The following is a 288,358-nucleotide window of genomic DNA, read 5'->3' as shown; positions in this document are numbered from 1 at the left end:
TGTATACATCAACCATGCTGCAATAAAACCTCCCCCCAATGCTCCCTCGCTCCAGAGTAAAGAAAAGCACAGCTGTTGCTGATTTGTGGCAGCTGTGCTGGCACACAATTGCTTGGCAAGAGGTGGGGTCTCCTGGCACAATCTGTGGAGACCACTCAGCTTGCGCACGCTGGATTCCAGATACCAAGATGGTGCATAAGGTCTCAAGTTTTATGGTGCAATAGAACCCTCAGTTCTGCCAATGAACTGGGAGAGGGGAGGAGGTGTGTGACGAGCTGTCACTACTATAAATAACTGCTTTCTAAGCAGCAGTGCTGTTCCCTTCAAATCTGTCGTTCAACAACAAACGTGTGCCTTATTAAAACCCTAAGGACCTTCCATGGTTATTTTATTTACTTAGGCATTTCCAGTCACTTTTAGCTGGATACACACAATGCGATATATTGTCCGAAATGTCATCTCGACGTGGATCGGAACAAAATATTGTACAAGCTCGTATCGTTCCTATGCTCGATCCGTCACTCATTGAATCGTCCAATTGGATGTGCTGCACGTCCAATGGGACAATTTAATGAACGACCCGGTGTAGTTACATGCAGCATGTAAAGATACATCGTGCCATCGTTCGCCATATCTTGTAGTGTGTACGGCATGCGCGATATATATCATTACATTGCTCACCGCATCGCACAATTTTAAGGTGTGTACCCGGCTTTCTCTTACTGCTTATGGACATTTTGCCCAGTCGGACGCATATATATAGTAGTTAGGATATATTGGGGTCTATTTACTAAGCAGTTTTAGGAGACAAAGTGAAAAGGTGCCAGCCAATCAGCTCCCAGCTGTCATCTCACAGGCTGTGTTTGCAAAATAACAGCTGGGAGCTGATTGGCCGGCACCTTATCACTTTTCACTCTGTTTCCTAACACTGCTTAGTAAATAGACCCCATTGTGTGCTCAACTTGCATTTAAAATGAACATTTACAAATGTATAAAACACCTGGTATGGAGCCATTTTGCTGAAGATTTGGGATTATACCAAGTGGCTGCCACTCTCTGTAAATTTCCAGTATTCTAAGAGAGGGATGTATCAAATCTTCTAAAGAGAAGTGGAGAAGTTGCCAACCAATCAGATTCTAGCTATCATTTATCTAGCACCTAGCTGATTGGTTAGCAGGATTGATACATCTCCCTGTTCACTGACACTTTTATTGCAGTTAAACTTTTTTTTACATTTTTTGTTGTGTTACAGCTTGTGCCACCTTTTAAGCCGCAAGTTACTTCAGAGACTGACACAAGATATTTTGATGAGGAATTCACAGCGCAGATGATCACTATAACACCCCCCGACCAAGGTATAAATCTGTTTAAGCATATTAAAAAAAAATAATAATGTTTTTAGATAGGTTTGTAAAATGCCAATCATTGATCCTAAGTATGAACAGTCCAAAGCTGCTGTATTTTCGGCATTTGGATTGTACTATTAACATCATTTTGTAAGATGTATAATGAAAGATTTTTTTTTTCCCTTTTAAAGTAGGTACTTTCTATCTCACCAAGTACCGGCATAATGGCATATTTTTGGGTATGGCCAGGCCCTACATTTTAAATTCACTGCCTGGATTACATTTTGGTTGTATTTTATGGTCCAAAAAATAAAAAAAAGAACTTGATTCCTACGGGTCCCTTCCCTTACTAGATAAGGTTGGATGCCGCTTCACCTGCACGTCAGAACACCACACGCCTTGCATGCAGTCTGGTGCTCCATGTCTACAGCTGCATCCTAGTAATAGCCGTGTCATCACATAGTACGGCTATACAGGTAGCAGCAACAGCCAATGATACCACTCCACTTAGTAAATTAATAGTCCAGACTGAGTACATAGGACAGCGATAAGGCATTCTCTAGAGCTGGCCCGCCCCTCACTCTTTCGTAACTCTGTCAGCTTTGTGTTATTATCGTGTTCGGACTGTAATATGCAGGCCAGTTTTTATGGCACAAAATGATCAAAAATAGGGTAATTTTATTTATTTTTGAAGTAAATTGTAAAAAAGTGACTTGAACAATGCTATACCAATAATATACAGAATGGTCTTCTTATATCAGTGTCACTTGTTACATCATACAATGCATGCGTAGATGACTCCAGCACCAACGACTGTTATGCGGATGAGAACTTAGAAACGTTCCTTGTGATATTTCAGCTTGTAACCCCCTTCCATGGATAAGAGAATTGCCTTTGCAGTTCCATTTCGTTGCTATTTAGTATGCGTCTGGAATTTAGCTGTGTTTAGTAACCTTTTATGACCTGCTGGTGGAGATGAAGCTATGAGGACATTTAATGAAAGACCAAACCACTTCAAATATAGCAACAGTGACACCAGCAGGTTTTAAGCGTGCAATTCTCAATATGGAAAGCTCTATTGTGCAGAGCTTCACACAGGAAAACTATATTTTCATGGTCATTTTCCTGCAACATTCTCTCTTCGCTGACTATAGAAAAACACGTCATGTAGAAGTCAGTTTTGTTGGCGTATACTTGCCTCCATTTATGGGCTCACATTAAAGCAATAGTATCCTCATGAAAAAGTTTAATTTGCTGTGTAAAATAGCTTTGCAATTACTTTTTAGTATACAAAATATGCAGGTTTTGCTTTCAATCTCTTTTTTTTCTAAAGCGGCACTTTGGGTTAATTTACCCCAAATGAACTGCGTCTCCCCGTTCTGTCGGGCACACAGGGACTGTTGGAGGAGACTGAAACTAAAATTCAGCAGTGATTTGTCTAATTAATTCCTAACAGATAAGTGATCAGTATCCAGCATACACGCCACAAAAAAAAATACCTCCAAGACTTGCTGACTGCAGTGATAAAAATATTAAATGCATACAGATTCTAAATACAATGTAACATATATTTTAAAAATAAAAAGTAGCGATGGAATGAATCCACAATTTAGCATCCTACTATATACTAAAAAATATAATACAAAAAAATTGGTATACAAAGCTATATCCAAATTTGTATATTAAAATGAAGCACTGTGGACAAAAGTTTTAAAATCTGTGATTTTAGTTCCCAGAAACGCAGGATATTGGAGCTGGTTGTCCTAATTGTCCGAACTAAAATCTTGCTAATAACAACCCTTTCAAATAGCAAAGCAAAGCCTGGATTTTGGGCACCCCTAGAAAAAAAGCATCTTATTAAAAAGAATCCAGAACATGCTAGGACTCTCTCCTCACCTCCCAATATATACATCATAAGACCTTCTAATACATAATACTCATAACCTCAATATAAAGTGTGCGGCCTGCATGCACATTGTATTGAGACTACCAATGCGCAGCCCCAGAACAAAGTCACTATACGTTTGCCTGGGTGGTCTTGGTGGAAAATGGTGTCTCGCAGACAGCCGTGATCTATAGAAAACAGCGTCATGCTGATAAAAACATTGGGCGACCACATGTCCTCTATGGATGGGGGACTATTGTCAGCCTGGTAGAAAACCCTCCCCGTCAGTGCTGCAATGTGGAGCAAAACTGAGCACTGACCTTGCCTTTTAATGAAATTACTTTACCCGCCCATGTCAGGAAAATGCCTCCTGTGTTACTGATCCACAGAGCCCTTGACTGTTGGCTTTACACTCATCGCTTTTTTGGGAACCTGGTTAAGGATGGCTAATCTGACCATGTACCTTCCGTCACTGCTCGGCTGTCTAATGCTTGTGCTCTTTGCACGACTGGACTCACAAGGGTGTATTGCCCACTGTGATTAGCATTTGATATGCTGCAACTAGGGAGGCCAATCCCTAAAAATATCCAGGGATCGGAAGCCTCCAATCCGACGTTGCCCGGCTCCCCCTTCCCCCGGCTGTGCGCACTGCGCCAGCTGGAGCGCCGCCCACCCCTCTACATGGCCATGCTTTAGTTTCCCTGCCATTGTCGCCGCCCAGTAAGTCACTTTGGGGGCTGGACGGGAACAATTTTTTTTAAAACTAGGCCAATACCGGGATTGATTTTTTTTCAATCGGGAATCCCGGGATTGAGAAAACGGCCCAGGATTGGCCTCCCTAGCTGCAACCTAATTATAATCCTGCTCTGTGGAGTTCCCTTCATTTTCATATATTTTTCTGCTGGCACCACGGTTTGAAATTTTCCAGCAATTGACCTGCACTCTGCAAGGCACAGCAGATGTGTAACAGCACTTAGAACGAATGCTCGGCGACCACAATATGGTACCACTGCTGCCCTTTATAGCTGACATCACCTAGGACATTGCTGCTCATGATCCATTAGTGAGCTCAGCTGTCTTGGTCACTGGAACAGCTGCCAAACATGCCACTAAAATAATTTCCAAGTCACTGAGGTTTCCTCTTGCAGCCGTAATAGCCACAATTACAGACAGTCAGGGTGATCCAGTATTCTCTTATACATGACTCAGACCACGGCGGGCTCTAATCTGCTTAATTAATGCATGAGCCATACCTGTGCGGACGCATTTGTTCCCGATATGCTCGGGTGTCTCTTTGGGAGAGTTTCTGTATAGTATTTATTTATTTAATTTTTTTTTAAAATTTCGAAGTTAAAAACACAATAACCATCCCTACCCTAAATTTCATACACTTTTTTTTTTTTATCCTTCCTTTCAAACAATGCAGATCAAGTCAACAGCTGCCTCACTTTTCCATTGCATGGGCACCAGTCCATAATGCACAGGACATGTGGAAAAGTCAGAGCTTAGTTACGGTGCTGAAGGGCACTTATACTTTCATCTGTGTTCCCTTAAAGCACAACATGCGAGCAGAGCTGGCTATCAGCATTGGTTGTGCAGCAGTGGAATTTTGCACAGCAGATGGTCCCGACTTTTATGTATCAATCTATGTAGGTGGCAAGAGCCTTATTGACTATCTTGCCACCCCACTCATGTCCCCTGCTTCTTACATCCTTCAGGCATTCAGGATATTCAGCCCCCGATCAAAAGTCATTAAGACCAAATGCCAGATAAAACACTTCAAGAAGCAGCATAATGTTTCACAGGATAAACCCACTTGTTAGATGTTGCCTACAGATACCACCCACTGTAAAGAAGAGAATACAGCCTTTCGGGACACATGTTTAGCTGCCTCCCCCAGTAGTGTAACTAGAGAACTATTAGTTCTTTTAAAAGATAGCAAAAAAAAAATCCCTATGCGGAGTTTGAAGATTTTTTTTAAAGAACAAACCTAAAATTATTCCCACATTTGATGACATATGGATTTTACACTGGTTCCTAAAGATTTTGGTGTTCTACTGTACCCATCTAATAGGCCGTTGCATACACATTCCCTCTTCTCTCTGCTAATCAAACATCTTTCACAGGGTATAAGTGCTTTGTAGTAATAAGCTCATCCCAAGTCTCATATTATTTATAATGGAACCTCACTTAAAGTTTGTTTTTGATTCTTTCATTTTTAAAACTAGATACATATTCAGAAAGCATTAACTCTTCCACTACTAAAATGCTGATAAATTTAAATGCTGTCCTCCTACCAAATGAAAACTCCAAACTTGATTGTGAAGGCATAGACTAGCATAATTTTTCAATCTCTCCCACTCTACATCCTTGATGTTGACAACCGCTTGACATCCAAAATGGAATTATTCCGTCAGAACATAGTCTCCCGCCAGGCCAACTAGCCTCCACATTCTCCATTCCCAACCAGCCTCCTCACCTTTACTCTCCCCCCATAATTTCTTGACATTAATTCATGGCCCTAATCTGGTCCTTACACCTCTCCCTTGAACCTGTGCCCTCCCACCTCCTCTACTCCCTGTCTCCCGTTGCTTGATCTTGTTTCTTTAACCTTTCTCTCTCATCAGACACTACCCCTCTCTACTTTCAAGAATGCCCTTGTCTCTCCATTCTTGAAAAAAATCACCCTTGACCTGACGCCCATCTCTCTCCTCCCCATTGCCTTCAGGTTCCTTGAGTGGATTGTCTACACAACCAACTTATCACCTTTCTTTCCTCTTACTCCCTTGCTTGACCCACTTCAGCCTGGCTTTCGTCCTCTTCACTGTACTGAAATTGCCCTCACTCAGTCAGCAATGACCTTCCCAAATCCAAGGGTCATTGCTCTCTGCTCATTCCCCTTGACCTCTTAGCAGCTTATGACACCTCACCTCCTGCATATCCTTCAGACCTTGGCCTGCATGACACTGTTTTCTTCTTGAGGTCCTCCTACATATCTGACTGCTCTTTCTTTGTCTCTTCTCATTACTTCACTTTTCTCCCCCCCCCCTCTTTCACTACCAGGTGGTGTCCCCAAGGTTCTATTTTTGGTCCTCATTTTGAATATAAAATATTAGAGCTAAATCATAATATCGATGCTTTTTATGGCAAAAAGTCAAAGTGGAGTCAAGTTTAAATAAATTAGATGTATTTGTGATACTTTACACACTGCAGTGAATAACAAAACAAGATATTTACAGTCATATTTTAGTTTTATTTCTTTTTTTATTTCTTTGCAGATGAAAATCTGGAATTTGTTGACAATGAAAGAAGGCCGCACTTTCCACAGTTTTCTTACTCTGCGAGTGGAAATGCTTAGATGTCTCAATTTTTTTTTTCCATTGCAACACAGACTTCATATTTTGGGCACTGAGTACATCAGACTTTGTACAGGACTTTCTATAGCCTATGAATTACAAACTGTTTGTATGACCGCAAAGGAGTTGACGAATGTCTGAGGGGAAGAAAAAAGTCTGTATGTAAAACCAGTTCTCTCATTTCACATTGCAAAGAAAACAAACAATCCATCCATTAAATTGTTTTTATGTATGTATTTTTTTTTATATATATATACATACATTCATATACATTATGTTGGACAATGACACAGCCGATGTTTTGAAAATGCGCTCACGAGCGGTCAATGGAACAAAGGAAGGAAAAGCATTCCATGAATAAGGAATCAAAAATAAAACAAAATAAAGTTACTCTTCTCGCTTCCCTGGTCCCCCTGTACCATCAGCAAGTTTTTTTATTTATTTCATAGGTTTGAAATATTAGTGTGGGTAATTGGAAAAGAATAGTGTGGGCAATTGGATGTAGTTAGGAAGTGATAGAAGGTTTAGCTAATAGTGCAATAATACAAAAGTGAACGTGTTTTGATGCTTAATTTTTATATATTTTTTGTTTATTTTTTTAAGTGATGTGTCATTGAATATGAGAGACCAACAACCGGACCAGCATTATTGCCTCAGTGAGGTCAATCATCAAACAAGAATTCTTATCTTGCTGTAGAAAGACAATACATATCAGATTAATTGGTTTTAGTAAAGTTCAATATGTGAAAATGTAATCTCTATAGTTTTTACTATTGTAGCATGCTTGATCATTTGTGTTTGCTTGCAAACTGCTTACAGATCTAGCAAGCATATTTGTGAATGCTACACACTTTAGCCAGTAAGACAATAAAAGCTAAAGTTTAATGTAAAGGAAAAACACAATCTTGTAAAACCTAAACCACTCACAATGATTTTAATAGAGATGTGATACACAAGGTAAGGTAGTGCTGAAAGTCTCATTTAGAATAATGCAATTTTTTATTTCTATTTTAGTTTAAAAATAATAAAGATTTTGAAGCAACACTACATCTTACCAATAAATAGTGGTATGCACTTTTGTCGTACATGGATTATTAGATTGTTAATGACATTTTCTTATTGCAAGTAATGTAACTTTAGACCTACATAATGTGTTTTTAAGTCTCCCCAAATTAATGTAAAAAAAAGTGTAGATTAAAAATTATTGGGTTAATTTGAAGAAAAAAAAATATTTCTCAAAAAATAGTTAAAAAAGATTGAAACTTTAGATCACTTTTCATTGGGAAAGGGAGGGGACTATTTTTTTTTTTCTATGTTAATATAAAATATTTTCCAAATACAATTATGGCACTAGTATTGCACAGTAAGCTAAGCACTTATCTATGTGCCAGTTCCTTAGGGAAGGGAAGTGTTAGTATCTGAAAGGTGTACATTTACATTCCAACATACAGAATCATGGAAGACTACAAGAGGGTTTCTATTTATTAAGTTTTGTATTTTATCCATGCATTCTTGCTCTGATAAGCCATTTAAATGGCATAGAGTTTACAGCACTTTCACACTGTTTTTACGGAAAATTTAGGGTAGCTTTACTAAGACTTAAATGGAAACTGGAGGTGTTGCTCATAGTAACCAATCACATTTTAAATATCATTTTCTACAATGTACTGGAGAAATGATAGCTTTAAATCTGGTTGCTTTAGGTAACCCATTCAATATTCCTTTTTAGAAGTTTTAGTACATACTACCCGTTTGTGTTGAAGCTAAACCCTGGTCACTTTTTTTTGCTGTATTCATGCTGGCAGCTCTGAAGATGCATTTTGGTGCTGAGAGAGGGTTGGGTTGGGTTGGGGGGGAGGGGGGAGTACATTTTCATTTCTCTATATATTTTAGATGACATTTGAATATCCGTTCATGCAATAAAAATAAAATTTCTGTTTGATAATAAGAGACTGTAATAGACCAAAAAAACAGTACCCTAAAATGGCGCAATCATACCATATTTAATATGGAGTGGTATTTCAGCAGAACAATGATGTAAAAATACAACAAGGTGATAACTTTGTCCTCATTCCAGGCAATTGTGTATATGGAACAGCGCATTGTACCTATGACCTCACAAGTTCAGATATTTTAAGGCCTCATCCACGCTAGTGTTATTTTGAAGCACTTTTACACATTTTTTTTACAACTTACCAAATGCTCCTTGAGACCGATTGTCCAGGTCCTTAAACTATTTCTTCGACTAACATTTTCCAACCAGAGTTTGCTTCAATTGCAGCAATTTTGCCTGCAGTGTTCAGAAGCACTAATACTCAAAATAGCATAATAACGCTTGTTAAGTACATAGCACACTATGCTTCGAGATGCGTTAATGAACGTGCCTCTAACGTGCTGCTAAAGTGAGTATAAAGTACAGAATTTACCTACGCTTTCAATTAGTGTTATTTTTCAATACACGTGTGTATAACCTCTTAAAGGCCATATAGTTACTGCTATGTGCTATTTTATACCCAACTGCTGTCATTTAATTTTTTTTTTTTTAATATATACTTTTGTTTTTGTCCTGGAGTTGCAGATGTGCATTATAACAAGCACACTGTATTACTATTTTCTGTTTCCCTAAAATAGTGAAATAGCATGAAAATAAAAAGTGAAAGCCCATGATTACTTTTTTCAAGACTTCTAGGAATAACCCATCTGAAACTGCTGTGATGCAAAATGGTCACACATTAGCTAAATTAAACAGCAATGTTGCATGATTCACCTATAGACTAAATAAATGCACATCTACTAGGGTAAATGTTGGCACATTTCTTTAATATTGTCACACGTGACACTTTATAGAAAATAAAGTGATATTGTATTCCAAGTATTTTGTATCATTCACAATTAAAGATGGCAAGTATAACTGTATATGTGTAAAACTTGCTGCCATATAGCCACCACATGGCATCATGTGAAGAATTTGCAGAGTGCATACAAAAAAAAAGTTTTATCAAAATCTGAAGGTTAATTAAATAATGTAAAGGTGTTATAAAGTGAACATTTTTTTTAATTTTATTATTATTCCTATTGTAATGTTCCCCATTTTGTATTGTTACTTTTATTATTTTTATAGAAAAAAGAGAAAGGAAAAAAAAAAAGAAATTCTTAACTTGTCTTTTGCACATGAATGTATCTGGTTATAGATTGCTTACTCGTAGCTTTTTTTTCTTTCATTTTTTTCTTTTATTCTTACTGTATGATAATGTAACGCAGTTAGGTTTTATTTCTTTGTGGAGGGTAACTTTATTTAAAAGGGGGGAGGAGGGTAAGAAGGAAAAGTCTTAAGAATTCCCAACACATTTAAACATCAACATTTTGCAAAACCCTGTCATGACTTTTTTTATGTTTTAAGCAGTAGCATTTTTACTTATGATGCAGTTTTCCCTCTTAATGCATAAAATAAACAAAAAAAAACTGCTTAACCCACAGTGTCTGGTCTCTCTAAAATGGTTATTTTGGTTTACAATCATCCTTATTCATTGAGTACCATGGAGCTAATTCTTTGTGGCAATTATGCTTTTCCACTTTAATTCTCAAAAACAGCGTTTCCCAAAGTTGGTCTTTAACCACTTAATATTTCCAAAAATGTCCCAAAATGTTTGATTTTTTTTTTACATTATGAAATTATGTAAAGAAATTATTGAAACCCCATTCAGTATAATTTTATTAACAAATATTCAGATATTACAATAGAGGTTTAAAGGGAAAGGAGGTGAGTGCGCAAACAAGCAGCTGGTGCAAATGGTGTCCAAGAGGTACCCTCCGCCCACCAGATATAAACAATGTAAAGAAAAGACAAACACCCCAGTTCCAGCGCTATGAAATACTTATGGTAATTAATAGGAGCTGTGTCCGGCAGTATCCAACAGTTTTAAACGTTTGTCCTTTTTCAACAGGCCAAAATTTCATGTAAAAAAAGAGAAAGGTATATAGTGCAATACCATTTAATCACATAAGAAAAAATTCACATAAAAAACACAATATTAAAATGATGATGAGTGCAAAAATGGTCTACAAATGAGACTATTTAGGATCCCCAAACAGCTGGAGGACAACAATTACCAGATCATAGAAGAGTAAGCAAACCAACGCGTTTCGACCCGTATCTGGGGTCTTTTTCAAGGTTCAAATCAGAACTGTTGACTTTGACACATATACACCTACCTCCTGATTTGAACCTTGAAAAAGACCCCAGATACGGGTCGAAACGCGTTGGTTTGCTTGCTCTTTTGGGACCCAACCTGACGACTCGTTACAGATCTACAAGGGACGCTGACGGTGAACCTTTTCCTGATATCGTATACAGGACTTCAGTGTTTGAGATGCACGAACAAGACCTGTTTCCTGCTATTTTTCTTCTATGATCTGGTAATTGTTGTCCTCCAGCTGTTTGGGGATCCTAAATAGTCTCATTTGTAGACCATTTTTGCACTCATCATCATTTTAATATTGTGTTTTTTATGTGAATTTTTTCTTATGTGATTAAATGGTATTGCACTATATACCTTTCTCTTTTTTACATGAAATTTTGGCCTGTTGAAAAAGGACAAACGTTTAAAACTGTTGGATACTGCCGGACACAGCTCCTATTAATTACCATAAGTATTTCATAGCGCTGGAACTGGGGTGTTTGTCTTTTCTTTAAATATTCAGATATGTTAAAATTATACAGAATAAGGGTTAAATAGCTCTTATTAACATAATTAGATCAATTAAAAAATCAACAGTTTGGGGGAAATTTCTGGAAAACTTGTTATGTACTGTACAGTTAAAAAAAAAAAAAAAAAACTTTACGGTGAGATATCTCTCTCTTTCTCTCTATATACAGTCAGGTGCATAAATATTGGGACATTGACAGAATTTTCATATTTTGGCCTCTATTCACCACCACAATGGCTTTGAAATGAAACAAACAAGATGTGCTTTAACTGCAGACTTTCAGATTTAATTTGAGGGTAATTACATCCAAATCAGGTGAACGGTGTAGGAATTACAACGGTTTCTATTTTTAAGGGGCCAAAAGTAATGGGACAAACTAAACAATCCTAAATCTAACTTTCACTTTTTAATACTTTATTGCAAATCCTTTGCAGGCAATTACAGCCTGAAGTCTGGAACGCATAGACATCACCAGAGGCTGGGTTTCATCCCTGGTGATGCTCTGCCAGACCTCTACTGCAAATGTCTTCAGTTCCTGCTTGTTCTTGGGGCATTTTCCCTTCAGTTTTGTCTTCATCAAGTGAAATGCATGCCCAATCGGATTCAGGTGAGGGGATTGACTTGGCCATTGCATAGCATTCCACTTTTTAGCCTTAAAAAACTTTTTGATTGCTTTTGCAGTATGCTTCAGGTCATTGTCCATCTGCACTGTGAAGCGCTGTCCAATGAGTTCTGAAGCATTTGACTGAATATGAGCATATAATATTGCCCGAAACACTTCAGAATTCATTCTGCTGCTTTTGTCAGCAGTCACATCATCAATAAATACAAGGGAACCGGTTTCAATGGCAGCCATACATGCCCACGCCATGACACTACCACCACCATGCTTCACTGATTAGGTGGTATGTTTTGGATCATGAGCAGTTCCTTTCCTTCTCCATACTCTTCTCTTCCCATCACTCTGGTACAAGTTGATCTTTGTCTCATCTGTCCATAGGATGTTGTTCCAGAACTGTAATGGCTTTTTTAGATGTTGTTTGTCAAACTCTAATCTGGTCTTCCTGTTTTTGAGGCTCACCAATGGTTTACATCTTGTGGTGAACCCTCTATATGCACTCTTGTGAATTCTTCTCTTGATTGTTGACTTTGACACATATACACCTACCTCCTGGAGAGTGTTCTTGATTTGGCCAACTGTTGTGAAGGGGTTTTTCTTCACCAGGGAAATAATTCTTCTGTCATCCACCACAGTTGTTTTCCGTGGTCTTCCGGGTCTTTTGGTGTTGCTGAGCTCTCCGGTGTGTTCTTTCTTTTTAAGAATGTTCCAAACAGTTAATTTGGCCACACCTAATGTTTTTGCTATCTCTCTGATAGGTTTGTTTTGATTTTTCAGCCTAATGATGGCTTGCTTCACTGATAGTGACAGCTCTTTGGATCTCATATTGAGAGTCAACAGCAACTGATTCCAAATGCAAATGTCACACCTAGAATCAACTCCAGATCTTTTACCTGCTTATTTGATAATGAAATAATGAGGGAATAGCCCACACCTGTCATTGAAATAGCTTTTGAGTTGATAGTCCCATTACTTTTGGCCCCTTAAAATGTAGGAGGCACATATAGAAACAGTTGTAATTCCTACACCGCTCACCTGATTTGGATGTAATTACCCTCAAATTAAATCTGAAAGTCTGCAGTTAAAGCACATCTTGTTTGTTTCATTTCAAAGCCATTGTGTTGGTGAATAGAGGCCAAAATATGAAAATTCTATCAATGTCCCAATATTTATGCACCTGACTGTATGCACCAAAACAGTTTTTTTTTCAAATTGACTATATAAAACATAATTATGCGGCATTTATACTTCTTGAAGGACTTCCCAGCAGCAGGGACCGATCATCAATCACTGCTGGCTGGGAGGGGGAGATAGGGGCAGGTGGGCCGGCCCAGGTTGGTGGGCGATCCTATCAGGATAGCCTCTTGCAGCTGCCCCCCGGAAATACTGATGCCAGGGGATAGAAAGGAAGCCGCAGCTTCCCTGATCCAGTGCTGCAGTCTTGGGTGGTTGATCCTTTTAAAATTACACTTCTATACCCCAGCTCAGGGAAAGCCCAGCTTGGCATGGTTGCATCTGATGTGACCATGCAAGGCAAGTGGTTAAAACGCCCTATCAGTCCAGGTTTTCAGGATATCAATGCTTGAGCACGGGTGGCTAAATACAAATGATCAGGGTACTAAGTCACTTGGGTTCAAGCATGGATATCTTTAAAACCTGGACTGTTAGTAGGCATTGAGGATAAAGTCTGGAGTACACTGCTCTACAACCATGGTAGCCAATTACAGGGCTGTGCCCCAAACCAGCCGTACTATAGGTGGACTGTGGGTAAACCGCATCATACCACCCAGACAGTTAATGTTTAATGTGGAACATTACAAACATTCACTATATGGATATAATATACACTATGTAGACAAAAGTGATTGGTCACTGACATCAAATAGGTCAACAATATTTTATTTATGTCAGTACTTTGTAGGTCCACCACATGCAGTGATTACTGCAGACACCCTTTTTGGCAAACTGTCCACAAGTTCCTGGACAACAGCAGGCGGTATGTTTTGCCATTCCACCTTAAGTACAATTACCAATTGTTACACTGAAGACCAATTTGTCCCAGAGGTTTTCTATGGGGTTAAGATCTGTACCCTGAGCTGGCCTGTCCATCCGGGTTACCAAATGTTCTGTATACCAGTCCAGTGTCACTCTGGAGACATGACAGGTGGCATCCTGATAAAAACATTAATTGTTTCTGTAGAACTCCAAGTGCATGGGCCTCCTTACGAATTGTTCGTGTCGAAAAAATGCTAAATTAGTGGGCATTTAGAACTCATGTGCAATGGTATGCATTTCGGGGGTGCCCAATCACTTTTGTCTACATAGTGTGTGTGTATATTATATATATATATATATATAAAATTTTAGGCGAAAAAAGGAGCGCACAATTGTAAAGTATATTCAATTTTATGTAATAAGATATATTCAATAATACCCCTTTCACAGCGCAAACCCATCTCTGACCCGGGATTTTGAACATGGGTCCAACCCAGCTGCGACCCTGGTCAGATCCCTTCATGCTGCACCTTCGACCAGGGTTATTCCCGGGTTGGCCCTGTTCACACTGAACCTGGGTCAGCCCTGTAAAGCCCTATGGATGTCATTAAAAATTTACTTTTTTTTAGGGATGCTGTCTGACTGGCTTCCTGGACAGTCGCACCCTGCAGGAGCTCCCGGGCCTTTACCGGATTACTACCATCTGACATGACAAGTGACTATACTCATTTAATTTATCTTGGGACTAATCATCCAGTAGACTGTACCATAAAAGAGCACTTTTAACTGTTTTATAGCTTGCATTTAAAATCAAGCCTAACCTGGAAAGAGGTACTTCTGGGAGGAGGAGGCCGGGATCTAGCAGGCCAGTAATATGAGTACAGCGGCGGCCACGGTGATGACGTCACGTGGCCCGACGCCAGAGATCCAAAATCGAGGCCACCGCTTCTGGAGGCCTAGTATGCCGCGGATCGCCAGACCCCGCGAATCTTCTCCAAAGTCTGGCAGATAGATCAGGGAGCGCACAGGCACTCCAGAGTGGGAGGACAAGCAGTCTAGGTGTCATGAACTAACTACAATGTATATCAGTGGTCCCGCTGGATATTGTGATGTGTTTCATCACTCATATACTTACCATAACCGCTTCCTCCATTCTTAATATAGGATGCCAATTGTCATTTTAGATTTAGACACCGCATTTAAAATAGCATATCTATGTTGAATATATAAGTAAGCATTGCCATAAGAGGAGTTTTGCGTATATAAAACACTCGTAAGTGGAATTAAATCCCAGCGATCTCACGGACAACAGGTAAATGTACTTGTTGGATGAAATAAACCATAGAGTACACTCCTCTGTCCAGTTATAGTTTCAATTTTAATTCTATAGAATAATGTTATTGAGAGAACAAGTCTCCCTAATGACAAAATGAGGTGTTCACAACACTTCCTATAAATACGTGGTTAAACATTACCTCCACATACACCTTGAAAAAGACCAGTGAATGGTTGAAACGCGTTGGTGCAGGAGATTGAAGTGCTGCTATTCAGATCCATCCCAGGGAAGGTACTGCTCTATAGGGGGAGCATTATACCCCTATATGTGTTTGATTGTACCTTTCATAAAAGGGCTCTGATGGTACCATTTTTATTGTATTTTATACATTGAATAATTGTTTTTGGCTTGACACAATTTTGTGTCCCCATATTGTGTTTTACCTATGCCATCAAGGACACTGCGTTGACATTGAGGGGCTGTAGTGTGGAACCTAGTTCATGTGATTGGAGGAACCAGGTCATTTCACCTTAAAGGATTAAAATTCAAGTGAAGGACGGAATATCTTCAGAAAAGTGATATTACTCATTTCATTTATCTTGGGACTAATCATCTGGTAGACTGTACCAAAAAAGAGAGCTTTTACCTGTTTTATAGCTTGCATTTATTTATGGTGATTGGTGAGAGTCACATTTGTTGTAAGCTGCCTTTTTGAAGTGTGGAGCGCAAACGAGTATCTTTATTGTATTAGGCTTGATTTTGCCTGGGGATCGACAAGGGCCGCCATTTTGGGACACAGCCTGTTCCACACAGTGTGCCTGGGTGCTGCTTACTGAGTCTTTATCATCACCTGAAATTTGCTATATGGCTCTCATACCTCCTGTCTGCTTCTGTGCTCAGGTTGGTGACTGTCTGCTTCCCATCTGCACCTTCCTGTAAGGCTGTAACTCCTTCCATCCTCATGCTGTTCCAGTGATATTTATCTACCCTCACTCATGAGACCTCTGCAGCTCATACCTTTCTGATGAGACCTCTGTAATTCATACCTATCTGCTGAGACCTCCTGCAGTTCATACCTATTTGATATAAGAATCCAGCACTTCTAAAGCCACTTGTCTTTCTACTATTGCCTGTGCCTCTGACCCCCTGAGGACCACCATACCTGTCAGATGGGGCAAACTTTCTACCCTCGCACCTCCTATCAAATTTATATCACAAAAAAACCCTGATGCCAGAAAGCTCTCGATGGCATCCACCTCCATGACTACCACTCCACCCGGCCCTGCAACCAGTCTGGACCCTCCTGCTGATGCGCACAGTCAGTATGCTTCATCAGATGCTTCAGGCATTTTGGACAGATCTTACTTCTGATTTCCAAACCTCCGTTAAACAACTTTCCGTTGAGGTATCCAATGTAGGAGACCACACTTTTCCAACAATTTTGAAATGAGATTGCAAGAATTGGCGTCCTCCCACAACTATCTCCTTACCTACCATAATTCGGTTTTGACGGAACGAACGGCTGTTAAGGACCAACTTGCTGACTTGGAGGATAGATCCAGGAGAAATAATGTCAAGATCTGGGGTGTTCCGGAATCCGTGCCTAATGATGATCTCCAGGACTTTGCTGACCCTTTTTAAAAAATTATTACCTTCTGCGGAGGTCCGAGACCTGTTGATTGATCACATTCATTGCCTTCCTAAACCCCGCTCAGACCCTGGAAGCTTCCCCCGAGACGACCTATTGCACCTCCGTTCTTTCACATTAAGGAGAATATCCTTAGAGTTGCACAACTAGCAGAAGATACAGAGGTTCTAAACAATCTCCAGCTATTCCCGGACCTCTCGATTCACACTATAAACAAACGCAGAACTTTTCAACCCATCACAAAAGCACTTTGTGATAATGATATTCAATACCGCTGGGGTTTCCCAATTAAGCTTTTGTTGCGGAAGGATGGCTTTATATTTGTCATATCGTCCTTAGAAGCTGTCGCCAAACTACTGTCAGAGTGGAATAATTCTGTCTCTATTGCCTCGTCCTCTCAAAGTCCCCTTCTCCAGTCGGATTGGTCCCAGGTGGGATGAAGATATTCCAGATTGTCCTCTTTGGATTTCTCAAAAGTTTGTAGACAAGGGCATTTTCTAAATGGGTCTCTGTTCATTACTTTATTACAGTGACACTACTTGATGACGTTCAGACCCTTTCATTGGGGCATTGTTTTCATCTATATTTCTATTAGGGTGTTTTGCTCCAAGACGCTACATACTAAACTCCCCAGCCTCAAGTATTTACAGTTTCTGGACCCCTGTGTCCTTATAGTTCTAACCAATTTTACTGCATAGATTGTTAAGTTTTCTTATGTTTTCCCCCTCTTCCTGCTCTTTTTGTCATTATAAATATTGTGTTTATTTTCCCAAATAGGTTTTGGGGGATAATTTCAAATCTAATGCTGTGATGCTTATTTTCATCACTTATCCTGGGATTCTTATTTATTACAGCATGTTAGTATTATATTTTCCTCTTTTGCAATTTCTATTCTATTTATAGAAGATCTTACGGGTGGGTAATGGAACAGTCCACCCCCACATGTTAACCATTTTGCCGTAATTTTTTTTCATGGCAAGTACTATGGCCCGATATACTGGGCCTTTTGGTTTCTCCCTGTTTTTTTTTTTCCTTTTTTTCTTTTTCCAGGTTTTTTGTTTTCCTCTCCCTTGTTTTATGTAACAGGTATATCTAGGACGCTTTCTTCTCTGTACTGTTTTCTAATACCCAATGGTTAAGGTTTTCTCCCGAAATGTCAAGGGGTTTAGTTCCCCACATAAGCGACGGTTAGCCCGTTCAACTTTTCATCAACATAAAGCTAATATTGTGACCCGGCAGAAGACACATTTCTCCTCTTCGACTCCCTCTATATTTAAAGATCAGATACCCTATATGCTATACCGCTAATGGCCCGGCTAAACGTAATAGTGTAGCCATTTTGTTTCATGTGAATACTCCATTTGTATTAAATTGGAAAATTGAGGATAAAAATGGACGGTTTCTTATTCTTACTGGCATTGTTGACTAAGTCCCGGTTACCTTGGTCTCCGTATATGCTCCTAATTCCCGTCAAGTCCCTTTTCTCCGAGAAACTTTTGAAGAAATTTTTAAGGTCCGTCAAGGAGCACTTATATTGATGGGTGATTTTAATTTGGTTCTTTACCGCAAATTGGATCGATCCTCCCCCCATGGTCACTCTTTTTCTCCTCGTGATGTAGGGCCTTCACTTGCTTTTAAGAAATTACTGGCACAGTTTGATTTGTAAGACAAATTTTTCTACTCAGTTCATAATAGCGATTCCAGAATAGACCTTATTCTTTTAGATAAAAGAATCCTTCAGTCTACTAAAAAAATTTTTTAATTCTCCCTATCATCTGGTCTGATCGTGCCCATATTCTATGGATTTGGGATACTGGCAATCATTTTTCCCCTACACGCCCTTGGCATTACCCTGAGTATCACCTCCATGATCCTGAGATTCTAAAGGTTCTTACTGACTCTCTCACGTTATACACACAGACTAATTCCCCTTCTGATACCACCATTTTCAATTATTGGTGTGCCTTAAAAGAGGTACTCTGCGGCACTTCCATTCAGAATGGTGCTCAACTTAAAGCCTGTTCCCAAAAAACGCAGAGTGACTTCCTATCTACCCTATGATCTTTGGAATCCCAGAATCAAGCCCATCCCACCAGAGCTTTGTGTAAACAGCTCCAGGAGGTTCGACAGCAGCTTCAAAAACTGTTTATGCTTCGTATGCACTCAGCTCTTGCTCGCCTACGCCATAGGTTTTATACTGCTGGAAATAAGGCTTCCGGTCTCCTAGCTCGTAAACTTCGTAGGCGTCAAGCCGTAGTAGAATTAAATGTCTTCTCACTCCTTCTGGTTCAAAATGTCTTAATCCCCTTGACACTGCCAATTTGTTTACAGAGTACTATGCAAATTTATATAATTTACATGAAGACCCTTCTACTCCCCAGCCTTCAGCTGCCATTATTTCTTCCTTTTTAGACAGCTTGTCTCTTCATTCCTTAGATGAAGATAACCTGGCTTCCTTAAATGCCCTTTGGTCTCTGGAGGAGATACAGTAGTGATCCAGCAACTCCCTTAGGGTAATGCCCCTGGTCCTGATGGCTTTATAAATGTCTTTTATTCTGCATTCAGAGAGGTTCTTTCCCCAATTCTTCTACAGCTATATATAGAGGCTTCCAAAACTGGCTCCTTTCCAGCCGAAATGGTGGATGCGCAAATTGTGACTATCCCGATGCCTGGTAAAGACCCCTCTGACTGTAAAATCTATAGACCTATAGCACTTAACACAGATGTTAAAATGTGCTAAGTTGATAGCTAATCGCCTGAATCCATTACTCCCCCAGTTGGTGCATCCTGACCAGGTAGGTTTCGTTTGTGGGTGTCAGGCTCCTAATAATACCTGTAAAGTTTTAGATCTGGTTGAATGGGTGTCATAATAAAGTAGAATTTCTCCTATCTCTCGATGCTGAAAAAGCATTCTATAGACTTAATTGGGACTATATGCGCCAGGTGTTATCCAGGTTTGGACTCCAAGGTGACATTCTCCGATCTATTAACGCTCTTTACACTGGTCCTTAATGGCACTAGGCAGGGGTGTCCACTTTCTCCATTAATATTTGTACTAGCCATAGAACCTCTTGCTCAAAATATTTGTTTATCATCTGAATTTCCTGGACACTCTGTATGTAATACTTCCCACAAATTGTGTCTCTTTGCAAATGTTGTTTTATTATTTGTGACTGACCCAGAGACCTCGTTGGTTACCCCTTCACAATATTTTAAACAGCTACAGTGACGCTTCTTATTATAAATTGAATACTACTAAAACTGAAGCTCTGCCAATTAATATGCCCCCTTTAACTCTCCAATCCCTGAAGGGGCGCTTCCCTTTTGTCTGAAGAGATTCTTCTCTATCTTACCTGGGAATGTCTATCCCCTCTTCTATTCACAATGTTAATTATGTCCCCTTATTGATTCAATTGACATCTTAAGCTACTGCCTGGATGAATCACAAGGTCTCTTGGTTGGCCCCTTAGCGGCATTTAATGATGGTATTGCCAAAACTGATGTATCTATATGGTGCTATCCCATATGCAATACCTCGTATATTATCAGATGAGGTGGTTGATGCTATCTTTTATGTGTGGAAGCGTAAAGCTCCCAGAATGGCTTATAGCCAAATGATTCGCTCTAAACCACAAGGAGGCCTCACACTCCCTGATTTGTCTAGGTACCATGAAGCAGCCCTACTTCACCAATTATGTGATTGGTTTCTCCTCCCCTCGCTCTTCAGGGTTTCCCTCTGCCAGACCTCCTATGGTTACCCCAACAGCTCCATCCACAACTTTCATTATTCCCTAAGGCTGCCTTCGATACCCTAAAAGTGTGGAATCTTAATCTCCTGACTCATTTTACTTTACTCTTCCCACCAGGGACATTTCTCTCCAAGCACTACACAAATCATTGCAAATTATGTCTTACTGGATGCGTTTGGGTATGGAGTCCCTGTCAGATTTCTTTTCCCCATCTTCTATTTTGCCATTCACTTATCATTGTTAAATTTAAGTTAGGTCCATCAGCCTGGTTCTACTACCTCCAACTTAACCACTGGGTTGCCCAGATGAATACTGATCCCACTACGTTTCAAATGCCACCAAATCTAGATCTTCCCGCGGTGCCATATCTTATTGGTAGTTATTATTGTCTCCCACTGATCTGATGACCAAGGCACGTATTCAATTTGAGCCGAGCCACGATAATTTAATGCGGCCTGGACATCAAAGCTTCCTTCGCCTGTTTAGTAGGCGTTAAAGTATTGCACGCATGCCTGCGTATCCCTGTATTCAGTTTGAAAGTAGGCAAAAACGGGACCCGGCGATACTTGGATCGGCGTTAAAAAGAACGGGAATTATAATTATATTTATAATTATTATAATTAATTATATTATAATTTATAAAAAAACGGGTTTTATTAAAATAAAACTATTTATTTTACAGTGAAGTTACAGGTGCCGCATGTCTGCTGGCACTTGTTGTTCCACAAGTGCAAAATGGCAGGCATGCTGGCACTTGTAGTTCCACTGTAAAACACAATAGTTTTACATTATTTGGCCCCCCCATTACCTCCATACCCACCAAGCAAGGGGTATGGGGAAGAGCCCCGGGCTTCAGCGTAATCCTGTGGTGCTCGGGAGAAGGGGGGGACCCTTCTTTGGGGGGTCCCCAACTCCCCCGAGATCACCGGCTTGCGCTGACCGATTTGGGGTGCTAATGCTTTGGAACTGGAGCCCCGGTGATTGGGCTGTGGCATTACACCCCGGTCGGTTGGGTCTGGTCTTAAATATAGTGGGAACCACCACTGGCTGGCAAGCCTGGGGCTGGTTTGGCTTTTGGGGGGGGACCTTATGTAATTTTTTGAAAAAATTTTTTACCCCGTTATTTTTTACAGGTTAAACAAAACGGGAATTTTTGGGAAATATTCTAGGGACCTCCCTAAAGATGTGTAGACATAGGGGAGGACAAAGGGTACCCCCATTTTTAACTTCTGAAGGAAGTTGTGGTTTCTAATAGCCGCGACAGGTGCATAAATGCGGCTTTGAATTAGATGATGCAGAAGAGCATTTAGAAGTTTTTTTCAGGCAAAAGAACTATGCCCATCAAATTTGGGGTACTTGAAAATGGGGTACAGCATATTTAAAACTTACTAAAGTGACTTAAAAAAAACGTGAAAATCCACCTGCCGCAAACACCTGCAATAAAAAAAACACTTGGGGCATACTTGGGGACCCCCCCCAGAGTCAAGTTCGCTATTTTTTAAGTTTGTACCCCAACTTTTTTTTTTTTTCTCCCCATTTTTCAAAGTCAATTTTTGGGGTGTCCTTTTTTAAAAAAAAATTTTTTGACACAGATTACCTTTGGAAGACTGTCTGAAGGCTGCACGGGGTTCCCGAAACGTTGCACCTCAAAACCTCAATTCTGCACTTTTTAGTGCAAATTGTATTTTTTATTATAGAAAAAAAAAATAGAATAACAATACAAATACTTATAAACAATATCCGGGTCATTGTCAGAAAACACAGTGTAGAAATATTAAGACACTGGAAAAATATTTCAATCTCAATCACAAAAATTACCAGTGACATCATAACATATCAAAAATGGAAGACCGATTTATATAGAAAATGAAAATAAAAAGAAAGGGAGCATAAAGAAAAAGAAAAGAAAAAAAAACACAAACAGACAGAGACATAACTAGACGACAAGGTCAGAGTGGGGAGGAACAAAAAAAAAAAGGGGGGGGGGGAGGAAAAAGGTATAATAATAAATCAATCAATCAGGGGGAGGGGGAATTGAGAGAAATATAATAATAAAAAAGATATGTATAGCCATTAATTAAATTCTGAACCATATGTAGGGGCGTAGGTTTTGTCATTTTTTAAGGATTAATCTAGGAAGGTGAAGGGCGGGATGAGGATAAGATATTTTTAAAGGACACCGAGTCCTTGAAATCCAAACAGCGACACCAAGTATCTCTGAAGGATTCATAATCACCATCAGCAGAGGACAGTATATCATCCATATCCATATCATATAGTATATCATCCAGCCTCGTAAACCATTCCATAACTGTTGGAGGAGAGGAGGAGTGCCATTTCACTGGAATGACTGCTTTTGCAGCATTATTCAAATGGCATAATAAAGATTTCTTATATTTCGAGAGGGGTCCAGGTGATAGGTGAAACAGCCAGAATGCTGGGTCTGTAGGGACCGATTCTCCTAGAATTTTTGCAGAAAGGTTGAGAACTTAGTTCCAGAAAGGCTGAAGGATGGGACACTGCCACCAGATGTGGAGTGGGTTACCCGGGGCCCCAGAGCAACGCCAACATATATTCGGAACCCCAATCCCCATCTTGGAGAGGGTATCTGGACATCTGTACCAACGCGATAACAGTTTATATTGAGTCTCCCTAACACCAACACTAGGAGAACAGGCATGAGCTAACTTAAATATTTTCTCCCACTCTTCGTCAGTTAGGCCGACTTCAAGTTCCTGGTCCCAGACCTTGGTAAAATTGGGGAGAGAGAGGCTAGTGTCCGTTGAAAGAAAATTATAAATCAGCGAAATAGTGTGGGTCGGAGGAGTAGGGCTATTAAATAGTTGCTCAAATGGCGTACAAGATAAACAGAGAGTCTTAGAGGGACCAAGAGATTGAAGAAAGTGACACAACTGTAGGTAATGCCAGTATTCCCGAGAGGGCAAGTTCCATGTCCTACAGACCTCATCAAAGGGCACAAAGTTACCAGCACTCACCAGCTGTCCGAACCTAAAAAGTCCCACCGCTAACCAGGGTGCACTTTTTAACGCCTGCCATTCATAGGCGATACTTTAATGCCTATTACATTGCATTGACTTTCCGCGTTGGCGGAAAGTCTTTCAAATTGAATACGGGGTAAAACTAAAACAGGCGATAATGACGTCATTGGCGGTAAATTACCGCAAATCCAGACTTAACGCCTCAAATTGAATACGGCCCCAAATCTCCTATCCAGCTTCAATGGGAAACAGAACTCGAATGTTCCTTCACCCTTAAACAATGGGTATTCATCTATCTTCCTTCTCCCTATCCAAATGTACTAATCATACTGAAATGCATATTAAACTCTTCAAAAGATTGTATTTGACTCCTTCTAGACTACATAAGATATGGCCTACAGTTTCTAAATTCTGCTGGCGTCTTTGTCATTCAGATGGTACTATTTTTCTAAATTTTTGGGAATGGCCTGCTTTATGTCCTTTCTGGTCGGACGTATTTACTCTTATTAAAGAAGTTCTAGGCCTTACACTACCCCTAGACCCTTCCCTAGCCCTTTTACACTGGTACCCTATCACTGATCCCAAATCTGCCTGTTATGTCCTCGGTCATATTTTAATATCTCCTAAGGCTACTATAGGTTAACATTGGAAATCCCCTCCCCCCCCCCCTCCATTTACCAAGGTCATGACAAAAACACAATTCCATTTTGAAATGGAGACAAGGGATGCTGCTTTACCCTATGGCCCCATCTCCTATTATGAAGTGGTATCCATGGCATATATATGTCACAGATGGTAAGGACGCACCCTTCCCTCGTAATCTGAACAAACCTTCGGGAGATTCAGATGTTTAACTTACTCATTTGTTACCTATTTACAGATGTAATATTTGTTTGATGTCCATGGATGTCCTGTTACCTTACCCTTATTTGTTTTCTTATCCTAACCCCCATGCTATTCCCTTTTTCTTTTTTCTGTATCCCTATAATTTTTTTTTGCATATATTCAATAAAAAATTCTTCTTCAGGTACTGCGACTCCATCTACCTCTGCCGGTGCTGAAATGCCAGTTACGCTATATGCCCTGGGGATTTCGGCGGGCCTCAGCGAGGCTTAGCTAGTGGCGTCTCTGGGGTCCGGACTGCGATCGGATTCACGGAGATGGCAGGTAAGCGATTCCTCATGAGGGGAATCATGCACAACGCAATCCAGGCCTCTGGTGTAGGAGACTCACCAGAAGCGGCTGTGGGTGAAGGCCTCGTGTAACTTGTACTCACTAAGGCGGCCGGGGCCATATCATCTGGCGCCGGGGATGGGTAGTAGACGCTCTAGAGCGCACTAGTTAGCGTCTACTACTGTTAGGCCAACTTACCCGTGTCGTCAAAATCGCAGCTTAAGGGAGATGGACGCTCCCCCGGTCGCTCCTTCCCCGACCCAGACACAACTTCCGGTTACGGATTCCTGCCTCTGGGTTGCTACTACTGACCACCTCGTGTGTGAGACGCTCGCAGTTCACAGTTGTGCGTACTGCTGCAGGCTGGTTGTCTCAGAGGTCTGGTCTGTCACCCTGTATACCTCTCCTCTGGGTCTGGTATATAAGCTCTCTATATCCTGCCAATACCTCGGCGGGGCTGGTCAGTTGATTCAGAGTCAATTTGTAATAGCAATGTTTGTATTTATGCATTGTATGTGACTTTCATGCTAGCTGCTGTTTCAAACTGTCAGTTATATCTATCACTGCGTTTCTCCTCATCCCTTCGAAAAGGTGTGTGGGGGTTTTTCATTTGTGAAGTGGGTCACATTGCATTTATACTGTACACCTTATACCGATCACACATCACATCACAGCAGTTGCCGATTTGATTCTTCTGCTCACTCTAGTCAGAGTATGCTGCCATCTATAGCTCCTCAGCAGGTGGTACAGGTGAATAGACCAGGGACAGTAAAGAAGCAGGGGCATAAGAGAGGTTCTCTTCAGATATTGCCTCAGGATTCTGACCCAACCTCCTCATCACACTCTCATACTTCTTGGTCGTACTCAGTGAAAGAAGACCATCAGTCCTCTGTGGATGTCCCCTCTCTGGTGAGAGCGGTTAGATCTGTCCTCAGTATAGAGGAAGAGGAGGTGCCGCCGAAATCAAAGACTCCAGTCTTTAGGTGTCAGAAGGTGGCTAAAGATTATTTTCCTCAGTCTGAGCAACTGACGAATGTCATGTCTGAAACATGGCCTACTCCAAATAAGCATTTTCATGTTACAAGGAATTTAACCTCTCGATACCCATTTGCACTTGGTGAGTGTAACAAATGGGAAGTTCCTCCATCAATAGATGCTCAAGTGACTAGATTGAGCAAGAGCTCTACGTTACCAATTCCTGCAGCATCCTCTTTTAAAGAGGTTACAGATAGAAAACTTGATAACTATTAAAAAACAGTGTTTTCATTATCTGGAGCTATTACCAGACCAGCTATGGCTGTAGCCTGGTTAGCCAAGGCTATGGAAGAATGGACAAAGTCTCTGGAAGATAGCATACCTGATGCTACCAGAGAATAGCGATCTCCCCTCTGTCAGATGCGAGAAGCAGCTATACATATGAGGGAAGTGGTCATTGACGCAGGTATCTTAGCTTGTAGGGTATCGGCAGCTTCAGTTGCAGCTTCCAAGAAAGCCCTGGGGTCCTTGCCTTTTGTATGGAAGGTACTGTTTGGACCAGAGCTGGATGACATAGTGTCTTCTCTGGCGACATCTAAATCTGCAGCGTTGCCATCTACGACTACTCCTAAATATAGGCAGTCATCAGCTCGGTCCTTATGCCCAAAGAGTAGGGCAAAGGGACAGTCTTCCTCTAGACAGGATAATTCCCACAGGAGAAGGCAGACCAAGAAATCCTTGACAACCAAGTGTCCTGCTTCCAAGTCTGATGGTAAGCACACTGCCTAATGGGGCGGGCCTCCCCGTGGGGGGGTCTCAGGGTTTGAGGCTACTCCTACAGTTTTCTCAGACCTGGCATCAGACCACAACAGATGCCTGGGTTTGAGAGGTGGTCGCTCAAGGTTATGTCATTACGTACATAAGGCATCCCCCTCAAAGTTTTGTTGGTACAACCCTGCCTTTAGACCCGGTCAGGTCCTCGGCCTTCCAGTTTATTGGGGCACTCCTGAGTTCAGGGGTCATAATCCCCGTTCCTGTGATGCAACAGGGAAAAGGTTATTATTTAAATTTGTTTTTGATTCAGAAACCAAATGGATCACATTGCCCTATCCTGAATCTGAAGTCTCTCAACAGATTCATCCATGTGCCCAAATTCCGTATGGAAACCCTACGGTCAATTATTCTGGCAATGGAGCCTGGAGATTTTATGGTATCCCTGGACATACAAGCTGCAAGATCCTACCTTTGAACCCTTGGATAAGTTGGACTTAAGACGGTTGACAGTGAAGACACTTTTTTTCCTCGCTATCTCCTCAGCTTGTAGAGTTTCTGACTTGGCAGCACTGTCATGTCGCTCTCCATATTTGATTTTTCATCAAAATAGAGCTGTCCTTCGTACTAAGGCGGGTTACCTTCCGAAGGTAGTAACCAGTTTCCATATGAATGAGAAAATTGAAGTCCCGGCTTTTCAGTGTTCAAACCTGTCTATAGGTGAAGCTTCCCTGGATGTGGTTCGAGCCCTTCCTTCTCGACGTGGATCGTACCAGCTCCATCAGGAAATCAGATTCGCTCTTTGTGTTATATGGGTTTCACAAACGAGGCTGGCAAGCAAACAAACAGACTTTGGCTCGCTGGCTGCGTTCGACTGTTGCTCAGGTCTATATACAGGCTCATCTCCCTGTTCCTAACAAGATGACAGCACATTCTACTCGGTCTGTCGGACCGTCGTGGGCGTTTAGACATGGCGCTTCAGTTGAACAGCTGTGCAAGGCAGCCACTTGATCTTTCGTCCATACTTTTATCAAATTTTAGGCATTTGATACTTTTGCCTCCCAGGATGCTTCCTTTGGGAGCGGCGGCTTCTCCTCTCTGTTCAGGAGCATCACCTGCTCTGTTCATCACCAGGGGCGCCAAGAAGGGGGGAAGCGGGCACTAATTACCTGGGCTTGCTGGAGGGGCCCGGGTCCAGCGCCACTACCCCCTCCCTCTTATATCAAAGCAGCCCAGCACATGCTGTGTGCTGGGCTGCACTGGGAGACTGCTCGCGGCTGCTAAGTAGCAGCCTCCTATGCCTGTGGGGAGAGCGATCACACTGATCGAACCCCCCACTATGCGCCAGGCTGAGGGGCTCAAAGCGCCCCCTCCCCAGCACAAAGCACCATTTCACTGCGCTGCAATTTTTTTTCTTCCTAAGGAGGTGTGGGCACACATCCCTCGATTAGGCCATGCCCCCTTCTTCCCCCTGGGCCCGGCGCGGCTGTCGGTGCCACTGTCCATCACATGATGATCTCAGCGGCATAGTATAACCTGGGGCCACCGGCTAGTGCAAGTTTCTCCAGAAAAGATCTTCCTTGGCGGAGACCGCTCCTAGAGTGCATGCGGGCATTCAAAGCCTTGTTCCCAGAGCTGAATACATCACTGCGTGCCCATACAGTTACCGCCCAAACACGTTTTGTTACTCGAGACTTCGTCAGTAAATTTTAAATTTATAGATTAATATATAAAAAGTCTTTTTTTGAACCAAGGTCTTATAAGATAGCCTTGTAGACAACATTAGTAGTTTTTCTTCCTGACGTCAACACATGACACGCAAAAGGGCCACGTAAAGTTGTCCATGAGCAAAGCCGTCTCCACGTATATGTCAATTTCAGCCACATTAAGTGTCTGTCTCTGTGCTTTATTGTCAGACTCTTATTGGGAATAGGACCTCTTTGAATTAAAGAATTGTTTTTCACGTAAATGAGATAGGAACTGTAAATAAAAAAAAAAAAAAGGAAAAAACTGAAATTTTGTATCAGTAAACAGGGCTTACATCAATTTTTGTGATACGTTCATGTTTCATACACCAAAACCTTCCTAGGCAAATTCTCTATAGAATAGTGAAAACTGCATCAAAATCTGTCCAATGGTTCTCAAGATTAGCCCGAACAAATGGATAGACGCCTACCATGGATTTTATTTTATACTATCCATAAAGAATATATAATGAGGGGAGGACAAACACTCTAATGCTTGCTGGACTATATATAATTACTACTCATATGTAATGTGAGTGTCTGTGGCTATAGGCATGTCCCCAACTTCCGCTGGTGCACACTCACCGTTTTCTCCCGGGGGCGCGCACCAGCAATCCTGACACCCGTCAGGATGTTACTGTGCCGGCACACAGCAACTGCCGCTAGTCTCTCCGTGTGGCCACTCTGCTGCTGGCCGGCCTCCGTGCTCTGGGTGTGAACTCAGAGCTGCTGCTATAGTAGGCAGCAGCAGAGGTGCAGCCACTGTCTGTACAGCTACCACGTATGTGCCGGCTTCTCTCCAGCCGGATATAAAATAACCGTATTGGTAGAGACAGAGGTGGCAGCCCAGTGCCGTTGTCTGTTTTCATTTTTACACATGCTCCGCTCCCCAGATTACACAATGAGCTGCTGTTAGAAGTCCAGTATGTTATCTCTGTAATTGCTTCCTGGTGAGGAGAAAGGATTGGGAGGGGGAGGGCTATGTTCCTCAGAGGATCTCAAGGAATATTTCAGTGAAAATCTAATCAAAATCGGTTCAGCCGGCATTCTCCTCATAGGAAGTTGCTGCCGCGGTGCACGCAAGGTACTAAACAGCAGCTCCAATAGCGGCACTCAGCGGGCTTCACTCGTATCAATAAAGACAATAACTCAGGATATGTACCGTTTCAGATTTTAATACCAGTCTTCAGGCAATATAACAAGTATAAAAAAAATCACATTCTTACCGTAAGTAGTCAACGAGTGTGTCAGCACCAGAGCAGGCAGCCGCCGACACCGTCGGCAGTGCAGGAGAGACTTCCGGGAATGACTCAGAACCGCACACACCAGCTCACTCCTCCGGCAACCCAACATCAACAGTGCAGCAGTGAAAACATAGCACCACCACAATGAACAGATAAAATGAAACTTGAGAGACATAGGAAAAAAACGCATAGATGCAATACAGTCACACACTTATGACATAACAAACTGCAAATACACAACAATGCAACAGAGTCCCGATATATACATCACAGATTGGCAACATCTGCCAAAATAGTTATCAGTCAGAATTCTTATTTTTTGTTTTTACAAAAGAGCTAAGTACTAAACTGTTTCTAAGTCACACGCATCTTCTTAAAGTATCAAAGCACAACAAAAATGGAATGTTAATCTAGGACAAATACGACAAAGAACTGCTGTATAAGACACTTAAGGCAGCATCTGTCAGAATGATCACCAGGGAAAGATATTTAAATTGAGGTGATCATTAAATCCTCGTGGCTTTATTCCATGCAGCGTATGGATCCATCAAGATTCCAGTTGTAATAGTCTTTTAGGCCTCCCGCCACTCCTTGGATCCTCAGGGACATGGTCTATAATTATATGTTGAAAGCTTGACAGACTATGTTTCAATTCTGCAAAATGTCTCGCCACTGTTTGTTCCGAGACTTATTGCTGACCTATGAAGAGCAATGCGCTCCTTAAATAAGCGCATGGTCTTCTCTATAGAACAGAGACACTCGAGCAAGTGAGAACATGCGGAATATTATATCTGTGCCCAGATATTGTAATTATGTGACAGCACGTTGCACATCCTGTACATTTATAACAGCCCCCACTCTTCATCTGTATCGATATATTAATCTATAAATGCTGTTATAGCTGAATGTAGAACCAATCTCGAATATTCCTTCACCTTTTGTAACAAGCAAAATTATCTGTTGTTTTGGATAATAGGCCACAAATTTTTCGTAGTTTCACGGATATTTTTGTCTGCTGTGTTGAATCGCCGCACCTAATGGAGTTTGTTTGACTTGTTTACATAGCATGTTTTAATGTGTCCTCCCTTCAAATTGAATTCACCTTCACATACCTAAAATTTTTTGGTTATCTCAGCCAAACTCATATCCAGATCTTCTTGTGTGCTAGTGATTCTCTTGACCCTCAGAAATTGAACAATAGGTGTGTGATGACTTTCCGACCTCAATGACGTATTCCTATCATTTGGATTGCTGTAAAGCGAGGTTGAGATTTTATTACTGTTAAGTTTGATACGTACATCGGGAAAGGACACCTCTTCTAAACTCATGCTAAAAGTGAATTTATTGGGCAATCTTGTGAATTGATCTTATCTATCACAGCAAGGAAATCTTCAAATCCGTCCTTCCAGAATAAGAGCATGCCCTCGGGAGGTTAGGGTTAGGCTAGGGGGAGGAAGGGTTAGGCACCCCCGGGGGGAGGTTAGGGTTAGGCTAGGCACCCCCCCCGGGGGAATTAGGTTTAGGCAGCGGGGAAGGGGGGGATTTAGGCACTTGGGGGGCAGGTTAGGGTTAGGCATCCCTAAGGGAGGGTTAGGGGTAGGTAAGGTTAGTTAGTACTTACCTGGGGACGATCTGGATTTCCAGCGCTGTCGGGCTCCTGCTGCCGGGATCTCTTCCTCTGTCGGCCTGACACTGCCGGGATTCCAACTGCCGGCCATGCGGCCCGCGGTATTACATACTGATTCCTATCTGGCAATTCTCTTATGTTGTCCAACTATATTAATAAGTCTGTGGTGTCTCTCAAATAAGTTGACTCGGCTTGGACACAAGACTGGAGATAGTAATCCAAATATTCAGATACATGACTGCCTGGTCAAAATTATGGGCCGACCCAGAGGCTTTTTCATACTTTCGTGTATTTTGGGGAGAGTGTACAATAGAGGTACTTGTGGATACTCAGATGTCAATAAGTCACGAGTATCTACATCAATCGTACCTTCTCTCAGGGAGGTGTCTAATAGTTCATCCATCTCACCTTTGTGTACTTCTGTTGGATCTTTCTCAAGCTTGCAATACACTTCTGTTGTTAATTGGGATATGATTTCCTCATGGTACTGTCCAACATCTTGTACTGCTAAGCCATCACGGCCCTTGTCCACTGGCCTAATTACCACATTCCTGTATAAATTCAAATTCTTAAGGGCCAGCCATTCATCCGGTGTGAGTGTTTCTATAAGGACTCTGTGTCTTCTGGGCATTTAGAACTTGTGCATCCATGGCTTTCATGAATCCCAAAATAGACCCCTTGTGGAATATTGGGCAAAAGTAGATTTTATTTTCTCTCTCGTTTGCATCCACAGAGGATATGGTGTCCTTATTGCCAAAATAGTATTTCCACTTGAATTGCCAATGTAGCTGTCAATGGTCTATTCTCCATTGAAAGGGGTCAATTTTAGTTGTAGGTACGAAATTTAGACCTTTGTTTAGTACTGAAATTTCTGCCTGTGAACACATTCTATTCGAAAGAATTAAGACCAGGCTCATTTCTTGTAACCCTTCCCCTCTTTTGGTGGCCATGTGACACTGTCCCCCTCTCCTAGGGCGTCTTGCGTATTGACCCCTAAAGGGGGCCTGGGGGTCTGTCTGGAAGTTGATGGGTGAACAAATTCCTCTCCAGAAGATGTCTGCAAATCACTGGAAGAATATGTATCCTTATAGGACCTTGCTTTGTGTTCCCTATAGTTGACTTCTTGGAACCTTGTCTCAGGAGGTATTGTCAACCATTTATGTACCCGTTGTTCGCTTTAATCTTTGTTCACAGTCTCCAGTCTGTTTTTTGAAGGCAACTAAATGCCTTTTATAAAACTTTACTTGGTGATTGAATTTATGCATCCAATTATTAGTCTGATCTTGTAGCAGAGTTGGTTTGTGTAGCCCCTCAAATCCCAAACTTTTTCTCTGATTAGTGGAAGCTCACGTGCAGATTACTCTATGACGGAGGCCATGAGGACATAGGAGCACTTATTGAGGACTGCTACCCAATGTCTGCAAAACTCATTATAGCATCCAATTGTGGGTTTGTTGAGCACCTGAAATCCCCTGGGTATCTTTTTCTCACGAAGATACTCTGATAATGTGATCCCATGTAATAGGAAGTCACTCTCTCTTTTTTTTTTATATTTAACTAGGATATTAAACAATTCATCTGATGTAACGGCTCCCACTGCATCACCAGCCTTTCTTTGAATAAGACTCAGTCTCGCTTTCAGAGAAACTAATATCCTTTTCATATTGCAATGCCGGGTCGCACCCAGGATTTTGTTCACGTGTCTATCCCGGGTGTGACCCAGTTGAGACACCCCGTTGATGTTGGTGGGTTTTATTACATAGATACCTCTCCTCAGGTCCTGCCAAAACATTTCTATTTTATTAAGGGTATGGACTTTGAGTCAGCCATTACTAAATGCTAAATTAGTTCACTTCTAACCATTTTTTTGTGGAAGAGTTTGTGTAATTAGGGTCTTTATCTTGCTGCAAGACCCACCTACTGTTGAGTTTCAGTTTATGGATGAATACCCTTCTGGATAACTTGCTGGTACAATCCAGAATTCATAGTTCCATCAATGATCAATCTGTCCTGATTCTGTGGCAGAAAAACAGCCGCATACCATGATACTGCCACAATCATATTTTGCAGTTGGGGTGAGGTCACTTTATTGGAGTTCAGGGTTTAGTTTTTTTACAAACATAATGTTCCTCAAGATAAAAAGTCCACAGAGCAGTCTTCCAGCTGTCTTCTGGCTCAGCCATGCTGTCTTGGGCAAACTTTAAACAAGCACCAATGTTCTTCGTGTTCTCCCAGAATATTAAATGCCTGCCCTGGGAGTGGCTTTCTCCTTTTCTACACTATCTGACAACAGATTGATGGAGGCCAAAGTCTTTAGAAATCGTTTTGTACTCGTTCAGCTAGATAAGCATTGACAACTAATTTTCTGAAATTTGCTTTAAGACATGTCATGCATTCAGTTTCCTGTGTGGTAAAGACTAGAGGTTGGTAGGAAAGAGTCAGGTTTGTTTTTTTAATAGGAAAATGATACCCAAACTCACACCTAGTTGTTTTCGTGATGTAATGTATTGACATATAAAATGTTGACCAGCAAATATGAAAGACAAGTTTATCCTGTCAAATGTTTTCTCTGCGTCCAGAGAAAGCAATAGAGCAGGCAACTTGGAGGTATTACTGGAAGGTAAAAAAAACAAGCAAGGAGAAAAATAGTCTGTGTTTGTATTCTTAAAACATATTACTGGAAGGTATAAGCTAATAACGCATCTGGTGTTCTCCTGTTCCTGTGTCCCTGGAATGAAACCAACTTGATCGTTCTATAAGTCCTGCATTCAGGCAGGTTGCTAGAATTTTTTAGTTTAATATCTGTATTTAAAAGGGAGATGGGCCAGTAATGGGCGTAAGTATGGTTCTTACCTTCTTTTTGGATTACTATAATTTTAGTTCTAAAGCCTGTTTAGGGAAGGGGTTTGCCTTTTAGGATGCTGTTCAACAAAGCAGACAGGTGGGGGATCAGCAACTTATGGAATGTTCTATAATATGAAGCTGTGAAACCACCTGGGATGGGGGCTATGTTAGATTTCATTTATTTAATAGTGAAGGCAGTTTCTAAATTTAATAGTGAAGGCAGTTTCTAAATCTGTAATCTCAGCACCAAGCGCCTCTGAGATCCGAGAAGGGAGAGAGGGCAGGTGGCATTTTGGGAAGGGTTGTGGAATTGTCACAGAATTTGATAATTGCCACGGTTATATTTTTAGAATCATGAGAGTTTGCCATGTGGGGTTTTAATTAACAAAATATATTTCTTTGATATCGCCCCCTTTAGGCTAGAACCCAACAATCTGTCCGCTTTGACTCCTTTTCAGAAAAGGATTGATTTAGCCATTTCAGGGAGTGTACTGCTTTAGCTTTTAAAAGTAGACTTAGTTCTTCTCTGGCCACTACTAATTTGGAGCCAGAATTTTTGTGATTCTGGTCTAGGGTTCGAATTAAGATCTAGAATTTTTGGGGCTTTATTTTTTTGGTCGTGAGCAGGGGCACAGATTATATGGCCGCGAATTACATCTTTATAGGCATCCTACAATAACATTGGATAGATTGTGGGAGACATATAGTAGAAACATAATGCAATAGTTCCATCTCTAGTTGGGATTTCACTTGGGGGGTTAAAGAGGACCCTATGATTGATGCGCTGTCTACGTGGATGTTGGGCAAGCCGAGAACCAACTATATCTACAGTGACAGGATTGTGGTTCGACTGGGTGCTAGGGAAAATAAATGCATCAAGAATAGTTTGGGCAAATACTGTAGTTTGCAGACTGTCCCTTAAGTCCAAAAGTCTACAGTAATACGAGTATAAAAATAAGGTGGTGAAAGGTCCCAAGGGGCAACAAAGCAATGAATCATCCAATTCACATTTACGATTGGTGAGAGCAGTATATGTATACATATTGGAGTGTTCTTGCTCCGAACAGTATAAAAGGCAGAACTTCCCAGATGCTGAATAGTTCTGAACATAGGATATTAGAACATGAAAGATAGAAATAAAGAGTATTTATAAAATGAGAACTTTGACCCCTAAGGGACTTAGGGCCTGATTCAGAGAAGGATGCAATGTCCATGTTACGCAGTTGAGCGATTATCTGCACACACCTGAGTCACACTGCGCATGCGTCAAGTTTAATTACCGTTGTTACTCACAGTGAAGATTTGTTTGCAAAATGATTGACAGGCAGGGACCGCCTGTGGGCGGCAACGGTGGTAGCGACTCAAACGCAGGTGTGTCACGACCATTTTCGGGGAGTCTCAGCCTTGTGATTCTGTACGTAATAAAACGGTTCCGACTGTTCCCGCAGCAATTCTGCGCAACCTTAGGGTAACTCAGAAGGCTGAAAATAGACTGACCTGTGACCGATGCTCTGCATCTTTGTACGTAGTCACTTTGATTTTGTGAAGCCGCCAGTGGGCATCTCAATGCAAACCAGGCGGCTGCGATAGTTGCATATTTTAGCCCAGCCGCTGCATACAAATTTTCCACCTGCGGTGGCATTAGCTTCCATCTCTGAAGCGGGCCTTTAACGCAGATTTTGAGAACAAGTGGTTTCTTAATTGAAAGTCCATATAATTGATTTACAAAGTGATGAATATAAACACTACTATATAAGGGTCTGATATGCGATATTTCCTGTTTGAGTTTTCATCCAGCAGAAACCAGAAGTCCAGTATGGGCTGAAATTGAGAGATGTTATTGTTCCTGAAAATGTTGTTGATCAGCATAGATGGGCTTTTACTATGCTTGTCTCTCTCCAGTTGAAAATCACCCTGGCAAATTAACCAGTGTCTTTATGTCTTTTTTCACGGGGTCACTATGCTTTCCATCTGCTTGACTGGATCAAGAGGCTTCTGGTATACTCATGGATTACTCTAGTTTTTTTTATGTGTAGTTACTTTGTGTATAAACATTTATTTATTTGATTACGTTATGTCATAAAACTACGGTTAGTTTCGCTGATTCACACAGAAGTATATCAGAACCGTCCATAAGATGCATGTTGATCACTTGATATGCCACCTCCATAATTTAAAGGTTTGCGTCCGCTACAGGGACCTTTATTAAGAAGCTGCAGGCTTTGAAATGCATCAGTGCACGTGCATGCAGTGGAATTATCTGCCGGATCTGTCAGCACACCATCTTGCAGTCACAGACAAACTGTCACTTCCTAGGACCCTAGCGATGACTAGTTTGTAAGAAGCTTTGCCAAACTGTTCTTTTCCGGTAGGAAGCCACTCTCCCTACTATTGTGGAATCACTATGTATCCATTAAGTTCCCCTCGTAACGCCAAAACAGCTCTGACTCATCAAGGTATGAACTCCACAAGTACTCTGAAGGTGTCCTGTGGTATGTGGCACCAAGAAGTCAGCAGAAGGTCCTTTAAGCCCTGTAAGTTGCGAGGTGGTGCCTCCATGGCTCAGACTTGTTTTTCCAGCACATCCCACAGATGCTTGATTGGATTACAATCTGTGAAATTTGGAGGTCAAGTCAACACCTTGAACATTGTCATGTTCCTCAAACTATACCTGGACAATTTTTGTAGTGTTGCAGGGCGCATTATCCTGCTGAGAGGTCACTGCCATCAGGGAATAACGCTAGCATGATGGGATGTACTTGGTCTGCAACAATATTTAGTAGTGTTCCTGCTAGCCTGCGGTCAGGGCGGGAGTGTCTGGGCTCCAGAAAGGGGGCGAGGTCAAGAGGGGGTCCCCAATTAATCATACTTGGGGGCGTGACCAGCACTTACGGTGGTACTGGGCTTCCAACAAGATCTCCCAGTGAATAGATGTCCGCATGCTCATGGCATCCATTCACCGGGCAGTGACACTGCGGCCCACGGGTGGGAAAGGCACAGGGCAGGCTGTTTTAGCGGAGTGCCGCTAAAAGGGCAGGGTGCATTTTGCCCCTTTAGTTGTCAATAATCATATAACACCACCCAGATTGACGGATGAACACATATGCTCCGATACACCCATCCTATTTAATTCAAAATTGCTTTTGTATGTTATCAAGTGTTGTATTCAAGGGAGAATATTATTTCATGCTGACTCATCACCTCTGCAGTGTGATAAATTTGTGAGAGCAGATTATCCCTTTGTTGTTACGTTATTACACTACATGCAATTTATATGTAACATATGGGAGATGAACGAGACAAATCTTTGGAAATTCAAAACAAGTACGGCATTTAAAGAGAGATACTGTTACATGCTGATTCTATACGTTTGTGGAAGTAGAAAATTTAGGAGAGCAGACTTTTTTTATTTTTATGTTATTACCTATATACAATTTTTTTTTGCATTGTTTTATGTAACACATGGGAGAAAAGTGTATCCACCTCTGTATAAGGACCTTTGCCACAAAGCAGTTGAAAGGGTTGTGTACAGAGGTAATGTGCCTCCATCGGCTCCGCTGATCATTGGCAGCCACGAAAGTGGAAAACTGTGCAGCTATGTATCGAGGAGAAAATCCCTGGCCGGTATAGCACTGACTGTTAGGTTTTTATCATTGTTATCCCACTTCTCAGGGTGCCTACAATATGTTATTAGAATAAGTGATGAGTACAAGGTAAAATTGCTAAGTCATATTAATGTTATTTTGCAATATTCCTCTGCCGGAAGCCTGCAAATGCACTGAAAGGTTACATTATGCACTTCAATTGTATTTATAATAATGCACACATTTAATTACACTTACAATTTAATATGCAGTTTTTGCTTCTGCAAATTGGGTATTATTTTGCCAACAATCCTATTATGAATCAAGAGCTTTAATAGCGAACATGGTTATGTCTTCAGGCACAGTCATATCTACATAGATGATCAATTGTCCCTGCTTTGTACATAACATTTGCCTCATCTGCTAATGTTACGTGGACCGCTACGAAGTCTCCTTTTATATAATAACAACTTGCTCAAGTTTTTACAAAAGGATGTGACAAGTTCTGTGCTTCATGTGTAGATGTGAAGGATTCAGGGACATCTGAGGGGATAATTGGAAACCATCCTATTTGGTAGTAAGATAGATAAGTGTGCAATTAGATACTAAACATAAAAGCGATTCCTAGCCTCACCCTTCTATGGCAGCCGGTTTTATTGAAGGTGGTAGACGAGATTTGGTGTTAAGAGCTGTAATGCCAAATGAAAGCGAAATTTGCCAAGCAACCAGATGTTATAAACAGTTAACTTGAAACCCATTAACAGAAGAAAAAAGAGAGTAAGCAAAGTTCATTAAGTTTTATTATGATAATTGTTGTTTTAGTTTTAAAGCAAATGGTGGGATTACTGCTGAGCGCAACTGTTGTTTGTATTCATATTTGTTTAGGGGAGAGGGAGTGGTGTTATAAACTTTTACCAATTAAACTCTGAAGCATTAGGCATGCTGGAGGGGGGAAAATAACGCTGCCTGGATGCTCTATAATAATCCCACTGCATGCCATTCATTAGATCCCTACTGTGCAGGGCAATTATGGTTATTGAGGTTGTGAGAATTATTTCTGTGGCAATAAATAAAAAGTCTATTGTGCATGGTATCATGAGCAGCTGTATGCAGATAAACTCCGTAAAAAAATGTCATATCTACTGTATTCAAGCTATTACCCCTATGACGCATAGTACTCTTGTTACATAGAGTTCTAAAACACAACATAAAATGGTGTATAAACAGAGTGATGGGCACTTGTACTTCTGTCCCCTTGTATGAAATACAGGATGGAGTTATTGGTCAGTCGGCTTACTCAAAATTGGATTATTGCAACAGCTTTAGTAACTGCCCCCTCCTACAATTTTAATTAGGTCCCAGAACAGCCCCCCTCCTCCCACAATTATAATTATGCCCCATAACTGTCCCTCCTCCTCCATTAATTATGTCAGATAGTTGCCCCCATCCTCAAACAATTATGTCCCATATCCACCCCCTCCAGCATAAAGGATCCATTAAAAAAACCAAAAACAAATCAGACCTCAGATCTATGGGGGCAGCCATCTCGTCGGCTCCTGCTGCTGTGCCCTCTGGCTCCACACTTCTCCCACTGTGCATTTGTAGTTTCTTTTCCTTTGATTGGTGGATAGCTCCAGCCATCCGCCAATCAATGCTTAGATACTCTCACGACAGTGATTGGTGGATGGCCAGCATCATCCACCAATCAGTTATCTAGCAGCCAAAACAGTGTACAGACAGTGCACTGCTGTGAGGGCTAACACAGCTAGGAGAGTAATCACGTGACTGGTGGGCGGGACTCAGGAGTCACTGTCTGGAAGAGAATGCTGCACCTGCCCGGTTGCTCTAACCGACAGGTTCTCAAACTCAGTCCTCAGGTAAAAACACTGCATGTTTTCCAGGTCTCCTCAGAATCCCAAGTGAAATAATTAGCTCCACCTGGGGATCTTTTAAAATGTGTCAGAGAGTATTGACTACACCTATGCACCTGCTAGGAAACCTACAAAATGTGACCTGTGTTGGGTCCTGAGGACCGAGTTTGAGAACCTCTGCTCTAACCGGATTGTGGCCAGGCAGTATACTCAGCATGACTCCAATGTATTTGACCCAATTCCTCGTTGTTTGAAAATACTGTAGCTTTCAGAGCAACCTTAAAGCAATCACTTATTTGCTTTATTAATTAATACTGTGAGTTTTACTACTATAACTACTAGACATTAGCTGAATGAAACAGCTCAATGTAATAATTCCCTTATGGCAGATCAACAGGATAAGAGTAGTATGCGCAGAGCTGTAGGTCAAAATTAAGGTGCTTCTAGTCACCTTAAACTTTCACATAGGGCGCACTGCGCATACAATAGCTGATCACAGATTACACAAGTGGTATTTGTTATTGTAGCTGTTTACCAAAATATATTCAAGTTAGAGTTATATAATGAATATGGTTTTGAAGTGGAAACTAATGGGGGTAATTCAATGGTTTTCACCCACAGCTCTGGAGTAATAAGCGGCCAATTGTGTAATGCAATTATAGCTCCGTTTGGGCCACGGGTGGACATATTTCCGCTCGCATCCTCCTGAGGGGGGCGAGCAGAAATGTGCAAAACGTTTGGGCGTCCAAACTGCCTTTCCGACACGCTAACAAGGACTCTAAACGGCTTTAAGCATTTTACGCAGCTAAACAAAGTCCATTTGGGCGCAACACGTTCAAACAGGCAAGGGGGTACTCAAAAACAATGGAATATTGCCCCTCAGTCTCCGGAGATTGGGTGCAATAAAACAATGGCATCACCCCCAACAGCTTTAATTTCAGGGTAATCATATTCAAATGGGAGAAAGGGATTAGGAATCACAGCTGTTTAATGTAGCACCCTCTTTTTCAAGGGACCAAAAGTAATTGGACAGGTGTGGGCTATTCCTTTCTTATTTCTTTGACTATTCAGCAAGTAAAATGTCTGCAGTTGACTCCAAGTGTGGCATTTGCAATTGGATGAGGTTGCTGTGAACCCACAACATGCAGTCAAAGGAGCTCACAGGCGATACTGTGGTGGTAATGACTTGTGCCAGTGGCTATCTTGGGGATGACAATACAAGTATCCAGCCAAGAACAGGGAACCTTAAGCAGTTCTTCAAAGTAGAGAGGACAAAAGAAATGGATGGTTCTGGCGCTCCTTAAACATCCATATTTATGTCAGTACGGCATCACAATTATAATAAAAATACATAGGGGGTATTCAATTGGGAGCAAAGTTTTCACCACAAAAAACCTCATGCCCTATTTTGGACTACTGTGGGTACCCAATACCCGTGGAGCAATTACCAACCATTTTTCCTAAAAAAATATGGATTTTTAGGGGAAAAAAAAAAAATTGGTCATGCTCTGGGGCTGCATGGAAGAAGGAGAAAAAAGCCTCCTACTGCTCAGAAAACAAAATACTCTGCACATAATTGAATAGAAAGAAATCCCAAAGGTGCAAGAGTTTTGCTATTCTCGCAATCGAATCCCCCCTCTAATAATCTGTGGTATAATTTTAGTAGTTCCTCACCCCCTTAGGATGATGTACAGGTGTTAGATCTCACACCAATGTCCATTAATGGCTGTGTGAGAAACGATTAGTAATAATCACGATTGGAAACAGTCATTGCAATGGGTCACAACCCTTGAATCAGGGATACTTTGGTACTTCCTTTAGGGATCCTACTTCGGGTTATGTACGCAATCTGGCATTCAGAATCTCAGCACCGGAATCCCAACGCATACAGGCAAGTCATTTAATTCTTCACCTTTCCCGCAGCCTAACCCTCCTCTTTCCAAAGTCTAATACTTACTGTCAGGATCGTAGCTACCAGGATTCAGACTCCTGCTGGGAGTGCACTGGGATGCCAACTACATCCTGCTCCATCAGTGTCATATCACTCATAGGATATGAAAGTGCCAGACATAGTCCATAAAATGGGTGGTTAACCATACTCATGCATCTGTGTTTATTTTAATTTTTTTTTTTACAGACCGATGCAGGCATCATGGATCTCACTGATCTACACAAAGTTTGTCTGCTATCCTGCACGATCTGAACATCGGCAAAAATCTTTAGATCGAGTCTGACCTGTTACAGTTGTAGCTCAAATTCGTGACTCCTGTGGTAACTTGCACTCTTCTACACCGGCTATCACGAAGGTGTTTTATGAATACTTTGCTAGCCTTTACAGCTCTCAAGCCCATTATTCCCTAGACGAGATGCTTGAATATTTGGGACATATATCCCTCCCCTCCATTTCTCAGGATAGCAGAGCATTTCTAGACTCCCCATTTACTGTAGAGGAAGTCGGGGTGGCTGTTTCTTCGTTTCCGGGAGGTAAGGCCCCAGGAGTAGATGGGATTCCCATTGAGGTTTATAAGAAGCATGCCCTTTTCTTTTTTCCCAGATTACTTAATCTTTTTAATGAACTGTGTGACCTGGGTACTCTCCCCTGTTCTATGTCTGAGGCCATTATTGTCATGATCCCTAAAATTGGAAAAGATCCCCTTGATCCTGGCTCTTACCGTCCGATTTCCCTCCTCTCTACGGATATTAAAATATTGGCCAAAATGCTTGCACTCAGGCTCAATAGGATAATTAGTGAGGTAGTACATCCTGACCAGACTGGTTTTATGCCAGGAAAGTCTACCTCACAAAATCTTAGATTATATTAAATTTTACAGCTGGCGGATTCTGTGGAGGATGGGGCAGTGGTGGTGTCTTTGGATGCCGCCAGGGCCTTTGACTCTGTAGAGTGGCACTATCTTTGGGAGATCCTGTTTCGTATTGGGATGGGACCTAGATTTATAGCTTGTGTTAAATTGTTATACTCCTCCCCTTTAGGGCGGGTTTGTATTAATGGATATGTTTCCCCTTCTTTTTACCTCTCTAGGGGTACTAGACAGGGCTGCCCTCTTTCCTCAGCTCTCTTTGCCCTAGCCATCGAGCCTTTGGCGTGTCTTATAAGAACTGATCCCAGAATACGGGGAATTCAGATACGACAAAGGGTCGACAAGGTGGCTCTCTATGCGGATGACATGTTGTTATTCTTGTCTGATGCATCAGAGTCTTTAATTGCCCTTCTCTCGGTGGTAGACTCTTTTGGACGATTTTCTGGACTGTGCATTAATTGGGACAAATCTTGCATTCTTCCTCTACATGGTCCTTCTACTCCTGTTAGTACGCTAAATATTCCCTTGGTGTGGACCACTAAGTTTAAATATCTGGGAATTTGGGTAACGTCATCGATGTTGGACTTTGTCCCACTTAATGTCCAACCACAAATTGATTTCCTGAAATCCAAGCTGCATGTTTGGAATAAACTTCCCTTGACCGCCACGGGTAGGGTTAATTTGGTAAAAATGATCGTTCTCCCCAAATTTTTATATGTTTTTCAGCAGGCCCCTATCTATATTTCTCCACGTATATTTAAATTGATAGATAGTTATATCTCCTCTTTAGTTTGGGCTGAAAAACGTCCTTGAATTAAACTTAAAACTTTATGTAGGCCTAGAGCACTGGGTGGTCTGGCATTGCCAAATTTCAGCCTCTATTATTTGGCTTCACAATTGGTTCATTTACAGGGGTGGGTTTTGGGTGGGGAGAGCCAGGATCTACCTACCTTATTGGTACACACTGTTACTAGAGGATGTTCCCCTTTGCAGTTATTATTAGATGAGAAATGCCCTACAGGGGGAGCTCCATTGGTTACGCAGGCTCATAAGCTGTGGAAACAGGCCCGTGCTTTTGTGGGGGCGGAGGGTATTGATCCTGATTTGTCTTTGTGGCATTCTTCTGCTCTAAGAGAACTGGCCCTATTAGATAGTAGCTTCTTGTGGACTGGGAGGGGGGTTCTCTCCATTGGACAGCTGTATAGTGACGGGGTATTAAAAAGTTTTGACACTATTAGAACTGAATTTGGGGTCCCGAATACTATGTTTTTCCGTTACCTACAGCTCCGACACGCTCTAGCTGTCCAGTTTTCTGCAGGCCCTCCGCAATTTACTCCTGATCCAGTTCACTAGTGGTAGGCGATTAATTTCCAGACTTTACTCCTACCTCCTTACTGCTAATTCCGATGATACCCTAGTATCACTTAGGCTTAAATGGGTGGATGATTTGGGTCCATTAGACGATGATGAATGGTCTTTAATGTTGAATAGTCATGTGATCGCCACTTCTGCAGTGAGATTCCAACAGATACAGTTATTTTTACTACACAGGGTGTATCTTACTCCTTTGTTGATGAATCGATTTGGATCTGGAGTGTCGGATAGGTGTCCTAAGTGTTCTGTTTCCCAGTGCTCATTTTGGCATCTCCTCTGGGAGTGCCCTGCTGTTCGAGTGTTTTGGTCCCGGGTCACCACCTGTGTTACCAACACAGAGAGTAGTATTCCCATTTTGTCACCTAAAATCTGCATTTTTGGACTGGGTCTTTTGAACAGGGTTAATCGATTGACGGCCAAATATGTGATTAATGCAATGACTATGGCTAAGGTTTGTATTGCCCGTACTTGGATGGCAGCTAGGGGCCCTACTTTTGCTGAATGGTCTGGGTTAATGAATGAAGTAGTGGGGCATGAACGCTTTATATACACCAAACATAACTCTATCCTGAATTATGAATGTATTTAGGGTCCGTGGATTTCTTCAACTTATTATGTTAACGGAGGTGAGGAGGCTTCGGATGGTGGGGGGCTGGAGATCGGCGAGACTGTGCAATAATGTTTTATTATTCTGAGATGTTTGTAGTAAATTTTCTCTTATACCGCAAGGTTGAGATATTTTTCTGTGCTGATAATGTGCTCTGTTTTATATATATACTGTTTTTGAATATGTAATGGTATTATTTTAATGGCTAGCTATTTTATTTCTGTGGGGATTGGGCTTATAGGAGGGAGGGTTTTCTCTTTCTGGGTTGAAATTTGATGTTTTTTTTATAAAATGACAAACTTTATAAATAAGCGCAATTTAAAAAAAAAAAATCTTTAGATGGTGCATGATAGATCTTGCTGCACATCATGTCCAGGAGTTTCGGGGAGAGATCAAGGGAAATCGCTCACCGTATCACATCGTGAGCAGATCGTCTAGTGTGTACGCACCTTAACAATAAAAAGCCATAAAAAGCTACATGTTTCACAGAACATCCATCAGCTTACTCAGACTGGGGGGAAAATGCACCAGGGAGCTCTGCAACACAAAAAAGGCAGAAATCCACAGGAAAAACTTTAGTGGCTGGTTGCCCAGAGAGAGCAAACTGGGTCACCAGGTTGCTCTCTCTCCTGCCTCAGCCATCTCTACTTTGTCTGCTTCCTGCACTCAGGTCCCCATCTACACACTCATGCCTCACGTGATCTGTCTCCCCTAGATTGTAAGCTCCTAGGAGCAGTGTCCTCCTCCCTACTGTCTCACAGCCCACTTCTCTAGCACTTTAATGACAGCCTTCAGCTGCCCAGCTATATAGCGTATGGAGAATTGTGTTGCTAACTGTTACTTGTGCCATTTATATTTTGGTTACTGTATTGCACAGGTCTCAAACTCGGTCTTCAGGACCCCAAACACTGCATGTTTTCCAGGTCTACTCACAGAATCAAGTGAAATAATTAGCTCCACCTGTGGCTCTTTTAAAATGAGTCAGTGAGTAATGAATACACCTGTACGGTGACCTGTGTGGGGTCCTGAGGACAGAGTATTGTAATGTTCTGTGCACCCTGTGCTGTATGTATGGCGCTGCGGACCACTTGTGGCACCCTATAAATAAAGGGTAATAATTTATATTGGTGACCAATACGTACAAAATGAAAACTCAGTGCACTATTCATCACACAAACTAAGCCACACAGCGTGGGAAAACACTACAAGTTGGACTTACATTGGTGCCAGACTTTGTTTGATTTTTGGAATTTGGCAGATGCTAGTTGGGTAGTGATGGCTAGTCTTTGTTGTGAAGGAGGTCTTACTGATTAATTGACTAAGGTAATGTAACTTGGGACATAATAACTTGGAAAAGCTACATCTGTTCGTTGCACTTGTATCTGTATTCCAGACACAAATAATGCTGCATCTTGAATTGGAAATTATATATACACATACCTATACCTCATCTCACACATGCACTTTCTGCACCACAAGTTTTACATTCTAGGAACAATCCATCAAACTAAAGCAGACAATTCAATTAGCCATAAGCCTTTTGCAGCGCGCGGCTGACAAGATAATTACGGGAGGAAAACCTTGCTTGGTATTAGCACGCACCTCTTTGGGGTGCAAGCAAACACAAATTAGGTTTTCCTGAGCAGATAACTTGGCCAATTGAACCGCTACCATAACAGGGCCTTTCATGTTTAGCTTTCACAGCCACTTCCACTCGAAGAAAAACCAAACTATTACTGCAAAGTACCAGACTATAGGCAGTACTCAATTAAGGGCAAAAACAAAGTTTCTCACAAAAAAAAAAAAAAAAAAAGACACACAAACCTGGAGAGGTAGTGTCCCGAAAGACCTCTACATTTTTAGCCAACAATAGGGATTTTGCATTTTTTCCTCCTAGGATGGAGAAAACTTCTATTTTTTTTGTTGTTTTCAGCTTTTTAGTTTAAAAAAATTTCACCTTTTTTAGCAAAAAACATCCATTTTCTCCAATGGAGAAAAACAAAAAATAAAAAAAAGGCAATACAGCCCTATGTTTTAGTGGTCATTCATTGCATAGGAGTGTGGCGCAAAGCTCCAAACAGCCCAAAATACAAACCGGTTAATTCCCACCCACGCTTATGAGAGGCAGAGGGGAACATAACCAACCCTCAGGAGACTAGGGCCACCAATTAGATACAGCCAAGATGGTGGGACCAGGAGGAGGAACCCCAAACCAGCTACTCAGTGCCTAAAAGTTGATTCTTCAGGCAGTTCAATCCTCCACACTTGTGCCTACATGCTGAGCGCTGGGTGATATTTGCGCTAGGTCACTGCCTTGCTGGACCAAGTATTGATCCCCTCAATCGGTAGCAAGCACCAACAATAGGATAGTTAATGTACAAGTTGCAGCATGGTGCTCTGTATTGTATTTTACCACAACCACAAAATGAGCAATGTGCACACCCGGAAAACAAACCAGCACACAGTTTGTTCGGACCTGAAGTCTGGATTTAGAGAATATTTACACAAACATGCTAGCTTTCTCTTATGTACCATATAGCACTGACTTTCAATATTCCAATACCCAATTGAATAAGTTTGTAGTATTTGTATGTAGGACTCAGATGTCCAACAAAACCTGATTCAATATGTTGGCCTCCAAAATAAAAAAAAGATGCTGGCTTTAACTGGTGTAAACTTAATTTTCAAATCATACATCTACAGTATGTTCAGCTAAGTACACACCTACAGAATCAGGAGTTTTCAGTTTGCACCTGTTAATGGAATATCTTGTGTACGTGCCCACAAACATCAGAAGAAAGGTTAAACCTGAAGTTCAGTTTAATTCATCATAACTCAATGGTACAGTAAACTGACTAAAAGTGAGGTGTGTGCACGCAATTTTGGCCATTCTGTCCGATAGAGCATCCTGAGACCATTCATGTGTGGGGTTGCTTCTCAGCCATGAATAAGGCATGGTACCAAAACATCCTCCCAACCATCCAAGAACAGTTTGGTGACGAACAATGCCTTTACCAGCATGATTGAACACCTTGCCATAAGGCAAAAAAGTGAAAAGTGGCTCGGGGAACGAAATTTTGATTCCATGGCCAGGAAACTCCCCAGAGCTTAATCCCATTGAGAACTTGTGGTCAAATCCTCAAGAGGCGGGTGGACAAACTAAATCTCACAAATTCTGACTAACGCTAAGCATTGATTAGGTAAGAATGGGCGGCCATCAGTCAGTATGTGGCCCAGAAGTTGAGTGACAGCATACCAGGGCGAATTGCAGAGGTCTTGAAAAAGAAGGGTCAACACTGCAAATATTGACTTTACATAAACTTAATGTAATTGTCAATAAAAGCCTTTGACACTTGCAAGCATTTCATAATTCTACTTCAGTATACCATAGTAACATTGACAAAGGTCTAAAAACACTGAAGCAGCAAACTTTGTGAAAACCAATACTTGTATCATTGTCAAACACTTTGGACATGGCTGTACAGGTAGGTACGCAAGAATCTGCACTTTGAACAGGACTTCCGAGTCAGTGCAAGTGTAATCAAAATGACATTAAGTATGATTGTACAAGTCTGTACCTAAATTTTTAGACCATAAGCAATGTCCAGGGATTTAGAAACACGACTTACAATTCCATTCATATAACAAGATAAGGCAGATCAGTAAGACAGCACTGCCACCTAGTGGCCATGGTTAGTTTTTTTTTTAATAAACTTTATTAAATCTCAATTTTAGATATAAAATACATACAAAATATTGATATAAAAAATTACAACTGTACAGAGAAATATAAAACACATACAACATGCAGTGTGCAGGACCAATCTCCTTGTTTACACTTCATATATAGAACATGCCGTGCAGAACACTTGCTCACCAAGATCACCGTCACTAAAATAAGGAAACAACATTTTAGATACAGACCAGCATCAGCGTCTGTACAGTGTGAAGCACAATGTATAAACAGGAATTTTTATGGCAGGGGTATCAACATGTGGCCCTCCAGCTGTTGTGCAACTACAAATCCCAGCCAGTTTCAGCATGCCCTAGTAGCAACATTGACAGGCAATGCTGGGATTTGTAGTTCAACAGTTGGAGGGCCACATGTTGAATACCCGGTTTATGGATTTCATTTTGGTTTAGCCTTTGCGCAAAGTCATGAAATCCATTTCAACTTATGTTAAAAGTGGATACAATGCTGAAACAAAAGACACATATCTGTTGGGCCAGAAGTTACACAATAGCTAGATCCATTTATGTAAGACCAGTGCTCGGTTGCTTACTTTAATGACATGTGGTGACAAACGCTATACAGCTTATAAAGAGCTAGGAGCACAACAGCCCACTAAAGCTTTCCAGAGAAATGAGAAGTTTGCTACTGCACAGTCACTGCTGACAGAATACTACTGGGGTTTGCCTCCACTCAATGCATACAAGATCACCCGTGTACTGCACCCTCCACATGAAACAAATGCCACAACCATGTGCTATGGGAAATAATAACTGGTCTTAATCACTCAATATTCATTCATTCTACAGCAGTTTCACAGCGTGTTTACCTCCAGGCATTACACGTCATTTGGTAAGTAACATACAACTCAAAATAAGCTCCATGTCAGGCGACAGCTGCAGACACTGCAACCAGTGACAGAGCTTGCTGAAGTCACATGGTATCAGACAGGCACCACTGGCTCATGCATGGTCAGTGGACAGCACCCTGTTCATAGCACTTGGTCATCACTGGATAGGTGCTACACTCTGAATGTTCTGCCAACAGACTGTCAATGGGAGTTTGCAAATTGAATGACAAGGAGTCAACAGAAAAATTAAAGTAACCATTATCTGTTTATTTGGGGAAGGGGGTTAATACAAATATTTTTTTTTTGTTGGCACCTTGGGCAGCCATTCTTCAGTTACTTTATTGGCCACGATGACCAATTCTTCACGCCACAATGCCTTTCCTGTACGTAACCTGGCACATTTCACATCATGCAACCTTCAATGAGGGTGTGGGAAAGGACCGTTCTAGGTCTCAGAAGCAGGATTTCAAGCTGGATAATTGGTGTAACAATTTAGCAGCACTGGTACAAATTCATGACTGGCCAGACAGAAGCACTTACGAGGTCATCCCTATGCATTGGGTCTCCTGCAGCAGCCATTAGTACAAATAAGGAGCTAGGACTGCTACACATGGAAAATATGGAGTTTCCAGTGAACTTACTTCTGCCACTTTTCTACTCTACTGGGGGGATGCTTACAGGACTCTTCAATTTCTATATCCACACAGAGCACATGGCAAGGGTTCTATAGTCAGATACTCACACGACAACAGTGCAGTAGGAGCAAGATACAGCGGAGCAGCAACTGCAGGACGTGCTACAATGTCTGCAGATGTACCGCTCACAGTGCTTGCACGCTTCCTTGTCGCCAACCGATCGGACACATGAAGAGCAAGCTTTTGATCCTCCCACAGGCAGTGCTGCTTAAAGAAAAGACATCTGTGCAGTCCCAAAATAAAAACTCTAACAACAACATTTTCATTCACAAGCTGCAGAATAAAACATATAGCTTTATAAAACTAAAGCAGTGGCTCCCAAACTGCCCTTAAGGCACCCCAACAGTCCAGGTTTTAAGGATAGCCAAACTTTAGCACAGATGGTCAAATCAAATTGACCGAGGCACTAATTAAGCAAACCTGTGCTCAATTATAGATATCCTTGAAACTTGGACCTAGAGGGCGCCTTGAAGGCAGAGTTTGGGAAACACTACCCTAGAGGTTTGTTTGTCTACAGCCTCTACTCAAGAGCCAACTGGCTGACAGGTATTCCTTGAGTTTTTTTTGGAGGTTTTTTTTTTTTTTTGGAACGGGGTAATTTATTATAGCGGCACTTAACATGCCGCTATAACGCTTCTCCTTGGCGAAGCAGGAAGCACTACTGATGAGATGTATGAACATCTCATCGGCCAGAGAGGGGGAGCGTTAACCCCCCCCCCTCCAGCGCTACCCGCTCAAGACTGCAGCGCATCAGCCTAGTGCTGATGCGCTGTGTCTCAGTCCCAGCCGGCTCCACTGAGCATGTGCGGGATCTCGCAAGAATCGCGAGATCCCTGCGTGCCTCCTTGGAGCCAGCAGCCGCCGCAGCGCTGTCCCTTCTGCGGGTATAGGGCAACGCCAGGCTGTCGCTGTTGATAGCGACAGCGGGCGGAAGAGTCAGGCGATACGACCATTCATACATGGCCCAGGCTATCGGCGCTGCTATCTTGTAGATAGCAGCGCCGATAATGACAGGGGTGCATAGTGCCCCTGTCATTTACCGCCAAACCCCTGATCATACATCGGGTAGAAGTGGTATAAGCGCACCGATGCCGCTTCTGAGCGTCTTACATCTCTCCCAATGGATAAAACTAAAGAGGTAGACATTTAATACAGGCTGTATCAGTAAGCGAACCAAGTTAGGGTGTTAGAAAAACACACACACACACACACTAAATTCAGGAAGCTTTGTGTGTATCTGAACGTGTGAAGAGGTCCTAAATAAGTACAGCACATTTTAGGTTTTGCAGTCCAATAGCACCAAGGCAGAATACTTTGTGTCCGGTCAGCCATACAAAACATGACAGCCAATCACATAACACTGTAGTAAGACATCGGTGGAAGCATGGCTGTCAGTGTGAGCCTAAAGGCTGCTCATGTAAGGCAGTGTGGTTCTCAACCCTCAAGTGTGACCAACAGGTCATGTGTTAAGGATTTCAGTCTATGGAAGCAAACTAGATAATTACTGACCCAGCAGAATAGATTAACTCACCTGTGCAGGATTTAAGAAATCTACAAAAAAAAAACAAACAAAAAAAAACACAGGACCTGCTGGTAGTATTTGGGGACTAGGGATAAGAACCACTGGTTAAGGAAAGCGGTCCTAATCATTCAATAACCTACCCAGGACAAAGGGCAACGTTGGGAAATATAACCTAAGAGACCATAGGACTCATTTGCAAACAATTTCTGGCCAAAATTTGCTCTAATCAGGCATTTTATGGCTAGTACTGCATTAGACAGATAAAAGCTAATGGCCAATTGGTTGTCGTGATTCAGTGCACACTTAGCACTTCAATGCAATGTTAAATACGTCACTAGCAGATTAGGTGTGTAGCATATGCTGCAGTTGTCAGCTGGACAGATGCATCTTATTGCGCAGTGTAAAAGTGCCTGGATAAAAGTCTGTGGCACGGTGAGTGTTTCTCCATAACCAGGAGGCCCAGCGACAAACAATTCTACACAAAACCAAATACAGTGTGCATTTAGACATGGTCTAAAAATTAGGAGAGATGTACAGCTGTGCAGTAGTGGTATCCCCAATTACCAGTAAAAGGAAAGTCTTCTCTATATGTACCATATAGAACTATCCTGGAAGAAAAGCACTAGGGAATTGTGCAGCTTTTGGGTTTCCAGGACATATCCTCAAGTCAGTCAAGTACATTACAAAACTCAGTATAGGACTGAGGGGAGGGGGTGGTCTGTCATCATCCCGAAAGTGTGAATCACAGCAAGTCTGGTTAAACTCATGTACTTGTATAGAGTTCCTAGGTGCTGGCAGGACCACAAACTGCTTTCAGTGGTGCTGAGTCCTCCTGAATACATAGATGTATGTAGTGAAGTATAGCAAGCCTAACCCAATCATGTGTGTTCACATACAGCAAATACCAGAGGCACAAGCACCCCAATCAGTCACGTTACCATGGGGTCAAAGACCGGCAACATGCCATTTTAGGCAATTAATATAGCAGCAGTCACACAACATTGTGCCCAACACTCAGAAGTTCCAGTGATCCTTACATGTCTGAGGGGCTCTGTGCAGCTTTCCATCTTGTCCAATAGTGGTCTGTCCAGTCAGTAATTCATGCACAGGATTATCTCCTTCTGGATTATTCTTATTTTGGTGCGCCTGACTCCCCATAATGGCTTTCGCACCACTGAACAGAAGTTTTTTTGTTCTTGCTATAAAAAAATAAAAAAAATAAAAAAAATATGATGAATATATTAGCATCACAGACAATAAGTAACATTAGTGTCTTGCATGTCTTCCCTCGGTAACTTAACAATTGTACAGCAATAAGATTAAAAGTATGTTACAGGATTTAAATAGCCAAAAGTAAAACAAATAAAAGAATGCGAGTGTCCTTAGTTTATCCTAACAACTAACTGAAGTACCCGGAGTCACCCGGTTCAATTTATTATGCAATGCCATCCAGCTGGATGATTTGCAACTGTACTGGTATATTTATGTGTTTTATATGATTTGTTTAAATTTCAAATAACTTGAGTGGAAAAAAAAAATAAAAAATGTTATTCAGTTTATGCACATTATCCACCTGCCCCTCCTTTATTCAATTCAAATTTGTCCCCCCTTCATAATTTTCTATTGCAGCCCTGATCAGAAGTAAAGGTGACAATTTTTAAGTTTGAGTCAAAATGTGAGAGCCAAGTATCAATGATAAGTGATGGTGCAATATACAGTGGCATGAATCAAACCATTCAATTACTGATCACTAGGGCGATACGACAGAATACCTACATGAGCAGAATTCTGGTTCCAAAATATTATGCAATAAGGAGATGATACAATTGCCTGTGGAGGAGAGCAGAAATGTACAATAGATCCTCATTTGGGGCACTCAAACAGTAGTTTGAACACCCTAAGCAGGGCTTTAGAGGTTTTGATCATTTCACATGGCCAAATCATGTCTAATTAGGCATGACAAGTGCAATGGGCCCAAAAACAAGTTGAATTTCAACACGGGACACCCATTAATTAGGGCACCTTAGAGAAAAAACAAACAAAAAAAACACACACCCCTACAAATCACCCTCAGTGTTAAATACGTCAATTGCAATAGAAGTTGCTGATACTACACAAGTATGAAATACTGACAGTCAGGATCCCGACACTTATTGGTCAGTATGCTAACCCTCCCTCTCTCCTAATACTCCCTCTTTGGTGCCCTACCCTAACCTCCCCCTCTAGTGCCTAACCCTCCCCCTAAAACCCCACTACTTACCTACAGCATCCTGGCAGTCACAATGCTGGCACTGGGATTCAGACCGACGTCAGTATTCCGGTACCGGCAATGTAAAGCTGCATCCCGACTGCCGGGATGCCGAACGCATCCAGTTAAATAAAGCCACAAATCCCAAGTTCTGTGAATAAATGACTAAATCAGCCAAGTTGCAAGAAACTCCAAAGCAGCTTTGTAACTATTTAACCCACAGCTTCTACTGTATTCTTATTTATACACATTCACAAGTACCCACTATAGACTACATTATATAATCCGATGCAAAACATGTAACCAGCCTCTGCTTCATAGGCAACAGGCATCGCCAGGCCTCCAGCTGTTGTGGAACTACAAGTCACATCATGACCTGCCAGACTTTGGCAATTAAAGTAAAGACCCCTCATTTCAGAGCCATAAAACCCCTGAACGCAGCATGACCATGCTCCTCGCCCCTAGGTGCATGCCGCCATTTAACAGGAGGGTATTATACATGCATTTCCATTACAGCACCCAGCTCAAGTTCTGCTCCTGGAAGAGAAGTGGGAAAAGTTCAGTCACTGTCCCTATAACAAGCACCAAGCTAGAAATGAAGCTGAAATCCACAGGCTGCTTCCAGCACTTATGGAACTACAGGTCCCAGCATAGCTAAACAAAGATAGGCGGTCATTCTGGGACATGCACTCCAAAAACCTGCGGCCCTCCAGCTGCTGCGGAACTACACATCCCAGCATGCCTTGCCACAGCTTTGCTGAGAGGGCATGTAAAACCCGACAAGGCATGCTAAGATGTGTAGTTCCACAGAAGCGTACGGTCCCCAACACTATAGAATAGAAGACCACCTTGAGGAACTACAAGTTCCAGCATGCTCTGGCCTAGCAGAGAGCTAGTATGGCTGCATCTAGACCGCTCTCTCACCAAAGATCTCCCGCTTGAAGTGCTCGCCGCACACGCCCTGGCTCAGCTCCTTCTGGGTGATGTGAGTCTTTAGTTGCGGCGGGGCCAGGCTCTCGAACGGGTACGAGCGTTTCGGCATAGCGACTGCTGGAGAGACCTGCCTGAGCCTGCACTGAGAGTCCCAAGCGCGCCAACCCCTGTCAGCTCTCTGCGCATGCGCAAAATTCGCCTTTACAGCAGCTCTGGCGTTACGTCACGCGTTCCCCCAATCAGAGATCGAGGTGGGAACGACACCCGGCAACTGATTGGCTAGTAGTGAAATATGGGCGTTTCCATAGTCACCTGTAGGCTGAGTGAGTGTTTATGTTTACATTAAAGAGAGAGAGTCGTCAACTTGTCAGGATTCCGACATCAAAGAGTCTATTTATGATTAACATTTCCAATTCCGACAGCAGCCACAACCCCCATAGGTTTCTACAGTGGTTGGGAAGCTGCAAGATTTCAAAAAATATTTTTGCAAAGGCAAAAAAAGAAAAAAATCCTTTTTGGGGCACTCTTATGTGAGTAGTGTCACTAGTCACATAAGAGTGCCCCAAAAAGGATTATTTTCTTTTTTTGCCGTTGCAAAAATATTTTTTGAGCTATAACACTACATTTATTCCAGGGAGCACCACCAACATTTCATTGTTGATATGGATATATATATATACCAAGAATAATTTACAGTTGGTCATAATACTTTATATATTATAATTTTTCCTGTGCGGGATCTATTTTCCCCTTTTTCCCCCATTCCCCTTATTATATGAAGCTGTCAGATTTACCAAGGTTTGGCCCCAGTAGCTTACACCATCTGAAGACGGCATTGTGCTGCTGTAGCCTATGGGGCTACACTTTGCAAAATTTACCAGGTGAGGGTGGGATCCTATCAACCTCCTAGGGATAACATCGGAAGCTGATGGTTAGCAACAATCGATGTTTCCGATTCGATGGAAGCACTTTTTCCATCGAATTCCGGGAATTCGATGGTTGCCAGCCATCGGATGAAATTTTCCGATGCCCATCTGATAACTGGCTGTGACAGGGGAAGGGCGGAAGATAGTGCACACCGCTTCTCTGCATAGCAGAGCAGTGGATGAACAGCAGAAGAATAGGGATGGATATCGACCATCGATTATTCAAAATCGATGGTTTATGGCTGGTGTTGAATATTTTTACCATCGATGGCTAAGAGCCAATGGTTCATAGCCATCGATGAACGAGTGGAAGTCAATGTTTTTTTTTCCCTTGACGGGATGGAGCTTAGCCCCGCCCCCGGCGCTGCTAAGCCTTGCCCCTGTTTTCTGATTGGCCCGCGGCCCACCATTCAGGGGTGCAAACCATCGATGGTTCACCATAGATGGTTTGTGTGCAATCGATAGTAACCACCGATTAACCCATCAATGAACACCCCACCGATGGCCATCCCTACGCACGGCATCTATTCTCAGTGTAGGGAGAGCCTGGGGGCAGCCCAGCATCTTGGAGAGTGCTGAGCACGCCCCCACAGTGATGTGGCTGTGGGGTGCCACAAGGCTCCGCCCCTTTTCGGACGGTATCATAACCATTGCGATGGTTATACTATCGAATTGTTGCGATGGCTAGCTGCCATCGCATCGCATGATTTAATGTCAGAAGCCCACCAACCATTTGATGCCGGTCTTCCAATGTCCATCCCTAGTTCTTCCTGAACCCTCCCTGGTAATGGCCGCCGCGCATGCGTGGTCAGTAGAATGCGCATGCACAGAGGTCCCAATAGAGGAGTGAAGAGAACACTGAAACGGTTACTTCACTCCGAGCATATTGCAGGGACGGGCTCCTTTGGAAGTCTCTGTCCCTGCATGTGCTATTTAATACATTCAGGCACTATTATCGCATACTGCAATGCATCATGAGTGCTAATATCGCGCTCAGATCGCATTGAGTATATGATAATTGATAAATGGGCCCCTAAATCATATAGCCATCATATCACAACCTTTCGATGGCATAACAAGTAATGGTTTTAGTGTGTGCATGTGCAGAAGTATTTAGAGCTTTGTGCACGCGCACATTAGCTAAGCTGCAGACACCACTTCCTGAATGGGAAGAATATTACCGGGAATCGGCAGTTCTGAGTGTTGGGTGTGGGGCCTAATTAACCCCGCCCCCTAGTTTAAATATGCATAATAGTGGTGATTTCCAGCGAGAGTTGGCGGGGCTTAACAGCGCAATTTCCACAAGGGGGCGGGGCTTAACAACACGATCCAGACAGCCCCGCCCCCAACTCTGCCTACCTGCTTCATCTCTCTGGGCTTCTCCCAGGGAGGAATATTAAATAGTTGGCAAGTATGCCCTAAAGTTGATACAAGATTTAGGGGCAGAATCAATTAGTCACGACCTGCTGCCAGCAGCTCACGCTGTGTGCATATCACATACCTCCCAACATTTTGTACAGGACTCCTCGTGCGTAGAAGGCGCACGTTGCAGTAAGGGCTGGAGGGCGGTACAATAATGAGTGTCTGCAGGCAACAGTGAAGCATGGTGGAGGTTCCTTGTATGTTTGGGGCTGCAAATGGGGATTTGTTCAGGATTAATGGTGTCCTCAATGCTGAGAAATACAGGCAGGTACTGATTCATCATGCAATACCCTCAGGGAGACGTTCGATTGGCTCCAAACTTATTCTGCAGCAGGACAATGACCCCCTTGCATTTTGTTAATTAATAAAAATAAACTATTAACACTTCTATTTTTGAAAGCATTCATACTTTTCAGCATTTTTTCCTCACCTGCCTAAAACTTTTGCACAGTGCTGTATATTATGCTTTTTTATGTTTGTCTTAGCAAATATTTTCCCAGATGGAGAGTGTTTTATGCTCCAGAGGGTTTTTAAAGTTTTATTGAATCCTAACAGCGAATGCGCATTTGACAAGCAAAATAAATGGCCGTACAAATGTGACAAATGGCAAATATTGGGCACATATACTGCCAATATAGAGACATACATAATTTAAGATGTGCACAGTTTCAGCATATAGGAGTAAATACTCTATTTTGCATGCGTTTATTTTAACGTAAATTACGCCCATTTTGCCACCAACAATGCATCAGCACCACAGTTTCAATATAGTAAACACGTTTAAGTCTCCACCAAATTGCTAAAAATAAGTCATCAAGGTTTGGAGAACTGAGACAAACCCATGAAATTAAATATTAACACATGCCACAGAATATTCTTTTCATTTAAATAATTTAATTATGTTTTCTGTCTAAAAATAGTAATTTCAAAGGTTCTAATTATAGTGCGGTCTGTGATCCGCCTTCTACAGAGAGCATTACAGCTTTTATTCTATCCCATTCTCAAATACAGCGACTCCTTGTTCCAGTCCTGGCAACCTTCATGTGTTGTATCCAGGTGACAGACACAACAAACTACTCATAGAACATAGAGCCGACTTATTTCCAGCCAGCGGAGCTCACAAGTAAGACATAATCTCTGACACGTGTATTTATAGCCATTTTTATTCTGCGATATGACCTTTATATTTAATCTTTTGTTATTTCTCTTCAGACAGTCTCGATAATTGTGACAAGAAAATAAACAGAATCGTCAGATTACAAATGTATGTGGGTAGGGGGAGAGTACAATAAAAAGTGCTGTATCAATGTTATTGGGCATATCCACTATACGATTAATGAATGATAATTACATTGTTATCGTTCAATCGTTCATTATACTGTGCAGTGGATATTGGGCCTGATTCAGAGCCGCTCGCAAAAGCGAGCGCTCGCTCTGAATCAGGACGGACGCTTGTTTTTTTAAACCTCTAATAGAGTCCGAAGCTCACTACTGACATCACTCGTGATGTCAGTAGGGCCGCCCTCAAACGGCAGGCGTTCCTTCAGGAACGCCTCCGTTTGACCAGCCACCCCGCCTACAAAACAGGGTGAGCTGTCAATCAACATCGACAGCCGCCCCGTTTGTAGCGAGCCCCAGAGTAAGTGAATTTCTCACTCGTTCCGGGGCTTGCGCACTCGCATTGCACATGCCGTACGTGCGCAATGCCCCAACATCGACCCGCTTTCAAGCAGGTCTGAATCAGGCCCATGGTGCCCACACTGAATGATATGTCGTTCAGTGCCGGCACCCTCCCTCATCCCCGAACACGCACAACCTGATGATAACGTCAGGTTGGACAGTAGGTTCGGGCGATGACAGATGCCAACAACGACCAGCGGGAGCGCGCAACGCTGGTCGTTGCCAGCATATCCACTGAACGATATTGCGGACGATGAACGATATTCATTTATATCGTGTAGTGGATACGCGCCTTAACCTTTATAATTTACATTTTTCATTTCATATAATTAGATCGGATCCAAAACCGTAAACCAGCTGTATTCTGTTTTGGTTATTGGCACCGTTACTGTTCACATCCCAAGCATGGACATAGAAAGGGGCATATTACGGAAACAAACTCATAATACAGCGCAAAGGTATAACCAACATTTATTTATAATCCCTCTTACATGTTGTATACGCATTTTTATCTTTACTTTACACTTTCTCTATAACGTATGGTTTGTGTGTGTGTATATATATATATATATATATCAGAGGTGTCCAAACTTTACTTTGAAGAGTGCCATTTAAAAAAAAAAAAAAAAATTACTTTGAATGTAGGGCCAAAAAATGTTCTTCGCAAGGAAGAGATTTTCAGCACTAAAACAATTAGATTCAAGATTGTGGGCCTGATTCAGACCCGGTCGCGAGCGCTGAGCGCTCGCAACCGGGTCGATGTTTGCCCACTGGGCATGCGCATGACGGAGCCGGCTCCGTCGTGCGCATGCGCGAGACCCGGCTAGCAACGGGTGCTCCGTCGCTCCGGGTCTTGCACCAGAGGGGGTGAGCTATCGATGGTGATTGACAGCTCGCCCTGTTTGGTAGGCGTGGACAGGGGGTGGCTTCACAAACGGAGGCGTTCCCAAGCGAACGCCTGCCGTTTGTGGGCGGCCCCACTGACATCACCAGTGATGTCAGTGGGAGAGCTTCTGGCTCTATTAGAGCCAGAAGCTGTCTGGGGCTTGCGGCCACGAGACCCTACCACAAGGGTCCCGTCGCAAGCCCGATGGTCGCGATGGTCTTGACCATCGCGACCATCAACCTGGCCGCTCGCTATAGCTGTGGGTGGTCATCTACAGCTAAGCGAGCGGCCAGGAGGCAGCTCCAAAAAAAACAAAAAATGCCCTGATTCAGAGCGAGCGCTCGTTCAGAGCGTCCGTCTCTGAATCAGGCCCAGTGTCCCAAGTTCATATTATGTCATAGTGTAATGCCCCCAGTTGAAAAGAAGTGACCAGTTTTAACCACACGTGCCAACTCTCTCGCAATGGCTGGGAGGCTCCCAAAAATGGGGCGGCGCTCCCGCACCCCCACAGGGGGTGGCCGCCACACCCTGCACAACCCCCCCCCCTTACTGGAAGGGGGCGATGGCGCGATTTGCGCTGAATTGCATCACCGTAGCCCCACCCCTGCTTTCTTTGCAATGCCTGTAGTCTCGGCATAGTATATGGGAGGGGGCATGATGACATGACCATGGCGCACTACCCACCTATGACGTCACCACGCACATTCTGCGCCGACCTGTTTTTACCTCCCTTTAGCTCAGATATCTCATACTAGGTAGAATGGATAGGAGAGTTGGCAGCTCTACCGTAACTGGGGGTGTGCGAGCAGTGTCGCCGTAGAGTGCAGGGCTCTGATGGTGCCACCATCGCTGTTCTATGGCCCTTCTGGCTAGCAGGGTGCCTGCAATGGCACCCTGTAGCCTGGATCGTTGCTGCCTTGCTACCCTGTACAGCCTTCCGGAGCGTCCTCAGGAAGCTCTGGGCAGTGCTGTACTTCCTGGTGCTGGCGGCCTCACCCCCTCGGCGTGATGTCATGACATCTGCCCGTCAGGAGGTGTCAGCACAGAGCACAAGGCCAGCTAGTTATGGCACTGGCAGGTAGAGAAGAATGGACATTACGGACAGGAGAGTTGGAAGTATGGATAGGAGAGTTGAATGTGGGGACAGGGGCGCCGAGAGGGGGGGGGAGCGGGTACAGATTACCCGGGCCCGAGCTTCCTGAGGGGCCCTGCAGGGGCATCGGATCCGATGCCGCCCCCCCTCACAGCAGCCCAGCACACGGCATGTGTTGAGCTGCAGTGGAGACTGCTCGTGGCTGCTGGCAGCAGCCACAGCAGTCTCCTATGCCTGTGGGGGGGAGCGATCACACTGATCACGCCCCCCTGGCTTTGCGCTGGGCTGAGGGGGCTCAGAGCGCCCCCCTCCCCAGCGCGCAGCACCACTTCACGGCTCTGCACAGTTGTTTTATTTTTTTTGCCAGGAAGGGGGCGTGGAAACGCCTCCCGTGATTAGGCCATGCCCCCTATTACCCGGGCCCGCCACGGCTCTCAGCAGGCCTGTTTGGGGACAAACACCTGCTATGGCGCTGTGCTGATATCCAAGTTTGGCTGTAAAGCTGACAGTCTTGTGCACGGCTCTGCAATAACAGGCTGCGGGTCTGTCACCCACATCACTGCCAGGCTGTCCCCTTTCGGCCCTAGTAGTAACTCCTGCTAAGTCCTCACTTACTGATGGGCAGGCCACTCCAATGTCCAAACGTCAGCAAGGACAGATTGCAACAGGTTGTGGGCCGCATTTGGCTCCCAGGCATTGGTTTTGAGTCACTCCTGGTGTATTGTATGTGTGTGTGTGTTTATAATGTAAATACCTATATGTTGCTTAAAAATGTCTGTTCTTTTTCTACGCTACCGACCCACATTTTTATTATTGTCATGGTGATTTATAGTAAAAGTAACAAAGTATTGGTGTGTTTTGTGCATGTGTAAAGTATTGCAGGTAGAACTGTACATTTCGAGTCCCAGCAGAAGAGTCTGATCAGCACTGACGAAGTTACTTGCCGCAAAAAATCTGAGGTTCCTTTAGATGTTTATGGTAAACCTGAAATTCATCGGTGGAGAACAGCTTACGATGAGGCGTATAATATGGATAATCAGGTTCGGTTCTGTTTTGTATTTTTTCTGGTCCCGTTTTTCTCTCTCAGCAGAATGTTACTTTAAAGACAGTATGTTTCTTGGATAACAGGGACGGTGGAAATGACTGAGAAGCTGGCAGGTGTAGGTGAAAGGAGCCACAGCTATTACTATGACTGCGATGCAATTATTCTCTGACAGTGGAAAAAGATGATGGAAATGTAATTTCATTAGGACAAGGACTCACAATGCAATGGAGCCTCATTCTATATCACTCAAAATTTAAACCCTGTCTCAGCCTCTTGGAAAACTTGGCTTAATGGGTTGATCCAGTTAATAAAAATTTGAATAACTGAAGCTCCTAACGACACTGCTCTCATGCTCAAATGCGAAAAACAGAATCTTTGTATTCTCAATATTACAAATAATATGTTTTTGAAGACTGATAAATTTCCTCGAATTACTGGCCAGTACTAGTGTAAAAATACCTGCTTTCATATGTTGCACAGCTATCTTTAGGTATGCTTTATGCAGCACCAAAATAAAGTTGCACGTTATCCTTTGTGTTACAAAGAGGCAGGGCCGCATTGCAGGGCAGGGCCGCATGGATGTTTGTTGGGGCCCCAGGGCAACTAAGTTGTAGGGCCCCCCTCCAATAAAGTTGACACCCTGCCATTATGCCCCTTACCTTGTCCTACAGTGCTCCCCACCTATATGCCCCATGGTGCCCCCCCCAATATGGCCCACAGTGCACCCCTATATGCCACATGGTGCCATCTCCGACAGAATCAGTATGAAATACCAATGGCTGAATAGACGGCGGTTCTCATACCAATGCTGAAATCCCGATCAGCTACAATCCCGACTGTGGCCGGTAAGTAACTTAACCCTCCCCTGTCCCCCCACAATCCTTCCTTGGCAGTGCCTAACCCTAAAACTCCCATGGTGGTGCCTATGCCTAAGTCCCCCTGGGGGTGCCTAAACCTAACCCCCCCTCCCCGCACCCTAAACCTACCCCTCCCGGGGGGGAGGTGCCTATCTTTAGTTCCGGGTCGGGCTTCTAATGTCGGGATTCCGATGGCCGGTAATCTAACTGCATCCCATCTCTGACTATATGCCCTACTGTATGGAATACAGAGCCCCCAGTGCCCCTGATTACTCAGCTACTGTGGCTGGCTCCTCTTAAATGCTTCTGGCGCTGACAGCGCTGTCAGTGCTGCGTATAATGCGGGGCGGCTGCCGAGTCCCCTCACCACCGTCACGAACGGGATGTGCCATGTGATGCTGATGAGGGAGCTCAGGAACCGCTCTGCGCTGTATGCAGCACTGACTGTGCATGCAGAACACAGAGTCACAGCAGCCCCCATCAGGAACAGGTTCATCTGTTCTTGCCAATTGCAGGGTCACACTGACACGATGTGGGGACCCCTCTGTGTGAGGGGGCCCCGGGGCGTTTGCCCCTGTCACTCACCCCTTAACCCGGTAGGAGCCCACTAATGCTTGTTGTACCTTGAGGCTTAACCTGGGTGCAAACCTGACCGGGACTAGATCATTTTTTGATTCTAAAAACGATCATAAGATCATTTGATTTCAAGCATACACTCTACACAATTATCGAGCAGAGAAGAGGCACATCAACTAAGGTGACATTTAAACATGAACATGAACTATAGGCAGGAGTCGGAGTCAGACGGGCAGAATTTCATGCACACTACATTGTCTGCCAGATGAATGTTATGCAGCACTCCTTATATCGGGACTCAATACTACTGTCTGGCTACATGTGCAATGTACACGCTCTCAGATTCTCGAAACGAATGGTTGGAAATTGGCTTTTCGCCCCGATTATTGTATAGTGTGTACCCAGCTTTAGAAATACCATAGATTCTACAAGTCCTAGGGGTAGATTTACTAAAACTTCTAAAGCAGACAAGTGGTGGTGTTACCCTTACCAACCAATCAGATTCTATCATTTTTTAGAAGGCAATAGAGGAATGATAGCTTGAATCTGATTGGTTGATTTAGGCAACACCTCCACTTGTCTGTCTTAGAAGCTTTAGTAAATCTACCCCCTAGGCTTAAATGCTTGACTAGATCTAGATGGACACCTTAGTAGTCACATAAATGTGTAGTTTACAAATTGTGTAGATACAATTTTTTTTTTTGTACTTTACTAATTTAACACAATTTTTCAAAAGTATTATACAAAAAAAAAATCTTTATTTCAAACCAATTTTATTTAGATTATCATAGGCAGTCACAAAGTGTACCAAAGTGGAAAGCAGTCTCACAGCAGGTCCAGAATATGCTGTAGTACACACTATTCACTACCGTCACTGACAGTGCTCTTGTCTTGCGCTGAAATTGGGGTGTGGAATTCTAAAGTACCGAACTCTAGAACAGCTCAATCATAGATTCTCTTGATTTTCCAACGCCAACCCATTTCACTACAGTTAAAAACAAAGGATACATGTTATCTCATATAATAGTGAAGATAAAATGCATAAAAGTAATTGGAAACAGATGTATAATAATTCAGTAACACTAAAGCAGCAATGTCACATAGAAGTTTTTAATATTAAGTGCTTTTTAAGCATCTATCTAATAGTATTATTTCCCAACTGTCTACTAATCAATATCTTTTTTTAAAACATGTAAAGGCAGAGTGGGGAGTATTTTACAGTGAGATAGAGTTCAGAGGGGCATTCCAAGCCTCTCTGCCCATGTTTCAATTGACTGTGGCCATGGCAGTCAATTTATATTCTGGAAACTGTGCATAACTAGAAATAAATGAAACAATTAAAATTGTCAATCTTCTTCTGATAGCCTGCCACAAAGATTTATAATATGGGATTGCTGCTTTTACAAGTGTTGAATTGACTGCATTGTAAGAAAGGAGTTAATCTATTTTAACATAGTCTAAAATAAAGTCCCTGGTAGGCGTCTGTCTGTTTGTTCGGGCTAATCTCAAGAACCACTGGACGGATTTTGATGCAGTTTCTACACAATTCTATAGAGCATTTGTCGAGGAGGGTTTAGGTGTATGAAACATTAATGTATGACAAAAGGGAGCCGAGCAGTGACAAAACGGATGTCCGAGCGCTTTCTTGACTTACGCTGACTTACGCTGTTTACTGATAAAAAATGTTTAGTTTTTCCCTTTTTTTACCGTTCCTATTTAATTTATGTGAAAAACGATTCTTTAATTTTAAACTAGTCCGCTTTGTCATGACAGTAAATAAAGCACAGGGACATACACTTAAAGTGGCTGGAGTTGACCTAAGTTGAGACTGTTTTGCTCATGGACAACTTTACGTGGCCCTTTTGCGTGTCACGTCAAAACTAAATCTTTTCCTGTTGACGTCAGGAGGAAAAACGACTAATGTCGTCTACAAGACAGTCTTATAAGACCTCGGTTAAACAAGGCTGAGGAGTTTCTGGGATAGATATACTAAATGTCAGTTTTGCAAAGCCACCGATTATCGGCAGCTTTGACTGAATTTAAAACGGCAACAGGAATCAATGCTAAACAAGCCAGATATAGCATTCCTGTTGCCGTTTTCAGTCAAAGCTGCCGATAATCGGTGGCTCTGAAGAAAACGCCATTTAGGAAATTTACCCCTCTGTGTTCTATATACGTGTTTGTGTTTTGTCCGTCTTTTATTTAATATAGAAGTAAAAGTAAACATTTTAGTACTTTAAATATTAAGTGTGCCTCACCCTACGGAGTTCTGGGCCTGATTCAGAGTTGTACGCAATACCAATGTTTACTGGAGTTTAGCGATTATCAGTAAACGGCATACGCGTATAAATCGCACTAAATCACATGTCAAGATATATTACCATAGTTGCTCGCAGCAAGTTTTAACTCGCAGTTTGATTGACAGTCAGTGAGCCTTCGGGGAAGGTAGTGGGAGTGTCAGCACTGAACAAAGGTGCGTCGCAACTCTTTTTATAGGCGTCTCACCCCCCGCACCTGCGATCCCGTAAGCAAGACATAGGGCTCTGGTGTCTCAGTTCCTGCGGCCATTCTGAGGTACCATGGACTCAACTTAGGATGGTGATAATATGCCAAAAGTCACCTAAAAGTAGGCAACCCCTTATAGCAGTTGTTCTCAAACTCGGTCCTCAGGACCCCACACAGTGCATGTTTTCCAGGTCACCTTACAGAATCGCAAGTGAAATAATTAGCTCCACCTGTTGATCTTTTAAAATGTGTCAGTGAGTAATGAATACACTTGTGCACCTGCTGGGTGACCTGCAAAACGTGAACTGTGTGAGGTCCTGAGGACTGAGGGCCTGATTCAGAGCCGCTCGTAAGCGACCGCTCGTTCTCCCTGAGCGATGTTCGCACAGCTGCGCATGCGTATGGGTCGTAATGCGCATGTGCAAAACAGTCATTGCGGTCGGAAATAGTGCGCTTGTAAAAACAGCGAGGGACTGCTAATTTGATTGACAGAATGTACCGTTTGTGGGTGGTGACAGGGGAAGGTGCTTGAAAACGGGGGAGTGGAGATCTGAATGCAGGCGTGCCTAACGGTCAAAACGGGCGTTTAATGGGAGTGCATAATTAGTAAGGGAGAGTCATCGACCACGTCACTTGGTTGTCTTTTAGAACTGCTCGAAGTGATAGCGGGAAGAAAATCCTACCACAAGCACTGCGAGCAGTTCAGATGCCTTTCGATGTTCCCGATTAATCTAATAAATACCGGAGATGACGTGTGATGCGAACGGCAAAGTGTATGACACCCCCTGCTGCATTTGCGAACTCAGCACTGTGATGGAGGTGGTGGACAGCGCCGGGCGGCCGGACAGCTGAGTAAGCCTCAGCTTATTCAGGCTGGCCGGCCTGCGAGCCCAGAAGACTGCGTACGTCCACGCAGTCTCTGGGCTGGCCACTCCTGGAAAACGGAGCAGACACGCCCCGTTTCCAGGAATGCCGGCCGCCCCTGCACCGCCCCTTAAATGCCTCTACCTGTCAATCAGGCAGAGGCATTCACGGGCTTACGTGCGATTGAGCAGGATCCATTCTGCACACTCGCAGAATGGGTCTGCGTTCAGCAGTGCACTTGCGTGCACTACTGGATCAAGCCCGAGCTGGCAGTGAAATTGCAATTGGTTTGCAACTCTATGTACAAAAAGAGGGTCCTTCACAAAAGAGCAACTGGGACTATCTGTAGACGCCAAACCTGTAGTCTGAGGAATTTATGACCCTTAGGGACAACCACGCCCCAGTTTCTGTACTTTCCACACATTGGACCTCATTCAGACCCACTCGCAAGTGCTGAGCGCTCGCAAGCGGGTCGATGTTTAGGCCCTGCGCACGCGCAGCGGCCGCACTGCGTGTGCGCAAGCCCCAGAGCGAGAGAGAAATTCTCTCGCTCCGGAGCTCACTACAAAAGGGGCGGCTGTCGATGTTGATCGACAGCTCGCCCCGTTTTGTAGGCAGGGCGGGGGGGGGGTGGCTACACAAACGGAGGCGTTCCTTAAGGAACCCCTGCCGTTTTGTGGGCGGCCGCACTGACATCAGCAGTGATGTCAGTGGGGAGCTTCCTGCTCGATCAGAGCAGGAAGCTCCCTGGGGCTTGCGGTTGCCAAAACCCAACCTTAGGGTCTCATTTCAAGCCCCGATGGTTGCGATGGTCTTGATCATCGCTATCATCAACCTGGTCAGTCGCTAAAGCTGTGGGTGGTAACCCACAGCTTAGCTAGCGACCAAGAGGCCGCACTTCAAAACACAAGTGGCCGCCCACATTCAGAGCGACCGCTCGCATTTTGCGAGCGCCTCTGAATGAGGGCCATTGCCCTTTAGGCAACAACTTGTAGGAAGTGAAGAAGAAAAAATTTTCTGGGCTCATGTAATTGGATATAGCCTACCCTCCAACATTACCCATTCCATTAGGTACAAAGGGCCTGATTCAGAGCCGGACGCTATTTGCGCTCGCTCGTCCAGAAAATAGGGGTGGCTATTCAAATGAACCGTTCGCTCTTTGCGGTTTGTTCACGCCTCTAGGTCTGAATGAGCGAACAAAACTTGCGGTCGTTTTTTGAAAAAATACGCCCCCTGGCCGCTCGCATCCTACATCATGTCCGCTATTTATTAGATTAATCGATTACATCGACCAGCGTATGAACTGCTCGCTATTCTTGTGGTTGGTTTTTGCTACCACAATCTTGCGAGCAGTTCTGGCTTTAAAATAACCCAGTGACGTGGTCAATGACGCTGCTGTATTAATTATGCACACCCTTAAAACGCCCGTTTTGACCTTTAAGCACGCCTGCGTTCGGATCTCCACTCCCCGTTTTCAACCACCTTCCCTTGTTACCACCCACATACGCCTCATTCTGTCACTCAAAATAGCAGGCATTCGCTATTTAGCGAACAAACGATTTTCGGCCGCACTGACTGGTTCGCGCGTGCGTATTACGATCCGTACGCATGCGCAGTTGGGCAAACATCGCTCGGAGCGAACGAGTGGCCGCTTACGAGCGGCTCTGAATCAGGCCCAAAATGCTCTGCTCCTGGACTTCCCACCTAATCAATGATTGCAGTCACCTGTGTTGAGCTAAGTAATTGATGAAACAAGTGTTTCAGCACAGGTGGCTGCAATCATACATCAAGAGGGAAGTCCAGGAGTAGAGCATATTGTACCTAATGGAACGGATCATGTTGGAGGGTCTGATATAGTCAGAGCCGTAACTAGACTTTTTGGTGCCCTGTGCCAGAAAGAGCATTGACGCCCCCCTCATTTTTCAAAGTGACATAATGCACCCAAAAAAGGGCCAGGACTTCATTGGGAAGGGCCATGGAAGAGATAGGAGAGGCCAGGAGATCCTGGGGATGAAATAAGAGGAAGCTACAAGCAAGAACGATAATACAGAAATTTGACAGGCCCAAACAGAGCCCCCTGCCCTGTGGTGCCCTGTGCGATGGCACCGGCCGCACTACCCTAGCTACGGCCCTGGATATAGTGGTGTCCTGCATGACTCCATCAGACACTAACCGCAAGCTACACACGCAAGGTACATTACGTATTGGGAGCGGGGTATAGTGTTATGGATGCCAGATTAGAACTTGACACGTTGCACAGGTATGTAAGTAGCATGTGTCTGCGCTAAGGTAATGCAGCATGGTGAATTTGGTTTTAAATGGCTGACTTGGGCATTATACACTTAATAGCGTCCTTACCCGGCACTCCGATGTGGTTCTCCACAAATCTGATGTAGTTTTGTGCTTTGGCAGGAAGCTCCTCCCACTTCCTGGCGCCAGTGGTGTCGCTCTTCCAGCCGGGCATAACTTCATATTCCACTTCCACCTTCTGTAGAATTTCTTGATTCGCTGTAAATAAAACAAAGCAACAGATTTGCAAACACAATAATGTAACATCCTACTACGAATGTACATATAATATAAATACAGTATAGGTAAACTTTAAAAAGATGTCCAATTGATAAAAAGATACAGTAGTAGTGTATTGCCAGCAGAGGTGGCATTAATTGAACTTAAATTAATTGGGAGATACATACATACATACATCTGCCAGTTTATAATGAGATTATATACAGATTATTCATATTATTGTTACTAACATTTATGTTACTCTTTGATGAAAATAAAGCATATATTTCATTAGTGTTTAAACTTAAGGCCTGAATCAGAGTTGTACACTATTGCATTCGCAGCCGCAATCGCGCTCGCAATTAATCTGTTCATCCATGTTCCTACTCTGCCAGGTAACTGACTCTGTAATAGAGTAACAATGTATAATTCAAGTGCACTGTCTGATACCTGACATTAGAAGAGGAGGTGGGGCCCACTGGGGATTTCCCCTGTAGCCCTGTGGGCCAGTCCGACCCTGTTTAGAGGTAATGGCTGGATAGAGCAAGTGACAAATATGTAAGTGGATTACAGACTGTAAAATGATAAAAGCAGCAGATGGAAATAGGAAGTCTTTTAATGGCAACACTTTAAAATGTATGAGGAGACTTCCTCTACCCCAACTGAATAAGAAGCATACATTCTTTGTGTATAACGAGTGCGTTCTGCAGTGTAAAATCACTTTTAAAATAGTGCTGCAGCAAGCCTAGGGATTTTGCATAAGTGGGCGAGTTTTCACAGTTTGCCACCAATTAGACGTAATGATCATTATCAACCTTACACTTACACATCATGAGGCTGCATAAGAGACTTTTCAGTGGTTATGTATGTTGTTGTCACAATTTGCAAAAATACACCCACTCCATGCCCTTACTGTACTTCAGTTGCGACTAATGCAGACTGCAATAGGACGCATGCCCACTCCCTGTGACTACACACCCAATTCAGCTCAAGTCTCAATTCACTAGTTATAAACAGTCTCAACTCATGTTTGAAACTGGATAAAAACACAAAAAGGGGGGAAATGTACTAAGCTTTGGAGAGAGATAAACTCCCAACCAGTCAGCTCCTAACTATCACTTTACAGGCTGTTTGAAAAATGAAATTTAGGAGCTGACTGGTTGGTACTTTATCTCTCTCCAAGGCTTAGTACATCTACCTGTCAATCTTCTGTCAGTCGACCTTTAGTACCTGTCGACCTTTTGACTGTCGACCATCTGGTGTCGACCTATACATTGTCGACCTTTTGTCTGTCGACTCTTCATCCAGAAACAGCCTGTTGTATGGGACCCATAACAAATGTTTGCAAATTTATTTATTTTAGTAGCTCAGCAATATATAGAATTTGATTAGATATGTGCACCGGACCATTTTTGCTGGTTTTGGTTCTAATTTGTTGTCTGGTTTTGGTTTTGCCAAAACACTGTGACTGTTTTTGGTTTTGTATTTTTTCCAAAAATGTTCAAAAAAAGCTAAAATCACATAATTTGGACCTTTTTTGTTCCGAGAGTTTTATTAACCTCAATAACATTCATTTCCACTCATTTCCAGTTAATTTTGACCACCTAACAGCTCACAATATTGTTTTAATCCACTTTAGACCAAAGGCTGCAGCTAGTTGGCTAGTTACTAAGCGACAGAGCAGCAGCACAAGCACACAGCAGTTTATAGCACATCTAAGAAACATTGCCATGCAGCAGAAAAGAAAAGTGGTGCAAAATGGATTTGTCCTTGGGCATAGTTTAATAAACTAAGCACTTCAGCTACAGGAACTGACACTTTTGTGGCTGAAGTGCTTGGTTTGTTTGGGCCCCCACAAAACAGCTTAAGGCAGCAAAGTTAACAGCTCTACAGTGGCAAGATGTCATTGTCATTATCATCCTCACCCTCACCCGTGTGTACATCATACTCACACAATATTAATTCATCCCCGTTGGAATCCACCAATACAGAAGTCTGTACTTTTATGTAATTGCCAATAAGGGTCTTCCTCGTAAAATTTCCAGTTAATTTTGATGAACATCATCTTTTCCACATTTTGAGGAAGTAGCCTCCTACGCCGATCGCTGATAAGATTCCCGGCTGTGCTGAAAACTCTAAGTACACACTGGAGGGTGGGCAGCTTAAGTAATGCAAAGCCAGTTTGTACAAGGGCCTCCAAATTGTCTTTTTTTCCTTCCAGTACTCAAAGGGACTCTGTGACATGCTTATTTGTACGGTGTCATGAAAATAATTGTCCACCATTCTTTGGATGGTGACCCTATCAGATGGAGTTACGGTAGAGGTGTGACTAATTTTGGGCACTTCAAAGGGCTTTTATATGTAAGTGAGTAATAAATGCACAGGGGTACAGTGTGCCAGAACAGTACAAAAAATAGAACAATATATTTATTTTTCACTTCGCAGCTCAACTCAAACTGCGACAATTCTGAGGGCTTTTATATGTATGTGAATAATAAATGCAAATTGGAACCAAAACCAGCAAAAATTGTCCAGCACACATCTCTATACATTATATGAAATTCAAATACATGATACAAGATACCCAAAGATTCATCGGTTCCACAGCTTATAAATCCAATGGAAACTGATATTCACAAACCTGGAAAGTAGGGGATTCTCTTCCCATTGAGTCTGTACGCTACACCAACTTTAATCTCATCCAGTATGTCCAAAATATCCAGTTTTGTAAGTGCCAAGCTAAAAAAATAAATTAAAATGTTTAATACAACAAACCGGTTGATTTCCAAGTCCCGGATACTTATAGTACATCTAAAATACTGTATAGATCCTATTTAAAAATGTGTGAAAGATAATTTTTTCTATCGAAATATATATTAGTGTGTTGCAATAACTGTATCTAGGATCTCACAATATGTATGTGTGTTTGTGTGTTTCTTTATATTGTTACTGAAAGATAACAGACTTACGCAGTGAACCCATTGATCATATGGGCGTATCGTAAAATGACCAGGTCTAACCAGCCACATCTCCTCTTGCGGCCTGTCGTTACTCCCCATTCGTGGCCACGCGTCTGAAGAAGATTACCGATTTCCTGAAAAATAATAAATAGCACAAATTTATTTCTAAGAATCCTGCTACACTTAGATGGTGGTCACCTATGTTATCTAACCATGGGCACTACTACCAAAATCTGGGCAATGGGCACCTCCATATAATCATTTTGGTGTTGCTGGCATAATTTAGGTGTCCCTGCTAGTTGCAGGGACATTGGCAGCTGTATGGTAAATAGCGGCCATCCTGGATATCATTTAGTTGTGGGTGCAGCTGGTGTGACATGATAAATGAGCAACTCTGCTTTTACTTAATCATATGGGAATTGTGAAGGCCGCCAAGAGGATCCCTGAGCCACAACGTGGCTGCGCGCTGCATATTTACTGTGCTGACCCCTCCCCAGGTGCATATGCAATTTAATCCCATGGCTACTGCTAATATAATGACATATTGGGAATACAGCTGATTTAACACCATATAGTAGACACTACTCAGGGCCGTAAGTAGGGTGGTGCGACCTGTGCCATGGCACAGGGCACCGCAGGGCAGGGGGCACTGTTTGGGCCTGTCAATTTTCCAGTTTATTAGCATTCATACTTGTAGCTTCGTATTCTCTCATCCTCAGCATCTCCTAGCCTCCCCTATCTCTTACCTGGCCCTTCCCCATGAGGCTATGGCCTTTTTTCATGTGTTTTTTATGTCCCTATTTAAAAAATGGGGGGTGGGTTAATGCCCTCCCTGGCACAGGGCACTATAAAAAAAAGTCTAGTTACGGCTCTGGCACTACTGATAATTATCTGCTGGTCACTTGCGCAAGATGCAAAAATGCCTTTTCTCCTGATTTACTAGCTGGTTCTCCAGGTGTTATAAAACTACAAGAACATGCTGGGGCTTGTAGTTTCATCTGGGGGGTAGGTACTTATTACCTGGACCCGGTTCTGTTGGAGAGGTCAGGACCAGCTGCTGAGAAGGACAAACGTGGTCCCTCCAGATATGGCTACGTACCCAGGCCCTGAGTTTCATAGGTTCACAACACCTGGAGAGCAACAGGTTGTCCAGGCCTGTACTAGTACAATACAACTTCATATTAGTACTTCAAGAAATTGCATATATCTTGAACAACACTGCAGTATGCCATCTGTGAATTCAAGCAGTATTCTTGGACTTTGTGTTATGTATAATGCTATCAGAATACTCACGTTGATTTGTTCTGTTGGGAAGGCGCCTATACCCACTCTAGTGGTATATGCCTTCACCACACCATAAACATCTCCTATGTTCTGAGGTGGGATACCAAGGCCAGTGCAGACACCTCCCACTGTACAGTTTGATGATGTCACAAAAGGGTAGGTGCCTGCGGATATAGAGGCGCAAACAATTTTATAATGGTAATCAACAATCACCGTATAGAAATGATAATCGTTTATAGAGTTATAGAGGATCTCTGACTTCAAAGAATTTACTTGTCCTGGCACTTGGATATGACAACAGATTTTCACAGGACTGTTTATTGAATACAATTGTATCTATGCAGTGCAACTATTATAGTATCTTCTAATGGAATTTTTCAGTTGTTACATTATTTTGTTTTGTGACACAGAAGCCTGTTACTCTAAAATATTTATGGAAATAGAGACACGATAATGAATGGACCAATATTTTAGCCAGGGGCAGGTAGGCAACCTCTATCTCCAAGCTGGTAAAAGTACTAAACTCAGCATTACCATGTTGGTCCTTCTTGTTCCCCAACAGTTGGAGAAACACAGGTTGGCTATCTCAGTTCTAGGTGTCTTATCAAATGCCCTTTTCTCTTTTCAGAATAGGTCTTGGAGTTACAGACCCATACCCTCTGCATCATCATTGTAGTAACAAGTCACTATCTGTAGCTTCTTGGCATGGAGATAATTAATTAAAAAGATTAAAAAAAAAAGTATTTATTTGTAATTATAATTTGTGAACATTTGGTGCCCATGAATGGTTCATTATATCAGTTAATCCATTGTGTTTAGTACGGTTTAGTCAGCTATTACTGCAGTGAAATCAAGTCTTTCGAATAGCTAAAATTAATTAATGGAAGAATGACATAATTGCAATCATGATACTTATTAACATGTCCAACCCACAAGCTAATTACTGTCGAACAGCTTTAGAGTCATTAAATAGATAAGTGGTATACATGACGAGTGTTTAATTATTGTAATAGAATTTATTATCTTAATTTACAATGTTATTAGCCTTGTTCTCGTTTTCATACGCCAGTGACCCCAGACTAGAAAGATCAGGATAAATATGTTTTTTAATTCACTTCCCCGGCAGCTTGAAATCCCTGGCTCTATGCAGATGCTGTGTATAAGTACAGCAGACGTTATTCTGCAGGAGCAAAACTCTCATAATCAAGGTTAATGTTTCTAAAGGCAGACAGAAAAACAATCTCCAAGCAATACATTAAGAAATGATATATATTATGTACATAAAGGTTTGGAATGTACAGTTAGAGCCGGCCCTAGCCAAATTAGTGCCCTAGGCTAGATTTTGGGTGGTGCCCCTTCCCCGTGCAATCCTGAAAAGGGGTGTGGTCAGCACAGCACGGTATCAGCACCCACCACCCCTATCCCAGCAGAGCACCCCTCGCCCAGCAGTGAGCACCACAGCACCCTGGCCTTTTCCCAGTTCGAAAGTTACTTTACTTGAGCGCAGCCTGCAGAGGCGTCCGACCCAAGGTACAGCAAGCCGTGGGTGGTGAACCCACTTTTCCCCTCTCAGGCTGGCAGGCCGCAGCTGTGTGTGATGATTGCTGGAGGCAGAACCCAGAGCCATGAGGTGTGACTCACTACTCCAAGCTCCGCAAAAGCCCATGGTGCAGCACCCTCTGGTGACCATTTACTTATAGTCCTGAATGAGCCTCTGCCCATGTGCAGAAGCTCATTCTGATTGTGTGACGGCTCAGAGCCAGCCCAGCTAACCACAAGCTGCCGTCCAGGTGCTCCGCCCCCACAAACTACCACCGGCTGTTCCGCCGTTGCCCACTCGCTATTTGCTGCTGCCAGGCCCGAACGGACCTGTCAGCTGAGCTCCGATCATGGATGCTGTGCACAGGGCCGGCGCTACCACTAGGCAAACTTAGGCATTTGCCTAGGAGCGCCGGCCACCGCAGGGCGGTAGTGTGGACGGCACATACACTACTCAGAACAAACACACAGCCGCCGGCGCCGGCAGCTGTGTGTTTGTTTTAGCAGCCAATGAGAGTCAGACAAACTCTCATTGTATGCTGCGCCCACTGGCGGAGCCTCCATCTTACGGCTCCCGCAGTGGCTGATGGGAGAGACGTCAGATGCCGGAGCGGGCATTAAGGTAAGTGGAGGGTTTTTTTTTTTTCGTGTTTGTGTCTGGCGGGGGGGACGGACTACTACTAAGGACACTGCTGGTGGTACTACTAGGGGCACTGATGGGGGTACTACTAGGGGCACTGCTGGGGGTACTACTAGGGGGATTACTAGGGCCACTGCTGGGGGTAATACTGGGGGCACTGCTGGGGGTACTACTGGGGGCACTGCACACTAGTGGGATCACTACTGGGGGACACATCATAGAGGGTGATTACTACTAGGGGTACTGCTGGGGGGACTACTTTTGGAGGGGGACTGCTACTGGGGGCACTGCTGGGGCAGACTGCTACTGGAGGCACTGCTGGGAGGACTACTACTGGGGGCACTACATGGGGGGGATTACTACTGGGGGCACTGCTGGGGGGGCTACTACTGGGGGCACTGCTGGGGAGGGCTACTACTAGGGGCACTGTATAAGGGCTTGTGTAGCTATCGAGGATGGGGGCAGGGGGGGGCGTAAGGCTGAAAATATGCCTAGGGTGCCAAGAAACCTTGCACCGGCCCTGGCTGTGCAGCGGCCAGAGTCTCTGCCCAGCCGGCAGCAGGTGCCCGGGCTGTGCCTGCACCAAACCTCTACCGACCCTAGGAGGGCTTGTATGCCCCTAGGCATTCCAAATGCCCCAGGCATTTGCTTAGTTTGTCTATGCCAAGGGCCGGCTCTGTACAGTACTATGTATTTTAAAACAAATGTAAAATGTGCCACCTGCTCCAGAAGTACAATGTGCAAATTAAAGGACCCTAAATATAATTATAAGGCAATAACGTTTGAAAAGACTTTCAGGTTGCATTGTTTCAGGGAACTGTTTGCAGTGGGGAAATAGGCCTGGTAATGTATGACTGGCATGGGCTGTGATTATTGCATGGTACCTGGCAATCCCTGGCAATCTAATACCCCTTTCACATCTGTATGCCGGGCCGCACCCAGGATTTTGTTTACGCGCCAATCCCGGCTGAGACCCCTTTCAGACTGATGGCCTGACCCGGCACTAATGCTGGGCCGATGACATCACTGCCATCACGTGGTGAGCCGGCGCTTGGAGACGATCTCATCTCTAAGCACCATCTTTTCCTAAGCCAGGGATGGGGACCCTCAGGCCCGGGGGCCATATAAGGATCCCGGAATCAAAATTTTTCTGGCCCTCTGAGCTTTTTTCTGCTAGCCTCATCTGGCTAGCACGGTGCCTAGAATAGCACCCTGCAGGAAGAATCTATGCAGCAGTGCCGCCTGGACCGTCTTTATGATGCTTCAGATGGTCACACCGCTGCCCTTACAGCTCCCCGGAGCATCCTCAGGATGCTTCGGGCATTGCTGTATAATCACTGGCAATTGTGGCACCGCCCTGTGTGACATCACACGGAGGGGGTGTGGCCTGCATTGGTCCCGCAAATAATCTTATATATATCAAAATGGCCCTCGGCAGATATAAAGTTCCCCATCCCTGTCCTAAGCTGCGTAAGGGACCCGGGTTGCATAAACCTGGGTTTCCCGTTCACACTGCTCCGCAAGCCGAGTTGAACACGCATTCGAGCCTTCTCGTGACAAGGGTTAGAATGCCAGGTCTCTTGACACAACTTATTTCAACCTGTCCCTCTCACACTGGAGAGTTACTGGAGAGTTACCCGGGTTGCTGCGCGTTCACGTGCTATAACCCAGGTTATTGCTTGTAGTGGGAAAGGGGTATTACTTAGGTGAATCATACATGCACACCTCCTGTATTAGCAGGATTAGGGGCTCATTCTGAAGGCAGATTTGCTACCTTATTCTAAAGCAAGATTCCTTAGGAATAATACGAGGGTTTGTGCATCTCCAAGAGGAAACCCATGCCACCCATTGTGTGTATGCCCTGCAAGCTATGAATGAAAAACTTGCCATTTGCATCGTTGCAACTCAGAATGAGCTCCTTAATCTCTGCAATGGTGACAGATCCCCAGTTCTTATACAGTGCAATCTGCAGTCCTTTTTTTTTTAGGAAAAAGTGGCAGTTGCATGTAAGTGACCTTGACTGAACTGTCATTTTCCTGAGATTTGATATAAAAATTATTAGAATAATACAAAGAAGATATTTATAACATAAACATCTTCTTTGTTTATTGTAATCATTTTTATAGTTGATACTCACCACCAGCTTTGTGGAGCTCCCTGGGACTGCAGGGAGATGAGATATGAGGCAGCAACAGCTCAGCATCGCTTCTTATAGTCAGACCACTGTTTGCAGAGCTGGGACGTGGCCACACCACAGTAAGCTACACATAAAGAGAGCTAATAGAGGCATGCCTCTGAATATGGTGGGCGTGCCTTGAGCACTGGTGGACACCTTTGATGCGTCATGTTTAGAGATCGGTGCTCAGTCAGCAGCAGCAAGAAAACACACAGTGATACAGGTAGGAGAATCAATGGACAATGAAGCTTAGTGTAGTGAGGGGAGAGTTACAGTGAATAGGGGGTGAGACAGGCTCTCAGCACTCAGACCCATCTCCACGTGTGCCTCACCAGCCATTGACCTCACCGCACGTCACTGGTATTGTACCAGAGGCGTAACTAGAACTCTAAAGGCAGGGGGAGCCTCACTTGTCTGATGCATGACCGGGTGCAGGGGGAAGGCTGGCCCTGGAGGAGGGAGGGGTTTGAACCGTACCTCCTGGACACACGTTATCTTGCCCTTGTATTGTACCAAAGTGGACACCCTTTTAACAGCATTTAAAAAATGTATCATAATATGTAAATAAATATTTCAAAACAAATATAAAATGCACAGTAAAACATCTGGGGGTCTATTTACTAAGCAGTGTTAGGAGACAGAGTGAAAAGTGATAAGGTGCCAGCCAATCAGCTCCTAACTGCCATCTCGAAGGCTGTGTTTGAAAAATGACAGTTGGGAGCTGATTGGCTGGCACCTTATCACTTTTCACTCTGTCTCCTAACACTGCTTAGTAAATAGACCCCCTGGAAATATATCTGCTCTCATTAGGTAGCTGAGCACATACAATTGTTTTTGGTGATCCACCATGAATGACTGACAGACTGCCAGATGTGTCCTATTTGCAAAGTGTTGTGCTATCACTTGCAGAATAGGTCCTGTGCACGTGCAGATTCCCGATAATCGGGAATCTGCGATCAGCAATGCACTTGCGTGTACTGCTGAATCAGGCCCATTGCTCTCAATCCTTCAGTAACAATCAAATCATTATGGCAAAGACTGCAATGTAGTTGTGAGCAAAACTTGGCTTCATGTCCTAAATGTAGTGTCTTCACAGTATTGTACTCTCCCTTTTCCGTTAGTCTATATAGGTAAAGAGTAAACAAACTTTTCAGAAATACACCGATATACAAAGTAAAAAATAAAATCTGCATATATATTCAACACATTATGTTGTTTGTCTACTAACCAAAATCAATGTCAAGTAAGGCAGCATTAGCTCCTTCAACCAATATCTTTTTCACTGAGCCGTGGAGCGCTTCGTACATAAAATACACCCCGTCTCGCACCATGGGACGTATTTTTTCAGCATACATCTGTAACAATAGAGGAATACAATGGATGACTGGAATATACATGTGCATGATTTTCATTTAAAAATACATTTATTCAAAACAAAATAACAGTTATTCAAAAGTGACTACAGTGTAAAATGTCTCTTTAAACCGCTGTAACCGTTTACTGATGCCTATATTATCCTGTGCATACTATATACTATGCTCACCTGTTTTATTACCGCTATTATTATATTCACTAAGAGCAATATATTATGGATCGTTAACATTTATTTCCTTCTATTAAATAAACTTTACCTTCAGTTTTTTAAGCTGCCCTTCAATATCTACTTCCAGATTTGGAAACATAGATTGGTGCTGATTTGCCAGCATCTTGAACCTGCAAAATATAATATTAAATGCATCAGCACCATAAACCAGATATCAGGGGATTCCAAAAAAAAAAAGAACAAACACAAGTTAATATTTCTTACTTAATGATAACCACCTAAAGGGCCTGGTACAGAGTCACACAGAAAGCGAGCGCATCGGCGGACACATTGCGTGCATGAAAACAGTTCTGTATTTCCGCCCATATTCAGAGTTGTCTGTATCTATGCAGCCGCACCTCCACTATACAGCCTCCTGTGAGAGCAGCAGTCATCAATTTCAGCACCAGGGAGGTGCGCAGAAAAGATGTCCCCCCAGGAAAGTAGGTGCGGGCGCCATTTTCCTGGAGAGCCGCACATGTGCTGTAGATTCTGGCATGGAGCCAGAATCTACAGCGCTCAGTGCCGCCGACAGAGAGGATGGGGCCCAAATGGAGGCTGCACAAGGGCCTCCTCCTCTCTTAAAACGCCCCTATGTACAACGCACAATATACGTACCTGGGGAGCAGTGGCCAATGGGGTCGGTGACACCTGGTGCGCCTATTTGATCCCCTGTGCACCCGAACAGGGATATGGCTTCTTCAGGGAGGGGCAAGGCCTCATGGCACGCCCTTTCTTTTATCACTCTGGGGGCGTGCCCAGCACTCCCAGAGGTGCCAGGCTGCCCCCAGAGACTTTCCCTGCACTGTTGTACTGTACTATAGTGTCTAAAATGCAGTGTAAAATTTTCTAATAAAGGAAAAGTGGGGATGTTACCTATAGCAACCGATCAGATTATAGTTATCATTTTCTTGAATGTAGTAGATAAATCTGATTGGTTGCTGTGGCCACACCTCCACTTTTTCTTTCGATAAGTTTTAATAAATCCACCCCTTGGTTTTTATCACATGCTAACCTTGACTAAACAGTATTTTATATATATATATATATATATATATGTATATATACTGTATATAAAATAAAACACAACAGAGCTTTGATAACATGATTCCATCTACAATAAGGAAAAGATATACAGTATATTTAAAAAAAAAAAGAGATAAAATATTAGACCTGGATGAAAACTCATCAAAATCAGCAAGCAAGTCACAGATGCGGAGACCCGTTCGTGATGCCTTCGAAGAGTACGTTGGGCCGATTCCCTTCTTCGTAGTGCCTATGCTAGGAAAATAAGACATTGCATTTCTCAATCAATAATCATGTTTGTTTATGGAAATATTATTTTAAATCTATACATATACATACAACCATTCCTCTATCTAGATATAAGAAGGCTCTTCTAAAACATATGAACAATGCAGCTAGAGCAGTGGTTCCGCTCCATTGGCGATCCCCCAACCACCTACTGTCTGGGACTGGTGTTGCAGGTTAGATTTCTATATGTACATGGACGATGTATTTCATTCAGCTCCGGAGAAACAAACTGATTTCACTGCACGGTGGTTTAGCTGGATAGATTTTAAACTCTCCCCCTCGTATAAAGGTTTGATTCCGCGCGATCAAGGCCGTTTATCCTCCCGAAGTATCTCTACTTGCTGATCTTACTATTTTATATTATTCCATTCCGCCATTATTTTTGTAAGTGCTCAGTGCCCTGTCTGTAACATGCTATTTTTCGTGCATCTTTTGTACCCCCCTTTTTCCTTCCCCTTATCTGCCTTTGATTCACCCCCCTTTCTGTTGTGTTTTTTCAGTATTGTGATGGATAAGTTTAAGGAATTGAAAGTTTCTATCTTTTTTTAATACAAGATATTATATTATTTATTGTGATTGTTTTTGTATTGGGCTTTATATGACTGTGGTCAAAATATTTTTGCTGGAAACGTACAAGTTGTTTTGATACGAAAAATTGAAATAAAGAATTTATAAAAAAAAAAAAAATCTATACATGTTCATCTGCTGCTATATCCCTACTATCATTATACTCTCATTCAGCCAAGTTTCGTCCTCACAATCGTATAAAAACTCTATTTCTATGCAAAAAAACAAACGCTGGGTACACTAGGGCCACCGAGATAGACGGTAGGCCCGGGTGCTAAAGGAGGCGTGGCCAAATGCAAAAGGTTTGGCCACACCCACTTGTTAAAACTTTGACTTAGAATACTAGGCTTCGCAGTGGAATGTGATTAGAAGGAGGATATTCCTCCTCTTCCATGGCTGGCCTGGACCCCCTCCAGGTCCTGAGCTTGGGCCCGATTAATCAGCACCCTCTCACCCCCCCTTCCCCTGCACCCCTAGGGGACACATGGGCACTCATAATTGCCACTGTCGCTGAGACAGCTGTTCATTTGATCTATAGATCTTATAAAGGGACGATACACATTAATAGATTCTGATGAACATATCTCTGGAACTGAACATAGGTGCTGCTTTCACAATCTCCCAGAAATGCTTTTTCAAAAGTAAGCAAGTATAGTTGAAACAAGTTGGACAATTTCCATAAAATAAATATAACTAGTAACTTGACTTAACTGTCAAAGAAAATAACTAACAGCACGAAGGTGTAGTAATATAATTACTTTTTCCCATCTTGCGCTTGTCGCTGTACCTCTTGGAGACCGTCAACTGCCTGGTGAAAATCACAAACTACATGGAGGAGAAACACAGAGGAGATACTAAGAATTTGCAGAATTCAAGATATTTGACATTCAAAAGGTTTTTTCATTTATAAAGGTTATTTTAGTTTGCACACTTTCTGCAGTACATATGATATTTTAGGCTAGTCTATGGCAACTTTTAGGTCTCCAGATGGTGTGGATCTGCAAGTCCCAGTAGAATCTTATAGGACTGAAGGCTGCCCAGTAGAATCTTATAGGACTGAAGGCTGCCCTACATGTTAGGGTTGGCCATTGGAAATCCATGATAGGCAATTTCCATTAGATGCTGGGTTTGCAATTGTTGCCACCATCACATGCTTGTTTCCGATGGCTACTCCAAAGGCGTCCATTTTGCTGTGGACAGCAGCAGTGCTCCTTTGTACTCAGTGACGTGCGGTGAGGTAAATGGCTGGGGAGGCACTGGCTAGTATCAGAGCCAGATTTACAGATACATATATGAACCTGAGGGTTCTTGTGGGCATTATACAAAGGTGCAGACTGCACATTCGCACTAGCAAGTCATTGATGAATAAACCGTTGAATGGCTACATGATGCAATAGCGACAACATTTCAATTATTTGATTGTGCCTTTGCGTACAATATCCCTAATACATGTGTACTAGAGAAATGTGAACAGGGAGGTACAATTGCATAGATAGAGCCTGGAAAGAGGGATTTGGGGGAGGTGCCTAGGCTTTCCAAGAAGTTGCAACCACACCCCCAGAATGTTGTGTCTATGCGCAGTGGCAAACGCAGGATTTCTAGAGGGGGGTTTCCAAAGGCTTGATTTTAGAGTGAGTGTGGCCAGTCCATGAAGAGGGTAGAATTAGCACTTAACCAGCTTTAATATGCATCATACAAAGTATATCGTGTGTCATAATTCCAGCATATGCAGGACCAGCGATCACAGTAAGTCATTAGATTCGGCAGTAGGGCCGTCCTACCTGAGCTGAATGCTTTTTATTTTAGATGTGGGCACTATTCCAGAATATCAGAGCAAGTCCTAGAGTATGGGGGAGCAGCAGAATAACCTAGCATTGCCCTGGACATACATGTACATATTGGGCTCTATAGCAGCATATACCTAACAGTGCATGTTTTCCAGATCTCCTAGTTGGTGCACAGGTTATTACTGACTGATTTATTTATTTATTAACAGTTTCGTATACAGCGCAGCATATTCCGTTGCGCTTTACAATTGGAAACATTTATAGAACAAAACTGGGTAATAACAGACAGATATATATATGTAGGAAGGCCCTGCTTGCAAGCTTCCAATCTATAGGTACATGGTAAAAGATCAACAGGTGGTGCTAATTATTTCATTTGTGATACTGTAAAGAACATGCAGCAATAGTAAAATTCTAATACATTACTATTTCTATTGTGGTCATGATGTGGGCTGAGGAGGGGGGTTTCCAGGCAGATGGAAACCCCCCCTGCGTTTGCCTATGATGCCCCCTTCAATGACAGTATGCACCCACAAGTAACACTGCAGGGCTCCCTAAGGCGGAGTGTCCCAAACTGCTGTACAGGTGATATAAAGTCTCATATTAAATACACAGGTAAAAAGTCCTGGAAAAATATTCCCCATTTGCTTAAAGTGCAACAACCTTACCGGGACAGTGATGTATAAAATATGGTCATGTGAAAAGGTCTAAGTTATGGATACAATATTATTTACTTACAAGTTACAACACTATTTTATGCAGCACAGTTGAGCTTATAATCTATCCTGAAGTATGAAAGAAACATATTAGTGAGACAAGGGAACCTTTCCGAAAATTTTGATCTGCTGATTTTCATAGGATTGTACAGTACTTTTTTTTTTCATTTGCATTTATCTAGTGTACATATAAAATATTTCTTGTTAAGGGACTTTACCTAGTTTCTATTATATAGCTAGTAAGTCTTCATGCAGATTTTACAATTCAGTACAGTCTTCATAGTTTTTATTCTCTTATCCATAATTACTTTTTCTCCTCACAGAGCCCTTCTGAGAATCTATTCACACATGATAACACTCTCACTACAATATCCTGGGGACAGGGACTACACATAACATCATTGGTGGTGGATTATGAAATCACTGGGGTCTGAGGACAAGAAAAAAAAAAAAAAAAGGTGGCAAATGGCAGACAGAACGCCCTAAATGTGCCCATGGTATATCCGAATAAATGGCACAACGTTATTTCTAGTGTACTCAGTAGTAAGGCAAGGCCTTTGAGTAGAGGCCATGATGCCGAAATTGGGCCAGTTGGGGGTATGTTAAAGTATGGAGCTATGGTGAAGTTTTAGAGAACACAAACAGGCAGGATTATATAGTGGGAGGACATGGAGGATGCACTGGGTAGAAAAGGAAAGTATTAACAGACACTTGTGGGGAGAGAAGAGGTCCAACATCTCAGTCCAACCAGTTTAAATATATTGACAATTCCTGAGTAAGGTCAGAGGGCCTGATTCAGAGCCGGACGCTCTGACCAGAGCGCTCGCTCTGAATCAGGGCCCTCCTACCTCAACTTGGAGCGGCCTCATGGACGCTCGCATAGCTGTGGGTTACCACCCATAGCTATAGCGAGCGTCCATGATGATGGTCGTGATGGTCAAGACCATCGCGACCATCAGGCTTGCGAAGAGACCCTGCGGTAGGGTCTCGCTGCCGCAAGCCCTGGAGTGATTTTGGCTCTATCACTACTGATGTCAGTGGGGCCGGACTCCATCTGGCAGCCACGCCCCCGCACGCCCACCAAAGGTCACTCACCATCGACAGCACGCCCCCTTTGGTGCGAGATCCCGAGCGACAGATTCCCCATCGCTCGCCGGGTCTCGCGCATGCGCAATTAGGCACCATCGACCCGCTTGCGAGTATACAGCGCTCGCGAGTGGGTCAGAATCAGGCCCAGAGCTTGTACAAGTGTGTGTGAGGCTGCGATGGTTCTTGATGTTACCGATGGTTTGGCAGTCTTGCAAAGTATTACGGATGTGTGTAAGGTAAGGTGGGCGTCCTTATGTTTGTGCTGCGACAGCATAGCGATCGCAGAGGATTAGCGTATCATCGCAGTGAGACTGCGTGCGTAATCGCTATTACAATCGCAGTTGTGATCTGTACTGAATCAGGCCGATAGTGTACAATACACTTACCAATATGTGCTCGGTCAGATATGATGAGTCTATTCTCCCAGTCTTTTAAACCTGTGAAGCAGAGAGTTAAACTGATCATTTCATTATTCCGGGAGGATTCATATAAGAAATAATTTGCAGCGAGTAAATGTCTTAAGTAGCTTCAGATGTTTGGAACATTAGGGGGCAAATGTATTATGTTCTCATTTGGCAAAAGTGCAGATTTATAGCATTATAAAGCTGCAAATTTTTTTTTAAAGGCAAAACCTGGTAAATTCTGCCTTTTAAAAAAACACTGCTTCAAAGAGCGCTGAATAATCTGCACGTTTTTCCAAATCAAAAAATATCAATTTGTCCCTATGAATCAAGATGAATTTACACTTGGGAACAATGGTGGAACATTAGATTGCGGAAGTGTATCATCGATGTAGGTCAGTGTTCGCTAACCTTGACACTCCAGCTGTTATGGAACTACATAACCCAGCATGCACTGCTACAGTTTTGCTATTAGGGCATGCTAAAACTGTGGCAGGGCATGCTGGGATATATAGTTCCACAACAGCTGGAGTGTCAAGGTTAGCCAACACTGATGTAGGTCATCTGCCCGCTGCCCCTGCTATGCACTTCTGAGGGGGCCTGCGAATGGGCTGTGAAAACCCTGTTTTGATTTCACTGCTCTTGCGTCGACATTATAGTGGATGCAGCAGTGAGGGAACCTGGCTTACAGCGATAATGATTACCTGGGCCTGAGCTAGCCATGGAGGAAGAGGAATATGTAGCAGATACACCCTTAAAGTACTCAAATTATACTCCTCTTATGTTACTACCTGTTTGCACAATAAAATCACATTAGTTATCCATCTCTATCACAGCGAGATTCATCAAACCTTCTAGGTTGGATAAGTGGAGATGTTACCCTTAGCAACCAATGAAATATCTAGCAAATACTATAAACTGATGGCTAGAAACTGATTGGTTGCTACTTTTGCTGGTTGGGCCCAGGGCCGTAGCTAGGGTAGTGTGGCCGGTGCTATGGCAATGCACCACAGGTCAGGGGGCGCTGTTTGGGCCTGTCAAATTTCTATTTATTATCATTCTCACTTGTAGCTTCCTCTTATTTCATCCCCAGCATCTCCTGGCCTCCCCTATCTCTTTCCTGGCTCTTCCCCATGAGGCCATTCCCCTTTTTTGGGTGCATTATGTCTCTTTGAAAAATGAGGGGGGTGCCAATGCTCTTTCTGGCACAAGGCACCAAAAAGTCTAGTTACGGCTTTGGTTGGCCCATAATCAGAAATCCAAAAAAAAACATTCACAGATTCTGTAATTTTTTTTCCCCCCAATTTAAGATTCCCCAATTCACCAATCTGTGCCCATACATTACAGATATTTTTCAGTGATTCGCAGATCGTTTCCAGGAAAGACAGATCTGCCAATCATGAAAGGTTTATCATTTTACTAGTAACGGTCTGCCAATCAGCTGTTTGTTACCATGCACTAGCAATCCTCAATTGTTCTGTGAAATCCAACTTGTTGGACAACCTGATTTACAGAATCCCATCACTTCTTGGTCTTAACCTGCGATCTGTGAACCCGATTTTTTTTACACAATCATCTGCAAAACCCAGAATTGCCCCCAAATCATTGCTGATGTATGGGGGCCTTAACTCTACATGAGGTCTGAAATATGTCAGCAATGTCTTATCAATTTACCTTTCTTTTCATTTTTTTCGGCCTCCTCAAACAGTCCTGGCAGATGTATGACTACTCCGTTACCTGTAGGGACATTAAAAGAGCGTTAGAAGATGGAGAAATAATCTTCGCCACACCATTCTTCGGGAAGTGCAGTGATGGAACCATATAACAATATTAAACTCCGCTTCATGGGCTATTAGCGGCCGCAGGACTCCTGAAATATGTTCTTCAGCTGCAACTTAAAAAAGCCAAGAAATACATTTATTCTGGATAAAACTGCACATTAATTCCCAGCGGTTACAGATTACAAAGTACACCAACCAGATTCTGTCCTGCTGGAAAAAAGAACAATATTAATGTGCCACAGGGGAAATATAGTGCGGCTGCATTTATCATTGGTAAACAAGAATAAACGATCAGTTGGGGAATTTTAAAAGAGCTTTTTATATAGATTTCTTACTGGCGCTAGATAAAGTTTGTGCTTTTTTGCCATAAAATCCCATTAAGTAAACAGCCAGTATGTTCAGATAAAAGGATAATAAAATAAAATAAAATATGATGCTCGCTGGAGCTCCGCTAGCGTGGTGCGTGTATAAACCCTTCTAGTACAAGCAATTTATTAGTTTGCTTTTTTAACTGCTCTTCTGGAGTACAGTAGTCAGTATATTTTTTTATGGAGTGCAGCATTTTTATAGATGAATTAACTGCAATCTAGAGGCTTTTATTCTGGATTGCTCGATTGAGCATAAAAGTCTGCATTTTACCGTAACAATAAGACGTTAGAACAAGGCCTGCAGACAGCAGCATGCAATTGTCTGACTGCACATCAGCAGCTTCTGAACGATTAAATAGATGTCCACTCTGACGGCATATGCGAACTATTACTGAGGCCAGTTAAGGCTCTTATCATGTACAAGTAGACATAGACTTCTCAAAAAGAAATCACAAATCTTTGATATACGGAATATAAAACTTTATTTTCTGTAGGAAATAACGGAACAGAAAACTCCAAAGCTGTAACTAGGAGTTACTAGGCCTTGTAGATTTGAAGGAACCCCCTCCCCCACCCCCACAATTCACTGCTGTCCCAGCATAAAATACTGCCGTCTATTGTGGCCCCTGACAGCCAAATTTTGGTTCGGAGACCAATTTCCATACAGAGGCTACAGCGTGTCTGAAGCAGGCGTGTACACCATTGTGTAACGGTGCAGGGGCGGTTTAACAGAGGAGTGTGCGTGTGTTCAGTCACTCTGTAGTCCCTCGTCGGCGTATATCTTTAGTAGACTCTGGCACCTGTGCTAATCTCTGGGAGAATAGTGTGGGTGCCATTTTGCCAGTGATTTTAGTACAATGCAGTACTCTGCATGCGCAGATCTTCTGGCCATTTTCCCGATGATTTCTGGGGCACCGAGGGAGACCTAAGTATCCTGAAGGGGTGCAGGGTAGGGATGGTTATATCGGTAGGTTATCCATCAATGGTCGCCATCAATTGTACCATTAGTGTTGACATGGATGGTACAAAATAAATTGAATGTTAACCATTGATGGTTTCATCTACTGATGGTCATCCCTGTTTTAATACTAGCCGGGCAACGGGCCAATCAGGGAGTGGGAGCAGGATTTTGCTGGTCATGTCGAGGGGCGGAGCTAAACTCTGCGTGCCAGCACATGGAGTGGAAAAAAACTGTCATTTGGCACTGTGCCATCGATGACGGTGAAACATTGGATTGCCGCCATTGAAGGCAAAACCATCGACCATCGGTAGTTAACCATCGATGGTTGTTAATTATCGATGGCCATCCCTAGTGCAGGGTGTTCGGTGTAGGCCTTCCTGCACCATTTATAGATACACCCATGGCTTGATGGTTACACATATCAAAGCTGGTAACTCTCTAGAGCTCTTACTATCCAACACACCTAAAGAGCCTGCATCTTACACGCCCCTTGTGCCTCCAGGCCGATGTCTTCACTGACTTCAATCATTTCAATTAATCAATTAATTGTGACATTTCAGGTAGCACAGCGCAAAGATGTAAATACTGTATATTGCACGTCTTATGCTGAAGTGGGTGTGACCCACCTTTACCACGTCCCAAATGTGTAAGAAAATGAATGTATCCTACAAGTAATTTAAACTTATAATTGGTATTAGCATTATAAGTCCACATATTGTGCCTATTGCAAAGGTAATTTGTGGCTCATTTACGATATACAGCAGGAACCTATAACAGAAATTACAGTATCTGTTGCCAGCCATGGCGTAAGCACATCTCCGCTGGAAAGGGTGGATAAACAATGAGGGTAAATGTCTCATTTATAAATGGCATCAGTTAAAGACATTCTATGGGACAGCTGTGCCATCTGTTTGTACAATACAAGAAAGTCTAAGCGCTAAGTGGAACCGACGGCTCTTATGGCCTGTATTATAATAATTATACTTGCTGTACAAAGCCATTCAGTGTCTGAGGCATTGCAAAACAGCTTATAGTTGCCAACATTTGAAAATAATTTCCAGGGACAGTTTGCTGTTGTTGGACGGTTGTATGTAAGCAGAGTTGTCTAGTGTGACCGTGGAGCGTTGCGTTCCTCCGACATGACATGCTCACTAAACATACGTAGCTATTTCAATATTTATGTTACAGATTAAATTTAAAAAAGGGCAGAGCATTGGAACAGTGAGAATTGCTTCTTTTATACATAAAGTGGTTAGTTGGATAGTACTGAAAAGTGGGGACATTTACAGCAACAAAAATTTCTAGGGACAAATCTGTAAAATGTGGGTCTGTCCCAGGAAATTAGTGACACATGAACTATGCCATTTTCCCGGTGACCTGTGCATACATTATAGACTCTGGGTACACTCTAGTGCCCAGAGTCTATAACTTTGGCGCTGGCCGCGCACAGCTCAGTGCGCTGCCGGCCTCTGGGCGGAGAGGAGGGGGCCCGTGTCGGAGACTGCACACGGGCACCCTCCTCTCTAGAAACGCCCCTGTAAATAAGGGCTTATTTAGCATATATTTCTATTACCGTTTTAAAACTATCGGTGAAAGCTGCTGATGATCGGCGGCTTTGATATTCAAGCTCCTTAGTAAAACTACCTATTGGCTTTAAACATTTTTGCTTGCTAAAAGTATATACTAAGGCATTAATTAAGGAAGAGTGGGTTCGGTTCCCTGAGAACCGAACCGACCCAAATTACGGGGATCCGAGGCAGATCGAGTCGGCTCGGGTTTTCCCGCCTGACTCGGATCTGAAAACGAGGCAAAACATCATCATCCCGCAGGTTTTGGAGTGAAGAGGGTGGAGGGAGGGAGCTGGGATCTGTGTTGTTGTTGGCTTGTTGCACGCTAACGCTGTTAGGGGCTGGCTACTGTTGACCATATAGGGGCTGGCTGTTGTCATGTCCATAAGGGCTGGCTGGCTGTTGTCTATAGAGGGGCTGGTTGGCTGTTTTCCTGTCCGTAGGGGCTGGCTGGCTATTGTCCTGTCCATAGCAGCTGGCTGTTGTCCTGTCCATAAGGGCTGGCTGTTGTCCTGTGCATAGGGGCAGGCTGTTGTACTTGTCCTGTCCATAGGGGCTAACTGGCTGTTGTGCTGTGTTGTCCAAGGGGTGCTCTGTCCTTCAGGGGTGCTCTTCACCCACCCCCAGTGTGAAAAAAATAAAATAAATTGTGTGTTAAACCACACTTGTCATCAGTGCAGGGGTGCTGTGCTGCTGTCTGTTAAGGGGCTGCTGCCTCTTTCAGGGGTTCACCCCAGTGTTAAATAAAAAAAATAAACAATTTTTTGTGTGTGCGTGTTAGCCACACCACCAGTGTTAAAATAATACAAAAATTTTTGTGTGTGCGCATTAGCTGGCAACGTAGGTGTGCAGGGGTGCTGTGCTGCCTGTGTCGTTTATCAAGAGGCTGCTGCCTATTTCGGGTGTTCTCCTTCCCAAGTGCCCCCTAGAAAATTATTAACTGATCAATCAATGTGTTTTTTTTTTTCTGTGTGTGTGTGTGCGTGTTAGCCATGGCATCACAAACGCCTCTGCTGAGATTTGAATAAACATTTTCAAAGGTGAAAAATAAATTAAAGGATATGGTTTAAAAAATGGAATAAAGCAGCTAAAACTGCGTTCTCTATTTATAGTGTCCCTACTACCTACCCATAGCTCCTCTACCTGACTTTCAGTGAGTCAGAGGGGCAACTCCATGCAACCGTATTCCAGAGTGCAGCTGCTTCTCCTGTAACGAAGGTCTGAAGATGTGTAGGGGCCGGGTGTGGTGATATGGAATAAAACGGAACTCACATCCACAAAAGTGGACAATGATCCCCAAACTAACTGGGGGTACAGCTGTAATTTATACACAACACATGATGGGATGACGATATAGGCTTGGGTGATGGTATAATTTGGGGTGATGTATACATCATCTTCTGCACACAATATTAATTTGTCCCCACTGGAATCCACCATTACAGGTGCCTCTGTAATTTTTGCACGTAATTGACAGTAAAGATCTTTCTCATAGAATTTGTATTTCATTTTGATGGACATCATCTTTTCCACATTTTGGAAAAGTAATCTCAGGCCGATCACTGACAAGGTTCCCGGCTGTGCTGAAAACTCTTTCTGAGCGAGTACACACTGGAAGGTGGGCAGCTCAGGTAAAGCAAAGACAATTAGGGGTCTATTTACTAAGCAGTGTTAGGAGACAGAGTGAAAAGTGATGTCTGTGATAAGTGCCGGCCAATCAGCTTCCAACTGCCATCTCACAGGCCGTGTTTGAAAAATGACAGTTGGGAGCTGATTGACTGGCACATTATCACAGACTTATCACTTTTCACTCTGGCCCTGATTCAGAGACGGACGCTCTGAAAGAGCGCTCGCTCTGAATCCGGGCGTTTTGTTTTTTTGTGCGGCCTCCTGGCTGCTCGCTTAGCTGTGGGTGACCACCCACAGCTATAGCGAGCGGCCAGGATGATGGTCGCGATGGTCAAGATGTGGTAGGGTCTCGTGGTAGGGTCTAATAGAGCCAGAAGCTCTCCCACTGACATCACTGGTGGTGTCAGTGGGGCCACCCCCAAATGGCAGGCATTCCTTCGGGAACGCCTCCGTTTGGCCACCCCCCCCCCATTCCCGCCTACCAAATGGGGCGAGCTGTCAATCACCATCGACAGCTCGCCCCCTTTGGTGCGAGACCCGGAGCGCCGGAGCACGATGGGGCCGGCCCGTCGTGCGCATGCCCAGTGGGCAAACATCGACCCGGATGCGAGCGCTCAGCGCTCGCGACCGGGTTTGAATCAGGCCCTCTGTCTCCTAACACTACTTAGTAAATAGACCCCTTAATGTTCATGTTGCCCATAGCATTTAGCAACCAATCAGATCCTGTCTATCATTTTCTAGAATGCAATAGAGAAATGAAAGCTACAATCTGATTGGTTGCTATGGGCAACATGAACACTTTTCATTTTTAGAAACTTAAATATATCCCAAAATTGCCTCTTTTTCCTGCCAGTAGTTATTTTCATGTATCTCTTTCTCTTCAGAGCTGTGTCCGTTGGGAAGAAAAACAATGTCTTCATCCCTTCTGGGGTGAAAATCCACTCCCAGCAAGCAGGCATGGCGCTCAAGAATTCCCGAGAAAGACACAACGTAAGACTTAAACCTTAAATCTGAAATGTTGTATTTAATGCTCTTTTCCGCTTGTTCAGATATCTGATCTGGTTAAGTGGACAGTGGGAACAACGGCAGTTTGAAAGCCATTAACTAAAGGTGCATACACATGGTACGATCTGTACCACCAACAACTTGAAAGATATCTTTCAAAGATATCTTTCAGTGAGTCATCCTGCCACATCTCTGAACATGGAAAATTGACGATATCGTCCAATTTGGCCTGCATGCATGGATGATGAAAGATATGTTTATCGTCCATGCGGGAACGTGCATCGTTGGTCGATCGTTCACTGCCTAACACTTATATGATTGATATATCTTTCAACGATATCATTATTGTTCATATCGTTCTGGAAAATTGTCCCATGTGTATGCAGCATTACTCTGCTTTTTTTTATGTCCCTGTTCAGTTTGGGAAACACCTTTACAGAAGGTTTGCAAAAGATTATTTAAGTCAATAGTTTTTGGAAAGCAGGCACAGGATTCTCCATAAAGATACAACGTAAGGCCTTAAATTAGGGATAGCCAACCTCGGTCCTCGAGAGCTCAAGTTTTCCAGACGACCTAGCTGGTGCACAGGTGTATTCATTACTCACCAACACATTTAGAAAGATCCACAGGTGGAGTTAATTATTACACTTGTGATTCTGTGAGGAGACCTGGAAAACATGCACTGTTGATAGCATTCGAGGACCAGGCCTTAAATCATAGATCTTACGCTTGAGGCCACTAACTAACTATGTTTTTTTTAATGTCCCTGTACAGGTTAGGAAATGCTTTTTCATATGGAAAGCACTACTAGAAGTCTTCCTAGTCCCCTTCTGGGATGAGAAAATCAACTCCCAGCAGCAGCAGCCATGCTCAAGAATTCTTCTGTGGCAAGGACTGATGTGAATGTATCACATTTTTTTGTAAATGCCTCCTCCCCTCCCCTTCTTCCTCATAAATTTTCTTCAGAATAAAAAAACTAAATAAAATTTACTGTCAATCAATCCTTCCCTGCCTTCAACTACATACATAGTCCAACTCTCTCAGGCCTCTCTTGAATAATACAACTGTTTTCTGATGTGCCATGTTTGAAGTTGAACTACCATGTGTTTGTGCCGCCCACTGCTGCAGCTTAGTTTAGTTAGCCATCTAGCTTGGTGCAAATTATGGGCCTAAATTGGATGAAAACAATATAGTGAGCTGTGAGGTGGTCAAAATTGACTGGAAACTAGTGGAAATAAATGTTATTGAGGTTAATAATACTGTAGGAGCAAAATAAGGCCCATTTTATGTGATTTTAGCGGTTTTATAATTCTTTAAGAAAAAATCCAGATCCAAAACCAAAACCGAAAAACAAAACACTGAGATGAGGTTTTGGAAAAACCAATCCAGATCCAAAACCAGGGGAGATCCAGATCCAAAACCAAAACACGGGGTTTAGTGCACATCTCTAGTATTAATGCATCACTTTGACAATTCCTTGCCAAAACATAGTATAAAGTCATTTTGAAATTTTGTGAAGGAAATATGAGTGGTGAAGTTCTTACCTGACCCAATGGTTTATAATTGCAGAAAACGAGACAATTCTAGAAAGGCTACGAATATACTTGTCTCCTCACCCGGAATCCCGGAGACTCCCAAATTTCCAGTGGCCATTTTCGGAGGTTTGACCTCATTGACCGATGCCATCTTGGTACTGTGTTGAGTGTCACAGTGGGAGACAATAGTCTTCCAGTTAGCTCCAAAGAGACCCGCTATCACTGCTTACCAGAACACTGTTCCAGCAACCCTGCACTGCTACCAGAGTCTGAATACACTCACCGGCTGTTGACTGTATGTCACCCTACTCCGCTCCATATACCAGTGTGTGTAACAGTGAGTATGGCTGTACCCATTATCGCTTCAATATACCACTACACTGGTTAATTAACTAAGCTGTTTGTTATCTCAGCGCATCCGCTGGTGTGTACAAAAACTCTGCTACATCATCAAATCTGTACACACATATTTCCAACAGGTTATAGGTCCAGACACACATGTGTATAAAGTACACAGGCCCCAAGCTACTAGAATGCCCACAGCAGCATACAGATGCCATCTTAGGCACATGCACTGCACAGCCTGCCATAGAGCACAGAGTGAAGACAGCAAAGAGTGTTTCCGGCGCAGTGTGACAGAAGAGAAGCTGATTAGAGCACAGAAGCTGCATAATTGGGATTATCAAGTTAAAAGGTGCAGACAATTATACAACCTGGAAGTTTACTATGGAAAAGCGTGAAAGGTTGTGGAAGGTCACAGTAAACCCAGGTGCATATCCAATCCCAGCTGATACACAGAGAGCCATGGATATCATAGGCTGAAATGTACAGCAACACTATTATACATGGGATAGTCAGAAAATGACATGTGGACAGCACTGCAGGCAGGGTACCAAGATGGAGGTCTCACGGGAAGGATACATTTAAGACCTGCATTATACAATACCAAGTTATGCGAATGCAGCAGTATGAGTGATTACATTAACAAAATGATGTATGTATCTCAGCAACTATTGCCTGTTGGAGTGAAAGCAGATGATGAAGAGATTGCAACGGCGATGCTACAGAAGTTAAATCCTGAGTTTAACTTCCTAGTTGTGGCGTTGGAGGCAAACACAGAAAAGTTGACCACAGAAACAGTTAGAGCAAAGTTATTATAATTCCAAGAATGTATGTCATGTGAGTCAAGTGCTGAGACCACTCCATTGCAAACAAAAAGTGATTTTTTTTTTTTTTTAGAAAATTCAAGTGCTACAATTGTCACAAGATTGGTCACAAAGCATTTGAGTGCAAGTAAAAGAATGTGAACCCTATGCAAAGTTGGAAATGCAACAGCATAGATGAATCAGCTCTGAGTGTTACAGATAACTACAGAAAATATTGCTGGTACATTGATTCAGGCATTGATTGAGGGTTGGTGCACCAAGATAGTCGCTTTTCATCTTATCACAAGTAAAGGGACTGGTAACCAAGTACTTACAGCTACAAAGGTTGGAACAGTTAAAGCCTGCTTGAAAATTGGGACTAGAGTAAAAGTCATAGAAATCCAAGATGTGCTTCATGTACCAGAAATGGGAACACATCTTATAGCCATCAGTGTCCTGGAACAGAGAGGCCACAGTGTTCATTTGTCTAAAGGAAAGTGTATTGTGAGAAACAGAAGAGAGTGTGTCATGGCTACAAGCACAAGGTGTCAACAATTGTACATCCTTGACACACAGTACTGTTATGCAATAATGGCTACTGAGTCACAGTCACTAGAACTCTGGCATAGCAGATTTGGTCACTTTGGATAGGATAGTGTTCAGAAACGACAAAGCGGGAGTGTTCAGAAATGACAAAACGGGCCGGTCACAGGAATATCAGTGAGTAACGCAGAGAAACCCATGTGTGAAAGCTGTATATCAGTAAAACAAAGATATCAGCCATTTCCCAAGTAAGTAAGAGACTAGTAAGAGACTACAGCAAGTGTCCTCAAATATCATTGTCTGATCGTCCAGCACATGCTATATCGACCAGGTTTGCCTGCATGCACGGGCATTGGTCGATATCGATATCGACCATCCGTGCCCGCGCATCGATGGTCATTCGAGGGGGCTAAAAAAAAAGAACGATATAAACGATCAAACGATATCGTTATCTTTTATATCGTCCTTTTTATCTGACGGTGTGTATGCACCATTGCACGTATGCTACACTTTGTCTTAGGTATATCGGACAGCTTGCCAATATATATTTGTTCCAAAGATGATGATTCATGACAAAAAAACTATGAAAAATATAGAAGGACGCTGTCATTTAGTCTGTAAGGGGTATATTTACTAAAGTGCAGGTTTTTAGAAGTGGAGATGTTGCCCATAGCAACCAATCAGCTATTATTTTCTGTAAGTTGTTAGATAAATGTTAAGTAGAATCTGATTGGTTGCTATGGACAACATCTCCACTTCTAAAAACCCTCACATTAGTAAATATACCCCTAAGAGTGAAATACACTTTTCTTGCAAATTCAGTAACACTTAGGGCCTGATTCAGAGCCGCTCGTAAGCGGCCGCTCGTTCTTTCCGAGCGATGTTTGCACAACTGCGTATGCGTACAGATCGTAATACGCATGCGCGAACCAGTCAGTGCGGCCGAAAATCATTTGTTCGCTAAATAGTAGAGATGAGCGGTTCGGATTCTGTGGAATCCGAACCGCTCCGAACATTGGGGATCCGAGTCCACCCGAACCCTGTTCGGGTGTTCACCGCCTGACTCGGATCCCCGTTCGGGGCCGAACGGCGGCCGCCTGATGTCGGATTCTCACTAGAGAATCCGACATCAGGTCTCCTCGCGTGTAGGGCAGAGCGCAGTGATAGCGCTCTGCCCTACACAGACACAGACACACAGCCGCCAGCGGCAGCTGTGTGTTTGTTACAGCAGCCAATGAGAGTCACACAGACTCTCATTGGCTGCTGCACGGAGGGAGCCGGCTGGAGCTCACACATGAGCTCCGTCTTCCGGCTCCCTCCTCAGCGTGTGACAGAGCGGACAGCGCGGGAGCGGGGAATCAGGTAAGTTTTATTTTTTTAATTTTTTTACTTGTCAAAGGTCCGGGGGCGCTACTGGGGGGGGGTCTGCTACTGGGGGGGGCTATACTACTTGGGGGGCCATACTACAGAGGGGCCTGCTACTGGGGGGGGGGCTATACTACTGGGGGGGGGTCTGCACTACTGGGGGGGGTCTGCTACTGGGGGGGGCAATACTACTGGGGGGGCCATACTACAGAGGGGCCTGCTACTGGGGGGGGCTATACTACTGGGGGGGGGTCTGCTACTGGGGGGGCCATACTACTGGGGGGGATCTGCACTATTGGGGGGCCATACTACAGAGGGGCCTGCTACTGGGGGGGGCTATACTACTGGGGGGGTCTGCACTACTGGGGGGGGTCTGCTACTGGGCGGGGCTATACTACTGGGGGGGCCATACTACAGAGGGGCCTGCTACTGGGGGGGGCTATACTACTGGGGGGGGTCTGCTACTGGGGGGGCCATACTACTGAGGGGCCTGCTGCTACTGGGGGGGCCATACTACTGGGGGGGGCTTACTACTACTGGGGGGGCTGCTACTGGGGCAGCCTACTACAGGGGGGGCCATACTACAGGGGGGGCCCATACTACAGGGGGGGCTACTACTGGGGCAGCCTACTACTGGGGGGGCCTGCTACTGGGGCAGCCTACTACTGGGGGAGCCATACTACTGGGGGGGCATACTACTGGGTGGCATGCTAATGGGGGGCATACTACTGGGGGGGCCTGCTAATGGGGGGCATACTACTGGGGGGGGCCTGCTAATGGGGGGCATACTACTGGGGGGCATTCTACTGGGGGCACTGCATAGTGGACCCTACCACTAAGGGGACTGCATAGGGGGCACCACTGCTGGGGGGACATTGTGTAAGGGACACCGCTACTGTGGGCATTGTGTAAAAGGGTCACTACTGTGGGCATTGTGTAAAAGGGGCACTACTGTGTGTCGTAACATAAATAAGAGACACTACTTTATGGTGTAATGTGAATCAGGCCCTATGTGCGGTGTAATGCTAATAAGATTGTGCACTGTGACTCCTAGGGCCGTAGCCCACTTTGTAAACAAGTACTATGACTCTGCTGGCCGTACCCCACTGGGTGGGTGCCCTACTTTTCATTTCTGCCACTGCTGTGTGGCAATGTGTCATAGATGTGCTTTATACTGTGGTGTCTGTGTCGTTGTGCCGCTGCTTTGTCGCTTAGTAACCAGTCAGCTCACTGCAACCTTTGGCCAATAATGTTGAAAACAATATTATAAGCTGTGATATGGTCTAAATTGACTGGAAATTAATGTTATTGAGGTTAATAATACTCTAGGAAGAAAAAAAAGACCAATTTATGTGATTTTAGCTTTTTTTGTAAATTTTTGTAAAAAAATCCAAATCCAAATCCAAATCCAAAGCCAGTCACCGCAGTTTGGCAAATCCAAATCCAAATCCAAAGCCGGACGACGAATTAGAACCAAATCCAAATCCGGCAAAAATGGTCCGGCGCAGATCCCTACTAAATAGCGAATGCCTGCTATTTTGAGTGACATGAGGAGGCGTATGTGGGTGGTAACAGGGGAAGGTGCTTGAAAACGGGGAGTGGAGATCCGAACGCAGGCGTGCTTAAAGGTCAAAACGGGCGTTTTATGGGTGTGTATAATTAATACAGCAGCGTCATTGACCACGTCACTGGGTTATTTTATAGTCAGAACTGCTCGCATGATTGCGGTAGGAAAAACCAACCACAAGAATAGCGAGCAGTTCATACGCTGGTCGATGTACTCGATTAATCTAATAAATAGCGGACATGACGTAGGATGCGAGCGGCCAGGGGGCGTAGTTTTCCAAAAAACGACTGCAAGTTTTGTTCGCTCGTTCAGACATAGAGGTGTGAACAGACCGCAAAGAGCGAATGGTTCATTTGAATAGCCACCCCTTTTTTCTGAACGAGCGAGCGCAAATAGCATCCGGCTCTGAATCAGGCCCTTAGGGCTCGATTTACTACAATCCACATATTGAATGCAGATTGTAGTGTGATATTAACGACTGAATTCGCATTGCGAATTCAGGCAATATCACAGGGATTTACTACAAATCCATTGCAGGGACAGAGCTTGCAAAAAAGCTCTGTCCCTGCGAATCCCATCCGCACACTAGTCACTGTATTTTCGGAAAAAATACTGTGACAAAGTGCCCGCACATACGCCAACCAGCCGTCGCTGCTACCCCCCCGGCACTAAGCCCCACCCCCTGTCACTAAGCCCCGCCCCTGTGATTGCAAACCTCCCCCGCGACCCCTCCCTCCTTTAATTACACTTACCTGTATGATCCGGGCCTCCGGTGATGTCTTCCATGTCCTCCGGTCAGGTGATATCCCATACTGCACTGTGACCCGATCACCTGATGACCGGGCCGCAGTGCACTATGGGAGACCAGCTGACCGGAGGGAGGACATTACCCAGAGCCCCGATCACCAGTCCCTGGAGTCAGGTAAGTTAATTTTTTTTTTACAATTTTATTTTTTTAGATTAATCAGTTTGCGGTCTGTTTAGACCACAAAGCTGATTACTGGTACCGACTCCCGGCTCTGCTCTCCCCATTAGAGCGGAGCAGGAGTCCGGTAACCGGGGGAGACCCTGGATAACGCCACCTCCAGGTGGCGTTATTATCACAGGGCTTTCCCTGGTATTTTTTCACAATTTATTTTTAGTAACTTTGGCCAGATCACACTTCCCATTACAATTATGGGAAATGCGATCTGCTTACTAAAACTAAGTGATACTTAGGGGTTGGAGTAGAATTTTACGAATTCTACTCCAATTGCCCTGTAATAACTATAGGTGATACTAAAATAATGTGAAAAGGGTGTGAAAACACCCTTTTTCACTTTATTTTAGTCAAAATAATGTTAATAAATACAGTCCTTAATCAGGTCAGTTTAAATAAAATAAAATATAAGTTTTCAGTATTTGTTTGTAACATGTTGTTTTACATTGAACCACTTGGTGTCACTATAACAAAATATTTTTACAAACTACATATACTGTATTTTATCACACATACAAAGCTGGCTTTATGGTGCATACACACGATCAGATTTTTCCTTCAGATATGAATGATAACGATTTAAAAATCGTTCAGTCGTTCATATCTGAAGGAAAATCGTTCATATCTGACATGCCTGAACGATGGACGATCAACGATGCGCGTTCCCGTTTGTCAGATAACGATATCTGACATCTGATGGGTTTGCAGTCAGACTTGGACGATTCCATTCATTTTAATGTAGTCAAAAATCGTTCAATCGTTCAAATCGTTCAAAACTTTGGTAAAATCGTTCAAATCGTTCAAATCGTTCATCTGACAAATCTGACAAATCTGACCGTGTGTATGCTCCATAATGGAGCGTACACACGGTCAGATTTGTCAGACTTGTCAGATTTGTCAGATGAACGACTGAACGATTAAACGATTTGAACGATTTGACCAAAGTTTTGAACGATTTGAACGATTGAACGATTTTTGACTGCATTAAAATGAATGGAATCGTCCAAGTCTGACTGCAAACCCATCAGATGTCAGATATCGTTATCTGACAAACGGGAACGCGCATCGTTGATCGTCCATCGTTCAGGCATGTCAGATATGAACGATTTTCCTTCAGATATGAACGACTGAACGATTTTTAAATCGTTATCGTCCATATCTGAAGAAAAAATCTGATCGTGTGTATGCACCATTAGAGAGACTGAAGCCATGGTTAGGAGTCGGACACCTCGAAGAAGCCCCACAGAGTATAACAATTGTACCTACTGTATCATAGATATATATATATATATATATATATACAGTGCCCTGTAAAAGTATTCACCCCCCTTTGCATTTTTCATGTTTTGTTGCCTCACATCCTGGAATTAAAATGGATTATTTGAAGGTGTGCATCATTTCAGTCACAGAACATGCCTACAACTGTGAAGCTGTGTTTTTTTTATATTGTGAATCAAACAACATTTAGGAAAACATAACAGAAAACTTCAGCGTGCATAACTATTCACCCCAATAAAGTCAGTACTTTGTTGAGCCACCTTTTGCGCCAATTACAGCTGCAAGTCGCTTTGGATAAGTCTCTATGAGCTTGCCACATCTTGCCCCTGGGATTTTTGCCCACTCCTCAAGGCAAAACTGCTCCAGCTCCTTCATGTTGGATGGTTTCCGCTTGTGAACAGCAATCTTCAAGTCTGACCACAGATTCTCAATTGGATTGAGACCTGGGCTGTGACTAGGCCATTCCAACACATTTATATGTTTCCCCTTAAACCACTCGAGTGTTGCTTTAGCAGTATGCTTCAGGTCATTGTCCTACTGGAAGATGAACCTCCGTCCCAGTCTGAAATCACAGGCAGACTGAAACAGGTTTTGCTCAAGAATATCCCTGTATTTAGCACCCTCCATCTTTCCCTCGACTTGAATCAGTTTCCCAGTCCCTGCTGCTGAAAAACATCCCCACAGCATGATGCTGCCACCACCATGTTTCACTGTGGGGATGGTGTTCTTGGGGTGATGGGATGTGTTGGGTTTGTGCCAGACATAGCGTTTTCCTTGGTGGCCGAAAAGTTCAATTTTAGTCTCATCTGACCAGAGTACCTTCCTCCATACATTTGGGGAGTCATCCACAAGCCTTTTGGCAAACTCAAATAGTGTCTTCTTATTTTTATTACTAAGTAATGGCTTTTTTCTGGCCACTGTTCCATAAAGCCCAGCTCTATGGAGTGTACGGCTTATTGTGTTCACATCCACAGATACAGCAGTCTCTGCTGTGGAACTCTGCAGCTCCTTCAGGGTTACCTTTGGTCTCTCTGCTGCCTCTCTGATTAATGTCTTCCTTGCCCGGTCTGTGAGTTTTGGTGGGCGGCCCTCTCTTGGCAGGTTTGTTGTGGTACCATGTTCTTTCCATTTGATGATGATGGATTTGATGGTGCTCCGGGGTGATCATCAAAGATTTGGATATTTTATTATAACCCAACCCAGAATTGTACTTCTCTACAACTTTGTCCCTGACTTGTTTGGAGAGTTCCTTGGTCTTCATGGTGTGATGCCTCTTGCTTAGTGGTGTTGCAGCCTCTGGGGCCTTTCAGAAAAGGTGTGTTTATACTGACAGATCATGTGACACTTAGATTTCACATAGGTGGACTTCATTTCACTAATTATGTGACTTCTGAAGGTAATTGGTTGCACCTGAACTTTTGAGGGGCTTCATACCAAAGGGGGTGATTACATACGCACATGCCAATTTTCAGAATTTTATTTATAAAGATTATGTTTTATATATATTTTCTCATTTCACTTCACCAAATTAGACTATTTTGTGCAGATCCATCACATAAAATTCAGATTAAAAAAATAAATAAATTACAGGTTGTAATGTAACAAAAAAGGTAAAAAGCCAAGGGGGTTGAATACTTTTACAAGGCACTGTATATATATATATATATATATATATATATATTTGTTACTTTGTATAAAAGACACTTACTGCTCAGTAATAAATAATTAAATAATATATACACACAGACTCACAGACACACACTGTGGGACTCATTCAGACGCAACGTGGCTGTAGCTGCCGGCCGCCGCAGAAACCTGATTTACTACCTTATGCTGATGTGAGATTCCGTTCAGCTAATGCGGTGGATCGTGCATCTGCAAGACGAAACACGCGCCGCCCACTGACTATACGCCAGCCGCAGCTACCGTCTTCATTAGTATCTGCACATGCAGCAGTCCCATGCCAGGTGCAAGAGATCCGTCAGGTACAGGCTTCCCTTCCCCGGATGCAGGGCTCAGAATCGCACTGAGCTGTAGATACACGCCCAGGACACTCCCACAAGATAGGACGGATAAGTGCGATTATCATTGTCGCCACCCAGATCCCACCCAGAAACACCCAATTTCACGGAAAGACAGACCTGGCCAGGTACCGACAGGTTCAGAATAGGACGGACATATGGAGAGATGTGTACACTAGCATCGCTGTAAGCAAACACTCTCCGTATGTGTCTGTGTATAGAGATCCACCCGACTCAGAATAATCCCCTGTATGTGCAACATACAGACACACAGATGAGAGCTGCACTACAGTACATGGTGGGTTAATATTAAACCTGAAGCATTTTCTGGGAGACACTTTTCAGGATATGAGGGTATGCTGCTCTGCTGCTATATTCATGTGCAGTGTTCAAATGTCAATATAATAATTGAATGATTACTACAGTATTGAATAATTTATTGTGTACAGATTCACAATGTTAACTAAAACATTTGTTTTCTACTTGGAAACACATTGGGCCTGATTCAGAGTTGGCGCAGTGTCTATGTCGGACGCTGATGTTTTCAGTCTTTGCATATGACCGAGTCGCACTGTGCATGTATCCCGATCAGTGGCGGCTCCAGAGGTGAGGCTGCAGCGCTGTCCAAAATTCAAATAGGGGAGCCCACACCAACTGCCACCCCAACTGCTGCCAAACATCACTGGCCGGGACTGACTGGCAGTTGGTGTGACTCCCCTATTTGAATTTTGGACTGTGCTGCAGCCCCACCTCTGGAACCGCCACTGATCCTGTTGATTATCGCTCTGAGACGCAGAACAAATTTGGACTCAGAGAGACTGATTTTCAGTGGACATTTCCCGGGTGGTAACAGTGGGGCGGCTAGCCAGATGCGCGCGTGTCGTGGACGTATTGCAGTCAGCGACTGCTTCTAAAGATACTGTTGCACTGACACAGGCGGCCATGTTCAGACAGAGATTCTTCGCCTCCATAGGCCTGGTGCAATCTCCGATGATGGGACTGATGTTGCTTTGTAGCAATCACAGCGACGGGTTACCGCCGCAGCGGGTAGGTGTCTCAGTAGTAAGACCATTGGCTGCGGCATGAGCATAAAGACGCAATCGCAGCTGCCACCGCGTCCCCCTTTCAATTAGGCCCATTCTTTTTTTTTTTTATACATGCATCTTTTTATGTCAAAAATGCTATTTTAGTTTAGTCAAACAAAGACAAGAACGCAGCGCCACCTAGTGTTTATCACGTCACATTGCAGTCACTGCCATACACCAGTAAAAGGTTTTACGGTGTGCTTGTGTGGGCGCTTCTAGGGTCAGAGCAAGCCTAAATGTGACTGTGAGTCTCCCTAATTAGAGCTCACAAGGGTAACAATAATGGCAGAAAAAGAGTGACACAAATAATTGGCGCTAGCCCAATAAACCATAAAAAAGATATTATTTATTAAACATGTAAATATGTGCACAGATAATTATGCACTGATCACCTAACAGATAATCTGGTGGATATGGGTACATAAAACATTGAACAATAGTAGGCAGAAATAATGTGCCAGAAATTATCATAAAAAGGCCTTAATAAAGAAGGCTAAGTTCTCCAGAACATGGAATCATAAAACAATGGTAAAACATAAGTCACATAAGTAAAAAGAAGGTCCTACCGCCAACTGTGAAAAGGAGCCGCAGGTGTTTAGGCAAAAAAAGCATGCAGAGACACCGGTACCCCTGCATGTGGCTCCTGGGCTTTACCAGTTGGGATACGTCCTTATTGCTGCATCAGGGGTCCGGGTAGCATGAGGTATGCAAACATGTTCCGAGACGCTTCCTGGTCTCTTCCTTAAGGCTGTGTCTTTTTCTGCCATTACTGCCATACACTGCCATGAATTTTAAACAGAGCATCTTTCTGACTCCATTGTGGGGGGATGTAGTCTGGAAGCCGACGGTCTAAAAGCCGACCGCCGGCTTCCAGACCACATAATCCCGGTAAGGGTTGAATGACAGGCGTCTAAATCTAGACGCCTGTAATTTTACCGACACTGGGAGACCGGTGCCTGGCATCCCGATCGAAGTGATGCCGGGCACCGCAGCGGACAGCCGCGCGGGGGGGTGGAGGGTTAGGTTTAGGGCTCCCAGGGGGGACTTAGGGTTAGGCACCCCCTCGGCAGGGTTAGGGTTAGGCTAGGGGGAAGGAGGGTAAGGGTTAGGCCCCCCCGGGGGACTTAGGTTTAGGCAGCGGGGAAGGGGGGGTTAGGTTTAGGTACTTAGAGGGGGGGTTAGGGTTAGGCACAGGGGGGGAGGTTTGGGTTAGGCACCCCTAAGGAGGGTTAGGGTTAGGGGGTTAGGTTAGTTAATACTTACCTTTAGGACGATCGGGATTTCCTCCTTTTGTTGCGGCCGGCGGTAATACATATCGCACCCATTGTGGGAGTGACAAAATGTACAATTCTATATATATAATAATATAGGTACTATAAGGATGCACTTACCAATAAAAGAGATTGCTTTAGCATTAATAATGCCACTTGGAAAGAGATGGAAATCATATTCTTTTCCTTCTACCACCACAGTATGTCCTGCGTTATTTCCTCCCTAATAGGATAAAAATATAAACAGCTGTTACTAATACTGTAAGTATAAGTAAGTATAAGTATAGAAATGAATATGGGAACGATTTCTCTCTCTCAGCATGATAAACACTTGTCATTGTATTTTTGGAGTGACGATCTGGTAGGGGCACATGCTAGGAGCTGTACTTCAGCCACAGATAAAGACACCTCGGGCAGTTACAGTATGAACACTGGTACATAGGCTAGCTGTATGTATGTACTTACATTTTATAAACCTGACTAGAAGAATGACATTTGGAATCTGATTGGTTGCTCTGGGTTATTTCACTGTTTCCAGCAAAGAAGTAGAGTTGCAAAGAAGAAATATTTTCAGGTGACCTTTTCCCCAGTTAATGAAACATCCCTCCTCCCCATTCAATGACACTGCTAAAGTTTAATAAACTTTTTGTTCATTGCCTATGCTGGGCACATACCTAATGTGAATCTGGCATTGGATATTTATATCAAAAGTAACGATCGACATTCAGCAGCATGTTGGCTTAGTGGTCAGACAAGGCGCTTTCCATGTAGAGTGTGTATGTTCTCCCAGAATATGAGTGGGTTTCCTCCAGGTGCTCTGGTTTCCACTCCAAACACATACTGGTAGGTTCATTTGCTTCTGTAAAAATGTGTGTATGTTTGTCCATGTGATAGGGAATATACTGTATAAGATCTACCGCATGTACTAAGCCTTGGAGAGAGATAAAGTGGATGGAGATAAAAAGTACCAACCAATCAGCTCCTAACTGTCACTTTACAGGCTGTGTTTAGAAAATGACAGTTAGGAGCTGATTGGTTGTTACTTTATAGGTTGTAAGCTCCATTAAATAGTCTCTGTAAAGTGCTGCATAATATGTGTGCGCTATATAAATATAACTGTTAATAAGAATAATAAATAGTGTCAGGAATTTGCCTTAACTGAATAAATCTGATATGGCCTCTATTACATAAAGTAAATAGTTTTTATACTCAATGCCTATCAAACATCCAACAAGATGTCATAGTGTAAGAGTCTAGTGTACTGACTTTGGGGTGGATTCTTGCTGGTAACTCAAGTGTCATCAGTCTACTGAATGGAAGGTGTAAAGGGTTTATGCTAGGGATGTGCGCCGTACCATTTTTGCCGGATTTGGATTTGGTTCTAATTCGTCGTCCGGCTTTGGATTTGGATTTGGATTTGCCAAACTGGGGTGACTGGCTTTGGATTTGGATTTGGATTTTTTTACAAAAATTGACAAAAAAAGCTAAAATCACATAAATTGGTCTTTTTTTTCTTCCTAGAGTATTATTAACCTCAATAACATTAATTTCCAGTCAATTTAGACTATATCACAGCTTATAATATTGTTTTCAACATTATTGGCCAAAGGTTGCAGTGAGCTGACTGGTTACCAAGCGACAAAGCAGCGGCACAACGACACAGACACCACAGTATAAAGCACATCTATGACACATTGCCACACAGCAGTGGCAGAAATGAAAAGTAGTGCACCCACCCAGTGGGTACGGCCAGCAGAGTCACAGTACTTGTTTACATAGTGGGCTACGGCCCAAGGAGTCACAGTGCACAATCTTATTCACATTACACCGCACATAGGGCCTGATTCACATTACACCATAAAGTAGTGTCTCTTATTTATGTTACGACACACAGTAGTGCCCCTTTTACACAATGCCCACAGTAGTGCCCCTTTTACACAATGCCCACAGTAGCGGTGTCCCTTACACAATGCCCCCAGCAGTGGTGCCCCCTATGCAGTCCCCTTAGTAGTAGGGTCCCCTATGCAGTGCCCCCAGTAGAATGCCCCCCAGTAGTATACCCCCATTAGAAGGCCCCCCCAGTAGTATGCTCCCCATTAGCATGCCACCCAGTAGTATGCCCCCCATTAGCAGGCCCCCCCAGTAGTATGCCCCCCATTAGCATGCCACCCAGTAGTATGCCCCCCAGTAGTATGGCCCCCCCAGTAGTAGGCCCCCCCAGTAGTAGGCTGCCCCAGTATTAGCCCCCCTGTAGTATGGCCCCCCCTGTAGTAGTAAGCCCCCCCAGTAGTATGCCCCCCAGTAGTAGTAAGCCCCCCCAGTAGTATGCCCCCCCAGTAGTATGGCCCCTCAGTAGTATGGCCCCCCCAGTAGCAGACCCCCCCAGTAGCAGACCACCCCCCAGTAGTAAGCCCCCCCCAGTAGTATAGCCCCTCAGTAGTATGGACCCCCAGTAGCAGACCCCCCCTAGTAGCAGACCCCCCCCAGTAGTATAGCCCCCTCCAGTAGTATAGCCACCCCCAGTAGCAGACCCCCCCAGTAGTATAGCCCCCCCCCCAGTAGCAGGCCCCCCCAGTAGTATGGACCCCCAGTAGCAGACCCCCCCCCCCAGTAGCGCCCCCGGCCCTTGTACAAGTAAAAAAAAAAAAAACTTACCTGTATCCCCGCTCCCGCGCCGTCCGCTCTGCTGTCACACGCTGAGGAGGGAGCCGGAAGACGGAGCTCATGTGTGAGCTCCAGCCGGCTCCCTCCGTGCAGCAGCCAATGAGAGTCTGTGTGGCTCTCATTGGCTGCCGTAACAAACACACAGCTGCCGCTGGCGGCTGTGTGCTTGTATCTGTGTAGGGCAGAGCGCTATCACAGCGCTCTGCCCTACACAATAGGAGCCCTGATGTTGGATTCTCTAGTGAGAATCCGACATCAGGCGGCCGCCGTTCGGCCCCGAACAGGGATCCGAGTCCGGCGGGGAACACCCGAACAGGGTTCGGGTGGACTCGGATCCCCAATGTTCGGAGCGGTTCGGATTCCACAGAATCCGAACCGCTCATCTCTAGTTTATACAAGCAACTCCCAAAAGGTATTCGAATGAAAGATCAACACCAAAAGGTCGACAGGCAATAGGTCAGCAGGGTCAAAAGGTCAACAGGTATAAAAGGTTGACAGAGACAAATGGTCTACACAAAAATAGTCGACACATATGTTTCCATGTTTTTTTTTCACAATTTTTAAGGTTAGGGTTAGGCACTTGGCGGAGGGTTAGTCTCCCAGAGGGGACAGTTAAGATTAGACACCAGCGGAAGGGTTAAGCGCTAGGGGGAGGGTTAGCGTGAGGATTAGGCTTACAGAAAGAAAAAAATGTTGATCATGTTTGTGTCTACCATTGTCCCTGTCAACCTTTTGTACCTGTCGACCTTTTTGCACTGTCGATCAATTGGCAGTTGACCATCTGGTGTCGAACTATTGGGTGCCTATCCACTGTTAATGTTTTCTACTGCACCCCTCCCAAAGGGGAACAGTTCCTGTAGCTACATAATAACATATATCTTTTACGTGAACAGCAAACCTGCTATTAAAAGGGACACCAGGCGCTTATTTATAGTATATGATTTGCAAACTACTTGTTTAGAAAGATGCTCCCACAGAGAGATAATGGGGCATTTATAAGATTAGGAGTAAATCCAGATATTTTTGGTAGTAGGAAATATGTCTTAACGGATTCTGAGGGGAAATACGTTGTAGAAAATACTTCCAGTGCCTACGAGGTATGATGAAGGCTGGTCATGCTTAACAAATGTCATTACTTTTTATAAGGTAATGATGTGAGGCCACATTGGCCGCTGTCACACTGAGGCTTTTGTTCTGGATTCCTTTTCAATCAACCCAATTAGAATTTATTGGCGGTTAAACATAATGGTCCCTTTGTTGGTTGGTAGCACCCTCCTTATCTCCCATTTGTATAACCTTTACCCCAAATTCTGCCAAACCTCACGTAATATTGGTAGTTGCCATCTTCTGATCTTTGATTGTGCATATGTCCTGTTCATGGGTATTCCCTCAGCTCCCCTCAGTGCTGTCCTTTCAGGTCTGGGAATTAATTAACCATTTGTCAGTTGTTGTCAATAATGATTTTGGGGGAGGGTTAGGCACTAAGGGGGGAGGGTTAGTTTAAGGGTGCAGGAAGGGGGAGATTCAGTTTAGGCATTAGGGGGGAAGGTTAGGTTTAGGCACCGGGGAGGGAGGTTTAGGGGTATGGTAGGGAGAGGAGGAGGGTTAGGATACTGACCAACAGGTGTCGGTATCCTAACCCTGTTGAGATGCCGGCATCGGGATTCTGACCGACGTATCCAACCCCTTTGGTCATCTCCAGTAAGCAACCAAGCTGAACTCTGGCTGCTCGAGTTCATTGAATACAGAGCAAGCAAAGCCAACTATGTTCATGGCATTTGCTTATGGTTAGCTGTCTGATTGGCAGTGTGAAGCAGCTGCAAAAGAGGCAGGGCCGTAACTAGGGCAGTGCGACCAGTGCCATGGCACAGGGCACCACAGGGCAGGGGGCGCTGCTTGGGCCTGTTAATTTTCCTGTTTATCATCCTTCTCTCCAGCCTCCCCTATCTCTTCCCTGGCCCTTCCCCATGAGGCCATGGCCCTTTTTCAGGTGCATTATCTTATGTCCCTATTTAAAAAATGGGGGGAGGGGGCGCCAATGCTCTCTCTGGCACAGGGCACCAAAAAGTCTAGTTACGGCTCTGAAAAGAAGTGCAGGTTACAGATATGTTCTGTATCAATGGAGTTTGGAAACAAGATGGGGCAATGCTCAACACCTTATATATTGTATGCTGTAAATGTGGTGTTGTATACATTTGGGGTTAGTAATCTTTTAATGCCTTACAAAGTCAAGCAATTGAAAAAGCATCCTGATATTTATCCCATTTGTAGTCCAATGACTCATGTTTTAGAATGAACTTTTAAGGAACGCTATTCAATATACTGTGGTAACTACAGATTCCTCTCTACGCAAAGATGGTGGGTATATGTCAGCATCTCCCTGTGGGGGAGATGTATCAAGCCTTGGAAATAGATAAAGTGGAGAAGTTGCCCAAGTCAACCAATTAGCTTCTGTCATTAACGAAATGACAGCAGCTGATTGGTTGCTGTGGGAAACTTCTCCACTTTCTCTCTCTCCAAGGTTTGATACATCTTCCTTACACTGTGGCCAGTAATCGGGATGCCAGAAAAGGTGAAGGGTGCACTACCACTAGTGCACTACCACTAGACCAGTGACATGCAACCTGTGGTTTTTGAGGTCCCATGATTGATACATATAAAATACAGAGAATTTTAATCCATCAGTTTTAGAGTAGAACAGAAAAAAAATGAAGGTTATCACTCCTCAATTAGCACAATCAGGGGGAATGGCAGTGCTAATGATCACATAGCAAGCATAGCTGACATGCTATTTTGTAACATTTCAAGGAGGAGATTTATCAAATCTTGGAGAGATCTAAAATAGATTAAGCTAAAGCACAGGTTCTCAAACTTGGTCCTCAGGACCCCAAACAGTGCATGTTTTCCATATCTCCTCACAGAATAACAAGTGAAATAATAAGCTCTATCTGTGGATTTTTTAAAATGTCTCAGTGAGTAATGAATACACCTGTGCACCTGCTGGGTGACCTGGAAAATGTGACCTGTGTGGGGTCCTGAGGACCGAGTTTGAGAACCACTGAGCTAAAGTAACCAAGCTATGGCAAACTCTTATATTACCTAAACATACTGGTAGAATGGTCCCAATTCTAGAATGCGCACAAGTTTTGTCCCATTTGTCCGGACTGTTGGGGGGTGAGTATCACTCTCCATTATAAAAGGGGGCTGTGAGTTGGGTAAACTTGGCGAAGATGGGTTATACTACCTAAATTGTTATACATTTTGCAGCATTCTACCTGCCTGTTTCCTTATTCTCCTTAATAGCCCACTATGTGACTTCTTTTATTTGGGAGAATAAGCAAGCTCGTATTGCATATAAAACCCTTGAGTCATCCCCGGGGGATGGTGGTTTGGAGCTTTCTGATTTGCAGTTGTATTACTTGGCCGCTGAGTTGGTGCATCTTTGGGACCGGGTTGCTGACTCAGAACATGGGTATGCATACTGGGCTCTGCTTCATCAGGCTGGTAGTCCGTTTAAACTGCTCCAGTTTTTACTTGCTACGTCCTCCCTACGGCATTGTTCTCCTATTTTGGTGCAGGCTCGTAGGGTATGGCAAGTAGCAGTTAAGATTTTGGATGATTTGGTTATTGATCCCTGCTCTCCTCTATAGGGTTATCCTTTTTATGAGCTTCTTTCTCTTTTGTGTTGGCCCCTCTGGTTGTCCCTGGGAGTGAGCACTGTGGGCCAATTGTACAGGACGGGTGTGCTCTGTTCCTATTCTCAGCTCAGGGGAGGATTTTGGTCATCTGAATAACATGTTTTTTTAGATACTTGCAGCTGCAACATGCTCAGTCGGGAGGTACCGTATCGGTTATCTATGAGTCCATACCTTGCTCTGCACACTTGCTTCTTAAAAGCAAATGTCCTATGTCTACTCCTAGATGTTGCACATTGTTACAGTCTCTCAGATTGCTTTGTGAATGTGACTTGTGCCCCTTGTTGGATGATGCTGGGCATTTGGTACTTGGTTCTACTCGTGTTGCTTCGATTTGCTTCGACGCGTGCCCGACTTCAGCAGATACAACTCTATATTCTGCACCAGGTCTATTGAACTCAAGTGCTTCTGCTTGGAGACGCATTACCATTACTAGACAATATGCTCCATGAGCAATATCGTCTAGTGTTTCACCTGCAGTGCCGGGCTCAATGTCGTTAATGTCATTGAGCATCCACACTGAATGATATCATTAACGATATCGTTCAGTGACGTAACTCTCCCTCATCCCCGTATTTGCAGAACCTGATGATATCGTCAGGTTGCCCTTCAAATGTGGGCAATGAAAGATGTCGTCAACGAACATCGGGAGCATGCATCGCTGGTCATTGATGACATACACACTGAAAGCTATTGCGGACGATGAACGATAACAATATCGTCTAGTGGATATGGATACACGCCTTAAGATGGGCAGTTGACCTCTACCTCACGTCTGAATAGTAACACTCCTGACGATGATTTCTGGCACATGCTCTAGTCTGGCCCGCACGTGTTGGAATTTTGGTCTGCTGTGGTACGCTGTATTGGTGAGGCTGGAATGGGGATTCTCCTCTATGACCCCACGTATCTGTATCTTTGGCCTAGGCCTATCTGATTTTTTAAATTCATATTTACAACTTTATGTTTATGTTTTCCTAAAATTAGTTAAGGTGCTTATAGCTCGGGATTGGAAGGCTCCACAGGCCCCTTCTCTTGCGTGAATTGGTTTGGTAAATTCTACTATTTCTTTCTCTGTTTGTGTTTTGTACTGTGTTTTTCTTAACAAAAATTCAATAAAAATTGAAAAGAGACTGTGAGCACCTGCCCCTGGTGTGTGCGCATAATGTAGCAATGTTTTAGGGGAGGGGGCTCCAGAGAGATATACAACTCCTCTGGGGAACATGGCATGTGATGTTCCATTGTGATGTGGCTACGCCCCCCGTATCACATGACCAAGTCCTTTTTCGATTATCAATTGTAAATGTTTGGAGGAATACCAACTCTTGCAGGCCAATATGCAGTTTGCAACCTTCCCTGTGACAACGCGAGTCCATCGGATGGCTGAAAGAGGAGTTGCTGATATGCAAGATAATATTTTAGTGTTTAATAAAAACTTTTAAATGAAAACACATGAATATTAACAAAACATGAAAAAAAAATCGATTGTTTTATAATACAAAAAGGTAAATTTTCATTAGTTTTGGGAAACTCACGAACTGAAAAACTGAAACTGTTACCATAAACTTGAGAAATTACTAAAAATGTTTTAACAAGAAAAATTATTTGGATAACTCTTTATTGTTTAATAACTCTGTTATTATTGAGCAGATATTGTTACCCAGAATGCAAAGCAGCATATAACTTTCCATTCTATAATGGCTCATGTAATGTAAAACCTGACCTTCTCGTACTGTATTTTTATTTTGCAAGGTGCTGGCCTGACCCCTAGGATACCCAAGGCAGGCTGCTGCTTTAAATAGCCACCACATTTGTCTAAGTTGGTATGAAATTCCATATGCACTGTCTGAAGGGAACAAGTCTGTCATTCTACATTATATTATACATTTGCACATTCGACTAAGAATTATTTCAAGAATTAAATATGTTAATGTGTTATAGTGTGGTCTACCAGGTCGACAATTGTAATGTCGTCAGTCGGCATGTCGACATGAAAATGCTGATAGGATTTCGACATTGTGAATGCAACAGGGTCTAAAAGTCAACATTTGACATGTCGTCATTCACTATGTCAACACTGACATAATGGCAACATGTCGACAGTATGCATGTCAATGGTGTGAATGTTGACCATACCAGAGCCGTAACTAGACTTTTTGGTGCCCTGTGCCAGAAAGAGCATTGGCGCCCCCCTGATTTTTCAAAGGGACATAATGCACCCAAAAAACAGCCATGGCCTCATGGGGAAGGGCCAGGGAAGAGATAAGAGAGGCCAGGAGATGCTGGGGATGAAATAAGAGGAAGCTACAAGCGAGAATGATAATAAACAGAAATTTGACAGGCCCAAACAGCACCCCCTGACCTGTGGTGCCCTGTGCGATGGCACCGGCCGCACTACCCTAGCTACGGCCCTGGACCATACTATCTAACGCTAATGAAGCCTGACCCTTACCATAACTGCAGCCTAACCCTAACGCTGATATGTTCGTAGTGTAGACATGCATAATATCGACATTTTGAACATGACGACATTAGGAACCTGTTGACATTATGAACATGTCAACATTCAGAACCATGCCAGTCTTTGTCCCACAAATGTTGGAAAGTACAGCAAACACTCTATCTTTTATGATCAAGTGCGGCATGTACTAACCTTGTGGTGCACATCCCGCCAGTCATCGCAAAATTACTAATCGCATATGGACTAACATACGCGATTAGTATCACAAAGGACAGCTCTTACGAAAAGAGCTGCCCTTTGCGAAGCTGCTGTCTCCGTGGGTCTCCGCGGCTCTCCTCCCCCTCCTAGCACTGGGAGCTTCCTGCTGGTGACCTCTGCAGGAAGTCCTGGAGGACCCAGGAGGAGTATGGGCTGGCACGCAGGAGGCTGAGGTAAGTGGAGGGACCGGCAGAGAGAGGTGCAGGGAGACGAGGTAGCGATGAAGCAGGAACAAGCGGATGCGGTCAGAAGCCCATAGGCTTCTATAAAGTAACGCCAAAAAACATGGCATTACCCTTCGCACTGAAAATAGGGCGGCTGGGGATTAGTACATATGAAAATGCGGTAAAAACCCTGTCTTTTTTCCTTTAGTACATCCCGGCCCAAGGCTCTGATGATGAGCTAAGTTTAATAGCCTGTAATTTGCGGTAGCGAGCGTAATTCCAGCAAGATAGTCAGATTTAAAGCACCAATTAGTTTAAAGGCAAAACTTTTGAGCTAATTGCCGCTTTAAATCTAGTGAATATCTCGCCAGAATTATTACATTTGGCCACATTTCTCTGTCAATTTACAACTGGCACAAGGTGCGAGTCTGGGGAGGGGCTTTACTGCAAATAGCAGGCAAAAATAGTTTATTTAAAAATAATATGTATTATAAATAAGGCGCAAATCTTACCAGAGGTTTGGGTTCAACACAGGAACCTACAGACCAACCATGAGTAATTCCCCAAACCATACTATGACAAAGGCAGTTCGCTCAATCAGCTTAGGCCTGGGGTGCCCTGGAGACGGGGACCCCTTTATTGGGATCCCCGGCCTGGGCTGACTAGCGGTCAGGAGTAATGTTTCGACTGGGGAACCCGGTTATAGGGATTCCCTGGCTGTGACATTACCCTGCCCCCCCCCCTAAAAAAGGGTCTGGTGCTGGTTGTGGAAATTACAGGGGAACCCTACGCATTTATTCCCCTGTAATTCCAGAACTAGGACCAGATCAGAGTCTGGTGCTGGTTGTGCTAAGTACAGGGGAACCCTACGCAATTTTTCCCTGTACTTACACAACCGGGACTGGCTATGAAAAGTCTTGGGCTGGTTGTGTATTTAGGTGGGGACCCCCACATAATTTTTTTTAAAACATTAACTCTTTACAAGCTTTTTACAGTACGATACATGCATGCATATCACTGATGTATGCATGTATCTGTGTCAAAACGAACTGCTCATGCTGAAAATGAAAGCATGAAGCAGTTCTATTCATTCGGAACTTTGAAGTTCGTTTTGGAGTGGGATTTGCTGTTTGATTTGGACATGAACATGCAAAATCGAACAGCAAATCCCTTCTTAAACTGAAACAAGATTAAATTGGAGTTGAAAATCGAAAGCAAAATCCATTCTTAGTAAATTTGAGATTTGTTCAGGGATTTTGCTGTTCAAGTTCAATTTGATCTCAGGAGATTTCAGAGATTCATAAAAATGAATCTCTAATCGAACTTTAGTAAATTTACCACCAATCCCATTTTATGTAAGCAGATCGCATTTCCCATACATGTAATGGGAAATGTGAACTGCTCAAATTTACTAAAATAAAATTGTAATAAAATAACAGGGGGAGCCCGGCGATAATAACAGCACTTGGAAATAGGGTTATTAGGGCTTTCCCCCATTTCATCAACTTCTGCTCTGCTCTGAAAGGCAGAGCAGAGCCAGGAGCCGGCGCCTGTGACCAGCCTTGTGTTTAAATAGACCACAGGCTGATCACTGTAAAAAAAACATATTAAAAGAAAAAAAAAAAACTTACCTGTACCCAGGGGACCGGTGATCCAGTAAGCTCCTCTGTGAGTCTGGTCAGCTGTTCGCCGGACTCATGCTTTGTGACCCCGGGACCTCAGTTAATAGCACAGAGAAGCTCACGATCACCGGTCCCTGGTACAGTCAGGTGCATAAATATTGGGACATTGACAGAATTTTCATATTTTGGCCTATATTCACCACCACAATGGCTTTGAAATTAAACAACCAAGATGTGCTTTAACTGCAGACTTTCAGATTTAATTTGAGGGTAATTACATCCAATTCAGGTGAACGGTGTAGGAATTACAACGGTTTCTATATGTGCCTCCCACTTTTTAAGGGGCCAAAAGTAATGGGACAAACTAAACAATCCTAAATCTAACTTTCACTTTTTAATACTTTGTTGCAAATCCTTTGCAGGCAATTACAGCCTGAAGTCTGGAACGCATAGACATCACCAGATGCTGGGTTTCATCCCTGGTGATGCTCTGCCAGGCCTCTACTGCAAATGTCTTCAGTTCCTGCTTGTTCTTGGGGCATTTTTCCTTCAGTTTTGTCTTCATCAAGTGAAATGCATGCTCAATCGGATTTAGGTCAGGGGATTGACTTGGCCATTGCATAACATTCCACTTTTTAGCCTTAAAAAACTCTTTGGTTGCTTCTGCAGTATGCTTCGGGTCACTGTCCATCTGCACTGTGAAGCGCTGTCCAATGAGTTCTGAAGCATTTGACTGAATATGAGCATATAATATTGCCCAAAACACTTCAGAATTCATTCTGCTGCTTTTGTTAGCAGTCACATCATCAATAAATACAAGGGAACCAGTTCCATTGGCAGCCATACATGCCCACGCCATGACACTACCACCACCATGCTTCACTGATTAGGTGGTATGTTTTGGATCATGAGTAGTTCCTTTCCTTCTCCATACTCTTCTCTTCCCATCACTCTGGTACAAGTTGATCTTTGTCTCATCTGTCCATAGGATGTTGTTCCAGAACTGTAATGGCTTTTTTAGATGTTGTTTGTCAAACTCTAATCTGGTCTTCCTGTTTTTGAGGCTCACCAATGGTTTACATCTTGTAGTGAACCCTCTATATTCACTCTTGTGAAGTCTTCTCTTGATTGCTGACTTTGACACATATACACCTACCTCCTGGAGAGTGTTCTTGATTTGGCCAACTGTTGTGAAGGGGTTTTTCTTCACCAGGGAAATAATTCTTCTGTCATCCACCACAGTTGTTTTCCGTGATCTTCCGGGTCTTTTGGTGTTGCTGAGCTCTCCGGTGTGTTCTCTCTTTTTAAGAATGTTCCAAACAGTTGATTTGGCCACACCTAATGTTTTTGCTATCTCTCTGATGGGTTTGTTTTGATTTTTCAGCCTAATGATGGCTTGCTTCATTGATAGTGACAGCTCTTTGGATCTCATATTGAGAGTCGACAGCAACTGATTCCAAATGCAAATGTCACATCTAGAATTAACTCCAGACCTTTTACCTGCTTAATTGATAATGAAATAACAAGGGAATAGCCCACACCTGTCCATGAAATAGCTTTTGAGTTGATAGTCCCATTAATTACAACGGTTCTATATGTGCCTCCCACTTAAAAAGTGGGAGGCACATATAGAAACCGTTGTAATTCCTACACCGTTCACCTGATTTGGATGTAATTACCCTCAAATTAAATCTGAAAGTGTGCAATTAAAGCACATCTTGTTTGTTTCATTTCAAAGCCATTGTGGTGATGAAAAGAGGCCAAAATATGAAAATTCTGTCAATGTCCCAATATTTATGCACCTGACTGTAAGTGTTATCTTATCGGGGAAAAAGGGCGAAATGCGAGGGAGAAGTGGTCACGGGCGGCAGGGGTAGCAGGCGGCACATGCGCAGACACAGTCTCTGTATTTTTGCGAAAAATACCCTGACAAGTGCTGGGTGGGGTATTTACAGGGACAGAACTTTCCTGCAAGCTTTGTCCTTACAATGTATTCAAATATTGCATTGCGATATCGGGCGAATTTATTACATTCCGGATGGGATGTACTAAATGGAAAATGTGATAGAAACCCCGTTTTCGGTGTTTTACCGCATTTTCCATATGTATCATTTGCTGGCGATACCCTACCGCATCACGCTGTATGAGGGACCCAATCGGATCTCTCCCAGCATTCCCTATTACCTCCGCGTCACACTGCGCATGCGCAGGTGGACTCCCAGGTCATAAGCCTGGAAGCCCACGGCGCATCGCTGACAGCTCTTATCGGAAGACCAATGCTTTGCGGTACTGATCACATATACATATGTTAGTGCATATGCGATCAGTAACAATGCGATGCCTGGCGGGATGTACTCCGCAAGGTTAGTAACATGACAGTTAGGAGCTTAGTGGTTGGTAGTTTATGAGTCTCTAATGTATCACTTTCCAAGGCTTAGTAAATCCCCCCCCCCTTTGTGGTTAATGATGTTGTGCAATTTTGAATATATTATTTAGAAGAGATGACCCTCTCCTGAGACCCCCTCTTTATTTCTTTGCTGGTCTGCACCATCTGTTAACAGAGAGAGGAGAGAGCTGTCAGGCATGGCAGAATGAACATAATGTAGCTATTTGGGCACTAAACCAATAGCAGCCAATGAGCTTCTAGCTATCATTTTATAGTATGTATTTGATAAATGATAGCTAATAGCTGATTGGTTGCTATGGGCAACTTCTTTACTTGTCGTTTTGACACATCTCCTCTTCAGAGTTTGGTTTTCTTTATATGCAGCAGCTGGTTGGCCACAGCTTCCGTCCCACCAGCAGCTGCTGCATACAGCACATACCCATGGAGTCGATGGTTTCAGTCTGACCCGCGCTTACAGCATGTTACAGTCTGTCGCTGCAGCTTAGTTAAAATTCCGGTAATGTTGGGGGCCTCATTCCTCATGGGTAAACCACACTGAACAGCCATGAAATAATTAATAATTTAGCTTTTCCTGTTGTTTCCTTCTTGCTTTCCACATCCAGTGTATACAGGCCCTGATTCATTACCATTCGCAACTCCATCACTATTTATATTTGTCCATTTTAGATCTCTCTTATACCCTGCCACATATTCCACCCCCTGTCCTCATTTTCCCTTATTCCCTCTATTTGTTATATCCTTGGTTTCATTATTCCTCGATATTTTAAACTCTGTTGTGCAATAAGTTTATTGGACATCTATAGAAAGCTAGAAATAAACAGGTACCAAAAATACAGTAATAAAAAAAATGTGACTCTTACAAATCACATAAACAACGTTACGTTTTTCACTTTGACATTCTGCATTTGGGAATGCCCCGTAGGCGCTTCGCTGGGGACCTGACTTTTTGATTCATCGCAGTGTTAATACTGTACATTACAGTGGCATTTCATAATGTAAGCAAGAAATATGTGATATAAACTAGTGCACACGCCCTGGTGTAGCAGTGTCACCTCACACTCCAGCATAAACAACCAAATAAAACAGATATCACCAATGGCGCTAATCCTAAGAAACATCCACAATCGTAGGTCTCTGTCAATGATGAAAATACTCTTGGTGATCTCAATGACTCAAGAGAAAAATAAAGTGTATACAGCAATGGAAACACAAATACATCAACCTGAGGACCTGATTCAGACCCGCTCGTTAGGATGCGTTCGCTCGTAGCTGCCGATGGTTCACACTGTGTGCATGTGTACGCATCGCAGTGCACGTGCGTGAACCGCTGCGAGAGATCGGGAAGCGTTCACTCGCTGCGCATAGATAGTCCGGCTGAGTGAGTGACAGGAGAGGCCGTTTGTGAGTGGTAACAGAGGCTGGCCATTAAAAATGGGGGAGTGGAGATGCGAACGCGGGCGTGCCTGAGCGTCTCAACACCATTTCAGAGGCGTGCATAATTAAGAGGCAGCGTCATAGTACACGTCACCTGGCCGGATTTTACACTGAAGTGCTCACAGTGCTTGCGGCAGGGTACGGTCAAGCACAAATGCCGCGATCGCATCTGATGGTACTCGATGTTACCGATGGTTGCATACACTGCCTGGAGATGACGTGCGCAAGTGGGCGTCTTAAGACTTGCTGGTGGGCGTCTTCATGCACAATGCGATTGCATGCCAAGACATAGTGGGCGTACTAATGCCTTAGCGTGCAATCGCCTGCCTTGCTGAACTTGCATACATATCGAGCGAGCGAACGCATCTAGCGAGCGGGTCTGAATCAGGTCCTGAGTCTCCTACCAGAAGAGATGGTCTACATTTTATGAAAGACAATAGCGCTCCGACAAGAGCAGGTCATGCCCTGTTTAGAAGAGACCCATCCTTCAGATGATTTGGTCTACTACGGCAAAAAATAGACAATTGCGCAGTAGTAACAGAGTGCACCAGGCATCCACAGGTTACACGATTCACCGGCAGATGAAAAAAGTCCAAAAGTGTCCCGGTTCTCCCTCCTCGCCTGGGCTGACTGATGCATTGGTTATATCTGTTTTATTTGGCATTTCATAAAGTATCACAACAATGCAAAGCATTATGTTAGTTATTGCTGTACACAAATTAATATTGTTATTTCGAGCTCAGAGAAAGAAAATAAATTAGTTTCCTCTCCCCAAAAAGCCAGTGAAACTAAACATTAACCAATCCAAGTGATTGACTCTTTTATCTTGACTACGTCATACAGGAAGTCGGTTGGGTCACTGAAAGAAATTATGAAGACGCAGAGTTCTCCCACTCTGTGATGCGACTTCTCCCACTCTGATGGCATGCATTTATACCGTGGTTGTCCACTCTTCCACCCCCTACCATAATGCTGCAAATCGCTGCAAAACATCATGGGGGCAGGTCTATCGGACGCAAATCATAGAGTCATGCCTGAACCTCACCCACGACAAATCTCCCGGAGGTTTCCCAGGCATACTTACCTACTCTCCCGAAAAGTGCAGGATACTTTTGATTTTCCAGGTAGACCTCCGAAACCCCGGAAGAGTGGGTGGATCACCCACATCCCAATCACTTCCCAGTGAAGTGGACAGGGTGGGGGGATATAACCAAGAATCACTGGTCTGTATGGAGGAAGCGGGGATAATATTTCAAGAACCGTTGCATATTGCCATGACTGGGCGGGGCCTAATGATGTCAAAGCAAGGCCCCACCCCCCAACTGATCAGCTACATCTCCTCTCCAGGAGAAACATAAACTCAGCAAGTATAATTCCCGGGAAAGGCTGGCAAGTCTGATTCATACCTATACAGTAATCCCAGGGTATTAAGCTGTTGGAATAGTGCTCTTTCTATATAAAGCTTTTTTTATTTTATGCCATATACCTGTTTTGCACTTAGAAAATGTGATATTAAGCTTGTGTTGGACATGCATACTATTGTACTGCTGGAGCAGGATTTCATTTTAGATGTGAAGCCAGCTGGGACCAGTGGCGGGAGACATGTCAGAGATCTGATATGAAGGGGTTGGGTATGGGACAGCAGCATCCTGATTCTCAGTATCCCGACGTGCTCAGTAAGGGGTCTATTTACTAAGCAGTGTTAGGAGACAGAGTGAAAATGATAAGTCTGTGATAAGGTGCCAGCCAATCAGCTCCCAACTGTCATTTTTCAAACACAGCCTGTGAGATGACAGTTGGGAGCTGATTGGCTGCCACCTTATCACTTTCTTATCATTTTTCACTCTGTCTCCTAACACTGCTTAGTAACTAGACCCCAGAGTGAAAAGTGATAAGAAAGTGATAAGGTGCCAGCCAATCAGCTCCCAACTGTAATTTTTCAAACACAGCCTGTGAGATGACAGTTGGGAGCTGATTGGCTGGCACCTTATCACTTTTTTATCACTTTTCACTCTGTCTCCTAACACTGCTTAGTAAATAGACCCCTAAGTATTCTAACCCTTCCACCTTCCCCCCCTAACCCTCCCTTCCTGCATCCTAACCCAAACCCTCCCCCCAAATCCTAACCCTTTAGTGCCTAAACCTAACCATCCTCCTTTAGTGCCTAAACTTAACCCTCCCCCTTTGTGCCTAACTGTAAACCCCCCCGGTGGTGCTTAAAACTAACCCCTCCCCACCCTGTCCGCAGCCTAAACCTAACCTCTCCCCTCCCGCAGCCTAGGCCTAACCCCTCCATGGTGCCTAAACCTAACCCTCTCCCTCCCCTGTGGCTAACAGCTAGCCCGGCCCACTATACTTACATTCGGGATGCCGGCGGCCGGGATTCCAGTGACAGCATCTCAACTGAAGTCGGGATTCTGGCGCTGGGATTCTGGCTGCAGGTCGGGATTTTGGCGCCAGGATTTTGAGAGCCGGCATCCCATGCGGTGGTCACCTAACTACATCCCGATCAGTGGCGTAACTAGGGCAGGGCGAGCGGGGTGCGTGCCCTGGGCACCGTTGGACCGGCGGCACGGGGGGGCGCCGCCGACCACGGTACCGGCCCGCCCGCCCTAGTTAGCCAGTGTAGCGCCGACCGCAATGAGTGCGGTCAGCGCTACACATTTACACAGGACCAGCGCTAGGCTTCCAGCGCCGGTCCTGTGCTGCACGCCTGAGCCCGTTCCCTCCCCCTGAGCGCTTGCCCAATAGCGCCAGGAGGCGGGCTCAGGCTGTGCATAACACACGCATCGCCGCCAGCGCTGGCGGCGATGTGTGTGTTAAACAGCAGCCAATGAGAGTCAGATAGACTCTCATTGACTGCTGCAGCACCCACTGCAAGAGCCGGACTTCCGTCCAGCTCCTGCAGTGGGTAATGGGGCAGACGTCATGACGTCTGTCCCATAATGCTGAGCGCGCCAGCCCGGGCGGGAGCGGCGTCGCAACCAGGACCAGGAGCAGAAATTCAGGTAGGTATATTTTTATATATATATATATATATATTTTTTTTTAAACCTATCTGCACAACGGGGGTGGCTACTACTGGGGGGACCTCTACTGGGGGGACCTCTTGTGGGGGAGGGGTGGCTACTACTGGGGGGACCTCTAGTGGGGGAGGGGTGGCTACTACTGGGGGGACCTCTACTGGGGGAGGGGTGGCTACTACTGGGGGCGCCATTGGGAGGACCTACTCTACTGGGGACTACTACTTGGGGGGGAACTACCACTGGGGGCAGTTTTCTGCCCGTCTTCATTTCATGTGGGGTTGCAATTTCCCCTATTTTTAACTGCTGCAGATATAGACATTACTAGTGTCATTTAAGCGCTTAGGTTGATTTTTGTTTTTTTGGCATTATAAAAGGGGGCTACTACAAGAGGCACTGCACTCGGGGGACCACTACTGGGGGCAATAATAGGAAGGGCCACTACAGGGGGCACTGGATAGGGGGGATCACTACAGGGTGCCTGCATAAGGGGACCACTACTGGGAAAACTGCTTGGGGGAAGGACTACTGCTGGGGGCACTATATAAAGGGCACTGCATAGGGGGGGGACTACTACTGGGGGCACCATATAAAGGGCACTGCATAAGGGGATACCGCTACTGGGCGCACTGCATTGTGGGGACTGCTACTGGGGGCACTGCATAAGGGGGAACACTACGTGGGCCACTACATTTGGGGGGGCCACTACTGGGGGTACTGAGGAAGGGGAACTAATTGGGGGCTGTATAAGGGGGACCACTACTGGGGATACTGTATAAGGGGCACTTCTATGGGCCTGCATAAGAATGACCACAACTTCATACTGGGGGTACTGTATAAGGGGTACTACTGGGGTTAAGGTGCATATGGATAGGAATGTTCAGCGTGAAAATAAAGGGGTGTGTCATGTTGACACGCCCCATTTTTAAGTGACCACGCCTTCGGCGCGCACACAGCTCAGGATGTTGGGGTGGAGGGGTGGGGCGGCTCCCTTTTCAAATTTTCCCTGGGCTCCAAATACCCTAGTTACGCTACTGATCCCGATATGAAGCAGTTAGAGAGAGCTTATGGCGTGAGAGCAGCGGTAGTGACTGCTGGCAGTGGAGATTTACAGCATTTTTATACAGATTTCGGGACAAAATTCTTTTGATTTTAATTAATTATTATGAGAAATACATTTTTGTTTCGTTCATTTTCTGTTAGCACTTCAGTTTTCAAGGCCAGGGCTGTAAAAGGGCTTTTTTGCACCCTGTACTGGCCACGCACCCCTCACCCCGATAGCGTTATGTCATGCGCAGCAAGCAGGCCGGCAGCCCCAGTAAGTAACGTTGACCGGAGCATCCTCAGGGTGCTCCAAGGGGGCTAGTAGAGCTGCAAGGTGCCTGCCAGAGGACGCTCCGACGGCACTGCAGTAGCGATTCTGTCTGCACAGTGTGCCATTCCAGGGGCGTTCTGTGTGGTGGCACCGCTTCCACAAAACACTAGTTTTGGGACTGAACGGCGCTATATAATATTTTCAGAGCTTGACTGCGGGAGCAGCTCGCAGAGACAGATGATTTTCAGATCAGCTGTCTCCGCGCCGGAGCAATGATGAATTGCTCCAATGCTCACTGTGTGTTAGTATGTTAATTACCAGGGTCCCCGATAATTAACATAATGAATAGACCCCATGGACTGCAAGGGATAAAATATTTGGAGTTGTTTCTGATACCGTATAGTAAAGCTCCATAGACAGATTCTTTTTATGGTCTTAGCGGTGAACAATGTACAGTACAAATAAATATAGCACTGCACAATCTATTCCAAAGTCAAACTAGTTATTATTTAATTCATTATTATGTATTTTGCACTTTCATGCAGGCTTGCCTACCCTCCCGAATATCGGGTGCCACTCCCGACCCCCCGGAAAGGCAGGCAAGCCTCCCGGCTGCCGCCTGACCCCCCCCCCGACCACAGCTAGAAACCCCCCACAGCGGGGGGGGGGCTGATGACGCGATTCGCGCTAAATCGCGTCATCATGGCTCCGCCCCCTGCTTCACAATGCCTTTATTTTCGGCATTGTGAAGAGGGGCCGGGGCCACGATGACGTGATCATGCGGACACGCCCTGGCCCCGCCCCCACGAGGAGTCAGCGCCCCGCAGCGCCCCCCGCTGTGTGCAGGTATTCAGCTCCCTCCCAGAAGGAGGGAGCTGAATGTCGGCAATTATGCTTTGATGTTTCTGTGGCAAAAGACACAGCGCCTGATTCAGCAGCGAACGCAATAGCGATTATGCATGCAGTTGATCGATTGTTTACCATAGCGCATGTGTACAAGCCGTACTGCGCATGCACAGCGATTGCATTGTGATTTACGGATGCTCAAAGATATCCATCGTAAAGTGAGTGACTGTCAGCATTTGGGGGTGGTGACAGGGGAGTGGTCGGAGATAAGTAGGCCTGCCTGTCCGTTTGAACGCTGTTTCATGGACGTACATAAATTAGCCACTGCGATTGCATACGCATCATGAGAGCTCTCTGCGTGTGACGAGACTTGCAGTGTCTGCGGCTGGTTAGGCCTGCTGTAAATGTGCATGACGGGCCTATGTGCGTTGATGATAACGATATATACACAGAAGTGCGAGGTTGAACGGATATGAGAAAGCAGTAGTGGACGTATTTTCGCAGCTGCATGCCGTGCAATTTCGCAGCTGCGATCACAATTGAGATCAATACTGAATGAGGCCCTCTATCATCAGGACTCTGAACAGTAGATGACTAAACAGATTACGATATGTTTTATATGTGCATTGCAGTGTGCATTTATTGCTTTGGATTATGGGCCTGATTTAGACTCGCTCTCAAGCGGGTCGATGGTGGGGCACTGTGCATGCGCGGCGTGCGCAATGCGCGTGTGCGAGCCCCGGAGCGAGTGAGAAATTCACTCGCTCCGGGGCTCCCTACAAACGGGGTGGCTATTGATGTTGATCGACAGCTCGTCCTGTTTTGTAGGCGAGGAGGGGGGGGTGGCTAGTCAAACGGAGGCGTTCCTGAAGGAACGCCTGCTGTTTGAGGGCGGCCCTACTGACATCACACAGACTCTGGCACTGTGTATGCGCCGATCTCCAGGAAAATGGCATCTCTGTGATCTCTGTAGTGCACTTGTGCAGATCTCCAGAAATATGGTGCTTGCTCCATGGTACCGGTGATATCTGTGGTTCCGACGGAGAGGTAAGCACTGTGAATGGGTGCAGAGTGTGTAGTGAGGTGACCCCTGTGAACCGCACACCCTGCACCCATTTTAGATATGCTGATGATATGCACACATATAAACCAATACACATAAAAGAAAACTAAATGTAAATTTTTACATACTTGGAATAAGCTACCTTACTGTAATGAATTATTATATTAAAGGAACCTTATTTTAAGTGTTACAAATCGACACTTTCTTTGTTGTATGCAGGTATATTGGTTTATGGGTACGGGTATTATTTAATTTCCACTATAGAATGCAATGTAATTTACAGTATACCCCTTTTCCACCAAAATCCTGAGTCCGACCCGGGATTTGAAACATGCTTCCAAACCAGGTAAGACCTGGGACAGACCCCTTTCACACCATGGCACCGACCGGGGTTATTCCCGGTAATCTGTACCCGCTCCCCCCCCTCTCGGCGCCCCTGGATCCCTATGCCTACATGCATTTTCTGAAAAGTTCACCGTGACGTGGTAGGTGGGCAAACATGTACTAAGAAACCTTACATTTAAAACCATGTTAAATATTGCAGTCTATTATAGATATTTTGATCATTTGTATTCTTAGTGCTTACAGTGTGCACCTGCTCCTCCCCCCCCCCCTCTCCTTTTTGCTGTATTTTCTGAAAAGTATCAGTGTGTTTTTTCTCATCACCAATAGATCTTACTAACTGCTTTCGGGCTCATTTACATTTGTTTGTAAATCAGGTTTATGACACGCCCCGCAGATGTAGCCGTACACGTCCACTTTACTGCGCGCTCATAGGTGCTGCTTTCACACTCTCCCTGAAATGCTTATTCAAAAGTAAGCAAGTATGAACAATGACTGACCCGGGAATCCTATATTTATCCTGAAAACAAACGAAAACAATCTTCATTACTGTTATTTCTACAATGGATGTGAAGCCCGAACTGACATAAGTCTTGTCCTGTCTGCCACCTGTTGTCCGACACTGGTGAGATTTAGGAGTGCAGGCCGCAAGCTCTTCTTTAATTACCGCATCTTGAGGACTCAGCTCAACGTATTTTTAGATCATATGAACCTTTCAAGTGGAGTTTAATTGCAAGTTCTGAGTCACGGTTAAGTCTTCTTCTAATAAATACCAAAAGATATAAAAATTATAATCAAATTACAATCTTATCTAATCAGAGAAAGTTAAAGTCAAGGTGACCTTGAATAAGTGGACCCGTCTGTTATACATAATGGAGGCGGCCATTTTGATCATTTTCACTAGTAACTAGTTCATCACTCAGGCATGAGGTACAAAGTATATAAGAATGGCCCGTGTCAGGACTAAAGCTGTAACCTGTGAGGTAACCTGTGGCTCTCAAGCGGTTGTGGAGTCCCAGGATATACTGGTAGACAGAGGCATGCTGGGATTTGAAGTTCCACAGCAGCTGTAAATCCACAGGTTGCTTTAGGTCATTGCTAGAAAGTGGGATATTTTTACCGGTTCGAAATGTCATTGAGTTTGGCTGGTTCTATTGCCTCAAATTTATTGGTGAAACGAACATGAATTTGAAATTTTTGCAAATCAGCATCTGAGGTTCCTTGTCCAGAGGATGGAAGTAGCCTCTATAAAATATGGCTGACCTCACAAAATGGGAAGACCCAAAGGCTTCCATTGCTATTTAGTGCATTCTAGTATTTATAACCGTAGGTAACTGGATGCAAAACTGAAATGAATCAGTCTGTTGCTTGGTCAGACCATACTTTGGGCCGACGCTGTGTCTCAGGCAGGCAAACCGTGCATCATTGGCAGCAGAGAAAAGCACCAGAGTAGCCTAAATAGTGGAGACATTTTGCTTTTGGATTGTAGTGGTAGAGCTATGCAGGGATGTCACCACAGGTAAAGTTTCTTACCTGCTACATGGGCTAAGTTAATTCTCCTCTGCTTGTAAAAAGACTTAAGGGTCTATTTACTAAGCAGTGTTAGGAGACAGAGTGAGAAGTGATAAGGTGCCAGCCAATCAGCTCTCAACTGTCACTTTTCAAACACAGCCTGTGAGATGACAGTTGGGAGCTGATTGGCTGGCACCTTATCACTTTTCACTCTGTCTCCTAACTCTGCTTAATAAATAGACCACTAAAATGAAAGAAGCCCTTGCATAGCATATTAAGGTGCAGTGGCGCAGCCTGGTTTTGACGCGAGGGGCAGCGAATATGGAAAAATAGGCTCCCCAGGCGTCTCCCATGTGCCCCTTTATAAGGCCAATCAGACACCCACCCTGATGCCCATCTCTATGCCCTGTTTTGTGCCCCTCTTTATCTGTATGTTCAATATTGTGTCCCCCATAAAATGAATTATCAATTGCACTGGACGGTGGAAAATCTTTAGTGCACAGCACACCAATTCTTCATGGGCGTCTGAGCCGCTTGAGACCAGAATAGACGCCAATTAGGTGATGATTTGCAGCTGGGCCAGCTGTCGTTGCACCGATACTCCCTCTGGCTATGCCACTGCTAAGATGTATATTTTATCTGCTGCCCACAGGGTCGTCGTCTAGTTAATGCTGCTTCTGCTACTATTACTACACATATACGCTCAGAGCTGGCCCTAAGCAAACTAGATAATTATATTTTTCATGTAGACAACCACAATGTCAGCATTTTCAGCATGTACACATTTTGTTAATGTCAATATGTTGCATATGTTGACATAATGAACATAGCGACATAATAGATAAAGTTGCTGACATTCTGAATGTCGACAATATGACTGCATACCCTATCTCTGACCTACAATTGCAAAGTGTTTTATACAGAATGCCTTAATTGGTGACATCACCCCCTTTCCATTGAAGCTTATAGTCTAATTTCTCATCCACTCAAACAAATTAGACTTCATTTTCTCAGAGGCCAATTAACCTTCTAGTGTATTTTTGGACTGTGGGATGAAGCTGGAGCACCAGGAGGAAACCCACACCAACAAGGAGCAAACATAAAAACTCCACACATAGAATGACATGGCCAGAATCAAACCCATGATTCATGGGTGATAGGTGCCAGGGGAGCAAGGTCATCAGCCCCCAGGGCGGGTACAATTCTCACCCTTTGGAGCAGGCAGGCTGCCCGTAGCTTCACAATGCATGGACATGTCTAGCAGCCGAAGGATAGGCAGATAATGATCCTGTTGTCCTTTGAAAAACAATGGTCAAAGATCAGGTATCTGATTTTTATCACCCCAGAGATGGGGGTAAGAGGGTGGGAGTTAGAAGGGTATAAATTATACAGCCACCTGAGATCTACTGTCTGCTTTGTGCCCTAATTAATATTTTCTTTCTCTGAGGTCATCTATATCAATTGGGTGCAACATTGTTGTCATCTATACATTATTACTTCTACAGTAGATATTATGATCCTGTGAATGGAGACAGTTCTATGCATGTAATGATTAAGCTTAACATCATCCACATGACAGTATCAGCATCAACTGCAGCAGAATGCCAGGCAACTTTAATTGGCAGGATTAAAGTAACATCCAGGACATTAGGTTCTGTTTAGAGTATACTTAAATCATTGATGTTATGAATGAATTAGGAAGACAGAAGGCATTTTATATACCTGACGGAACTACTACGCTGAGTCAGTATACAGTTTGGAGCAGTGATTCAGGGTCAGCGGCACCGTTCCATGTCAGCCTTTTTGTGTATCATTGTGAGTTTGGACACTGTACCTAGAGTTGTTGGTGATGGGTTGGCAGTTGGCCACCATCTAGGCATTGCGTTATTGGTGATGGGCTGGCAGTTGGCCACCATCTAGGCATTGCGCTATTGGTGATGGGCTGGCAGTTGGCCACCATCTAGACCTTTCATTGGATCATTTGAGCAAGATGGCGATACTTTGTATAGGGCCATTCTTCACCAATACCCTTTCCCTCATTTTCATTTAAATAAAGCTGACCCTTTTCCCCGCCAATATGTATCTGTGTCTTTACTGTAGATGTTTTTTTTATACTCTGTTTACCTGTATAGAAATGCAGGCTGACATCAGCCGATAGTAAGTTTATATACGAGGGTGGTTCAATAAACAAGGCAGCAAGACCTCTCATTGTGTACATTTTTCCAACTTGTACATATGGTAGTGTGATACCCCACCAAAGGACTATATATGTATAGATGGTGGTATCACGCTTGTATTGAAGAGGGGCTTTACTGTGCTGGCCCATGTTCAGACAGACATGTGTGTGTGCCCTGCAATAGTGATGAGCTGCCACATGTTTTTTTGTACCTCCCCCCCTTTTATTGTAGCTGGGGAAAAACATTGTCAGCTGGGAGAAGGATCTGGAATCCGCTCGTGCTGCATTTTCCCAACAGGAAGATATAGGAGGACTCACAGACCATTGAGGAGTACAGAGGTGCTTGCTGAGAGTACTGACCCACACTGCTGAGGTGCCGCTGGCCTCACATGACAGGCAGCGGCTGTGAATGTGTCCCAGCATGAGAGAGGAGGACCGCAGCTGTGTCTGTTGAGGGAAATGGCTGGAGGAATCCTCATCTGATGTCAGAGGAGGGAGGCACCAGACCACGTCTGTCATTGGAATCAGGAGGAGCCTGAGGCAGCAGTGAGGGAGATAGAGAGGATCATGGGGGTAATTACCACAGGTGCAAGGGATGCAGCTGCTATGGGGCCCAGAACTGAGCGGGGCCCATCTTCCTTGTCAAAGGTACATATGTATTTTTAACCATTGGGTGGTACATAGGGGCCCTTAAAACCATAGATGCCGACATTATGGTTGCCCATTCCGGGAGGGGGCAGCCAGATTGGGGGCGTGGCTGGCATTTGTGGGCAGAGCGGGGCGTGGCCACGTGACCGCTTCATTTTGGCCCCACCCCCGCTACACAATGCCGAGGTTTCTGCCATTGTGTAGCAGGGGGTGGGGATAAAATTACGCGATTCGGTGTGAATCGCGTCACCGGCCCCCCGCTGCGAGGGATTCTCATATAATCATGGGGGGGTGGCAGGAAGGGTCGGCAGCTGCCGGGAGGCTTGCCTGCCTTTCCGGGGGGCAGGGAGTGGCACCCAATTTTCGGGAGGCTCCCGGCCAAATCGGGAGGGTAGGCAAGTATGCTTAAAACTTTTGCTATGGAGCCTTCAAATACCTAGTTACGCCCTTGGAGAGGATCCGTGGCTGAGGCCCCCTGCTGTTGATTGAAGGCTACAGATGCTGCTGCAGAGGAGCAGGAGCAGACTTGAATGACAGATCACTGAGTGGAAATGTCAGAGCCGTTGCAAGGGAGCTTTGGAGTCTGTAAGTGATCCCAGTGCACTGCACCTTTAACAACACAGATAGCATCTGATGCAAATGAGATTAGAATTTGTGACTGAGGAGCTCATTCAGACCTGCTCGCAAGATGCGTTCGCTCGCTGGCGAAAGGGGTGCCGGATATTCAAATTCCTCAATCGCACTGCGTGGCGTAAGGACGCCCTCTATGTCTTAGCGAACTACGGCACTGAGCACTCGCTAGTGTATAAAGACGCCCCCTTTCCCCTCGCAACACACGTCATGTCCTGGAATTGTTTGATTAATCGGTAACATCGAAAGCCATCGGAGCTGCTCGCAGCCCTTGAGGTTACCTTTCCCTGCCGCAAGCACTGCGACCAGTGTTTGCTGAAATACATGCAGGTGACGTGTACAATGACGCTACTTTGCTAATTATGCACGCCCATTAAACGTGTGTTGTCGGCCTGACACGCCTGCGTCTACAACACCACTCCCCCGTTTACAAGCACCTTCCCCTGTTACCACCCACAAACGGCACTATCTGTCACTCAAAGTAGTGACCTGATAGTGGCTTATGAGCAACCTAAATCCGATCGCAAAGACTGTCTTGCGCACGCGCACTGCAAATTATACGCATCCGCAGATGGGCGAAAATCGCTCAGAGCGAGCGAGCGCACCTTAGCGACCGGGTCTGAATCAGGTCCTGAGTTTCCACACACTAGGAATATTTGTAATGAAAGCTCAGCCTCTACTCAGGGAGAGAGAAAGACTGTGTTGAAATATAGGAGCTAAAAGCTAACTGTCCTTTCTGTCTGAGGACCTCATTCAGAGCTGCTGGCAAAAAGCGAGCGCTCGCTCTGAATGAGAGTGGCCGCTTTTCTTTTTTTGAAAGGCGGTCTCCTGGCCACTCGCTAAGCTGTGGGTTACCACCCACAGCTTTAGTGAGTGACTACGTGATGGTCGCGATGGTTGAGACCATCGCGACCATTGGGGCTTGCAACGAGGCCCTTGCGGTAGGGTCTCATCTACCGCAAGCCCCTGGTAGCTTCCTGCTCTAACAGAGCAGGAAGTTCCCTACTGACATCACTGGTGATGTCAGTAGGGCCGCCTACAAACGGCAGGCGTTCCTTCAGGAACGCCTCCGTTTGTCCGGCCACCCCCTCACCCCTCCTACAAAACGGGACGAGCTGTCGATCAACATCGACAGCTGCCCCTTTTGTAGCGAACCCCAGAGCGAGTACATTTGTCACTCGCTCCGGGGCTCTTGCGCATGTGTAGTGCGAGCACTGCGCGTGCACAGGCCCTCACCATCGACACGGTTGCAAGTGCATAGCGGTCTGAATGAGGTCCTAGTGTGACAGAACTGTCCTATCTGTCTGAGTGTGACATAGCATTGTTATGACAGCATTCCTTCATATCTATCCCAGCTGAAGATTCCCTTTGCTGCAAAATGGACATAAAGCCCACAGAAAACTAAATATTGCACTTCTATAAGTGCCAAGGTGTGGGACTGTGGGCCCGATTCAGACCCGGACGTTAAGAAGCGTTTCTCTCGTAGCTGCCGATGGTTCGCATCATGCACATGCCTAGGCATCGCAGTGCGTGAACCAGTGCGAAAGATCGGGAAGCGTTCGCTCTCCGAGCATAGACAGCCCAGCAGAGTGAGTGACAGGAGAAGCCGTTTGTGGGTGGTAAGGGGCAGGCCACTAGAAACGGGGCAGTGTAGATGTGAACGCAGGCGTGCCTGAGAGTCTTAACTTTCGTTTCAGAGGCGTCCATAATTAACAGGCAGCGTCATAGTACACGTCACCTTGTTGAATTTTACACTGAAGTGCTCGCAGTGCTTGCAGTAGGGTATAGTCAACCTCAAGCGCTGCGTTCGCTTCTGATGGTACCCGATGTACCGATGGTTGCATACACTTCCTGGAGATGACGTGCGCAATTGGGCATCTTAAGACAGGCTGGTGGGCCTCTTCATACACAAAGCGATCGCACTCCCAGAAGACATAGTGGGCATTCTAATGCCTTGCCGCGCGTTCGCCTGCCTTGCTGGGTGTGCGCCAAATTTGCATACGCTGGAAATGAGCGTACGCATCTAGCGAGCGGGTCTGAATCGAGCCCTGTGCTCTTCTAGGCAAACTGGTATAATAGAGCACGAATACTTTATTGTTGGAAGATTGTTGTGGCTTAAATCAGAAAGAGATTCTACTATATTGTCGGCCATAACATTAGCCTAACTGCATGACACCATAACACACAACAGCCCTTTCATATAAGTAACAGCACTATTTCTATTATCAAAGCATACTCAAAGAGGCAATATTTCAAGTCAGTAGTTAAGAAATCTTATTGCATCCACACAAAACTGTCTCCAGTGCATGTTTGGCCAATAAAGTTTAGCAATGTAATATTAAGGGTTTGGGTATGGGATCCCGGCCGTCGGGATGCCGCTGGTCAGAGTAGCAACAGTGGCATACCGACAGTCAGAATCCCAATACCCTTAGGTAAGTAAAGTAAGACTAACCCTTACCCCTAACCCTCCCTCCCCGATGCCTAACCGTAACCTCCCCCTCACCAGTGCCTAACCCTAACCCTCCCTCCTTAGTGCCTAACCCTAACCTTCCATCTTAGTGCCTAACCCTCCCTCCTTAGTGCCTAACCCTAAGCTCCCCCTCACCAGTGCCTAACCCTAACCCTCCCTCCTCAGTGCCTAACCTTAACCTTCCGTCTTAGTTCCTAACCCTAACCCTCCCTCCTCAGTGCCTAACCCTAACCTCCCGTCTTAGTGCCTAACCCTAACCTACCTCCTTAGTGCCTAACACTAACCTCCCCCTCACCGGTGCCTAACCCTAACCCTCCCTTCTTAGTGCCTAAACCAAACCTCCCCCTCCCCAGTGCCAAACCCTAACCCTCCCTCCTTAGTGCCTAACCCTAACCTCCCGTCTTAGTGCCTAACCCTAACCTCCCGTCTTAGTGCCTAACTATAACCTCCCTCCTTAGTACCTAACCCTAGCCTTCCGTCTTAGTGCCTAACCCTCCCTCCTTAGTGCCTAACCCTAACTCTAACCTCCCTTCTTAGTGCCTAACCCTAACCTCCCCCTCCCCGGTGCCTAATCCTAACCCTCCCTTCTTAGTGCCTAAACCTAACCTCCCCCTCCCCAGTGCCTAACCCTAAACCTCCCTCCTTAGTGCCTAACCCTAACCTCCCTCCTTAGTGCCTAACACTAACCTCCCCCTCACCGGTGCCTAACCCTAACACTCCCTCCTTAGTGCCTAAACCTAACCTCCCCCTCCCCGGTGCCTAACCCTAACCCTCCCTCCTTAGTGCCTAACCCTAACCTCCCATCTTAGTGCCTAACCCTAACCTCCCATCTTAGTGTCTAACCCTAACCTCCCCCTCCCCGGTGCCTAACCCTAACCTCCCCCTCCCCGGTGCCTAACCCTAACCCTCCCTCCTTAATGCCTAACCCTAACCTTCCGTCTTAGTGCCTAACCCTAACCCTCCCTCCTTAGTGCCTAACCCTAACCTCCCGTTTTAGTGCCTAACCCTAACCTCCCTCCTTAGTGCCTAACACTAACCTTCCCCTCACTGGTGCCTAACCCTAACCCTCCCTCCTTAGTGCCTAAACTTAACCTCCCCCTCCCCAGTGCCTAACCCTCTCTCCTTAGTGCCTAACCCTAAGCTTCCGTCTTAGTGCCTAACCCTAACCCTCCCTCCTTAGTGCCTAACCCTAACCTCCCATCTTAGTGCCTAACCCTAACCTCCCATCTTAGTGCCTAACCCTAACCTCCCTCTCCCCGGTGCCTAACCCTAACCTCCACCTCCCCGGTGCCTAACCCTAACCCTCCCTCCTTAATGCCTAACCCTAACCTTCCGTCTTAGTGCCTAACCCTAACCCTCCCTCCTTAGTGCCTAACCCTAACCTCCCGTTTTAGTGCCTAACCCTAACCTCCCTCCTTAGTGCCTAACACTAACCTTCCCCTCACTGGTGCCTAACCCTAACCCTCCCTCCTTAGTGCCTAAACTTAACCTCCCCCTCCCCAGTGCCTAACCCTCTCTCCTTAGTGCCTAACCCTAACCTTCCGTCTTAGTGCCTAACCCTAACCCTCCCTCCTTAGTGCCTAACCCTAACCTCCCATCTTAGTGCCTAACCCTAACCTCCCATCTTAGTGCCTAACCCTAACCTCCCTCTCCGCGGTGCCTAACCCTAACCTCCACCTCCCCGGTGCCTAACCCTAACCCTCCCTCCTTAATGCCTAACCCTAACCTTCCGTCTTAGTGCCTAACCCTAACCCTCCCTCCTTAGTGCCTAACTCTAATCTCCCATCTTAGTGCCTAACCCTAACCTCCCTCCTTAGTGCCTAACACTAACCTTCCCCTCACTGGTGCCTAACCCTAACCCTCCCTCCTTAGTGCCTAAACTTAACCTCCCCCTCCCCAGTGCCTAACCCTCTCTCCTTAGTGCCTAACCCTAACCTTCCGTCTTAGTGCCTAACCCTAACCCTCCCTCCTTAGTGCCTAACCCTAACCTCCCATCTTAGTGCCTAACCCTAACCTCCCATCTTAGTGCCTAACCCTAACCTCCCTCTCCCCGGTGCCTAACCCTAACCTCCACCTCCCCGGTGCCTAACCCTAACCCTCCCTCCTTAATGCCTAACCCTAACCTTCCGTCTTAGTGCCTAACCCTAACCCTCCCTCCTTAGTGCCTAACTCTAATCTCCCATCTTAGTGCCTAACCCTAACCTCCCTCCTTAGTGCCTAACACTAACCTTCCCCTCACTGGTGCCTAACCCTAACCCTCCCTCCTTAGTGCCTAAACTTAACCTCCCCCTCCCCGGTGCCTAACCCTCCCTCCTCAGTGCCTAACCCTAACCTTCCGTCTTAGTGCCTAACCCTAACCCTCCCTCCTTAGTGCCTAACCCTAACCTTCCGTCTTAGTGCCTAACCCTAACCTCCCGTTTTAGTGCCTAACCCTAACCTCCCATCTTAGTGCCTAACCCTAACCTCTCCCTCCCCGGTGCCTAACCCTAACCCTCCCTCCTTAGTGCCTAACCCTAATCCTCCCTCCTTAGTGCCTAACTCTAACCTCCCAGCTTAGTGCCTAATCCTAACCTCCCGTTTTAATGCCTAACCCTCACTCCTTAGTGCCTAACCCTATCCCTCCCTCCTTAGTGCCTAACCCTAACCTTCCGTCTTAGTGCCTAACCCTAACCCTCCCTCCTTAGTGCCTAACCCTCCCTCCTTAGTGCCTAACCCTAACCTCCCCCTCACCGGTGCCTAACCCTCCCTCCTTAGTGCCCAACCATAACCTTCCGTCTTAGTGCCTAACCCTAACCCTCCCTCCTTAGTGCCTAACCCTCCCTCCTTAGTGCCTAACCCTAACCTCCCCCTTACCGGTGCCTAACCCTCCCTCCTTAGTGCCTAACCCTAACCTTCCATCTTAGTGCCTAACCCTAACCCTCCCTCCTTAGTGCCTAACCCTAACCTCCCTCCTTAGTGCCTAACATTAACCTCCCCCTCACCGGTGCCTAATCATCCCTCCTTAGTGCCTAACCCTAACCTTCCATCTTAGTGCCTAACCCTAACCCTCCATCCTTAGTGCCTAACCCTAACCTCCCCCTCCCCGGTGCCTAACCCCAACCCTCCCTCCTTAATGCCTAACCCTAACCTTCCGTCTTAGTGCCTAACCCTAACCCTCCCTCCTTAGTGCCTAACCCTAACCTCCCATCTTAGTGCCTAACCCTAAACTCCCTCCTTAGTGCCTAACACTAACCTTAACGTCACTGGTGCCTAACCCTAACCCTCCCTCCTTAGTGCCTAACCTCCCCCTCCCCGGTGCCTAACCCTCCCTCCTTAGTGCCTAACCCTAACCTCCCGTCTTAGTGCCTAACCCTAACCTCCCATCTTAGTGCCTAACCCTAACCTCCCGTTTTAGCGCCTAACCCTCACTCCCCAGTGCCTAACCCTATCCCTCCCTCCTTAGTGCCTAACAATAACCTTCCATCTTAGTGCCTAACCCTCCCTCCTTAGTGCCTAACCCTCCCTCCTTAGTGCCTAACCCTAACCTCCCCCTCACCGGTGCCTAACCCTCCCTCCTTAGTGCCCAACCATAACCTTCCGTCTTAGTGCCTAACCCTAACCCTCCCTCCTTAGTGCCTAACCCTCCTCCTTAGTGCCTAACCCTAACCTCCCCCTCACCGGTGCCTAACCCTCCCTCCTTAGTGCCTAACCCTAACCTTCCATCTTAGTGCCTAACCCTAACCCTCCCTCCTTAGTGCCTAACCCTAACCTCCCGTCTTAGTGCCTAACCCTAACCTCCCTCCTTAGTGCCTAACACTAACCTCCCCCTCACCGGTGCCTAACCCTAACCCTCACTCCTTAGTGCCCAACCCTAACCTCCCCCTCCCTGGTGCCTAACCCTAACCCTCCCTCCTTAGTGCCTAACCCTAACCCTCCCTCATTAGTGCCTAACCCTAACCCTCCCTCCTTTGTGCCTAACCCTAAACCTCCCGTCTTAGTGCCTAACCTCCCGTCTTAGTGCCTAACCCTAACCCTCCCTCCTTAGTGCCTAACCCTAACCTCCCGTCTTAGTGCCTAACCCTAACCCTCCCTCCTTAGTGCCTAACCCTAACCTCCCTCCTTAGTGCCTAACCCTCCCTCCTTTGTGCCTAACCCTAACCCTCCCTCCTTAGTGCCTAACCCTAACCCTCCCTCCTTTGTGCCTAACCCTAACCTCCCGTCTTAGTGCCTAACCTCCCGTCTTAGTGCCTAACCCTAACCCTCCCTCCTTAGTGCTTAACCCTAACCTCCCGTCTTAGTGCCTAACCCTAACCCTCCCTCCTTAGTGCCTAACCCTAACCTCCCGTCTTAGTGCCTAACCCTAACCCTCCCTCCTTTGTGCCTAATCCTAACCTCCCGTCTTAGTGCCTAACCCTAACCTCCCGTCTTAGTGCCTAACCCTAACCCTCCCTCTTTAGTGCCTAACACTAACCTCCTGTCTTAGTGCATAACCCTAACCTCCAACTGTCCGGTACCTAAGCCTAACCCTCTCCCTAACCCCTGATACTTACCTTCCCGACGCTGTTGGGATTTTGGTACTGGTATTTCGATCGTCGGCATCCCGCACTCTGGGATGCTGACCACATCCCATATTTAATACCGCTGATATTTTCTCAGTATTATTGTAGAGTGTATGACATAACTTACCATAAAATATTGTGATTGTTGCAACTTTGTTAATGTTTACGAAACCTGTGAAAGTATTACTGACTTGATAACATTGTTGCGATACTGCTTCTTTACTTAAATGTATTCTGGTTAAAGCTGTAACTCAACTTTTAGTTCAACCGCAGTACTTGGCCAATTAGGGCAGTCAGTGGCGGTAACAATTCATGAGTTATGGTGTTGTAATTTGCAGGTTTGAAGTGTTGCATAAATATGTAATTGTCACTAAATATGGGATGTAGTAGACACCAAGGCGTGCGGGATCTGATCACACTACGTACCCTAATGTATGACCATGTTTCTGTCAGCCAAGCCATCTTACAAGTGATGTTGGGACAGTATGACTGATATGAGGCGCAGTAGTCTATTGGTCCCGAGGGGAAGCAGTGGTCTACCTGCTCTGGCCTGGTGGGAAATTAGAATGAAATAGAGAACATTACACACATGAGAGGTCTTGTACTTATTGAACCACCCTCATATGAGTATTATAATATAGGCTGAGTAATAAAGTATCCCACTGGAATGCTCTGTGTATTGTAAATCTGTAAATAGAATGCTCTGTGTACTGTTAGTAGGTCCCTATGATGTAGTCTGTTTTGTATAGCTGATACTAGAATGCTCTGTGTTTTGTCTATCAGACACCAGAATGCTCTCTGTATTGTATATTTGGCAAATAGAATGCTGTGTGTACTGTAAGGAGGTCATTACATTGCTTTTCGTATTGTACAGAAGTCATTAGAAAAATCTCTGCTTTAAATACTAGTCAGATGGGACTGGTAAGTGTTGTACTTGATGTTGACATACCAATTTTTCATGCATTTCAAAGGCTATATAAACCACAAACGCATTACACAAACCCACCTATTGTACACATTTATATCACATACAATTTTTAATTGCGGATGCTGGTAAAAAAAACTTGGGCCACTTGCTTGTGTATACATCAAGGTAAAATTGCCTTTACTGTGCCAGGGCACCACCCAGTCCTATTAGTAAGCCTAGGTGGGGTCCGGCTGTAAAGGTGTCTAAATGTGACAGTTGTAGATTTGAGGATAGACACAGGACACTTTTGGTAGACCTGTGCTTCCTCTGACTCACACTTGGAAAATCATGTCTGTAGACATATATAGAGATCCCTAGAGCACAAAAGCACACAAACAGCAAAACTCGGCCAAGGAATCTAGAGCAGTATAAATTTAAGCAGTTTCAAGAAATAAAACCTTTAAGCTGCATACACACACAACGATTTTTTGAACAATTATCGTTTAACGATATCGTTTAACGATAATTGTTTGAAAAAATCGTTCACTTTCTGAGTCAATCGATGAATGATTATCGTTCATGCGCGTTCACGTTTGTAGTTTGTAGTTCAGTCAGACTTGTCAACTCAACGATTTTCATTAAGGGAATATGCATAAATCGCTTGTAGTTCAAAAAAATCGTTCATTACACTTTAAAAAATCTGACAGATAATCCAACAGAAAATCTGACAGAAAATCGTTCATAAAATCGTTTGTAACAAAATCGTTGTGTGTGTATGCAGCAATCGTTCATAAAATCGTTGGTAACAAAATCGTTGTGTGTGTATGCAGCAATCGTTCATAAAATCGTTGGTAACAAAATCGTTGTGTGTGTATGCAGCTTTAAAGCTGCATACACACACAACGATTTTGTTACCAACGATTTTGTGAATGATTTTGAGAACGAATTTCTGTCAGATTTTTTAAAGTGTAATGAACGATTTTTTGAAGTACAAACGATTTTTGTAACTTCCCTTAATGAAAATTATTCAGTTGGTCAGTCAGAATGAACTACAAACTACAAATGGGAATGCGCATGAACGATAATCGTTCATCGTTATAACTCAGAAACTGAACGATTTTTTCAACAATTGAACGATAACGACGTCGTTATAGTTAAATTGTTAAAAAAATCGTTAAGTGTGTATGCACCTTAAGGGGTCTATTTACTAAGCAGTGTTAAGAGACAGAGTGAAAAGTGATAAGGAAGTGATAAAGTGCCAGCCAATCAGCTCCCAAATGTCATTTTTCAAACACAACCTGTGAGATGGCAGTTGGGTGGCACCTTATCACTTTTCACTCTGTCTCCTAACACTGGGGGTCATTCAGACCCGTTCGCAAGCAAAGGACGCTCGCAAACGGGTCGATGTTGCCCTACTGCGCATGCGCACGACGGAGGGAGCTCCGTCATGCGCATGCGCGAGACCCGGACTGCGACAGCCAAGCTGTCGCTCCGGGTCTCGCACCAAAGGGGGCGTGCTGTCAATGGTGACTGACAGCACGCCCCCTTTGGTGGGCGTGCCGGGGGCGTGCCTGCCAGACGGAGGCGTTCCCATGGCCGTCTGAAGCCGGCCCCACTGACATCACTAGTGATGTCAGTGGGAGTGATTTTGGCTCTGATAGAGCCAAAATCACTCCAGGGCTTGCGGCAGCGAGACCCTACCGCAGGGTCTCCGTCGCAAGCCCGATGGTCGCGATGGTCAAGACCATCGCGACCATCATCATGGACGCTCGCTATAGCTGTGGGTGGTAACCCACAGCTATGCGAGCATCCATGAGGACGCTCCAAAAAAATGTAGGAGGGCCCTGATTCAGAGCGAGCGCTCTGGCCAGAGCGTTCAGCTCTGAATCAGGCCCACTGCTTGGTAAATAGACCCCTAAATTCTTATACTGTTCTTTTTTATAACACAAAATGAATGTAGTTACAAAAAAAACAGAAACAGCAGCAATCAACAAGTACAATTTAAAATATGTAAAACTGGATCTGCTTAGAATTCATTATTATAAGTTATAGTTCGGTTGCACAATGATGGCTGATTTCTTTTGTTTTCCTGCATATTAAAATATCATGTGCTGTTCAGTTTATAGAGCGCGCAGAATCTCCAGCAGATCCCATAGGGGGAGGGGTGGAGAATGTGGCGCTGTGAATTACATCATCATGGCCTTTGCCCATGGCATATTGCAGTGGGGGGCGGTACATGATGAGACAATTTGCCCCAAATTGCATCTTCAAGTACTCAGACTTCGCCTGGAATAGGTGGGATCCAATGTTGGACTACTCTCCCAGGGGTATGAGAGAGTCGCCTGAAATTGAGGAGACTCTTGGAAATTTTGGCAGCATTGGTGAGTATGACAGGGCTTTCCTTCTGGCCGTGGGATTATATATGGACGGGGCACAGGCTTTGATTCAATGGTGCATGCAAATCCCGTTTCTGTATGCAGCGGATCTGCAAACATATGTGAATGATTTAGCTGATGTGTTGTACACAGAGACGCCCACCTCCAGCCAGGCTTGCCTACCCTCCCGATTTGGCCTGGAGCCTCCCGATTTTCAGGTGCTGCACCCGGCCCCCCGGAAAGGCAGGCAAGCCTCCCAGAATCCCACCAGCCTTCCCGACCTCCCCCCAGAATAAACTTGAAACCCCCGCAGCAGGGGGGCCGGTGACGCTGAATTTATCATCGTGGCCCCGCCCCCTGCTTCACAATGCCGAAAATAACGGAATTGTGAAAAGGGGGCGGGGCCACGATGCCGCAATCGTGCGACCCCACCCCCGGCACCACCCTCAATGTGATGTCAGTGACCGGCCACGCCCCCCGCTGTTAGCCGACAATCAGCTCCCTCCCGGCCACTTGCATACAAAAGACGAAACATCAGGCACATTGGTCGCACATCGATCATCTGAGCAACTCTACAGTATGCTGTCTCACTAAGACGCAGAGGCCTCGGCAGCCGGGGAGTTTTAAATGTACTACGCTGCCCTAACCACTCTGTATTATAATGTACTGTGCTGTCCACTCCTAACCACTTTCTATTATACTGTAGTATAGTGCCCAAACCACTATTTACCCTAACCTCACCCACCTCTTCCTCACCTCTCTCTCTCTATATCATAACCTCACCAACCTCTTCCTCACCTCTCTCTCTGAGCCCCAACCTCTCCCACCTCCTCCTGACCTCTCTCTCTATACCCTAACCTCACCAACCTCCTCACCTCTCTCTCTGTAATCTAAACTCACCCACCTCCTCCTCACCTCTCTCTCTGTATCCTAACCTCTCCCACCTCCTCCTCAAGTTTCTCTCTGTATCCTAACCTCTCCCATCTCCTCCTCACCTCTCTCTCTGTATCCTAACCTCTCCCACCTCCTCCTCACCTCTCTCTCTGTATCCTAACCTGACCCACCTCCTCCTCACCTCTCTCTGTGACCTAACCTCACCCACCTCCTCCTCACCTCTCTCTCTGTGACCTAACCTCACCCACCTCCTCCTCACCTCTCTCTCTCTATCCTAACCTCACCCACCTCATCCTCACCTCTCTCTCTGTATCCTAACCTCACCCACCTCCTCCTCACCTCTCTCTCTCTGTATTCTAACCTCTCCCACCTCCTCAAGTTTCTCTCTGTATCCTAACCTCTCCCATCTCCTCCTCACCTCTCTCTCTGTATCCTAACCTCTCCCACTTCCTCCTCACCTCTCTCTCTGTATCCTAACCTGACCCACCTCCTCCTCATCTCTCTCTCTGTATCCTAACCTGACCCACCTCCTCCTCACCTCTCTCTCTGTGACCTAACCTTACCCACCTCCTCCTCACCTCTCTCTGTGACCTAACCTCACCCACCTCCTCCTCACTCTCTCTGTATCCTAACCTCACCCACCTCCTCCTCACCTCTCTCTGTATCCTAATCTCACCCACCTCCTCCTCACCTCTCTCTCTGTATACTAACCTCTCCCACCTCCTCCTCACCTCTCTCTCTGTATCCTAACCTGACCCACCTCCTCCTCACCTCTCTCTCTGTATCCTAATCTCACCCACCTCCTCCTGACCTCTCTCTCTGTATCCTAATCTCACCCTCCTCCTCCTGACCTCTCTCTCTCTCTGTGCCCTAACCTCACCCACCTCCTCCTGACATCTCTCTCTGTGACCTAACCTCTCCCACCTCCTCCTCACCTCTCTCTCTGTATCCTAATCTCACCCACCTCCTCCTCATCCCTCTCTCTGTATCCTAACATCACCCACCTCCTCCTCATCCCTCTCTCTGTATCCTAATCTCACCCACCTCCTCCTGACCTTTCTCTCTGTGCCCTAACCTCTCCCACCTCCTCCTGGCCTCTCTCTCTGTGCGGAATGCATCAAGAATTTGCATGTGATGCATCTTGCCACTCATCGCATGCATACCAGCGTAAATCGCAGATATGCATGAATAAAATCACAAAGGACAGCTCTCCTGGTAAGATAGAAGGACTCCTCGGTCTATGACCCAGAAGTCCTTCTGCGCATGCGTCGAGTGACACATGCGCCGCATGGGGTGCTGGGCAGGGATTCCATTGGATCCCTCCCATGGGGAAGTCATGAATAGAAGACACCGCACCCAAACCCCGGAGTGTATTGCATTCCAGGGCTTGATGCATATGCGGTGAGCAGCCAAACCTCCAAAAATGTCATTTTCGGAGGCTTGACTGCAAAATCTGCACTAGTGCATCCCGCCCGCTGTACCCTAACCTCACCCATCTTTATCCTATTTATTCAAAACATGCAGAAGTAGGCAGACACTGTCCACCTACTTCTGTGACATCATCAGTTGAAGAGAAGCTGGCATACATTCTGGTGCATACATCAGACCAACTTTCCTCCAACTATCCAACTGACCAACCATTAAGAATTTTTTTCAAGGTGGAGGCAACAGGACTGTTAGGGGTCAATTCAATTAGGATGATGTGTGGGCGATGCATGCAATGTGCCCTTGTAGCGACATTGGAACACCTATAACAGCACCTCTGATTCACCCTATTTTCCCCCCTTAATTGTGCATTTTAGTTTGCGGCCCCATAGGGTTGCGTATTAAAATGTACGCCTCGGGCTACAATAAATACTGTATAGATTTATCGGCTCCTTAGAGAGACTAGAGCAGGCCTGGCCAACCCGTGGCTTTCCACTTGTTGTAAAACTACAAGTCCCAGCATGCCCTGCCACAGTTTTAGCATTCCCTAACAGCAAAACCATGGTAGGACATGCTGGGAGTTGTAGTTTCACAACAGCTTGAGAGCCCCAGGTTGGCCAGGCCTGGACTAGCGGCTATAATTACGAAGCTGAAAGTTTAAAGCAGAGCACTAACATTCAGTGCAAAGCACGCCTGGCTTTACACTGAATGGGAGTGCCACTTTAAATGTTCAGCTCCATACAGTCGAGACAAGGCCTCTTGCAAAATCCGCTGCTTCATAAATATAGCCCATGGTCTGAGGAGTAAAGCAGAGACTAGAGTTACGGAGGACACCAGGGCATCTGGATTGGGAGACAGAGGACATTGTGGTGTTGCAGCCAGTGAGTGAAATTTGAGGGGTGGGAGTGACTCAGAGAGGAGGGGGAATGATAAGCTCTGTATCTTTAGGTAACTTTGGGACATCCACATGGAGATAGCAGACAAACAGTTGTTCACAAAAGATAGTATAAGGGAAGAGTCCAAGGGAGCTAAGTAACAATTATTACAGAAACGTGTCCTGGTCCTTAACGCTGTAGGAGTAGTTTTTATAGATGTAGGTTATTTTCCCATTCATCTTCAGTTATTTTGTTTATGCACAGTTTATCTGTGCAAAAGCTTTCATACAGTAGATGTACCACATCTGATATACACCCAAAGGTCCTGATGTAGAATGAGACAGTTAACATAGCACATTTTACTTAACCCTGCGTCAGGTGCACCTCTGGGACTCCCAGGTTCGGGTGCAGTGCGCCTGTTATAAAATCATCATTAGCACCTAATTAACTCAATTCTAACGTTCTTAAAGTGATCAGTGACCGTCATTAGGATGTACAAAGAGAGAATATATGGAAATCTGATTCACAAAACCACATTTATTAACCTTAAAGCAAGTAAAACAAAAAATACTAAATTTTAAGAGGCGCAGTGTGCCTAAGAGGCCACCCTGGACAAACCCCCATATTTCCGCAAAATACCCACAACCTTTGTAATTTTCATTCATACAATGATCAAAATACACAAAATTGTGAGAAAATAAAAAGAAATACATACCTTCAAAAGTAGGACAAGTACGGGCGCAATGAGCATGAGAGGCCAGGAAGGTCACTACTGCACTCCACGCAGACGGTGGAAAAACTGACTAGAGGGGTTTCAAACAGCACCTAGAGATAGGAAAGTACTAGGAGGGGCAGGCCCCTGCGCCCCCTTGCGGCGGAGAGGTGAGCGAGAACAGCTTTGTGGCGCCTGTCAGGCCAGCTGCTCCTGACGCAGGGTTAATATCGATCTACAAATGCACAGAAAAGTGGGCGCATGTAAATGCCACTATGCGGTTTTGCATCATGCTGGCACTTGCGCAAACTTTCACCCTGAGAGTTATAATGGAGGAGCGAAGGTGCATTAGGATGTAGGCTAACTGCAGCAAGGGTGTGACTGCGCAAAAGCAAACAGATGCAGACTGGGTACACAGACACATACGCCTGAGAAAGCCATATTATTAGAGGGTGTCAATGACATGTGGATGCCGATAGTGGTTGCCAGCGTTTGTTTGTGATTGGCTGATTGTAAATACACCTCAGACACTGATTGGTGCTCGGGCATAGATTATGCTTTGGTGTGTCTTTAAGCAAATATTTTTTATTTTGTCTCGTACACAAGACAGAAAAGTTTTACTGATGCCTAATGTATTTATCATGATAGCACCCCTTTAAACCTGGATTATTTCTACATTACTTTTTATTCCCTATAAACATAATAATTTGAAGTTCGCCCACAATTTTATTTAAAATATGTGTTGCTATATTTTTGCACTTAGGTTTTGCTAAGCATACTGGCAGGCGAGAGTACACAGGCTGAAAATCACTGTACTAGAATTAATTATGGCTCTAGGTCTAGGAGTAGAAGCTCAGAACAAATTAGCAACAGGGGGAGATTACATAACCATAACACTGACAGCTGGGTAAGTCACCCAGGTATGAATAAAGGTCAGAAAAACCATATAATAAAACCAAAACACAGAAGTTATCGCACCACAATATATTACATTTTAGATATCTACTGTAATACATGAAAGATAAGGTTAGATCATGTAAAGGAGGATAGTAACTAGGGAAAGTGAGTTTGCTGTGTGTTCTGGTGGGATTACATTTTTGGAACACAGCAGCAGATATGGACAAATTGGAGTCAGATCTCACCCCCTCCCTCCAAAAAAGACATACCTGACACCTGCAGATAATATCAGCATCTGTAGCTAGCAGATCCACCACTTTGCCTTTGCCTTCGTCCCCCCATTGCGACCCCAGGACAACACTGACTTTGTTGCCTATATCGTGCCGGGCTCTCTTGTGTCCCCCGGAGGTGCTGCGGTCGTTGGAGGACCGTGTGCCTGACATGGCCCAGGCTGAGTGAGTGGTCTGCTGTTCGGGATAGCTCAGCTGTGTGTGCCCTACTTCACTGTCACAAGACTCTGCAGCGAGAGGAGCTGGGGGCAGAGAGAGGGGGGAGAAGGGGAGGGGGGTGAGACTGGCAGGGAGAGTGGGGGCTCGCTCACTTTGCCAAGGGAGGAGGGAGGGAGCCAGCAGTGTTCAATAGGGGAGGGGGAGAGCGCTGAGTGCTGAAGATAAGGAGGAGAGCAGGTGTTTAGGACATTTCTGGAAATGTCAGTAAATGTAACAATCGTCAGTAAGCTGAAAGTTCAGTATTGCTCCTTGAGTAAAATAAATAGAAAACAATTGTAAACAGAGTAACACAGTAATTAGCAGTAATTTATATTACAAAGCGCACTAAACTCTACACAGTATATACCACAGAAAACAAAACTGATGTTAGCTAAAAAAAAGTTCGTATTCAGTATTTTCTTCTTTTTCAAATATCCTAAAACTCTTTACAGGTTTTTAACCCCAGTTTAGGAATACAGTAACAGTGAGGAGGGATGTCTATTGCCTATGCTGAACATTGCAAAGATTTTACTGTGGTTATTATAGTAATAGGGAGGAGAGTCACAGACGGTTTATTGATAATGGTGGTCAGACCAGTGAGAAGTTATAAGACTGTAGGGTCTATTTACTAAGGGTCTATTTACTAAGCAGTGTTAGGAGACAGAGTGAAAAGTGATAAGGTGCCAGCCAATCAGCTCCTAACTGTCATTTTTCAAACACAGCCTGTGAGATGACAGTTGGGAGCTGATTGGCTGGCACCTTATCACTTTCTTATCACTTTTCACTCTGTCTCCTAACACTGTTTAGTAAATAGACCCCTGTATTAGGAGAACAGTCAAATTCAGGGGTGTAACTGGAAATATGTGGCATGGCAAAAATATGGTAATAATCACTTTTGCGATGCGATCTTGGTGCCATATCAAGGAGCCCGTCCCTGCGATGTGTTTGGAGTGAAGTGATCGCATCAGCGTTCTCTTCAGTCCTGAGCTGGGACTCCTATGCATGCAGACCACGTATGTGCAGCGCCCATTGCCGGGGAGGGCTGCTGCCGAACCTCTCCCGGTAATATTGATGGCGTTAGCTGCGGGGACCAAGCCTTCGCATTCCGGAGCTTGGTAAATCTGACAGCATCACATCCCCATTGAAATCTATGGGGGCTGTGCCTGCTGTCGGAAATAGATGGAGATATCTGCTGCGATCCCTCCTTAATACATCTGGGGAATACTTTAATATTTGTGGGTATCCCCCGAAAACACCCGAATCTACCAGAAATATTAAATGATAAAAGGGCCCCATAGGGCAGTTACACACTGAATCAGATTGGTAAATGATGGAGGATTAGAAGGGTAGAAAATTATGCTATGCTGGCCAAAGAACTGGTTTGATCAATTACCATTCTGTGGGTGGGATGCATATAGATGGCATTGCCTATCGGGAGCAACCTTCGGAAAGACTTTCTCTCCTGGAACTCGATGCATGAGGAATGTGGTCAGACCTCCAAAAATTTAATTTTCAGAGATTTTACCACATTATTGAGGATAGTGCATCTCATCCTGTGTATGAACGATAATTGTTCAAAGCCTTAAATTGACTGTAATTTGATTTGATTAACAACCTGTCATTTTGACGTATATACTCCCTTCACATGCCAAAGTGCCATATGAAAGGGGGGGAGGGTTGCAGAGTGGATATGTGCCCTGGGCCTCCCCTTCACAGGGCTTCCACACACACACACCAAGGGCAGCCACTCAAAGGAAACTTTTTGTTTTAGAGACACTTAAACCACTGAGTGTGCAGGGCCTTCCCCATCTGCAGCCATGTGTTTTCCGGGAAACCACAGCCTCTGCCTCTCTTGCGAGGCTCATAATCAGCAGAGAGATGATGGGGCAGGTGGTAGGGTATGCAGTCGGGATGCCGACGGTCGAAATGCTGACCGCAAGCTTCCCGACTCTCTAATCCCGACAGGGGACTAATGACAGGCGTCGAAATACCGACGCCTATCATTACCCCTACGCCGGGAGCCCGTCAAACAGAACGAAGGTAAGCCAGCCGGCGGGCGCGGATGCCTGCGCGGGGGGGAGGGTTAGGTTTAGGGCTCCGGAGGGGATTTAGGGTTAGGCACCCCACCTGGGAGGGCTGGCACCCCCATGCAGAGCCGGCCCTAGCCAATTTGATGCCCTAGGCAAAATTTTGACTGGTGCCCTCTACCCCACTGGGGGCACTGCATCGGGGGACCACTACTGGGGGCTCTATATAAAGGGAAATACTGGGGGTACTGAATAGGGGGGGGACTACAACTGGGGCCACTGTATAAGGGGCACTGCATAGGGGGGATCACTACTGGGGGCACTACTGGAGGCCTGCATAAGGGGGACCTCTCCTGGGGCATAAGCGGGCATTGCATAAGGGCACCACTACAGGGGGCTGCCCCTAATCTTTATTTTTAATTCTCTTGCTACACGCTACTCCTCTGGGCGCACCTGGTGCAAGTGGACCTCCAGCCCCCCACCCCACCCCTCCTAGTTGCAGCCTTGCCAGAATGAGCTTCTGTACAGAAGCTCATACTGACCTGGCCAAACGCTGAGTGCCGGGGGGGCAGTGGCAGGCAGGGGGAGCTGCCGGATGCCCCTGGGCTTTCCAGTCGCCCCTAGGCATTTGCTTATAATGCCTATGCCTAGGGCCAGCTCTGCCCCCATGGGGAGGTTAGGGTAAGGCACCCCCCCAGGAGTCATAGGTTTAGGGTGCATGGAAGGGGGGGTTAGGTTAGGTTTAGGCATTAATTATAATTCTGAAGTGGTTTGTCTTTTTTAATTTCCTATACAAATTCAGGCAGCACAGTTGGTGTAACGGTTAGCATTACTCCCCACAGCACTGAGGGCTTGGGTACAATTCCCACCATGGTCCTAACTGTGTGGAGCTTGTATATTCTCTCCATGCTTGCGTGGGCTTCCTCCATGTGCTCCAGTTTCCTACCACAATCCAAAAATATACTGGTAGGTTAATTAGATGCTGACAAACTAATTAAATTAAACCTAGTGTACATGTGGTAGGGAATATAGATTATAAGATCCACTAGGGTAGGGACCTACTTTCTGATTTTCCTCTCCAGGAGAAATTCATATGCGTCATTAAGCCCCACCCCCTCACGGTAAAATTCCACATATTTAAATAGGGGGTGGGGATAATTTGAGCAATTCTCATAGAATCGCATCACTAGGCTCCGCCCATTGCCCACGGGACCCCCAGGAAAAATCTCCCCATTCTGCCCACTTCACTAGACAGTGGGCGAGATGCGAGAGAAGTGCCTACTCTTCCGGGGGTGTGGGGGGGTTACAAGAAAAATCGTGAGCCTCGCACGGGTTCCGTCAGAGTAGGCAAGTATGGTAGGGACTGGTGTGGATGGCCAAATATTCTCTGTAAAGTGTTGCAAAATGTGTGTGCACTATATAAGTAACTGTTAATAAAGTTGTCCAAAATATACATTATATATGTTTCATTTTGTGATGAATTTATTACAGAAGGCATTTTATACGCCTAAAAAAGATTAAACCCCATGGGCTGGGCCAGCCTGTGGCAATCCCCTTTGGCAATCTAATTGGTGGGGATTGGGACTAGCTGTGTTTATGGACAGTTGGTTATGGCCTATTAGGTAGTGATCATATTAAGTGGGTGGGGTGTTAGTGTTTAGAATATCCTGTCACCAGTCACTGGGTCTCTTTCCTTCTAGAAATTTTCCAGGATACGTGAGCTAGATCACCACTGCTGAACTTGCACTTGTTTATACAATTTGCGATTGGCGTTATTGGTAAATTGAGTAAGAAACATGCCCTTCATGAGCTGCGTCTGCAGGTGGACACAGATTAAGCAGCAGGGAAATCGGCCTGGAAGTCTGGTATCATCCCGACAGTTTGTAAATGACACATTCCTCCTATACCGTTTTAATCTAAACATCTCCGGATAACGGAATTTATAATATTGGTAATACATCCTCTAAAAGTATTAGTTATCAAACTTGTACTAACGACTGCTACAATTTCATTGCATCATTATGAGGATCATTAGAATGGGATATAGGCCCTGATTCAGAGCCGGACGCTCTGACCAGAGCGCTCGCTCTGAATCAGGGCCCACCTCCATTAATATGGAGCGTCCTCCTGGATGCTCGTATAGCTGTGGGTCACCACCCACAGCATATACGAGCGTGCAAAATGATGGTCGTGATGGTCTTGACCATCGCGACCATCGGAACTGCGAGCAAAAGCCTGCGGTTGGGTTTCTCAACCGCAAGGCCATGAGTGATTTTGGCTCTATCAGAGCCAAAATCACTCCCACTGACATCACTAGTGATGTCAGTGGGGCCGGCTTCAGACGGTAGGCGTTCCCTTGGGAACACCTCCGTCTGGCAGGCACGCCCCCGGCACGCCCACCAAAGGGGACGTGCTGTCAGTCACCATCAACAGCACGCCCCCTTTGATGAGACACTCCGAGCGAAGGAAAATCTTTCGCTCGTCGGGTCTCACGCATGCGCACGACGGAGCTCCCTCCGTCGTGCACATGCGCAGTGGGGACCATCGACCCACTTGCGAGCGGACTGCCGCTCGCGAGTGGGTCTGAATGAACCCCATAGTTTGTGTTTTATAAAATGTATTTAATAGACTATCCTTCCTGAGCACAGATACATGAAGTATCTATTTTCTGAAGGTTGGGAAATCCTCCTTTGTTTAGAGCTGCTGCTAGGCAGGACCTCGTTGGGAACCTTTAAATAAGCTGTGAGCAAACCCCATTATTTTTGTCCTAGGAGATCTATCGATGTTCATTTACTTTCCCATATTTTTTTTTGCCATTTTAGAAGTTTGAATATTTAATTTTGAGGTTATCCTTTTTCGTTTGGGTTTTGTTATGGCCTTTTATGGGGCTTTTCGTGTAGACGGGTTAGTTGCACCTTCAAAGACTTCGACGACAGCCTTGTCATATTCCAATGTTTTGGTTAATGATAGGACTGGTTTATGGCAAATTCTGCGTTCCAAGACTTTTCAGGCTGGTAATGGTTGGTGGGTGCTGTTGGAGAGGTGCGCGATTGCTAGGATTTAGCCTGTCTATGGAATATTTGACTGAGGCCTCATCCTGGTTAATACAAGATGATGGCATCCCCCTTATCCGGTATCAGTTTAAGCGGGTCCTGGAACAATGTATTCGCACTCGGGTCTTTCCCCAGTGGATTATGGCAAACATTATTTAAGAATTGGTGCGGCCACATTCACTGCGGCAGTGTGTTTCTCTGTTTCAGCAATCATGGCATTTGGCCATTGGAAATCGAATGCTTACAAGCATATTAGATTACAATAGGTTACTATGGAATTAATTTCAAATGCTTATAAAGTAATACATTTTTTAATTTAGCTTAATTGACTGTGAATTACCTGAAAAATTTAACTTGGGGCTGCGGACGTCATCACTTCTAAGGTAGGAGCCTTGTGGGATGTTGTCCTTGCCCCTTAGTGGGCATCATATCGGGCAGGTTTTTTTTCTTTTGTTTTACCGTGGACCAAGTTTATTGATCTGACTGAGATCTAGTAACTCACTCTCTCCCCTCTCCTAAATGCTCCAGGACCACCAAAGCCTTAACCCTGCTTTGCTCGCACCTCCTGCCTTGACATCCTGGAGGGGAAAAACAAAATGTCAGCAAGTATGATTATTTATCTGGGTCCTATTGAATTCATAGGTTGCATTCATATTAGAGATGAACACATTTTATATTTTTTCATAACTGTTTTGTGGAATATTTATCACGTTATGCATGTCCGTGTGGATTAATGCTGGTTTCTTTCTATCATGAAATCTTGCCTGAAGTCTGTAATCTAATTTATGTGGTGTAGAATGTATAAATGTCAAGCCTAGAAAGTGCCAGAACACTACTTACATTTGGGAGGATACAATGCATCAGTGCCGTAACTAGGGCAGGGCGAGTGGGGCACGTGCAGTGAGTGCGGTCAGCACAACACAGGACCGGCACTAGGCTTCCCAGCGCTGGTTCTGTGCTGCACAGCTGAACCCCTTCCCTCCCCCTGAGCGCTTACCCGATATTGCCAGGAGAAGGGTGGCAGGCAGGCGGGCTCAGGCTGTGCATAAAACACACATCACCGCCAGCGCTGGCGGCGATGCGTGTGTTAATCAGCAGCCAATGAGAGTCAGACAGACTCTCATTGGCTGCTGCACACACATCTCGGCCAGCGCTGGCGGAGATGTGTGTGTTAAACAGCAGCCAATGAGAGTCAGATAGACTCTCATTGACTGCTGCAGCGCCCACTGCAAGAGCCGGCTCCTGCAGTGGGTAATGGGAGAGACGTCATGACGTCTCTCCCATAATGCAGAGAGCGCCAGCCCGGGAGGACTGACATGCGGACGGCGGCGGGAGCCGGAGCGTGAATTCTGGTAAATATTTTTCTTTTATTGTTTAATTTCAGTGTGTATTTGTCGGGGGGGGGCACTGCATCGTGGGGGACCACTACTGGGGACTACTACAGGGGGCACTGCATCCAGGGGGACTCCTACTGGGGGCACTATATAAAGGGCACTGTATAGGGGGGACTACTACTGGGGGCACTGCATTGGGGGGGGACCATTACTGGTGACTACTACTGGGGGGGACCACTAATGGGGGCACTGCATCAAGGGGGACTCCTACTGGGGCATTGCACAGGGGGGACCACTACAGGGGGCACTGTAAAGAGAGAACCACTACAGGGGCACTGCATAGGGGGGATAACTGGGGGCACTGTATAAGGGGCACTCCTGGGGGCCTTCATAAGGGTGGATCACTCCTGGGGCCTGGGCACTGCATATGGGGGATCACTACTGGGGGCCTGCATATGAGGGATCACTACTGGGGGCACTGTATAAGGGGAATTAATGGCGGGCTGCATAAGGGGGACTACTTCGGGGGAACTGTGTAAGGGGCACTGCATATGGGGGATCACTACTGGGGGCCTGCATAAGGGGGATCACTACTGGGGGCCTGCATATGAGGGATCACTACTGGGGGCACTGTATAAGGGGAACTAATGGGGGGCTGCATAAGGGGGACCACTACAGGGGGCACTGTATATGGGGGACCACTACTGGGGGTCTGTATAAAGGGAACTAATCGGGGGCTGCATAAGGGGGACCACTACTGGGAGCCTGTATAAAGGGAACTAATCGGGGGCTGCATAAGGGGGACAACTACTGGGGGCATTGTATACTGGGGGTACTATATAAGGGGCACTACTGGGGGCCTGCATAAGGGGGACGACTACTAGGGGCACTGCATAGGGGTGACTGTATAAGGGGCACTGCATTAAGGTGCAAATGGAAAGAAATTTTCCCAGTGACAAGAAAAGGGGGTGTGTCATTTTGACACGCCCCATTTTTCACGGCACGCTAACATAGTGGGGGGGGAGGGGGGACTCCAAATACCCTATTTACGCCACTGCAATGCATCAATACTACTAGGACATTTTCTGCACCAGCAATAAACACAAATGTGGCAACTAGACATTTGCTTTCATCAGTTGCTGACGGGTTGCTATTGGTTACTGCACTTTACTGAATTGCTCAAATTTTGCAGCTAACCTACTTCCTTACTCTAATTTGATGGTGTCATGTACAGGGTCAGAGTACATCATGAACCAAAACAACTCCAAAGAGGTATATTTACGAAAGTGCAAGATTTTAGAAGTGGAGATGTTGCCCATAGCAAGTTAGCATCCAATCAAATCCTACTTAAAATTTATCTAGCACCTTCTAGAACAGGCATGTCAAATATGTGGCCCCCAATACATATATTATGTGGTCCAGCTGGTCCCTGTGTGGAAGCTCTTCTTCATTCTCCCCCCCCCCCCCCGTGCTCTGATCAGCCGGCCGGGCTGCCACGAACGGAGTTCAGTTCCGATCGGTCAGTGTTACTGTAGTTAAAAACATGGCCGACGGGGGAGCCGAAACAGCTCCCCCATAAGCTTTCACTAAAAATAAATTTGCAAGTTACTAAAAATAAATTGTGAAAAAAAATACCTGGGGAGGCCCTGTGATAATAACGCCACCTGGGGGTGGCATTATCCAGGTTCTCCCTCGGTTACCGGACTCCTGCTCCACTCTAATGTGCAGAGCAGAGCCCGGAGCCGGCCCCAGTGACCAGCTGTGCGGTCTAAACAGACCACACGCTGATACACTGCAAAAAAAAAAAAATTATAAAAAAAAAAAAAATTTACTTACCTGAGTCCAGGAACCGGAGTTCGGGGCTCCGGTGATGTCCTCCCAGTCAGCTGGTCTCCCATACTGCATTGCAGCCCGGTCATCTGGTGACCGGGTCCCAGTGCAGTATGGGATGTCAGCTGACCGGAGTCATGGAGGACATCACTGGAGCCCGGATCTTGCAGGGAAGTGCAATTAAGGGAGGGGGGGGTCCGCAGTCACGGGGGGGCGGGGCTTAGCGCCGGGGTAGCAGCAGCGGCAGGTCAACACGTGCGCGGGCACTGGTTACAGTATTTTTTGCGAAAATACGGTGATACGGCTGCGGAGGGGATTCGCAGGGACAGAGCTTTATCGCAAGCTCTGTCCCTGCATGGGATTTTTAATAAATCCCTGTGATATTGCCTGAATTCGCAATGCAAATTCAGTCGGTAATATCACCCTACAATCTACATTCCCAATGCGGATTGTAGTAAATAGAGTCTTAGAGATGGGCTGGGGAATAGTCAGGCTGGCAGACGGGCTGGGGAATGGTGAGGTTGAAACACAGGGGGGGGGGCATAGTCTTGTTCAGTGCACATGTGTATGGGGAGGTGAGCGGGGGGGAGGCTGGAGTATATATATAAATTTGTGGGGAGGGGATCAGAAGAATATTATTATATTATATGATTGTTATATGCACTTACTTTACAACCCAACTTTGCCTGCAGTTTTTATAATGTTATATTGATTGAACCTTTCAAAATTGCATACAAGACTTTTTGTTTAGAATCTGATTGGTTGCTATGGACATCACCCCGCACTTTAGTAACTATACCATCTAAATATTTTGTTGCCATGGTGTAATTCCCACCGACCGTATAATTACATGCAGGGCTGTCAAAAAAAAAAAAAAATGGACACGTGTTTATGCAACAAAATAATTTATTAAGAAGGCAAATTGCTCTTTGAAAAAATTGATTATAGGAATCAACACTTTCTTTTTTAAGATATCCATATATACAGAACAAGCAATATATTACACATTTAATGCAAAACAACTGAATATATTTTGCTATTAGTGCAGAATCTAATAAACTGGCCAAGCTGAACATTTGGCTTAGCTAACAACAGAAAATAACCATCATCCAAGTTGAACTTAATCAAAATGTATTAATATATGATGCTATTGTTCTATACATGTGTACAATTTTCTCAGTGTCAATAAGAGGACTGTAGCCTTTTTTATTTTAAATAATATTAATTCCCCTCTCTCTAATGATCTCAGCACACTCTGGGGGGTCTATTTACTAAAGTGCGGGTTTATCGAAGTGGAGATTCTAGCTATTATCTTCTAGAAGGTGCTAGATAAATATGTAGAAGCTGATTGGTTGCTATGGGCAACATCTGCACTTCTATAAACCCACACTTTAGTAAATATACCCCTAGCTGTCCGGTACCATACACTTGCTTTATTCTCCATTCATCTGCTGGCACCACTGCTTCTTCTTCCACTAATTTTTCAGAGATATCCAGGCTCTTCAGGCTGGGGAAAGCAATCATCAGCAGGCACCTGGGGTGTGTCTCTCAGTAGTGACATATCTCAGGGGAAGGACCCTGCCGTGTTTCTCTACGATTCTTAGGACTGACTTTGTAATACTTCTATAAGAGCAAGAGGGGATGTAGTAAGGAACCTGGCGTGCGAGATGCCAATGGGTCCAGAATCCCGACGGTAAGTATCGGAGGTTAGGTTTAGGGTTAGGCACTAGGGGGAGGGTTATGCTGGGTACACACTGGCCGATCAATTGATCGGCCAATATATGGTGCCCCCGTTGACCAGTGTGTACAGACGATATGTCTGTGAACGACGTTGTTCACAGACATAACGCATTGGCTGTGCTGCACACCTGATGAACAGATATGTCTACAGACATATCTGTCCATCGGCAAGTGTGTACGGACGATCAGCCGATTGCTCATGCACACACATTGGCAGCCGCAGTGAGGGGGACGGGACACGCCCCCAGGCCGGCCTGACCCGCTGCAGCATGCAGATGATGATAGTTCAGTGAATATGAACGACAATCATCTGCAGATCACTCAACCTGCAGATATATCGCTATAGGGTGTACCCACCTTAAGGCACTAAGGGAGAAGGGTTAGGTTTAGGGCGCGGGGAGGTTAGGTTTAGGCACCAAACACGGAGGAGGAGGGTTAGCATACCGACCAACAAGTGTCGATATGTTAACCCTGTCGGGATCCCGGCATCAGGATTCTGACCACTGGCAAATCATACCCAACCCAAGCCAGAGGACTGAAGACTTTCTAACACTGTAACAATAATAATAGTGTACTTCTAAGATAAGGCAACACCGTCACCTTAATTTTTTGAAAGAAGAAAGAAACCTATGGAAAAGCTTTGTTTGATTAATATATCCGATACTTCTCCAAGTAGCCGTAAGACAGTGAATATAGATAATCGTCATTCTAAGCAGTTATTTTACCATTGTGTACATAAATATTATTGCAAAGTCTGGCTTTGACGGGGCCGGGGGTAAGTCCAGAGACAATCCACCCTCACTTATTCACAGAAGAGACCATCCAGCCTTTCTGGTTCCCTGTACACAGGCACCGGCAATGCATATTCAATACTGTGGTAAGAGGAAAACCAAGCTGCATGATCAAGAGAATGTCCAGCTTATTGCTTCTGTTCTCTAGATCGTTTCAATTACTCGTTCCCTTTATCCATGGCTCCGTCAGGTGCGTACACATGGTATGACTGGCAGTCCTATGTTAGGATGTGGAGAGGAAAGGATTGCAGCACAAAATTGGTGGACTAATGACAATATGGGTACAGCTATAAAGCTGTGTATACATGGAGATTTTTACAAGTCCATGGTCTGTGCAGGGAATGCAGGATACTCATCATTCGTAGGATCATTGATAAAGAGCTAGCTAAAGTTAGCACTATTTTTTCTGGAAGGACCATAACGGTAAGAAAGTATACTACAGATAGCAGTCACAATCCATGCAGACCTAAAGAAAAATGCTGTCAGTACTTCTGCTAGTAGAGTGGTTCTCTAACTCGGTCCTCAGGACCCCACACAGATCATGTTTTCCATGTCACCCAGCAGGTGCAATCATTACTTACTGACACATTTTAAAAGATCCACAGGTGGCGCTAATTATTTCACTTGTGAGTCTGTGAGGAGACCTGGAAAACAGGCACTGTTTAGAGTCCTGAGGACAGAGTTTGAGAAACTGTGCACTAGTGCAATAGGTTAATAGGAAATTGAATGCAGCTCAGGATAAACACACATCACTGCTTTTGTATTCACAAAATAAAGTGGAATGTAATAGTTTAACATATCATGGCAGTATAAAAGGCAGAACATAGTGATCAAGAGGGTAGAGGTGGCACAGCTTGCGCTACAGGATTATCTTTGGTACGCAGCAAGTTTGCTAGTTTTTAATAGTCATTGGCCGCGATTCAATCCAATGCGATGTGAGTAGCCCCAAGAGGGAGCTCCCAATTCAGCGCGCTGTTAAGTCAGAGAATGCCGGTTCTCACAACTGGGTGTTTAGTTGCGAGAACCAGCATCCTCCACCTAAAGTGCCGCCCGAGGCTGATAGCGCCGCGTGGCCGGCACTTCTGTAAGATTTTTCCTTGCACACTCAGCAGGGTGCGAGAAGAAATCCTTTAGTAGGACCAAACTTGGCGCTGAATTGAATCGCTGCGGGAGCTACCTCCCAGGGCTATTCAGCATTGCGTTGAATTGAATCGTGGACTTTGATTATTGAGCTTTTTAAAGTGTCTTTGCAATTATATGCACGCACATTCTGTTACAGTAAAGCATGAAGGGTGCGCTCCATAGTGCATGAAACACTTTTATTATGGTTCTAGTAAATACTCCACCAGGCAAACTCCGTCCACCACAGAGTTTGCCTGGTGGAGTATTTTCTTACTAGAACCATGTAGTAACCACCCCACACTGTATAGATGGGGTACGGGTAGCAACATACTATTTAGATGTGTGATTTGTACCATGCCTTTTAATAATAAAAGCTGTTAATGCACTAGGGAGCGCACCGTTTATGCTTCATTACTGGCTGGACTCTGGGATTGTTGGAAAAGGGGAGCAGTGGTCCGAAAAAGGAAATGGGGACCTAGTGCTTAAAGAATTATAGTAATAGTGACCAACAGCAAGAGACATTGGTTTTGTCTGAGGCGAATCATTGTGCTGTGCAGGTGTTAAATGAGCGCATCATCTGCATATACTTGTATAGATAGATAGATGACCACTGATGGCGGCACTTGCAGAACTTAACAGTATCACAAAACTACGCTGTTCGCTTTAAATAGTATTTATTACTTAACGCTAACAGCGTAATTTTGTGATACTGGGAAGTCTCACGAGTGCCTCCAGCAGTGGTCTAATGTATTATACACAGTTATGTGTAAGGAAGGCACCAGGGCATTGTGTTGCAATTTATGTGAGTGTCGGTCAGCTTGGAGGGATGAAAAAAAATAATAATAATTATATTCACACACATTGTTGAATTATCTTGTAATATTTCACCAGCTTTCCCTTATGTGAAATGATTCTTTTAATGCTCTCTTTTTTTTTATAATGATTTGCTTCTGATGTGTGAAATGTGGCAGTTATAATTTTTAATATATATCTAATTAATATTGTGTTTTATATGTTATATTTCAACAGAGTGCCCCCTAACAATGAGAGTTTCTTTTTCTCCCGAGATGTTATACTAATGATCACATACTCTCGTGGGAACACCTCCACTTGTGCTATTATAATACCCTGATTAGGGTTCTTGTACAGTAATATTATTTGTACTATTTCTATGATCTGGTGCTCAAGTTTATTTTTTCCCACATTTCCCCTTTCCCGGCATTGAATCTATATTCCCTATCACATGCTCACACGCATACACACTAGGGTTAATTTTTGTTGTGAGCCAATTAACCCATCAGTGTATTTTTGGGGTGTGGGGGGAAACCGGAGCACCCGGAGGAAACCCACGCAAGCACAGGGAGAATATACAAACTCCACACAGTTAGGGCCATAGTGGGAATGGAACCCACAACCTCAGTGCTGTGAGGCAGTAATGCTAACCATTACACCGTCTGTGCTGCCCATTTACAGGTCAATTTTCTTACATTATTTTGTAGACTGTCCATTGAAAACAAGCAGGGCCGTAACTAGGGTGGTGTGACCTGTGCCATGGCACAGGGCAGGGGGTGCTGTTTGGGCCTGTCAATTTTCCTGTTTATTATCATTCTCACTAGTAGCTTCCTCTTCTTTCATCCCCAGCATCTCCTGGCCTCCCCCATCTCTTCCCTGGCACTTCCCCATGAGGCCATGGTCCTTTTTCAGGTGCACTATCTTAGGGGGGGGCACCAATGATCTTTGGCACAGAGCATCAAGAAGTCTAGATACGGCTCTGAAAATAGTTAAGTGCTTTAAACTAACAAACAGTATAATTGTGATAAGTTCCATCTGAAAAGGGGTTTTCCTTTTTAGACAGAACCTTCTTAATCAAGCCCTTTGTGGAGATAAAAAAAATTGGGGACCGCTCCCAGGGACTCCAGTTTTTACCTGAACTGGAGAGCCAGCTTCGATTCAGGTAACTGCAGGATTGATTCGGAAGGGGCTGTCCAGAACCAGATATATGTATATATTTATAAAATAAAATCATACAATAACTGAAGCAATATGCACCAAGTCATTACTACAACATAAGAGGAAAATGAGATGAAGTTTTCAAACGACATCAGGGCTTGTACGTCTTCCTTGTTCTGGAACCTACAGTAAAATAAAAACAAAAACATTAGAAAAACTGAATTGCCCGGTAAACGCCAATGTCCGACCTGGATGGTAAACAACAGGCACTTCCTGATCTGCTGCATCTGATGTGGCAGACGTTTTGGAAAAGCAGATGACCAGTCATCTGTTACAGATACAAGTAATGGGATTACCTGTGATCTGTATAATTGCCCCATTGTGATTGGTTCTTCAATGAATATTTCTCTGTTCAAGCATTAATCCATGTTTATATATCAATATTACTATTTCATTTTTATCAGTTTATTCAACAGGGCATGCACAGAGCAATTATGTTTGAATAATCATGATATCGCTGCACACCCACCACCTAGGTAAAAGATGTCACTTTTGCCCAGGAAAAAAAAAAAATCTTTTTACAGCCCCCACCTTGGCCATCTCGCTCACAACCCCCCTCTGCTGCCATTTAAAGTTTGTTAGTGTGATTAAATACAGTTGTTGGGTCTCCAGCTAGTGGCAGAGAGACGCAGTATTGCAGCCGCCGGTCACAATCCCGACAGTGTAATCCCAGCGTGGGATCTAACATAAGCATCGAAATACTGACACCTATGTTAATCCCGACGACGGGACCCCGACAGGACACCGGGCCGAACATCCAACGCCAGGGGCAAGTATCCATGTAGCCGGGGATGGGGGGGGGCTTAGGGTTAGGCACGCCCCAGGGGTTAGGGTCAGGCCACCCCAGGAGGGTTAGGTTTAGGGTGCTGGGAGGGGAGGGGGGGGTTAGGCACCCCTGGGGGGAGATTAGGGTTTGGCACCCCTAAAGGAGAGTTAGAGTTAAGGAAGGGGGGGAGGGGGGGAGAGGGGAGGGTTAGATAACTTTACTTACCTTCGTCGGGATCTGCGCTGTTCGGCCTGCCAGAGTTGGGATTTTGACCGCCGGGCTCTCGTCCGGTGGTCATTCATACCGATTCCGGTGGCAGAGCTGCTTTAAGTTATCTTTATTTTATATATAAATATTTATCGAGAAACATTGCACATTCCTGGCTTGGTTTCTCATGTATATATTTGTATTATTGCTATACAGCTGCATTCAAGTAAGGATTTAAAAGGACAAAAAGAAATCTTAGCCATAAAGAATTACATTATTTCCCATTTCTTCCTTAGGTGGTACAGAGGGGATTTGGTCAATATCCTGAATGCAGACACCGAAATCCCGACACTAGTTGGAATACAAACAAACCCCCCCAAAAATACTGCCCATTAACTATACTGTATATGCATACAAATAACAGCACATTATTAGGAATTCATCTTGTGTCTCCATGATGTTAGAACAAGAATTAGTTTTAATTGTTTGGATTGTAATGCCACTGCTGGTCTTAATGCACTTTACAAAATTACATTAAATCAATTGGCCACTATGTAGATGGAACTGAGTGCGCCTATCTCCATAGTGAGTAATTAAAAAATAGGAACAGGACCCCATTAAAATCTTTATCAGCTCCAGCGCTAGACTATCTGGGCTGTATTATAAAACAACAGGGTGGCAAGAAGCATGGAGTCCCCCTTTCTAGAGTGGAAACTAGCAACAGACTAGGCTAGAACAAAGATCTGATCATTGAAAGGGAAGTGGGTCTGGAGGGAGGACTGGATATAGTTGTGGGAAGGGAATATTAAAAACAAGGGATTCATTATTATTATTATATTTTATTATGAGGTGTTCATTTCATGAGACTGAGGGGTATATTTACTAAGGTGCGGGTTTTTAGAAGTGGTTTTGTTGCCCATAGCAACCAATCAGATTCTAGCTATTAACATTTATCTAGCACCTTCTAGAAGGTAATAGCTAGAATCTGATTGGTTGCTATGGGCAACAAAACCACTTCTAAAACCCCGCACCTTAGTAAATATACCCCTGAAAGTTAATTAGTGGGTAAATGAGTATAAATGTAATTATCTGGATGTTAATAATGCGGATGAGATTATGAAGGGGTTAGTCATGATGGAAGTGTTTTTTTATGATGGTGTAGGAGAATGATTTTTGAGGAGTGGCTAAATTTACAATAAGGGGATGATGTTTTATGAAAGTCATAAAAAAGCTCTTTTATATAGCAGTAACTGGCATGCTTTCTATATTATATATCAGTTACTAGCATGCTTTCTGTATTATATAGCAGTCACTGGCATGCTTTCTGTATTATATAGCAGTCACTAGAATGCTTTCTGTATTATATGACAGTCACTGGCATGCTTTCTGTATTATATAGCAGTCACTGGCATGCTTTCTGTATTATATGGCAGTCACTGTGATGCTCTCTGTATTGTAGGGCAGTGACTCAGATGCTCTATTTAGTATGAAGGTCATTGATCTTTTTTTTTCTTTTCATATGGTGGCAACTTTGATGTTCTCTGTATTGTATGACAGTCACAGAGCTGTAAAGGGATTTACAGACTCAACGAAGTAATGAGCCCAAGTATGAGAATAGACTTCCTTTCTTTCATAGCACAGTTGCTTTCAGCAGTATGTATAGTGCAATGTAATCATTTCATTTTGTGCATTGATTACAGGAAGCAAGTTAATTTCTCCCCACCACTCCCACCCAACCAGGTGGCTATAGCAGAATGCCTCAGCTGAATGGAGGAGGAATGAATATCAGCCATTGAGGTGTAGAACAATGTAATTTATTTAAGTAAAAAAAAGTTATACCATTTCATTTTGGGGTCTTTTTTTTGTCAGATTTTGACACTGATGTTGTAACTTGCCTAGAGCAATAAAATCTCTAGTTACGTCTCTGTGCTGGAAAACATTATAAAACAGGGAAACCCAAAAGAATGTGGAACCAGAGCCGGCCAGAGAGGAACAGAGCTGGAGCCAAAATGTGGCAGGAGAGCAAAATAAATAATCTACATGGTCACCCCTCCAATACACTACCTGCCTCTTACAAAAAGCACTGGTGCTCTTCCTGGGAGATCTGAGATATGGTTCTCTAGGTAATAATGAAGTTCAAGACTTTGGAGTGCCCAGTATAATGCCTCTAGCATTATGACACAAATGGGTCATAAAGTAAAAAAATAAGACACCCAAAACACCTATTTTACCACCAAGAAATCAATCTTCTTTCTTGACGCAGTCCAATGGAATTTCTTATTTCTGGATAATGCCAAGGAAATTAGATTAAAAATCCAACAGGACACCAAAAACTGCTCCATTTAGATACCCAGTGTAGGATGAATGTGAACTGAATTAATCTGAAAGATCAGTAGCCACTCAGCCAATCACAAGTGGTCAGCGTATAAAACTACTTTTGATTGGCCGAGCAGTGAAGGCTTGTCCAGTTCAGTCATTTTTGCAGTGGGCCGTTTGCATCCATCAGCCGGATTCCAATATTTTATAATCAGTGTATGAGGGATTCTTTTGGAGTCTTATTTCAATAAAAAAAGGAGCCTTTGTGTGTGATAATTTATTTATATTCTAAGTAATGGTGTTGGTTCTTGGGGAACAAGTGTGATGTCACCTGTGTGGGAGTCTATGGCCCAGGACGCAGAGGCAACCTGTTACGGCACTGCACTTGCCGCCATTACAGTTATCCGCTCCCGGAGGGAGGCGTTGAAATGTTTGGTCCGGGACACGATGATGTAATTCAACATGATTCACATAATCAAACCCCTGGAACACCCAATTCCTGACAGGATTCTCCCAGACATTTCGGGAGAGAAGGCAAGTGTGCGTTTAGTACAATTTTAAGTTATATATATAGGGGTCTATTTACTAAGCAGTGTTAGGAGACAGAGTGAAAAGTGATAAGGTGCCAGCCAATCAGCTCCCAGCTGTCATTCTTCAAACACAGGGGCCTATTCATTAAACCTAAAAATTCTCTGGAGATAATTAGCTTTAGAACTCTCATGGAGTTCTAGCTAATTATAGGTGGAATTCATCATTCCATCTCTCCATAAGTATCTATTCCAAAAAGCTGTCATTTTTGCGATGACAGCTTTTCGGGATATAGATACTTTTCCCTGCCTACACTACCTTATCGCATCTGGAAACAGTGCTGCGCATGCGCTGTTACATCTGTAAAACCAGCGCATGCGCAGCACTGCCTACAGATGCGTTAAGTTTGTGTACCCCCCCACCCCCCCCCTCCCTCCCTCCTCCGACTTACCTGTCCGCGCAGCAGCCTCCGGCTCCGTCCTGCTGGTGTGTCATGTGGTTTCCCAGCAGAGCACATGACAGATTAGACAAAAAAAAAAAAAAAAACGTATTTTTTTTTTTGTCTAAACTTTCTTGTGCTCTGCTGGGGAGCACACATGTCCGACCAGCCTCCGGAGCCTGAGGACGGAGCAGAGCGCCGGAGGGACTCGTCGGGGGACCTGCACACGTGGATACAGGTAAGTTTCACCTGCTATTCGCCACCTCACAGTGGCGAATAGTAACTGCATCAAATTCCGAAAATTCATAATTTTCGGAATTTGATGAATACCACAATTTCCACATCCCCATACTAAATGTACTAATGTATGGGGAGTGTGGAAATTAACGCAGGGGAACTTAGCACAGGAGATATCACAGATATCTCCTTGCTAAGTGGCTACATGAATACCAAAATAACATTATTTAAGGAAAATGTCCTTAAAAACGTTATTTTAGTGTTGATGGATAGGCCCCTCAGCCTGTGAGATGACAGTTGGGAGCTGATTGGCTGGCACCTTATCACTTTTCACTTCTCCTAACACTGCTTAGTAAATAGACCCCATAGGCTGATGAAAACAAAAACACACAACAGGTTACTGTTCAGACAGTACATAAACACACAATCATCTTGATCACATTGTGATAGAATTTATTTTCACAAATTAAAGAAAGCGAAATCTAATTATTTAATTCAAATAATTAGTCAACAGGCTTGCTGATCATAGTAAGAGAGTAGTGGAACTAACCAGTGGGGTGAGCAGATATTAAGGCGCTTTTGCTCAAGATATTTTAAAAAGTTGTCTAATTTCAGAAATCATTCGATGTGAAATTAGAAATAAGGACAACAAAATCAAACATTTTTTTGCAAGTGCCGCAATCTTGACTTAGGGGTCTATTTACTAAGCAGTGTTAGGAGACAGAGTGAAAAGTGATAAGGTACCAGCCAATCAGCTCCCAACTGTCATCTCACAGGTTGTATTTGAAAAATGACAGTTGGGAGCTGATTGGCTGGCACCTTATCACTCTGTCTCCTAATGCTGCTTAGTAAATAGACCCCTAAATTTCAAATGCGATTCTGCCTAATGGTATCTGTGATACTTGGCAATGCTATTGGAATTGTGAGGCGAGGTAGATAAAGCAGCTCCCACCACCACTAGATACTATAGCCGTTCATTTGACAGCAATCACTATTGTGATGGAATTGATTTTCACAAACAGTGATCGGAGAAAATATAAAGAAATACCATAATAAAACTACACCCTTTCATACCAGGTTTTAAAGTTCACCTATATACAGTAGAGGCAGCCATCTTGGCATCGGAGCCAACATCCACGAGAATAAAAGTCGATCAATTCACTATGAACTAGTGACATCGCTTTGAGTCTCGTTCCTCAGTGATGTCATTCATTTATAGTGATTTGACAGGCTACCTTCTCATGCGTATTGGTGCAGCCCACGCAATGGCTGCTTCTTCTGCAGGTCTGACTCCATATTAAAACCAGGTGTTATCAGCAAGAGGGGACATGCACGTTAAATCCACCACACCTCCATTGGTAGTTCAATTCTGAATTAATCATTTAATTTACAGAAAGAGGGATTAACACTGATTTGTAAGACATTTAGTTGAAATTGAGGGACATACAATAGAAGTAGGAGATGAACAATTGACAATTTGATTAGTTTAGTAATCACTTTTTTTTCTAGTAAACGCAGTGAGTTTTGTGGACATTGGTGAAGTTAGTGGACACAAATCCTGGTATATTTACATACCTCACTGTACCACACAACTCTTTGTTTTATGAGTGCCAGAGTCAATTCCAATGTCTGTTTTGTGAGAGAGAAAATTGAACATTGCTATACACACACACACACAATTATTGCATTTACTGTAGGTGCTAGGAAAACCATCTAAGTCAGGGGTGGGGAACCTTTTTTCTGCCGAGGGCCATTTTGATATATATAACATTCTTTGCGGGCCTGGTGCAGACCACGCCCCCTCTCCCTATGACATCACAAGGGGCGGTGCCACAATCACCAGTGATTACAGCAATGTCCGGAGCAGACGGAGGATGCTCTGAGGTGCTGTAAGGGCAGCGGTGTGACCATCTGAAGCACCCTAAGGATGCTCCAGGCGGCACTGCTGCATAGATTCTGACTGCAGGGTGCCATTCTAGCCAGATGAGGCTAGCAGAAAAAAGCTCAGCGGGCCAGACCAAATGATTCCGAGGTTCCCCATCCCTGATCTAAGTAATACAGAATTCCCTGAGCATCAGCAGATTTTCCCTGCACGTGCCAGGATTTGTAAAAATGGAAGATGTGCACAAACTACTCTCTCTCTCATTGTTACCGTTTACGAACCAAGTGGAAGAATGGAACATAAATCTATCAGCAAACAATTCTAATCTATGATATAATGCATGGTTGACATTGCTAGCCTAATGTTTCACATGAAATGCAATTTGTTTAATTGAGCCTGGAGAAAGCTTTTGTCTGATATAATTTTGTCCTGTCCGACAATGCAGAGTAATGCTGGCCAAAGAGTGCACGGTTAATACAGACGATGCATGTAACAGATGAGGGGAGGAGCAACGGCATCATAATTGGCGCGCCACCATATGCTGCAAGACGTATGGAGGCAATCTGCTTTCACTGGTAAGATTGGAGGGTACGTGCGCTCCTTGGTTGTGTGTGTGTGTATTGGTGGGGAGAGGGAGGAGGGAAAAAATCGGGGGGAGGTTGGGGGGAGCAGATGGCTGTGTGTTGTGGTGGATGTGTTGTTGTAGAACAGAAATACTGGAGGCTGGATGGGTGGTGGAAGAAACAAATACGTTTATTTGTATCTGTGTGTGCACATAGGGGGTGGTAGTTGCTCAGTAGGAGGCACAGTGCTCCTGGTGGATAAATGTCTCTTAGATGGTTCGTGGCAGCATACAGTGCCCAGTTGCTGGTGATTTGGGGTGACAGGGCGTATCCACAGTGTGGGGAGTAGGGTCAACCCTTTTAGGGGGCTCCTTGACATGCGGTCCTGACTACTGCATGCTTCCCTGCTGGACCTATGGTCGATAGACTTCTGTACTGGGATGCCCTGTTGGATCTACTTTCACTGCCTGGAATCGGCTGAAAGACGGTCAGGAGGATAGTATAGGTTTGATAATCAAAGTTAACAATCCCGACTATTTTTCATCCATTTTCAGTTTGTGAACGATTATTGTTCCTGTCCATACACTGAACGATAATCGTTGGTAACAGTCATTTCATCAGCTGTTCAAAAATCAGTGGAGCGCTTATTCCACTTGGTGATCCAATTGTTCACACAGCAGCTGACATATAGAGGAAACTGTAGGATTCCTCTCAACAGAATAGAAATGTACAAAGAGAATATGTCTGCGCTAATGTTCACAAAGACAATGTTAAAAATTGTTATTAAATATCAATTTATTACACATATATCTAGAACTGCAGTTCCTATAAGCATTTCAATTCAGCAACTTGTTTACATATAATACCCAGATAATATCTGTATAATTAACCATATGGCAATATAGAAATAATTTCACATAAAAATTAGCTAGCTATAAAACACAATTGGACAAACAGGTATTAAATTAATATCCCACCAATTGATACCCAAATACCCAAAATTGTTGGTTGTTTTAAATGTTCCCAATCACGGTGTATAACATGTGGTTATATTCAGAATAAAACTCTATCTATTTCCTCTAAGGATTCTCTTGTCAAGCACTCCATTAAGTCTTTTATTAATTGCAATAGTGTTTATGTTATATATTTGTTACAGTGTCCATGCCTCTTGCAATATATAGGACGCCCCACGAGATGTTTAAAAACGAGGTTTTTAGAAAACAGGAGGAATATACTTAATGGTAGATACACATAGTGTCTCAAGACATTTTCGGTTAGAACACTCAGGGAATCCTGAAGGTCTGAGACTTGTAGGTATTGAATCTATCCCCCCCACTTCTAGAGGGGGGGGGACAGATATCGTAAACTTTGCATCCTTGAGGCTTATTGGATACATACAATACGGACATTATACCCAGAGGGGCTCAACGAAATGGTTGAATTAGATTTTTTATTTTTTTATTTATTTCTGTTTATGTATATATTTTTATTCTTATCTTCATTCAATATTATTCATGTGCAGTAGGGGACCTATCCATGTGCTTTCGATCCATAGGAACCCTATGGATGAGATGTCCCATATTGCGGGGTCTTTTTGTGTAGTATTCATTTATATAGGTTTTTATATTCATATTTCAGATTTTTTGATTAGTGTGTGTATATATGTATGTGTATATATATATATATATATATATATATATATATATATGCACACATTTTTGATATTTTTAATTTATTATTATATGTTTTTGCATTATATTTTCTTAGGCATCCAGTTACTATGTCATAGTTGTGGTTTTTCTAATAGTAGTATTATCAATACCGCGATTATATCAAGTTCATTGAATAGAAGGTGCATTACTGATATAAGTACATATGTAGGTTTGGAATTAATTAAAGGAATATATAGTGGATGATCTAATATGTTTGATATTTTTAGAATTTTTTTATGTTCACCCAGCAAGAGTTACAACCAAAGAGTATTTGCATTATATGTTTTTTAAAAATTGTAAGTGTTTAATATTGAGAAATGTTGAGATGTATTATAAACTTCAAAGAAGGAGTTAATGGCATGCAATTAGCATTTAAATGAATAATGGTGATTTATTGAAGTGGGGATTGGCTATGATCTAATTTAAAAAGGAACTTTTGGATACAATGGTTTCTTCAGCCTTTTGATAAAACCCCTGTGAGAGGGGAGAAACGCATCAAGGGAATAAGATAGGACTCCTTCTGTTCCTGTTTGCAATTAGAGACCGCATCAACAACCACCTTTCAGCCGCTTTCAGCTGTCAGCAGTAACCATCCACTGCGATTATATCAGCGCGGGTCTGGAGCCTGCCGGAGCAGACGGACTCCCTTTCAGCCGCTATCAGCTGGTCAACAGTTACTAGCCCTTGCAATCAACAAGCGGGAGTCAGGAGCCTGCCGGAGCAGACGGACCTCCTGGGAACATTGCGCCCACGGCCAGACATCACTGCGGTCAGTACACATCCCTCAGTGCAGCATCCAGCGTGTCTGCATTATCGGGAGTCAGTGACCTACCGGAGCAGATGGACCCCTTGGGCTGTGTGAGCTGATGGTGAGCGGTTGATAACCATCATTTACATTCACATGTACTTTACAGTGTCCCCTGAATTCAACGGGCACCGCGGATCCAAATGACATTGGAATATCTACACTTGGCCATTTGTTTCCATTCTCCATCAGGAGATTAATTGGGAATCCCTTTCAGTCAACCCTGGGGATATTGTTAATATCACATTATTTTAGACTATTGCTGCTTGTCTTTCCCCATCAATTGGTGGGATATTAATTTAATACCTGTTTGTCCAATTGTGTTTTATAGCTATCTAATTTTTATGTGAAATTATTTCTATATTGCCATATGGTCAATTATACAGATATTATCTGGGTATTATATGTAAACAAGTTGCTGAATTGAAATGCTTATAGGAACTGCAGTTCTAGATATATGTGTAAGAAATTGATATTTAATAACAATTTTTAACATTGTCTTTGTGAACATGAGCGCAGACATATTCTCTTTGTACATTTCATCAGCTGTGCTGAATGATTATCGTTCAGAGTTTGGCCAGCGTATGTCAGTTTAGGGAACTGTGTAACACTAGGAATTATCACATCTGCAAGTAATAGAAAATTATCCTTAATGGCAGAGTTCTAAGTCGTGGTGATACCTACTAAAGGACTTGGATAACTAAATAAAACAGTGGTATTTAAAAATTGTGAGTATTATTTTACACCATGGCCGTAACAGTACTGAACAGTGCCCTATGCAGACATTGTGCCTAGGGCCACAAGCACCCGGAAGTGCAGGAATGCCCGGAGAGTCTTGAAGGGCACTACAGGAGACACTGCCACAGCGATACTGGCTGCAGGGTGCCGTTCCAGGCACCCTGGTAGCCAGAAGCAACCGTGCTGCCCACTGAGCCCTACCTGCGGCCCGGTTTTAGACTGCAGAATGTTTACATCTTTATTTTTTTTTTACCCTTATGCCTGAATTATCTGATAAACCCAGATGAGCATCGAGGATATGCAGAAATAAACCGTAATAATGCTGTACAAATGTTGCAAAGCATCTGAATGAGTTTTATAAATTTCACAAAAATTTTTTAAAACTTTCTGTAAAGAGACCGATTAATTCAATGCCAAAACATTAAAAAGACCATTTACAACTATTCTAAGTTAAGATTTTTTTTGTTAAGAGACAGCTACTGGCATTAAACCTTGGCAGAATACATATTTATTCTGCATTCAGATAGTTTAAAGTGATGTGTTATAGATGAGCCACAAATATAAATAAAATATAAATTTAAAATGTACGTGAAAAGAAAAAAAATAGAGTTAATTACCTTCTCCACTTTTGCTGTTCTTTTTTTTCTTTTTGTTTTTCGATGATCCTCTTCGGACCTTGGAATCATCAGGGGTTTGTAAATGGGTTTCGCTCTCTGAATATTTAGTTAGAGAGTCATCACCTAACACATTTGTCTTCATTTCTGGGGTGACTTCAGGTGATGCATTGTCTTGAGAAAGCATGGAAACTTCCACTGGCTCATTGGTTTGAGCTGTAGGGAAAACCGTGCATGCATTGTCTTGGACTGGTGGGGAAATGTCAGTGCTCCCATTGTCCTGGACTGCTGGGGGCAGGCCAGTGCACCCATTGTCCTGGACAGGTGGGCAAACGTCAGTGCACCCATTGTCCTGGACAGGTGGGCAAACGTCAGTGCACCCATGGTCCTGGACAGGTGGGCAAACGTCAGTGCACCCATTGTCCTGGACTGGCGGGGATACGTCAGTGCACCCATTGTCCTGGACTGGCCGGGATTCGGCAAGAACCTCTGTCTGAGCTGCTAAGGAAGTTTGATTCTGTATTTTATCCTGAGCTAAAACATCAACCACCAATGATTTTCCTACTACTCCATTGTCCAAATCTAATGATGAGCCATCAGCCAATGATATTTCTTGCGCTAGATTCCCTGAAGAGTCAGCTGTCCCTCTGTTCAGATCGTGTGGAAGCTCTGTAACAGATATATTTTTTTCTTCATCCAGAGTATTTTTGTTTCTGGCGTCTACTTCATCCGGCAGAGATTGGTCTAATCCACAGGTGTGATTCTGGGGCACCACAGCATCACTTAGTGTAAAGTCTTGAGAAAACAACAATGTATCATCTTTGCAGACAGTAAGACTTATATTCGTTGGGGAGACAGAACTACTAGGCATGTCCCTTTGTGCACTACCTACAGTGTTACTGTTGGGGACACAAGTGGTAGAATTTTCGTCACTAGTCGTTGTATGAAGCTGTTTTTCATCGCAACTTTTTGCAGTTTGGTCGGTGTGACATGAAGGTATAGATGAACCCACATCTGCTAGTTTACTTTGGGGCAGGTCAGTTTTGACTTTAATGGAATCGACAGCAGGAGAAGATTTGGAGCTACCTTCAACGTTAGAGGTGGATGGGTCATTTAAATTAACCAACTTTTTGGAGTCTTCATCCTTGGATTGCACAGGTTTGCCTTTATAAGATAACACCAGACAATTCTTTTAGTGGATTGCATCACAAGCAACACAATCGCAGAACAAATCTAAAAGTGGGGTTCCAGTGCATAAGCATCTAATTTGCGATAGGCATGCATGAGTTATGGAAGATAATTTAGAAAGCAGAAAGTTATTGTGTAAAAGAAAAACAAAAATCCTTCTACCCAGATCATATCAATACAAAATATTGCATTAAAACTTGTTACAGCAAATTAAAGAAAAAATAACTGATCAGGACTGGCCAAATAGCAAAAGTGATTTTATTCCTAGGCTTGTATCTATTCGGGTTTCCAATAAATTAAACTATAAATGACAAAAACAACAGTTCTAGGAATAATGTGACTTCCAATATTATTTTATGATAATGCAACAGTTTTCAGTAAAAGTGCCACAATTTTTGTATTCATGATGGCTACTTTAAAGGGTTAATACCCAACTACTACAAAACACCTTAGTTTAATTTCATTTGTTATACTATATACATATCAGTAGTATTTTGTCTGTTCATTTTACATTTGGATTAAATTAGTACACCGAAAAAAAAGTCCCTTCTCTTCCTACCGAAAACATGTATTTTTTAACCAACTTTTTCTTTCTGTCCAGCTATTTCTCTTACAGACCTTATTTATCACTGTTACAACGTTACCCAAGAAGTCTCATACTCCTAGAATGTGATATTTTGTCCCCCTCCCAGTATATATACAGTATATTGAACCATTTCAGGAACAATAGGAAATTTGGCTTCTCATTAACTTCGCTGAGCAGATGTTTGTATGGTTAATCAAATAAATAGGGAATTCCATGTATAGATAGTGTATGGTGTTCTAGATTATATAGGGTTATAATGGAAGCAAATTATGGTTGGGTTGCTGCAATTTGACAACAGAAAATCTATATTTCATTTTGAAAATAAAGTGCTTCTCATCTGAACATGATCTTCATCAATTAAAAAAAAAAAAAAGTCTAATTTCAAGCAGTTAAATTCATGCATCATGCACATGCACATTGCATTATTTACCGTGTTAGCATATATAAAACAGCGAAGCGGAAAACACTTAGTAACGTATGCGCATGCAGGTTGTAAAGCACAGTCCAGGGAAATTTTGGGGCAAAGCCACTTTTCAAAGCAAAATTGACATAATAATTAGTAACAACTCTGAGAGCAAACAGCTCGGGAAATGTTCGGGTAAAGCAGTTAGTCTCTTCACTGCCAAGCTGACCGCCGAGCCTGATCGGAAGTAACTTTACCATTTAGATCACTCCTTGAGTTCCTTTGAGCTCCATCGGCATCCACCTTAGTTTTTGCAGTCTTACGTAGCTGGAAACCTTTCTTGATATCCGCCAGTAAGGAATCGATAATACAGCCTTCTTCCAACTTCACTGCTCCTTTCCGAACTATAAACCAGACACATTATAAGGCTTGGTTATAAGGGAATATATGAAGACGGGCAACCTGTAGCTGTCCGGCTTTTGTAAGACGATGTGATACACCTTGTTGTTAGTGATCATTACATAATGCTATATTTAGATCACAATCATGCTAAGTAGATGAATAACAAAGAGAATGATGTAATATATAGATGGGAAAAAAAAAAATAATAATAATATTGACCAAGCTGTAAATGGAACATACGGATTTTAGACAAGCAGCGTTACTGAGCGCCTGTTACGCAGTGTGGGGAGCCTAACGTTTGGCTGCTTACCACGTCATTATGCACAAAGGAGCAAGAAGAGTTAACAATAAAAGGAACAAGAGCTTAAGGGCCTTATTTATCACAAGCCACATTTTTGATGTGGATGAATCATTTTTTTACCTGAATTTAGCATTATGTCCTTGCCAGGAGACCGGCCCCGATAAGAGCAGGAAGAAGAGTGCTAGCTTACGCTATCATTTTGCTTCCATGTACAGGACACTTGTGGCTAATGCGCAACAGTCGACTGCAGCATGAGTCATCGAAGGCTGAAGGAGAGGGATCTGGAGGATCCACCTCCAAAAAAAAAAAAAAAAAAAATCTAAGCTATAGTAGTCCATAGGCTACTATAGGCTAACACAGGGCCGTAGCTAGGGTAGTGCGGCCGGTGCCATCGCACAGGGCACCACAGGTCAGGGGGCACTGTTTGGGCCTGTCAATTTTCTGTTTATCATTCTCACTTGTAGGTTCCTATTATTTCATCCCCAACATCTCCTGGACTCCCCTATCTCTTCCCTGGCCTTTCCCCATAAGGCCATTTCTCTATTTTGGGTGCGTTATGTCCCTTTGAAAAATGGGGGGGGGCACTAATGCTCTTTCTGGCACAGGGCACCAAACTGTCTAGTTACGGCTCTGGGCTAACAGCAGCACTACTGAATCGGAGACCATAATCCACAGCCTAAACCAGGGTTTCAGAAACCTCAGTCCTTAAGGTACCCTAACAGTCCAGGTTTTAAGGATATCCCTGTTAGAACACAGATTGTTAGATTAAACTGACTGAGGTACTAATGAAATCACCTGTGCATATGCCTGGATATCCTTAAAGCCTGGACTATTAAGGAGCCTTGAAGACAGAGTTTGGGAAACACTGGTCAAATCTTCTAAACATGAGATAAGGGGTAAGAGGAAAAATTGGCACTCACATCAGTATGGACAGTGTGCACAGAACCAACTTGACGCTAATGAGGCTTGAATGAATGTAGGTCTTCTGCTAGTGACTGCATTTCCTATCTGGGATTAAGGGATCTGTGAGCAGTTATCCCGATACCGGTGTTCTGCAGCTTTCCGCTGAGGTCTGTTTGTGACAATGTCTCTGGATCCTGGTCACAGATGCAAACGGATTGTAACTGTTGTCATAAAAGCAACAGCAATATCCTGTAGGACCATAGTATATTGGGCATGGCTGCACCAGTTTGTGGGTGGGTCTAGCATGTGAGATGCACCCACTCACAGGAGCATGGCATAGCACCCAGCAGATGGGACTAAAGTAGTCACTACTGTATTAGAATGGCAGGAGCTGCATTTTTATCAGGATGTATTTAGATGCTAAAATGCAACACACAAAAATTAGTGTTACAACTTTATTTTGTACATCTGTCATGTAAATAACACATAAAATCTATTTTCTGTCATAGAGATAGATGAATTAAGGACTTAATTTTGACATAACATCAGGTCATCTTATACACACACATTCCGCAGCTTATATCCTGACCCACTGCTCCATGCTCCTTCCTCACTATTTACCCCATCTGTGTCACCCCTGTTTGTCTGCAGCTATGTGTATACACCATGACCTTGTCCTGCATTGTTTTGTATTACTATTAGGGGTGTGCACCGGCCACTTTTCGTGTTTTGTGTTTTGGATCTTTCTTCGTGTTTTGGATCTGGATTGGTTTTGCCAAAACCACCCTTCTGTGTTTTGGGTTCTGGGTTTTGTGTTTTGGATCTGTATTTTTTTGAAAAAAAGCATAAAAACAGCTAAAATCACAGAATTTGTAGGTTTTTCTGCTCCTATGCTATTATTAACCTCAATAACCTTAATTTCCACTCATTTCCAGTCTATTCTGAACACCTCACAATAGTGTTTTTATGTCCAAAAGGTTGCACCGAGGTAGCTGGATGACTATGCTAAGCGACACGAGTGGGCGGCACAAACACGTGACCCATCTAGGCGTGATACTACAGTGGCAGACAGGATGGCAGTTTGAAAAACTAGGCCCCAAACTGTACATAACGCAAAGAAAAAAAAGAGGTGCAAGATGGAATTGTCCTTGGGCCCTCCCACCCACCCTTATGTTGTATAAACAGGACATGCACACTTTAACAAACCAATTTCAGCGCCAGGGTCTGCCACACAACTGTGGCTGAAATGATTGGTTCGTTTGGGCCCCCACAAAACAAGCTGGCAATTAATCAGTCCCTGCACAAACTAGCTCTACGGAGGCAAGATGTCATCCTCATCCTCCTCATCCACCGATTCCTCACCCTCTTCAGTGTGTACATCCTCATCCTCACAAAGTATTAACTCGTCCCCACTTGAATCCACCACCACAGGTCCCTCTGTACGTTCTGGAGGCTGGTCTCCCTGGAAGAGCTGATAATTCATTTTGATGAACATCATCTTCTCCACATTCTGTGGAAGCAACCTCCTACGCCTTTCGCTGACAAGGTTCCCGGCTGCACTAAACACTCTTTCGGAGTACACACTGGAGTGGGGGCAACTCAGGTAAAATAGAGCCAGTTTGTACAGGGGCCTCCAAATTGCCTTTTTTTCCTGCCAGTACAGGTATGGGCTGTCTGACATGCCTACTTGGATGCTGTCACCGATGTAATCCTCCACCATTCTGTCAATGGTGACAGTATCATATGCAGTGACAGTAGACATGTCAGAAATTGTTGCCAGGTCCTTCAGTCCGGACCAGATGTCCAAACTTGGTCCTGCCTGCCCTGCATCACCGCCAGCGGGTTGCTTAGGATACCTAAGTTTTTTCCTGGCAGCCCCAGTTGCGGGAGAAAATGAAGAAGGAGCTGTTGACGTGTCACGTTCCGCTTCAGCTGACAGTGTATTCACCAGCAGGTCTTTGCACCTCTGCAGGCTTGTGTCGGCCGGAAAGAGAGACACCACATAGGCTTTAAACCTAGGATCGAGCACGGTGGCCAACATGTAGTGGTCTGATTTCAACAGATTGACCACCCTGGAATCCTGGCAAAGCGAATGAAGGGCTTCATCCACAAGTCCCACATGCCGAGCGGAATCGCTCCGTCTTAGCTCCTCCTTCACTTTCTGCAGCTGCTTCTGCAAAAGCCTGATGAGGGGAATGACCTGACTCAAGCTGGCAGTGTCTGAACTGACTTCACGTGTGGCAAGTTCGAAGGGCTGGAGAACCTTGCACAACACGGAAATCATTCTCCACTGCGCTTGAGTCAGGTGCATACCCCCTCCTTTGCCTATGTCATAGGTGGATGTATAGGCTTGATTGGCCTTTTGCTGCTCATCCATCCTCTGAAGCATATAGAGGGTTGAGTTCCACCGCGTCACAACCTCTTGCTTCAGGTGATGGCGGGGCAGGTTCAAGAGTGTTTGCTGGCGCTCCAGTCTTCGGCACGCAGTCGCTGAATGGCGAAAGTGGCCAGAAATTTTTCGGGCCACCCAAAGCGTCTCCTGCACGCCCCTGTCGCTTTTCAGAAAATTCTGCACCACCAAGTTTATTGTGTGAGCAAAACATGGGACGTGCTGGAATTTGCCCAGATGTAATGCCCGCACAATATTGGTGGCGTTGTCAGATATCACAAATCCCCAGGAGAGTCTAAGTGGGGTAAGCCACTGGGCGATGATTTCCCTCAGTTTCTCTAAGAGGTTGTCGGCGGTGTGCCTCTTACTGAAACCGGTGATACACAGCATAGCCTGCCTTGGAACGAGCTGGCGTTTCTGAGATGCTGCGACTGGTGACGCTGCTGCTGTTGCTGCGTAAGGTGATACATCTACCCAGTGGGCTGTCACAGTCATATAGTCCTTAGTCTGCCCTGTTCCACTTGTCCACATGTCCGTGGTTAAGTGGACATTGGGTACAACCGCATTTTTCAGGACACTGAGGACACTTTTTCTGACGTTTCTGTACAGTCTCGGTATCGCCTGCCTAGTGAAGTGGAATTTAGACGGGATTTGGAACCGGGGACACACTACCTCCAGCAATTGTCTAAATCCCACTGCACTAATGGCGGATACCGGACGCACGTCTAACACCAACATAGCAGTCAAGGCCTCAGTTATACGTTTTGCTTCAGGATGACTGCTGTCGTACTTCATCCTCCTCGCTAAGGACTGTTGGAGGGTCAATTGTTTAGTAAAAGTAGTGGTGTTCCTACTTCCTCTCTGGGATGATGAACGACTCCCAGCAGCAGCAGCAGCGGCAGCAGTAGGCGTAGCAATGCAGGATCCTCCGGAGGAATCTGGGATAGGAGAGTCAGTCATGCCAGTGACATGGCCTGCAGGACTACTTCCAGTCCTGACTAAGGAGGAAATTGACGAGGAGGGAGTTGACGGTGTGGTTTGCAGGCGCTTGGATACAACAGGACAACGGGATTTAGGTGTCCCTGGACTGCTTACGGTCTTAGCCAAAGTTTCTGAACTTGACAGTAACTTATTATGAACGCGCTGCAGGTGCCATATAAGGGAGGATGTTCCTAGGTGGTTAACGTCCCTACCCCTACTTATTCCACCTTTACATAAGGTACATATGGCAAGACAGTTGTTGTCCGGATTTGGATAGAAATATTGCCAGACCAAAGAGGTGGAATGTTTGGTCTTCTGCCCAGGCATGACCGTGATGGGCTTTTTCATCCCACGGACAACAACTGTCTCCCCCGGAGCCTGATTTAAACAAACCACATAACCATCAGAATCCTCCTCGCCAACTTCCTCCTCAGCGCCAGCTACACCAGTATCCTCATCCTGTTGTACTTCAACAGTGACATCTTCAATTTGCATATCAGCAAGTGGACTGTGGGTGCTCCTTTCAGCACTTGCAGGGGGCGTGCAAATGGTGGAAAGAGCCACCTCTTCCCGTCCAGTGCTGGGAAGGTCAGGCATCGCAACCACCACCACACTTGGACTCTCCTTGGGGATTTGTGATATCTTCTTAGAAAGCACAGTTCTTCGCTGTGCTTTTGCCAGCTTAACTCTTGATTTTTTTAGTGGGAGGAGGGCTTCCATCGTCATGTGAAGCTGAACCACTAGTCATGAACATACTAGGGATCGACCTTAGCCGTTCCTTGCCACTCCGTGTCTTAAATGGCATATTGGCAAGTTTACGTTTCTCTTCAGCTGATTTAAATGTTTTTTTCAAGGTCATTTTCCTGAACTTTGTCATTTGGGATTGTATGTGCCCTCTATTATGACATTGGGCATCGCCCTTGGCAGACGACGTTGATGGCATGTTATCGTCTATGTCATGACTAGTGGCAGCAGCTTCAGCACTAGGAGGAAGTGGTTCTTGATCTTTCTCTATTTTATTTTTATCGGAGAAAGTTTGGTCCTCCATTTATGTTATATCGATTTGATATATACGTGCGGCTAAACACAGAAAATATTTTTTTATTTTTGCTGGAGAGTAGTGCACTTTGTGGGTTACACCAGCCTTTAAGAAATGAGCCAGCCGGCTCTTTACTTATGGGACACAGGCGCACGCTTGGCGCTGCTCCTTTGTTGATACACATGCGGCTACTGCGCACACAATTCACAAACACAGAAAATATATATTTTTTTGGTTTGGAGTGTACTTTGAGGGTTACAGCACCCTTTAACGGTCAAGCCAGCCGGCCCTTTACTTATGACACAGGCGCACGCTTGGCACTACTTTGTTGATGCACGTGCGGCTACTGTGCACACAATTCACAAACACAGAAAATATATTATTTTTTTAGCACTTGGGGGGAGCACCCCTGATGGACAGAGCACCCCCTGGACAACACTACAGCACCCCTTTAGGACTGGGACACTGCACAGGACTTTGGAGTGGACACAGCCCCTATGGAGAACTGACTGCACAACACAGTCCAGCCAGCCCCTATGGACTTTGAAGTAGTGGACACAGCCCCTATTAACAACAGCAGCACAGCACAACACAGCCAGCCCCTATGGACTTTGAAGTAGTGGACAACAGCAGCAATACACTACACTACACAGCCCAGCCAGCCCTAACTCCCACCCTCCCTCTTCACTGTCCACAGCCGAGTGAGAAAATGGCGCCGACGCGGGTACCTTATATAGGATCCAAAACCCGCGAGACTCGGAAGGCGGGATGATGAAGTTTTGCCTCGATTTCAGGTCAGAGTCAGGCGGGAAAAGTCGAGCCTGACTCGGATCGGGGGGGCTCGGATTTCAGAAATCCGAACCCGCTCACCCCTAATTACTATTAACTGTTTTTCTTGTGTGCTCATTTATGTACTGTGTAAGGCGCTGCGGAACCTCTGTGGTGTCTTATAAAGGCTAATAATAAAAGTGTAGCTTGTTGATCAGTCTGGACCAGGCTATGGCTAGTAATTTGCAGCTGCTGAAGACCAGTGTGTGCACCAAGGTTCAGCAATCCCAAACAGAGCCAGTCATACCTTCCAGAATAGGACCTGCATTCATTCAAGCCTAACCAGCAGTGAGTGCGTCTGACGACATTCCCCCTTGGAAGCCGCCCCTCCACTGCCATTACTACTTATTACTACTTACCTTAGCAGACAGGAGCTCCACCCTCCCAGCCAATCACAGCCATGGTGGAGCAACAACTGGCAGCTTTACTTGAAAAAAGCTGCGTTCTACTTCCCCGCCATTGCAGCGGCCAGCACTCTGTAAGTGGTGCTGCGGGAAGTGTTTTAGGCAGCTTCTAATCATTGGCGTTACAGGCTACTGCCTAGTATTGCCCAATGAATGCACGGACCCTGGATTAGCTCTTCCATAGTATCCATAATGACATGAGCAAAGTTTTCACCCTTCGCTATATACAACTACTGTACCAGGGACGGAGGACCTCATTCAGAGTCAGTCGTTGCGGCCGCACGGTCGTAGGGGAAAGGGGCCGGAGATGCAACCGAAGCGATCACAAGTTGCGGTCCTAAGATGAGATCGTTAGCTGAACGACCGAGGGTAAGAAGCGGTCGTAAGACTACATCACGCCCCTTCTCGATCACAACACACGTCATCTCCTGGGATATGAGGATTAATCGCGACCATCGGGAACCATCGGAGCTGGTCGTAGAGCTTAAGGTTGACCATACCCTCTCTTAAGCACTACGATCAAGTCAGTGTACAAACCTCCCATGTCACATGTGCCATGACATTACTTTGTTAATTATGCACTCCCATAATCCGTATGCACTCCCATTAAACGCCGTTCGCATAATTAGGCACGCCTGCGTTCAGATCTCCACTCCCCTGTTTTCAAGCACCTTCCCCTGTTACCACCCACAATGTTTATTCTGTCACTCAAACTAACGACCTGGCTGTGTTCAAGAAGAGATAAATTTCTGATCATAACAGCTAGTTTGCGCACGCGCATTGCGAACTTTACGCATGCGCAGTTCAGCGAACATCGGCTGCGTACAACCGTGCGGCCGCAACGACCGACTCTGAATGAGGTCCTGAGTTTGTGGCAGTGTAATGACCAGAATCATTCTTAGCACATGGAACGGATGTATACCTGCAGAACAGGATGGCAGGTTTACCAATGTGACTTACTGATTTTTCCATTCTCTCCTTTCTGTCTCTTTGCTTCATCTTCTTCAAGTTGCTTTTTTCTTTTTTCAGCCTTAACCGCCTGTTCTTTTCGATCTTTATTGTCCTAAGTAGAAATAATTTTTAGCACGGCGTTGTGTACACATAACGGTTTACGTATAATCTTATTTTAAAACTGCAAACCTTTTTTGCTTTCAGAAAGAAGTCCCTGAACGACTTCATGGTACTAAATGTATCTTCTAGCGACAGTTTTGTTGGATCCTCACATAAATAATCTGCCAACTTCTTCTTCTTTTGAGAAATATTTTCCAGCTGTTGCACCAGGTCCTTCAGCGAGTCAATGCAGTCCTAAAATTATCACAGGAGAGAGAATCATTCTGATGATCCAGCATCACCTATCTAAAAGGTTGTCCTGCACTTGTACACCATAAACATTACTTCCCCTCCTGTCTCTGCCCATTTCTCAAGGTGTCTGCAATCTTGTCCCTGCAGTGAGCAGCCTATGACAGATTATAGGGGAGGCGAGGAGAGGGTGTACTGGGGTCCAGGAGGAGATGTGAATCAAAAGACCAGGTGCTCACATGTTTGTTTCTTTCATCAGTGAAGAACAAAAAATAAGAGCGTTTTTGTGCAACTTTTTACATTCAAATGCAGCTTATTCACACAGTGATGTGGATAGATAGCACAAGCTATCTGATTAAAGTGATATGTTCTCTGTGTGTCTGCGGGTGTATCTGCGTGCTAAATGCTACGTTACAGTGTCACAGCCGTTGACCCTGTAACGTAGCATTTAACAGGCAGATACTCCCGCGCTGTGTGTGGCGCATGGAGGATAGATGTATGTGGACACATCTGTATATGGTTTTATGGACAGGGTTTAGTATGACACAGATTTTACATCATGTCTCCAAGCATGTAAAGCTAGGCCTACTTGCTGATCCAGCTTTGCAACATTGTTTTTCCTGCATTAAAGTAATTTCCAACCCGCGTCTCAGGAAACAATGTTGCAAGCGGACTATGTTAAAAGAATATTATAGAATAAATATCTAGCGGAGGTTGAAAGTCAGCTACCTTGATGGATGCAAACAAAATTTCAAGGTTTGGAGTGTGTACAGACAGCTTATGTAGACAGACGTGTTGCATGTCTGAGGCGATCTAGTAGACATTAGACAATTTGGCAACTCATATTCCCTGTGATCGTTTAAACATTTCAAGAAGTGGTCTGTGCCACCTATCGGAGTATCGTAGGCAGCATAACAAATTGATGTAGTCCTGCTGGTCTTCTCAGGCAAATTTATATGGACTCTGGAGGCTGTCAACATGTCAAACCAGCCTAACAGCAAAGTTAATGGATGTCTCACCTGTGCGCAAAGACTTGCAGATAATCCCGGAGAGGAGTTTCGAAGGCAGAACGTATTGACCTAATGGAAGACGTGGTGGGCCCCCGGTCATCTGTTGTAGGCCAGCTACAGAAAGGCCTGCTGATGGCCAGAAGAATAGGTTGTGGAGAAGCAACTCTCAATTGATAGGCCTGCAGAGTAACTACAACCAGAACATTTTTCTGGAAGAGTGTCCCTGTTTGATACGAATGATGTGGATTGAAAGATCTACAGTAAAGATCAGGGTTCAGGGAACTTTTTTTCCTTTTAGCCCAATATATATTTAGATACGCCGACGTTACCCCCTTGATTTGAAAGGAAGGACATCATATAGTAGTGCCCCCATATAATGCCCCTGTAGTAGTGCCCCCATAGTTATGCCCCTGTAGTAGTGCCCCATATAATGCCCCTGTAGTAGTGCCCCCATATAATGCCCCTGTAGAGCCGCTTGTGCAATAAACCCCCCCCCCAAAAAACACTTACTTTAATCCCCGAACCTGCATCCGCCGTTGTCCTATCCGCCCGGCTGCTCCTCGGAACTATGACGTCTCTCCCATAGTGTGCTTGGAGAGAGCGGGAAGCTGGAGTTCAGAAGAGAACTCCAGCCTCCGGCTAACTCGGCGCTGCAGGGAAGGAGCTGGGCGCCAGCTATTAATAACATCTCAGCCAGCGTCCGGCTTAGAGCCTCCCTTCGGCACAGCCAGGCATGCATATAAATCATTCAGAATGATTCATATGCATGCCTGGCTGTCCGTCCATTACCCCCAGGAATTTCCTTTTTACCCCATGTGGGGTAATTTACCCCTGTTCCCTGACCACTGGTCTGGATAGACAACAGATGTTAACAGTCAATAGGTCGACGGGGTCAAAAGATCGACATGAAAATGGTCGACATTTTTTTTTTAACTCTAATATTCACCCTAACCCTCCCCATGGAGCCCAACCATCGGGGTAGGTGCCTGACTCTAACCGTCCCTTCTAGTGCCTAACACTAACCCTCCCCGTTGGGGTAAGCATTTAACAAAACAAAACAAAAAATCATGTGTTGACCATATTTGTGTTGACCATTTGTACCTGTCAACCTTCTTACATGTTGTCCTTTAGCGTGTCGACCTCTTGTCCCTGTTGACTGTCTAACATCTGGTGTCTATCGAGACATGGTCTACCTTTTTACTGTAGATCTTTAGACCGGTTTGGGGTTTGAAAGGGCTTACAGGTTCTACATGGGCCGGCTTGCCTTGTGACACAAAAACACTTTATGAGTTAAAGACACTGTAGGGGGAGTTATAACAAAGCTTGAAGAGAGATAAAGTACCAACCAGGGGCGTCTTTAGAGAGAAGGGGGCCCATATGCATCCCCCGTCACGGGCCTCCTCCTCTCACATCTGGCAGCCGACTGATGTGGCTGGCCGGCCACCGCAGAATCAATAGACTCTGGGCACTAGAGTGTGCCCGGAGTCTATTGCGCATGCGCAGATCGCCGGGGAAACGGCGTGGTGCCATTTTCCAAACGAAGCTTCGTAAGTTGAAAGGAAACTTAGGGAAGTGCAGCCCCCCTACTACGTCCTGTTCCTGCCCGAGCTGAAAACGACGGAAAGACGAGTGTGCGTACGTTTTTTCATTCATCTGATATGAAACATTTCACTGAATTATAAACAAGTTCAACTGAGGAGGCAGAATCCTGAGGACACGTCGCCTGCACAAGCCGATCAGTCCAATCACTTATATTAACCCTTCCACATGGGCATCCTGTATTGCGTCTCTTAAACTCACCTGAACACCTTTTTCGTACTGTTCCTTTACATCATCTGTCGAGTTGGAAATTTTACTTAGCAAGTCTTTTAATCTTTTCTGATTGGCGCTTGTTTCACTGTATATATTTTCTATATTTATACTGTAAAAAAAATGAAGAGACGGTCTGGTGAAATGGAGTCAGAATTAAATATCCTCATTGCACACTCATGCACAGTATCAGAAAAAGACAAGTGGCGTAAAACCAGTGTACAAGCAGCGTTTCTGGACACCAAGCAAGCATGGCCACGACTGGGTTTAAAAAACTAAGCTCGTAGCAATGGTATAGAAATAAAATTGCGACTGACCCATTTCTAGGGGTACAGCAAGGTACCATGGCCCTCATTCAGAGTCGATCGCAAAAAGCGATCGCTCACTCTGAATGAGGGCGGGCACTTCTTGTTTTGAAGTGCTGCCTCCAGGTCGCAAGCTAAGCTGTGGGTTACCACCCACAGCTTAGCTTGCGATCAGGGTGATGGTCGCGATGGTCATCACCATCGCGACTTACGACCAGACCCTAAGGTTGGGTCTGGGCTCTCATAAGCCCCAGGGAACTTCCTGCTCTGTTTGAGCAGGAAGTTCCCCACTGACATCATCAATGATGTCAGTGGGGCCGCCCCCAAACGGCAAGCGTTCCGACTGGAACTCCTCCGTTTGGCCGGGCACGCCCCCGGCCCGCCCAGCAAACGGGGTGAGCTTTCACTCAACATTGACAGCTCGCCCCGTCTGCTACGAGACCCCTAGCGACGGAGCGCCCGTCGCTAGCCGGGTCTCGCGCATGACGGAGCCGGCTCCGTCGTGCGCATGCTCTGTGGGGACCATCGACCCAGTTGCGAGCGCATCGGCACTTGCGACCGGGTCTGAATGAGACCCCATGTGTGTTACATGGGCTAAGGGCTGGCATGAGGGGACAGAGAATTGGCTGATAAAATTTAAATCATTCAGGTGCAAATTAATCTTTTAAATAAAATTAATTTAATTTTTATTTTTTTTTACTGTTGGGATCAGAGGTGGAAAAAAAAAAGCAATGTTGCACCTGGACAATACACGCTGTGATGCAATTTAGAGTTTAGCTAGGACACCACCACTTCCTCCCCACTCTAAGGGGTAAATTTACTAAAGTGAGAGTTTTTAAAGTGATGTTGCCCATAGCAACCAATCAGATTCTACTCAACATATAACTAGCACCTTCTAGAAAATAATAGCTAGAATCTGATTGGTTGCTATGGGCAACATCACTTTTAAAACTCACTTCTGAAAAACTGCCCACCTGTAGTCCAACAAGGTTTTACCAAGGTGCAAATTTGCTCCCACTCTGATACATCTCGCCCTAATAGGGGTATTCAATATGGGAGCGAAAAGTCCGTGCTGGACTTTTCGCTCCACATCGGAGAGTTTTCTGGGATAAAGTATCGGGCGCGCGCCCGCTTTATCCCCGTATTCAATATAAAATCTCCGAAAACGGGACCTGGCGAAGTGGGATTTGCGATAAACTACAAATATGTCCTGGAAAAATTTGTAGGAGCCCCCTAAAGTTGTAAATACATGGGGGATCACTATGGGTACCCCCGTTTTTGCTTGCAAATGAAAGTCAGGGATTTAAATAGCTGCGGCAGGTGTTTTTTTCCCGACATTGAAGAAGTGTTGCAGAAGAGCACTTAGGTTATTTTTTTCGTTTTTTTAAGTGGTCCCATCAAATTTGGGGTACATAAAAATATGCTAGTACCCATTTTCATGTCCCTAAAGTAATTTTTTTCAAATTCTGCAACTGTGCACCTGCCACTATCTATTCTAGAATACACCTGCCGCATACTTGCAGAATAGCCCTGAACCTATTTCCCTATTGTTAAACAATTTTTTCCCATTTTTTTTTTTTTCCATCCCAATTTTTTTTAAAAATTTTTGGGGTGTCCCTATTTTTTTTTTTGACAGTTATTTTTAAAATGTCATTCCCAGGGGTGCAGGCTATTTTTTTTAAGCCTGCACCCCTAAACCCCAATTCTGCACTTTTTTTCGACACCTATTCAATGGAGAAAAGTTATCCCCGTTTTTTATCAAAGACTTTTTGAACCTGCGAAAAGTCTTTGAAACTGAATACGGTGTAAAACTAAAACCTGCGATAATGATGTCATAGGTGCGAAATTAACGCAAAAACTGAGTTTTCGCTCCATATTGAATTCCCCTATAAGAGCGGATTCAAAGTGATTTTACGATAACTCCCCAGAAAGCCGATGTGTGGTTACGTGTAGGAGGGAGAGGAGATGCCCCTCGATCCAGTGATAAGCTAGTATATATATAACAAATAAAAATGCACCCACTTCCATTAGATAGCAAGAAGTTATTTATGTCCTGTATAAAAGTACTTGCCTTTGTACCCTTATACAGTGACTGTGCTGCTCTGTGTTTTTCACCCTTCTTGTATATTAAATTAGAGGTTAGATTATCACACAAAGGAATGATTGGCCATACCAAACTGGTTGCACCAGCTGGGGATACTTATGGAATCCTACTCGTCTTACCCAGCGGCTGCCGCCACTTTCTCTAGGTCATTTGGAAGCTCAAGTAGATCGGTGTGATTCAATTCAATTTCCTGCAACAGCAGCAAATAAAGAACATATGTAAAATATATGGTCTGGTAAACATACTGTATTACAGTTTCCACTTGGACTGAACAGTAATACTAGTACTAGGAGGACATCACTCAGCTAACGCTTTCTAAGAAGGATGCAGAACACCGTTACCTCTAGGATATGGTGCAGAAGCGTTATACGCGTTTGATTGGCTTTGGTCTCCGTCAGTTTCAGTAAAGTGCCTATTTTGAATCCATTGGCATTTCCTGTGTGACTTCCCTAAAGGATAATTAAAGACATAAATGTAGTCAGGTCGGAAACATGATCCACTAGTGGCCAAGTACATTTAGTTTATTACACTACCTTGTATGTGAAATGCATATTTAGAGAGAAAGAGCCCATAGACATGAACGCTTGATTTATACAGTACTTGCGCTAGGTTCATCCTCACTGTGGCACTAATCAAGCACCTACATGTATCCTGACATAGGTAAAAGTTGATGTCATTGCCACCATACAGTAGGGATCTGCAGACACCCGTATAGAGGGACCCCAGAACCGAGGGACATGCCATCATCTCTCATGCCACAGTGTTTTCACATATTCTTTACTTTGTGGCATATTTAATATCACTAGTATTAAACAAAGTAAAGGTTTTGTACTGCTTATATAGCAGAAGGCACAATTAGGGACGCTGTGAGTGGGAGGGTATACGGGTCTGCCAAAGGAAGGAAGCCACTTCTCCAAGATAATGTGGCTACCAGGCTTGTCCACAGGGGTAGATATGAGTGGGGAGACACATCTGGGAGCCCAGAAGGTCAGGGGCCCTGCTCAGCATGGTTCAGCTCAAAGCACGTGTCACCTCCCTGAGGCTCATACAGCACTGAGGCCCCACCCCGTGTGATGATGTCACAGAGGGAGGTGGTGGCTCAGTGGTACCGGATTTGGCAGTTGCTTTGATCAGCGTCATCATCAACCGATTACCACCAACACAATTCAATTACATAGTGACATCACAGGCCAAGCTCCTTGCAGCTTTTCGAGTCATGGACATCTTCTAATGATGCTGCTGTCGCAGTGTGAGCTGGGAGGCGTGACTGGGACTACATAGCTTGCCTAGAACGAATAGGATAAGACAAGCTCTGTCTCTCACCTTCCCCTGGGCTGCCTCTCTTACTTAAGCTGGGTACACACTAGGCCGACTGGCCATCAAATTAACAGAGCGGCCGATTCATGTAAGTATACACACTTACCGATTGGCTGCTCAACGTGTCCTGACATCACATCTAGACGGGCATTTGAATTTGCCCGCTCAGCAGTGCAGTCAGTGTCTGCAGCAAGCGAACGGGCAGTCAGCAGATCGCCTGTACACACAGCCAGATGCACCAATACATCTGCAGATATATCACTCATCTGCTGTGCTGCACAGCTGACGCGATATGTCTGAACGACATCGTTCACAGACATATTGAGGGTATACACCCGTTGACGAGCTTGTGATTAAATCGACTGAACGCCCACTATATCGCTCAGTGTGTACCCAGCATAAGTCTCTCACGCTCTTCTGGGCCACCTCCTTTTGTCACTACCCTAAGGACCAATCTCTCTTTCCTGTTGGGTCACTTCCTCCCCTTACCCCCCACAAATAGGCATGAAGGTCCTGATGGCAGCACTGTCCCCTCAAATTGGAACGGTCCCAAGGAAATTGGAACAGTTGGGGAATATACATATGTATCATGCCAGTGTGTCGTGCCTAGAGCACCATGAAGTCTTAATCCGGCTTTGTTGAGAGTCAGTGCTTGGTGCCAGATAGTCAGTTCACCCTACATAACATAAGTGCTGAATTTGTTTTGAAATGGGGGTCAGGGTGTTGGTGGTGCAAGGAGGTGTTTATACAAATTGTTCTGATTCAAAAAGTATCTGGGTGGGGGGGGCTGCAAGTACACCTAATAATCATTTCATTGTGCACTTTTCAACGAATATCAATGTAGAATTAGGTCATGCCATTTTTCATTCTCCTCTATCTAGAAGACAGGGGCAGAGGAACCAAATTTGTCAAGAGGCCTAGAATTCTTATGAGAGACCTGACAATCACAAGGGGCCATGGCCACACCCCCATAAGCTTGGTCATGCCCCCCATAAGTACCATACTCTGACATTTGTAATTTCAGATAGTGAAGTGTATTGGCAAGGAATACTAAACACATTGTACCATACTGCCAGGGCTGGGGCAATTTGAGAAGCGGGCCCTGTGCAACAGGTAGGCGCCAACGCCTTCTCCATTTGCCATGCACCCGCTGAGATTTTGTTACCTTTCCTTGCTGCTGAAAGCTGAAGCACACTCCTAAGGGGGGAGCCTCACTCCTGTGGGCATTGCATAAGGGGGCCTTCTACCGTGGGCATTGCATAAGGGGGCCATCTACCGTGGGCATTGCATAAGGGGGCCTTCTACCGTGGGCATTGTGTGTATAAGGGGCACTACTACCGTGTGCGCGGTGTATAAGGGCCACTACTACCGTGGGCGCGGTGTATAAGGGCCACTACTACCGTGGGCGCGGTGTATAAGGGCCACTACTACCGTGGGCATGGTGTATAAGGGGCACTTCTACCGTGGGCATGGTGTATAAGGGGCACTTCTACCGTGGGCATGGTGTATAAGGGGCACTTCTACCGTGGGCATGGTGTATAAGGGGCACTACTACCGTGGGCATGGTGTATAAGGGGCACTACTACCGTGGGCATGGTGTATAAGGGGCACTACTACAGTGAGCATTGCGTATAAGGGGCACTACTACAGTGAGCATTGCGTATAAGGGCCACCAGTTCCATGAGCATTATGAATAAGGGTCACTACCGTGGGCATGGTGTATAAGGGGCACTTCTACCGTGGGCATGGTGTATAAGGGGCACTTCTACCGTGGGCATGGTGTATAAGGGGCACTTCTACCGTGGGCATGGTGTATAAGGGGCACTTCTACCGTGGGCATGGTGTATAAGGGGCACTTCTACCGTGGGCATGGTGTATAAGGGGCACTTCTACCGTGGGCATGGTGTATAAGGGGCACTTCTACCGTGGGCATGGTGTATAAGGGGCACTACTACTGTGGGCATGGTGTATAAGGGTCACTACCATGGGCATGGTGTATAAGGGGCACTACTACAGTGAGCATTGCGTATAAGGGGCACTACTACAGTGAGCATTGCGTATAAGGGCCACCAGTTCCATGAGCATTATGAATAAGGGCCACTAGAACAGTGGGCATGGTGTATAAGGGTCACTACCGTGGGCATGGTGTATAAGGGGCACTTCTACCGTGGGCATGGTGTATAAGGGGCACTTCTACCGTGGGCATGGTGTATAAGGGGCACTTCTACCGTGGGCATGGTGTATAAGGGGCACTTCTACCGTGGGCATGGTGTATAAGGGGCACTTCTACCGTGGGCATGGTGTATAAGGGGCACTTCTACCGTGGGCATGGTGTATAAGGGGCACTTCTACCGTGGGCATGGTGTATAAGGGGCACTTCTACCGTGGGCATGGTGTATAAGGGGCACTTCTACAGTGAGCATTGCGTATAAGGGGCACTACTACAGTGAGCATTGCGTATAAGGGCCACCAGTTCCATGAGCATTATGAATAAGGGCCACTAGAACAGTGGGCATGGTGTATAAGGGTCACTACCGTGGGCATGGTGTATAAGGGTCACTACCGTGGGCATGGTGTATAAGGGGCACTTCTACCGTGGGCATGGTGTATAAGGGGCACTTCTACCGTGGGCATGGTGTATAAGGGGCACTTCTACCGTGGGCATGGTGTATAAGGGGCACTTCTACCGTGGGCATGGTGTATAAGGGTGCCCCTTATACACCATGGTGGGCATGGTGTATAAGGGGCACTTCTACCGTGGGCATGGTGTATAAGGGGCACTTCTACCGTGGGCATGGTGTATAAGGGGCACTTCTACCGTGGGCATGGTGTATAAGGGGCACTTCTACCGTGGGCATGGTGTATAAGGGGCACTTCTACCGTGGGCATGGTGTATAAGGGGCACTTCTACCGTGGGCATGGTGTATAAGGGGCACTTCTACCGTGGGCATGGTGTATAAGGGGCACTTCTACCGTGGGCATGGTGTATAAGGGGCACTACTACCGTGGGCATGGTGTATAAGGGGCACTACTACCGTGGGCATGGTGTATAAGGGGCACTACTACAGTGAGCATTGCGTATAAGGGGCACTACTACAGTGAGCATTGCGTATAAGGGGCACTACTACAGTGAGCATTGCGTATAAGGGGCACTACTACAGTGAGCATTGCGTATAAGGGCCACCAGTTCCATGAGCATTATGAATAAGGGCCACTAGAACAGTGGGCATGGTGTATAAGGGTCACTACCGTGGGCATGGTGTATAAGGGTCACTACCGTGGGCATGGTGTATAAGGGTCACTACCGTGGGCATGGTGTATAAGGGTCACTACCGTGGGCATGGTGTATAAGGGTCACTACCGTGGGCATGGTGTATAAGGGTCACTACCGTGGGCATGGTGTATAAGGGGAACTACCGTGGGCATGGTGTATAAGGGGAACTACCGTGGGCATGGTGTATAAGGGGAACTACCGTGGGCATGGTGTATAAGGGGAACTACCGTGGGCATGGTGTATAAGGGGAACTACCGTGGGCATGGTGTATAAGGGGAACTACTGTGAGCCGTAACGTGAATAATGGACACTGTGGTGTAATGTGAATCAGGCACTAAGTGGTTTGTAAAGTGAATAAGATTGCGCTACTGCATGGCGTAATTTGAATTGGGGGTACTATTGTGTGGCCACGCCCTTTTCTTGTGAGACCACACCCCTTTTACGCACATGCTTTCCCTTTATAAATTATATTGGTGCAAGTTTATAGTTTGCAGGGGGACGTCGAACACCCTAGCACCACCCCTGTACACTGCACGATAGTCCGGCCACCAGTGGAGCTGCTTCCAGTTTCCTATATAACAGCAATATGCAACACAGACCTATTAGCAACACATTCAGTATTCCGGATACTTACATAGTTCAAAAAGTTCCCAACTTTCAGGACAAGTTGACAGAACAGTGGAAGCCTATGGCTGGAGAGGATATCTAGGAAGATAACAACACATTGGATCTGTAGCAACTCTACAACAGTATTTCCATGCACATTTAGTTCCATATACAATAACTAGATCTCCCCCTGCCCCACAAGACAAAGAAAACTTGCTCTATCATTACCATCACACGCTGTGCTGACGACATCTGCTTTTGGCTGCAGCATTTCTAGCAAGAGACTAGTTTCTTCACAAGCCAGCATACATTCAATCCGAAGCTGATAGCTGTGGCATTGGGAGGATAAGATGGGAAATTTTAGCCATAAGAAATTAGTTTGTGTATTATATATATCTATATCTCTCACTTTAATAGTACAAGCAGAAGACTATGCCTCTCTCTCAGTTGCTAGGCCAGGGCTATGGTCGCTAGCTCTGTTCTCGCTGTATTCTGCGTACCAGGACTGTTATTGTGGCGGCACTTCCAGCCATCGAGACATTTATAGTAAAGTAATGCCTGTAAATCAGCCAATCATCTTTGAGAGCTGTCTAGAATATAAATTTGTTTATCCCATCATTCTTAGCTCCATTAGAATAGCTCACGTTAAAAAGTTTTAAAAAGCAAAACAAAATTCTCAACGATTACTTTTCAAGGCTTAACTGCGAGCTTTGTAACACGGACCACACATGAAGGTCTGGTTGGTCAACTTAGTAATGATATGGATTACACAGTTGGCCTCATCTTAAACAATCAAAGTCTGATGGGATTGGGACAGATCACAATAGATCTAGTATGGCAGGATGGAATATCAGAGTAACCAATAGCTACCATCAGCACACGTGTCCGGACATTGGCTTACTGGCAACGTGTGCAGTCAATTGTCCTGTTGATACTACTGGTTTGGACCTCAGCCATTTGAGGGGCTCTTTGCAATTACACTTATGACTGTGGCTAAATGGTTAGGAATAACCAAGCAGGTATTGTATTGCCAAATACAATGGTCTGATCAGGTGCTGTAGCCATCTACTGTATGGGACAACACAAAATAAATATTAATATGTAATGGTATACATTCACTCACTTGGGAACACCTAGGAGCAGCAAATAAAATTGGTCAGCATTTGATAACTTGGATTTATCTTCTTGGAAAGCTTTAAGATTTTCCACCTAAAAATCAAAAAGGCAAAGGAAGTAATGGGACACAATAAGCAGCGTTATGGGTGGTGGGATATAACATGTACATTGGGTTATGCATGTAATAAGCAATAGCATCTGTTTGCAGGAGAATTACAAACCACCATCAGTGTGGGCCTTACGTGGACCGTACTGATTGTGTTGTGTCTGGAATTCCACCACGAGGACCATGTGTGTCATCACGGATACTAGGGGCTACAAGCACAGCTCCTTCACAATTCTACATCTGTATATAAATTAAAAGTGGACAGCGGTCTCCAACATGATGGCTCCTCAAGGGACACTTCTGTTCCTTTACCATGCGCGGCGCCATCTTGCTTCAATGTGTATGAGTGATAAAAGGAAGACAGACTCCTGAGACCAGTAACCGCTTAATACCGCTGCTCTTGCGCCTGCGCCACTGCCGCAGTACATGAGACAGCCTCTGGCTATTGAGCTGCCTGACCCCGTTCCGCTACGTGTTTTGGACAAAAAATATGTAACAGTGAGTACGGTTCTTCACAATAAACCACAAGTTCTGACTAAGTTCCACTGGACTAGTTTTTCTGCGTTCTTTATATACCCGCTGGTCTGTACTCAACTCTGCTAGAACACCAGGTTGTACACACCATTTCCAACACATATACATTGCATTTCTGTACTTATAACATACAGTATAGCATTTCACATTTTATTAACTTTGGCATCATAGTAAAAATAAAATAAAAAAACACCAGTATGCCAAAACAGAAAGACAGCAGGAAAATAAAAATACATTCATATAATTTTACAAATATGAATTTGCGCTGATATCGGACACAGCGTCTTGGATATAACACAACTGACTTTTTGCCAGGATCAGGTTACACTTCTAATTCGATGTAGGTACCTTCTGGGCCAGAATTAGAAGTTATAACTTGCAGCACTTACAACAGGGACTGTTAGCTTACAGTAGAATATATGGAAGAGTTCTTCAGTTAGTACAAGTGATCACCTCATGTTTCTCCGGAAGTAGCTTGAGGAACTGTTTCAGTATTTCAATGTCAAACTTCGTGCGATCCCCTTTCTCAATCAGGCCAATTATATCTTCATTGGGGCTGAAAGAAAGGTCACATCCAGATGTTACATAACTTGGTTTGTTCCCAGCAGCGAAAACAATAAACATATACATACACACACTACTGGGAACACATTCTGGTGTGCATAGAACAATGTACCACTGAAATGCAATGCGTAAACACCTATCTTGCCAAATCCATCGTCTCTTTTTGCTGCCTCATAGCTTAGAAAAGGTCATATTCGCGGGGGCAATGTGGCGTCACAGAGGGGTTGTCTTCACAGTTGCATGCACAGCATGGTGCCCCATATTTCCCTCCAAAAAATTGTTCACTGCTCTCTGCGTGCGGGATGCAGAGCATTGGGGAAGAGGAGATGTTGCCCAGCTAAAAGCCCCCATACATCAGCAATAATCTGGTCCAATTCTGCGTTTTGCAGATGATTGTGTAAAAAAAAATAAAATCTGTTATGTATGGCAGGGGCGTATCTATAATGGGTGCAGGGTGTGCGGGGAACACACCGCACACCCATATTACTACTTAAATCTCCGAAGTCCCACGTCGGCGCGGGCGGCGCTGTAAAACGTCTTGAAAATGGCGGCGGCTGCCATTTTCCCGTAGTTTGCGCAGTACAGGAAAAATGGCGGCTGCGGCCATTTTCCCGTTGACCTGTGCATACACTATAGACTCTGGGCACACTCTAGTGCCCAGAGTCTATAACTCCGGCGCTGGCCGTGCACAGCTCAGTGCGCTGCCGGCCGCCGGGCCAAGAGGAGGGGGACCATATTGGAGACTGCACACGGTCCCCCTCCTCTCTAGAAACGCCCCATATGTATGGGGTTCACAGATCGCAGATTCTGACCAAAAGGTGATTGGAATTGGTGAAGGTTGTCCAACATGATGAATTTCACAGTCCAATCGGGGCTGTAAGTTGCTAGTGTATGGTAATGATCAGCCAATTTGCAGACCGTTACTAGTAAAACGTTGGGCCTTTCATGATTATGTCAGATCGGTCTTTCCTGAAAATCAACTGCAAAATCACTGAAAAATATCTAATGTATGGGCGCAAATTGGTGGATTGGGGAATCTTTAAATTGGGGGGGGGGGGGGGGGGGAATATAAAATAATCTGTGAATCGTTTTTTGAGGTAGTTGATGTATGGGCACTTTAACCTTCTTGTGGGTCAAAACGGTCCTGATCAGAGCAATAGGACGGTGCCCTTGTGTCTAAATCGGGAAAGTTGGCAAGTACTGTATGCATAGAAGATTATGAATTTTGTTTTGGCTATGTATGAATCAAGTTCCACAATAGAATTCCTGCTCCTAAAAGTTATTCCAAGTGTCCGTCACCCCAAACCCAAGATGCTCAAGTTAAACTTGAGAATATTTTGCCTTTCTAAGTCGCTTCCAGTGACGCCATTTCACCATAATAAGTCAGTGACTCCCAATTTACGCTAATATATATAGGAATTAGAAAGTGTATTCTACTCCAAAAACATACTGGTAGGTTATTTGGCTTCTGACAAAATGAACCCGGGTGTGTGAAAGATGTAGGGGGTTATACATTAGATTGTATGCTCCACTGTGTCAGGGAATGATGTGAATGATTAAAATATTCTGTGTAAGACACTATGTAATATATAAGGATTGGCTATGTAATGCAGACGGCCGGGAAGCCGCCTGACAAAATCCCGACGCTGCAAGCCCGAACACTGAAAATCCCGACTGGGGCTTGTAAGTACCCTAACCCTCCCCTCTCCCCCCCCTAAACCTCCCTTAGTGGTGCCTAGCCCTAACCCCCCCCCCCCGGTGGTGCCTAACCCTAACCTTCCCCCCCGTGGCTAAGCGCTAACACTGCCCGGCTTACCTTCGTTTGGTGAAGCCGTCTCTCTAGATTTTGGCATCAGGCTTTAGATGGGCGTCGGGATTTCGACGCCTGTCTTTAGTCCCGCGTCGGTATTTAGACAGACGGCCTCCGGCCGTCGCCATTTTGACTGTATCCCATATATAGGCATTATATAAATAACTCTTGATAATAACACTACTACCATATTTAAAAATGTTCATGGATGTTTTTATTAATGGAGGCAGGAATTCTCACTCCTGAGTAGTAGGTATACTAAATGTATTATTAAATTCCACATCCCATACCCATGAACACATTATTTATAGGGTTTAATGGCCATAAAACTGTGATACATGATATTCGCATAAGATACAGCAATGGGGACATCCCCTCCCCTCCCATCCCCTCCCCTTCCATGCCTTTCTAGAAACATCCCCACCCAGTTTTTTTTTTCTGTTTCATTAGGTTTATTATTAGTAATAGCCAATATAATAGCCAATAATAGTTAATACAGATACAGAATAGTATTTGAACCGGACTAGCTGGAAAATAAAGTGAAAGGTTTATAATGAAATAGGGCATTTGGGATTTCGATGAATATGTTGGCAGCCAGCAAAGACATGGTTCTCAATTTAGGTCATAGTGAATCTGACTGAAGATATTCTAATAGAAGTAAGGAACAAGAAGAGCGACCATCACTGAGTGAGCAACTTACGATCTGAACTGCTTCAAAAATATATTTAAGTTGAGGTTTTTCTTGGCATCTAAAAATGAAATCTGTTTACAAAAACAAAACAAAAACAATAAAAAGTTAATAGAAAAATTAAAGCTCTAGGTAAATACAGTGTTCGCGGTTCTGGTTCCCGTGGACAGCCTCTTTACCTCTTTAGGCGGCTTCTTTATTGGTGTTGTATCTTTAGTTTTATCTACAGTTTGCGGGAGGCAAAACAGCTGCTCAATGCTGGAGTAGTTGGGTTCTACAGTTTCCTCGTGGGGGGTTGTAGCAGCCCACATAGACTGGCCATCTGAAAGCAGAGAGCAAAGAAATTGGGGCACAGCTGACCCTCTCATTCCCAGACAAACATACGAAATTGCTGTATGCAGAAACAATAATGTTATATAACTATATACTCACCTCATTAAGCACAAGGCTGCAAAATTTAGAATGTTTCTATGGTGGAATAAGGCCTTAAATTAGGGGTGGGCAATTAGCGGCCCCCCAGCTGTTGTAGAACTACACATCCCAACATGCCCTGCCAGTCTTGCTATTTGGTCATGCTAAAACTGCTGCAATGCATGGTGGGATTTGTAGTTTAACAACAGCTGGAGGGCCACTTATGGCCTACCCCTGCCTTAAATGTTGCTAATCCTAATTCACAGAACAATACAATCAGAATTAAATTGACAGTCATTGATCCAGCTCTATTCATTCTGTAAAGTGCTAATTTACAAATATTGTACATAGCCTGATTCAGGAGGTGCCGCTATTGAAGCCACAAGGCATCCTTGGCCACAGTGCAACTGCGTTCTTCTGCTAACGCAGCAGGCAATTTTATTCGTACAGAAATGCTCACTGGCTGCAGTGCTAATCGCTGTCTGAAACGTGCCAGTGTCTGGCTAGCTGCCCCCAGTTACCACGCAGACACGCCCACTGAAATTGCCTCTGCTTCCAAATTTGTTCTGTGCCTCCCAGCGGTAACCATTGGGACGCATGCGCAGACTGTAAATAGCGCCCGCTAGCATTGGGCATCGACGCTGCGTGCACCTCTGAACAACATTTGTGCAATGGTGAAGTACAGTAAAGTGAAGCATGAAGATTGTTTCACCGGAACGTTGCACCTCTGTTAAATGGCCTAATCTGGCACAAAGCTCTACTCCCCTATAATTTCACTCATCTCTAGCCATAAACTACATTCTGGCAAACAATATCTTCCCCCTACAATAGGACTGGCCTTCCTCTCCTTATTAAATTGTTGTGCAGTGCTCTTCACAGTAACTTTAGGAGGAGACACTTGTGCCCTGATGAAGAGTTGAACGCTGCCTGTCTCACATGTTCTCTCCAGAAGCACAGGCAGCGCTGATGTATTTCGACTGCATCAACACTTACGTCTGAAAAGGCGTTACATGGCGTTCTCATGTAGGCAAAGTTCATGGAGCGCGTGTTGCCATAACTGTGGGCTAGGCAAAAGTGGGCAGAAGCATAAATCCACCCGTTCCTAAGCATATAATCTGCACCAAATATAAGGCAGGTGCAAGCCTGCATGATGATGACTAGTAGAAAACCAAGCGTACACATAGCAAGGAATGGGTATGAAGTCCCGGCGGCTTCATATCCCGACGCCGGCAGCCCAAAGGGAGAAGATCCCGACAGGGAAGGTAAGTACCCTATCCCTACCCCTCTCCCCCCGAATAACCATCCCTTAGTGGTGCCTAACCCTAATGTTCCCCGCTAGTGCCTAACCCTAACCTCCCCCCAGGGGTACCTAACCCTAATCACCCCTTACCACACCCTAAACCTAACCCTCCCGGGGGGTGCCTAACCCTAACCTCCCCCCGGGTTGTCGAGATATAGACCAGCGGCATGTAGACCATCGGTCTACTACTACATCCCAATTGCAAGCAGTGTAACTCGACATACAGGCAAATAAACACATTTAATTCCCTGCAAGCAATGGCAATTTTTGGTCCAACACTGCATCAGGAAAGAAGGATTAGGTCGGTACTGAGTACATGCCAACTAATGAATTACTTTTTTAAAAATTTCTGATTCTTGAACTCTCTCAATAATGGATTTTTGGGTGGGAGGGTACATGGCAGGTAAACGAACAATTTGGATTTGACAATCATTGAAACCCTATGGTATATTAAGACATTCATGGGATGAGACATACCTTTCGCAACATTAGGGGGCAGTTTCTGCCAGTTCAGTTTTTTCATTTTCAATGATGGCCTATTGACTTTGAAGCAAGGTTGTCTTGTGTAACCCAAAGAATGATCCACACGTGCAACGACAATTTCTTCATTAAAGCCTCCTGGGGGTGGTCTCATCCCAGGAAAAGGTGGTGGAGGTGGGCCACCCATGCCGGGAGGAGGAGGTGGTGGTGGTGGCAGCAATCCCCCCACACCTGTAAGGGGTGGAGGAGGTGGTGGGAATCCTCCCATCCCTGGAAGAGGAGGAGGTGGTGGTGGAAATCCCCCCATCCCTGGAAGGGGAGGAGGTGGTGGTGGTGGTGGCAATCCCCCCATCCCTGGAAGGGGAGGAGGAAGTGGAAAGCCACTCATCCCTGGAAGTGGGGGAGGAGGCGGTGCAAAGCCACCCATTCCTGGAAGTGGGGGAGGAGGCGGTGGTGAAAACACTACACCTGGGAGTGGAGGAGGAGAGGGAAATCCACCCATGGCAGGGAGAAGAGGAGGAGACAACCCAGTAGAGGGGAGAGGAGGTGGTGGTGGAGGGGGAGATGGTGTAGACTGTGTTCCAACAGCAGACAATGGAGAACCTGATACAGTAACAGGTGGGGAAGTCTTTTCAAAAGTTGTTGTAACTGGTTGAGCAACTGATAACTCCTGGAAGCATTTTCTATGTTCATCTATCTGAGGACCTGGTGATTTGCTAATCATGTCCTCTTTACAAGATTCATCCTTGGGCTTGTCTGTTTGTATACTTTTATTTGCTTTCTCAACATTTCTGTCTTTGGTCTTCTGTTTGCTTTCGTGCTTCTTGGATATTAAGAGCCTATCCATGACCTCCTCAAGGGTATTACCTTTACCTACCAGAAAAATGAAAAATTGTAAGAAGATTTGCAAAAATTATAGCTCGTATAATATACCCAAGAAAACTACCAGGGAAATTGTGAGGAGCAGGTCAACAAAGAAATGCCATTCAGATATATGCCAACAAAAAGACATTACTTGATAAAAATGATATGGAAAATACTAATTAAAATAATAAAGCCAATAAACTGTACAGAGCAGGCTTATCAGCACTGATAGAACAATATAAACCTCTTTTAAATATGATCTTGGAATAGTTCTATGAATCAATTCAATCAATAAAATCAACACAAGTAGGACAGTAATGGTCTAACTAGGGGGTTTATTAATGGCCTCATCTGAGCAGCCCTGCATCTTTGCCAAAGTCTTTCACTGTGCGGTGCCATCTTCCCGAATAGGTCACTGGGAAGATGGCGCTGGAGGAGTAGGGACCCGCTTGTCAACACAAGGTAAATATACTGTACGGTATAGGCAGCCCAATTAGAAATACACCTATGGGTTTAAAGGCCCCCATACACTGAAATTTTTTATACGATTTGGCCGTTTTCGATCGATTGGAACGACTAATCGTGTAAAAAGTGCCGTGTGTGGGGATGATCACGATGACAATGCGCGTCCCCGCCGTCGTACATAGTCGTCAATTGAACCTGCAGAAAGATATCGACCTATCTTTCACGATTTGGCACACATCGTTTCAGGTGTGTGCATGATGAACATTGCGATGGACGATATGTTGTCACTTCTCCTCCCATAATTTAAATTCCAGCATCGTGAGGTTGTTTGCTACAAACTATATATATCGTTCACGATCTGCAGTCATTTACCACCCATCTATATCGTTTGGACAATCGTTCCGTGTGTGGGAACAATATCGTTTGACCGGGAGAGTTCAGGAATTCAAGGGAAATCGCAAATGAGATTGGATAGTTTGCAAATCGCACAGTGTATAGGGGCCTTAACACTTCACAACTGCTCATGCTTAATATAGAGGTATCCTCATACATCTATCCTTTTTGCGCCATATGGTGCGAGATGCCTGGCATGAATACGATGCTCTGCCACGGACATTGATATTTGTGTTTAAGTACTTTTCCCCCAAAATATTACTGGCTAATAGTAAATATTGGCTGCTTAGTACACTAAGTATTGTACTTAGAAGCATTGTTTTGTCACAAAGGATTTGGTATAAATAAAAGTACCATATTAGAAATAATGATGCTTGACGTGAGTCACTCCTATAGGCACTGGCGTCACAAGGTGGGTGCGGGCCGCACCGGGTGACACCATCTGAGGGGGTGACACCAAAATAGCAGAGCTGTTCTGAGCAGCTGCAGCCCGGATGCAAGGGAGAGGCTGTTGGCTGTCCAGTAGTTGCTGCTGCGCTGAGCTGGGAAGATTACTCAGCGCAGCAGCACAGCAGCCCCTAGCCTCTCCCCTGCCCACTGATTGCAGAGGACGGGGGGCGTGAGCAAGAGTGCAAAACATACGTGGGTGTGGCTTCGTGGGATGAAGCCACGCCCCCTTCCTCCGGCACGCGAGAACATGTACCCCGGACCAACCACCGCACTGGGTGCATTTAAGGTAAGTGACGCCACTGCCTATAGGTCATCAGTCGTTTTACCCAGAATACGTACTTCTTCCTGTAGTTTGCATCTTACTTCACTAATAGTGTAATAAGTACTTATAACAAGTATTTTTGTCGCAATAATTGGTATAAAGTCACATATTTTAAAGGAAAAAGATGCAAAGACTGGAGCGCCAAGCAGGGATATCTGGCGTGATTTGAGGATAGGTCTATGTGGACACACGTGTAAAAGAAAAGTTCTTCTGCTATAATACAGTACACAATTGCATAAACGTTATATTACGGGGCAAGAAAGCGTGGATGTAACATATTACGTACAGTCATCTGCAAGCAATACAGCTCGATTCACCAGCAATTCCAAGGCCTCCCAGAGTAAGGGACTGGAAGAATGTGAGATATCGAAGTGCAGAAGACCCTGCAAAATGGAAAGCAGCTGGACCGATAATGGCGAAGCGCTTACCTGCAAAATATGACCAGAAAATAATACACCATCATTTTACAAAAGAAATGAACAAAATTATTAGGCAAGTTACTTAGGGGCCTATTCATCAACACTAAAATAACGTTTTTAAAGTTAATTTCCACACTCCCCATACATTAGTACATTAGTATGGGGATGTAGAAATTAGGCCATTCATAAAATTCTGAAAATTATGTATTTTCGGAATTTGATGGTGTTACTATCTGCCACTGTCAGGTGGCATATAGCAGGTTATACTTACCAGAGGTCAGCTGGGCAGGTCCTCCGCCGGCTCCATCCGTCACTCCAGTTGCTTCTCAGGCTCCGTCTGCTGTGCTGACACTGTGTTCTCCCGGCAGAATACAGTAAAGTTTAGAAAAAAACAAAACATTTTTTTTTTCTAAACTTTACTGTGCCCTGCTTGGAGAACACCGTATCAGCATAGCATACAGAACCGGAGGCGGCTGCAGCGGCCAGGTAAGTTGGGGACAGGTGAGAGGAGGGGGGTACAGAATTACCGCAGCTGTAAGCAGTGCTGCGCATGCGCTGCTTTTACGGATGTAATTCCAGCTGCGGTAAGTTAGTGTAGACAGGGATAACTATCCATTTCCCGAAAAGCTGTCATCGCAAAAATGACTGCTTTTCAGAATGGACACTTATGGAGAGGAGGAATGATGAATTCCTCCGATAACTAGGTAGAACTCCATGCGAGTTCTAAACCTAATTACCTCCAGAGAATTTTGTGTGTTAATGAATAGGCCCCTTAGTCAGATTTTGTCTACTATAGAGATCTCACAGGGCCGGATTTGGAGTCACATGCTAGTTGTGTTTTTTTTGTGTGTGCGTGCGTCCCGATTTCAGACACACGCACAGAGAAATGTGCTTGGCAATCCTGGGTGGTGGCTATTCAGATGCACAGATATGGTCCATCTTATGGGTGTGTCTGCGTATACAGATGCTTAAAATCGCTCACATTGGAAGCCACACACAGATGGAAAATCTGCATAGGGCGGGTACAAACTTCAACGGTGCAACCGATGGCTGCTCTAAAGGCGCACCAAAAGGTATTGCAGCGTCTAAAGATGCTCAAAGTGGGCGTGTCAGTCCTTGCACAGTCAGACGCACGCTTGTACACCAGGGGAAGAGCTAGCATTAGCATAAAGTCAAAGATGCGACTACGGCAGGAGACGCTAAAGCGCTCGCATTAGCGTGAGACTCAAATCAGCCCCATAGTAATTCTTGGGGAATCCATCTAGATGCGCTCGTAGGTAAGTAAATATCACAAGTCACCGGGAGGGCTGTAGTTCCACTTGTGAAAGATTACCCCGGGGCCAATGCAAGGTTTCTAGGTGCCCTAAGCAAAGCTCATCCCTACCAAAAACAGATCACAGATACAGCTGCTCAATGCTCAGCTCTCTGCCATGCGCTGCCCGACAGCTATGTGCCAATACCAGCGTTGAGTAGAATAAGGAAACAGCCTTCATTTTTGTACCAGATGGCCCCAGAAGTGCCCTCGGCAACTGCCTAATGGTAGCACCGGCCCTGGGTCTCCGCCTTTGCAGAGAAACACTTACTTTATTAAAGAGCGTAGTGTAAACCTCTTGGTGATTGTTCATATCAATCCCTCCATATATTTTAAGAAGATCTTCATCGTCCTCAGACTTGGCTTCTTCAAACACATACGCTTGTACTAGCAGGTCCTCATCCTCCTGATCTCTGGTATAAAAAGCAATAAGGCAAGTGAGCAGTCAGTAATGGTTACCCCATTTTAGCTCAATATATCAGATTTATGATAAAAATTATGGGGTCTATGTACTAAGCCTTGGGAGAGAGAAAGTGGGTGGAGATAAAGGGCGGGATGTACTAAAGGAAAAATGCGGTACAACCCCCGTTTTCGGGGTTTTTACCGCGTTTCCGTATGTCCTAAGCCCCGGCCACCCTATTATCAGTGCAGAGGGTAATGCCAGAAAAACCTGGCGTTACTCTATAGAAGCCTATGGGCTTGTTAACGCACCCGACGCTTCGCCGCCGCCCAGCACTGGCCCCCACTCACCTATTTTAATTTTGGACTGTGCTGCAGCACCACCCCTGGAGCCGCCACTGGTCTCATGTGACAAATGTGTGCTTACCCTGCACCATACAACATATATGATAAACTGATTATAGTTCAAACATTCAAAATACATTTGACAAACCATCCCCTGTCCCAAATAATTAAAGCATCACTGTCTATTATAACAGAGATAAATTAGCAAAAATCTGACAAATATACGTTCCATTTTGTCAAGTAAAGAAGTTGCACAATCCTATAAGCCTCTCATTACGTAAAATACGGGAGCAGGTTTATCAGCAGATCTTCTTGGCCACCAGAACACACTCACAGGAAGATAAATTATAAAACACACTAAATACTTCAAATGACTTTTATATGTACCTTAATTTTGTTAACACGTCCAGCAGCTGAAGACCTGAAAGAGAGATTCATATTTTCAGATTTTATGGTCATTGTACCCCCAAATAAAATTGAATAAATGTTTAAGTCATCATTGTGAGTGCACTAACCATAATATGGTTCCAAAACCATCAGTCACTCTCCTTTCCCTACTATCTTCTTGTGATCCCATGTCAGAAGCCCACATTATCTTGTTACTCCATTCGCTCAGTTAGCTGTGCTCAGGCTACATAGTTATGTAGAGAAGAAATGTATAAAACCAAATAAATTCTATTCTTAAAATCGGTACCAGAATGAAGGTCCCACCAAGGGAATGCAGTGGTAGGGGACCATGCTTAAGGGGTGTGGCCAGCAACTAGAGGGGGCGTGGTAAATTACCACAGAGCAGTGTTTCCCAACCTCAGTCCTCAAGACACACTTTAGGCCCCCATACATCAGCAATTGATTGCAGCAATTGTGCAATTTGCAATCGCTTGTGTAAAAAAATCTTTCCCTTTTTCAATCGATTGGGGTATTTCTACAAGGGAAAGATTTTTATACACAAGCGATTGCAAATTGCACAATTGCTGATGTATGGGGGCCTTAACAGTCCAGGTTTCAGTGATATCCATGGCTGAGCACAGATGGTTAAATCAAAATAACTGAGGTACTAATTAAGACACCTGTGCTCAAGTATGGCTATCCTTAAAACCTGGACGGTTAGTGCACCTTGAGCGACGTGTTCTAGCTGGCCTGGATGCTAATGGCGAACACTTTCAATACTTGCTACGATTTACTCATGTTTTTCATAGACCGAGGTGTGTCTGTGTCACATTTCACTAAATTATGTCAATTACTTTAAAAGTTATAATAAAAAGTATGGGGCCAATAGCCAGTAAAAGACCCGGTCTATGCCATTGTAAAAAAAAAAAAAAAAAAAATGAATTCAGCTATCTAAGCTTTAACCACTGGGATGAATTAATTGCAGGTTAGTGAATGAATGCAGAGCTACATTGGCATTCCCACTATGGGTTGTGTCGTGACCAGTGGCAGATTTTACATAGGGGCTGCAGAGCCCCCCTAGTAAAAACCAGTACCCCAATGAGTCTAAGCACTGGCTTCACTGGCAGTGGCTCCCCATTGGAAGCACTATCTGCTAATCAAACAGCAGCCAGGCAGTCCTGGGGGGTTGGAGCGCTTCCCATAGGATATCACTCCTCTGCCTTTCCAACAGCCCTACCTGGCTTCTGGGGGCTGCAGCTGATGCAGTCCCTAGAAGCTGGTGTTTGTTTGCATGAGACGGTCCCACCGCTGCTTGTGCACATGCGATGGTCCCCGGAGGCCTGCCACATACATTCTGCAGGTGCTGTGGCCCGGGACTATCTCCTCTCAAACTGCAGCATGGGATGCCCACCTGTCCAAGAGGGTAGGAGCCGCTGCTGGTCGTGACAGGAGGGTGAATCTTGGTGTAGTTTCTGTCAAAGCAAACCAAGCACTCAAGTTCATCAGTGTATGGTGGTGATTGCTATGCTGTGATGGAGGCTATGCTGTGGGACACTGCGGGGACGGCTATGCTGTGGAACTGTCGGATAAGGTGGGGACGGCTATGCTGCGTGACAAGGTGGGGACGCAAATTCACTAACAGAATGTAAATGTGGATTGGATGCTCTTTTTATAACACAATATCTGTGGCTACAGTATTAGACCTTATGGGATGATAGATAAATGAAATGCAACCGATTTCCCCCCTGCTTCTTCAACCCCCTGTCCCTCCAGTCAGGACGGACTGGCCACCTAGCAAATGCCAGAAGAGCCGGTCCAGACTGAAACCCTGGCCGAGCAGTTCCACCTCCCAGCACACTGCTCGGCCGGGATACTGAGAGACGGGCCACGTCCCCATGCGGCAAAACATCCCCGTCAGGCGAGGCCACACATCTTTTTCGTGCGCACCTACGGCGTGTGCACAGGTATTCATGCCAGGGCTGGCGTGGAGCCCCAGTCCATCCCTGCCTCCAGTGAAATTAGGTTGGTAACTGAGAAGTGGTTTGGCCTAGACTTCCTCTTGATCAATACAATTTCAGTTTTTGGAGGGTTTAACTATGGATCTTTGTATTTTGCATTTTTATTAACAGTGTGAGCAGGACATAATTGCCTATTTATGTAAAAGCATTTCAGGGAGATTGTGAAAGCAGAGTTGGTAAGTATGGAGCAGGAAGAATAAAAATCTGTTTACACAAATCTTAAGTGACACTTCTGTTTGGTGCTTATTTTACAGCCACCTACACTGTACATTAAAGGCCCCCATACATCAGAGATTGATTGCAGCAATCGTGCAATTTGCAATTGATTGTGTATAAAAATCTTTCCCTTTTTCAATCGATTGTGGCATCTCTGCAATCAGCAATCGATTGAAAAAGGGAAAGATTTTTATACACAATCGATTACAAATTGCACGATTGCTGCAATCAATCTCTGATGTATGGGGACCTTTACACCCCTCTGTGAGCTTCAGGACACAAGTTATATTAAACAACGCAGCTAATTAAGCAAAGTCAGGAAAAACAAGTGCAATACAATCATACTATAGAAGCTATGTTTGCCCTTTTATATCTGTCTGGCAAAATCCTAAAACATTGTGGGTTTTAAAAAGCCACTGCTTAATACATATATCCCGTAGTTGCCATTTAAAAATAAAGCCATACAGTAAATCATATAGTATATACTACAGTCACACGTTGTTTTGATACTAGAGGCCAAATCATTTTTACATAAATTTTGCAAGCAAGCTGCAGGAAAATGGAGGCTGGGTAACAGTCAGTATTTGTAATATATTTCATTTAAACGTCTGTTCTGGCCCTATTGTTTGTATAAGTGTGCAAAGAGCATGGATATAACTATACAATATATAAAGCAGTTGTACAATCTTAACATTGTGCAATTCTCAAAACCTACACAAATAATCAGTCCTAGACGTGTACAGGACTCAAACAAAATCAAGAAAAGTACACAGAAAATCTATGTAAAGTGCTCACGTTCATCTAGTTTTAAAATTTCCTTTTAGAAATAGAATAAAATCCTCTAAAAACTTACTTTACTGTATACTGTAGGACACTTACCTTGAGCAGAACACATTAGTAGAGCACATCAATCATCTAAACAAATTACTCATGATATGTAAATGACAGGGGTCTCAAGCCATTTCACTAAGGATGCAAACTTTACTCCTACAGCTATAACACCCACCTTAGTATTTGCCTTTCAACCCATCACCACAACCTCAAACTGGTCACCTGAAGCCAGGTTACAGATTGCAGACAGGATGATCCTTTTAAATTCAGGTGGAAAAACCCTGGCCTGCTGGGCTTGCTAAATCTATATCTGGCATTTACTTATTATACTAGTACCTGATCACAGATTTTTATTTTATTTTGCATTGTTTACTTTAACATGCCATGAACTTTTAAAGAAGGGCCTAGTAAAATGTCTTATCTCACAGTCCCTGGCTGCCTGTGTTTTTCTAGGTTGGTGTAATAATAAAGGAGGGTCACATGGAATCCTGAGCTGTGTTAGTATACCAGGTGCTAAGGGAGTGAATTAATTACCTGAAAGGCATTTCAGAGTTTACCCCTGGTTGTCCACTAGGGGGAGACGTTTTGCCTTCAAATTAATTTATAGGAATTTAGGAGTTCAAAATACATTCTGATTTAACTCTTTCAGTATAATTTCTTAATTCATGGTGAAAATGGGGTGAGGGAGGAAACGGTACAAATGGAGAAAGGGGAATAATCTTCAACATTTCCCAATAAAAAAACAAAAACAGATGCCCTTATGGTCTCATTTTTGTAATCCAGATCACAGCACCTTAGAGTGGATGGTGATTATTTTGAAGAAGAATTTTAGGACTATGATTAAACCATGTGGGAATGCAAAGTAAGCAGAAATTTCAACGTTTTGGGGCAAGACTATATTCAGTGGACTTTTCACTTATTGTAACACATAAGGACAAATTCTGTATATGCAAACTATCTTACATAACCACTTCCACCAGATACAGAAGACTCTGCTGTAGAACTTCCCACTTGATTTACTAGAGCAGTAACATGTGTTGAATTAATTAATGATTAAGAAAGTAGAAGAAGAAAAAAAGCTTCTCAGTTCAGCTCAGGCAACTGTTTATCAAGTTTTTTTTCCCCAGAAAATAATGTAGAAACAGGAGTTTCAGCGTTCAGCTGCGTACACATTGGACGACTAGTTATCAAGCAAGTTGGCCAGCCTGTATGGCACTCCTGCCGACTTTCTGGCTGCCCCTTCCGAGAGGGAGCAGCCAGATCAGCTTGACAGGGGGCGTGGCCAGCGCAAGGAGGCAGGGCCGAGCAGGCTGTGAGTATTTGTGGGCGAGGCAGAGCAAAATGATTGCGTCATTTTGGCCCAAATACCTGGCATTGTGAAGCAGGCCCAAAATGAGCGTGAATCGTGTCACCGGCCCCCCTGCTGTGGGTGATTCAGAGGTAATTGCGGGGGGGATAGGAGGGGTGGGCGGCAGCCGGGAGGATTGCCTGCCTTCCCGAGAGGTCGAGAGCGGCACCCGATTTTCGGGAGGCTCCCGACCAAATCGGGAGGGTAGGCGAGTATGCTGTACGGTCCACCTCAGATATCGTTATCATTCATACGGCCACGCGCATCATTGGTCGTTCAGTGCAAAAAAAAGTCAACGATATGGATGATCTAACGATAAAAGATATCGTTACTGTTCATATCATTGACAAAAATCGTCCCGTGTGTACGCAGCTTAATTGTAGGCTTCCCTGCTATGTACTAATAGCCAAATGCAGGAGGCTGATTAGTGCTGCAGACCGCCATCCCCATTATTATCAAGGAGGACTACGGTCTGACCACTACGTACAAAACTCCATAAAGCGACACTTATCAGAGTTTGGCTCAGATGGCGTAAACCGCTTTATGCCTATGGAGACATTCCCGCAGAAGAGGGATATTACCAGGGGTGTATTTATGATGGGTGCAGGGGGCCAGCACCGCAAAGCCTGCGCCCAGAAAACGTACCTCTCCGGAGTCCCACTTCGGCTCCGGTGTCTGCGCCTGTAAAGACGACTGGAAAATGGCCGCCGCGGCCATTTTCCCATAGTTTACGCATGCACAGTACAGGGAAAATGGCTGATGACCTGTGTATGCGTTATAGACTCTGGGCACACTCTAGTGCCCAGGGTCTATAAGTGCGTCGCTGGCCACGCACTGCTCGGTGCGCAGCTTGATGGAAAGGAGGGGGCCCGTGTCGGCGACTGCACACGTGCCCCCTCCTCTCTACAAATGCTCCTGAGTATTACTATCCTTCTCCCGTGGCCTCTGTGAAAGACAATTTGAAAAACTCCTCCAATATGCCGGGAATGTACTGATGTGTCCACATACATCTTGCCTCCATACGTTACAAGTCGCGTCAAACATAACGCATTAGTGTCGTGCGACTCGATAGTGACGAGATCCTTTTCGTGCGACCTTTTACCTACAAATGCGTCTTATTTCCAAATTGATATCTATATGACGCACAAGCATCTACTGCTGATTAAAATGATATGCAGCATGCCTCTATTCTGTGTGCGACTGCGGGTGTATCTGCTACGTTACAGTGTCAGCGACGATTAAGACGCATTTGAAGGTATAAAGTCGCACGAAATGACGCTCATCGCTACCGAGCCACAGAATGGCGCAACTAGAAGAGCTGTTAAATGCGCAAGGAAGTAAGCTGTATGTGGACACATCTGTAACTCGCTGTCTCTGCGAGTTGCAGTTAGTACATAGAATCAAAATTTTGGTTTCAAATTAAAAAAACTGTTGCAGTACGGACTGTTAATAATCGCATCAATGTTGGGATTAGGAATACATGTAAGAGCGAACCTGATGGAATTTTTTTACAAGTGTTTTACCGGTGGTTTCAACTGTAGGAAAATCAGAAGAAGGAGGGTCTGACACTAACAACCTCTGGACTTCATTCAGAGCCGGACGCTATTTGCGGACGCTCGTTCAGAAAAAGGGGCTGGCTATTTAAATTGAGCGCTCGCTCTTTGCGGTCTGTTGACGCCTCTATGTCTGACCGAGCGAACGAAACATGCGCTCGCTATTTTAAAAAAAATGCCCCCTGGCCGCTCGCATCAAACGTCATCTCCGCTATTTATTTGATTAATCGAGTACATCGAAAAGCGTATGAACTGCTTGCTATTCTTGTGGTAGCATTTTCCTAACGCAATCATGCGAGCAGTTCAGGCTAAAAGACAACCAACTGACGTGGTCGATGACGCTGCTTTGTTAATTATGCACACCCTTGAAACGCCCGTTTTGACCGTTTGGCACGCCTGCGTTCGGATCTCTACTCCCCGTTTTCAAGCACCTTCCCCTGTTACCACCCACAAACGCCTCATCCTGTCACTCAAATTAGCAGGCACTCGCTATTTTGCGAACACACGATTTCCGACCGCACTGACTGGTTTGCGTATGCGTATTACAACCCATACACATGCGCAGATGTGAAAAACATCGCTCGGAACGAACGAGTGGCCGCTTACGAGCGGCTCTGAATCAGGCCCTCTGTTTTTAGAGATACTCATTACCGCTGGTACTTGCGTTACTCCAGTGTTTCATTCCTGCTCTGGATTCTAGGAACGCAAGGTCTTTTTTTATTTGTGTGTGTTTAAACGCATTGGTAAACCTACAGTGACCAACTAAATGCTAGTTACAAATTAATGTATAAAATGCAAACCTGGTGCCAGTGGGTATTTGGCTTATGTCACATTCGCAAACTTTCCAAGAAGATTTGGAATTTGTGAACCCGAATGCTTGCAACCTCTATGTTATTATATCGTATTGTCTGCTTCTAGTGTGAGTCGTTGTTCGTACATCCATCCCAACGTTGCTTTAAAGAATATTTCATACAGTCATTCACATCAGTCCCTGCCCTGATGGAGCTTACAATGTATATTCCCTATCACATGCACACACATACAAGGGTTATTTTTTTTCTTGTCAGAAGCCAGTGTGTTTTTGAAGTGTGGGAGAAAGGCAGAGCACCCAGATGAAACTCCCCCACAATCATAGGGGGAACATACAAACTCCATAGTTATTTATTGGTCAGAAATTGAGATCACAGCTTCAGGGCTGTGAGTCAGTAATACTAACCGCTACGCCAACTGTGCTGCCACATGGATATTCTATTTTGTTTTTTCGTTTGTTTCATGTGTGTTCTTTCTTTTAACACTTTTTATTTAAATGCTCTCTGGACAGTTAACAAATGTCCTATATGTACCTGCTTAATAGTGTTTTTTTGAAGTTTTTAGAGTCACATTATTATGACCACCTCCTACATTTGACGTCGGCAGCGCGTAGCCCATGAAGTACGTCACATGCGGTGTGCTGGCTTGGTGGGTATATAAGGTGGCGATAGGCTGTCTGCACACATATCAGTCGTTGCGGTCATGGGTAAAAGGGGCGATTTATCAGAAGTGTAAAAAGGGATGATTATTGGCTTTCGGGCCAAGGTTGGCAGTATTTCTGCAACAGCGCAGTTTGTGAACTGTTTGCGTTCTGCTGTGGTGAAGGTGTATCGCGCTGCCATTTTCCCTGTGTTTCTTTGCTGCTCTGCAGCGCCGGTCCGGCAGGACACCGGAATCTGTGGAAAGGTAAGTATAACTAACTATGGGTGCAGGTTGTGGGTGTGGGCCTGTGTGCACCGCACACCCTGCACCCATTAAATAAACTAAATAACTCCCCCTGGTCACAGCCCCAGTGGGAGTTATTTAGTTTATTAGAACCAAACCATGCTGCAATGCAAGTGGTGCAAATACATTTAGCCTATTTGCATGCAGGGTAAATACTGGCTGCTTTTGCATGTAGCCCACACATTCTGGACAGCTTTATTATTACACTGCAATTCAGATTAGAGTTTGAACATGTCCCTCCCACATCTAAATCACTCTGCACATTTTATATCAACCACACCTGCAGTGCAACATGGTTTTGCAAAAGTGCAAAGTTACTTGCACCTTTTTGTGTTACTCCCAACGCAGAACGAGGCTCAGAATGCTAAAGGCATTCTCTCTGCAAGATCACAACATCCAAAGCATCCAATGATCAACTAGCACATGGTTTCCTGTACCGATAAGGCCCCTGCTGAAAACACACCTTGTTTGAAATTCACGGGTAAGTAATTGCAGACCTGCTATAAATATGGGTTAAAGACATGCAAATGCTGCATTTGTGCAGAAATTTACCTATGAACTCATTTCTGAGCTGTGCTCGAAGCCTCAATTCCTCCGTTCCGAAAATGATGCAATTGATGACGCTCAGTAACGTGACCATGTAGGGCACATTATCCGTTGCCGAGAGCTCGTTCATTATGACACTAAATCGATACTGCTGATTCTTCACGGTCTGTAAGTGGAAGAGAAATCTTAGAAAGCACTGCTATAATGCTACGCATTTTCCATTATCATAATTTTAGTGAGGGAAGAAATTTTAAAGGCTACTGAACATGAAACCGAGTGAACCACTATTATTTTGCCAAAACAATATTACACGGTTATCTCGTGTCATGCAATAGCAGTTTTACTGTCCCCCACCAATGTACTCGCCCCCCTCCCCAACAACATCTGTTCAATTCTACACATAATTTATTTGAAAAATATTAATAATATAATATAGAGATTGTAATTCAAAATGACAGAGCCACTTCGTTGTAGATTTCCAGTATGTAACAAATTACTATTTAAAGTTTATTTCCTTACAATTGTTTTTTTTTTTTTGACACATGAAAAAGTTATCTCTGCAAAATGTATTTTTTTTTTTGTTAAACAGAAACATGAGAACTTTGTCTTCATTAAATATCAGGTCAAATGATCATTTTTTAAAAAGAAAATAAATAAATAAACCTGTATCGGATTTACATTGATAGCAGAGCTCATGGCACTCCCCAATTAATTAAAAACAGCAAATGCTTTTGGCAGACTAATTAAAAACTCTTCTAAGGCATAAAAGTGAACCAGACACTTGGCATACAAGGGGGTTTAGGGATTTGAAGTAAGGAAAATTGCAAGTTGCATCCATAATCTATGAATACATTATCACACTTCTATGGAGCCTATTTATCAAGCCTAAAGCCATGTGTAAATGGCTGTGCCTTCATGGTTTAGGCATAGGTTATTATTATCGGGGCTATTTAAGACAAGCCTATTGTAGGAGAGATCAGAGAGGTCTCCTCCTTTAGACAAGCGGTCACAGAATATAACAGTCCTCATATTTCTAAACTAAAACTAAGGGGCGTATTCAATTAGGTGCGAAAAGTCCCGTACTTTTCGCATGACTGACTTTTTGCCGACATCGCTGGTTTTCAATGCGAAAAAGTATCGCGCTTATCCCCGTTTTCAATTAAAAATCTGCGAAAACGGGACCCGGCGAAACTCTAACAGGCGAAAAGTGCTGTCACATTTGGGAAAATCAGCCTGACACCCCCCAAAAGATGCACTGACATTGGGGATCACTATAGATACCCCCGAATAGCCCTGCTGAAGGTATTTGGGCTACTTAAATTATCTTAATAGCTGCTATTTAGCGTCTTTGCATAAGTAGTCCCAGCAAATTTGGGGTACACAAAAATGTGTGCTAGCATATTTTAAAGTTGGTAAAGTGAAGTTTTAAAAAACTTTAAAAATCCACCTGCTGCAAGCACCTGCAAACTTAAAAACACCTGGGGCATACTTAGGGACTTGAGTCTATTTCGCTAGTTTTTAAGTTTGTCCCGCAACTTTGGACTTTTCCCCCCCCCAAAAAAAGTACTTTTTTGGGGTGATCTAAAGTTTTTTTTTTTTTTTTTAACTTTTGACGCAGTTCACCTTTGGGGGACTGTCCCAAGGGTGCAGGGGTTTTTCCAAAGTTTGCACCCCAAAACCCCAATTCTGCACTTTTCGTCGACACCTATTCATAGGCCAAAAATTTGCCTATTCCAATGCATTGACTTTCCGCACCGGCGAAATGCCAAATTATCCGCCAGGCCCCAGTATTGGAATGGGGGGTAGCATTGTCAACTGTGTGGCGTGTTTAGCTATATACCCCATTGTGAATGCTGCTGCCCACTGCAGAAGCGTGCCACCAAAGCAGGCATGGCCATGCCATGCCATCCTGGGAGAACAGTTATACCTTCCTGTTGTCCCCCCAGACAGGTCCAGGTACTATGGACCTTATTCAGAAACATGAGCGAGCGCCGATGCGCTCGTCTCCGACAAGATGGTAAGGCCTGCGCATGCTCAGCGGCCGCACTGCACGTGCGCAAGCCCCGGAGCGACAGATAAACTCTGTCGCTCCGGAGCTCGCTACCAAAGGGGCGGCTGTCGATGTTGATCGACAGCTCGCCCCGTTTGGTAGGCGGGCGGAGGGGGGTGGTTTCCAAAACGGAGGCGTTCCTTAAGGAACGCCTACAGTTTTTCTGGGCGGCCGCACTGACATCATCAGTGATGTCAGTGGGGAGCTTCCTGCTTCATCAGAGCAGGAAGCTCCCTGGGGCTTACGAGTGCCCAGACCCAACCTCGTTCAGCACCAATGTTTACAAAGAGTTTTACAAGTAGATGATAATTAACTAGAAAAAAAAATACTCATATCAGCTACTAAATACCATAGTTAAGAAGAGTCACAAAAAGGAAATGGTTTGGTCAGTGTCCAATCATTGTCCGTAGAAAGACACAGATGATAATATCATTATATGATGCAAGTGGTTACTAAATTGTGGCTAGGTTACAAAATAAAAAAAAAATATGCACATACAAAAATAATATTATAGGACCTAACAAAAACCTACAAAAGAGTGTTCTAAATATAGTGCCAATTTGTTACATTTCTAAAAGGAGGGTTTACATTTAAGTGCTGCGTAAGTTCCTTACAGTCCACAACGATTTTGTTGAATGGGGTATATTAAAATACTAACTGGCTTTATAGTCATTCTCATAATTATCGGGTGGATCAAAGTGTTTTGCTATCAATGGCAGAGATGACAAACTTTACCCCCACCTCCCTCTGTCCCCACATATGTACATGGTGGTGTAATTCCATTTATGATGCGAAGTAATACCGTGCGGCCCAGAGGTCGTTATTGGGAGGTGTAAGCATGTATTGTCGCTGGTAGGTAAGGGATCCTTAATTACCAGTAACACTGGTCTGCGAGACGCAATGTTTCCCAATGCAGTACACAAAACTAGATTTATGAAGCAAAACACATGTTGCATTTAATTAGAACGTGTTGAGTAATTCCAGGTCCCAATTTGCAGAGCATAATATGCAGTAGCATAATATTTACTAATTCATTTATTCATGTTTCACTGCTTTCTCCATACCCCATTGTGTACAGACATTTGCTTTTAGAAAGAACGAATCCGTCTGGCTGAAAAAATAAACATTTCATAAATATTTAGTGATATATTGTTACAGAGGTAAATTGAAAAAAAAAAAAGAAAATAAAGAAAATGTTTAAACTGCTGAATAGATTATTTATTATAACACAAAAAATGTCTAAATATATGTGTAGGAGAATTATAAATGACCTACAAATTACCATTATATGATAAGAATTCATAGTATTAATACTTTCATGTGAAAAGGTTTTGATTCTTAAAATGAAATTCCATTTTATGGCGGGATATATATAGTATTGCATATACTGTACTATGCAATACATCCCACCCCCTATCACATGCATACCAGCGACTAATAGCAAAGGGCCTGATTCAGAGCCAGACGCTATTTGCGCTCGCTCGTTCAGAAAAAGGGGCCGGCTATTTAAATTGAGCGCTCGCTCTTTGCGGTCTGTTGACGCCTCTATGTCTGAGCGAGCGAACGAAACATGCGCTCGCTATTTTGTAAAGACGCTCCCTGGCCGCTCGCATCCTACGTCATCTCCGCTATTTATTTGATTAATCGAGTACATCGAAAGGCATCTGAACTGCTCGCAGTGCTTGTGGTAGGATTTTCCTACCGCAATCATGCGAACAGTTTAGGCTAAGAGACAACCAAGTGACATGGTCGATGACGCTGCTTTGTTAATTATGCACACCCTTAAAACGCCCGTTTTGACCTTTTGGCACGCCTGCGTTCGGATCACCACTCCCCGTTTTCAAGCACCTTCCCCTGTTACCACCCACAAACGCCTCATCCTGTCACTCAAATTAGCAGGCACTCGCTATTTTGCGAGCACTCGATTTCCGACCGCAATGACTGGTTGGCGCATGCGCATTACGACCCATACACATGCGCAGATGTGCGAACATCGCTCGGAGCGAACGAGCGGCCGCTTACGAACGGCTCTGAATCAGGCCCAAAGTTCCAATCTATAGATGGCATTTCCTACCAAACCAGCAGAGCTTGCTGCATACGGGCGCATCGTAGCCCCATAGAAATTTATGGCGACTCAAATATTGCCGAAATTTGCTGCGTATCATTTTAATGCATATGGGAAGCCATATGTATTGCGGTAAACCTCAAAAAGCTGCAGTTTTCATAGATTTTACCACTTTTTTTTTATTGATACATCTCTCTTTTTCGAATCATCCAAAACTATTTATTTCAGCTGCCTTAGGGCCTGATTCTGATTACTGAGAATCTGCGCGTGTGCAGGACACATTCTGCGAGTGTGCAGAATGGATTCTGCATAGTCACACGCAGACACTTGAATGCCTCTGCCTGATTGGCAGGTAGAGGAATTTAAGGGGAGGTGCAGGGGGCGGCCGCCGTTCCTGGAAATGGGGGCGTGTCTGCCCTGTTTTCCAGGAGTGGACAGCACAGGATCTGTTGATCAATGCAGTGTCCTGAGCTCGCAAGCTGGCCAGTCTGAGTAAGCTGAGGCGGGCGTTGTCCACCATCGCGACCATCGATGGTCACGATGGTGATCCCAGCCTGCGACCTCCGTTGCGGTGCTGGGATTGCAAATGCAGAAGGGGGTGTCATACATCTCCTGCTGCATTTGCATAATAGCAAGGATCACAATTGCAAAGCTGCCTTTGGGTACAGTGCACACGGCCCCTTTTTTCCAGAGGAGCACACATTGCACGCCCTCCACCCATTTCTTCAATACTGACTTCTCCAGAATCCCACGTCAGCAGCGGCAGTGTTGCATAAATCACAGGGAAAATGCTGCAGCAGCCACTTTCCTGGCGTTTTGCGCATGTGCAGTAGGAAAAAAATCACCAGGAAAATGGCTGCAGCGCCATTTTCCCAGAGACCTGCGCATGCACAGTAGACTCTGGCAAAGCACCGGAATTATCAGAGACAATGGAGACGGTCTCCTCCGGACACCAGTCCTGAAGGGGGCACCCTGACATCTTCCATTGCTCCAGATTTGGCAGGGAGCTGCAGCAGTGAGACCATTTAAAAAGAAGGGTGATGATGATCAATCATCATCACCCTTCAGCAGTGCTGGGTATGACTGCCTCCTGCCTCGTATTTACACGCTGGCCGCGGTGGCACAGCATGAACTGAAGGGAAGGGAAGCAGGAGGCGTGCCTGGTGTGGTGTTTACCCATACAGAGTCTATCAATGAGGAGCCCAACCAGAGGCGGGGTGAGACTGAGTGTCAAGTGACTCTCCCTGGCCAGAGAGAGCACGGTCACCTAGCTGCAGCATGCAGAGCAGCAAGCTGCAGCATGCAGAGCAGCAAGCTGCAGCTGTCACATCATAGTTAATAAAGTAAGTTCTATTTTGAATGCTAGTCTTAAACTACTAGTAAATATGAAGGCACCCTAGCCTAGTTTAAGTTGTGAAACCATAAAGTACAAAAACGAGAAAAATTGTGAATTCTGATCATTAGCACACTCTATCTATCTATCTATCTATCTATCTATCTATCTAGTGGTTGTGATGTCCTCTGTATTTTATGGAGTTCATTGGTGTTCTCTGTATTATAAGTTGCTCATGACAAAGCTTTCTGTATTGTATGGCAGTCATATGGATGCTTGGTGTATTGTATGGCAGTCACATGGATGCTTGGTGTATTGTATGGCAGTCACATGGATGCTTGGTGTATTGCATGGCAGTCACATGGATGCTTGGTGTATTGCATGGCAGTCACATGGATGCTTGGTGTATTGTATGGCAGTCACTGATGCTCTGCACTATATGGAGTTAGCCGTAATTTTCTCTGCATTATATGGCACCCACTGTAATGCTCACAGCAATACTCTATGTTTTGTATGGCGGTCACTGTAATGTTCTCTGCATTATATGGCGCTCATAGAGGAGGAGGGTGACTATCTACCGAGGAGGGGAATGGGTGGGGGGGGGGGGGCAGCGCCAAGCTGAATCTTTGCCCCAGGTGACAGAAAGCCTGTTTTCACCCCTGGGGTGTGTCTAAGTGCTGCTGGGATTGGGGTGTTGGCAGTGAATGCAAATGTAGGGGGGCACCAACAACTATCTCACCTCCGGACTCCTAGTATAAACTTACACCCCTGCTTCCAGTGGTGTAACAATGGCCCCTCAGACCCCGTGCTGGGGCCATTGCTACGCCACTGCAACTGTGAACACTGGCCTCTAAAGTGATCAGAGGTGAAGCCTCTGATCACTTCAGAGGCCAGCATTCAATGTGATGCAGGGCGCAGTTGACGTCATGACGTCACCTGCGTTGTGAGGAGCCTGCGTGGCCGTGCCTCCTAGTTCAAGAAAGATCAAGTCAGCACGGACTGTGGCCGCGTGGAGTCAGCGACGCCAAGCGTGGACAGGTGAGTACTGGGGTCAGTAAGTACTGGGGGGCATTACTTTAAAGGGCACTGCATAAGAGGCCACAACTACAGGGGACACTGCATATGGGCTCAAATACAGGGGGCACTGCATATGGGCACAACTACAGATGGCATTATACATGGGAACAACTGCAGGGGCACTGCATATGGGAACAACTGCAGGGGGCCCTGCATTAGGGAAACAACTACAGGGGGCATAACTACAGGGGGCACTGCATAAGCTGCACTACTACAGGGGGCATTGCATAAGGGGTACTACTACAAGCAGCACTGCATAATGGGCATAACTACAGGGGCACTAACTTGATATATGCAGTTTACAGGTTATAAGTCATGTTCCCAATGACCTGGGAAACTGTGCACCCTGTCTTGAGCTGAGGTGACAGAGAGGAGAGTTGGTGAGGTAGATCTTTCAGGGTAGGATGTAAGGGGCATTACTGTGTGGCATAATGTGTAACGGGCATAACTGTGTGGCATAATGTGTTATAGGGGCATTAAGATGTGGCATAATGTGTAAGGGGCATTACGGGGTGCCATAAAGTGTTATAGGGACATTAAGGTGTGGCATAATGTGTTATAAGAGGTGCATGCAGGGGGGGGGGGAAATTTTATAGTTACGCTACTGCCTGCTTCGGGCACTTTTTCACCTGGGACAAAAGACCGTGCAACACAACCCACACCCAATTAATTATGGTCCTTTGAATGCTGGCCAGCAATGAACTGCCAACCTTTGGGACTGTCTCGTCTAATTTGGAAGGTACAATATATATAAAACACTTTTTTATTAAATACTATTTTAAAAATTAATAATGTTATGTAGGTAGCGTTTTTTCTCCAATAGGACTCAAGGCGCTTTACAGATAGTATGAACAGAATACAAGTTTACATTTTCATAAAATACAGAATCCATGCACATAATACAAAGGCACGACAGTCATTTTTAAATGGAAGCAACATACTTTATAACTCCTTTTTAAATACATGTTTATCTTACAGACAGTCACTTGAATGAGTGACACTAATGAAATGTCAGCCAGAGAATGTATACATTTTCTAATTAATCAAGAGCCAGCAGGAGAGCATAGACAGTCGGGGGTCTGACTGATAATCCATCTACTGAATTATTTACCTTATAGTGCTCGAGAGCATCCAAAGCCAATACATGTCCCTCTGGGGAGTAGATACACAGGGCTGCAATTAACTCAAACACTTGCTTTTTCACCATCACGTTCGATGTGTCCAGAGCTGTAACGGAAATATACAAAGAACAATGTATAAAATAAATGCAATAACCAAACATTAACAAAATTAATGGAGCAGAGGTTCCTGTTCATGTAAAGCCCATGTTTCAGGATTTTTTTACTTTATTAAAAAAACAGATGGAATTCTATGTGAAACAGGTACCCCTCACAGGCCTACTAAAATGTCTTATCTTCTATACTTCATGAAAAATAAATTCATGCTGATGGGGTTAGAAGATCAGTTTAGTGTTATCAAAAGGTACACATGACTAGGGTCCATGCACCTTTTATTTATCAGCTTTTACTATTAGTATATCTATTTTATCCTTTTTCGAAATAGGTTGTGACTGATCAACTGCAGCGCATAGTATTTCAGGATACTCGTGTGCAGATCTTGTGGATGATAATGTCTGTCTACTTGTGCTATTATATACTGCAAGTGTGGACAGGGCTGTATATAATGGGCCAAGGTCATGAGGAGGGGAAAAGGAGAAAAAGGAAGCTGCAGACTGAGGGGTACATGTAATAGTTGCAGGCATCGGTAAGATCCCAGCAAATCTGGTAGAGGTTTTAAAGTGGCAATTATTTAAAAGGCAAAACCAACATGGTTTTTTCCTTTTAAATAATTGACACTTTAGAAGATTGTCCGGACTAGTCGAGTTCTCACCAAGGCCTGCATGTCGCAGCCTATTACATTTACCCCTGAAAGTTACTTAGTGGGTGGAGCAGGATCCACGTGCAGCACATAGAAATGATATGAGACTTCTAACAAACTGCTACTAAAGAAAATATGGGTGTCAAACACACTTTATTATTAATCACTTTATTTTTTACTAGCTGGGATACCCGGTGTTGCCCGGGTTGAAGAATGGACCTTGAAGTACATCTGCAGACCAACATTGGAGGCCATGGCATATGAAAGTGTGCTTGGAGGAAATTAGTAACGGTCAGTGCAGGTGCAGTGTGACAGTTGATCCTCTGACTCGCTGCTCTTCAGTTGGAGCTCTGCCTGCCCCCCCACTGGTACATATCAGCCTGTGCCTTCACATTATTTTTGCCTACACTCAGGGGACTGCCGGGAGCCTCCCGAAAATCGGGTGCCGCAACCAGCCCCCTGCAAGAGTAGGCAAGTCTCCTGGAACGGCTGCCTCCCCCTGTGCTCACACGTGAGTGTGAACAGTCCAGAGGGGCGTTGACGTGATTCGCGCTGAATCTCGTCATTGTAGCTCTGCCCCCTGCTTTACAATGCCGGTGATAATCGGCATTATAAAGCAGGGGACAGGGCTGCAATGATGTGATCACGCCGGCACAACCCCGCACCTCCCACTTAAGTAACCCCCACACCCCCTGCTGCACCAACCTGGCAGCCCCCTCCCCCGGCGTGGGCTGCCAGAATGTCTGTAAGTATGCTTCACATCAGTGCAGTTTTAGGCACTGGAAGACATCCTGAGCGCACTTGCTTAAACTAAAATTTCACATCAGAAACTCCACGTCCTACTTTGTGGGATTATATATGGGCTGTTCCAAATCTCATAGGCACACTAAAATAAGAACTATCACAGTGCTATAAAAAGGATTTTCATGGGTACTGTTCAGCCATTACTTTTGTTAAATGTAACATCAAATGGTTTTAGATCCATAAAAAGGGATGGTACAATTCAGGGGTAGACAACCTATGGCAGTTCCACACCTGTTGGTGTGGAACTACACATGCCAGCATGCCCTGTCACAATTTTAGCATGCCCTTAGAACAGAACTGTGATAGGACATACTGGGGTGTGTATCGCCACAGCAGCTGGAGTGCCACAGATTGTGTAACCTTCATGTATATGAATATATCCCGAATATAGTATGTGAACATATGTATAATACAATGTAAAATACATATACAGATTGAAAGAATCAGCTCTGGTGGTCATAAGTGGCACTCACCATAAATAGAAATATTTCTATACCTGGATTATGGCCTCTATTCATTATCACTTAATTTTTACCTGCTTTTGCAGAAATTAAGATTTTCACTTGTTTTTATAGAAATTAAGTTTTCAGAGCATTCATCAAAAAGGTAACGCAGTAGATATCACAGATATCTCCCACTTACCTTTCACTCCCCATGTTGCCTGCAGGAACTCATCAAGCTCCGAAAGTACAATAACCTTTTGGATCCCTCCGCCCCTGTCCGGATCTTTCCGCCAGATGCCGGGGCTGTTGTGTGCCTGCGTGAACTCCAAGTCACACAGGCGCACTAGTTACACTGCTCCGAAAGGAGGAATAGAGTCCTTAGACACATAGCTGACTTACACATACAGTATATTTGTATTAGTGGTTTTGGCAGTACTGAAGATTAATTCGTCTTCAATAACAAGATTAATTAGTCTTCAATAGTCTTTCTATACCCCTCCCAGTTTAATTGAACCACAGAGCACTTTCCCCATTACCACTACCATTTGCCCAACGCTCAATGCACATTCCTCTCAACTTGAGGTCTTCTCTCAAGCCTCTGAGTCTGGGTAATATGAAAAGTGAACAGGTGACCATGTCTTGTCCACCGAGAAACTTGTACTCAACAAATAATGTTAATGGGTATTGGTTACCCTACGGTTCATCTACTTAGGGAAAAGGAAGATGTGGATAAAATGTTGCTGAAGGCTGGAGATTTTTCCAGAACATTGATTTGTGGCGTTAATCCTAACGTCAAGCCTTATTTATAATGACTGACATGAAAGCCAAGGAGCGGTGCATTCACACATGCAAGCAGTGCTCTAGTGTTATCCTGGTACACAATTATATAGATTGGATACCATAATTGCTCAGTGATGTTGTCTAACTAAAGGCTAGCCTATAGAGTTAGTTCCCATAAAACCCCACACAGAGGCTCGAACTTCATAATGCAAGATACAATGATCAGTATCTACCATGTGTCTCGGCTAATGTCATCTGAGGTTCTTTGGAGGAATAAGGGGTCAATGAAATATATATATATATATATATTTATTTATATTATTACCAAAGAAATTAATACAATGGGACTCAATGTACTGAAGGTCATTCAAAACAGTGACATTAGAATAAGATCTATTGGTTGGATGACCAGTATAAGAGATAACTACCAATGACCATCCATTCAGTAGAATGGCTGTATTTGGAAAAGGTAAATGACCATTCTGTTCCTATATAAATAATTACCCCATATATAATAATTAGTGTGACAAATGCTGTTAATAGACAGAACATGAAAGTATTAGATTATCCAGGTATCCTCACCTTGAGAAAGTTTTCTAACGTAACCTTCATTGTTGACAATGTACTCGATTCCCTTATGGGAGTTCATTAATGTTCGGACACAGCTGATGCAGGTGAGCTGGAGGAGAGCATCAGAAATCCTGGCTACTCCACGTCCGGACAGCCTGTCCAAGGCCTCCAGTAGAAGATCCAAGCCGCTGAGCTCTAAGAATTGTACCATCCAGTTGTCATCGCTGCTCTCAAGCCTCTTCTTCAGGCCGGAATAGTTGACCACAGATGGGATTTGTAAGAGGCGGATGCAAAGCTCAGGATCTGCATTCTCCAAATTGGCCTCACTCTGGTCCGACTCCTGAGGTCCTAATTTCTCCTTCAGAGTGGCCCATTTTTTATGGGCACCTTCTTTGCTTGACATTTTCTTCAATTTATCCTGTAAAAAAAGCAATAAACGGATCCAATTCAAACAACATAATACGAATATTTTTCCTTTACTTTATATAATACAATAGCTTTATATTGTTGTAACTTAATTTCTTTGCTTTATGTAACTTTGTATACTGTATATTATTCAGATGTTTATATACAAAAAATAAATAAATGTGAAAATCTTTTTTTTTTTTTTTACTATGTCGAATATGTTTTCAATAAAAACATTCTTAAAAAAAAAAGAAATATTTATGTAAATAAACTTCTGGAATTTAGTCTAGTTCAATATTATAATTTTATTTTAGTTTATTCTTTGCTGCAGATATGGAGCAATTTATTACTATTTATTGAATATGGATCTGCAGGTGGTAGAAATGCTCTTGAATGACAACCTGAAGGAAAATAGATCGGTAAAGGGTCCTGGACAATGCTGTAACCTACTGAAAACTGTAAGTGTGCTCACTAACAATGGGCTTGGTAAAGGGGTTCATGGTGTAATTTGATACAAAATAAGAAATTGGCTAAATTGTCCCAAATTTCCAATTGGGAGTGTTGGCAATTATGCAAAATTGCTTATATAATTGCAGACTCTTTTTTTATATATATTATTAATTTAAGTTACACATAATCTTCAATTAAAATATCAAACACTGGCACAATGAGGCCAAATATAAAAATGCATCACTAGATGAAATAACACATCAAGACAAGCCAATCATAATATATGTGGACAAACAGAAGTGCAACCCTGCCCATAACCACGTAACTGACCCTAAAGGTGACAGGAAAGCACAATTTATTTAATTTAATCATTTTTACTGAATTTCTTTAAAACAAACTTTTGGCCTAGGAGCGCATTGATCAATATGCTGATACTATAGGGCACCGTGATTCAAGAAAGTTTGGGAACCACTGCTCTAACCTTACCCAATATTTGAAACCTTGGGTAAGTCCACCTGTATCCTACACACAACGAAGGCTAATTGGTCTAATCAGAATTGGTGAGACATCAGTCCACAAAGGACGGAGAGGTCAGGAGTATTGGTCATGACATGCTTGTGTGATGTCACTGGTTCCTAGTAAATTGATAGGTTTCATTGGTTCATACAATACAGTGTTTCCCACAGCTGTCTCTTATGGTCACAATTCTAGAAAGGTGCTATGACAGATAAGATGTTGAAGAGATCACTCTGCATGCACACATACACCTGTCCCAACTGCATGTTTATTACCCCCAGTCTTGGATGGAGGCCTAAAACGGACATCCTTTGATGTGCTCCGGTGACCATACATGAATGGAACTGCAAAGAACTCTGGGCCTAATTCAGACCCGCTCGTGTTGGCTCCGTCGTGCGCATGCGCGAGACCCGAATAACGACGGCCAAGCCATCGCTATGGGTCTCGCACCAAAGGGGGCGTGCTGTCGATGGTGAGTGACAGCACGCCCCCTTTGGTGGGCGTGCAGGGGGCGTTGCTGCCCAGACGGAGGCATTCCCATTCCCATGGGAAAGCCTACCGTCTGGGGCCGGCCCCACTGACATCACAAGTGATGTCAGTGGGAGTGCTTTTGGCTCTGATAGAGCCAAAAGCACTCCAGGGCTTGCGGCAACGAGACCCTACCGCAAGGGTCTAGTCGCAAGATCATCGCGACCTTCTTTTTGGCTGCTCACTATAGCTGTGGGTGGTAACCCACAGCTATGCGAGCGGCCGGGAGGCCGCTCTAAAAACTAAGAGGGACAGCCCTGATTCAGAGCGAGCGCTCTGTATCAAGGCCTCTGTTTGATGGTGATTGTTCTGAGAACAGATCTGCTGACAGCCCACAGCTGGAAACACAACAAGTAATTATATGTAACACTACTCTGCACCACCAAGTCTATTAAGACACAATGTAGCTGCCTATTCTACTTCCCCATGGCCTGTCCCTGCATATTATTTATATATGACAAAAATGTGCACAAAGGGGCTAATTCTTTTCACGACAAATTGCCTGTAGCTGTGGGGAAGCCGCTGTAGCCAGATGCTACATTATGCTAATGCAAGTATCCTGTCAACTAATGCTGGGGTACGTGCACATGAAAGCAGAAACCCATGACGCCCATTGGTTTTACCCCAGCTGCCACAACGGTCATCATTAGTACTGTCACTTGCACAGCCCTATTCTATGTGGAAGAGGCCCGTCAGCAACCGGTTTCCCGTCGCTCCAAGTCATCCCAGAAGTTCTCAACAGGGTTAAGATCTGTACTCTGAGCTGACCAGTCGATCTGGGTTACCGAATTTCTCTGTATACCAGATCAGCGTCACCCTGGAAACATGACAAGTGGCATTGTCGTCATGATAAAAAACAACTGTTGTTTCCGTAGAACTGCCATAATGTAGGGAGCACAGAGTTATCGAGAACATCTCTATACTTCTCGTTTTAGACCTTCACAAACATGCGTCTGCTGCAGGAGCACACCATTTCGCTTTGCGCGGGGATGTCCAATCACTTTTGTTTACATAGTGCAAATAACAGATCCACTCACGTGATAGATACATTTTCCATTCGCTTGTGCTCGGTTAGTTTACCCAGCCTGATAGAAACCTGTGAGCAGCTCAACAAAGCCTTTTATCTGTAGCCTGATGATTATGAGACGTGCATCTCGCAGTGTATTACGATGGTGTGTTGCCATACAAACAAGTGCACAGTACAAAGGCTGTCCAGTAACACATTGTATATTCCTGTATTGTTCCTTGCAGGAGACGGAAATACATCTGTTTAGAAGCAGACGAGTCGCCCAGCTGTGTCACAGAGCACTACACTTGGCACCAAGCCCCGAGATACAAATCACAGCTATTAAAGTCTTAAGAAATTTCATCCAAATAACATTTTCATATATTGTGCAAAATGAAATGTCAGTATATTTAAAAATGTAATCATAGGAAAACAAATATTTAGAGTATATACTGTTTTAATATAGCGATTTATAGTCATTTACTAAAAAGTGTTGGGTAGTCCTTTATTAATGAATGCTCAGGTCACAATGATTACTTTAGCTAGAAACACTGTTATAAGTACGAGGTCAGATATAGTAATAACTTCTACTGGCAGCCACAGCCATAATAACCACGGGACCCCCAGCCACACATACTTCTGATTATATATAATGCAAATATACATTCAAGTAGCAAACTACTCTTATTGTGTTATACGGGTGTTATACGTGATATATATATATATACACACACATACACAGCTACACGGGCAGCACAAACGGTGTAATGGTTAGCGTTACTGCCTCACAGCACTGAGGTCATGGGTTCGATTCCCACCACGGCCCTACCTGTGTGGAGTTTGTATATTCTCCCTGTGCTTGCGTGGGTTTCCTCCGGGTACTCCGGTTTCCTCCCACACTCCAAAAATATACTGATAGGTTTATTGGCTCCCAACACAAATTACCCCTAGTGTGTATGTATGTGCGTGAACATGTGGTAGGGAATATAGATTCCACTGGGGCAGGGACTGATGTGAATGTCCAGATCTTCTCTGTTAAGCGCTGCGGAATATGTGTGCGCTATATAAATAACTGGTAATAATAATAATAAATAATAATACACACACAAATTTTTCACACTGTTTCAGTGTGTCTAGGCACGGTGTCTTTCTGGTGCTGCTTAGGAACACATACTGTAATATGAGTGTTGTGTGTTTTGACATTGCCATCATGTCGTGTTTGGTCTTGACGTGGGAGAGGAAGGAAGTTCTGATTAGCTTCCGCACAATGGGTATGTCAGCTTTTTGCCACTTCATGCCAGCACAGCAGATTAGGACAAAAAGTACAGAGTGTAAAACCTGGAGTTTTATTTAATGTCCAGCTGGGCTTTTCCACTTCAAGGAAGTCTCAAGTTCCAGTCCTCACATTTTTTATTTTACATAGAACCCCCTGTGCTGAGCATGATGAATTGAGAGGATTGAAGGAGGGTGATTTATGAGAAAGAACAATTGAAGGATGGAGTGTAATCGTTGGGCAATAATCTGCGCAGAACACGTCTCACTGCAGGAGTACAATGCCCATACACACACACAGATATGGATAGCCATTTCATACCAAATTGATCACAAATCACCAGTCCGCAACGACTGCCAGTAACAGTCAACACCTGACCGGAAAGATGTCACTTGGGACTGGTGGTACATTGACTTGATGCTACTACACTAAATAAGCCCCACAGAAGCTATAAATTGTACACAGATCCAGTCCTTGGTGCTAGGGTCCCGCGGCCAGTTCAGCCCCTGGATGGACTTCTGACTTCATTTCTCGCCTCTTCATATTGATAGACAATCATTGATTGAACATTGCACTAGAAAATACAAGGAACGTCTTCTAGATATTGTATGTTATGGTAGCTCCTATTCAGAAAAGGTCTAAAATCAGTATATGTTACATATTTATTACTTTTAATACATGTGACTATTAAAACCAGAGATTAAATATTTAATAGATATTATTTCAATTTATCTCTACTTAAATTTATTCTTTTGTAGAAAAAGCAAAATGGCAACTGTAGCATTACACTAATATAGCATGGAAATGAACAATAAATGATGCCTGTGTCTTATGTTATTATACCCGATTGAAAGATAAGTGAAAATACTCTAAACGTAGACTTATCTTCCTATAAAGTAAGAACTCCATCCAACATTTTCATTTGGAGAAAAAAAAAAAAAACAACACAGTAACAATAAAAATGTTAAACTAAAGATGGCCATACACTATACAATTTTATGTCAGATATCTGTCCAATTTGGCTGGTTGGAATGAAAACCTGGTAATATATGGGAGCAAATGACGGTCGTCCATTTGCTCACAAACACTGGAAAATAGCCAAAAGTGGTCGTTCAGACAAATTGGATAAAACACAAATGTAACCAATTTGAACAATTTTTTTTGTCCTTTTTTCAGTGTTTAAAACCATATGATGGACTGTCATTTGCTCCCATACATTACCAGGTTTTCATTCCAATCAGCCAGATTGGACAGATATCTGACAGATAATTGTATAGTGGATGCCCAGCTACATTGAGCAGCATAGGAAGGTTGTTGGGAAGGTGGGTGGATCGGTGAGTGAGTGGGGACGGCTGGGGGAATATATTGTGGCTGTTGCTGGGGTGCATGTGCCCCCCCTTTAACTGCAGTTAGAGAAGTGTCACCACCAGGGGGGGCTGTGTGCGGAGTCCAGCGAGCTGCGCTAGACTGACACATTATGCAGTTATATAATAGATATATACGAAATTATATAGCTCTATGTAATTCTTACATTTAGGTAATGAAGGACGGAACGAGGGATTGTCCCGTCGTTGATTACATCGCTCAATGTGTACCCACGGGACGATATGGCCTTAAGCTGGGTACACACTGAGATGATGTTGTTCCGATTTGGCCAAATCGGAAAGACAAATCATGCATATTGTGCAGTATGTATGTGTATGCACGATATGCGCACTCCCGCAATCGCATGTGATGTCGTCAGGTAGGACGTGCTGCACATCAAACCTGAAGAGATCGCTTGCGGTTCCACACAGTGTAATGAAGGTTGGAACAAGTGATTGTTCCGTTGTTGAGTCCATCGTTCTGATGTGTACCCAGGCTGAGTACACATTACCCAGGGCCTGCTGGCCTGGGAATCTGCGATCGGGAATCTGCGCAGGCGCATGACCCATTCTGCGCATGTGCAGAACGGGTCTGCGATCCTGCACGGAGACTGGCAGCAGACTGTCAGTGATTGACAGTCTGCTGCCATTTGTGGGGGGTGGCGACGCGCTCAATTCCCCCGCAACGAAGCCAGGATCTCTGTTGGCTGCCGGAGATTCCCTGGCTTCTTCCTCTTAACTGCGGCGGCCGGCTGCGTTACCCCATGGGTCACCTTAGCCAGCCGATGTTCCACAGAATATCCGATGCGGCGTTGAACAACGCAGCTCAGATACGTAATGCAGCAGTTGGCGTAATGCCTCCTGCTGCATCACCATATCTGCAAGGACGGAATTGCAAAGCTGCTTGCCTCAGTGTGTACCCGGCATTACTGCCCCAGTATGGAAGAGCAATAAATGCTAGGTGGTGAAACAGCCTACCAGCTGAGTTGGACATTGTCATGTCCCAAACCTTTGGTTTTATTATGGACTATATCAGTTATTACTTAAGCTGCATACACACACAACGATTTTTTGAACAATTATCGTTAAACGATATCGTGTAATGATAATAGTTTCAAAAAATCGTTCACTTTCTGAGTCAAACAATGAACGATTATCGTTCATGCGCGTTCACGTTTGTAGTTTGTAGTTCAGTCAGACTTGTCAACTGAACGACTTTCATTAAGGGAATATGCAAAAATCGTTTGCAGTTCATAAAAATCGTTCATTACACTTTAAAAAAATCTGACAGATAATCGTTCATAAAAATCGTTCATAAAATCGTTGGTAACAAAATCGTGTGTGTATGCAGCATTATTCATCTTTGCTTTAATTACTTACATAATAAACCAAGCGATTGCAATAAACCAGCCAGACTTCCTTACAGTGATTCAGCAGAGTGACCTAAATCAGCATATCCCCACACCCTGAACAGTATGCTTGGTTAAAGAGGAACTCCACTTTCAGAGGGTTCTACTGTACAGGCAGATTTCCGTCAGTTCCCCTTGGATACAACAAAAATAAGCTCATGACTGCAAATTGGATAATGTATCTAAAAAATCTAATGGCAATTAAAATAACCTTATATGCATAGACACTATAATTCCCTGAATATAAAGTTCCTCTTTAAAATGACATTATTATAAATACAATGATTTTAAAAACATGATTTCGTATGTTTGTTTTTTTTAAACAGTTAAGGGAAGGGATTGCCTATGTCTGAAATGTGTTCTTCATAAATGTTGCTTGGTGAACATGTGAAATAATTGACCATTTCATGTTTTCGACACTGGAGGCAGTCATTCAATGCAGTCTATGGTATCCATTTTCTTTAAACTTGTATATTTAAGCTACAATTTATTATGTATAGCTGTGACTATACAGAGAGATAAGGTTATCAGTGTAATATAACCTACTACTACAGCTATGCGTTCAATGTAAAGTGTTTACAGAAACAAGAAGTGAAATTAACCTCCGTTAAGCAACTTTGTCCTATTACAATGTCATATGAAAAAAACTCTCTCTCTAAAGCAGGGGTTCCCAAACACGGACCTAAAGACATAACAGTTCAGGTTTTAAGGATAGTCCTACTTGAGCACAGGTGTGTTAATTAGTACCTTAGTTATTTTGATTAAACCATCTGTGCTCAAGCGTGGATATCACTAAAACCTGGACTGTTATACCCCTTTTACACCAGAGTTAAAACAGATTCAGTATGTTTGACTGCGGCCAGCGGTTCAAATCCCGACAGCGGCATCCCAGCAGCAGTGAAAATCCTGATCGTCCCAAGGTAAGTATTTCCTACCCTGACCCTCCCTTAGGAGTGCCTAACCCTTACCTGCCCCCCAAGTGCCTAAACCTAACCCCCCCTTCCCCGCCGCCTAAACCCAAGTCCCCCGGGGTGGTGCCTAAACCTAACCTCCCCCTGGGGGTGCCTAAACCTAACCTCCCCCTGGGGGTGCCTAAACCTAACCTCCCCCTGGGGGTGCCTAACCCTAACCCTCCCTTCCCTTAGCCTAACCCTAAACTCCCGAGGGGTGCCTAACCCTAACCTCCTCCTGGGGGTGCCTAACCCTAACCCTCCCTTCCCTTAGCCTAACCCTAAACTCCCGGCGGGTGCCTAACCCTAACCTCCCCCTGGGGGTGCCTAAACCTAACCTTCTCCTGGGGGTGCCTAACCCTAACCCTCCCTTCCCTTAGCCTAACGCTAAACTCCCGGGGGGTGCCTAACCCTAAGTCCCCCCCAGGAACCCTAAACCTAACCCTCCCCCATCCCGCAGTTGTCCGCCTGGCGCCCAGCTTACCTTCGATCGGCAAGCCAGGCGTCGGGCTCCCAGCATAGGTAAATTGACAAGTATCAGGATTTTGATGCCTGTCATTTAACCCCTTGCCGGGATTAGACAGTCGGGAAGCCGATGGTCGGGATTCCATCCGTCGGCATCCCGACTGCTTCCCGTTAAAACCTGGGTTATTGTAGGGTTAAACTTGGTAGCTCCTTGGTGTAAAAGGGGAAAGGGTTGGATTGCCGAGTCAAGTGACCCGGCAATCCAACCCAAGAAAGATGCAGGGTTTAAAACGGGAATAACCCGTAAAACCCTTCAGTGTAAACGGCGCGATCCGGGTCACGGTGACCTAGATCGTGCCGCATGCCTGCCCGTTGGCCGGCTTCAGTGGCGCTTGGAGATGACGTCATCTCCAAGCGTCCACTTCAACGCCGGAAAAGCCGGGTCTCTGCAGACCCAGCTTCGGTGTGAACGGCACCAACTCAGGAATATCCAGGGTTGGCGCCGGGGAAATTCCGGGTCTGATCCGGATTGGGACCCTGTTCCAACCTCCGGGTCAGACCCAGAATTTCGGTATAAAAGAGTGTGCCTTGAAGACCGAGGTTGGGAAACACTGCTCTACAGTGTTGCATAACATGTTGAGGTTATATAAAGGGTAATAATAACAATATGTTAATGGAGTAGAACAGGGATGGGGAACCTCAGGCCCGGAATAATTTTGTCTGGCCCTCTGAGCTTTTTTCTGTTAGCTTCATCTGGCTAGCAGTGTGCCAAGAATGGCACCCTGCGACAGAATCTATGCAGCAGTGCCACATGGAGTGTTCTTAGGACGCTTCAGACGGTCACACCGCTGCCCTTACAGCTCCCCGGAGCATCCTTAGGATGCTGTTGGTATTGCTGTAATCACCGGCGATTGTGGCCCTGCCCCCATGTGACATCACATTGAGGGGGCGTGGCCTGCACGGGGCCTGTGAATAATGTTATATATATCAAAATGGCCCACGGAAGACAAAAGGTTCCCCACCCCTGTAGTAGAACCTCTAAATTAATATCTGTAATAAACTTTATCTTGCTCTGAATGTGCAGGCATAATAAATATTAATTCTCAAATGATAAAAAGAAGATACAACTTTCTTTAAAGATAAATTACTGTGCTAAAACAGAATAAACTAATTGTTTTGTTTTCACATGGGTGTGATTACCTCCAGGTGTTGCATTGTCTGCCCACAGTACATATTGGTAAATTAATTGGCTTCCTATGGAATTTATCCCAGTGTGTGTGTATGACTGGGAATTTAGGGGTCAATTTACTAAGCCTTGGATGGAGATAAAGTGGACAGAGATAAAGTACCAACTAACCAGCTCCTAACTGTCATTTTTCAAACACAGCCTGTGACATGGCAGTTAGGAGCTAATTGGCTGGTACTTTATCTCTGTTCACTTTATCTCCATCCAAGGGTTAGTAAATAGAGTGGTATTAATTAGTAACATGTTCTACATAACCCTGCCTTGGCCCTATATTATACCAGAAAGCTAAAAATCCTGGGTTGATGCTGAATCAACCTGGGATTTTTGTCGGTGTAAATGGATCCACCCACGTCCAGAAAACCCGGGGACCCAACTCTGGTATTTTGCAGGGTTGACCACGGGTTGATCCCGTGCCACCCAGCAGTATAAACGTCGAGATCCCGGAAGTGTCCACTTCAACACCGGAAGAGCCAAGTCACTGCACTATTAACGGCGCCGACTCGGGAATATCCTGGGTCGGCACTGGGGAAGTTCCGAGTCTGATCTGGAATGCAACCCTATTCCAACCTCCGGGTCAGACCCGGAACTTTGGTATAAAAGCGGTATACAGATAACAATAATAATAAGCAACTTTAACTTTCAATTTCCAATATAATTAAATCATTAACAATACTATAAGACTGCCACTAAGAGGTAGATTTACTAAAGCTTCTAAAAATGAAAAGTGATGGTGTTACTCATAGCAACTAATCAGATTTGAGCTATCGTTTCTCTATCGCATCCTACAAAATTATAGACAGCATCTGATTGGTTGCTATGGGTAACACCCATTGGCATATCTATAATGGGTGCAGAGTGTACGCTGCACACAGGCTCCTGGGTCGGGTCGGGTCGGGTCGGGGGGGGGTTATCACCCGGAAGGGGGAAGCTGAATGTCGGTGAGCATGGTCTACTGTGATACCAAGAGGGGGGGCCTGTTACGGAGGTTGCACACAGCAACCTTTCTCTCTTAAAACGTCCCTGGTAACACCACCACTTTTCATTTTTAAGACATTTAGTAAATCTACCCCAAAGTATCCAAATCATTCTAAAAAAAAAAAAAGTTCCGGAATGTTTCTTAAGTTTACCTAACAACGTTTGAAGACAGGGTGTGGTGGACAGGAAAGGGAACGTGTTTTAAAAGTGGAAAGCTGTACAAATACATATTTTTTTCAATATAGCACCAGTACACAGTACGATGTATTCAACACATTGTCTATTCATCACTGCCAATCGTCAGTAAATTTAATGACTACATAAAGGCCTTTTGTACTGAGCCAATCAGATATAAGAAGGCCTTAGTAAAAGGAGGTCCTCTTCCTGACACACCAGTGACACTGCAATAGTTTCCAAATTCTGTAGTGGTATGCGTCCATTATTTATAATCCCTGAATCTTATTTTGTTGCAGTTTTCAGTTTTGGATACTTTATAAAGCAGCATGATAGTGATCAGTGAATTCTTGTAACCATGTCAGTAAAAAAAATATTTTCATGTCCGCCCCCTCTCTGAGTACATAGCTTTAGTTTTATCCAACTCTAATTTTACATTGGGATAAACAGAATAATAGAATGTGGAATGCAAACACGTGATTAGGAAATGGAATTCTCCTGGACAATGAGACTTTTCAGCATCTGCCTAATTAACAGACTCATTACCCTGTCTTGCAGGTAAAGGCCCCCATACATCAGATATTGATTGCAGCAATTGTGCAATTTGCAATCGATTGTGTATAAGAATCTTTCCCTTTTTCAATCGATTGCAGAATTGCCACAATCGATTGAAAAAGGGAAAGATTTTTTTTATACACAATCGATTGCAAATGTATGGGGGCCTTAAGATAGGTAGAACCACTGATATTTATTGCTGGCCTCTATGTGGTCACATGTAGCAATCCAAAATGAAATTATATTCATCTCAATGAATACTTTGTCCTCAGACTTTGTTTACACAGGAAGATGGGGGATCGGCCCTAAACGCCCCCTTGGATAACCTGAGAATGTGAGATATTCAGAATATCTTCTTCGAGACAGTGAACTACAACAAATCTGCTTCTCTGTAGAATGATATTCAGGTTTTTATGCAATTTGTCTTGGGGGAGGGAGAGGGCTTAATCTATAAATAACATACTATACAACTTACCTTACTAGTTCCTATTGCGTTATGCGGGTCCTGTAGAGAAAATCTAATAGTGCTGTAGATTTGGAAAGCAAGGAAAACAGTCTGAATATCCCAAAATCATTCACAACCACTCAGGTGTCCTGCAAATCCAATACCATTGACTAAAGGATTTACCCGAAAGCAGCATTTATTTAAAGAGCCCTGTATAATAAGGGAGGTGCACTCAGAGAGTGCCATTAATAATTAACTATCATGTACAGTAACTGTGCTGTTGAATGCAATCTACTATACCTATTATTGTAGGTTAAGATTCAATTAGAATGGGGTTTTTAACATTAAAAGTAAATGAAAGCATATAAGTGAAAAAAAGATCATATATGTTGTGCCATAAATACATTATGTACAATATTTGGGCATTGTGCTGACATTGTGGTTAGAATTGTTGTTTTGTAGAGGTGGGGTCATAGGTTAGATGCCAACCATTATGTGTGGAGTTTGTATGTTCTCCCAATGTTTGGGTTAGTTTCCTCCCACACCTCAAAAACACTGTACTGGTAGGTTGATTGGCTGACAAAAAAAATGTGTGTCCATGTGGTAGGAAATATAGATCGTAGGCTCCACTGGGGCAGGGACCGAATGACTAAATATTCTCTGTAGAGCGCTGCGTAAAATGTGTGCGCTGTCTACAAAAAAAAATAACTATATACCCCTATATAATGTATCCTGAGAAAAGTTATTTGCACTGTTTCAGTTACAAGTGAATAATAAGTCTTAATACTCCGAACATAATCCTGATTTGTCTTTCCAAAGTTTTCTAATGTTAGACATAGCAAGAAGCAGGTCTAACAGATTATGGGGTCTATGTACTAAGCCTTGGAGGGAGATAAAGTACCAACCAATCAGCTCCTGTCATTTTTCAGACCCAGATGGAACATGGCAGTTAGGAGCTGATTGGTTGGTACTTGATCTCTATCCAAGGCTTAGTACATAGACCCCTATGAGTTTAGGCAGGGCACGCTGGAACCTATAGTTTCACCACAGCTATCACATACATATATCATTATAGATTTCCAGAAGATAGAAGAGACCTCCCATACAAACAAAATAATGTTCGTTCAAATGTGCATTCATTTCAGTATTGTCTTAAATGAATTGATGTGACGAGTGGATTTGGAATGTGACTATATAAGTGGTAATGTGAAATATTTATATTAGGTGTGTCCTGTACTTTGCATTTTAACAAGACTGCAATGCGTGATCTAGTTGTAGGAGTTATGTAGCTAAAAGCTTTACACAAAAAACTACAAATGAGCTAAAGCGGCGATATGTATTAGGGGATGGGTTTTTATAAGTGCCAATGTTCTGTTATTTTTGCAGCAAGATTTAATATGTCAATTTTTTTTAAATATAGGCACTTTAGATCCAGCTGAAAAACTTCACTTTTGCAAACTCCTATCCTATTACTTTCCCCCATAAATCTCCTACTTCCCAACAGCCCAGGGCGATGACTCAAGATTGGCCACACCCAAACCACTCCAAGATCACACCAAGCCATGCCCATACTTGGTTTCCACATCCCCAAACTGATAGGGCTATTACACATACAATGGTGTAGTCCGTCCAGAAAAAAACAGATTTTTTTTGTTTGCAGTGAAAAGGAGAAATCCATCTATGCTTTCAGACAACAAGAATACGGCACGGCAGCCATGAATAACCACTGACAAGGATGGCTGCTGTGCCGTGCCGTCACCGTAGACAGTGAAGTACATGATTTTATGCATGCTTTCACACACACCGGTATTTAGTTGTGCGTTCACCTTCTACCTGTCCACAGTACAAGTGTGTCTACACGGCACAAAACCGTTGCTTGTGACTGATCCACAGAAAAAAACTGTTTTTTTTCCCTCTGGACAAAACCGTTGTGTGTGTGTAATATAAGCCATAAGCCCCAAACCATTTAAATCCTTAAAATAAAGAATTCCAAAATAATAAGGACTTTTGGGTGTTATGTAGTCACATGATAATTTCCAATCCGGTCCAACAGGCAACACTGCAGTATTATCTGATCCTTTTGTTAGGAATAATGATTTATAATACAATGTACTGTGTAGCACCACCAACACTGCAGTAATATCTGATCCTTTTCTAATGAATAATGACTTCTAAAACAATGCAGTGACACCTATAGGGGAGAACAGGGGGAACACATATTGGGGGGGCCTGGCTGGAGCTAACAGTTTCTTTTAACCACTACACTGGCACACAGAGCGGTAACTAGACTTTTTGGCTGGGCCAGAAAGAGCATTGGCGCCCTAACCTCCAACATTTTTCAAATAGGTACATAAGACAAGCGCCCAAAAAAGGGGTGTGGCCTCATGGGGAAGAGGCATGACAAATGTGGTTTGTCTCATACGATGATGAAGACGTACCATTCCTGCTGTACCACTGTTATCCAGGTATCAGTGCCAAATACAGTGTGAATACAATGGCTGCAGCGATGATACACAATAATTATGCAGTAACTCACCAGCTCTAGATGTAGGAGAGCACTGGTGAAGCTGCAGCAAATTTGTCCATCAGAACAGCCATGCAGATGCCTGGAGCCGGCAGTGTAGCTCACCGACTGAAGGTAGAAAGATTGTTGCTTGTAGTATATATGCAGCCAATATCAGCAGCAGAGAGATCCGTGTATGGTACTCCCACCTGCAAAGGTATCCGAGGTGTGCCGGCAACACCTGGGTCGGGAATCAGTGGCTTTGTTCACGGCTGCCATCAGAAAATGTCGGGCAGATAGCTCCATGTGTAAGGTGTCTGACTGTCATATGAGAGGTGGTAGGTTTGAGTCTCGGGTATGATAGTATTTTGAAATGTGTGTGCTAAATGAAAGAGGATGTGACTGAAGGTGCTGGGGAAGGTGGCCAGATGGGGGGGGGGGAGTCGGCCAGGGAAGAGATAGGGTGGCCAGGAGATGCCGGGGATAAAAGAAAAGGTGAATGAAAAGAAAAAGTGAGAATTAGGGATGTGCACCGGACCATATTTGCTGAATTTGGATTTGGCTCTGATTCGTCGTCCAGCTTTGGATTTGCCAAATCTGCCGTGACTGGCTTTGGATTTGGATTTTTTTACAAAAATTTACAAAAAAAGCTAAAATCACATAATTTGGGCTTTTTTTTGTTCCTAGAGTATTATTAACCTCAATAACATTAATTTCCAGTCATTTACAGTCAATTTAGACCACCTCACATCAGTGCCCCCAGTAGTGGTCCCCATATGCAGTGCCCCCAGTAGTAGTCCCCCCTATGCTGTAGTAGTCCCCCCTATGCTGTATTGCCCCCAGTAGTAGTCCCCCTTATGCTGCATTGCCCCCAGTAGTAGTCCCCCCTATGCTGTATTGCCCCCAGTAGTAGTCCCCCCTATGCTGTAGTAGTCCCCCCTATGCTGTAGTAGTCCCCCCTATGCTGTATTGCCCCCAGTAGTAGTCCCCCTTATGCTGCATTGCCCCAAGTAGTAGTTCCCCTTATGCTGCATTGCCATCCAATAGTGCCCCCTCCATACCGTGCCCCCAGAAGCGGCCCCTTACACACACATACAAAGAAAAAAAAAAAGCTTACCTGAATCCCCGCTCCTGCTGCGACCGCTGCCGTCTGCTCCTGCTGTCCGCAGCGGGGAGAGCCAGAATGTGGAGTTCACGAGTGAGCTCCAGCCGGCTCCCTCCGTGGACACAGCAGCCAATGAGAGCCTGTCGGCTGTGTGTTTGTTACTGTGTTGGGCAGACCGCTCTCACTGCAGTCTGCCCTACACTTGTGGAGCCCTGATGTCAGATCCTCTCGCGAGAACCGGCGTCAGGAGGATGACGTTCGGATCCTCACGAGGATCTGAGTCAGGCGGGGAACACCCGAACAACGTTCGGGTGGACTCGGATCCCTGATGTTCGGAGCGGTTCGGATTCCACAGAATTCTAACCGCTCATTCCTAGTGAGAATGATTATGAACAGAAAATTGACAGACCCAAACAGCGCTCCCTGCCCTGCGGTGCCCCGTGCCATGACACATGTCGCACTACTCTAGTTATGGCCCTGCTGGCACATCCCATGTAAGCGTGCTCTCCTCCTTTGTTCACCCATCATTTTAAAGAGGAAATTAGTTCTGCACATGTGTTGATCTGATTTTCATCTGCTGGTTCACCCCCAGACTGTGACATAGCAGCCTGTGGCCACTGACATCACATGGCCATTTTGCTCGTCACAATGCGATTGGCATTCTGGATGGCATGCACCAAAAATAAAATTTCAAAGAAAGGAACTGTAGTTCCCCCATCAGTGCACCATTCCACTAATCTCTGCAAGTGCTGCAGGGAGACTGATAATCATGGTAATGTTATAAAGGAAACCTCTGGGGAGAGTGGGAGGCATTGCCAATGTGGTGGCACCGCACAACCGGTACCCATAGTATACTTACCCTGTGTCGGCAAGCCGTCCCTCCTCCTACTGCTGCCGAAGGTCACACCGGTTGCGATGGTGATCACGGTGATCACCTCGGTCGCAGCACTGGGATCGCAGATGCAGGAAGGAGATGTCAGACACCTCCTGCTGCATTTGAATTTTTGGAGGAATGAATTGCAAAGCAACTTGTGTGCGGCTTTGCAATTCCTTGCTCTGCTGAATCAGGCTCCAGGTCTTCTCTGCTAGCCAGCACTAATACTTTCATAATCCATGCAGATTGGATCTAAGGCTGGGTATACACACTGACCGATATATTTACCGATCAATTGATCGGCCAATATATCTGGTGCCCGTCAGCCACTGTGTACCAGCGATATGTCCGTTAACGACATTGTTCACAGACTTACCGCGTCTGCTGTGCTGCACAGCCGATGGCAGATATTTCTCCAGATACCTCCAACCGCCTGTGCACCTGCAGAAGAGGCCGCGGGGAGGAGGGCAGACATGCTCCCTGACCTGCCCCCCGGCCAGCGGAACCCGTGGCCAGAAGCAGATGATTTGTATGAACGACCATCATCTGCAGATATATCTTTGCAGTGTGTACCCAGCATAATAGTCCTCTCAAGTTTTTCTTGCATAAGGAGAACCTGTTGATGTCTCCAATGATAATCTTCCAGGTTTCCCTGGTTTGAAAATAATTAAATATGTTAAAGGTTTTTCATTCTAAAAAAAAATAAAAAATACACTCTTGGACGACATTCACTACATTTTTCTTTCTAATAACTGCAGTTTTTTTTTTTTTGTAGATGGTTTATCAGCTTCTAGTACATCACACATGCTCATAAAACAAGCTCAATCTTGAAAAGTACATTAAATTACATCTTGCATCTGCTGCTCTACATTAATTAGATCTCTTCTCTTTGTGCCAGAACATTGCAGAGAACCTGTCAGCAATCTCTGACAAATTCTGGTTTAGTAAGTCATCTACTTTTTTAAGAGTATAACCACATTTCTGTTGTATGTACCCAGGGAGGTGTACGGCACTCATACATCTCCCACATGTGATAGAATGGTGGGGATCCCTCCCCATTACATTATATATTACCACTGAGACCTTATCTACTATATACTAGCTGGGATACCTGGCATTGCCCGGGTTGAAGACTGGACCCAATAGTACACCTGCAGCCTTCATGTTTTTACATTGTCCTTCCCTATAACCTGGATAACTATGCAAATTAGGAGTAAATAACAGCACAGGCAGCGTATTCTCATACCGTTTGGAATGCGGTATATCAGGAGCAGACTGACTTACAGAACAGAAATCAGTATAGCTTCCATAATCACTGAATATCAGAAATCACTACAGAATGGAGGGGGTGATTCAGCTGCGGATGGATAACATTCTAGCAGCTGTGATAGCTGTAATATGGTAATGCAGCAGCGTCACACCTGCTGCATGCATTACTGATCCGAGCTGCATCCAAGGATGCAGCATCGGATCATCTGCAATCCTTTTGGCTGGCTGAGTGACCATGGGGTCAGATATGCCGGACGCTGCAGGTAAGTAAAAGTGCAGGAAATCTCCGTCAACCGAAGGAGATCCGAGTCTCTCCACAACCGATTATCGGGAGTCTGCATGATCCCTGTTACTGTGTCCACAGCTGTATCACCCCCTGAAATCGCTCTGCAGACCAACATTGAAGACTAGCGGGGCTGCCATCAGGGGGGGGGATGCCCGGACTCTAGTCCCGTTCCTGGACAGAGAGGAGCCTACCAGCAGTGGCACTGTGTTGTTGTGATCAATCTCTCCTGCTGTTTGTAATCTCTGTATGCTAAGATTTGCCGGGATCAAAGATTGTGGATTGATTATGCGGTTTGCCACAGTCTGAATGTATTCAGTGCTAAGCTGCTAGTGAGCCAGCCAGGCACTCTGCTAAGACCCCCCTGGCGGCTGCTGTAAGATGAGACAGTGAGTGAAATGCTAATAATGCACACTATATAATGTTAAAGTTTATCATACTAGCACAGAGGGTTGACACTCCGTATTTAATCTATGCGGCTGTTGGAAAACAGCACAGCACTTTGGAAGAGATGAGAGTGTAACAACAGTGTGCGTATTAAGACAGCCCCTCAGCCCCAGAACCTGTGTAATTTAAGAGTCTCCCAGATTTATGGGATTGTGTGACAGTGTGTGGCCCTAACGAAGTACAAACCTAGACAAAAACCTAATTCTGGTCAAACTACACCACTATGCCAGATTTGGTGGAGCTAGGTACAAAACTCTGGCCATGCATAAAAGACAAACGGGGACACACAATTTATTGCTTATTATGTAGAATAGCGACCTGCCCCGGCTTCGTACCAGAGCAATTTAATCTCCCCACAGCCCCCTGCATCTCATAACAACCTACGCCATACCACCACAGTTCCCTACAGCCTGCGGTCTTCTTACTACTGCCCCCTGCATTTCACCACAGCATCCTATATTTCACCACAGCCCCTTGCATCTCACCACAGGCCTCTGCTTCTATCTTCTGCCACTTGTTCCATAACACATGGCGATGAGCAATATCCTCTATCCACTCCTTCATGGTGTAGGAGTGGTGGCCGAAGTCTGCCTGCAGGTTCAGCATAGGATGGACATCAGAATCCGATGGTTACTAACCATCGATGTTTGTGTTCTGATGGTAGTGCTTTTATCATTTGATGGTGATGGTCCGATGTTTGCCTGCATCTAATGGAAATCATTCGATGGTATTCTGATGGTTGTTTTTTTTTTAAATTCCAGATAGCTATGCCTCCCTTGTCTCCTGTGTCTGCATCAGAGCATCTTCATGGGTTCGTTGGAGGCTGTCTCTCACTCTCTGTCTGCCTCAGTTGTGACCCTGCTCAGTCCCTGACTCCTTTCCTTCTCTATGCTGCTGCTAAGCAACAGGGTACATTGCTATCTCTGATTGGCTCTCACTGTCCCTTGCTTATTAAGCATGTGGGCCAGCAGCTTGGTGCAAGATTTTTTGGTGACTTTGCTTCACTAAAATCGTGACTGCTCAGCTCCCTTTTCTCACATATGAATGCTTCATACACCTAAACCTCCCTCGACCAATGTTGTATAGAATAGTGAAAACCCCATCAAAATCCGTCCAATGGTTTAAGAGATTAGCGCGAACGAACAGTCAGACCCCTAAACAAGGAACTTTATTTTCTATATATAGAGATCACCAGTGATACCTCACCATTACACCTATTACATATTACCACCACTGATACCTCACCATTACATCTATTATATATCACCACTGAGACCTCACCATTACATCTATTCTATATCACCACTGAGACCTCACCATTACATCTATCATATACCTCAACTGAGACAACATCATTACATCTATTACATATTAGCCCTGAGACCTAACCCTTACATCTATTATATATTGCCACTGAGACCTCCCCATTATATCTATCATATATCACCACTGTACCTCACCATTACAATCTATTATATATTACCATTGAGACCTCCCCATTATATCTATTATTTATTACCACTGATACCTCACCATTACATTATATATCATCACTGAGACAACACCATTACATGTATCATATATCACAACTAAGACAACACCATTACATCTATTACACATTACCCTGAGTCCTCACCATTACATCTATTATATATTAACCCTTGGGCCTTATGACTACATCTTATATATAAAATTAATTGGTCCGTTTGTCTGTCCGGTTATGCATTCGGACATCCTTGCACCGATTGGGATGAAACCATTGCGAGGTGGTCCAGTTGGATCTTGGCCAGGTTTTATGGGGGTTAAGGTCCCGGTCAGACCTCCTGTTGGTGTACGCTGGGCAGAACATTGACCTGGGGAGCCTGTTCTGAGCCTTCCACTGAATGGAATTTGATGAAAACTTCAGAGAACTTTGATCTGGAGATGCTGGGCTGAACTTTGACCTGGGGAGCCTGTTCTGGGCCTTCCACTGGATGGATTTGGATGAAAACTCCACAGAGGAGTGGCAATTGGTCTGGGATGCCTAATGGAGTGGTTGAGGTCCCAGTCGGACATCACGGCAGAGTGCGCCAGGCAGAACTTTGATCTGGGGAGCCTGTTCTGGGCCTTCCACTGGATGGATTTGGACGACATCACATAATAAAACTTAATAACTTGAAGATGTAAACTCTGGCAACACTGAATACTTCAGCTAGTTTACTATATAACATATTGCCCCTGTGATATCACCATTACTTCAATGTTCCCGAAGGTTTCCCAGACCTCCAGCTACTGAGGACTACAGAAGCCATAGCGAGCATATTCTTCTGGTTAAAAATTAAATATCTAAATTAGGGATGTGCAGGCTCGGATAGGTTCGAGTTTGCACGTGGAGTTCGGATTTTTCCCTCCAAAAAAACGGAACTCAGAACGAGGCAAAACGTCATCTTACATGGACGAACATCATCATTCCTGGACAAAAGTCCAGGAATGATGATGTTCGTCCATGTAAGATGACGTTTTGCCTCGTTCTGAGTTCCGTTTTTTTGGAGGGAAAAATCCGAACTCCACGTGCAAACTCGAACCTATCCGAGCCTGCACATCCCTAATCTAAATCCAGGTGACAGCTGACTGCTTCTGTCCAATCAGGTGCTAATTGAACTTTATTATTCACTTGACAATTTTTCAGTAATCTATTTGATATATGTTCTGTGAGTGTCTCTAATGGTCCTTGATATGTGGTCATAACCCAACTGCATTTTCTGGAATTCTCAATTAACAGAAATTCTACTCCAATTAGGACTTTTACCATTATGTCATGTTTTGGGCTCACATATGGAATGATGTCTGTCAGTTTGTCCTAGAAGTCTAATTTCTCAACATAATTGCTCAGTGTGTATCCAGCGTTTGCTGGCTCCCATTGCCAGGGCCACACTCACTTCCCCACGGCACCTACATGTGGCTTGCAGAGTGCCTTGAATGGCACCCTGCAGCCTCTAGCGCTACTGCAGAGCCTCCCGGAGCGTCCAAGGCATCCTGCAGTCTTTGGAGCTCCCGCAAAGGTCTTACCAAAGCCGACAGCAGAGGTGACAGCCCCTCCCCCCTAGGTGTGATGTCATGACATCACGTGTTTAGGGGGCAGGGCTGGCAAAGGGTGTCATAAAGCCATGTTACGGCGCTGCCAATTGCTGAGGCCATGGGTTTGCTTCCAACCTGGGCCACAACTGAGTTACTTTGTATGTTACCTTTTGAGCAAAGTGATAAGATAAGCCCGTGTGTGGGCATCCTTAAAATGTTATTTTATAAATATTGTGTTTTTTATATTGGAATGAATAGCCTGTTAAGATGATGCTTTTATTTGCTGGCAATTGACAGGACTTCGGGAAATGTAAAGTTTTTTTTTAAAGGATAGAATATAAAAAGTAGAAACTCCTGGTGTGAAGAGATAACATGTATGCAAAACCACAAAATGACAGGAAAACATATGTACACTCACACACATCCCTATATTGTGAGTCTTTATTAGTACTGTATTATACTGTTGCTGGTGGTCATAAATAAATGTGACTAAGAATTGTTCCTACCACTATTTCATCCGAGACATCGCAGGCATTCAGATCCCAGAGTCACCCCTCTATACCTACTCCCCCAAACTATTCCCCATAACTCATGCCCCAACACATCAACTCATTAAATATATTTTAAATGCATCCAAGTGCCACATTGCCTCCCACTGGAAAATGTCTCCCTCGATAGCAGTCACTATTAACTCTATCTGGACAGTATTCCATAGGAAATGGATAACCACAATCTTACATGAAACAATCGAGCAGTTTGTGAAGGTTTGGACGTCTTGGACCTCACACTTAGAGGGCGAATCCTCATCGATCACTTGCTGCCTTTCGTTTTGGCTGCCTATCCCCTTATTCTCTTAATAAATACAGTGGTACCCCCCCCCCTCCCCGCCTCATCCTATACCCCTAAGGCATATATTGTATTATTGTTCATTTGTTTTTGGTTCTGTAATTGTTCTGGTGTATCAATGGATTAGGTATGAAATACCGGCGGCTGAATAGTTCAAATTCCGATACCGGAAGCCCGATGAGTGAACATCCCAACAGGGGCAGGTAAGTACACTATTCCTCCCCTCTCCCCCACCCTCCCTTAGTGGTGCCTAACCCTAACCGCCCCCCAGTGGTGCCTAACCCTAACTCCCCCCCTTCCCGCACCTTGACCCTAACCCTCCCGGGGGGGCTGCCTAACCCTGACCTGCCCCAGTAGTTCCTAACCCCCCTCCCTGCAGCCTAACCCTCCCCGGGGGGGTGCCTACGCCTTATTTCCCCCCGGGAGTCCCTAGACCTAACCTCCCTTCATCCCCGGGCTAACGCTGGTACTTACCCGGATCCTTCATTCGGGATTCCGGTGGTCGGGATGCTGACGCCGGTATCCTGATCCCCTTCAGGATAGCGGCATTGGTATTCTGCAGGGCCGCGGGATTCTAATGGCGGTATATCGGTGCCCGGAATCCTGTCCGCCAGCATATTAACTACATCCCGTATTGACCATGTCATTACTGCTATATTGTATTTCCTAATTCTGTTGTTATCTTTGCCATGTCCACCTCTCGATTGACCGCACCACCCCCTGCCCCATTTTCCCAAAACTATAGTATGGTCATCATTTTGTTTACCTGTAGACAACCCTGATTGCATTACTATAACAATTTTCAATAAAAAGATTTCCTTCACAAAACAAATCGAAACCTTGTAAGCTGAATAACTTGTATTGTTACAATGTTTGTGTATGAAATAAGGAGTCAGAAGACCAGAAGAATGTTAAGTATTATGGCTGTAACTAGTACACAAGTCACAGCACTAACTTCTAACCAGCTCTCAGCTATAGAGATAAAGCACAACCAAATAATTGAATATTGTGAACTTTCTGACCCCTGCAATACATGACGCCCTTCTCTGCTTTGTCTATTACCTTATTTATTTCCTGTGTTAATTGTTAGCGAGTGATGTACTGTCACTTTGGAGGGGAGCTGCGGGCAGAGCGACTTAATTGAATTCCCCCCAAGAGGGTAATAAGGTTTTATAAGGTAAAGCAGGACCCTCCCTCACCAGTTGACAGAATAAACTTTGTTCATAAGTTGTCTCCTCTACCAACCTAGTATGTATAACATGCCTCAGTGCTAAGCCTACGTGTTCACATGTTGATTCTCCTGCCATAGGAGAATGTCCTACATGCATCATGAAGCCATCATTAAGTATGCCTATATATACAGTATATATAATAAGATATGATAATATTGTCCCAATCTGGCCACTGGTTCCTGACATGAACCTCCAAGCAGCAAAAAGCCACATGTATTCAGTAATGTCTGAGAAATTTGCTTGGCTGTTAGTCACTGGTAGGCTGGCAGCAATTTGGCATATGCATAGAGTAGTAATTATTTAAAATGAGACTTCCTATGCATTGATTCAGTGCTGTTTAAGCTGTAGTCAGACACCAAACTCTACTTAACACTTTACTATAGCCTGCATGCCCTAGCTTGCATTTGATGTATCAGCAAGTCTATGTTACTATACTGTACACCTCCCTAGTAAAGGTCTCTAATGTCCTCTATGTCATATCACCTTATATTGTAAAGTTCTTGTTACGGATTCCTAGGTTGTTCCGTGTAAACCTCTAGAACCCAGGCTAGCAAGGTCTTCCGCCACTAACAGCCACCCGCTGTTCCCTTAGACCTGGAAGACGTTCACCGGTACTTAAGTGGCCGTCTGGACTTGATACTCGAAGTAGTAGAGGTTTACACTAGTTACCTTCGGAAACCAGAGAATAGCAGAAGATGCTGGAAACTGGGAGATAAGTCCGTAGTACGGCTAAGAAGCCAGTGATGTGGCTAAAGCCGGTAGTACAATTTGAAGAGTTGATGTAGTAGCTTGGAGGCCAGTGATGTGGCTTTGAGAGCCGGTAGTGTGGCCAGAGAGCCGGTGGTGTGATGTGGCTTTGAGAGCCAGTAGTGTGACAGAAAAGCCGGTGGAGAGATGTGGCTTAGAGACGGTAGTGCGGCTTGTGAACCGGTGGAGAGATGTGGCTTAGAGACGGTAGTGTGGCTTGTGAGCTGGTGAGGAGATGCAGCTTTGAGGGCTGGTAGAGTGGCTTGTGAGCCGGTGGTGAGATGTGGCTTTGAGTGCCGGTAGTGTGGATGGAAAGCCGGTGATGCGGCAACAAAGCCAGTGGTAGCTTGGGAGCTGATGGTGCTGCTGGGAAGCCGATGGAGCGACAACGAAGCCGGTAGCAGCTTGAGAGCTGATGGTGTGGCTTGGAAGCCGATATCGCTGGATATAATACCGAAAGAGAAAAGCTACAAGAATGCTGACCATGCAGCAGAGCCGAGAGATACACAAGGAACGCTATAATCGGCGAGGCGGCAAAGGGTCAGCGTGCACATATAGGGGAAGGAACCAATCATGCCATGTTGTGGATAACAGGTGACATCCTGCACTGCCAGAAGGAGGACTTGTAACAGTTGTATAATATTTTCTTATATTTACATACCCCCCAACTATCCAGCTTCTGGTGGGACAGTTCCGCTATTCAGATACTGTTCCGCCATCCCACCCACGGGCCGCAGTGTCCCGCGGTGGGAGGAAGTTGGGGGAAATTAATCTCACTGCTATGCAGAGCAGCGGGTAAATAGATGCCATGCACATGCGCACGGCATCTCTTCTTTGTGCGTGGAGGGATTGTATGTAAGGCCACACCCCTTCAGAGTGAGCCCATGCCCCATTCACAGTAAGGCCACACCCCTTTTTCAGGGAGTCCTGATCCTCATCTTTACAAAGTTGTAAAGATTTTAGATCTTTTAGATCTGGTCAAAGGATTAGCATGAAAATGGTCGACACTAAACTGGTAGATACGATTTTTCATGATTTTTAGGGTTAAGATTAGGGTTACGGTTAGGGTTTGGCACCAGAGGGCGGATTAGGAACTTGGAAAAGGGTTAGGATTAGGGTAAAAATAAAAAAGTGTCGATTTTTTGACCATTTGACAATGTCGACCTCGGTCTATGTCAACCATTTACCTGTCGACCTTTTAACCCTGCTGACCTTTTGTCCCCGTCAACCTATTGCATGGCTACCTTCTGGTGTCTATCTAGATACTGTCCATCTATCAATCCACATCATTTAGTCACTGAGCAGCTGGGTCACATCTGCCATGACCAGGGGCTTTTTGTGGCATTGGAAGATGACCATACACAGCCAGATATTCGTCATCTGTGGTCATGTTCTCACTGGATTTGCAAACATGCCCGCACAACCTTCAATATCAACTGGTTGTCTGATATCGGCTGAAATGTCACCACTTGTGATCTGCAGGCAAATGAGGGTCTGCTGACTGCCCCAAGCCGTTACTATGCAGCCTAGTCGCAGGCAGGTGGGCCAGGAGCCATACAATGTCTTTAGTAGCTCAATGAATGCGTTCCAGCAATGTATAATGTAATATAAATAATAATAAAAGCATAATGATATAATTTAGAAGGTGGGAACATGTTCAAGGTAACTGTAGAACCACTTAAAGTGACATAAACACTATGCTAATAATTAGCTTAATTACAAATGTGCAGAGCAATTTCTGTTATCAGTGTTCAGGTCATGTTGTTCAAAGACATATCGCATTAGCTGTGCTGCACAGCCGATGGACAGACATGTCTGCAAATGTGTGCAGACCGCCCGTACACATGCAGCGGCAGCTTCGTGGAGGGGGGCAAAAACGCCCCCCCCGGCCAGTGGGACCCGCCCCCTCCTAGACATTGAACACAGATGATTGTTGTTCAATGTGTACGAACAACCATCATCTGCAGATATATCTGTTTAGTGTGTACCCAGCATTAGTGTACTGTACCCTGTTACATCATTATATCCTAATACAGTTATAGTGTGCAGATTGTAATTGCCTGTAGGAGGAATAACAGCGGAAAACAATAGCACTTAAATAGGACGTTAATGTTACCTGTGGGCTATCCCTAAAGAGACAATTCTCAATGTTTGTTTATCCTGACTAATATCCGATTATATGCCGCAGCTCCACCCAGCACATTGTAACCAGCTAAGATCCTATTGTTCAGAGGTCTTAACCTGTAATCTCCCAAAGAATGTGCATTCAGCAGCACAATGAAAGCAAAGACAACGAATGATTCACATGTATGTCTCTGCGCTGCTCATTGACTTCCGTACTGTTACATTTATCTTCTCTATATTCTTATCCCCTGTAGTACTGTAACAGTGGCATTGTTGGGTACTTCCAAAATTAAAATGCTTGGAGTTACTACTGTAAAGAAAAGAAAATAGATGACTTGTACCAATGTACAGATATAGCAGGTTTGTTTTGAACGGAAAGTGCAAACCAAATCATATCAGTGTGCGGTGATTCAGGGGCGGATCAAGAGAAGGGGAGGAGGCCAGAGTTCAGCATCAGTAACCCCCCCCCCCTTCCTTAACCAGTGGATTTCCTTAGTAGACTGGCACTTTGCCAGTCTACTGCACGTGTGCCGATCTCTGCCATTTACCATTTGAGTAGGTAATACCGATAGTTGGGATGCCTCCTGTCAAAATACCGACAGCGACATCCTAATTGTCGGTATCCCAACAGGGGTCAGGTAAGTATACTAACCCTCCCCCCTACCCCCTCTAACCCTCCCTTCTTGTAGCCTAACCCTCCCCATTAGTACTAAACCTAAGTCTCCCTCCTTAGTGCCTAACCCTAACCACCCTCCCAGTGGTGCCTAACCCTAACCCTCCCCCCTAGGGGTGACTAACCCTAAACTCCCCCCCAAAACTTAACCCTAACCTCGCTACGCTGCCTAAACCTAACACCCCCCTGCAGAGCTAACAGCTAAGACACCCTGGATTTACCTCGATCGGGATGGTCTCCTTCTGGATTCTGGCGTCAGGATTAAGATAGGAGTCGGTATTTTGACGCCTATCTTAAGTCCCATGTCGGGCTTCCCTCGTCAGGATTTAGACCGGTGGCCGGTCTGCTGACTACATCCCCTGGAAACATGGCGCCTGTGAAACTCTTGTCACTGTACATGAAGCCCCTTCCTCCGTTTTGTAGCCTTATAGTAAACAATGTTGAATGCATCACTTTAAACAGTCATTTTACAAGGGCTGTTATATAACCATAACTATAAAAGGCTGCCAACGATTCATAACATAGAATATGATACATGATAATGTTGCAATAACGAGGTCACCAGTTAATCAAAAGACCATTGGTAAAGTATAGCAATACAACAATTAAAGTTTTAAGTGTCAAACCGGTCTATTCGGGCACCACCCCATCAGGCATTTGCCAGAAATGCCAAATGGCCATTGCGTCCCTGCACACAACTGCTTGGCATGAAATGTTCATTAAAAAACCTTCTACTGAATAAAACCATGGCACACCCAATGTTTGGTTGAAACTGCATCAATACTGTCCCCAATACAGCAGAAACGCTGGGTTCTTGGTACATGCTCACAATTGTAATAGAATAAAAAAAATTAAGAATAATTATGTCGCACAAAATAAAAGGTTTAAATCATAACTGATTCTAAAAGATTAGTAGCTTAAAATGCAAGAAATATAACTGTATCAATTATCTAGAGGACATTTAAATAGCTAGCATCAGCGTGTTTTTCCGAGGACGATGGGATGATATTGTTTGCTAACTCCTAAATATGTTACATCAGGACTCTGGCCATCATAGTTATCCAGGACCAAATTCATTATAAAACAATACAAACACAGCTGAGGACACAAGATAACGATGCACAGTATACAGAGATACATGGAGGTCTTCAATCAAACAGATTACATTCTCATCACATCTACATGAATATGGAGCCGTTTTACTGTAGGCAGCCTGTGGTTGTGCAGAAAGGTGGAACCACAAGTACCACAATGACCTGACATCAGCTGTAGTATATTACAGTATAAGTGACGCTGTCAATTTGAGATCAAATACGTAATAGTAGTGTGCAGACATAGAATATTGGGTAAAAAGGTTTATAAGAATACAATTTCCTTCTTTTGGTGAAGCTGATGGTATTGAGGATCCAATATTCAGATCCCAGATATGTGTAAAGAAAACACGGACCCAATAGTGTAACACTTTTGGTGTATACTAAATGATAAAAATACAATTTTGGGGTGATTTAAAACCATACTTGCCTGGCGTCGCCCACATTCTGAGTAAAGAGGGAGGCCTGGGTGGCCGACGACGATAATATCGGCATTGTAAAGTGGGGGGGCGAGCCCATGATAACGCAGACATGCACCTGCACCGACTCCTTTGTCGCGCCACGCCCCCCGTTGTGCGGACCAGGCTGCCCCCCTCCCAGAGGGGGGAGCCAGAAAGTTGGCTTCTACTGTATGTTTAAATTCTTTTTTTTTTCCCCATAGGTGTTACATGTACATCATTAAAACCTGGACTGTTTGGGTGCCTTGAGGACCTAGGACCTCATTCAGAGTCGCTCGCAAAAAGCGAGCGCTCGCTCTGAATGAGGGTGGCCACTTTTCTTTTGAAAGGCGACCTCCTGGCTGCTCGCTAAGCTGTGGGTTACCACCCACAGCTTTAGCGAGTGACTAGGTGATGGTCGCGATGGTCTCGACCATCGCGACCATCAGGGCTTGCGACGAGACCCTTGTGGTAGGGTCTCGTCTGCCACAAGCCCCAGGTAGCTTCTTGCTCTAACAGAGCAAGAAGCTCACTACTGACATCACTGCTGATGCCAGTAGGGCCGCCTACAAACGGCAGGCGTTCCTTCAGGAACGCCTCCGTTTGTCTGGCCACCCCCCCACCACGCCTACAAAATGGGGCGAGCTGTCGATCAGCATCGACAGCCGCCCCTTTTGTAGCGAGCCCCGGAGAGAGTGCATTTGTCACTCGCTCCGGGGCTTGCGCACGCGCAGTGCGTGCGCAGGCCCTCACCATCGACCCACTTGCGAGCGGGTCTGTATGAGGTCCCTAGTCTGGGAAACACTGCCTTATGTACTCAGTAAATGACTTATAATTGTTGTATAAAGTATGCGAATGAAGAACTATAGTTTTCTATTGAATAGATATATTTTATATTTACCAACCCTTGGATGGAGATAAAGTAATCGGAGATAAAGTACCAGCCAATCAGCTTCTTATAATAAGAAATATCACTGATAGATTATATATAAAGGGCACCGTTACTGAGATTGCCATAATAATGACAGAAAACTTGAGACACATATTTTGCTTTTGTAATAAGTGATTTTACCAGTATATGTCCCTTTAATGAAATCCTTCTTGTTCCTTGTCTTTCCTTCTGAGAAGTGGAAAAATGACTCATATGGGGAAAAATGTTGACTGTCTCCCAAATAAAACTGAATTTTACAAACCTCATGCTTTCAGAGTCCATTTTCCATCTCAGTAATTGCTGTGATACTAGGCTAAGGCGTGCACATTTATTACAGCGTTGGTTAAGAAAAGATCCACACATCTCCTAGGGGAGAGGTATCAAGCCTTGGCTGGGAGAAGGCTAAAGTGGAGAAGTTGCTTCTTAAGGCCCCCATACACGGTGCGATGCGACAGGGGATCCATCGTCCAACATATCGGGCGGTCCATACACACAGTGCGATTGGGTGGCCAACCGCCCGATATGCCGGCTCCCCCCTGTCTCACCTGCATAGCATCAATCCCCTGATCCTATGGTCCTGCAGGGAGATCAGGAAGTGCACTCGGCACGATATCAGGGCCATACACGGTGCGATATAGCAGGCAAATCGCACCAATCAGTCGGATCGCCTGCTATACCGCCCTGTGTATGGGGGCCTTAACTGTAATTTCATAATAGACTGTGCTAGATAAATGACAGTGAGAAGCTGATTGGTTGCTGTGGGTAACTTCTCAAATGAACCTGCGATGTACGACCCCACGGGTGCGCGCTCGGTCAGACATCAGGCTCATACACGGTGCGATATAGCAGCCAAATCGTGCCAATCGGTCGATGGCTTTATCACACCGTGTATGGGGGCCTTAACTGCAAAGATCAAAGGTCTCACTGGAATTAAGCATTTATGGAATCAAACTTTGTTTAGAAGTCCAATGAATGAGGTTCCTGGTCAAAGGAAAACCTATTACAAGAGGGTCTACAGCAGTGGCACTTCCTAGAAATTTTTAAGAGCTATTTAATAGATACTAAAAAGTAAAAATAGGCTGCAATTATTTGATTAAAACCAGGTTAAAAAATAGTTATATATTATTGCTATATTGTTAGTACAACTTTTTTTGCAAAATATATAACTTTTTTGTGGGGTTGAGCATATCTCACATCTCTCCCACTGACCCCCTCATACCTCTTTCATTGCCATCAAGGGTGCAGAAAGGGGGGTACTGATTAACCAGGCCCTGGGCTTGACTAGGGGGCCTGGCAAGGTGACGGTGTGTCTACTCAGTAGCGTCCCCAGGGGGGTTTCAGCAAGGAGTGCAGGCACCATGTTCTTAAGCCACGCCCCTCACGGTAAATTGCCGCAATTCGCAGGTCAATATTGAGGAGGCGGAACCACTATGATGCAATTTCATTTGAATCGAGTCATTGGCCCCTCCCCCTCCCGATTGACACACCAATTGTGGCATTTTGCTGTGAGGGGGAGGGGCCTAATTACATGGTGCCAGCCTGCTAAGTCCTGTACCGATCAGATCTGCTGCAAGGTAAGTTTGTTTGTAATGTATATCAGAGCCGTGACTAGACTTTTTAGTGCCCTGTGCCAGAGAGCATAAGTTTGTTTGTAATGTATATCAGAGCTGTGACTAGACTTTTTAGTGCCTTGTGCCAGAGAGCATTGGCGCCCCCTCCCCCCATTTTTTAAATAGGGACATAAGATAGTGCATCTGAAAAAGGGCCATGGCCTCATGGGGAAGGGCCAGGGAAGAGATAGGGGATCCCAGGAGATGCTGGGGATAAAAGAAGAGGAAGCTACAAGTAAGAATGATAATAAACAGGAACATTGACAGGTTCAGCAGCGCCCCCTGCCCTGCGGTGCCCTGTGCCATGGCACTGGTCACACTACCCCAGTTACGGCCCTGATGTATATGTGACATATGTGTGTGTATATATGTGTGTGCTTGTAAGTAAAGGCGTCTTTATAATGGATGCAAGGTGTGCGGTGGTCACAGGCCCCTGGATCCAGGAGGGCCCACACCCAGCACCAGATTAACAATGGGGCGGATGGAGCTACAGCTCCAGGCCTCCACATAAAAATAGGCCCATCAACATGACAGCATGATTACCAGCTGCCTAAATGGCCATAAATAGTTTTTCTAGTATTCCCCCTAAAAACAAATTCTGCAATATTTCTATTTCTTTATAGTTAGGGAGGGTGTAAACACCAAGGTGACTTTGACCACACCCACACAGCACAGATCACAGCTCTTCCCCTTCTCAGTATAGGCCCTTGAACATTTTCAGCTCCAGGCCCATGTGGGCCTTAATCCGGCCCTGCCCACACTGCACACCCTGAACCCATAGTTAATATACTTACCTCTACACCGATTCCGATGTGCTGCTCCGCAGCGCTGGACCGACGCTGCAGAGCTGCAAAAAGTCACTGGGAAAATGGCGGCATGTGCAGAAAAGATGTCCCCGAGAAAATAGGCGTGAGTGCCATTTTCCAGGAGACCCCCGAATGCGCAGTAGATTCTGGAATCTACAGTACTCAGTGCGCTGACAGAGTGGTGGGGGACTCAAACTGAGTCTTCACACCGGAACCCTCCTCTCTTAAAACGCCCCTGCGTGTATGGTATGTTTGACATATGTATGTGTGTATAGCTATATGCATGTTTATTTATATATTTATGTATATGCACACACACATACATATATATGTATATATATATATATATATATATATTTATATATTATGGAACCCCCCCATAAAGATCCTGCGTTTGCCCCTGGCTACTCTCCCTCTCTTGAACCAGGGTTCACAATGTATTACGTGGGCCATGATTGCCACCATTGCATTTCTCCCATTGCCAGCCTTATATCTCATAGCTATGTTCACTGCCCCATCTCCTAGCAATCCTTACTGTCCCCCCCCTTATAGCTACCCGCATTGGTCCCTGCACTCGTTACTCCTCTGCTGCTCAGGCAGGAAGTGAGGAAAAACAGTATGAAGTAGTTTCCCCTCTGATCTGCAGGATGCACAGTCCGAGCACTCACACAGGAGGAGACTGTGCTGCAGCGAGTTTAGCCTCATGCATTTACTAATACCTTCCTAAGGGGGCACAATAATGACTGAGAAGGCCATGCAGAAAGTAACGCTGGGGTACAGCTTCAGGGATAACATAAAACATGGCTATTCTCTACGTGCATTGCGCCTATTTGAAATGACAAATGTGCAGTCTAACAAGAAATTGAAGTGTATAATACAGCTTCCATCATTAAGCCTAAAAGGCCTTATTAAATTCCAGTGTCACAGTGAAAACTCTAATAAATTCTCTGCTGATCTGGAATCTAAAGAAGCAGAAACCAGCAATGATTTTCCAGAAGATGGAGTGAAGAATGAAAAAGTAAAAAAAAATATTTTACCCAGAGAGTATATAACTTTACTAAGCGTCGGTTTCTCAGGGGTTTTGAAATGCTTTTAATGATGGAGGAAGCATTATATCTCTTTATGATGTGGGTACCAATTATTTAGCCATAAAATAATAAGTGCTTCCCTCATCTCTAAAATACATTTTTAAACACCAATTAATAATTACTTAATACTGGGCCTGAGTCAGAGTTGGACGCTATCACTGCCGCAGTTGAGGATTTGCGAAAATATGCTAATGGTACAGCCGCAGGGACTAGTACTGAGATGCCCCCTGGAGCCAACGCAGCTGTCCGCACCTGCATGCACGCACGTAGCATCGGACGCAGATCAGGCAAACATCGACTTCCTGAGTGACACAGAATGGCCACCGCAACTGAGACGCCGGAGCCATGTTACCTGCGTACTGGATCGCAGACAGAGCCTGAAACACGCCACGAAAATGGCTGGAACGTGCCTCCATTTTAGCTGTCACTCCCCAATACATCCCACAAAACGTTTGCTTCCTGTCAATCACTCGCAAATGAATCCTCACGGCAACCGTAATCGCAATTCATTTGCTGCTCGTGCGCATTGTGGCTGTGATGCATGCATAGACTACCGATAATCGTTCAATTACGTAAACATCACTATAGCTTGCAACTCTGAATCACGCTCATTGCCTCTTTAATATCAGTAATAAATAATATTGCTTTCTTAATAAAATTAAACAATAATTTTTGCACTAATATAGTAACAACACAGTATTTCCCTGAGAAAAGAAGTGTAAGAATCAATGTAACAGTTTCTGACTTCTTCTGCAATATATAATATTTGCCTTCATTATAAGGGGGATATTTACTAAAGTGCTCATTTATAGAAGTGGATGTGTTCCCATAGTAACCAATCAGATTCTACTTATCATTTATCTAGCACCTCCTAAAAGATAATAGCTGGAATCCGATTGGTTGCTATGGGCAACATCTCCACTTCTATAAACCCGCACTTTAGTAAATACACCCCTAAGTGTATGGTTATTCCTCTCCTTCTGACTGACCAGATAGCTCAAACAACATACTTTTGAATCCATCTTACCTGCCACAACAGATTCATTTATTTTGGCGGGTTTGTCTGCGTTTTTATCGTCAGTTTCTAAATCCGACGCTTAGTAAAAATGGGGTTTCTATATCTGTAGGGCCTAATTCAGAGGTGCACGCTATTACATCTGTGACTGCATCTTTTGACGCAGAGTGACTGTGTCTTTATGCTAATGCCACAGCCGATGGTCTTCTTACAGAGACGCCAACTAGTTACAGCGCTAATCCGACGTTTGTGCTGATCACAACATCAAACATTGCACCAGCTCTATGAAGGCATAGAATGACCGTCTGAACTTTCCCACCGAAATCAGTGCAACTATCGGGGTGCATTTACAGTGCGACTCGGACGAATGCGCAGGCTGAAAGTATTCACCGCTTGCGTCCAACATCAACACTGTGTCCAGCTCTGAATCAGGCCTGTAACGTTGAAAACATCAATGGTGAGCAGATGTTCTCTTCTATTTTAAAGTGTGTTTATTCGTCTGTTTCCTGACGGTTTTGGCTCTAGTAAATCTGCGGATTGCAAAAACGTCGGAAAACCCAAAACCGACGCTTAAGCCGGGGACACACTTGATCGGATTGAGATCTGGGGAATTTAGAGGACAAGTCAAAACCTTGAACTCTTTTTGTCATGTTCCTCAAACTATTCCTGACCCTTTTTGCAGTGTGGCACGGGCACATTATCCTGCTGAAAGAGGCCAATGCCATCAGGGAATACCGTTGCCATGAAGGGGTGTACTTAGTCTGCACCAATGTTTAGGTAGGTGGTACGTGTCAAACTAACATCCACATGAGTGCCAGGACCCAAGGCTTCCCAGCAGAACATTGCCCAGAGCATCACACTGCCTCCACCGGCTTGCCTTCTTCCCATAGTGCATCCTGGTGCCATCTCTTCCCCAGGTAAACGATGCACACGCACCCGGCTGTCCGCATGATGTAAAAGAAAAAGTGATTCATCAGACCAGGCCACCTTCTTCCACTGCTCCATGGTCCAGTTCTGACGCTCACGTGCCCATTGTAGGCACTTTCGGTGGTGGACAGGGGTCAGCATGGGCACTCTGACCAGTCTGCAGCTACACAGCCCCATACACAGTAAGCTGCAAAAGCAATGCACTGTCTGTTCTGACACCTATCATAGCCAGCAAATTGTGCTACAGTAGCTCTTCTCTGGGTGAGCTAGTCTTTGCTCCCCAGGCACATAAATGAGCCTTGGGCGCCCATGGCCCTGTCGCCAGTTTACCGGTTGTCCTTCTGTGGGCCACTTTTCACTCAGATCCTTCCGCTTACCCATTTTTCCTGCTTCCAACACATCAAGTTCAAGAACTTACTGCCCAATATATCCCACCCCTGGACAGGTGCCATAGTAACAAAATAATCATTATGTACTTCACCTCTCAGTGGTTTTAATGTAATGGCTATTCGTGTATATATATATATATATTTAATAATACAGAATTATATATATTGCTAATAGATTTATAGGCCTCTGTCACACGTTATAATACATACACACACATACATACACCCTACCCCCTCCACACCACCAAATTATTTACCTTTTGATATTTGCTGACATTGGGTTTACAAGCCCCTTGGGAGTGGTATAAGGACCAGATCCTGTTCTTATCAGTGTCAGCAAAGATAAGGACAGAGAACTGGTGTATTTAGCCATTCAATAATTTACACAACAGTTTGCTACCTATAGATAACACATTTCATGTTTTACCAATAAATAATCAAACAACACAGAAACAACAGAAACAATCAAACAACACAGAAAAGTTTTTGAACTGCTTCAAACTTCATCACAACTCTGTACAAAGTCCTGAGCTGTACTGGTAGTATGTAACTGCTACCCAAGTGATGTACAGTACCAGTGCTTATATAAACATGTGCTTTGTTTTAGCTAATAAGCACTTACTAACCCAACTCTGCATTCCCCTTATCATTCCTGAGCAATACATATGCCATTTCCACTGAATCAACCACAATTATTTAGTGTACGCCTGACTGGCCTTTAATATTGAGTCCATGGTTTTTCTTCTAAAGTCACTTTTTACTGAAATGATTTGTCCAGCATATACAGTTCTAGATCTACAGTAACTTTGAGCTACAAATCACTGCATGCATTAGATAATTCTTGTCTTTTATAGTCAACAGTCTACTGTGTCCCAAATTGTTATTGAAAAATATTTGAGAAACAACCTGGAAGTAGATTTGGATGAATGATAGGACCCTACTGTAAGTGCTGCATTACATTCATTGCTCAATCACACTGACTTACCACTGATTCACTGTCTGCCTGCTCCATAGCTGTCGTTGGCAATTTATTAATCCTTTCCAATAATAATGACCAGCATTATCTTCAGTGGGGGCTCTTGTTCTTCAAGCACTGTGCTCCTGTATTGGGAGAAACGCCGGTCAGGTTATGCTGCTGCTGTCTGATCAACAAGTGAGAGGAGAGCCTGTAACGCAGGCAGCCTGAGGAATGGATCGCACTGTGGGTGTGAGAGTGAATCACACACTGCTTATGTCAGCAGGCTGGACAGTTCTACCCAAACCAGCCCCCTCATTGCTCCCCCCACTCTCCCTTCCCCTTTTCCTCCTGGGATAGGCCTGAAATTAACTTAAGATAGAAGAAGGGCGCAATCAAAATGTACAAATTCCTCAAATAGTTGTTATCCCAAAACAAACTATTCTCTCCCAGGCAGCTGTATTAGTGCACATGCATTTCTGTATAGGGAGTTGCTCACTTAGCATATACACTCTATTATTATTATGATTATGATTATTATTATTATTTTATGTATTTATACAGCACCAGCAGAGTTTATAGCACAGTAAAGAAATAAGAAAAATTAACAGACAGACAGAGATAACTGCTCTCAATCATACAATGCTTATTACCACCCTTTGTTTGTGTGTAGCTCAATAATAGAGCATATCTCATACTGTTTTGCAGACTATGCGCCTAATTAAATTCAGTGTAATGTTGAATAGCCACGGGATAGAGCTTCCGCAGCTATTCAATTCAACGCACTGTTAGCGTTGTCGGGAATGGGTTAAGTATGAGAATGCCGGTTATCGCGACTTAACCTGGGTGTTAAGGCGCGGTAACCGACATTCTCTGACTAAAGTTCCGGGCGCGCGGCTGTTAGCGCTGTGCTAAGCCGGCAAACAGCTGCGCGCGCGGCCCGGCACTTAGTCAGATTTCTCCAAGCATCCCCAGGGGAGGTGCGAGAAGAAATCCTTTAGCCACCCAAACAGCGCGGTGTATTGAATAGCTGCGAGAGCTCCCTTTTGCGGCTACTGAGTTGAATTCGGCCCAATGTTTATGTTATATAACGATAAATGATAATGATCAGTATACTGTCCAAAATAATGATCTAGATAATAATATTAATATATAGCGCTTGTATGGCTCAATGCAGTGCACATTGGTTCTGATTCCGAATTGGACGTAAATGCCATGGCAGCTGCAATCTCTCACGGATCACAATTTTTGCGAAAATATGCTAATGACTCATCCACTGTCGAGTGCTTAGAGACGCCCACTGAAAGCATCTCAGATCTGCCACTCGCGCACATCAGCCTTCTGAGTAAGTCTAAGGTGTCACAGACAGAGCGGGTCTTCACACACACAGAGGGCTCTCCTGCTGCCAGCAAGATATAGTGGCTAATTTATGCCCGTCTAGAATGCAACGTTTTAGCAGTCCGACAGGCCTGTATTTTTCCTACCACCCTCTGGGCCTGATTCAGAGCCGCTCGCTCTGACAGAGTGCTTGCTCTGAATCAGGGCCGGGCTTTTTTTTCTGGAGCTGGCCGCTCGCATAGCTGTGGGTAACCACCCACAGCTATAGCGAGCGGCCATGATGATAGTCGCGATGGTCAAGACCATCGCGACCATCGGGCTTGTGACGAGACCCTTGTGGTAGGGTCTCATTCATCGCAAGCCCCAGAGAGCTTTCGGCTCTAACAGAGCCAGAAGCTCTCCACTGACATCACTTGTGATGTCAGTGGGGCCGCCCCCAAACGGCAGTTGTTCTCATGGGAACGCCTCCGTTTGGGCAGCCACCCCCCCGGCCCACCCACCAAAGGGGGTGAGCTGTCACTCAACATCTACAGCTCGCCCCCTTTGGTGAGAGACCCGGAGCGACGGAGTGCCCATTGCTAGCTGGGTCTCGCGCGTACGCACGACGGAGCCGGGTCCGTCGTGCGCATGCTCTGTGGGCCATCATCGACCCAGTTGCGAGCGCTCAGTGCTTGCGACCGTGTCTGAATCAGGCCCTCTGTCCCCTCCCTCAAATACTGGCTACCTGTCACCTACTTTGCGAGTGAATCCTCAGTGTGAGCCTAATTGCATTTCAGTCACTGCATGTGCGAAGTGCGACTTACACGCATGCGCGATGGCAAACAATACAGTATAAATAAACATATCGGAACAACACATTAGATTACAGTAAAAATTATGCTTATGCTACAAAGAGCTTAGAATCTAATCGGGTAGATGGCAATATGGACAGATAGTCAAGTGCTGTTTAATGTAAATCATTGCACTTAGAATTGTGCTTTGCAGCAATGCTGGTAGTGACCTCGGAGCTTTAAGGTGCCCACACACATACCGACTTTTCATCCAATTTGTCCGATTTCGACGAATCGTGACGACAGATCATGGAAAAAATGGCCAAATCGTGAGTTTCTACTCTTGATCACGATGCCGATGCGCGTCCCCGCTCGTCGTATCTCGCATCTTCAGATCTGCCGTGCTGTAGGGCAGAATAGCCAATCTGGGATACAATGCACTGGCTGCAAGATAGATCTTAAGTCAGATTAGACATTTTTAACTCCAAATCGTGACCACGACTGCCTGGGGCGAGTTCAGGGAGAGTTCAGGGGAAATCGTGTACATCGGCTGATTTGGAGCAAGTCAGTATGTGTGTGGGCACCTTTACTATTCTACTGTTATGATTTTTAAGACATAGAAATACAATGTATCCAATACATAAAGGAAGACTACCAATGCCTTATTTTATTGACACTTTGTGGTTTAAGGGCCTGATTCAGCAAGGATCGCAACTGTGATTACACACGCAATCGGCCGATTGCGTACTGCGAATGTGCATGCGCGAACCAGCCACTGCCATCGGGACTGCGATGGCAATAGCTACGCAGACCCATTGCAGAGTGATTGACAGGACGCACCATTTGGGGGTGGTGACAGGGGGTTGGTCAGCGGAACGCAGGCGTGTCAGTGCATTTGAACGCCGTTGCAGTGGTGTGCATAAATTATCCACTGCGATGCCATATGCAGCTTGTGTACTCACTGTGTGTGATGAGGTTAGCAATTCCTGAGTAAGGTCAGTGTTTGTGCAAGTGTGTGTGAGGCTGCGATGCTACTCGATGTTACCGATGGTTTTGCAGTCTTGATAAGGATTACAGATGTGTGTAAGGTAAGATGGGCGTCCTTATGTTGTGCCGCGATGGCACAGCAATCACAGAGGATTAGCGTATCATCGCATTGAGACTGCTTGCGTAATCGCTATTGCAATCGCAGTTGTTTAAAATGAACATTTATCAAAGGTTGTGTATTGCAGAGCTGAAAACAAACAAACAACAACAAAAAAACAAAACATGAACACACATCCACCTTTCTTACACGCAGAAAGCTGCCATATATGGGGACGGAGATGCTTCTTGAGGGCTGATTCTGATTCGCCACATATCAACTGCATTGCATGCATGGAAACAAATGCGGACGCATCTCTGTGATGTCTCCACCCCCATCCATCTGTTTGTGAAAGTAGCAGTCATCATCAGGGGCGCCGAGAAGGGGGGCAGGGTACTAATTACCTGGGCCCTGCTTGCTGGAGGGGCACGGCGCCCCCGTCCCCCCTCTTAGTTCAAAGCAGCCCAGTACACGCTGCTGTGTGCTGGTCTGCACTGGTAGACTGCTCACGGCTGCTAAGAAGCAGCCACAGCAGTCTCCTATGCCTGTGGGGGGAGCGATCACACTGATCGTGCCCCCCACTAGCTATGCCCCGGGTTGCGGGACTCACAGCGCCCCCCACCCCAGCGCGCAGGCGTTGCAAAAATATTAGATTTTTTTCTCGAAGGAGGCGTGGACATGCATCCGTTGAATAGGCCACGCCCCCTTCTTCCCCCGGGTCTGGTGCGGCTGTCGGCGCCCCTGGTCATCACTATCAGCGCACCCTTGCATCAGCCCTCTCCTTGGTGCAAGCGTTCCATCTGAAATCGGTTGCATCTATGCGCACGTACATCTCAGATCGCAGTTATTAACCATACACAAAAAATTGGATAGATATAAAATGTATCGTCGTTACTAAACAATTAAAGTGCATATACAAAAAGCAGCAAAGGACTAATGTGCTTGTGGTTGCACATAAAAACACATGAAGAACAGGTGTAACACAAAAATCTATTGATAACCTCTGCGCCAATAGTATAGGAGAAGAATAGTGTAGAGGAATTCACACACTGATTAAGAAATAATCATAGACACATTTATTAATATAATAAACAATCCATTGACCAGTCAACAAGATAATTCTAAAATATCACATACATTCTCCACATACAATAATACATAATATAAAAAACAATAAATAATAAACAATTATTTGAATAATTAATATAACTCTGCTTGTTTGGGTTGATATAGGAGGTGAATCTTTAATACCCTAATAAATCCAATCAGGGCCGTAGCTAGGGTAGTGCGGCCGGTGCCATCGCACAGGGCACCACAGCTCAGGGGGCGCTGTTTGGCGCTGTCAAATTTCTGTTTATTATCATTCTTGCTTGTAGCTTCCTCTTATTTAATCTCCAGCATCTCCTGGCCTCTCATATCTCTCCCCTGGCCCTTCCCCATGAAGCCATGGCCCTTTTTTGGGTGCATTATGTCCCTTTGAAAAATGAGGGGGGCGCCAATGCTCTTTCTGTCACAGGGTACCAAAAAGTCTAGTTATGGCTCTGTATCCAATATATAGAAAAGAGGGATACTTGCTGTGTCCACACAGAACTCTGAACAATTGCAGTTATAACAGTGGGCATGATTCAGCAAGGAACGCAGTTGCTTATACACACGCAATTGGGCGATTATTTTGCACTGCGCATGCGTAAGCATTGCAGTAAGCATGTGCGAACCAGACGCTGTGATCGGGATTGCGATCGCAGAGGCTTACGCAGACCCATGGCAGAGTAATTGACAGGAAGTGCCATTTGTGGGTGGTGATGGGGGGGATGGAGGGTGGTTGGGCGAACACAGACGTGTCAGTGCGCTTCAACGCCGTTGCATGGGCATGCATAAATTAGCCACTGCGATACCAGACGCTGCCTGAGGTCTCATAGCGCGCGCAGAAGTAAGCAATTCCTCAGTAAGGTCTGGGATTCATTAACTGTGCATCTGGGTCCGATGTTACGCGATGTTACTGATTGTTGGCCAAGTATACGCATGTGAGTAAGGGGATGTGGGCATCTTTATGTCATAATGCAATCGCAATTTGAATGCAAACATTTACAAATCACCGCTGATATTAGCAACTCCGTTGCGTCTGTATAAGCAGAAGAGCGTTCCGTAGTGAAACGTGTCCAGTATCCTCCTCATCTCAGAAGTATCACAGTCCTTGAACTGTAGCAGCAGTTAAATTTAATGCAATGATTATTTAACCAGCTCCGTGCTGATAATGATATATGGTGCATACAAATGTTAGTATGTCTCCAATTCAGGAGATCCGGACATCCCCGTGCACGCTTCGGGGGGATTGTCCTTGATGTAAAGTGTAAATTTTCCTTTTGAAGTAGGTGAGGGAACAAGAAGAGGTAGTAGTGATAGGCAGAAGAGAAGGTTGAAGAGGGTTGGTAGACTAGTAGACTTGGTGGATATTAGAGACTTAGGGGTATAGTTACTAAAGTGAGAGTTTTTAGAAGTGGAGACGTTGCCCATAGCAACCAATCAGATTCTAACTATTATCTTCTAGAAGGTGCTAGATAAATGTTAAGTAGAATCTGATTGGATGCAACATCTCCACTTCTAAAAACTCTCACTTTAGTAAATATACCCTTTAAAGTAGGTGTCTTGGTGAGAGAGATGACCTATTAGAAGAAAGGATAAATTGGTAGTGGAGGACGTCAGCATTGGAATAAGATTTTCTCTGTTGGTGCTCAGTGGTACAGGAGCACTTTTGCAGGTGACGGATGTGTTTGAAGTACAATGTTTGGAGTTTGGATAGCTGAAGATGATGTACGGTAGTTGAAAATGCAGTTAGTGTAGTGTGAAGAAAGGAAAAAGGAAGTTATGGTGAGAAGAGGATCAATTTGAAGATGTCGCTGTGTTTGGTGGAGGGGTTTCAGTAGACAAGGCAGAAAGAAAAGAAGTTATAGTTATAGAGTGCAAATAATGAGTTGTTAAAGGTGGAGATGGAGCAGAAACAGATGCACATCATCGAGTTACATCATAAAAAGGTCCACTGGGAGAGATCAAAGCAAGTCGTGAGAGTAGTTTAAAAGGCAACACTATCGGTAGAGCTGCCCATGGAAATGTTGACATTTCCAAGAATCAGAGTTAGTAAGTCAGTTGATACGAAGTAAGATATCCCAGCTGTAAAGCTGTCAAGGATGTCATGAGGATATTAGGATTGGGGTTCATTGATGTAAAAGATGGAACTTACAGTAGAGACATTTGATTAGGACTTCAAAATAGGAGATAAAGGGTTCCAGAGGAATGACTTTGAATGTACAGCTAGTAGATGGCCACCAGGTCCAGCAGTGTGAATGAGGGAGAGAACCCTATAGCAGAGAGCTGCAAGTATCAGTGGTGGCAAAGAGGCTGAAGGATTTAGAAAGTAAAAGGGTCATGGATAGATGTAGGGGAAATGGGGGGGGGTGGAAGCAGAGAGATATGAATGAGGTTGGAAGGTTTAGAGGTATGTACTGAGTGAGAGTGCTTGAAGTAGCATGAAATGCTGCCTACAGCCAAGAGGATGACTTGGGTGAGAAGGAGAACCATGTATGATGATATAGGGATTTGAACCTGTGCAGGCTGGAATGAGAAGTGGGTTCAGAGAGCAGAGCATTTAAAAGGTGCAAGAATTTGTAGTGTGTATAAGGAAAGAGTTGAACTGAGATTAGTGTCGAACTGAAGCACTTATGGCCCATTTGGGGAATGCAGTGGTGGGTGGCCATGCTTAAGGGTTGTTGCCAGTCTCTATAGGGGTTTTGTCAGCCACCACAGAGACTTGACCAATCATTAAAAAGGACAGGGGTGTGTTGGGACTGCTAAGTGTGATTGGCAAGAGCACAAATCTTGTTGTTTCCATAGAAATGAACCAAGACCCTATGTTCATCCATGGTCCTGCTCCACCATGGAACTGACCAATTAATCAAGTAACAATGTATAATTTGAGTGCATAATCTGGAACCTGGCCCTAGGGGGTAGAGTGTGGCCCTCAGGCAGTGGGGCCCACCTGGGATTTCCCGTGTATCCCTGTGGGACAGTCTGAACCTGTCTGAGATGTTGGAGAGAAGGAACCTGGAGGTAAGTAGGAAGAGGTTGGATAAATTAGGAAATGGGTGGGTGGTGTGGGACAAGAAGATATGTGCTATAAGAGGGAAGACTATGAGGGATTAAACAGGGGTAGCTGAATCAGATATAGGGCTGTAGAAGGGGCAATTGTAAATATGGAAAATGCAAAAGGAGTGACCGAAGGAGTAAATTAATATATATTGTATAATCTCTAGAAAGTGCAAAGATTTATTAGTAAAGGTGGAAAGCAGAAAGTGGGCCCATCATACCGGGTGTGTGAAATAAGGAGTGGTAACGGGGGGAATGTTGTTGGAAATATGTGTGTACAGGTGCGGTGGTATTGAGGAGTCATGTACACACCAGCAGATGCCTTAACACTAGAGACAGCCCAGTTGCTTAACTAGTTGAATGGTTTATTTGAGGCTATATGATGTACAGCTATACTCACTGTGATGCACAATGGTTGTAGATGAAGCAGAGCTTGAGTGGAGCAGGATCGGATACAGCTCACCAGCTGGTGAGTGTATACTGCAAGCGGGTAGCGGTGTAGGGTATTGGAACAGCGGTAACAGCAGGAATAACGCTCTCCCGAGCTAAGTGGGAGATGTCTTACACAGTAACAGGATGATGCAGTGCAAGCTCAGTAACATCCTTGACGTCCATCTCGGAAGAGCAAATGAAGCCTCCCTGGAGGAACAAAATGGAGTCTGCGCAGTAGCACACTCCATTATCAACAAATGTGAGATCACAAAAAGCATTAAAAATACATTGTTAATAAACAAGTATATAAAGCAATGATAATCAATGCAATAAGCATTGCCAAGGCGGTGCACAAAGCTGTCCCAGGAACAGGAGACTGATGAATTGTATCCTCTTGTAGTAGTGCTCTCCTAGATAGATAAGATTATTCAACTCTTGTGAAACTGTCATTATACTATATAAATCTAAACACACATTGGAATGCAGAGTGCATTGGGAACTCTGGGCCTGATTCAGAGCCGCTCGTAAGCGGCCGCTCGTTCGCTCCAAGCGAAGTTTGCACATCTGCTCATGCATATGGGTCGTAATGCGCATGCGCCAACCAGTCAGTGCGGTCGGAAAACGTGTGTTCGCAAAATTGCGAGTGCCTGCTAATTTGAGTGACAGGATGAGACGTTTGTGGGTGGTAACAGGGGAAGGTGCTTGAAAACGAGGAGTGGAGATCCGAACGCAGGCGTGCCAAACGGTCAAAACGAGCGTTTTAAGGGTGTGCATAATTAACAAAGCAGCGTCATCGACCACGTCACTTGGTTGTTTCTTAGCCTGAACTGTTCGCATGATTGCGGTAGGAAAATCCAACCACAGGCACTGCGAGCAGTTCAGATGCCTTTCGATGTACTCGATTAAACTAATAAATAGCGGAGATGATGTAGGATGCGAGCGGCCAGGGGGCGTCTTTACAAAATAGCGAGCGCATGTTTCGTTCGCTCGCTCAGACATAGAGGCGTCAACAGACCGCAAAGAGCGAGCGCTCAATTTAAATAGCCGGCCCCTTTTTCTGAATGAGCGAGCGCAAATAGCGTCCGGCTCTGAATCAGGCCCTCTGTGACTGTGGTGGACATCGCTGTGGGTAGGCTAGCCGCAGGTTGCAGCGTCAGGCTAATCTCGCTAGGCTTCTGCAGATTATAGTGAAGTGTAGTCAAGTACAGGGTGACAGTGGTTCTGGCAACACTGTTACCAGCTATTATATAATTGTGAAGGTTGGGGCTGGCAGTGGGAGATTCACAAACAGTAAACAAGTGAAGGTCAGGGTCAGGAACAAGCAAACAAAGTAAGTACAAGCTGGGCCAGTACATAGGATTCAGATGGATAATAAGAATTGTGTGCCTGTCGCAAGCATTGGCTATTCACAAAATGAGCACTAATGGGCTCCCTATGTTTAGCCGTCCCTGGAGGTCTGAACCTAGAAATACTTATTCTGACTTCACCATGTTGGGCTCTTTTCAGAGTCTGTGTCCTGGCATCTGGGGTATGACACTTTGCCGCAAAAAGGCATTGCAAATTGCAGCAATCTGCAACGATAAGGAATGTATTTTGGGGGGCTTTTGCATAAATATGAACAAATAAACCCGACAGTGCTGCTGCTCTGACTTGCTAATGTGGCCTGATTTAGAGCTAATGTCCAGCTTCTTTGTCTCTTTCAGAGCGCTCGCTCTGAATCAGGGCGGCATTTTTTTTTGTGAGCCGGCCTCCTGGCCGCTCGCTAAGCTGTGGGTGACCACCCACAGCTTTTGCGAACGGCCAGGTGATGGTCGCGACCATCGGTCTTGAGACGAGACCCTTGTGGTAGGGTCTCGTGCGTCGCAAGCCCCAGTGAGCTTCCGGCTCTAATAGAGCCGGAAGCTCACTACTGAGGCCGCCCACCAGACGGCAGGCGTTCCTTCGGGAACACCTCCATTTGGCCAGCCACTCCCCCTGCCCACCTCCAGAACGGGGCGAGCTGTCAATCAAAATCGACAGCAGCCCCGTTTTGGTGCGAGACCCGTAGCGACGGAGCGCCCGTCGCTGGCTGGGTCTCGTGCATGCGCACGCCGGAACCGGCATGCGCAGTTAAGGACCATCGACCCGCTTGCGAGCGCTGTTCGCTAGTGAGCGGGTCTGAATCAGGCCCAGAGTTCCTTCAAAGGTTGTCTCTGCATTGATGGCATATTGTGTTTAATACTTCCTTGAGTCTTCCTGAGTACCAGGCACTGTGCCCCTTCTGGAAATTATATGTTTTTATTGTTTTTGGATTGGATGAATCTGCTATAGTGCTGGCATCCTCCCATCCATAGGAACAGAAGTTGCTCATTGTTCTATGGTAACATCCAGTCCTGCACAATGTATTATAATGATTTGAGACTACTTCCGTTGTTGTAGGGGTACCCAGGGAGATATGTGGTAACGTGCAGCAGCAGACAAGTGCAGTCGATGTGGAATCTACCACTCAGTTTGAGCAGGTAGTGTCACGACCAGAGTTTCTCAGCATGGTGGTCGACTAATATTACCTGTGAGGTCACTATGGCAGGGGCGTCTGGCGGTGGCGCTGGTATTTGGTGAGGGGCGTTGGCTGTGCGTGGTTCAGTGCGGGCATGTTATCACTTAGGGCTGGTGAGGCCTGGTGGTGCTTCCGTTCCGCTCCGTCATGGGCGCCGCCATCTTGCCTCCGGTCACGTGACCTAATCGCCCAATCCCAGTTTGTCACATGCTCTCTCTGGCCAGTCACGGCACAGCACTTAGTATTTAGGGAAGTTCAGAGCCTCACTTCATTGCCAGTGCAACGTGTTTCTCAGCATAACTGAAAGAGAGTTCCTTGTGCTCACCATCTGTTACCTGTGATACGCTACCTGCCTGCCTGCTTGTCTGCTCCAACCCTGCTGGACTTCCCTGCATCCTCGTTTACCTTCCCCCTGCACCTTTCCTCCACTGACACTCTGCTGGATAATCGTTCCTCCATTCTTCATTTTCAGCCACTACATCTGATTTCCCCTGCCTGTCATTAACTGGACATTTCCCTATTAACCAGTCATTACCTGGACAATTCCCATTGTCTGCCTCTACCTGGACATTTTCCATTGCCGGTCACTAACTGGACTTTTTCCCATTACTTCACCACTGCTCCCAAGTGCACTTAGTGCTATATCTGGACTTTAGTTTTTGTCATATTCATATCTATCAAACCACTCATTAAAAGTTCCACCTTTTCAGTTAAACCTGCTTCAGTGTCTGCTCCTATCACCACCCCGGGCCCACAACAAAACCAGAACCTCACAGTTTGCACTGGCCCCATGAACCCGGCCACAGAACAGGAGTCTGGAGTAGATTTATTTCAGTGCATTGCTGGCTGTTTGGAAAACCTGGAAACCATGCAGCATCAAATGGCTCAGTTTTTACAGGAAATGTCTAAAAGACAGGATAATCTGCAAACCTCCTTATCCTCCCCTGGGGTAACAGTCTCTACGCTCTCTCCTGCATCTGGAAATACTGGTAATGGGACTTCTCCTCGCTTACACCTTCCTATGCCCAGCAAATTTTACGGCAACCCTAAACTCTGCCGGGGGTTTCTGAATCAGTGCGACATACATTTCACCTTACAGCCTGATAACTTTCCCACTGCAAAAACTAAAGTTGCTTACATAGAGTCTCTGTTGTACGGCTCAGCCTTGGATTGGGCTTCCCCACTCTGGGAGCATTCAGATTCTCTGCTAAATAACTATACAGCCTTTGTGTCATCATTCAGGAGGATCTTTGATTAGCCCGGACGTACTGTATCAGCTTCATTTGGTATTATGACTCTGAGACAAGGAATCCGTTCTGTCAGCCAGTATGCCATACAATTTCAGATTTTAGCATTAGAGCTCAAGTGGAATGAGGAAGCCCTCACCTCAGCCTTTTGGCATGGACTCTCGGACCGACTAAAAGATGATCTAGTCACCCGTGAGCTTCCCACCAATCTAAACAACATGATTTCGCTCTGTAATAAAATTGACCTCAGAGAACGTCAGGCTGAAAAGCACAGGCCTGACAGGCAAAGGTCATCTACCCTTCCCTTACCTACCTGTCCATCCCCTACTCCTGTGGATGAAGTTTCATAACCTCCAGCTTAGTTGACAAACTACAAATTTCTTGTTCATCCCTCACTCATGCGATTTCCTTGACTGCCGTGGATGGTTGGCCTCTGGCTAATGGAGTTGTCACCAAGGAAACTCTACCAGTGCTAGTCCATATTGGAGCACACCATTCTAAGTCTTTGAAGTTTTTAGTGATACCTGAGGCGTCCCAAGACATTATTTTAGGACTACCCTGGCTACGCTTGCACAATCAGGATAGACTGGTGTTCTATGCAAATTCTTTCATGGGGGACAGACTGTCAGAAATCCTGTCTTCCCAAGATACGACCTGTAAGGAAAACCGCTTCATTAATATCTCCAGCAATTCCTATGGAGTATCAAATGTTCACTGATGTCTTCGCCGAACAACAAGCGGATGTCTTACCTCCTCACAGACAATGGGATTGTCCTATTGACCTGCTGCCTGATCAGATGCCACCTCGTGGTCGCACCTATCCAATGTCCTTACCAGAGACCAAAGCAATTTCTGAGTACATCCAGGAGAATTTGGAAAAAGGATTTATTCGCCCCTCCACCTCTCCTGCTGGAGCTGGGTTCTTTTTCGTTGCCAAGAAGGACGGTGGCTTAAGACCTTGTATAGACTACCAAGGCCTGAACGATATAACGGTCAAAAATTGATATCTGCTTCCACTAATCACAGAGTTATTTGACAGGGTCAAGGGGTCCATCATATTCTCCAAGTTAGATCTGAGAGGGACCTACAATCTCATTCGTATTCGCTCAGCTGACGAGTGGAAGACCGCTTCTAATACTAGGGATGGACATTTTGAATACCTAGTGAAGCCTTTCGGCTTGTGCAATGCCCCCGCTGTCTTTCAGGGCTTCGTTAATGAAATTTTCCGGGATCTATTATATGTGTCAGTCGTTGTCTATCTGGACGACATATTGATTTTCTTGTCTTTTCTAGAGGAACATCATCACCATGTGAAGGAAGTGCTGTCTCGTCTGAGGAACAACCACCTCTACTGTAAACTGGAAAAGTGTGTCTTTAGTGTACCCAGTGTGCCATTTCTTGGTTAAATCATCTCTTGCTCCAGCCTAGAAATGGATCACAAAAAGTGCTGGCAATCCTGGATTGGTCCTGTCCTCAAACCATGAAAGCCATCCAGAGACTACTCGGATTCGCCAACTATTATAGACGCTTTATCAAGGGATTTTCATCACTGATGGCTCCCATTATGGCCCTGACCCATAAAGGCGCTAATCCTGCCCTATGGTCACCCGAGGCAGAGACAGCCTTCCAGCTTTTGAAACAAGCCTTCATCTCAGCTCCAGTCTTAAGACAACCAGACCTGAATAGACCTTTCTTGTTAGAGGTTGATGCCTCATCAGAAGCAGTAGGAGCGGTTCTATCCCAGCGATATGAAAACAACCGAGTTCATCCCTGTGGGTTTTTCACCAAGAAGTTCTCTCCTGCCGAAAGGAACTATGCTATAGGTGAACAAGAACTCTTGGCAGTGAATTTGGCACTGAAGGAGTGGAGATACCTACTGGAAGGGGCTAAATTTCCCTTCACTGTCTTCACTGACCATCGGAACCTCCTCTTCCTCAAAAACATCCAGTGTGTGAGCCCTCATCTGGCCAGATGGGCAATTTTCTTTGCTCGCTTTCAGTTCACCCTGACCTTCCGATCTGGAGCTCTTAATCAGAAAGCAGATGCTCTGTCTAGATCTCTCCTCTGTAACGACAATTCGGTGACCCTGCGTAGTGCCTCTATCCTGGAGTCAAGAGTGTTTGCCACCATACAGATACAGCCCCCTACAGTGAAAACTTTTGTGGCCCCAGAGTTAAGGAAGCAGCTCCTCACCTGGGCTCACTCCTCTCGTTTTGCAGGTCACTCAGGTACTCGAAAGACTCTGGAACTTTTAAAGAGAAGTTATTGGTGGCCGTTCATGAAAACTGATGTATTGGAGTTTATTTCCTCTTGTGCCTCAGGTGCTAGCATAAGTCTTCGTGTCAAGCCCCAGCTGGTGAATTGTTACCCCTGCCTATTCCATCACGTCCATGGACACATCTTTCCATGGACTTTGTAACAGATTTACCTAGCTCTCAGGGTTACACCACCATCTGGGTTGTGGTAGACCGATTTTCGAAGATGGTTCATTATATACCTCTAAAGAAACTGCCTCCTGCTCCTGACTTGGCTCATCTGTTCATCCAGCACATATTTCGCCTCCATGGACTTCCTACCGAAATAGTTTCTGTTCGTGGCACTTAATTTGTGGCAAAGTTCTGGAGAGCCTTATGTTCTGTTCTACAAGTAAAGTTAAACCTCCATGGCCTATCACCCTCAGAGCAATGGATCCACAGAGAGGGTCAATCAAGATCTTGAGACCTTCCTAAGGATCTTCATGATGTCATCCCAAGACAATTGGTCTGAATTGCTACCATGGGCAGAATTTGCACATAATGCCTCATATCATTCCTCGACAAATCAAACCCCATTTCAAATCGTCTACGGTCTGCACCCTCGTATTCCTGAGTTTCGAAGCCTGCCTGCCTTTGATGTGCCAGCCGTGGAGGATACTGTACAGAGATTTGCATCTAATTGGGCTCAGGTACGTTCTGATTTGGAGAAGGAGTCCTCCCGTTATAAACTTCAGGCAGATAGGAGACGTAGGAAGGTACCTTGCATGCAAGTTGGAGACCAAGTCTGGTTGTCCACCCGGAACATCCGTCTCAGAGTTCCTTAGATGAAGTTTGCTCCCTGGTTCATCGGACCCTTTTCCATCACAGAAATAATCAACCCTGTGGCTTATCGCCTTCAGCTGCCTGCTTATCTAAAAATTACAAACTCATTCCATTACTCCTTCCTAAAACCCCTAATATTGAACAAATTCTGCAAGGTCCTTCCTGTTCCCCCTTGCATCCAGACTGAAAGGGGCATGGAGTTCGAGGTATCTCAGGTCCTGGATTCTCACATCCGCAGAGGACGACTGCAGTATCTCCTGGATTGGAGGGGTTCAGTCCGGAGGAGCGCTGTTGGACCAATGCTCGAGATATCCATGCCCCCTACCCTGGTCAGGAGATTCCATACTGCTCATCCGTAAAACCCTGGTGAGTGTGCTGAGGCCACCCATAGGGGGGGTACTGTCACGACCAGAGTTTCTCGGCATGGTGGTCAACTAGTATTACCTGTGAGGTCGCTATGGCTGGGGGCGTCTGGCAGTGGCGCTGGTGTTTGGTGAGGGGCGTTGGCTGTGTGTGGTTCTGTGTGGGCATGTTGTCACTTTGGGCTAGTGAGGCCTGGTGGCGCTTCCATTCCGCTCCGTCATGGGCGCTGCCATCTTGCCTCCAGTCACGTGACCTAATCGCCCAATCTCGGTTTGTCACATGCTCTCTCTGGCCAGTCACGGCACAGCACTTGGTATTTAGGGAGGTTCAGAGCCTCACTTCATTGCCAGTGCAACGTGTTTCGCAGCATAGCTGAGAGAGAGTTCCCTGTGCTCACCACCTGTTTCCTGTGATATGCTACCTGCCTGCCTGCTTGTCTGCTCCAACCCTGCTGGACTACCCTGTATCCTACATTACCTTCCCCTTGCCTGAGTACCTGAGTCTGCTGTTCACCCTGCACCTTGCCTCCACTGACACTCTGCTGGATAATCCTTCCTCAGCCTGCATTCTTCATTTCAGCCACTACACCTGATTTCTCCAGCCTGTCATCAACTGAACACAGTGTCGGACTGGGGCATGAAGGGCAGTGGAATGCAGTGGTAGGGCCCCATGCTTAAGGGGTGTGGTTATCCAGGGGGGTGTGGCCAGTCACCCAAAATGCTTGGCTAATCAATAAGTCTGGTGTAGATTCTATAGAAGGGAACCACTCACCCATATTGTTCAGTGGTACCACCAGATAACTGACCATCTAATAGAGTAACAATGTATAATTTGAGGTCTGGAACCTGACACCTTGAAGAGGGAGTGGGCCCTTAGGCAGTGGGGCCCACCGGGGATTTCCCTTGTACCCCTGTGGGCCAGTACAACCCTGACTGGATATTTCTCTATTAACCAGTCACTACCTGGACAGTTCCCATTGTCTGCCTTTACCTGAACATTCTCTATTAACCAGTCACTTCCTGGACATTGTTCATTGCCTGTCACTAAGTGGACTTTTTCCCATTACTTCACCACAGCTCCCAAGTGCACTTAGTGCTATATCTGGACTTTAGTTTTTGTCATATTCAGGTCTATCAAACCACTCATTAAAAGTTTCACCTTTTCATTTAAACCTGCTTCAGTGTCTGCTCCTATCAACACCCCGGGCGCACAACAAAACCAGAACCTCACAGGTACAGTCCTGCAAGATGATCCAATGGAGGAGATGTATGAAGCTCTGGAAAGTGATAAAGTGCAGAGTGATAACCGTCAGGCCACTCAGCTCCCAACTGTCATGTTACAGGCTGTGTTTGAAAAATGACAGTAAGGAGCTGATTGGTTGGTCGTTTATCACTCTGCACTTTATCACTTCCCAGAGCTTCATACATCTGCTCATATATTTCAAATGACCACTTTAAGGTTCTGTGTGTAACATTACCGAAGTGCCTGGATATCTGGTGCATTTCCGATCTATATCTCTCACAGTAACTAACAGCAACTGTAACATCACTAGCAAAGATCCAATGTGTGAGGAAATAATCATCTTAGTAACTCTAGCTTCCTATACATTATTATTATTATCCTTTATTTATATGGCGCCACAAAGGTTCCGCTGCGCCTTACACAGTACATAAATGAGCACACAAGAAAAACAGTTAATAGTAATATAAAACAATGCAGGACAAGGTCATGGTTTATAAACATAGCTGCATAACACAAACAGCAGGGCCTCAGCAACCAAATGATAGGTGCCAATTGGGGAGTTAGGAGTAAAAGATACCAAATATCCCCCTCATCTCTCTCACCTCTCTTTTCAAGTATAGCATGTACTGTAGTACAACAAATTAAATAACTAAAGAAACCAAACATGGTTGTAACTCCCATAGGTGCAGCTGCTATGGGGGGGCTGTCTTTCATATCTGCCCCATGTTTCTATGTGAGTTTTTCTGCCACTGGGCGGTACATGAGACCCTTACAAATGACACTATTGGGCACACAAATGACTAGTTACTCCCGCCCCTGAAACCAAACGTGCTTATATATGTCCAATATTTATTCCCAGCGCTCGCTCCACGCCTAAGCTAAATTCCCACCACACCTGCTGCAGAATAATGAAGAGGTAATTGCCCACCTCACACGATCACTAAAAGATAGAAATACAATTCTGCGCTGGTGTGTTTTGTGTAACTTATAAAAAATATTTATTCAGTAATACATGTCCCATAAAATCAAGTATATAACAACTTGTACAAGAATAGCAACATTCAGTTACATTAGCACAATAGTACATCAATGTAGCACAAACATTGCAACGTTAAAATAATACAAAGAAAAATAAAATGTCCGTGATTATGAAGTAGCAGAATAGCTTAGATATATTATTAAATGTCCAAAGCCCAACCTTCTAAACCAGTAATAGCATTTTTCATGCAGATAAAAAATACTTATATTGTAATAATCAGCAATAGTCTTATTTTAAATTATTTCAGTTTGATGTAATTATTAACGATGGAAATGCCTCCTGTAAGTATATTGGTATGAGACCCGATATTTAAACGCTGGGAACACACATGAAGTAACAAGACTCTGTAAGTATTTATTGTCCTTGTTTAACAAGAGCGCACCCGTAGTTGGTATGCAAAGTCAGTTTCAGCTGTGGTGTGTCCCACTGTATAAGCCGGTTCGTGTGCTTAGCGGGCCGTTGTATGTTACCTCTGCTGGCGCTCGGTGTATTCACCTGTGCAGCGCTCACTGACCATTAGCGTCTCCGGTCAGCCGGCCACAATATCTGACAGGCAGGTATTCTGATGAGCTCACCGCTAGTCCCAGCATATCAGGGTCTGCACGCGCAGATATGATAAATTGTAATGAGAACACTATTTAAGTTAATATACTAACAATAAAAATATTATTAAAAGTAAATAATAAAAAATAAAAATAATACTAATAATGATAATAAAAATATGATAACAATAATAAATTGACAAATATGATCCATAAATCTATCTATCTATCTATCTATCTATCTATCTATCTATCTATCTATCTATCTATCTATCTATCTATCTATCTATCTATATAAAAATATGAGGACCTGTCCACCAGAAAGGATACGTATGGAAAGTGTATACATTACATGTGTGTATGCATATAAATACACACACACACACCTTCTCAAAAAAGTATATATAATCACCATAGTAATTCATTAACACTAATAGGAATACCACCAAAACAATACCACTAATGACTATAATAATGGTAATGACAGTGTTACTGCCATAAAATATTATTTTTATTATTATTACCACTATAGATAATTAACAACATGATAATAATTGTTCTCATATAGTCTCTTGCATTGTACTGTATATATCGCCTCCATTGACCGAACTCATACCAATATACATACAGGAGGAATTTCCATTGTTAATAATTCCTTCAAGCCGAAATAATTTCAAATAAGACTATTGCTGCTTTTTACAATATAAGTACTTTTTATCTGCATGGTATAGAAGGTTGGACTTTGGACATTTAATAATATATCTAAGCCAGTGATTCCCAACCTCGGTCCTCAAGGCACACTGACAGTCCTGGTTTTAGTGATATCCATGCTTAAGCACAGATGGTTAAATAAAAAAACTAAGGTACTAATTAAGTCACATGTGCTCAACTATGGCTATCCTTAAAACCTGGACTGTTAGTGTGCCTTGAGGACCGTGGTTGGGAACCCCTGATCTAAGCTATTCTGCTACTTCATAATCACAGACATTTTATTTTTGTTTTGTTTTATTTTAATGTTGCAATGTTTGTACTACACTGATGTGCTAATGTAACTTAATGTTATTCTTTTACAAATTGGTATAAACTTGATTTTATGGAACGTGCATTACTGAATTAATATTTTATTACACAAAACACACAAGCGCAGAATTGTATTTATATGTTTTAGTACCTATATATGTGTAAAAAATTAACAAACGCTTGCTAAGTAATACATTATTGTACAACTACATTAAATAAATTAAGTATTTTAGTCAGGGGCGTAACTAGGTGTTTGAAGGCTCCACAGGATAAGTTTATAAGGACCCCTATGTACCACCCAATGGTGAAAAATGTATATAACACATGTAACTTTAACAAGGAAGATTGGCCCCCGTCAGCTCTGGGCCCCATAGCAGCTGCACCCCTTGTACCTATGGTAGTTACGCCCATGATTTTAATCCTCGTGACAATAAAGCTTGAAAAGTTTAGACATTACTGGGGGAATTCAATTAGACCCAATATTTTTTCGGGTTACGGAAAACTGGTGTTTTTCTTTTTTTTTTCTTTTTAAATGCCCAATTCAATTGGTTCCTGTTTTTCAGCCTGAAAAAATATTTTTTTGGGTGGCAAAACTATATATGATCCACATTGACGCATCAGATAGGTGAAAAAAAATGCCCGGTAAGTGTTGGCTTCCTGTCAGCAGCCCAGGAGACGCTGCTGTGTGCTGGGCTGCAATGGGACCAGGCAGACTGCTGATGCTAAAATATATATTTTTTTACTGATTTCCAACTAAAGTTCAACTTTTTTATTCTAAAATAGAATTTCTCTCAATAGACTGTATTCTAATTTACCACAAAAATGTGGGAACAACAGAATTTGCATCACTACTCTCTGTATACTGTAACGTCAATCTCTTTCCAAAAAAGCCTATTTCGTGATTTTGGGGCATATTTATCAACACTTGTGGGAAATCCCCCCAAAACAGCTATTTTCAGAGGATACCTTGAAATATTAAGTATCCATAAAAGTAGCCCCATAGGTGTCTATGATGGCTCCTAAACTACGGGATGTACCAAGCTCCGGAAAACCATTGCTTTCCGGAGCTTGGCCCAGATAGGTAACACCATCTTTAGTTGACATTAGCCATTGCAGGTTACAGGCTACATTACAGCAACACACCCCCTTCCCGAAGAAAAACGCTGTGTGCTGGGCTGCTGTGAGGGGGGGGGGGAGCGGCGCCAGACCAGGGCCCCCGACGGGTCCCTCAGGAAGCACGGGCCCGGGTAATCTGTATCTGCCCCCCCCCTCTCGGCGCCCCTGGGCATATTTATAATGGGTGCAGGGTGTGTGGTGCACACGGGCCCCTGGGTCCGGGGGGGGGCCCGCACCGCACACCCTGCACCCCTAAAACTTACTTCTCCAGAGTCCCGCATAGGCTCTGGTGTCTGCGCCTGTAAAAAACGGCTGGAAAATGGCCGCTGTGGCCATTTTCTTTCATTTGCGCATGCGCAGTACAGGGAAAATGGCTGCTGCATCCATTTTCCCGGTGATCTGTGCATGCGCTATAGACTCTGGGCGCACTCTAGTGTCCAGAGTCTATAAGTGTGGCGTTGACGGCGCATCGCTCAGTGCGCAGCAGGACCAAGAGGAGGGGGCCCGTGTCGGAGACTGCACACGGGCCCCCTCCTCTCTAGAAACGCCCCTGTGCACATGTATGTATGGATGTCCCACATGTGCAGCAACTCTGCCAGGTCTGAACCCGGAAGTAAAGTGATTGTGTAGGCGGCCCCTTTACTTCTTACTGATCTCCGGCATGGACTGTTATTGGACCCTGTGTCCCAGTGACTGTAGCTTAATACATTCCCCTCCAATAAAAGAGATTGCTTACTGCCACCATATACTGCGATAATGAGTCTTAATCTTCTGCGGAAGCCTGAACTTCATAACACATATACGACCCATTATGATATATTAATTTAATATATTTGATCTATTTTAATCATAATGACCAATATCTTGTCTAGTGTGAAACATCTTGAGGTTTTGTGTTAATATGGGGAGCATATAAATATCTTACAGTGAGAAAAGGTGCCTGTTTAAAATTGATGCCTAAACAAGTTTTCCTTAAACAAGCAATAGACCTGTGAGGTTCTGAATTTGTTGTGGACCCGGGGTGGTGATAGGAGCAGACACAGAAGCAGACTTAAATGAAAAAGTGGAGTTTTTATTAAGTGACTGAAAAGACATGGGAATGGCAAATAAAAAGTCCAGGTATAGCACTAAAGTGCTCTTGATAACTGTAGTGGGGGTTAATGGGAAATGTCCAGATAGTGACAGGCAGGAACAGTCCACTAAACAAATAAGGTGAGCTGTAACAGAATGCAGATATGATGAGCTGTAACGAGTGCAGGTATGGTAAGGTGTAACGAATGCAGGCTGAGGTAATGAAGTCCAGCTGGGAGTGAAGGGCGGCAAGGTGCAGGGAACAGCAGGTTCAGGTACTCAGGCAGGTGAAAGGTATGTGGAGGGTGCAGGGTAAATCCAGCAGGTTGGAGCAGGCAAGGTTCAGGCTAGTAGCGTAACAGACAGGTAGGCAGATAAGGCACAGGTACTCTCTCTCTCAGCCGCAGCTGAGATACACATTGCACTGGCAAGGAAGGAAGGCTCTGGACCTTCCTAAATACTCAGTGCCGCGCTGTGACTGGCTGCAATGAGCACATGACCTACCAGGATGGACAGCCGGAATCACATGGCCGCAGGCAAGATGGCGGCGCCCATGCCAATGTAACGGAAACACCACCAGACCTCACCAGGCCTAGTGACAATGTGCCCACACAGAACCACACGCAGCCTATGCCCCTCGCCAAACACCTGCCAGAGACCCCCGCCATAACGACCTCACAGGTAATACCCGGTGACTACCATGCTGAGAAACCCTGGCCGTGACAGTACCCCCCCCTTATGGGTGGCCTCAGGACATTCACCAGGCTTCTCCGGATGGGCAGCATGGAACCTCTTGATGAGTGCAGGAGCATGGACATCTTGGGCATCGGTCCAACAATGTTCCTCTGGGCCGTAGCCCCTCCAGTCCAGTAGGCAATGCAACTGTCCTCTGCGGAGATGGGAATCCAAGACCTGGTAGACCTCAAACTCTATGCCCCTTTCAGTCTGGACACGGGGAGAAGCAGGCAGGACTCTGTGAAATTTGTTTAGCACCAGGGGTTTCAACAGGGAGACATGAAAGGAATTGGGAATTTTCAGATAAGGGGGTAGCTGAAGGCGATAAGCCATGGGGTTAATGACTTCTATAATGGAGAAGGGCCCAATGAAGTGTGGAGCAAATTTCATGGATGGCATTCGAAGTCGTAGGTTCCGGGTGGACAACCAGACCTGGTCTCCAACTTGCATATGTGGTATTTTCCTACGCTTCTTACCAGCTTGAAAATTGTAAAGGGAGGACACCTTCTCCAGGCCAGAACGAACTTGAGACCAGATTGATGCAAATTTCAGTACAGTGTCTTCCACAGCTGGGACATCAGAGATGGGCAGACTTTGAAATTCAGGGACCCGAGGATGAAGGCCGTAGACCACTTGGAATGGTGTTTGGTTCGTGGAAGAGTGGTAGGAGGCGTTATGAGCAAATTCAGCCCATGGCAGCAATGCAGACCAATTGTCCTGGGAAGAAGTCATAAAAATGCTCAGGAAGGTCTAAAGGTCTTGATTAACCCTCTCAGTGGAACCGTTGCTTTGTGGGTGATAAGCCGTAGAAAAATTTAGCTTTGCTTGCAATACAGAACATAAGGCTCTCCAAAATTTTGCTGTGAACTGAATACCACGGTCAGAGACAATCTTAGCAGGAAGACCATGGAGACGGAAAATATGTTGAACGAACAAGTGAGCCAAGTCAGGGGCAGAAGGCAATTTCTTTAGTGGTATGTAATGGACCATTTTAGAGAATCGGTCTACTATGACCCAGATGGTAGTGAACCCTTGAGAATTCGGCAGATCTGTGATGAAGTCCATGGACGTGATGGAACAGGTAGTCCTGACATGAAGATTTATGCTGGGCACACGAAGAACATGAAGAAATAAATTCCAACACATCTGCTTTCATGGATGGCCACAAATAGCATCTCTTTAAAAACTCCAAGGTCTTCCGAGTACCTGAGTGACCTGCAAAGCGAGAGGAATAAGCCCAGGTGAGGAGCTGCTTCCTTAACTTCAGGGCCACAAAGGACTTCCCTGCAGGGGGTTGTAACTGTAAGGTGGCGAAGACTCTTGACTCCAAAACAGGGGTATTTTGTTGATTCTCTGATTTGTCATCATAGCGGAAAGATCTGGACAGGGCATCTGCCTTTTGATTAAGGGCTCAAGACCGGAAAGGTTAGGGTGAACTGGAACCGAACAAAAAATATCACCCATCGGGCCAAACGAGGATTCACGCACTGAAGATTCTTGAGGAAGAGAAGATTTCTATGGTCCGTGAAGACAGTGAAGGGAAACTTGGCCCCTTCCAACAGGTATCTCCATTCTTTTAATGCTAACTTTACTGCTAAAAGTTCTTGTTCATCAATGGCATAATTTCTCTCGGCAGGAGAAAACTTCTTGGAGAAGAACCCACAGGGATGAACTCTATTATCGTCATAACGCTGGGAAAGAACTGCACCCACAGCCTCTGACGACGCATCCAGTTCCACTAGAAACAGCCTATCCAGATCTGGTTGTCGTAAGACTGGAGCTGAAATAAATGCCTGTTTTCAAGTTGGAAGGCAATCTCTGCCTCAGGTGGCCATAGGGCAGGGTTAGCGTCTTTTCAGGTCAATGAGGTAATGGGAGCCAATAATGATGAAAATCCCTTAATAAAATGTCTATAGTAGTTGGCGAACCCAAGCAATCTCTGGATGGGTTTCAAAGTTTGAGGACGGGACCAATCCAAAATCGCCTGCACTTTCTTGGGATCCATTTCTAGACTGGAGCCAGAGATGACGTAACCAAGGAATAGCACACTGGGAACCCCAAAGACACATTTCTCCAGTTTGCAGTAAAGGTGGTTCTTTCTCAGACAGGACAATACTTCCTTCACATGTTCATGATGTTTTGTTACAGAAGACGAAAAAAATCAATATATCGTCCAGGTAAACTACAACTGAGACGTACAACAGGTCCCGAAAAATCTCATTAACAAAGCCCTGAAACATGGCAGGGGCATTGCACAACCCAAAGGGCATCACAAGGTATTCAAAGTGTCCATCTCTAGTATTAAATGCAGTCTTCCATTTATCACCAGCACGAATGCGGATGAGACATGGCTTGAGTCTCAGGCACGGATAGAGGATAGCTGCGACCACGAGGTGCCATCTTGTCAGGTAGCAGCTCGATAGGACAGTCCCATTCTCTGTGGGGAGGTAAGACGTTCGCCTGTTGCTCGGAAAAAACACCAGAGAACATCTGGTACTCCTCGGGTATAGCTGGAGATGGTAATGAAGCTGCCTTTCTTACAGGTCGCATTTTGGGAAGCCAGGATTTCTGACAGTCAGTTCCCCATGAAAGTATCTGCATTGAACACCAGTCTATCCTGGGATTATGTTGGCGTAACCAGGGTAGTCCTAAAATGATTTCTTGAGAAGCCTCTGGCTCACTGAGAACTTTAAAGACTCGGAGTGGAGTGCCCCAACACGAACTAATACTGGTTGAGTTTCCTTGGTGACCACTCCTTTAGCTTGAGGACGTCCATCTACAGAAGTCAGGGAAATATAGTAGCTTGCTTGAGAGATGAACAAGGAATCTGAAGTTTATCAACTAGGCTGTAAGTCATGAAGTTTCCGGCTGCTCCAGAGTCTAATAGAGCAGAGACGAAGATAAGATTGGGCTTGGGATTCAAAGCTAAGGAAATCTTGAAATCTTTAGTATTTGGGGACGGGCAAATAACTCCTAACTTGATGTCCCCAAGGTCAGTTAGGAACGGGCGTTTCCCGACTTGCGGGAGCAGGAGGCCACCAGGTGACCCGAATCTCCACAGTACAGACATAGGTTTTTTTAGCATCCTTCTCTGATGTTCCTCTTTGGAGAGATGGGTTTGGTTCACCTGCATGGGCTCCTCATCTATAGGAGGATGGGATGGACGGGTAGGCAAGGGAGACGTAATTGACCTTTGCCGGTCAGTTCTGTGCTTTTCAGCCTGACATTCTCTGAAGGGTAGGTCGATTTTGTTGCAGAGTGAGATCATATAATTTAAATTGGTAGGAAGCTCACAGGTAATCAGATCATCTTTTAATCGGTCGGACAGACCATGCCAAAAGGTTGAGGTGAGGGCCTCCTCATTCCACTTAAACTCTGATACCAAGATTTGAAACTATACGGCATATTGGCTGACAGGACGGGTTCCTTGTCTCAGGGTCATGATGCTGGATGATGCTGACACTGTGCATCCAGGTAAATTGAAAATCCCCCTGAATGAAGATACAAAGTCTGTATAGTTATCCAGCAGCGATTCTGAATGCTCCCAGAGTGGGGAGGCCCAATCCAGAGCCGAGCCGGTCAGCAAGGACACGATGTATGCCACTTTGGTTTAAGCAGTGGGGAAGTTCTCAGGCTGTAACGTAAAGTGTATATCACACTGATTTAAAACACCACGATAGAGCTTAGGATTGCCTTCAAATTTGCTTGGCATGGGTAGATGTAGACGAGGGGATACCCTGGTCCCTGTATTACCAGGCACAGGAGGAGGTGAAGTTGCTGATACCCCAGAGGTGATTAATGAGGTTTGCAGATTATCTTCGCGTTTAGACATCTCCTGTAGGAACTGGGCCATTTGATGTTGCATAGCTTCCAGGTTTTCTAAACGACCAGCAATACAGCATAATAAATCCACCCCAGACTCCTGTTCCATGGCCGGATCCATGGGGCCAGTGCAAACTGTGAGGTTATGAATTTGTTGTGGACTCGGGGTGGTGATAGGAGCAGACACAGAAGCAGACTTAAATGAAAAAGTGGAGTATTTGTTAAGTGACTGAGAAGACATGGGAATGGCAAATAAAAAGTCCATGTATAGCACTAAAGTGCACTTGATAACTGTAGTGGGGGATAATGGGAAATGTCCAGATAGTGACAGGCAGGAACAGTCCAGTAAACAAATATGGTGAGCTGTAACAGAATGCAGATATGATGAGCTGTAACGAGTGCAGGTATGGTAAGGTGTAACGAACGCAGGCTGAGGTAATGAAGTCCAGCTGGGAGTGAAGGGCGGCACGGTGCAGGGAACAGCAGGTTCAGGTACTCAGGCAGGTGAAAAGGTATGTGGCGGGTGCAGGGTAAATCCAGCAGGTTGGAGCAGGCAAGGTTCAGGCTAGTAGCGTAACAGACAGGTAGGCAGGTAAGGCACAGGTAGTCTCTCTCAGCCGCAGCTGAGAAACACGTTGCACTGGCAAGGAAGGAAGGCTCTGGACCTACTTAAATACTCAGTGCCGCGCTGTGACTGGCTGGAATGAGCACATAACCTACCAGGATGGACAGCCGGAATCACATGGCCGCAGGCAAGATGGCGGCGCCCATGCCAACGGAATGGAAACACCGTCAGACCTCACCAGGCCTAGTGACAATGTGCCCACACAGAAAGACACGCAGCCTATGCCCCTCGCCAAACACCAGCATCACTGCCAGAGACCCCCCGCCATAACGACCTCACAGGTAATACCCGGTGACTACCATGCCGAGAAACCCTGGCCATGACAAGACCCTATCGATATATAACCTAGTGGTACCATGCAAATACCTCCCTTAAGGGAAGTTGTATCAAGTCTTGGAGGGAGATAAAATGGAGAAGCTGCCCAAAGAAACCAATCAGTTAGTAACTGTCATTAAATGGCTTGTAAAGATTCTAAATGGATTAGGTGAAAGCTTCAGCAGTGTAGAAGTCACCTTTCGGCTAGGCCTTTAAACTCTTCCTCTATAATTTTCTTCAGTGCTGGATTATTTATTTATTATTATTTTATTTATTACCAGTTATTTATATAGCGCACACATATTCCGCAGCGCTTTACAGAGCATATTTGGCCACTCACATCAGTCCCTGCCCCAGTGGAGCTTACAATCTATATTCCCTACCACATGTACACGCACATACATACAAACTAGGGTAAATTTTTGGTGGGAGCATATTAACCTACTAGTATATTTTTGGAGTGTGGGAGGAAACCGGAGTACCCGGAGGAAACCCACGTAAGATTAGCAACAGATCGGCCAGGGCGATTGCCCAGGGGCCCCCACACAGAATGGGGCTCTTTTACATATGCAAACTGGGGTTTCTGTGTGGCATAATGTGAACAGGGGGAACTACAATCTGTTTAGCACATTTTGAAGCATATTTTAAAAAAAGGATCAGCATTTTTAATGCGGAAGTAATAAATATTTTTCTCATAAATTTACAAAGTGTGGGTGAATATCTTCACACAAATTTACTAAAGTCGTCTTGCCAGGAGACGGGCTCTGATAGCAGCCCGTCCTGGCGAAGAGCTGGAAGCCGTGTGATGGCCTATTTAAGCCTTGCAAAACTACAACTACTTATTCAAGCTGATAAAATATGGTGCCTCTGCCCAATTTGCCAGACCAAAAGCTTGTTGGGCCAGGAAAATTGCAAGTAGGTTGTATATAATGACCACCCTTTGTTGGTTATAAGTGTCCAATTTATGGCCCAAGGCTATTTAACCCTTGCAAAACTACAGCTACTTATTTAAAACTAGCTGAAGTACCTGGTGTTGCCCGGGTTTAAAACTTCAAGTTATTAAGTATTATTATGTGATATCATCCAAATCCAGGAAGGCCCAGAACAGGCTCCCTGGGTCAAAGTCCTGCCCGGCGCACTAAGCCATGAGGTTGACGATATTAAAATGAACCTCTATATACCCCTGCCTGTACCTTCTAAAATCCTTCCTATAAACCTCTAAGGATGACGCTAATTTGCCTACGCAGTCATACAATAAATAGAGACTCCAGACTCAGAACATGTGGTTCCGAAGCACAAAGTATTATTCAAGTAAAAGTACAGTCAGTTACACGCTATGATCTGTGTACAATTTAGCGCAAAGGAATTATACAGACCCCAAGTACAGTATACATACGCATGCGCTCTGGACCAGATCCCGGCATTCAGAAAGAAAACCTCCATCTATCAGCCTTCAGCAAGAAGACTAAAGACCCAGTGTTTGAGCACACATGTTTATACCCCCCCAGAATAGACAGGACAATAGAGAAGTTTCTTGCTTATGCCATTGGTTCCCATGGGGGAACCATCTGTTACAGAGCGTTTAACAGGCTGCTTCAAATAGACTCAACCCAGCCTCCAACAACTAGG

At 44.5% G+C, this 288,358-nt stretch overlaps 4 protein-coding genes and 1 long non-coding RNA gene across 13 annotated transcripts in view; 2 read left to right on the top strand and 3 right to left on the bottom strand.

The window, feature by feature from the left end:
- The window catches only part of AKT1 (AKT serine/threonine kinase 1), a 128,522-nt gene extending 121,534 nt beyond the window's left edge, over window positions 1-6,988 (top strand). For both annotated transcript variants that reach the window (XM_088473696.1, XM_088473694.1), the window contains 2 exons: window positions 1,253-1,355; window positions 6,510-6,988. In XM_088473696.1, coding sequence (XP_088329822.1) covers window positions 1,253-1,355; window positions 6,510-6,589 — 183 coding nt within the window. In that variant the 3' untranslated portion in view covers window positions 6,590-6,988. The remainder of the gene's footprint in view (window positions 1-1,252; window positions 1,356-6,509) is intronic.
- A 40,655-nt stretch (window positions 6,989-47,643) lies between these two features.
- On the bottom strand, window positions 47,644-54,386 carry SIVA1 (SIVA1 apoptosis inducing factor). Of its 2 annotated transcripts, none has more exons than XM_088473747.1 (4): window positions 54,184-54,386; window positions 52,049-52,210; window positions 49,537-49,696; window positions 47,644-48,105 (listed from the first exon to the last, which is right to left on the bottom strand). In XM_088473747.1, the coding sequence occupies exons 1-4, from the start codon at window positions 54,299-54,301 to the stop codon at window positions 48,048-48,050; spliced, it is 498 nt and encodes a 165-aa protein (XP_088329873.1). In that variant the 5' UTR covers window positions 54,302-54,386; the 3' UTR covers window positions 47,644-48,047. The 2 variants fall into 2 exon arrangements, with proteins under 2 accessions (XP_088329873.1, XP_088329872.1); XM_088473746.1 differs by having other exon boundaries at window positions 49,537-49,693; window positions 54,184-54,369.
- Window positions 54,387-57,585: 3,199 nt separating this feature from the next.
- On the top strand, window positions 57,586-61,662 carry LOC148522763 (uncharacterized). 2 transcript variants are annotated; one of them, XR_015878507.1, is made up of 5 exons: window positions 57,586-57,663; window positions 57,753-57,804; window positions 58,554-58,678; window positions 61,074-61,239; window positions 61,328-61,662. It is a non-coding gene; the product is annotated as an uncharacterized LOC148522763 (long non-coding RNA). The 2 variants fall into 2 exon arrangements; XR_015878508.1 differs by lacking the exon at window positions 57,753-57,804 and having other exon boundaries at window positions 57,617-57,663.
- Window positions 61,663-63,413: 1,751 nt separating this feature from the next.
- ADSS1 (adenylosuccinate synthase 1) lies at window positions 63,414-146,612 on the bottom strand. Its single transcript, XM_088473745.1, has 13 exons — window positions 146,333-146,612; window positions 104,831-104,933; window positions 86,284-86,346; window positions 84,595-84,645; window positions 81,375-81,441; window positions 79,909-80,016; window positions 78,785-78,866; window positions 78,382-78,508; window positions 72,808-72,962; window positions 71,524-71,648; window positions 71,196-71,293; window positions 68,405-68,554; window positions 63,414-63,662 (listed from the first exon to the last, which is right to left on the bottom strand). Exons 1-13 carry the CDS (start codon window positions 146,504-146,506, stop codon window positions 63,610-63,612), a joined length of 1,356 nt encoding a protein of 451 aa, XP_088329871.1. The 5' UTR covers window positions 146,507-146,612; the 3' UTR covers window positions 63,414-63,609.
- A 9,071-nt stretch (window positions 146,613-155,683) lies between these two features.
- INF2 (inverted formin 2) lies at window positions 155,684-260,444 on the bottom strand. Of its 6 annotated transcripts, none has more exons than XM_088473688.1 (23): window positions 260,246-260,444; window positions 224,058-224,463; window positions 220,682-220,797; window positions 213,052-213,211; window positions 204,779-204,812; window positions 203,919-204,060; window positions 202,203-202,344; window positions 199,420-200,295; window positions 197,411-197,553; window positions 197,244-197,305; window positions 194,623-194,725; window positions 193,537-193,622; window positions 192,642-192,742; window positions 192,442-192,512; window positions 187,558-187,665; window positions 187,336-187,406; window positions 184,799-184,919; window positions 181,830-181,994; window positions 181,650-181,752; window positions 173,700-173,846; window positions 171,269-172,429; window positions 166,527-166,580; window positions 155,684-160,581 (listed from the first exon to the last, which is right to left on the bottom strand). In XM_088473688.1, exons 1-22 carry the CDS (start codon window positions 260,270-260,272, stop codon window positions 166,528-166,530), a joined length of 4,398 nt encoding a protein of 1,465 aa, XP_088329814.1. In that variant the 5' UTR covers window positions 260,273-260,444; the 3' UTR covers window positions 155,684-160,581; window position 166,527. The 6 variants fall into 6 exon arrangements, with proteins under 6 accessions (XP_088329814.1, XP_088329816.1, XP_088329815.1 ...); XM_088473690.1 differs by lacking the exon at window positions 260,246-260,444 and adding an exon at window positions 235,837-235,962; XM_088473689.1 differs by lacking the exon at window positions 166,527-166,580.
- Between the last annotated feature and the right edge of the window lie 27,914 nt (window positions 260,445-288,358).

This window comes from Taudactylus pleione, unplaced genomic scaffold (genome assembly GCF_031769625.1).
Source record: "Taudactylus pleione unplaced genomic scaffold, aTauple2 ptg000139l, whole genome shotgun sequence".
In the NCBI taxonomy this organism is placed as follows: Eukaryota; Metazoa; Chordata; class Amphibia; order Anura; family Myobatrachidae; genus Taudactylus; species Taudactylus pleione.
The sequence above is the reverse complement of the archived record's forward strand: the minus strand, read 5'-3'. Positions and strand labels throughout refer to the sequence as shown.

Coding starts and splice junctions, on each gene's coding strand:
- SIVA1 (XM_088473747.1), bottom strand. CDS start 54,301: ATGCCGAAACGCTCGTACCCGTTCGAGAGCCTGGCCCCGCCGCAACTA. Junction 52,211..54,183: donor CTTCAAGCGGGAGATCTTTG/GTGAGAGAGCGG, acceptor ATTTTTTTATAG/CAAGAACAAAAAAACTTCTG. Junction 48,106..49,536: donor TCCTACTGCACTGTTGTCGT/GTGAGTATCTGA, acceptor TCCTTATTTTAG/TGACGGTGATCTTGGTGAGC.
- ADSS1 (XM_088473745.1), bottom strand. CDS start 146,506: ATGTCAGGCACACGGTCCTCCAACGACCGCAGCACCTCCGGGGGACAC. Junction 86,347..104,830: donor TAAAGCAATCTCTTTTATTG/GTAAGTGCATCC, acceptor ATGTCCCTACAG/GTAACGGAGTAGTCATACAT. Junction 72,963..78,381: donor CTTACTTGACATTGATTTTG/GTTAGTAGACAA, acceptor CTATATCCGCAG/GCACCTACCCTTTTGTGACA.
- INF2 (XM_088473688.1), bottom strand. CDS start 260,272: ATGGAGCAGGCAGACAGTGAATCAGTG. Junction 192,743..193,536: donor CTGCTCCTAGGTGTTCCCAA/GTGAGTGAATGT, acceptor CCAATGCCACAG/CTATCAGCTTCGGATTGAAT. Junction 181,753..181,829: donor TCTTTCTGAAAGCAAAAAAG/GTTTGCAGTTTT, acceptor ATTTCTACTTAG/GACAATAAAGATCGAAAAGA.